The following is a 288358-nucleotide window of genomic DNA, read 5'->3' as shown; positions in this document are numbered from 1 at the left end:
GCATCTGTCACAGATGGGAAAGAAACAATGCAACTATAACAGCTGATGCAGTCCATGTTGCCTCAAATTTCACAGCACGCTTCTTTTTAAAAATTTAGACTTTTGACCTTTTCAACATATCCAGATGTTTGATCCTTAGTCAATTTTAATTCTTAGGCCCTGACTCAGTAGTCTGTTATGCTTGCTGGTTTCCACTCACTGAAATGGTGCCCATAGGGAGAGGAGGTCCATGGCAAGAAACACCAGGGATACAAGGGCAGGGTGTAGGGAGGATGCAAAAGGTGACTGGATCATGTCCTTACTTTAATTACAAAATACAGTTCAAACTTTTCAGATATTTTGTACTATAGAATAAAGGAAGTTATTCTAAATTTATGTAAGCAAAAATGATTATAAGATCTGAAAGTATAACATTTTGCTGTTGATGACGCCTAGGCCCAAAGCTATATAAAAGTAGAAAGGACCTCCTGATGCACTGGGAAATATGAGATGGGGGAAAGGAAAATTAAAACCTATAGCAGCAGTCATTTTAAGTTCAGTTCCAGTAGGAGCTGTACAATGTTCAGAATGTTCACACTCCGGTCACCTATAGCACGAATTTATAAAGCATGCAACAGCAAATATTAGATTTTCTTTGCTATAGTATTTAATTTTAAAATCTCATTTGCAATAAAGGACATAATGGCAGCTAGGCCTATGGGTGATTGCACTAAAGCTTCACCTTGCAGAATCTGGTGCTAAGACTTCCATTCCTACTGTGAAGTGGTAGCCTGCTTCCAGCCCCCTGCCCTGTTTCCTTGCAGCCAGGAGAGCTGTTGGACCACTAGGAATGGAGGGGTTCCTTCTTCTGTTCCTGGCATGGCATTCTGTCCATGTTTATAGTGCAGGCATCCATGTATGAGCTTAAACAGAAAACCAAGGAGCAGTCATGTGGGTTCCTGGCAAGCCTGTACTTCAGCTGCAGCAGGGATGCCACAGGGAGTACTGCTACATAACTAGTGAAGCCTTGTGACTAACAGTCTGTTCTGTGACCTGGGAAGTCTCTGGTTCAGATCTGGCCTCAGCCATGAACTCACACGAGGTATCTCTAGGCAAGCCCTAATTCTCTCAGAATGACCCCACCATCTGCAATATGAGGGGTAATAACACTGCTGTAGAAGTATGGAGGCAATGTATATGAAGTGATTTGAGCACTCTGAAGCACTATTGTTGTTGTCGTTGTTGTTGTTTGCTTATCAAGTTGTATCAAAAGATCCCTGTGCGGAAGGCAGGGGGTTTGATAATTTCCCATCCTACTGAAGCTACCCATACTTCTGGAGCAAGTTTGCAGGGCTAGAGGGGTGGGCTTTAGCTGGGGGAGGGCACACAGTGGCATTGCCAAATGGAAATGTCTTCTGCTTTTGCATGGGGATCTTTGGATCCCACCCATTTATTGTTTTTATTATTAATGTTGTTGTTAAGCTGATCCATAGGTTTGGGCAACAAGCAGGTTTTGGGGAGCCTCAAATAAGTTGAACGTTTGTGTCAATTATTGGGAGGCTTATCAGGTTAAAATGGTAGATTCCTTCATCAGACTGATTATTTTGGGAATTTTGCTGATAAAAGAACTTTGAAAAAAAAATTTCTAATGAAGTATAAGCATGTTGAGTAACTATGCAAATGAAATTCAGTTGTGGCTGTGAACATAGCAGACAAATGGAAAAGTAAACAAAACAAAAAGATCTTGTGGCACCATAAAGACTAACAAATGTAGTACAGCAGAAGCTTTCATGGACTACAGTCTGCATCATCAGGTGCATGATGTGCTATTCTGAGTTATAGGGGATAGTGAGGAGTGGGGATTGTAAATAGTGAGGTCAGAGGGAATGAAATGCAGGAAGTATAGATAGTGACAATTATGTTATTAACTGGCCATTCACATCAGGCATTTGAATGGCCAGGTAATAACCCAACGAAGCGATAATGCAGATCAACAACACCAGACTGATACCCAGGAATAATCTACTAAAGGACAGAGGAGAAAATGACAGAACACCACTTTCTCCCAGGTAAAACCACCCAAATGTATCACCAATGATATACAGGCCAACCTGGACAATGACACTTCCCTCTCACAGATCTTGGGTGGTAGGCCTGTACTTGCTTATAGATGCCCCCTGTCCCTGAACAGATATTCACTAGCAATTACAGACCACATAACAGAGATAAGGACACAGGGACTGCAACAGACCCAGATGCCAACTCTGTTCCCATGTCTACTCTGGCAACATGTTTATAGGATCTAATCTTGTCAACCACAGCATCAAGGTTTCATTCACCTGTTGCCTATGTTATCACTGACAACTGTTTGTGAATGGCTATTGTTAATAATGTAATTTTCACTGTCTATACTTTCTGCATATCATTTCTCTCTAACCTCACTGTTCGAATCCCCACCCCTCCTCAACCATGTGTAACTCAGGATAGCACTTCATTCATCTGATGAAGTAGATAACTGTCCACATAACTTCTGTCGTAATAAATGTGTTAGTCTTCAAGGTGCTAAAAGACTCTTTGTTATTTTCACCGCAACAAACATGACTACTCTTCTGGAAGAACTAAACACTGACTTGATTTGCACGTAATGACTTACTAGGGGTTAAGGACCCCATAGTTGGCTGTGACTGTTCTGGTGTGAGCGACTGTGTTGCCTCCCACCCACTTCCACTTTGTAAACAACCCAAGAATGGGGCATTGCTGGGTTGTTGTGATGTGCGAACTCGGCACTCTGGGTTGTTTAGGGTTAAAACTTTGGGTTGCTTAACCATAAACAACCCTGAATGCCAGGTTTGCATGTCATGACAACAAGCCAGGATTGAGTTGTCACTGGGTTGTTTAGCAAAGCAGAAGCGGGCGGCAGCAAAGCAGAAGCAGCATGCTTGTTCGCTCCCACGCGCTCACAAACAACCCATAGTTAACAAACCGTGGGTTGTTTGATCGTGCAAACTGTGTCATTTTGTTGTCCTGAAATTGCAAGTGAGTTACAGCCAGCAAGCGAAGGATGTAAATGTTGGGAATTCTTGTGTGACAGCATGCAGAGTTTTTCCTGTTATCCAACAGTTACACTGGAAATATCTTTCTGCAGTCATGTATTTAGGCAGCAATCCTATGTCCACTTACCTGGGAGTACGCCCCATTAAACTTCATGGGACTTGCTTTTGAGTAGATATGTATGGAATTTCACTGCTAATGTCTTTCAGTGACTTTATATGAAAAATGCTCCAGTTATTAGTAGAAATAATCTGTTATTGCTGAGTTTTTATTGTGTTTTCATGCATTGTTTTATTATTTTAATCAAGTTTTATTCACAATTGTAAGTTGCCTTGAGTGCCATTTTTCTTGGTAGAAAGCGGGGTACAAATAAAATAAATATATTATTTTTAACTCACTTCTTGGTGCTGCAAGTGAATTTAGATTATTTCCTCCTAATGCATCATCATTAGTAAGATGGGTTATGCAAATCAGATTATGAAATCCATCAGTTATATCTCTTATACTTCTTTATCGTCTTCTACTTTATTCTCAGTGACATCTGCCAAGGCTGTTTCCTTCCAATCTGAGTTAATGGAAAATCCATAAACAATTTCACTAGAGAAACATGCAATGCAATTGACATCTAGTTAAGCCTCTCTTAGATATGGATCACCGAGAGATGTTTTTAAAAGCACAAATGACATCTAGGTACTAAAATGGAAATAAAAATGGCTACCTTCCAATTTCCAGAACAAAACCATGTCAGCATCGTGGAACATTCAGACATACAGCTGTTCACAGAATTTCTCGTATGTGTGCCTTTTTATCACCAGTCCCATGATTAAATGTTCATTTTTGTATGTTTTTTGCAGACATTGCTGGTGTCTGCATCCAAGTTTCTGTAAACTAAGATACATGTGGTGTATAGATATACTGTGGACAACCAAGCCACAGGGATGTGATTCTAAAAAGCATATTATGTCTGTGAATCACCTTTGTAGCTGGTATCTACATTCTCCACAATACATTCTTATCCCTGCCATCTTATGTATGTGGTTTTTCAGACACCTGTTCCAAGAGCAGTTCTGAAGAAGTTCTTGCAATGGAGGGAGGTAAGAAGTCGGAATCCCCAAGTCTCTGTACTGGAACTTGTGCTATTTAATATATTCATAAATGTCTTAGAGTCATGGGGTATTGAAGTTTTATTCAGGATAGAGAAAATGCTAGCAGAGCTCCAGAAGGATTTATCCAAAGTGGGTGAGTGGGCAACAAAATGGCAAATGAGATTCAGTGTAAGCACATTTAGCAAAGTGGTGCCCAGTGGGGCTAAAAATCCCAACTTCACCTATACAGTGATGGGGTCCGAACTGGCTGGGACTATCAGGAAGGAGATCTTGGAGTCATGATAGATAGTTCAATGAGACTGTTGACTCATTGTGCAGCAGCTGTAAAAAAAAGAAAAAGAAAAGGCAATTTCCATGCTAGGGATTATAGGAAAGGGACTGAAAATAAAACAGCCAGTACCATAATCCCTTTATATATATCTATACTGCAGCTGCATTTGGAATTCTGTGTACAGTTATGGATGCCCCATCCCAAAAATGACTTCATAGAGTTGTAAAAGGTGCAGGAAAGGGCAACCAAAATTATTGGGGCGAGGGGTTAAGTACCTTCTCTAAAGGCTACAATTTGGGCAGCCTTTTAGTTTAGAAAAAAGATGCCTAGGAGGGACATGGCAGAAGTTCATAGAATGATGTGTGCTATGGAGAAAGTGGATAGAGAGACATTTTTCTTGCTGTCATCACACAAGAACCTAGGGTCACCACCACCATCCCTGGTATGATTGCCAGTTGGTTCAGGGCAGGCATAAGAGAACTTCTTCACACAACAGATAATAAACATATATTATTTATTACATAGAAGTCATTGCCACAAGATGTGGTGATGGTCACTGGCTTAGATGCCATTTTATTGTTTTATGTTTTGTGATATTTCAGGTTTTTGTTTTTACTGTCATGCGATTGATCTATCATGTTGAGAGCCACTTTGACAACCTGATGGCTGAGAAATGGGTAATAAATGATGGGAAATAAATTGGAATAAGTAAACAACAGAGAAGGAGTTTTGTTTTCTTGTCCTCCCTATGGAAGCATTAGAATGGCCACAGCTGGAAACAGGATGCTAGACTAGGTAGGCCTGTTGCCTGTGATGAGAGAGTGGTGATCCTAGGTTCTAGTGTGATGACAGAGCAAGAAAAATGTCTGTTTTGTCCACTTTCTCCACAGCATGCATCATTCTAAGCTCTTACATTCTTTCTTTCTGGCTGCATACTAATATTTTATATATTATATTCATTTATTTGATTTATATCCCACCCTTCAGAGTGGTAGGCGGCAGTATTGCAACCAAAACTCTCCCCACGACGTGAGTTCGATCCCAGCAGAAGCCGGATCTCAGGTAGCTGGCTCAGGTCGACTCAGCCTTCCATCCTTCCGAGGTCGGTAAAATGAGTACCCAGCTTGCTGGGGGAAAGGTAGTCATGACTGGGGAAGGCAATGGCAAACCACCCCGCTTATAGTCTGCCATGAAAACGCCAGTGCAAGCAGGCGTCCCTCTAGGGGTCATTAATGACCTGGTGCTTGCACAGGAGGAACCTTTCCTTCCTCTCAAAGAGCCCAGAGCAGCTAACAATCTATATAAAACACCACCACAAAAACATTACAATAATCACTCTAAAGTCACAAATATATAATAACATACAATATAGCCATCAACACAATTGATTAATCAAAAAACAGATAGAGCATTTGCCTATACTCCAACAGTCTGCACAAATAAATAGATCTTTAACTGGCATGGGGAACAGCCAAATCTCTACTGAAACAGAGTTCCTCAGCTGGGGTGCCACCACCGAAAAGGACCTAATGGGCTTGAAGGGAGCTGTTATCACAGCAATGGTCCAAAGAAGACTAAAGTCTCCTTCATTACCAGCTCCTCTTTTTCTGGTTCATTGCTTGCAGCTGGGTGTTGTCCCTTCTCCCAAGTAAAACCTTTCTCCTGAGTAGCTCTCTCCTCCCAAGTAGATCCCTGGCAATAAAGCCTTCTGGCAGCCAAACAGGTGCTCCTCCAGCAATTCTGAGTTTCCCTCCAGGCCCACTGCCACGTATGCTCTGGCAGTCTGGAGGACGAAGGAGGAGAATTATAGACTGAGGGAGGGCTTGGGACAAGGTTGAAGGAGTTATTGGGGGGCTTTGTTGAGGCATTTCTGTAACTGAGCTCTGAAGGTCTGAAGAGCAAATGTTACCATGTTCAGGTGAATGCAATCACAGAGTTTTGCACAATTGGGAACGCTGCCATACATTTCTGCTTCTGACCTTCCCAGTAAACATGGGGAGGTTGCAGGAGGAGGGGCTGCAGTGCATGTCTCCGTTCCCTTCCACACGTACATGTTTTGAACAACTGAACAGGGCTCGTCTCTCCGGCGAATCTACCTCACCAGGTTACTATGAGGATAAAATGGGTGGCAGGAGAATCTTGTATACCACGCTGGCACACTTTGGAGGGAGGACAGGATAAAAATTGAAACATCTACAGTAGTTGTAACAGCAGCAGCAACAGCAACAACAACAATAATAATAATGTTTTGAACCAGACCATCTTGTTGTTTGAAGTCTGCCTTTTAACTGGACAGTAAGAATGAATTTTAATAAAAAAGGCCAGCTAGAGATGTTCCTCCCATCTTCATGACAGAGGACTTTAATCTGGGGTGTCAGAGGAAGTTTTCCAATATGGCCAGAGAAAGAAACCGTTTTGAGCTTTTAGAACTGGCTGGTGAGAGGCCTGGGTTGGTGGTGCAATTTTGTGGGGCTGATACAGTGTTAGGACTGTTCTATCTATTCATTATTTCAAGTCTTTGTATTCTGTCTTTCTGCTGAAATAATCAAGGCAACAAAAATGACTAACACTGTCTGTGTGTCTGCCCAGTTCCAGCTTGCTCATCATATATTCATTCTCATTCTCTTTCTCTCTCGCATGCACCCCCCCACCCCAAGAAAATGTTTCATTGAGTCTCCACTACACTCTTCAAATGAGGAAACCTGGCCTATAGCGCTGTCCTGGGCACAGGGAAATTGGAATAATAAGCTCCTGTCTTGAACAGAATATCTTTCGTTCAGGACATAATGGGGGAATTTCTGAGCTGTTCAAGGGAAAAAAGGCAAGTGTCATTGACAGCACTAGAGGAGAATCTGACTATTTGTGCCTCAGTTAGGCATTCTATATTGTTTTAGAGGAGTATACATGCTTGGGGTGGGGTCAGGAATTACAAGGTGTAACAAATGTACTGTAATGAAATACACTTTCTTCATGGCATGCACCTTCAGGAACTGCTTCCTATGAAGATAAAATGTTTTAAACTTATCTCTAGCGTTGTAATTTAGGGAAGTTATACCTAGTTGGTTGTTTGAATCTGCAGGGAACCTCTGCAGGTTTGAATCTGCAGGAAAATAAAGCAGCAAGGCAGCCTTTTCCTTCTCACGACAGCTCCACAGTGCATGAAAAATAGGCTACTGTGAAAAATAACTATATATTATCAGCTATTTTAGAAAAATCTTCCTGAAAAGCATTGATCTACAAAAAGGTCAGCAGAGTTTGACAGCGGGATCTTTTTTTTTTTTAAAAAAAAAGACTGTTATCCTGAGGCATTTAATGCAAACATTTGAGCCACCATTATTTATTATTGTTGATATTGTAGGAATTCTACAGCTAACAACTGCATTAACCCAGCCTCTTATGAGCTGGTTGATGATTAAAAGTTCATCCATTCTTAAAGAAGTAATCGAAGGATATGTGGGGAACTCCCTCTTGAAAGGATTAAATAGATGTGTGACATTTTAATCTCTAAAAAGGATTAAATAGACATAGAGAAAGTTGGTTCAACCTTCTGGCAGGCCCTACTGTTCTTGAAAAGACCATAAAGTAGTACCAAATTAACAAATATCTTGAATTTACAAAGGCTCTTTACCCTTTCTAGAGAAGGTAAGCAGGTTCATGGGGAATGTCATAAGGATAAGGCAATGGTACCTCGCATTGACCTGGTTCACACAACACAACAGACCACCATGGCTTAATTTACCAGCGAGGTAAATTGCTGTCACATTGTGCCAGGAGCATGTAGGCACCCAGCTTGCCGTGTTATGGGAATCCAGGCATCGGGAGTTGTTTGAGGGTTAGACAACTCTCAAATAACCCGAAGATAAGCCTTGGTTTATTCAGGGGTTGTCTAACTCTAAAACATCCCCTCTTGCTAGGGTTCACATGGCACGGCAAGCCACAGCAAGTTAGGTGCCCATGGGCACCATGCAGAAATGGTGCCCATGGGCATCTGGCATGATGTGACAGCACCTGTGGTAAATAAACCATGGTGTCATGCAAATCAAGTCTCTGTCTAACAACGCTGTGCATTGGACATTAGCAGAGAAATGGAGTGAGTAGCCATAAAATTAATCCATCAGCTCACTCGTCACGTGTATACTTCTGCATTAACTTTAAAATCATAAGTGTGATCAAGGGAATCACAGCTGTTCCTTAATAATATACGGTGTGAAAATACAGTGTCAGAAGGAAACATCTGCCTGTTTCAGATCTGATTCAAGATATTAATCAAAGGCTGTCTGAGCCATCTTCGGAAGCGTGGTCAGGGTCTGAGTAAGGCCAGCTCCCAAATAGTATATCCTGATGCTGTACATATTTAAAGGGTTTGTCTTAAATTGTGTGGCTGTGAAGTAAGCAGCATTTGCAAACCTACATATAGTTTGCTGTGTATTAAACGGAAGTTTGGCAAAAACAGAGCTAGCTTAGCATTGCATTGCCCTATAATGATTATTTGTTTTTTAAACCTGAATGACTCTAAATCTACTTACATATCAAGCAAATGCTCGATACAAATTCTATAACAGTACTTACAGTTAAATTTAATGTGGCTCCATGATGTTTGATGCTCTCCCCTTGGATGTTATAATGGGGGAGGGGCATTTATTATTACAATTCTTAGATGTTACACCACTAAATAGGCATTTCATGGACTGTGTTGGCATTGGAATTTGCATTGGCAAGGCTACTATTGTGGAGAGGGTGGAGCTAATACACTGAGGGTACAATCCTATGGGTTGCACCCTGGGTACTCATAAGCCTCTGAACTGGGGAGTTTACGAGTATCCTGTGCAGACAGGGAGGCGCCTTGTGCCTCTCAAGCTGCATTTTAACTAGACGGGCGATTTCCGTCTAGTGGAGGCTTCAGGGAGGGAAGGAGGCGTGGGGGAGTGATAGGAAAAGGCATAAGCCAGCCACCCCAACCTCTTCCCCTCCCCCAGGAACACCTCCTTCTCCCCCCCCCCCAATCTCTACATTTTGGTTACTAAGCATGGAGAGTGCGATTTCCTGGCTCTGAGTCCTTTCAAGCATGGAGCCAGGAATCTGAAAACTCCTATGTCCCCAGACACCATCTAGGGGACATAGGATTGCTCCCTTAGAATATTAAAAAGCTATACAGAACAAAATAGTTTTGACAGCCCACCTAAAACTGAACAAAGAAGCGACCAGCCTAACCTCCTTTGAGAGGGATTTTCCTCAGAGCAGCAGCATCAGGGGATGAAAGAGTTAAGTCCCTCCACATCTACTGCAAACCTGATCATTATCACCCACCACCCACCCCCTGATGCTCCTTGCATTTTAAAGCCACTACGCAGGAGGTAAATGGCAGACGCAACACTGGGGATGGAGCTACTTCCAGATCGCCAGCCCCACTTGTGTGTGGCGCTAACTGCTTTAAATAAAGCCTGAATTAGAGCTTGTTCTCTCCTCAGAATTTTACACAAACATGTGCCATGGTAGGTATTGACCGGGTTTGCACAACCAGCAGCTTGTGGCATGTGCCAGGTGCTATTCTGAATATTCAAGCCATGCTGAGCAGGCACTGTGGCTTGTCGTGATGTGTGAATCCAGGACAGGTGGCTTATTGCCATGGTCAATAAACCCCCTCAGAACCCATGGGCTGTTCTTGGGTTCTGGAGCGGCAACAAGCCACCCTGCCTGGGTTCTCACGTCATGATAAGCCGTGGCAACTGCCTACCACAGCTTGAATATCAGAATGGCCGACGGCATCCACCACAAGCCACCATGGCTTACTTAGGCTGCGGTGGCCAGCGACAGTTGTGCGAACCAGCCCACTATTTCTCTACCTGTGGGAGAGAAGGAGAAATGTCTTCTCTAAAAATGTGACTACAACACACCACATTATAAGTATTTATATTCAAAATAATTAGCTTTTAAAAATGGATTAATGTAGGGCATCTTTCTAAGCAAACAAAAGTTTCTTAGTTATTTCATTCCTATTTGTTACTGTCCCTAATTGAAGTTGCCAGTGATTACCTAAGTGGCTTGGGACCGCGAGATCTGAAGAACTGCTGCCTCCTGCATGAACCTGCCTGCCAGTTACTGTCATCTTGGAGGCCCTGTTCTGTGTTCCACTGCAAGGGACTGGGAGGTGCAACTAGTGGTAACATGAGACAAGGCCTTCTTGGTGGCAGAACCTAAGTTGTGGAACTCTCCCAAGAGCAGTTCAACTGGCTCCTTCTTTCAGCATGGCCGTCAAGACATTTTTATTTCACCAAGCTTTTAGCGGGGTTGACCTGTATGTTGCTTTTGCCGGTTGTTTTATTTTGTTTGTTTTTATAGTGTTTTTACTGTTTGCAGTTTCTGTTATATAAGGATTATGTTTTCATTCTGAACCCCCCTTTGGGGGCCCTTATAAATGTTTCTATAAATAATATTGACTAAACAATGTACCTCTTAAAATTAACACTGAGGTTTGCCACCAGAAATGTTGTATGGATTATAAAGGGGAAGATGCAAAATAGAAAAGCAAAGTATTCCCACATGCTTGTTGTGTTTCAATTAGCTAAAAAAACTGAAGGGAACAAAAGGATTCACATTATAGCCAAGTCTATGTTACAGAGAATGTTCAAAATATGGTGAGTCTGTTAACAAGCACAAGGAGATGTTGTTGAGATCCCTCCCTGATCTGAACAATGTCTGAAAATATAGAAAGAAAGAGAGAGACTCTCTTCACACCTTGGTTTTTTAGCAGGATCTTCTTCTTTAATCACTGGTTTTCACAGGAGGTTTGAACAACGCTGCTGCTATCTCACAACTTCCCCTCCCTCTTCCCATTTTATCTGAGAACAGGGAAACCCTGGCATTTTCTGTGCATGCAATTGAAATCACCATTTCCCCCATGTGTGTTTCCCCTTTAGCGCTTTGTCCCCCTTTGTGTTGGCGTGTGCTAGGGGGTGTTGCTGGGTGGTGTTGAATAACATTGTCATGGCAACAAATCGTGGCGGGGGGGAGCAGGTCACTGACCACACTTCTAGTGACTGTTTATGCCTCTCTCCCATTCTACTATGGGCACTTGAACTGTAAAGTGGTTAACCATCCCAAATGCTTATCTGAGATCCCCTTGAACACAGCAGTACTTACTTCTGAGTAAACTCATCGGCTATAAGGCTTTCCTTTCCTGGGAGTAAATGCCATTGAAATCTGTGTAGCTTGCTTCTGAGTAGGCATGCATAGGAGTGCACTTAGAGTCTACTTAGAGTAGCAGTCTTAAGGTCTCCCATCCCCTTCAGTGCATTTACTTGGAACCTCCCCCTCCCCTTGACTTCATTGACTGTTTCTTCTCCCTTTTGCTCACCAGATTTATAGGCTTTTTTCCTCCCAGGGTGGATGGGGGAGTCTCCCTTCTCAGCCACATAGGAGAAAGGCTTGACAGTTAGGATTTCAATGGATATTAAAAGTGCCTTTTCTCCTCCCCTGAATAAATTCATCATGCAGAGCTTGGAATGGTCATTTTTAATAGTTTCTTTTGTGTGAGTGGAGTTGTTTTTGATAAGGCAGTAATGCTGAGGTGGTTTTCCATAGTACTCCCACCTAGCCAGCCACCATCTCTTCTCCTAGCCCACCTTGCAGGGTTGTTGGAAAGCCAGAATATGGGGGAAGAGCAACAACAGCGCAGGTGGGGAAGCAAGTCGGGCCTAATGAAGAAGGTGTCCCCCGTGAAGAGGTCGCCTGGGCGGGGTGGGGGTAGGGCTGCTAGTGATGTCTTGGTGCATTGACTGTATTCAAGTCCGTTCGTGGATTTCTTACTTCTGTAGTTGGGAACCCAGAAATCAGTACGCCCTTCGAACTCAGTAGTGCAAGCAATATACTACATTTAATTCCATCACACACTGACATATTTAGCAGAGAAGGACTAGCAGTGCCAGCAACCTCGTGGTAAGCCACCGAGAAGACTCTCTGTCCCTCGGAGGAAGGTGGGGACCAGCTGCCATAGACCACTATCCAGATCATTAGAAGTACGTCCGACTTCCCTCCTGCTGTGGAGGAGTGGAGGGACGGGCAAATCATCAGCCATGTTACAGGAACCAATGATCAGGGGAGGGGAGGGGGCATGGGGCTAGCAGCCCCCTTCTGTCCTGATTGTTCCATGCAGCTCTGCCCAGCCATGAAAAGGTATAGAGCGGAGAGAAGCGCTATGAGAGATGCCTGTATACAGGGCCAGTGTAAATCCCAGAAAGGATCTGGAGTCAAAAGGACCGGTTTATAGTGGGTTAAAATGCCAGGTGTGAAGAGAGCTAGAGACTGGTAAATGTGGCCAGACGCCTAATGGCTGTTGACAGTGTTACCTCCATAATTTTCAAGCTTCAGCTGATCCATGCAGAACTGGTAACATTCCCATGTCATTAACAGAAGTGTCCACATTTTGGACATGAGGCTGCCCTTGGAAATGGTTATAAAGCTTTTCTGCCTCTCTCCCAAATTGTGTGGGGCATGGGGGAAGGGCCACAGTATCGTGACATAATACACCCTTTGTACATAGTGCAGGGAAAGGTAAGCTGGGTTGATACTGTTATCTCATGCGGATGACGCCTTGCGTTTCTGCTCACCTTTTCTTACTGTTACAGGATCTGCAGCACCAGAGCAGAAAAGCTGTAATAAAACAGTCATTGTTCATGAAAATTACATGCTGGGTTGGAACCACATGACAAACAGAGCCACAGAATAGAAAAAGGTAGAAATTTTAAGTACTAGTAGTCACAGTTTTACCTCAATGACAATGCATTTAAGTAGTCTTCATGTGCTTTTCACATTTAATTCATGGTGTACCTTTGTGCAATTATCATAGACCACCTGATGTGAAGACTTCCTTTTTTGAAGAGGTAGGAATATATTAATGTAAGGCTATTGAAGCTCTCTCTCTCTCTCTCTCTCTCACACACACACACACACACACACAAAACACACGAGATTCTGTGTTTCAGAAATAAAATATGCAAATCAATGAAATGAATGCGAAGTGCCATATTTTATATGCATTTACTAAATTCGCATAATTTATTCGAAGTATGATGTATGAAACTCTAAGAATATTAAATGTTTTGATAGATACAGTCCTCATATTTTGAAACATGTGCCCACAATCATAAGGACTAGAAACTATTTCTCAGCAAAGAAACCACCGTTGCAATCCTATGCGTGTCTTCTTCGTTCTATGGTTCTCAGTGAGATTTACTGCTGTGTAAGCATGTATACCACCTGGGTGTGAGATATTGATGCTGCAATCCTATACCTAAACTCACTTACCTGGGAGTAAGCACAATTGAACTTAATGGAACTTATTTCTGATTAGGCATGGACAGGATTGCTCTGTAAGTCCAATTAAACTCATCAAAGTTTACTTTGGGGTAGACATGTATAGGATTGCACTATTAGAATTTCAGCATCTGTTCCAGATATGAAGATATTTGTATAACCCGGAATATAAGTAGCTCCAGGGGTGGAGATTTGTGGAATCCGAAATATTCCTGAATGCTCTGCGGGATTTTCCAGTAGCCAGAGCCAGCAAGTATGTCAAAGCCCTTGTTACTCTGTGGAATGGAGAAGTGCGGCAGGCCATCGACCAAATGGCTCCTGAGTGCCTTCTTTGGCACTGTGGGGTTCAGATGGCTCCCTGGTTTACCGGTGAGCTTCCGACAATGACACAAGCTGTAAGATGGCTGGACTGCAAGTGGCTCAATACTTGTCATGAGGGCGACCAAATACATGTGAGTGTGCGTAATCATGCCTGTGCAAAGAAGGTTTACTTTGCTGCTTCGTTCATATCCTTAAGTAACAGTCTAGCTGAGCTTTCCTGAGTGGTCCAGGGTTGCTTTCGTCTACCCCAGTGAATCCACTATTGGAGCTTTCGGAGGCTTGCTGTGATGACTTGCCAAACACTTCAAGGACAAAATTACTCACCTTCATGCTGACCTGAATGCCATTAATGATACAGTGTCTGTTGAGGTGTCCAAGGCATTGACTTGTCCTGTTTTGTGGGATCAGTTTCAGTTTTTGAAGACTAAGGGTGTGGACAAGAAGCTTTCATCTGTGCAACCCACCACATGCTATCTTGACCCTTGCTGATCATGGCTTCTTTGAGCTAGCCATGAGAGACTGACCAGATGGATCAGGGGACTGGTGAATGCATCATTGCAGGATGGTGTGGTCCCTGCTGCCTTAAAGTAGGTGCTTCAGAGATTTATGCTATCTATTATCTAGTCACAAATACCCCCTTCCTGGGTGTCAGGAGCACCCTAGCTGCCTCTTGCAGTCCCCACCAATAGCCAACTCAGGACACAGACGACGAGGATTCTTTCCGAGACTTTATTCCTTATTACTTTATGACTCTTTCAGAATACTAGTTGCTAGCGCCAAAGCAAGGAACAGCACTGGGGAAAGATAGCTGAGTAGCCTAAGCTCCAGGTAAGGCAGTTGGTCCCCGTTTGAAGGAGAACCACGGGAAGATCCTGAACTTATGGGCTAGGGAGAGATCCTCCCTCTTTCCCTTGGGTCCTCGGGAGGCGACCATTGTTTGCGCGCCAAACGAGCGCTACGCCTCCTTTCGGCGCCCCCCATCTGTCGTCGCTCCCTGCGTCTGCGCCGAGCATCCAGCAAACCCCCCTCCAGCGCTCTCTCACTGCCAGGGTCACTATCTATCCCAGGAATGCTGGCAGGAGGAATCTCTGCCAGCTGCTGTGCTTGTGAGAGATGAGCGAGCTCCTCTCCCACGGATTGCTGTTCCTCCTCAGAATCAGAACTGCTCTGGGGCTCTATTGGCTCAGTTTCCACCCTGACACTGGGTAAGGTGCTCAAGAGAGTGGTGGCATTTCAGCTTCAGGTGCTTTTGGATGAAACTGATTATCTTGATGTTTTCCAGTCTGGGTTCAGCCCTGGTTTCAGGGTAGAATCAGCCTTGGTCGCCTAGATAGAGGACCTTCTTTAGGAGAAGGGTGTTGTCCTGTTCCATATTGAGTCTTGGTTGTTCGAAAGCAAATATAGGGAGCAATGCAAAAGAATAGTCAAGTTGGCAAGCAAATGGTCAAGCGCACAGGTTTCAGTTATGCCCCCCTCGGACTCCTCCCAGGATGAAGGGGAATGGCAGGCTCCAGACCCTGGGGAAGAGACCAGCACAGAAGGAGCCCGAGCCCCCTCACCCCCTGTGGAGGTTCCAGGCCCAGCTGCAGTGTCCCCAGAGCATTTGGAGGGCGAAATGCCGCTGACCCCCGCAGAGCGAAGGCAGTTGCACGTCCAGGAGCAGCGTAGGCAAGCCTCTGTCCATTTAAGGCAGAGAGGCTCTCAGAGGCAGGACTGATTGGATGCAGCTGCCTCAAGTCGTGGCCATTAAAAGGGGTTGGCAGGCTGGGGCTAGACTGCTGAAGAAGCAACGTCGGGTCACACGCAGGACCGCAGCCTCGGACCTGGTTCACCGCCGTGCTCCCATTCCCTTGTGTGTTTTGGACCTCGGACTGGGCAACAGACTTCTCTTTGCCTTGACGGTTTGGACTCACAAGCCGCTTTTTCACTCCCCCAGCCTCGGACAGGTTTATGACCCTGTTATCAGCCCATGATTTATCGCCGCCAGCTGCAGTCAGCTGGCAGGAGCCGACATCAAGGAGGTTTAGGATAAGGCAGGAGTGGTCAAAATCCAGGCAGAGATCAGAACACAGTCAGTCAATGAGGATCAGGCAGCAACAGGGGTAGTCAAGGTAACAAGCAAGAGGTCAGACACAGTAAATCAGTCTGGTACGTTACACAATCCGGAAGCAGGGTCGTTAGGTAGTCCAGAAGGTCAGTAAAGAGAGCATCAATCACAGGACACAATTCAGGAGACAGAGGCTGGATGGACCAAGTTGCTCCAACATTGGCTAGCTTTCTAGTAAAGGCTTTTAAGCCCACCCAGAGCTCAGCTGCAGCAGTCACGGCTCCCATTCCAGTGCCTACTCCTGAGGAGTCCCTTTCTCATGAGGAGACCTTTTCTGGAGCCAAGCACTTCTTCACATAGGAGTCCTGCTAGCCTGTCCCATGACGCGACGACGCTCCCAGGAATCAGGGGGTGGCTCAGTCTCTGCCTCAGGGGCAGAGTCCCTTTCTCCTGACAGGGATGGCCCTGCAGCCACCTCCCCTGAGGCTCCTCTGGGTCTGGTAGCAGTCCCTGGTCTGGGGTAGTCTGGGCTTCAGGGGCCTCTAGCTCCTCCTCTGAGGAGGACTTCTCCAGTCGGGACATGACAGAGTGCAACCCTGTTTCTTCTTCTCAGTCTCTCAATGGCTTTTAATTCTGATGACCACGGTATTCTCCTGGACTGTCTCCATGAGTTGGGGGTACCATTTTATGATAGTTTGGCTCTTACTTACAGGTCAATTCCAGAGAATAACATGAAGTGACTTTGCCTTGACCTCCTGGTAGTTGATGTCAGGGTGGACACTGAGCCCATAGAATCCCAGAGTAGTTCTGATTCTGAGGAAGAACAGCCGCTCCTGGGAGAGGAGTGCGCTCATCCTTCCCAGGGCCAACAGCTGGCAGGGATTCCTCCCACCGGCATTCCTAGCATAGATAGCAGTCCCGGGAGTGAGAGAGCGTGGGAAGCAGACTTGCTGGACGCGCGACGCCGACGCAGGGAGCGGCGCCAAATGGAGGGCGCAGAAAGGAGGCGTAGTGCCCGGTTGGTGCGCAAACAACGGTTGCGCCCAGAGGATCCAAGGGAAAAGGGGAGGGACTCTCCCTAGCCCATAAGTTCAGGGTCTGCCAGTGATTCGCCTTCAAATGGGGACCAACTGTTCCAACTTAGGGCATAGGTACTCTGCTGCTCATATCTTGTTGCTAACAGTAGAGATGTTAAGTTGTACAAGAGGAATAAAGCTTTGAAAAGAATCCCTTTGTCTGTGTCTGGACTTGGCTACTGGATTAGACTGAGAGAGGCCTCCAAGGAGTCCTTGACAGCTGAACTCTAGGGTGTCCCAGGGCACTATTTTGTACCCAGTGTTGTTTAACATTTATGTGAAGCCATTGGGAGTGGTCATTAGGAGATTTGGGGCAAGGTGTCATCAGTATTCTGCTAACACTCACCCCTATTTCTTTGTGATATCTGAATCAGAAGAGGCTATGCACATTCTGAACCAAATCCTGGATGGAGTTATGGGCTAGATGAGGGCTAATAAGCTGAATCCTGATAAGTCATAGACCCAGGGTGTGTGTGTGGGGGGGCTTCATCCTGAAATTGGGATGTTTACTTGTTCTGCATGAGACTGCATTCCCTCTGAAGGAACAGGTACATAGTTTGGGGGTACTCATGGATCCATCCTTGGAAGAGCTACTTCGGTTGATATGCCAATTATGCCTGGATAGGGTTAGCCAAGCCACTGTGAGCCATGCATTTCTAAACTCACACTTAGACTACTGGTCACTGACTGTAACCTTAAATGATTGATTGACTACTGTAATGTGTTGTATGTGGGGCTGCTTCTGCGCTTTTTCTTTTTTCTTTCAGAATGCAGCAGCTAGAAAGTTCATTGGAGCATATGCGTTAGGGCCAAACTAAACATTCTAGTAAATACACATAGTTTAGCTATGCATGATAACTTCCCTTACGCTGCAGTAAATGCACATGGCCCTGATTCAGATCAGGAATGCAGCGATCTGAGAGGGAGATTAAACTTTTACCCCCACCCATTTTGTTAATCAAGGGAGACTGCCCTCTTTTTTATGACACCCCCCCCCCCCGCTACTGTAGGGGTAGTGGTGGAATTTAGTGAAAAACAGGTGGGGAAAAAATTTAACCCCCTCACAGATCATTGCAGTCCCAGTCTGAATCAGGAATTGCATACTCACACAAGCGTAAGACCTATCGCATGTAACTAAACTATGCGTGACTAGAACATTTAGTTTGGCCATTACACCTCTGTTAAAAGAACTGCACTGGCTGCCTAATACCCACTGAGCAATGTTCATAGTTTTTGTTGTTGTCATACAAAGCCCTTAATAACTTGGAAACAGGATATCTACCTGACCACCTTCCCCTGTATACACCCAGTTGACCTCAGAGATTTAGAATGTCGCCAGGTAACAGCATGTATGTGGGCCTTCTCAGTAGTGGCACCCACCTCCGGAATGCTCCCCCACATATGGCTCGAAAGGCAGAAACTGTGGTAACCTTCAAACACCTCTTGAAAACTTATTTGTTTATATGGACTTTCCCTGACCTGTAGTGGATTATGACTTTGCTCTATTTTACTGTTGGTTTTGCTGTATCATTTTTTAAAAATTATTTCTCGTATTATATTGTTTTTATATTATATTGCATATGCATTTTAGTGTGAACTACCTAGAGATTTTATTATGTTCAGCAGCACAGAAGTATTATAAATAAATAACTAGTGACTTTCTGAGCTTTTTCAAAGCTGCCTTACTGGCTTCTACAGTATACCATCAATGCCCACACCTTTCCATTTCCTCCCCCCTCATTTCTGTCTTACCTTTTTCAAGCAGTCTCATCCACACAGAGACGTTTTTAAATCTCAGGACTCCCAGTTCTGTTTCCTACCATGAACCCTTTAAAAGATGTTCTTCCTTTTATCTAACTTATCTATATTTCTAAGGTCACTTCTTCTCAAAGGTAAACTTGCATCTGTCTAATGCCCTACAGCATTTCAGAAGAAGGAATAATCATTTTAAAAGGCATCATGATAAATATTATGTTGCATTAAACCTCCTGCTGTGCTTCGATAGCTGTTGTTTTGTCTGTCATTTAAGCTGTAAACAATGAAGGATAAGGTGTCATGGAGGGATGAAGATGTAGCTCAATGTGGTTTCTAGACAAATAGAATGATAATCTGATTAATTACATGGATGCACCAATAACCTCTCGACACCCTGGCTTATTAGTGAAACACTAAATGAACAAATAGAGTTCTGAGAGTTACAGCCTGATCCTTTGCGCATTCACCAAGAAATAGCTACCACTGATTTCAATGGAATTTATTCCAAGGTAAATGTATGTAGGCTTGCAGCTTCAGTGTAGCAAGTAACATTTCTTCAAATGCCAACTGCAAAGACACAGTGGTGGTAGCAAAATATGATCACTTTGCCACCATCACTGCCAAAAAGGAGGATCGATACTCATGTTTGGTCAATTTCCAGTTGTCTCCCTAACTGCTTGATCACCCCCAGTTCTCCAATAAACCTCCCTAGTGAATCTTTTCATGATTGCACCTTAGTTATGGAACTGTGACTGTTTCTAATATGTATAGTGATTTGTGGAAGGCAAAAATCCATGAAGAATAACATACACAAGATCAGCAATCTGAGATAAGGATGGCCGCTTATGTATTGCCACAAAATAGGACATAAATTTGCATATGCTAACATATACATATAGATGCAAATTTAGAAATAATTTCAACAGAATGTGTACTTATGGGCATAACCACTGCAGTAGTCTCCTTGAAGCGGAGAAAAATGGGACTCAGGTAAGAATGCAAGAAGATATTTTGAACCACCTACTCCCCAACACACACACACACACACACACTTAATTTTGGCCTTGCTAAATACTACTTGTTTATATCAACCTCTCTTCCAAGAAAGTCAGGGCAGTGTGAGGTAGGTTATGCTGAGAGGTAGTGGCCCCATTCACATGTAATGGCAGCAAATCCTGGGTTAATTAACCCATGATTTCACCTAGTTTGTGCCGCTTCTGCTTTATCTTTGAGTGAACCAGGTCTATGGGTTAATCATGGGTTAAACAACCCACAGTTAACCTAAGAACTGTCTGGGTTTGCATGTCATGAATCAACCTCCAATCAAGCTGATTATGATTATGTAAAGTGGAAGCAGCATACCCCAGGGAAATCGTGGCTTAATTAACCCATGATTTGTCACTATTACATGCAAACTGTGTCAATGACTAGCCCATCGCCAGCTCCATGGCTGGGTGGGCATTTGAATTACAGTCTCCTCAGTCCTAGCCCAACCACCACTATACCATGCTTTTTTTCTCCCCACCCCCTCTTCCCCAACCCACTTCCAGGTACATGCACTTTCATGGCCTCTGATATGGTTTTGTGAGACAATTTCTGGAGTGATATGGCTTTGTGAGACAATTTCTGGACAATTTCCCATCATTCTCATCAGTTCCCATCTGTAGTTCAATGATCCAGTGGAGATTTTTGAAACCTTTGAATGGTTTGGAAGCTTATGTTTTTGGTGTTGCTTTTTATAGCTCCTGGCTGAAAAAGGGAAATTGCTTTCTCAGTCACACATGGCCTGACATTTTATACCTCAACACTTTTAAATAAAGAGAAGATGAGTGAGCTGCGGATATTCTACAGCCATCATTCAGGGGCTCTTTTGTACTACCTTATTTTCAGAAAGTGTGTCTTCACAGTTACTTGGTGGTAGAAAGATATGGAAAACCTACATGTCGTAGCTTAGAAGGAATCGATTTCAGAATGTGGGGCCCACTCTGTACTTCCACTATAGTTGTTACCACCTCCAACTGGTTTCTACTCCCCAGCATTGTGAGGAGGACAAATGTAATGGCTTCATAGCCATCCTCTTATCTGACAAGATCTTGTAGACTTGCCAGGATACGCGTGATTCGGCCTTCAATTCTTTGGAGTTCGGCTCTTTAGGACTGTGAAGGCACTGTCCTCAGGACTTGGTCTGCCAATAATGATCTCACAGTGTTATCCTTGTTCTTAAGGCTCAGACAGAAGTGTTTGGTTATGCACTGTATGCCATTATCTGATGGTTCCTTTAAAAAAATAATAGCAATTTTTTAAAGGTAAATCTAATGAGGTGTAGGAAGATAACGTTGGGCAGCAGCTGCATGCTGTGTCCTCTAAATAGCAGCTGCTGGTGAAGATAAGAAATATGAGGGGAATTGAAAGAGGCAGGTTTGATTCCTCCTGTGGGTCCTGGCTATTGCATCAAAGGACTATGGTAGAATTGTGGAGAAGGGAGAGAACAGGGAGGGGAAACATATAAACTGAACAGATGAGAAAGACAGAGTATGTGGTTTGAAATTAAATAGGCTACTGTTTATAAAGTCTACTAGTGTCAACATTAGTTTTCCTTAAATCCATATTTTTGTGATCATTTGAAAAATGGTCACAGTGGCCTAAAATGGCTCAGGGATTTAAAATACGTAGATGAATCACAATCTTCTTTCAAAAAAGGATTTAATAAAAAGTTAGTACTGTTGATATACCTCAGTTGTTTTTGATAGATATTTGTGCACCTCCCTTTCTCCAAGGAGCACAGTGAGCAATGTTTCACACATTCCATGACAGCAAACCCAGGCTTGCCTCCAAACAAATGCTCAATAGTAGGGCTGCAACATTAACCAATTAATCAAATGAATTAATCAATTTAAAATCTGTGCCTTTGTTATTATGATTGTTATGAGTGTTAAATAGCCTCCAGTCCATCCAGCTACCCTGAAATGTGGGGTTGTAATTTGTGCAACTCCCAGGCCTGTCTCTTCTGATTGGGGCCCCATTGCCAAGGAGTTTCTGAACAGAGCCAAAGTCTATCTTGGGCAGATGCCACAGTCCTAATTCATTATTACCTACAGCTGCAATTGTGGTTTTCAAGGTTTTGCTGACAAGTCTGACCTTTATGGGGGTGAAGTGTTGCATCTAGCTTGCCACTATTAGGGAAAAGAAGCGCTATATTGCTGAATATTTGGTTTCTCCACTGCTGTTCTCTAGGAAGCAAGGAGGATGCAAGAAGGCCACACTAGACCAACTCCCTTTAATTCTTATGCAAGTATTACATTCTTTAGGTTTCCCCCCTTTGTTTTGAAATATTAGCCACAGCATTACCATTAAATGTTGTAGCTCTTTGTTCTCTCTCTCTCTCTCTCTCTGTATTATTTAATGCCCTAATGCCCTAAAAACCTAAAACGTATTAGACCAGTTCAGACATAACACTAAAACACAGTTTAGTGTTATGGGAATGAGCCTGCCCAAACTTTGAGCCTGTGCTGTCTGCCTTCAGAAGCAGAAGGAGATCAAATCTAAAGGAGATTTGATTTCCTTTAGATTTGATTTCCAGGTTTGCTTTAGAACTAGCCACAATTCCCCATTACATCTGAACTTGGGGAAAGTGTAGTCTACTCTAACTGTGGTTGATAAAGAGAGCAGTCCTATGGCCACTAGATAGCAGCTAGATGGCCATAGGATATCTTGTTTTCAGGGAGCCGACCTCGGAGCCTGCACTCCGAGGTCGTTCCTGGAGAACTAACCTCCCCCCACTTCCATGCTGCCTCGGAGCGCAGTGCAGAACAGCCCCATGCTCCGTGCTCGCAAGAGGAGTGTGGAACGGCCGAAAAGGGGCATGTCTGGGGGCGTTCCGGGGTGGGGAGGGCGGAAATGCCTGTATGACACATCCAGTGTGTCGTACAGGAGCCTCCTTCCCTGCTCAGCCCTCCCACGGCTAGACAGCCACAATCAGCTGTCTAGCTGAAAATGCGGGGCAGGAGGAGTGCGGAGGGAACGATCCCCTCCATGCTTCTCCTGCCCTGCATTGGATAGGTAGTTGCCTCTGAGTTGGGAGGCAGCCCCCTATCTGGATAGGATTGCACCCTAACAAACCAGAATATCAAAATACTGTTCGGTATTATGCCTGGACCAGGTTTTCTTCTTTACATCTGAACCAGGCTTTGATCTTTAACTTTTCTTGAAAATATGTCTAAAAATCAAAAGTAGCAACTAAAATGTTTTAGCTTTTTTACAAGTCCACCATAAAACGTTCTAGCTTTTTTACAAGTCTACAATAAAACGTTCCCTCTTGGTCTTCACATTTCCAACATTTTCCAGAAACACCTTTATACATTTTAGACAATTTAAACGGTGACATATACCATATGTGCATCATCTTATAAAAGTTCTCTTTAAGACTTGTACATAAAGTAAATTTTAAATCTTTTCCCCACATATTTTCCCATTCTTCCATTGATATATTATGACCAACATTTCGTGCCCATTTTATCATACAATCTTTTACTTGTTCATCCTCCGTTTCATACCTTAACAGTAATTTATGTTGTTGTTGTTGTTGTTGTTCAGTCGTTCAGTCGTGTCCGACTCTTCGTGACCCCATGGACCATAGCACTCCAGGCCTTCCTGTCCTGTGCTCTCTCCCGGAGCATGCTCAAGTCCATATTCATTGCATCGGTGATGCTACCTAGCCATCTCATCCTCTGCCGTCCCCTACTCCTTTTGCCTTCAGTCTTTCCCAGCATCAGGGTCTTTTCCAGAGAGTTTTCTCTTCGCATTCGGTGGCCAAAATATTTGAGCTTCAGCTTCAGTATCTGTCCTTCCAATGAGCACTCAGGGTTGTTTTCCTTTAGGATTGACTGATTTGACCTCCTTGCAGTCCAGGGGACCCGTAAGAGTCTTCTCCAGCACCACAGTTCGAAAGCATCAATCCTTCGGTGCTCAGCCTTCCGTATAGTCCAGCTCTCACAGCCATACATTACTACTGGGAAAACCATAGCTTTGATTAGACGGACCTTTGTCGGCAAAGTGATGTCTCTGCTTCTTACTATGCTGTCTAGGTTGGCCATAGCTTTCCTCCCAAGGAGCAAGCGTCTTTTAATTTCATGGCTATTGAAATCACCATCTGCGGTGATCTTGGAGACCAAGAAAATAAAATCTGTCACTGCTTCCATTTCTTCCCCTTCCATATGCCAGGAAGTGATGGGGCCAGATGCCATGATCTTCGTTTTTTTAATGTTGAGTTTCAAACCAGCTTTTGCACTCTCCTCTTTCACCATCAACAAGAGGTTCTTGAGATCCTCTTCGCTTTCTGCCATTAGGGTGGTATCATCTGTGTATCTGAGGTTGTTGATAATTCTCCCGGCAATCTTAATTCTGACCTGTGATTCATCCAACCCGGCGTTTCTCATGATGTACTCTGCATATAAGTTAAATAAGCAGGGCGACAATATGCAGCCTTGTCGTACTCCTTTCCCAATTTTGAACCAATCGGTTGTTCCATGTCTGGTTGTTACTGTTGCTTCTTGACCCTTGTACAGGTTTCTCAGGAGACAGGTAAGGTGGTCTGGTACCCCCATCTCTTTCAGAATTTGCCAGAGTTTGTTGTGATCCACACAATCAAAGGCTTTAGCGTAGTCAATGAAGCAGAAATAGACTGCTTCATTGACTATATTCCAGAAAATAGATTTTTCTGGAATTCTCTTGCTTTCTACATGATCCAGCGAAAGTTGGCGATTTGATCTCTAGTTCCTCTGCCTCTTTGAAACCCAGCTTGTACTTCCGGTAGTTCTCAGTTCGCATACTGCTGAAGCCTAGCCTGTAGGACTTTGAGCATAACCTTGCTGGCATGTGAAATGAGCGCAATTGTACGGTAGTTTGAAAACTCTTTGGTGTTGCCCTTCTTTGGAATTGGAATGTAAACTGACCTTTTCCAGTCTTGTGGCCACTGCTGAGTGTTCCAAATTGGTTGGCATATTGAGTGCAGCACTTTAACAACATCATCTTTTAGGATTTTAAATAGCTCAGCTGGAATACTGACCTCTCCGCTAGCTTTGTACTTAGTAATGCTTCCTAAGGCCCACTTGACTTCACTCTCTAGGATGTCCGGCTCAAGTTCAGTGACCACACTGTCATGGCTATCAGGGACATTCAGATCTTTCCTGTATAGTTCTTCTGTGTATTCTTTCCACCTCGTCTTAATCTCATCTGCTTCTGTGAGGTCCCTGCCTTCTTTGTCCTTTATCATGCCTGTCTTTGCACAAAACGTTCCCTTGAGATCTCCGATTTTCTTGAAGAGATCTCTAGTCTTTCCCATTCTGTTGTTTTCCTCGATTTCTTTGCATTGTTCATTTAAGAAGGCCTTCTTGTCTCTCCTTGCTGTTCTCTGGAACTCTGCATTCAGTTGGATAGATCTTCCCCTTTCTCCCTTGCTTTTCGCTTCCCTTCTTTCCTCAGCTACTTGTAAAGCCTCCTCAGACAGCCACTTTGCTTTCTTGCATTTCTTTTTCTTTGGGATGGATTGAGTTGCTGCCTCCTGAACAATGTTACGGACCTCTGTCCATAGTTCCTCAGGCACTCTGTCTAATCCCTTAAATCTATTCCTCACCTCCACTGTATATTCATAAGGGATATGATTTAGGTCATACCTGAATGGTTTAGTGGTATGAATGTAAGATTCATTAATCTTACATTCCAGGTTCCTAAACAATATTGTTCTTTACAGCATCGGACTTTCTTTTCACCACCAAACACATCCACAGCTGAGTGTCCTTTCGGCTTTGGCCCAGCCACTTCACTCTTTCTGGCGCTACTTGGAAATTCCCTCTGCTCTTCCCCAGTAGTATATTGGACACCTTCCGACCTGAGGGGCTCATCTTCCGGCGTCATATCTTTTAACCTTGTGATACGTTCCATGGGGTTTTCTTGGCAAGAATACTGGAGTGGGTTGCCATTTCCTTCTCCAGTGGACCACATTTTGTCAGAACTGTCAGCCATGACCTGTCCATCTTGTTATGCAAGCCCCTTCGCCACAACAAGGCAGTGATCCATGAAGGGGAACAGTAATTTATACAGTTTAGCAATAACATGTTCATCATTTGTACACAATGCTGTTTCAAACTCAGATTCTGTTTGTTCAAATCCACCATTTTTCTCATCTATTTTAAACCTTTCTTTAATTTGCAAATATGAAAACCACTGACATACATGACCTTCTTCCAATAAGCTTTCCCTTGATTTTAACTTCTATTCCCCTTGTGACAGTTCCAGTAAATCATTATATCTTATCCATTTATGCATACTAATCAAATTCTCTTCTATGCATTGCTTCTTGTGAAGATATCCAACGTGGTATTTTTTGATAAAATCTTAATTTATATTTATTCCAAATTCTTAATACAGCCCTTTTTATATAGTGATTATTAAAATTTACATTCACTTTTGTTTTATCGTACCACAAATAACCATGCCACCCGTATCTTAATTCATGTCCTTCTAGTTCTAAAAGTCTTCTATTTTTCAACGTCATCCATTCCTTCATCCACATCAAGCAGCAGGCAGAAAAATAGGATTTAAAATCTGGTAATCTCAAACCACCTCTTTCCTTTTCATCTTGTAAAATTTTTATTTTAACTCTTGGGTTTTTTGCTTGCCATATAAACTTCGTTATATCTCTCTGCCACTGCTTAAAAGGTATATCTGATGTAATAATGGGTATCATTTGAAACAAAAACAACATTCTAGGTAATACATTAATTTTGATCGTTGCAATTCTTCCCAAATGTGATAGTTGTAATTTTCCCCATTTTAATAGGTCTTGTTTAATTTCATTCCACACTTATTTTGAAAAACCATACAATTCATATTTGTCAAAAGGACTCCCAAATATTTTACTTTCTTTTCAATTTGGAAGCCAGTCTTATCCATCACCTTTTTTTTTCTCGAACATTCATATTCTTTGTTAAAATTTTTGTTTTCTGTTTATTAACTTTGAACCCTGCCACTGCTCCAAATTCTTTTAATTTTTTCATTAACATTTCAATTCCCTTTAAAGGTTCTTCCAACATAAACACCAAGTCATCTGCAAAAGCCCTTAGCTTATATTTCTCCTTTTAATCTTTATTCCTGTAATTTGATCATCTTGTCTTATATCTCTGTTCAATAATTCTAGAACCAATATAAACAATAGCGGTGACAATGGGCAGCCTTGTCTTGTTCCTCTTTATATCTCACAAGGTTTAGTCTTTATTATTATTATTAATTATATAATTATAATTTATAATTATTTGAGCCTTTTGATTGGTATATACCGATTTCACCGATTTTATAAAGTTTTCTCCAAAGTCCAGTTCTTCTAAAGTTTTAATTAAAAATTTCCAATTGAGATTATCAAATGCTTTCTCTGCATCTAAAAAGATCAGAGCTGATTGTTTTTCTGGATGTTTTTCCAAATATTCCACCACATTCAAGACCATTCTTACATTATCTCTCATCTGTCTCCTTGGTAAGAAACCACTTTGGTCCTCATCTACAAACTCCTGCAATATTTTCTTGAGCCTCTCTGTCAAAATTGTTGCCAATATCTTATAATCATTGTTTAATAATGATTGGTCTGTAGTTTTTTGTTGAGGTTAAATCCTGTCCTTCTTTATGTATTAATGTTATATATGCTGTTTTCCTTGTTTCCAGTATCTCCCCCTTTTCTAAAATATTGTTCATATTTTTCAATGGTTGTAAAATTTCTTCTTCACACTTCTTCTAATATAATCCTGATATTCCATCTGGTCCCAGAGTTTTTCCCAATTTAATTTTTTTATTGCTTCCACCATTTCATTTACAGTTATTGGGCCATTCATCATTTGTTTTTGGTGGGAAAAAGTTTGTGAACCCTAATGATAATGACAGACATTCCATAGTTTTACCATGATAGCCTTCATTAATCAAAACCAGTCCTTTTCTAAATATCCAATAGGGTTTATATTAACCAATTCCATGGGCCCATCTACACCCAGCTTTTACTCTGGGGCAGGTGCGAGTTGAGGTCCCTCGTCATAGATGACACAGTTGTGACTTTGCAGCCATCCATGGTTTTCACCTGGAAAATGCGGAGTTCCAAGGAGTCGTTTTGCTGCAATGTTTTTTGTTTGCTACGGGTTTCCCTGTGCTTGTGAGCCATCTGTCCCTTCCCCAAACCGGTTTCGCATTTTGCAGTGGGCGTGTAGTAGGTGGGCATAATGCATGCATCACTCTATGTCACCCCTTTACTCCCCCATCCCTTCACAGCTACGCAGTTACAGAGGCACAGAGGGCGTTTTCATCTATTTAATAACACTTTCGCACATTTTTGCAGCTTTGTATGCTTTTGGACTTGGTACCCAAGGGTCAGGGGGGGGGTCTTGCGGGAGGAACAACATTGCTCCAGTCACCATTTCGGAGTGATGGCTAGGCACGTAGCACTCATGCTTGTGAGTGCGAACCATCACGAGAGTCTGAGTCTGGGGAACTGATAAACAGATGGTGTGGAAATAAAGGAGCACAAAACACCCACTTTTTACCTAAAAAGGGACGGAAAGGCACAGCAGAGCCCCGCAAATACAAAACAGCCACTGAAGTGTCGCACACTCACAGGACTGCACAGCTGCGCATTTCAGCAAAAAAAAAGAAAAGAAGTATGGTGAGTCTGTTAGGGAAGCGTGCAGTACATCGTGAGTGTATCACAGGGCATGATGATTCAAAGTCACATTGCTGTGCAGTTGCAATGGGGTGGGGGGTCAAAGCAGTGCCATATAGATGGAGCCCATGTCTTCTGAAATGGAACAGTATATAAATTAGGCAAATAATGAATACTTAACAGTCAGGGTATGTGCAAAAGTAAGTAAGCCCCTGGTTGCATTAGCTCAGTTAAAGGGAATAATTAGAATCAGGTGTTTAAGTGATTAGGTAGATCTACAGAGGTGAGTTTGGGAGACCCCACCCTATAAAAGGATCAGAAACATTGTGAATTTGGTCTTCACCATACGATTGTGTGGAAACATGTTATGCCATGAAAAGACATAAAGGAGTTCTGTAAGGAGGAGTGGGCCAAAAGTCCTCAAAACTGATGTGAGAGACAGACCAACAGTTACAGGAAACACTTACTTGAAGTTATTGCTGTTCAAGGGGGTGCCACCAAATACTGAATATAAAGGTTCACATACTTTTCCAGTCATGGATATTGAATGTTGAATCAGTTGTGGATAAATAAACGTTGAAAAAGCATCACGTTTGTGTGTCATTTGTTTACTCAGGTTATCTATTGTTCTTTATCTAGGATTATGGGGTTAGATTAAGATCTAATAACATTTTAGGTTGGAAATATGTGACCATCCTAAGGGGTTCATAAACTTTTTCTTACCACTGTAGTACTGCGATGCTCATGTAACATTCAGTTCCTTGGGGCAGTTCCCATTTGGGGTTACGGAGTACCTAGAGGAGGTTGACATTTGAAAGAGGGATTGGATCCCAAGGCTGGTAGTGCCTTCACCCCCCCCACACACCCTTGCTAGCCAAGTATAGTTGGAAGACCCATTGACAGTGGTCCCTGAGTGATCCAGACTGGATTTGTGGAGGAAGCTGCACATTTACTGGCGCATCATCCCAGTGTGATTTGGGTGTGCGGAAAGAGCTGCTGCTTTTTTCTTATGTTTTTTTAAATCATGTTTTAGGAGCGAGCTGGAGAGTTCCTTCTCTAGCCCTCTTCTAGTTCTCACATTATCACTGCCCCGGAGTCTAGATCTGCACATACAGCAGCAACAGCAGCAGCCTTTATGCTCATGATGCACGTAAGGATCTCTGGTCCTGTGGAAGACAATGTAGTAGGGATGTATGAAAGTTCCACCACGGATCTTGGGGAGGCCGAATGCCAGCGTATTCGGCCCCCCGAAATCAGTGGCGGAACGCCCCCCCGCCCCCCCTCGGGACGGGACTTACCTTAGGCGGATCTTCCTGGCGGCGGCGGCTCCGGCGGCGGCTCCGGTGGCAGCTCCGGTGGCGGTTCGGTGCCGGTGGCTGTGGCAGCCAGTCTTCCGACCGACCAACCGGCCGCCGCCGCTGCCATTTCCAGGTAAAAAAAAACCCCAAAACAAAAAAAGTGATAGGCTACGTAAAGATTTACGTAGTCTATCACGGCTGATTTTTTTAAAAAACGCGCGTACGCACATGGTGGTGCCCATGGGCACTGCTATTTGCATTCCTTATTTTGGCACGTCTTAGTCTACGTAAACATTTAAGTAGACTAAGACGGCGAAAATAAGGGGAACGCAAATAGCGTAGATGCTACGCTATTTGCGTTCCCCTTATTTTCACCATCTTAGTCTACGTAAATGTTTACGTAGACTAAGACGTGCCAAAATAAGGAACGCAAATGGGTGCTGCCATTTGCGTACGTGCTTTTTTTGTGTTTTTTTTAAATCAGCCGTGATAGGCTATGTAAACATTTACGTAGCCTATCACGGCTGACTGCAGGGACGCAAACGGCGGCGGCTACGGCCGCTGCCATTTGCGTCCCTACTAGCCAGCGGCCAGATGTCCGGCTGCTGGCAGAGCCAGCCGGCGGCTCCACAGAATTCCTGCGGAGCGGAGCCGGCCGGCCAGGATTCCGGGGGGGGGGGAGGAATGGAGCGCCTCCCCCCCCGGCCAGGATTCCGGGGGGAGGGATGGAACGCCTCCCCCCCAGCATCAGCATAATCCACGGAAAGGTAAGTACCTTTCGTACATCCCTACAATGTAGGCTCTATATTGGAGGGGCCCAGAAGGTACTGGAAGTTTAAAAGGGTGTGTGTGTGTGGGAATTCAAAATGTTTGAAAAATGCTGCATTATACCATATTAATTACAAAATTCCCAAAGCTCATCACTTGCTAAAATCTTTGCTAATCAAATTTGTCCCTACAAAAGAGATAGGTCAAGTGCTACCTGTGCATTGCTAGGTAAGACACTTGACATTTTCTTAGTTTTGTGGCAGTTAAGAAAAGAAATGCTTAAAAATACCATTTACGTTGCTCCCTGTAGTGTAATTATAGCCTTTTCAGTAAGTGAAGTAATTTTTAAATTATAGATTAGTCCAGTCATTTAATTTGATAGGAACAATTGTGGTTAATTTTACAATTCCTTGTGCTACCAAAACAGTGACAAAAATGATTTTGTATCTTGCCTGCCTCTTTTCAAGAGTGTCTGTTATTAAAACTATGGGTTGTTGTTTCTTTTTAAAAGACAAATGGTATTATAAAATATTCTAGTTATTTTTGTCAAATGTCTTAAGAAAGAGTAGTGCGGGAAATGCAGTCCCCCAAAATGGAGGCAGAGCATACAGCTCATCATGCTGGCATAGTGAGGCCTAGAGAGCTTAGGGACTGTGCAAGTTGAGCCATCTTGGAATTTGTGAAGTGGTTTGAACAAGAGGACTTGTGGAATGTGCAGGTTTTCAAGTACCTGCTTAGCTCTACCACCCAAGACAAGCAATAAAGAAAGGCATCTCTAGTAGTAAATCTCTTTTACTTTTGCCAGTTTATTGTTGTTATTTTTGTCTGCTTGTTCACTCTAATAAACCATTCTGATTTTTAATAAGAATAGTATTGAAGAATATCCAGTTTACACCATCATTTTAATTAAAAAGTCTGCCTAGAGCTATTGCATTTTTTTAAAGGAGCTTCATGTCCAATTAGGAACCCATAACCTTGGTTGAGGCAGATATTGTGGTCCCAGACCTCAACATAGTTTTTTCTCATGGTTTTTGTGTTTGGGGAGCATCCAAGTTCTCCTTAACAACTTGGCATTGGCAACTGTGGAAAAATAGTCCTTCCTGTCAGATTAGAATCATGTGCAAACAGTGGAGTCAAAGCAGTTTAAAAATACCTCCCTCCAAAAGTTCTGTACACTTTTCTGGATATTTTCACAGGAATAGTTGTTCGTTTGCAATGTATCACCAATAGTTGTTCATTTACAATGTTGGTCATCTGTGAGAGAAGGGCTTTAAACTGGATTTAGTTTTCTAGCCAACATAGGTTGCATATTGGAGAGAGCAATCCTATGTCCCCTACACAGTGTCTGGAGGAGAAAGGGTTTTCAGTTTCCCAGCTACAAGCTCGTAGATAGCGCTACGAGCTCGTAGCTGGGAAACTGTGCTCCCCGCCCCCTCATAGCTGGAGTGGACAGAACCGCAGCACCACTGCCTCCTTGCTCGTAACATAGAGCACGGAGGGGTGAAAATGGGGCGTTCTTGGGGGCAGGGATGGGAAGAGATCACATAGTTTTAGACAGCTTCCTATGTAGTCTCCAGCTCAGTTCCCACCCCCTCCCCGAAGCCGCACTTGGACGTGCAAAAACATGTATCTAAGGCAGAGTGCAGGGTGGCTGCAGCATGGAGGGAATCCTCTCCTCTATGCTGCTTCGAACTGCATTAGATAGGCAGTTGCCTCCGACTTCAGGGGAGATTGGAGGCACCCATCTATCTCTATAGGATTGCGCCCTAAAAATACAGAAAACCATTCAAGAACTGCTTGCAAAGATTATTGTGTATGGGAACCCTTGGGTGTGGAGAGGTTCTATCCGCCTAGTTGTCAGTAATTCAACAGAATGAGGTAAGCAGGGTAGGTAATAGATCATGTGATCTGACTCTTCTCCATCACGAAGAACTTCCTCCTCTCCCTATATTTTTCAGTAAAATTCTTGTGTAATTTTTATTATTAGCCACGCTGAGCATCGTTTTTGGTGGAAAGGTGGTATAGAAATTAAATAAATAATCCCCAAGGGATCTCCCATAGGAGATGTAGACAGGAGAGATGTCATGAAGTGCTCAAAAACTATATGTGAAGGACATTGCAGTGAGAAGTGAGGAAAGGAATGCATGAATTAGCTTGTTTACAGTGGACTTGGATAAATCTGGAGAATGCAAATTCCTTATCTGAAGGGGCAAGTCTGCCCATATTCTGTATCTGATGGATGCACCAGACTGGTTTGAAAGTTTGACTTGTAGAGAGATTGTGGCCATAAGGAGAAGCTATGTTGGATCCAGACTTAACCATAGTTAAAATATACCCACTGAAATCCATGGGACAAGTTAATTGCTCATGACTAACTGAAGTCCTATTGATTTCAGTAGGTCTATTCTAACCATGACAGTCTACATAGGAAAACTGACTGGAATGTCAGATTCAACAGTGACATGAATACATGTTTATTTTCTTGCAGAAGATGTCTCAAATAGTTACTGAAAGGTACTGGGGAAAGGGCACAGACCTAGAATTAATCCATGAATCTTGTTGGCAAAATCAGTGTCTGCCTGGAGGAACTCAGCTAATTACTGTTCATTACAAAGAAGGAAGAGCAAAAACAGATTGCTCTGAAGTTCATGTACTTAACACTCAACAGCCTTCCACAGAATGGAGGAAAATAAACAGCAGTGCACAAGAGAGCCAGATAGGTTAACTAGAAGCCTGCTGGCTAAAAATCTAGAAGATTGATCTGGTTGCTCATCTGCAATTACTGCTATTGACACAGGCAGTCTGAGGCACTGTCAAGTTTACAATAGAAAATGCAACTTGTATAGAGATATGGAGCAATATTTGGGTGTTTCCAATCAAACCTAGCATAGACCACCCAATTTTCTTAATTACCTCTGGCATTCCTGTCAGTGCTGATGGGTAATAGTAATCTCTTACAGGATTGATAGATAATTAAGGTAGAGCTGTCACAATGAAAATACTTTTTAGTTGATTAATCAGCTGCCTTTTAACCCCATTAACTAATCAAATTAATTTAAACTGAAACTTCAATAGAGCTGCCTTTTGATATATTGAAGGAAGTATGAGATAACTTACAGCTGAATAAATGAAAGTAGCCACACACAGTAGGAAGGAAAGGCCATCCCGTCATATTTTTGTTTTCATTCCCTATTATAGTAACACATGACAACTAAATAGCCTCAAAAATAATGAAGTGTGCCTTTAGCTCTGAGCCCCACTGATTAAATTGTGCTCCAAGCAATAAATTAAATCAGCATTTAGTTTATCAAGCTACCAACTAAAGCCTGCAGATTCAGATTAAAGATGCTGAGCGGTATCCTGCACTGCCCCCATGTTAGCAGAACAGACCACTAATGTAACAGGAACTAGAAGTTCCTGAAACAACTGGAGACTAGTAGCATCATTCTTTTCCGGAATGGGGCAAGTCAACAGAGCTCACAGAAGGGAATTCCGTTGAACTGCACCATTATGGAAATGAGCATTTCTGCTCATTTCTGTGCTTCTCTCAGGAACTGCTAGTTCCTGCTGTGCCAGCAGTCTGTTCCGCTAGCGCAACAGAACTAGCAGAGGTGCAGCAGTAGTATTGGATAGTGTCCACTGGGTTGGATCCACCCAACGTTAGAGTGGTCAATTTTATTTTGTGATTTTTGTGCATAAGTGTAATAGTAGTTTCTAATCTGAGAAAGGGATCATTCAGAAATAATTAAAGATTACTTTCATTGAGAGTATAGCTTAACTGAAAACATTTTATCCTTCTCCAGAAATCTTAAATGGCATGTTTGTGTTTAAACAATAGTGATTGTTTCAAATAAAAATAAAAGTTCTGCAGAAATTCAGTCATGGGATAAACTATAAGTCTTCTTGTAGATTGCTTACTGGTTAAATGTGATGAAACAAAGAGGAATAAAATAGTGGGATTCCCAAAAGGCTTGAAATGGGATTGATGTTCTTTAGTTAATCATTTAATTTCAGCGTTGGCACCTTCCTTTGTTGTTGCTACTGCACAGGATGAGGCGCTGCTGAAAGTTATAACAACCATCACCTATGGTTGGCTAGTTCACTGTCTCCCTGCTCCATGTCAATTCTGAGTCACAGGACAGTGGCCCCTGCAACACTAAGAACAGACTTGATTGAAAGAATTAATGAGGATCATCTGACCACTGAACAATGTAAGATGAGTGCTCGGGTGGTTTTATAAAGCTCGGCCATGTATAAATACTGAAGTAGAAACTGTAGTTCATAATGTAATACAAGCCAGACATATCAGCCCAAGAACAAGAAGGAGCTTATATGGATAGATGATGAAAAACAAGAGCCATGGCATAAAGAAGGAATTATTTGCCTAGCAGCCAAAGATGATCTGTCAGTTCTAGATTTCGTGCTACCCTAAGATCATCTAATTGGATGGCACAAGTTAATTGCAGCTTATTCAGTGCATTAAGTCCTTTTTTTTTCCAGACATGAGGTAGCTCACACCGTTATGTCTGACAATGGCCCTCAGTTTTCAGGGCATGAATTTAATACTTTTTCCAGGCTCTATGGATTTCAGCACATAACATCAAGCCCAGGTTATGCACAGTCTAATGGGCTTCTGGAAGATGGGGTCAAAATCATAAAAAGATTATTGAAGAAAGCTAATGCCTCAGGTGTGGGGCCCTATTTAGCCATTTTGAATTGCAGATCATCCCCATTAGCACATGTTTGTCACCTGCTGAAACGTTTAGCAGAAAGCTGTGAACTCATTTGGGTGGGCTGATGGAACCAGGACAAGGGCAAGCTGCTGCTCTCTACAGGCATAAGAGAGTGAACAAGGTTAAACAAAAATTATCCTATGATAACTGCGGGCATTGTACCCCAATGATGATGTTTGTATATATCCAATGGTAACTCCTGGGCTCAGAAAGCACATGTTTTGTGTGAGGTTGCACCACTGAAGTACAGACTCTTGATAAACACTCTTATTGCCACAACAGGAGACATTTGCAACTTGTTCTTGAATCAGGAGAGGAGGAAAGATCAGGAAATTACAAACAAATTGAATCAAAGTATCTCAAAAAACAGGATGGGGGAACAAAAAGCGCTTAACCCTGCTGTTATTACAGAGGAGCCTGAAGAGGCTCCACGTAGACCAACAGAATATGCAGAGCACCAGAGAGACTTATCCAGCAATGTTGATGTTCAAAGTTAATAGCATGTTTATTTAAAAGAAAGGAGGGGGAAGATATATGGGAGTAGCACACTGTCTCTTTAAGACTTGTGTATTGTTGATGTTACCAAGGAACTGTTTGGCTTGGAACTGGTTACACTCACTAACTGGCAGAGGCGAGGGGAAGCCAACTTTCCAAAGAGCTCCATGCAGCACAGTAAATTATCTCTTTACAGTTTAATAAATAATGTTGTTTCTTTAAAATGTCAGAAGTATTGCTTCTTCATAGAGATAACAGCACACTACTGGTATGCCCATAGCAGTATCATAATAATGGGATCAAACCGCATATGATGCATAAGATGTGATCTCGGCATTTTTACTTTTACTTCAATCAGGCCACGGCAAGCTACAATTTTGATTGGAGAAGTGGCACTGGGTGAGGGGGAATTTATCTTTTCCCACTATGCTGCTTTTCTTATATAAATCACTGCCCTGCTTGGTGGGAGTGGGGAAGGGAATAAAGGTACAGCCCTATGGTGTTCACAGCGGCTTTGGAGAGGAGATTAACCAGGGAGAACGGCATAAGTGGGAAGGGCTAAACACCCACTGACAAAGCCCACCCCACCCCCAGCTGCATTTAGGTAAAATAAGTGTTGCAATATCTGATCAAGGATATCTCCTGTAGATTGGACCCGAGTCTGCAAACAAAAATACTGTTTCAAAACAAGCATTTATAAAAGTAGATGTTTCTCACTGACCTTTATTCTGTTTCTGAGCTATGTATGGGTACACACACACGCACACACATTTATCTCCCACCCCCTGTTGTTTTTCTTTCCCTCCCTCTCTGGCATGTTCTTTTCTCTAATGCCACCACTGTCCATTCTTTAATGATAATACTCAGGTAATGGCAGGTGCCTTTTTTGTAGCCCGATTGCTCAAAGAATAGGATATAAACCTCCCAATGTATATTTTACTCTTCAGGCATCCATTGCAGCTGTAGCTGCAGCCTCATGAGATGATGGCAATACTGAAATTAAACTACCATTGCCATTCTGAATTGCCATCTGCTCCTCTATGGTATATTGAATTTCTGCTCGACGTCTTAGCTTAATTACAGTACATTTAACTTAAACATTACGTGGTTCAAGCAGACACAGACTTAAGTTCCAGTACTAGCTACCTGTCCTTTTGCACTGGCTGACAGTTGTGTGCTGCCCTGTCCCCACAATTCCCTGTGTGTATACAAGTGTAACAGACTTTATGTATGACGAGCTGAATGAAATCAGTGGATCATAAGAACAAAAGATCCCTACAGGGGCAGACCAGTGATTCATCTAGTCAACATCCCGTTGCAACAGTGGTCAGCCAGATGCTCTTAGGAGGTCACCAAGCAGGGTGTGAAGGTAACAGCTTCCACTCTCCTTTGACCTCCAGTGACTGTTGTTCAAGGGTCCATTTAGGTATTGTAGTGAAACGCCACTGACAGACCTCTCCCCTTCCATTAATCTGTCTAATCCCCTTTTCCAGCCATCTGAGCCAGTGCCTATCTCCACACCCTGTGGCAGAGAATTCCCTAGGTTAGTTATGCGTTGTGTGAAGAAGTACTTCCTTCTGTCTGTCATCCTAATGTAAGAAATCTGGGCTGTTTTCCTTCTCCACTGTTTGTGTTTTGAATGGATTTTAGCTTTTATCTTCACAATAACATCAAATCGGACAAACTGTGAATGAAATATAATGATCTCTGGGTGTGTGTTTTTTAATGTGCAGTATTTGTCTGAGAAGACAGGACCTTTATGCATTTATGTAAAAGACATATCGGGAAGATATGTCTTGAGTTATTTAAATCTTTGCAACAATGTTACTTGCTGTTATTGGCAGCTGAGAAATGCCTTTATGTGAGCTAGACAATTGCTCCTGGGATATGCCTAGGTGGCAGAAAGTGATAACGCTAGCGAGACAGGACTGCTGGGAATACGTAACAGGATCCTTCCTGTGATATGCAAATCAGGCTGCTGTGTAAACAGTTCATAGGAGAGATAGCAAGAGGTGGCTTAAATCATGGCATCAAATTCCACAGATAAAAATGCATCCCCAAGAACAGGAGAATGCAGGAGACCTGAGGACCCCCCATTATTTAACTTTTTTAGTGCACAATCCTATGCATGTTTAGACAGAGAAAAAGCCTACAACTCCCAGCATTCCCCAGCCAGCCATGCACCCTAAGTTGTTAAAGCTTAGACTCAAAGCGGTCCTGTTTATTTTACCTATCTCCAGTACCACAGAGAACTGCTTATTCAGTTAGAAAACATTTTTTTTAATATATCCTGCCTTTCTGTATTACAATAGGACTCCAGGTCAGCTGACAGTAAGTGAAAATTAACACATTATGAATGGAAGATTCTTTTTTTAAGACAATGGTGACTTATAAAGACTCTGGGAGTGGGGGGAGGCAGTGATGGAAAATGTTGACTACCAAGGCCAGAGATGTTACTGCTGCTGAGGCTGTTTCAACTGCCACTCTTACAAATATTATTACAAATTCACTATTACCTACTCACTTGAATTACTGTGCAGTCCTGTAATAAGAGATGCATCTTTTTAAAGACTTTTAGGGAGCAATCCTATGCATGTTTAGACAGAGAAAAGGCCTACAACTCCCAGCCATTCCCCATCCTGGCTGGGGAATGCTGGGAGCTGTGGGCCTTTTCTCTGTCTAAACATGCATAGGATTGTGCCCTTAGTTGGTGACATATTGCCACCTGTGCTGGTTGAGTTTACACAAAGTAGTAGTCCTGTGCAAGTGAAAATAGATCAGATTAAAACTATGTGCAGTGAAAACAACTCATGCAATAGCAGTAACAGGACTGTAGTATCACAAGAGCCTACAGCTGGGATTCAAACATATAATAGCCAAGTAAAGCATGGTAGTAACTTAGTACTCAGGTATGCATTATCTTGAGGAGATGTTGGAGTTGATTCAGATGACCATGTTAGTATATGGCAGCCACTGAAAAAGCCTAGCCACATCCTGCTTAGTGTGAGTTCGTATGGTTGAAGTCAGCATGGACTGGGATGCTACATATTGAAACTGGAATTGAACTGGATCATGGGAACTGGCCCTCAGCATACCTAACTTCATATTGACCCCTATCATCTCAGCATTCTTCTCCACTACACCCTCTTCAGCCATGCCCTCATTGCCACTGACTTACTAGAGTAAATGTGTTATTTGGGGGACATGCGGTTGACTCAAGGAGTGTGCTTTGCTAAATTTGGAGCCACAATGCCCATGGAACTGGGTTTTCTATTGAGCCAAAATTAAAAAAAAAAAAAAATCAAGTGGAATAAGCGGTTTCTCACTGCAAAGCCTCCTTGAGTAGTGCATTGCTCTGCATTCTTCATAAGGTCTTATTTGATCTTCAAGAGTATGATGAGCATAGACCAAGAGTTCTCTCTGCCCTTTAAGGTGTTACTCCATGACAGGTGATTTTCTGACTTGACTGATCAGAGAGGCACAGACTTCCCCTTAAGAAGCGCTGAGTCACGCTGCCCACCCATCCGAAGTTCAGAGTCTACTTATCTCTGTGCCTTCAGCAGAGATGGCAGACTATTTTTAGCAGACAACTTTCACAAATTTTTAATATTATTGAATACTACTATTTATTGTTTATAAAGTGCATCAAAAGCTAATTGCTGTACAATATATTGATTAACAGTACAATCCTATAAATGTCTACTCAGTGTAAGTCCCAGAGAGTTCAATAGGACTTACTTTCAGCTAAGTGGGTATAGGATTACAGCCTAACAGAGCAATTCTAATTGCGGTCACAGGTACAGATGCCTGCTCAGGAAAAAAATTAAAAAGTAGTGGAAAAATGACAGGCATGCTTCCTGGCATAACTCCACAGCTTCCATTCAGGGACGAAGCCCATCATGAAGCCCCCACAACATGTAGAGATGGAGGCAGCCAATGACATTGCCATGGTGTCGCTACAGTGTTGACATGCCCAAGTCCAAGGCACATGCACACACTCCCACACACACAAATGACACAACAGTACCACTACAGTGGTGCGCTCATTGGGCATGGGGCTGGGAAGCCAGAGACAGGAATTCAAGCTGAACAGGGGGGAATACATGGCTGGTGAAGATGCTCTCAGAACTCAAACCCACACTTCCAGCACCACAGAGCCACTTCCTAACCACTCAGCTACAGTAGCAAACAGCAAGCGACCATTAGCAAACATCATGGGGCATTTGTCTGTCCCCCAGTCCCAGCCCCAACACCCATTCAATGATGATAGAAGCACAGGATATGCAAGTAGCCCTGGTGTGAGAAAACAACTTCTGCTTTGTATACTGGGGGTACTTGGATTGAATCCTGCGGACAACTCTTCATGGTCCAACAACCAGCTCTTTTGTCACCTTCCTTCCCCATGGCAACCTATGTCATCAAGGCATCAATTCACCTGTCTTGCCTGATAGGCTGGCCCTGCCCAGTAGCATTCCAGCAGGACACAGAATCCAACCCTCCTACTGCAGTTATTATGCCCCCTCATCCCATGCCCCTCTTCCTCACAACCCCAACCATCTCATAAACTGACTACCTCAAAAGTGTTGAGAGCTGCACCCCCCCACATCTCAGAAACCGGAATGAGAAACACCTGGAGGGGCCATTGCTCTGAGCCTAACAAGCTCCCACCCACACCCCTCAACAAGCTCATAACCTGAAGCCATATCAAAATAGGATGGGGTACAGGGGTCCCCATCTACCACTAGCTGGCAACAACAGCAAAATAAAATGTGTTAAAGTCATAACCTTCACTGAATAGCATCTGGGAAGGAGGTGATCCTCAAAGGGAAAGACACATTTTCAGGATTGCAAACCCCTCACCCCTGCAGGGCTCTTGTGCCTTGGACTGTGGCCTGACAGACAGCAAGGTACAAGTGCAGTGGCCCTCACAGAAGCAGCTCCAAGTTGGGAACATTATCAGCTGTTGCATAATGTCTGTCATGGGCCATACAAAGGTCGAAGAACCCACCTGAAGCAAGTAAGTCAACAGCCTCACACAGGAATAGTCAGGAGAATTCGAGTTGCTGGTGGTGGTCTTGATAAAATAGGGTATGGGTCCTCTTCCTGTAGGACAGCAGGGTATGAGAGAAAAGGGAGACAGAGCAACAACAAAAGTGTAGCAGCTGAGACACATCGTCCCTGACCCTGTATGCACAGTGCATGTTTGTGTGAGAGGGTAGAGGGACTTATGGGCATGTCATAGAAATGAAGGGACTTTGGATGTGGCATTACTCTCTTCAGCCATTCTGCCGGCAGAGTTGTGGTGGAGTGCTCGTGGTATGGCGCTGCAGTTTTGGTGACATAAATGGGTTCCACCCCCTCTTAACCCCCTCCAGCTGGCCAAGATTTGAATGAAGATTGCACTGTTAGTCTCCTCTTGTATTTGTTTATTATGACATTTGGCTGTGTTTAGTCAGGTTTTTCCAGATATTTGTTTATTCAGTTTGTATCCTGCTTTTCTTCCCCATTTTCTGCTCAAGGCAGCTCTCAAAACTGAAAGCAGCTAATAGCAGTTTTAAACAGCATAATAACCATGTAAACAATTGAAAAAGAAATTCATCAGCATGAAAGCATGGCTGCCAATGCTTCTAAGAAAAATCTGGCATTAGGGCATATTATTCTGGGTCCAGCCACCATTTAGCTGATTGCCCTTCCCAAAGTCATACGATGAAAGATCAACTCTGCATTTACAGTTGAATAAATGAATGGCAGGGGTCCTCCAGGCCGAGCTAATTGTCATTGAATCAAAAACCTCCAGGAATGTAGCCATTCTTCTTAATAACCAATAGTAAGAGCTTACTGGCATGAGACAAAGGGCCTAGGCAACACACTTACCAGTGAAGGGTTCCATGTTGCATACCATCTCAGTTAAAATGTTTTCAATCCATGTGCCAGACTCTTCTCATGCACTCAGTGGGTTTGCACGATTGGGGAAGTAAAGTAAGCCACAGTGGCTTATTTTCCCTCCCTACGCATGCCTGTCATGAGCCACCTAATCAGCATCATTACACTTGGCGGGTATGAGTTGTCATGACATCCGAACCTGGCGAAGGTGAGTGGCTGGGGTGGTTTACAAACCACCCTGAAAGCCATGGCTTGTTCTAGGGGTTCAGGGTGGTTTGTAAACCACCTAGGCCACCCACCCTCACCGGGTTCGGACGTCATGACAACCTGCACCTGGTGAAGGTGATTATGCTAATTAGGTACCTCAGAACAGGCACATGCAGGGATGGAAAATAAGCTATGGTGGCTTGTTTTCCCTCCCCGATCGTGCAAACCTGCCCACTGTGTTAGCACACCAGCAAGCAAAGGCTCAGAGGAAGCGGTGGTGGTGTGCTAATGGTGCATGAGAAGGGGCTGGCAAATGATTCTCAACAATTTAATTAAGATACCAAATTGTGTGGGACTCTGCACACGTTAACTCTAAGTAACTTTTTTCTCCAATTGAAAGCCTTTAAGCTTAAAATATCTTGTATCAAGATTCTGTAAGGGCCATTTGCTCCCATATGTATGTACGTACATACATATGTATGCATGCATGCATTTGTATGTATGTATTTGTATGTATATTTATTGTAATGTATTTGTGCATTTATTTATTGTCTGTCTATACCACCCTTATATAAATATTTCCAGTGCAGTTTACCCAAGAAAAAACACAATAAAAACAATCTGAATCTGATGAGATCATCATCAGAGGCCCCAGTCCAGGTGTCCCACTGTCAGAAGTGAGGTAGATAGGTGGTGACTAGGGACATTGGAGAAATTCGCAATGGAATCAAATTAGTTTGGATTCCTATGAATCTGACCCATGGATTCCTCAGAAGACCAGCTTTTCCCGAGTCACATGGATTCCACAGACTTGTGGACCATTTTTTGTTTTGTTTTTTGTTTTACTTTCTGGAATTTTACACAAATTTAGTTGTAGATAAATACCTAAAATAATAATAATAAAAAAACACTGGGCAAAAATATGCATTTCCCCCATAGGCTAAAGCATGAAAATGTCATTTGGGTGGGAATTTGTGCATTTGGGGGGGATTTGAACATTTTTGCAAGTGAGAATTTGCACAAATTTGGCAAATTGGAAAAGATCCAATTCTGTCAGTGACCAGCTAATGGAATGAAAGGCACCTGACAGTCCGTGAAATGCAGATGGAACGGATTTTACAAAATCTGTACATCCCTAGTGGTGACCAGGGAGAAGGGTATTTCTGTAGTGCCTAGTCTTTGGAATACCTGCCTAAGAGAAATCCATGTGGCCACTTCTCTCCTTTCTTTTCGGAGGCATGTGAAAATAGTTTTGCTTAATCACGCCATGGAAGGAGGTGGAGAAATTTACTTTAGGAAGATGTTTGGTGCAGTTTATGTATGTATTTTAAATTTATACTTGTTTGCTGTTCTGTGATTTTTGTGATTTTATTGTTAGCTGTCCTGGGCTAACAAAAAGGTGTTATTAAAATAGTTTAAATAAATAAATGAAAAAGTGTTTACTAAACTGCTGAGCAAGGAAAAGCCTGTGGTAGGGTAGATGAAGGCGCGAACACTGGCCCATCCCTGGATAACTCAGAATATTCTTTTAACACTTCGTGCAGAAGACAGACTATATCAAGAATTATAGAAAACAGTGCTACAGAACTGAAGGAAGCAGTTGTATCTGAGAATTTCTTCCTGGTTTCATACTGAGACTGTCAACTCTTACCCAAGAGCTCAAAGGTCTAGCCAAGAGTAACACTTTTTCTCAAGACTGAAAAGGGCAAGTGTGTTCAGGAGGGATGAGGTGGACCAATGAGGTACCAGCATGGGCCTTTCTGGTTGTCAACTGACATGATCCCTTTGCACACTCTAGTTTTAGTTCCATCCTAAGACAGCTTTGTTCAAGACATTTGTTTGCTGACTATAAAAATAAGCAAATCAAAAGCTATGAACTTGTGGTATTGCTTGCTACAGGCCAAATGCTTTATTCATAATGGTGCAGTATGTTTGTTTAAAGAGTAACTAACATGCTGTTTGTGACTTTCAAAATATATGTTTTAAGCAGAACAAGTTGTTGGTTTACGCTGGTTACATTCTACGGTACATTCCCCTTGCAGGCAGGTTGACCCAGATTCCCCCCCACCCCACTGTAATGGCAGAATGCAGGTAACTAATTTACAAGGGTTTCACAAACTTTACTTGGAGGCTAATCACTCATCCTTATTGATTAACATTTGCACTAAGTTGGTCATCACCTCATTGCTGATGTAGTTGTATTGTTTCTGGTTGCTGTTAACAAAAGATTGTAAGTGCAGGCCAAATTGGTTTCTCAGAATTGCAAAGCCTGATTTCTGTATACAAATGGGCAGTTGGGAGAAAAAATTCTTATACAAGTTAGTTATCCACCTCAAGTGAATCTGGGTATGCAGGTACTTTCCCAGGGTGGTACCACATCCAGATAGCATGGATGGGTACAGGCATTCTAGACTTCAGTGTTTCCAAGAGTACTGTTAATCTGCCATATCATTTTGACATGGGTGGGAGTGCGGGTGGAGAAGAAGCAAACCATTCTATTTTCCATGGTGAGAAAACCCATATTGTCCACCTCCTCCTCAGACCTAACCACTGAGGATGGGTTCACCTTTGGTTTCCCTAGATCAGGGGTGGGCAACTTGCAGCCCTCCAGATGTTTTGGCCTACAACTCCTGTCACCCTTCACCATTCACTATTCTAAAGAGGGCTGATGGAAGTTGCAACCCAAAACTTCTGCAGGGCCACAAATTACATCCCCCACCGCCCTAGGTAAACCTCCATAAAGCGCCCACCTACTGAGGAATAGGTGCTAAGGCCTGTATATCTATCCTGAACTGTTCTTTGTGATTCTAGTATGGACATATGAAGTTGTCTTCTACTGAGTCAGACTGCTACTAGTCCATCTACTCCATAATTATTTACTCCCTGGCAGTAGCTTTCCAATATCACAGGCAGCAGCTTTTTCCCAGTCCTATTATCCAAGATCCTTTTAGCTGAAGATTTAGGCTATTAAGATCATCTGCATGCCAAGCATGTCTTCTACCCCCAATCTTAGGTCTTTTCTCTCACACATTATTATCTTCTTTAAGCCAGGCATATTGGATAGCAAAATAATAGGTGCTGCTTGTGTGTGAGGTCACTGACAAGGAAAAAGAAACAAATAGGTAGACAGGAAAACAGGGAGGAACATGGGGCAGGAGCCTTAAAGTAATGAGATGCAGAATTTGGTTCTGCAAAAAGACAGCAGGACATGACTTACAAATGAGAGATCATGAAAACATTTGCCTTAAAAGGACCTTTCTGTGTCTCTTTCAGGGGCAGCATTAGAAATAGCAAGGCACGTGCTCAAATCATAAAGAAGTCACCCCACCCCACCAACACCATAGTTAAGAGACTTGGGCAAACTAGGAGGATGTGGGAGACGAAGCTCTTTCTCATCCTGGGGACACTGCACTTGCCCTAGAGCAGTTTTCCCCAACCTGGTGCCCTCTAGGTGTTTTGGACTACAGCTCCTGGAATTCCTGAATATTGGCCGTACTGGCCAAGGCTGATGGGAGTTGGAGTCCAAAATATCTGGAGGGCACTAGATTGGGGAAGGATGCCATAGAGTATAAATGCTAAATTAATACAACACATATGAATACCAGCTGTGGTTCTTAAGAAGGGAACAGTGTCAGCTTCAATTTTTGTTTGGTTCATGGGGAATATGCCTTCAGTGGGGACCCCTCCTCACTGTTGTGGTTGTTGCCCATTTACTTGCCCTCTTCCTCTGGGCCCACTCTGCACCATCACTCAGAAGGAAGGGATACGGCGAGTGGAATACGCTGCTGCTTTTCCTTGCTGCTGGTCATTCACTCAAAGGGAACAGGTGAACAGGCAGTGACAGCATGTCACCAGCCCTGGAAGTAAACACTGGATGGACTGAGTAGTGAGCAAACAAGGTTTTATTTCCAAACTACAGAGCTTTATAAAATCTGTTTTTAAGAGACCAAACCCTACAAGCAGAAGAAAACCTCTAATATGGGTTACCTACTATTAAGAAGCCCCAGTTCGTTGGTTTTAAGTTTAGAGTAGAGAACTGTATCAAATTATTTCAAATAAAACTTAACAAGCCATGCCTGATCAGTCAACATTATTAAAATCTGGAATGTCAGAGAATGTCAAGGAGACTTACTTTCCTTCTTTCTCTGTTCTTAATATCCCAGTAAAAAGAACACCTTTGCTCAAAATGCATCAGGATTTTATATTCCCCATTAAAGAAGCATAATACTTTTGACAAAAATGTTGTCCCTTCCATGTTGCAAAAGTTTTAATAGATTGGGAACAGGTAATCAAATGGAAGAACATTCCCAAGCAATTAAAAAAATATTTTTGTAGGTATACTGATATTTGGAACTCTAAAGAGAGAAACAGAGGACTTTAAAATATTTGTAGCACAATTCACTCTAGTCTTTTTCTTTTTTACAGAATATGAAAAAAGAATTCAAACCAGAATTTTTCTGCCAGGGCTGGTGAGAAACAATAGAGCCATTATACACAAAAGGTATATCAAATCATATAGTTCCACCATTCAGGTGCTACCATCCCACATTCATACCCATTCATAGTTGTTCCACTTCAGAATTTACACCTCTGGTCAGACATAAATAGGGTACACATGTAAATATCATCCATCTGAACTCCATTGCTTTCAGTAGCATGCACCTAGTCATTCATATCTATGCATAACCAGTGCTGGACTGAGGCAAGTGTGTTTGGCAGGGTGGGGCGGGGCGGGGCAGGGGGGGTTTGCTGTAAATTTGGATGTTTGACATGTTTGTTTTCTGTTGCTTGAGCTTTTATTCAGTAAGTGTGGATATACCATTAGCACAGCTTTTCTAAAACCTTAATGGAAAATATTTATACGTACATTTATATATTTATATGCTAACATCTATATATACACACAAATCCCCGGTAGTCTATATTATAAAATCAATTTATTAAAAGAGTTGGGATGGGTGGGGAGAAATGTATGGTTTGGTCGAGATTATTTTCAGACCTCTCATGTTAAATGGCAAAACAGTATAATTTATTCAATGAGCATCTTTTCCCTTCAAGATAGGGGAATGATTCCCATCTTAAAATCACCTTCTAGGCAGAATGAAAAATGGAGACATAGTCATTGAGATATGGTAGTGTTTTGTATATGAACAATGGCCAGATCTGGTTTTTATCACCAGCAAAGTGCACCGCAGGCTTGCAAACTTGCTTCCCTCTAGATGATTTTTTTGTACTGCATATGCTTTTGTTATCGCTACGCTGGACTTCTATAATGCCTCATTTAATGGGTCTCTAGATTCTGTTTTTTATGGATGTGGGTTTAGTCAGACTGCAGCTGCTAGTGTGATCCAAGAAAGAGCTAGCCCATTTGTAACCCATTAAGAGCATACACCCATTGCCAGGGGTTGGGATTTAGTTTTAAATATTGCTGGGATAACATTTAAAGGAGCGTCTCAAGGGATCAGCTCTTGCGGTTTGTTGTTGTTGTTTTGAGATTTTTATGCCTTCCTGTGCTCTGCTTCCTGAAAGAAGTCTGGCTTATGTGTACATTGCAAATGTTATATTCAAAAACTGCTGGAACAGTCATTTAGTGTCCTGGATGAACATGCTATCTCCCAGCAACATTGGGCTCTCCTGGAATAAACTAGCAACGTATTTTTCTAAGTTGTCTATAAATTGCTTAGAGCTATGAGTTATTCTTTTGACTTAGGAACACTTTCTCTATTAAACTGTGTATACCTATATTACACAAATGGCCATTTTATCCATAGTTAAGATGGCTATACAAATAATTCTTCTAAATCCAAACCCACAAAAGCAATACATTCATGAGAATGCAGCTAACATGATTTGTGTGGCAATCACGGTGCTTTACACACATCGCTGTGGTTTATGTGTTGTGGTTTATGTCCTGCTTGCCCTTATGCGTTTTGCTATGTTGCAGTGGGACTCCATAGGCTCTTAGGGCAACTTTGCACTTATAATTAAACAGCTATTTCCTTTGTCCTCTTCAGACTATGCCACTTGGTCTAACATTTTAAACTTGCTTCAAGATGGCTAATGTGCCACTGTTTAACTGAAGTATTTAATTACTGTTCCACTTACATAATTGATTAATCAATTGTCACAACGCTTTATGATGAAAGTACTCAGCTACCATGTTCATGTACCAGTGGCAGGATAGGAATAATGCAGGAGGTGACAGTTGGGTCCAGAACGAAAACAGGCCAAACTTCCTGCTCTTTCACTCAGATCAGGAGAAATGGTTGCTAGGAGACACACTCATAGGAAGCTTGGAAAGCAGAGAACCAATCCTTAGCTCCTCTGTTCATCCAGGAAGAGGAAATGGCGGAAGAACCTCAGACTGGCCACCAACATGTTCCTAGAGAACATCATGGGCCATGTTTGTGTATCATTTGAAGAGATGATGTTACTAGGTTGCAGTGATATTGTTTCCATTATAGATCAAGTTGATTATACTCTTTTTGCATTCCAAAATGTCTTTTGAAACTTGTTTGCATTTGCAAGCTGATCCACATAATTAAAAAACCTTTGATACCCAGCTGCTCGAAAATATTCTTGTATTCTGATCTGGATTGATGTGGATCATCATCATTTCTATGTACCCTGCTTTCCCTTCCAAAAGGAAGCCCAAAGTGGCCCAAATACAATAGCATAACACAAGCACTATGAACTGACAATAAAAGCGCTGGAATAAACTGATAAATAAACTTTCAGTACTTTAAAAAAACTTCAGTTAATAAACCATACAAAATTCATAAATAGTGTACCAACAAAAAGGGATAATAAAATAGTTAAAAGATACAAGAAAACACCCATTTTAAACTTATTTTGGAACATTTTCTGTCTGTCTGTCTTTCTTTCCAGTGTTTGTATACCGCTCCACATCCAAAGACCTCAAAGTGGTGAACAGCAGACAGGATGAACAATAAGAACACCATGTTAAAATAATGTAAACGTTTTAAAAAAGAAACAGAGTTCTGGTAAAACCAAGTTTGATGAAACATGGTCGGTCACTTGAGGAAGGCTTCCTGAAATAACAATGTTTTCAGGAAGCGCTGAAAGCAACACAACATTGGTGCCTGCCTGACCTCCAAAGGCAGGGAATTCCACCACACTGAAGGCTCTTCTCCTGGTGGACTCCAGTCGGGCCATGGGTCCATGAGGAACTACCAGGAACATGCCCTCTGATGAACTCAGTGACTGGGCAGGTTGGTAAGGGAGAAGGCACTCTCTCAGGTATCCTGGGCCCAACTTCTTTAGGGATTGTACACTAGTACTAAAACCTTAAACCTGGCCTGGTAGTGAATAGGCAGCCAGTGCCTATAGACAGCCACACTGGATACCAATTTAGGGTTCTGCATTTGATGAATAAGACTTTTCATAGGCCAGGCTTTGCATTCTTAGGAACTACCTTACCCCATTTGATCCTTTTATGATCCTCCAGAGAGTCCTTCTGGATAAGAATAGGAGAGGGGCATTCTCACTGGTGTCGCCGGAACTGGACAGCCTCCCCAGACCAGAGCTGCCAGTGGTCATCCCAGCCAACTCTCAGGAAGCTGTGCAGGACTCCCTTGTTCAGCCAGACCTTTCAGGGGAACTCATGATTATTACCATGTTGTCTGGCTCTTTTTAATATACTGGGCTTGCTTTTTGACCTTGTTCTCACTGTGCCAGCAAACCTGTATCTTGACTTGAAATTAAAAGTCATGACTTTGAAACGGGTTTGCAAGCTATAGTTTGTGCTAACTATGGTTTGGCATGGTGTCTGAATTGACTGTACTTATGGCCATTGCTCCAACTCAACATTAAAAAAACTAAGATCATGGCATCTGGCCCCATCACTTCCTGGCATATAGAAGGGGAAGAAATGGAAGCAGTGACAGATTTTATTTTCTTGGGCTCCAAGATCACCATAGATGGTGACCGTAGTCATGAAATTAAAAGACGCTTGCTCCTTGGGAGGAAAGCTATGGCAAACCTAGACAGCACAGTAAGAAGCAGAGACATCACCTTGCCGACAAAGGCCCGTCTAATCAAAGCTATGGTTTTCCCAGTAGCAGCGTATGGCTGTGAGAGCTGGACTATAAGGAAGGCTGAGCACCGAAGAATCGATGCTTTTGAACTGTGGTGCTGGAGAAGACTCTTACGAGTCCCCTGGACTGCAAGGAGGTCAAATCAGTCCATCCTAAAGGAAATCAACCCTGACTGCTCCTTGGAAGTACAGATACTGAAGCTGAAGCTCAAATATTTTGGCCACTTAATGCGAAGAGAAAACTCTCTGGAAAAGACCCTGATGCTGGGAAAGATTGAAGGATGGCAGAGGATGAGATGGCTAGATAGCATCACCGATGCAATGAATATGTACTTGAGCACACTCCGGGAAAGAGCGGAGGACCGGAAGGCCTAGCGTGCTATGGTCCATGGGGTCACGAAAAGTCAGACACGACTTAACGACTGAACAATGGCCATTGCTCCACTTCCAGAGGATGCTGCACCATAGTGATGGAAGTGAACTCATGAACCTAAGTGCTAAGGGGACAGAAAATGAAAGCATTTTCTAAAGCTCCATGCTATGGTCTGCTGGAAGCTCGATTTGGAAGCTCAGCCCTGGGTTGAGGTTCTAAACCACAGTTAGTGCCAGCTATTGTTTGGTGTGATGCATGAATTGAGCCTAAGAGATGATGGAAAGGTGTGTTTATGTTAACAGATTGTGTGTACTTAGTAATTCCTGTTGTTCATATTTTTTGCCTGTGATCTTGATGCTTCATAACAATAGGCACCCTTGCAAGTTGAATAGGCATGCCATAAGCCAGAGGGGGCAAGCTAACACCCATGGGGTTTCTTAGATTCCAGTCTAATTCTGTCACAAAATATCTCACTTGTGGCAGCTTACTAAATTTGAGCTCCTTGCTGCATCGTTGCAGATCAAAAGTGGTAAATAAGTCCACACATTAATTAAATTGAGAAATAAACAATAATCACCTTTTTTCCCACAAGGCACCAAAGAAAATGAAAAATTTATAATCAAAGTTACTAGCTCACAGAACATTCTTGCTAGGCCATTTCCCCACATACCTCAATAACCTGAAAGAGTTGGGGTGGGGGGTGGGGAGAACCAGCAGTTTTCTAGCTTACAAAACCCTTCTGTCTGGCTACTTGGTGGCAATTCTTATTCCCCACAGGTGACCAAGCTGTTTATAAGCCTGTAATAAACTATTTATTTATTTGATTGATTGATCTCTATGCCACACAATAGCTGAAGCTGTCTGTGTGGTTCACAATGAGTAAAACATGTTGCGACAGAATGGACCATACATCCTTTTACTCACAGCATAAATTGCCCCAGTTTGGTAATCAAAGGGTAAAGAGTTAAATAATTCCCATTCACTGATTTTTGAGAAGAAATCTTAGCTTTCTGCCTCTGCCATTTTTTTAGGTTCACTGTTATTAAGAATAACACACCATCCTTAACTCTTACAAGGTATTTAAAAAACAAACAGCCATTTCTTAGTTCAGGTACTTCATTCTTAAAGTTACTCCAAGGTTATTTTCTTTGCTGCTATCCTCCCCGCCCCCCCCCACACACATCTGGGAATATACTTAACGGGCAACAGTTTTCTTGAAACTTTCAGTATCAATTAATTTTTAACTTTTTAAAAAATGCATTTGCAGCCTCAAGTACGTCGTTCCAGTGTAAGCCAGCTTGCTAAGGCAGCTGTGCAGGTGCTGATAAGACCTAAACTGCAGAGAGGTTGCTCAGCCCAGAGGCTAGGCATTAGACAAGTTCCTATATGGCACTATTTGTTCTGTTCTCAAACAGCAAGAGTGTTGGTTTTCTCAATTCCCTTTCTAATGCCTGGGGAATGAGTGTGGCTGAAGTTGCTCTGGAGATCCAGCTGAGACTGGCTGGCTGTCCTATGTGGATTTCCCACCAGCATCTGTTTGGAAAAGATATTTTAAAACAATATTTAGTTTCTGACTTTTTTTTTCTTCCAGGGCATAATGTGCTAATTGTGAATTCAGCACCCAGTGATGGAGAGAACTTTCCACCTTTCAAGATGTTGATACAGTAGCAAATGAAGAAGTCAAGGAGTGCCAAGTTGAAGAAGACAAAGAGTAGCAAGAAAAACTCACTAGAACAATGGCTGCAGGTGAATGTCTATCCTGCAGCTGTGATTATAAGCGATGTGCTGTATTTGATTGTGCTCATTGCAGCAGCATTGGATTTCAATGTTTTTGTAGTTAATCAGAATGTGGTATTATCCTGAGATATGCCATATTGATCTGGTGCTTTTTTTCTGGTACCTTACTGATGTGTTTATTTGGTGCTAAACTGAAATTAATCCTAAATTCTAGAGAGGTGGCCATGTTAGCCTGTTGCAGCAAAAACAACAAAGAGTCCTGTGGCACCTTTAAAGCTAACACATTTCTTATGGCATAAGCTTTCATGAACTGCAGTCTGATGAAATGGACTGCATTCTACGAATGCTTATGCTTTAAGAAATCTGTTAGTCTTTAAAGTGCCACAAGACTCTTTGTCATTCTAAATTCATTAGTCTTGCAAACCTATCAACATCCTTGGGAATTTGTTTCCATAGGAACCTTTGCCCCTTATTGGATTAAGTTTCTACAGATACTGTGTATTGGGTTTTAGTTTGTTGGCTGCTGTACTGAAAATTTTCCCATAAAGGATCAGGAGAGAATGACTAACAATAGGTCCTAAGATACCCATGCTGCAACAATTTAAATGATTTTTCTAGTTTTCAGCTTGCTATCCTTGCTGCTTTGTTTATAAGCTTAGAATATGCTTCTTTTCCTACAGCAGCCGATGGCTTGGGAAGCATAGCTCTAGATACGACACAACTTAACATGTCAGTCACTGATCCAGCAGCTTGGGCAACTGCTATGAATAACCTGGGTATGGTTCCAGTGGGATTAGCTGGACAACAGCTTGTGACGGGTAAGTTTTCTTTGAGATTTGTTGCACTGGTTTATGGATTTTTGTAGAGTCCTAAGATAAATGTCTGAGGTTTGTTTTTAGAAGGTGCATGCTTTTTGTTTGTGTGTGTGTTTAGTATACATCTATAGAGCGATTTTTCCCCCAAAGGCATAGATTCCCTTTATTAATAATATATAGCAGGCATTAATCTCCTGGTATTAAGTGGCCTCTAATCCATAGTACATCTTAAAGTTAGTGAAAGCAGCCAAAATTCCTTGGGGAAATTTCAGTTTTAAATCCACTAAATGATCTCTAAGACCTGTGCTGGCTTGAATCTGAAGGGATGGTCTCATAACAGATACATTTAGGATTTTTTAGAAGCTATTTTTCCCAAGGCATTTACTAATATTCTGTCAAGGAGCAGCATGGGAAACTGGCTAAAAGGTTCTGCTGAGAGGACGGGTGTTGTTATATTGACAAAAGAAAGTACAGCTATAAATAGGCACTTAAAAAAAACTGAATCCCAAATAAATAATCTGCCAACATCATCAGATAACTGGACTTCAGAAACCCTCTCATCTTTTCACTGAGAACTTGTTCACACATTACATGGTAGCATCTGTATCCTGGTATTCCAGTAGGGTTTCCTGCAGAAAACACAAAATTAATGAAAGGGATATTCAAATCTCCCAGCATACAGAAGGGACATGACAGGGATCTGGAAGCATTCGCCTTTCTCACATTCCCAGGTGTCTGGCAATATAGATCTCTCCTTTACAGTACACTTTGCCTGCATTTGGATGTTAAGCCAGGAATCCTGAGTTCATAATCCACAGTATGAATGAGCAGCATGCTAGTGCATGCAGGCCTTTCATTCCCACTTTATTTCTCCTTTTGTGGGAGCAGATAAACAGTGCAAGAAGCAATAGCCTCACTTTGTGCCTGAACCCAGGATTATGGTTAAGTATGTCCAAACAAATCAGGATTTGTAAACCAACTTTAAACCCTGGTTTAAAGCTGGTGTCTGATCTTGGCTTGCTGGACAGTTTTTAGCCATAATCCCTGGTTTGGCCACGAAGTGAGACTATCCCTTCCTGCTTTGTTTATCCACTCATGCAAAGGGAGGAATGAAGTGGGAGTGAATGGAAAGTGTGCATGCTGCTCATTCACATTGTTGCTTAACAAACCAGGATTCCTGGCTTAGCATGATGCCACCTTTGGTTGTACCTAATGTTAGTCCTGCTTAGATTAGAACCATTGAAATGAATTTTTATTTTTTTATTGTTTTATTTCATTTCTATACCGCTCAATAGACGAAGCTCTCTGGGTGGTTCACAAAAATTAAAACCAAATGGCACACAATAAAACGATATAAAATATATAGAACATTAAAACCACAATATAACAATACAACCACAATAAAACCTAGCAGCAGTGCAGGAATTTAAAATACAGATTTAATACAGCAAAGCTAAATGTCTAGAAAGCTAAAATGCCTGGGAAAATAAAAAGGTCTTCACCTGGCGCCGAAAGGAATACAATGTAGGTGCCAGGCGAACCTCAGTAGGGACCTCATTCCACAGCCAGGATGCCACAGCAGAAAAAGCCCTCCTCCTAGTAGCCACCCGCCTTACTTCCTTTGGCAGGGGCTCACGGACAAGGGCTGCTGAGGATGATCTTAAGATCCAGGCAGGCACATATAGCAGAAGGCGATCCTTCAGATAACCTGGCCCCAAGCTGTTAAGGGCTTTAAATGTTAATACCAGCACTTTGAATCAGGCCTGGAAATGGACTGGCAGCCAGTGCAGCTGAAAAAGTACTGGCGTAATATGAGCTCGCTGGCCAGTCCCTGATAACAATCTTGCTGCCCTATTTTGAGCCAGTGTGGTGTAGTGGCAAGAGTGTTGGACTGGGAGCTGGGAGATCCGGGTTCTAGTCCGCACTCGGCCATGGAAGCTCACTGGGTGACTTTGGGCCAGTCACACACTCTCAGCCCAACCTACCTCACAGGGTTGTTGTTGTGAGGATAAAATGGAGAGGAGGAGGATCATGTAAGCCGCCTTGAGTGCCTTGCAAGAGGAAAAAAGGCGGGATATAAATGCAATAATAATAATAATAATAATAAATAAATTTTGGACCAGCTGACGTTTCCGGGCCATTTTCAAAGGCAGCCCCATACATTGCAGTAATCCAGACGAGAAGTTCTCAGAGCATGAACTGTAGCTAGGCTATCTCTGTCCAGATAAGGGCGTAGTTGGTATACCAGCCTAAGCTGATAAAAAGATACTCTGTGCCACTGAGTTCACCTGTGCCTCAGGTGACAGTTCTGGATCCAAGAGCACCCCAAACTATGAACCTGATCCTTTAGGGGGAGTGCAGCCCCCTCCAGAACAGGTTGAATATCATCTAGCCGGGCAGATGAACCACCCACTATTTATTTATTTATTTATTTATTCATTTCATTTCTATACCGCCCAATAGCAGAAGCTCTCTGGGCGGTTCACAAAAATTACAGTGCCTCCGTCTTGTCTGGATTGAGTTTCAGTTTATTGGCCCTCATCCAGTCCATTACCATGCCCAGGCCCTGATTCAGAACAGCCACTGCCTCACCTGGGTTTGATGAGAAAGAGTGGTAGAGCTGGGTGTCATCCGCATATTGATGGCACATCAGCCCACACCTCCGGATAACCTCCCCCAGCAGTTTCATGTAGATGTTAAACAGCATGGGGGATAGAATAGAGCCCTGTGAAACCCCATGGCACAATTGCCATGGCACAGAGCAATAATCGCCCAGCACCACCTTCTGGAGTCAGCCATCCAAGTAGGAATGGAACCACTTCAGTGCAGTTCCTCCAACTCCCAACCCAGACAACCTATCCAGGAGGATACCATGGTCGATGGTATCGAAAGCCGCTGAGAGGTCCAGGAGAATCAACAGGGTCACACTCCCCCTGTCCCTTTCCTGGCAGAGGTCATCCCACAGGGCAACCAAGACAGTTTCCATTCCAAAGCCAGGCCTGAAGCCCAATTGAAATGGATCTAGATAATCCGTTTCATTCAAGAATGCCTGGAGCTGTCCTGCAACCACCCGCTCAAGCACCTTGCCCAGGAAGGGGATGTTGGCCACTGGCCTATACTTGTTAACATCCTCCAGGTCCAGGTTAGGCTTTTTCAGGAGTGGTCTAATTACCGCCTCTTTTAAAGCAGCTGGCACCACTCCCTCTCCCAAGGAGGAATTTACAACCTCCTGGACCCAGCTGAACATCCCCTCCTTGTTTGATTTAATAAGCCATGAAGGGCAAGGGTCAAGCACACAAGTGGTCGATCGGACTTGGCCAAGCACCTTGTCCACATCCTCAAGCCTCAATAACTGAAACTCATCCAATAGAACTGGACCAGACGGTGCTCTGAACGCCTCTACCAATGGAACTGCATTAATCATGGTGTCCAATTCATGGCGAATCTGAGCGACTTTATCTTCAAAATGCCTTGCACACTCATCACAGCATGCCACCGAGGGTTCCACTGTCTCTCTCCCTGGCCCAGAATGTGACAGGCTGCGAACCACTCGGAAAATCTCCACTGGACGACACTGAGAAGATGCAATGCTGGTGGAAAAGAACCGACTCTTTGCCACCCTTACCGCCACAGAGTAGGCTCGATAGTGAGCTCTTACCTGTGTTCGGTCAGATTCAGCACAAGTTTTCCTCCACCTGCATTCTAGCCATCTCCCCTCTTGCTTCGTTGCCCTCAGCTCAGATGCATACCAAGGAGCTGGCTGGGCTCTGCTCAGAGGGAGAGGGTGCTTGGGCGCGATCGTGTCAACCGCCCGAGTCATCTCTGCATTCCACAGAGCGACCTGGGCTTTGACAGGTGCACCAGCCATACCAGCAGGAAAATCCCCCAGAGCCCTCTGAAATCCATTGGAATCCATTAGCCTCTGAGGGCGAACCATTTTAATAGGTCCCCCACCCTTGCAGAGCGGGAAGGCTGCCAGGAGTCTAAACCTCAACAGGAAGTGATCTGACCATGACAAAGCGACAGATGTTAATTCCTCCACTTTCAGATCACCATCCTCCTGCCCAGTCGAGAAAACCAGATCAAGCATGTGTCCTTTTATATGCGTTGGGCCGATGACGTGTTGGGACAGGGCATAATCCTATGCATGTTTAGACAGAAAAAAGGCCTGCATGGCCCAGCTGCCCCAGCCAGCTGTGTCTAAATGCACATAGCATTGCACCTTTAGAAGTGTCCTGGGTATCACGATCCTGGGGAAAGGCCTCGACCAGCCACCTTGTAGACTTGCTGCCAAAGTAGACAGCGCTGAGCTAGATGATGGAGCAACAGTATGACAGTGTAAGGTAGATTCATATATTCATCCCATAACAGGAAGCTACATGAGGAAAAAAGGATGGGGAAGAAGGCTCAAAAGACTTTAGATCTGAAAAACAGAATCCTTCTTGCTAGGGATGGACGGACTCACCTCCATTCGGGGCCATCAGTCTCTCACCAAGCCGACGCTCACACCTCCTTGCCGCACCATATAAGCCCCTTGTCTGCTCACCGGGCAACTGACAAGCGCCGTGGACCCGCCCACTCCTTCCCCGAGCCATAAAGATCGGCCATTGCACAGATTGGGCCATTCATGCCTGTAATGTTGCATAGATTGCCCTTTATGGCTGCAGTCTACGCAGCATTCCCTCCCCAGAAGTGCCTGAGTCTCCATGGCTGTTAAAATAAAATGGTGGCTTGGGGAAGCAGTGGGCAAGCTGCCAGATGTTCATGGACTGTGCGGTATTCATGGGCGGGTCCAGTGAGTGTTGTGCGGTGCGCCAACGGGGGTCCGGGGGGCTGATCCGGGGGGGGGGAGTCCATCGGACTCCATCCCCATATCAGACTCCCGCAACTTCCCTACTTCCTGCACAAACGTTGCTATGAATTAGTCCATATAATCCAAAGACAGGCATCAAGAGGCAGCAGCCAGAAGTACTTGTGGGGCAAGGTATAAACACTGAGTAACCCATTGCATAGAATGATAGTTTCTTTTTAAGAGCAGAGTAGTATAACAAGCAGTGCTCACGTTGCCAAATAATGAGACCAGAGAAGGAAATATTTACAAGGCTGATCATGGGTTAGTTCCAAGAACATGCTTTAACCGTGAGATTTAACAGTGCATTTGGATTGATGATATGCTTGTGTTGTTCTGGATTTAGGTAGAGCTGCCCTAAATAAAATCAAGGTGTTCTCTCTGAACTCAAATAAACATGGTGCACTTCTGAAATTATATTTTATTGACCTTTAAGTACTTTCATCTCCAATGTTTGATTCAGTAACAGTTTAAGTGCTATATTTTCCAAGTGTCAATCCAGAAAGTGAGCACAGAGATATGCAGTGATTTCTATATCTCATTCAAAAATTAATGTTTTGTGATATTGAATTTCCTGGCCTTCCTGGGTCTGGGATTATTGCTGCTTAATTGTAGACAATGGGTTAGTTCACCCAATGTTCACACAGTGGTCTAGTTCTCACTGAGGCAATAAATTGGTGTCTGGGCAGTATCACTTCAGACTGCAGATGGGGCCTCACATGATTGAGTGCACCTCCATATAAACTAAAGTTCCTCCAACTCCACATTTCCACTTAAAATAGCACTTGAAGCGGCTTGCATAAATTAAAAAAATGGTGTACGAATAAAAAAACCACTTTTAAATATGCATACAAAAGCAGCAGCCTAAAAAATAATAAAACTATTGCAATATTAATATCAAGTTAAAGGCACAGGAAATAGGATAGATGCTACCTAGTGCCTAAAAGACAATAATGAAGGGTCCTGTCAAATTTGCCTGTCGAGGGAATTCCAGTACCACTGAAAAGGCCCTTTCACAGATAGCCAGCTGCCTAACTTCTGAACTTTGGGGCACACAGATGAAGGCCTCGGTTTGAGGATTCTAATGGATGGGATGGTTTATCCTGGGTCCTAACTGAAGGGATTTGTAGGTCAAAAACTAGCACTTTGAACTTAGAATGTGCCTTACAGTCACTGGTTTACTTCCGTAAGTGATTCAAATGCTGGGAAATTTGTGATGTCTTTCACCTTTGGAAATAGGCCGTGTGAATTATTTTACGTTGCATCTGCTCCCGTGTGATATCACACTGGTTCACCATGGTATGGCATGACAAGAATGAGCCTTGTGCTTGCGTGCTCCACCTTCCCACTGTGGACTCAGTTATTTCCTCTTTTGTGGTTTGCAGTCCCATGGTTTGCAGCCTCAGTTTGAAGGGGAAATACAAAACATAATTTGGATGTAAAGTTTTTGTTTTTATTTACAACACTTATATACTACCCTTCAACATAAAGATCTGAGTGCAGTTCAGCAAACTGTGGTGTGCACTAAAGTGGCAGTGACTAATTGAAGTGAAATATGTGATGGAAACAGGAATTGTATAAGCAAAAGGCTCATTCCTGAGGCTTAGCACCAGTTCCAGTTTTTTGTGGACCCTTGGAGAACAGGTTATCAGTGGAACCCTTTGGCACTAGTCCTTGTTCTCTAACCACATACTCCTTCCCTCTTTAGTTCCTGCCCATTGGCCCCTCTCCCTTTAAATTAAAACAAGTCTTATAAACATAAAATAGAAATTGTATGCCAAAGTGTTTGTTTGTTTATTAAAACATTTTAGTACCACTTTTCAGCCCTAATTAGGCCTCCAAAAGAAGTCTACGAAACAGAACCAAACCAAACACCACCAAATAACACATTAAAATTAAAGCTTTAAAATCAAGAGGGGCAGACTTAAAATCTTAAGTCATATATTTAAAAACTATTAGAATCCAAGCAAAATAAGAATGCATTAATTGCCTGCCTAAATTTCCCCAGAGATGGGAAGTCTTACTTTCCTGTGGGAGAGAATACCATAACTAGTCCATCTCACAAAATTTATATTATTCCAATGATTTTTGTTAATAGCGTTTAAATCTGGCACAGCTTGAAGGATATAATCACCGAGGCTACAATCCTAAACACACCTACTAGGGAGTAAGCCCCACACTGAACCCAGTGGGACCTACTCTTGAGTAATCATGCAAAGATTTGCACTGCACATGCATTTTGCTCCTGCTCCCATTATGGCTGTACAGGACTGTAGGAATAGTCTCTACTAGGTTTAGCTAAACTGAGGAGATGCAACTGTGTAGTAGCCACAAAGTTTAACACCTCATACTTAAGATCATACTCCTGCATCAATTATTCTGGAATAATGATCAGCCCTTGCTTCTGTACTCATAATCTATAATGAAGATTAAAATTCCCACTTCATCCATAAATATGCATTTAAAAGATTCCCAGCCATCCCCTCCATTGTGTGTAGAGATAATTCATCTCTGCCACGTGATTTCTTTCTTTGAGTGCACATTCAAAGAATGTGATTGCCAACTGCCGGCAATGCAACAGTTTTAATTAATAAAACTGAAAAATGCAACACTTAATAATAAGTGTTGTCATTTACTTCAGGCTGTAGAGGGTTCGAAGTTCTTCACATACATGATCACAAAGATAGTTACCATAAGGTAGGCTGGTGTTGTTGGCCTCATTTTACTGATGTGGAGCTGAGGTGGAGAAAAGTGTACCTTGTCTCAGGCTGCTCCCCAGCAAGTTCATGGCTGAGGTGAAATTTGAGCTGGGGACTTCCTGGCTAACAAGTCCTAGGTAGGTTTCCTGCTCCCATCTTAAATGGATGCTGATTTCTCAGCTTTGTAAAACCTTCCTATACCTGCCTTGCAATAGCGTGGATAATTTATAGTCTAAACAGATCCTTTCTGAACAAAAGAAGTTCTTTAAAGGTGCTATGCAAAGTTTGGTTTATTTTTCAATTGTGCTCTTGGGATATAGTTTGTATGGCCTTGATGTCTAATCAATTTTCAGCACTGCTAGTCTTTTAATAGCAGTTTAGGTGTTATCTCTACGCTATATATTTCCTAGTACTGTAAAATTGGATTTTTGATCTGAGCAAATGTCAAGGTTTTAATTTGCAATGATGTTAACAATTGTATGGAACCTCTTCTCCTGTTGTGCACTTTGGGTGGTTTTTTTTCCCCCTTCTTGCATAGAGTTTATCTTCTACACCCTGTAAATTTGGTTACTAAATATATGTCAATGTAACAGTGTGTTAATGTTAGGCTATGACTTGTACGAAGCATAGCTGTTTAATTATGCAATTCTTTGAACTGTTAAAAGCTGATCCAGTGTGTGATTATGGCTGAAAATTAACTTCCTTGTTAACCGTGTGTGTGTGTGTGGGTGGGTGGGTGTCTATCTATCTAATCAGTTACATTAAAAAAAAACTTAGGTGGCTGAAATATCTTCAGTGTGGTCTAATCCCTGTGATGAACATTTTCTGGAAGGAATGCAGAAAATTTGTTAGAAGATGTTGAATGATCCAAGTGGTAAATAGTCTTTTAAAATACTAAAATAAAAACCATAAAAATTCCTGATCTTGCACAGAGCAGAGCATTGTACTAGATGATCTCCAGGGTACCTTCCAACTCTATTACTTCATGATCATTAAGTAATTAAATTCTGCAATGAGAAGATGCAGTGGCAGCAGCCATTGCTGCTCATACTAAATGTGAAGCGGGGATCGGGGGAGAGTACCACGGATACTCAGGTAGCCAAAGACCCACCAAAATCTGGAGCTGGGCCTGCAGCCAATGCAGCACTACTACCACAATGTGATTTCCCTCTAGGCCTCTCTCTCCCCATGCGAAGTGAATAACCAGTGGTGTAGCTGACCCAGGGCTCACAGGGACATAGTGCTGGCATCTTTTGATTAGCAAGGGCACTAATCTGCTGATGTTATCTGCCACCCCCTTTCAGAATTCCCTGTTCCTTCAAGCTGCAGTCCTCACAGTGGCAGGGTGGGGGGGTGGAGATGGAACGAATGTGGTTTTCCTCAACAACAGTATATAGTTGTGAGCTATCCCTTTTGTAATGCAAAGTCTTTCAGGGGTGGCCTGGTGAGCAATTAAGGGTCAATAGCTTTGTAAAAGCCCCTTCATGGATCACTGCCTTCTTGTGGCGAAGGGGCTTGCGTAACTCAGTGAAGCCATAAGCTATGCCGTGCAGAGCCACCCGAGACGGACAGGTCATGGTGGAGAGTTCTGACAAAATGTGGTCCACTGGAGAAGAAAATGGCAACCCACTCCAGTATTCTTGCCAAGAAAACTCCATGGAACATATCACAAGGCTAAAAGAGATGACGCCGGAAGATGAGCCCCTCAGGTTGGAAGATGTCCAATATACTACTGGGAAAGAGCAGAGGGAATTTCCAAGTAGCGCCAGAAACAGTGAAGCGGCTGGGCCAAAGCCGAAAGGACACTCAGCTGTGGATGTGTCTGGTGGTGAAAAGAAAATCCGATGCTGTAAAGAACAATATTGTTTAGGAACCTGGAATGTAAGATCAATGAATCAAGGTAAGCTGGAGGTGGTCAGACATGAGATGGCAAGACTGAACATCGACATCTTGGGAATCAGCAAACTAAAATGGACAAGCGTGGGCGAATTTAATTCAGGTGACCATCATATCTACTACTGTGGGCAAGAATCCCTTAGAAGAAATGGAGTAGCACTCATAGTCATTAAAAGGGTGGGAAAAGCAGTACTGGGGTACAATCTCAAAAACGACAGAATGATCTCAGTACGAATCCAAGGCAAACCATTCAACATCACAGTAATTCAAGTCTATGCCCCAACCACTGATGCCGAAGAAGCTGAGGTTGATCGGTTCTATGAAGACCTACAACACCTTCTAGAACTAACACCAAAAAAAGATGTCCTCTTCATCATAGGGGATTGGAATGCTAAAGTAGGAAGTCAAGAAATCACCGGGATAACAGGCAAGCATGGCCTTGGTGTACAAAATGAAGCAGGACAAAGGCTAATAGAGTTTTGCCAAGAGAACACGCTGATCATAGCAAACACTCTTTTCCAACAGCACAAGAGGCGACTCTACACATGGACATCACCAGATGGTCAATATCAAAATCAGATTGATTATATCCTTTACAGCCAAAGATGGAGAAGCTCTATACAGTCAGTAAAAACAAGACCTGGAGCTGACTGTGGCTTAGATCATGAGCTGCTTCTAGCAAAATTTCGGCTGAAATTGAAGAACGTCGGGAAAACCACTAAACCATTCAGGTATGACCTAAATCATATCCCTTATGAATATACAGTGGAGGTGAGGAATAGATTTAAGGGATTAGACCTGATAGACAGAGTGCCTGAGGAACTATGGACGGAGGTCCATAACATTGTTCAGGAGGCAGCAGCTCAATCCATCCCAAAGAAAAAGAAATGCAAGAAAGCAAAGTGGCTGTCTGAGGAAGCTTTACAAGTAGCTGAGGAAAGAAGGGAAGCGAAAAGCAAGGGAGAAAGGGGAAGATCTATCCAACTGAATGCAGAGTTCCAGAGAACAGCAAGGAGAGACAAGAAGGCCTTCTTAAATGAACAATGCAAAGAAATCGAGGAAAACAACAGAATGGGAAAGACTAGAGATCTCTTCAAGAAAATTGGAGATCTCAAGGGAACGTTTTGTGCAAAGACGGGCATGATAAAGGACAAAGAAGGCAGGGACCTAACAGAAGCAGATGAGATTAAGAAGAGGTGGAAAGAATACACAGAAGAACTATACAGGAAAGATCTTAATGCCCCTGATAGCCATGATAGTGTGGTCACTGAACTTGAGCCAGACATCCTAGAGAGTGAAGGCAAGTGGGCCTTAGGAAGCATTAGTAACAACAAAGCTAGCAGAGATGACAGTATTCCAGCTGAACTATTTAAAATCCTAAAAGAGGATGCTGTTAAAGTGCTGCACTCAATATGCCAACAAATTTGGAACACTCAACAGTGGCCACAAGACTGGAAAAGGTCAGTTTACATTCCAATTCCAAAGAAGGGCAACACCAAAGAGTGTTCAAACTACCGCACAATTGCGCTCATTTCACATGCCAGCAAGGTTATGCTCAAAATCTTACAAGCTAGGCTTCAGCAGCATGTGAACCGAGAACTACTGGAAGTACAAGCTGGGTTTCGAAGAGGCAGAGGAACTAGAGATCAAATTGCCAACATTCGCTGGAGCATGGAGAAAGCAAGAGAATTCCAGAAAAATGTCTATTTCTGCTTCATTGACTACGCTAAAGCCTTTGTGTGGATCACAACAAACTGTGGCAAATTCTTAAAGAGATGGGAGTACCAGACCACCTTACCTGTCTCCTGAGAAACCTCAGGAAAACGAGGGACAAGAAGCAACAGTAAGAACCGGACATGGAACAACCGATTGGTTCAAAATTGGGAAAGGAGTATGACAAGGCTGTATACTGTCGCCCTGCTTATTTAAGTTATATGCGGAGTACATCATGAGAAACGCCAGGTTGGATGAATCACAGGTCAGAATTAAGATTACCGGGAGAATTATCAACAACCTCAGATACGCAGACGATACCACCCTAATGGCTGAAAGTGAAGAGGATCTAAAGAGCCTCTTGTTGAGGGTGAAAGTGGAGAGTGCAAAAGCTGGTTTGAAACTCAACATTAAAAAAACGAAGATCATGGCATCTGGCCCCATCACTTCCTGTCATAAAGAAGGGGAAGAAATGGAAGCAGTGACAGATTTTGTTTTCTTGGGCTCCAAGATCACTGCAGACGGTGACTGTAGCCATGAAATTAAAAGACGCTTGCTCCTTGGGAGGAAAGCTATGGCAAACCTAGACAGCATAGTAAGAAGCAGAGACATCACCTGGCCGACAAAGGTTCGTATAATCAAAGCTATGGTTTTCCCAGTAGCAACGTATGGCTGTGAGAGCTGGACTATAAGGAAGCGCCAAAGAATCGATGCTTTCGAACTGTGGTGCTGGAGAAGACTCTTACGAGTCCCCTGGACTGCAAGGAGGTCAAATCAGTCCATCCTAAAGGAGATCAACCCTGACTGCTCATTGGAAGGACAGATACTGAAGCTGAAGCTCAAATATTTTGGCCACCTATTATTTATTTTATTATTTATTAATTAAATTTATTAATCGCCCATTTGGCTGGTCGCCCAGCCACTCTGGGCGATGTACAGCATATAATAAAACAGTCTAAAACGATAACATTCTATAATAAAAACGTTTTCTAAAATACCCTAACCCACCCCAAATGCCTGTCTGAACAACCACGGTTTTAATGCATGGCAGAAGCACATTAAAGAGGGGGCATGGCGGAGTTCCCTAGGGAGGGAGTTCCACAGAGTGGGGGCTACCACAGAAAAGGCCCTCTCCCTCGTCCCCACCAGTCTAGCTGTCCTGGCTGATGGGACAGAGAGAAGGCCATCCAAGGCTGATCTTGTTAAGTGGCCTGTCTGGTGTTGCTGGAGGCGCTCCTTAAGATAGGCTGGGCCGGAACCATATAGGGTTTTAAAGGTCAAAACCAACACCTTGAATTTGGCCCGGAAAACAACTGGTAACCAGTGCAACTCCTTCAGCATTGGAGTGATGTGATCTCGCCGGCAGCTGCCTTTAATCAGGCGAGCCGCCACGTTCTGTACCAGCTGCAGCTTCCGAACCGTCTTCAAGGGTAACCCCACGTAGAGCGCATTACAGTAGTCTAAACGAGAGGAGACCAGGGCATGTACTACCGATGGGAGCAGATGGTCAGGAAGGAAGGGGCGCAGCCACCGTATCAGATGGAGTTGATACAGCGCTGTGCGGCTCACAGCTGACACGTGAGCCTCCATGGACAGCTGGGAGTCCAAAATGACCCCCAGGCTGCAGACCTGGTCTTTCAAGGGTAGCCGTATCCCATTCAACACCAGGTCAACATCCCCCAGCCTCCTCTTGTCTCTCACCAAAAGTACCTCGGTCTTGTCAGGGTTCAGCTTCAGCTTATTCCTCCCTAGTGCGAAGAGAAAACTCCTTGGAAAAGACCCTGTTGCTGGGAAAGATTGAAGGCAAAAGGAGAAGGGGACGGCAGAGGATGAGATGGCTAGATAGCATCACCGATGCAATGAATATGAATTTGAGCACACTCCGGGAGAGAGCGCAGGACAGGAAGGCCTGCCGTGCTATGGTCCATGGGGTCAAGAAGAGTCGGACACGACTTAACGACTGAACAACAACAAAGCTTTGTAAAAGACCTGCTCCTCGTACAGCTGAAAACTACTAGAATTGGATTGTTGATATTAATCAAAACAGCTGCCTGTGGCTTTGGCCTTCAAGGCATGGCCATGGAGATAGTCATGATGACTGCCTGCACTTCAGAAGCTATCGCTACACCACTGTGAATAACAAAAATGGCAGATTTGAATGGAGGGAATGGACAGGATTAGCAGTAAAAGCTGCAAGACTGTGTGGGACTGCTGATGCAGTTGTAGGCCTGTGTTTACTTCTTCTTTAATTTAGCTTAGGTTAGAAAAGGTTAGACCCTTTCTGAGGCTAGTTGAGGCAGAGGCTTATGGGAGAGGTGTAGGCCTTCTTTTCATCAAGATCCCTGCTTGAGTCCATCATTACATAATGTTAGCTTAATGAGAAGGCAAAGACGGGCTTTCTCCGTCATGCACCAGCGGTGTGGACTTCCCTCCGTAGGGAGATCTACCATACCCCTATACCACAGGTCTTTTGAAGACATGTGAAGATTGTTTTGATTTATGTAGAAAGATAGATGCTGATAGTTGGTTTCAGATAGCAACTTTAAATGTGGTTAGTGTAATTGTACGTAAAGCTGTATCATAAAGATAATATAGTCAAGTATGGTACCTTTGAGCCAGTGCAGCTGAATGAATCACACATGCAATAACTTAGGCATCCAGCCCATGTTATACAAGTCTTGGGTGCCTTTGCACATTTAGTTGCTTCTTCTACCTCTGGAGAAAGAGCGAAATTGCCCAGTCTCAGTGATGACAGCATTGTTAATTATAACATCTTTCTAGGCCTGGGCAGATGCCTCATGCACTGGCACGGAGGGGCCATTTGTGTAATCAGGAGGTATTCATGCTGTAGGCCTTGACTGAACACTTGCATGAGGAGGGATGTGCAAGAAAAGCTGAGACCCACCTTAAATTCCAGCAACAACAGAAACCCTGGCTTTGGCTAGTGTGAGAGCCAATGTGGTGTAGTGGCTAGAGTGTTGGACTGGGAGTCAGGAGATCCAGGTTCTAGTCCCCACTCGGCCACAAAGCTTACTGGGTGACATTGGGCCAGTCACTGACTCTCAGCCTAACCTACTTCACAGGGTTGTCGTGAGGATAAAATGGAGAGGAGGAGGACTATGTAAGCTGCCTTGGGTTCCTCCCAAGAGGAAAAAAGGCAGGATATAAATGTAATAATTAAAAAATAACTATACAGGCCAGGAACCCAAATCTGTCCCAGTGAAAGCTACTGAGGAGTTCTTCACTGTTAATGCCCCCAGATTATCCACATAGGTTCATTGTTCACCATTTGAAAATGCCTGCCCTACATTGTTCAGAAACAAATATCTTACATGTTTGCAACAAATGGAGCACATGTGTTTCATTGGCTTGAAATCATCAAATCCTTTTGACACTAATTATGTTCCTCTTGTTTCCTGTACTTCTCATTTTTGTTTCAGCAGTGTCAATTGAGTTCTTGTTTTGCCTTCTACTCATTTGTATACATTATGTGAGGAACAAAAGAGGCCCTCCAAAGCATTTTTTACTTTGCTTGTAATCCGTTTACAGCTGGGAAATGGCTACCCTTTGTTTGCCTGTTCTTGGAGTGCAGATCCATTATACAGAACGGATGAGAAGATGGTATCGTGGGGTTACATATCTTTTGGGGAGTTATTAACCCCATTAAAAACAGATCTCTGATTGTTCCCAGTCAAAAGGATTTTTTTGTAAGTGTTGGTTCTTCAATCCTAAGATTTTTTTTTAAAGTAGCCTGTTTTTATATAGTTTAAAGCCATAGAAAAAGCAAGCTGAACCTCCAAATTAACAGCGGCCAGGATTCAAAGAGCCAATCTAGGCACGCTCAAGGACGTGAACGTGTCCAGTGGGAAGTGGGATCTTTCTTTCCTTGTTTCTTAAAGTAGCAGAGCCAATATGCCATACCACAGACAGCTTCTGAAAGTTTTCTCCATTTCAAGACTGGCTTGCTGTGTGTCACAAGGGGCTGCTGTTTAAGGAACACAATGTCAGGGGCTCAAACTAGGAGCCCTGAAGATCATGTACTGGCTTCTTGCACCACCAGCTAGAAGGGGGGATGTGCAAGCAATTCAAGACAGGACATTCACATAATCTCATGGCTCCCATAATTCCCCTGACATCAGAAATCAGATTATAATGGAGGGCTAATCTGGTGCCACGAGCAACTATAAAGGCTTTCAGGTCTACTAACTTCTTTGTTCTGGGAAACTTGTCATTAGGGGAGTTCACCTAGTTTTCCTTATGCAAAACAGACTACTAGCTTTTAGCCAACCTAGCACCAGTCTGTGTGCTGTAGTCTGATTTTGGTTTGTCCTTCACCAAAATAATTGGCCACCCTCTAACTTGAACCCCTGTCACACAAGTCCAAAGCCCCTTTGTGCAAGAACAACTGAGCAAACTTAGAAATCCTGAGATAAGATGAAAGGTCCATTATAGATTGGTAACCAATTCATAAGAGATCCTTTTGGAGCTTTTCACTATCATTTTTTGTTTTAATCATGATAAATAATATGGTGCAGTGCCAGCTCCAAGTTTTCAAGGAACTTTGGGCAAGACATTATCGATGGGCACCTTCCCTCAGTGAGTCTACCTTCCCACCATCACTGTCACCAGCTGCTGTTGTTCCTCATTCTTTTTGTCAGCATTGCTACCTTGACAGTCAGAGAGCCAGTGAGCAAATAGGCAGTGGCCTCCTCACCACTGCCGTTGTCTGGACCAGAGTGAGAGGCAGGTGAAAAAGTAGGTTGCAATGGTGAAGAAGAGGAGCAACTCCAGGGGGCTCTTGTCAATGGGCTCTTACTGAGTGTGGGCTCTCAACAGGTCCCCAGCCATGCCTACCCTTGATGCCAGCCCTGATTTGGTGTTGTCAACAAACTTGGCCACTTCACTGCTCGCTCTGATCTCCAGATAGTTTATGTACAAGTTAAAAAGCACTTGTCCCAATACAGATCTTTGGGGGAACCCGCTGTTTACACCCCTCAATTATGAAAATGATCCACTTAATTCTTTCCTGTTCTTTAATTGGTTACCAATCCATAAGAGATTCCTGTCCTTTTATCCCATGATTTCCAAGTTTGCTCAGGAGTCTTTGGTGAAGGACTTTCATGCTTGTTGTTGCTCTCAAAGAACACTAAAAAGTTAGGACTTGGCTTTGCAGAAGCCATGTTGATTGTTCTTCAGCAAGACTTGTCCTTCTATATGTTTGATAATTTTATCTCTAATGATGCTTTCCAACAATTTACCCAGCGCATATGTTAAGGTTATTGGCTTGTAATTTCCTGGATTACAATGGGAACTTCCTGTCCTCTGGTACAGAGGCCGATTTTAGGAACATGTTACATATTTTTGTTAGAAGATCAGCCATGTCACATTTGAGTTTCTTAGGAACTCTCAGATACCATCTGGACCTGGTGTTTTGTTTGTTTTCGGTTTGTCAGTAAGGTCTAGCACTTCTTGTCAAGTCATCAACAACTTCATCTTTGCATGCTGAGATTAACTCTTATGTGATGCTTCTAGTTGTTACTCATTTAAAACAAGGGAATGGGGGTGACAATCCCTTTTCTTGCTTTAGTGCAAACTGAGCTGCAAATTGGTTGTAGATTTTGTTATTATGAATATATTTGAAATGATTCTGTGATTCAGCATATTGCTTACATACAACGTATTTTCAGTCTTTTACATATTGAAATCAGTGAAGTGTAATAATGGAGCTCAGCATAGAATTGTCAGGCAGTATTTTAGGGAAAAGATTTTTCATCAGCCGTGGTAGAATATATTTTTAAAAATGTGTTTCCAATAATGAGGCACTTCTGACAGTATTCTGTTTATACTTCATGGCTTCATAAATACTTTAGTTCTTCCCTTGGTTTTTAACTACCTGTCCCTTTTTGTAATAGTACTAGTAAGATGTGTGTGGGTCAGCTCAGTTTTGATTACCATCATCTCTAAGTGGCACACCTTTTGGTATTCAGTTTGCACAAAAAAGGGGATCTCTCTTGAAATGTAACAAGCCCTTGGGTAAAAATGTAGGAGTACATTCAATAATTAACATGAGGAAATATTGAAACCCTACCTCTGAAACCCCTAAATACTGATTCCTTCTGCTGTTCATGTTAAACCCTCTACAGCAGCCTTCCACAGTCTGGTGCCCTCCAGATGTGTTGGGCTGTAACTCTCATCATCCTCAGCCAGCATGGGCAAGGCTGGAGGTAATGGGAATTGTAGTCCAAGACATCTGGAGGGCAACAGATGGAGGAAGGCTGCTGTAGAAACAAAGTGGTACAGTCTGCATACAGAGTTAGCAGCTGCCCTGGGTGGAACTACCTCCTCCCTACCAAACAAATGTGTGTGTGTGTGGGGGGGGGAGATTTTAGAATACTAACCAGTTAACTAGTAATTTTGGTGGAGTGGAAAGTAATCCTGAAAACCATTAGAGTTGATGAACAAAGGTGAATATTGTGCGACCTTGTACAGCACCATTATTTCCTCTTGCCTGCTGCTAAGGGAAAATTATTTCCTTCCCTACCCCACGTGTGCAGTCCCAGCCAAACAGGCTCAGGTGGGGCCCACTGCTCACATCCTTTCCATGCAGGAATATAGGTTGTGGAAATGGTGGGGGTTTGCTAGCAGGCTGGTGTGTATGGGCAGAACTCTTTGGCTGGGCAGTTCAGGTCTGGGCAGTCCAGAGACAGAGGCGTTATCAGCTCGGGCTTCATTGCCTTAAGTTAATTGTTGCTAAATTTCTTCAATAACATTGTGGCTTTTAACATCTGAGTTCCAGTGTCTGCCTCTTCCTTACACTCATCACAGCAATATGATTCTTCCCACATCTCCAAATACTACATTCCTTGCTATATGATCACTGCGTGGAATTTGATTGCACACGTGCCACAATGATACTTATGTTTATTATATACACCTGCCCTGACCCTGAGATCGGTTTCTATGGTCTTTCTCTGCCCCTGCCAAGGGAAGTGAGGTGGGTGGCTACTAAGAAGAGGGCACCCCGGTTGTGGAACGAGCTTCCCAGAGAGACTCGCCTGGTGCCTAACTATGCTCTTTTCATAGCCACGTGAAGCCACTTTTTATTTTCCCAGGCATTTTAGTCTTTCAGATTCTGCTTTAAATCTGGTACTGAATTTTAAATCTTAGCACTGCTGCTAGGTTCTATTTGGTTATTTTATTTTATACTGTAGTTTTAAACTTTTATATTGTATTATTATTATTATTACATTTATATCCTACCTGTCTTCCATTGTGGAACTCAAGGTGGCTACATGTGGTTCCCAGGTGGTCTCCCCTCCAAGCACTGACCAGACCCAGATCTGTTTAGCTTCAGCAAGGTGGCTGCCTCAAGTGCCTTCAGACTATGCCCTGGGACGATGATTTTATATTGTATTTTATGGCATCTTGGGTTTTAATTGCTGTGAACCACCCACGGAGCTTCGGCTATTGGGCAGTATAGAAATGAAATGAATAAATAAATACATATTTTATGTGGCCCTCAAAGCAAATGTGGCTTAAAAGAAAATACGATGTTTTAAAAAATCCAGTTAAAACTACCATAGGAGTGGGTGGGGGAATTAATAAAATGCATTGAAATGCAAAACATATTCCTGAATCTCAGTTATTTAGCAGCTTTTTTTTCTACCTGTCCAAACTATTGTCTTTGTGTGGCTTGGGTATTACTCAAATGTAAGCAAGGAACACCAATGTGCGCATTGGGGCCAGCTGGGGAAGGGACCACTGGTAGGGAATCCCTTCTCACACATTGTGAAGTGAAGCTTATGGATGAGGAAATGTGCTGGACTGAGCTGTGGATGAAAATATCTCCATATATCGGCCACCATGTCAATGGCATTCAGCTTGTCAGGTCCTGCTTCCTAGTCCATCAATAAAGGAGGTGATAATCTCAACTGTTAGGAGCAGGGCCTTTACAGTGGTGGCCCTGAGGCTGTTGGATGTTCTTCCCACTAGGTTATGATTCTGCCCTTTTAGGAAAGGTTACAAAATGTTCCTATTCCTGGCTTGCTTTTGACCTGTCTTGTTAAAGAATATGCTGGGTAAATTGAAAATCAGTAGATGCTATTATCTTATGCTGATAAGTATAGGCCTTTATTGTTTTTAGAGTTTTATCATGTTGTTTAAAGTGGTATTTCATTTATATTTATTGATTTCAAACATTTGTCTTTCTAAAAAAAAATGCTCATTATCCATTTCAAGCCACTTAGAAATGGTGGAAAAGCAGTGTTTAATTTTTGAAATAAAAATAAAGACTTCCTGGTGTATTTATTTTATTTTTTCTTATTACAAATAAATAAAGAAGACTCGCACAACAGTACAAATATGACAATCCTTTTAGTCCGTAAATGGCACAAGGACATTTGTTTGTTTGTTTGTTTGAAAACATTGTAGGTCCAATGAATCTGACAGTAGTTGGTTTAATCTTTATTTTTATTTTTTTAACCATTTCACCACTATTGCTTATAAAATAAGCACATTATTAAAATCACTGTCAAAGTGAATCTCATATAAAAGTTTCAGAACCACAAGACTACTAATACCTTGAATAGGTTTTTGAATATTAAATTATTACCCATTGTAGTGCTGCCATGCAAACAAATAAGGCAGGTCTGAAGGTTGCCAAACATTTGAGAAAAGAGGAACATTCTAGCAGCAAAATATTCAGAGATCACAGATTGTATGAACATGAAAGAACCGCTTTGTATATGTTAAATTAAAATATAACTTGCATATAAGCAACAAAGTCTGGATTTAACACTGATTGACAAAGAGCTAAACTTATTTTAAACCCAGCATCTCAGCTGTGTTCTTTTAAATATGTGGTTTGCTTATAAAGGAAAAGATTTTCCGTCTGCGTAGAATGAATAATGAAATCATTCTTTGTTAGAATGTCAAAACTGCTGCATTTTAAAGAGGCAATTTCTTTCTGCTGTACGGTTTACTTTTAAATCCCACTGAAGAGCCTACAACGTACTTTGAGTGAGTCATTTCTCTCTTTTATAGATATTTCTCAGTTTTTCTAAGTCTGTGCAAAGAAAAAGGTTGCATATTTTTGTGTGTGAAGAATGGGTTGTGTTCATGGTCTTAGGCCCAGTTTGTTAAGTCTGGAAAGCGAAAATGTTTCTTCTGTGGGCCATTGCTTGTCTGCACTAGTGCAGCCTCCTGCATGCTGGCCTTCTCTTCTGCGCTCTCATTTTCCCCTCTTCAGTCCACTCAAAATGCTTCACTTTGCCTGCGAGCTTCCACAGCTCATGAAAAGAATGCTATAGGCATGTGGATTTCTCTGCCCAAACTGTTGGGGCTGACAATATGCCTCTTGCTCACACCCTGTAGGAACAACTAGCCCCCTCATGCTTGCACCTTGTCTCCAGCTCTGGCTGTGGAGAGTCATCTGTCAGGAAAGGGCAGAACCTCTCCACCCCATCCCTATTTCTGAGGTAGTGCTGGCAGGTGGTGCTAGAGAGCAGGGTAGAGCATGCGGATTTTTATTTGAGACTGAAAGATCTCAAATACAAATTTGAGTAGGATGTGTTTTGCAACGGTAGGATGTGCTTTGCCAGGACAGAGGCGACCAGGGCTGGCATCAAGAGTCGATATGGATGGGCACCTGCCGAGGGGCAAGAGTCCCCTGGACCTGCTCCTCCTCTTCACCACTGCAACCTCTTTGTTCACCCTTCTCTTGTTGGGGCCCAGACAATGGTGGTGGTGTGAAGGAAGGAGAAGCAATAAACTTTGGGCCAGTCGCTGACTCTCAGCCTAACCTACCTCACAGGGTCGTTGTGAGGATAAAATGTAGAGGCGGACGACCGTGTAAGCTACCTTGGGCTCATTGCAAGAGGAAAAAAGGCAGGGTATAAATGTAGTAACAACAATAGCAATAGTAACAGTAATGCCACTACCTATTTGCTCAAGTAAGCTGATGGTGGCAATAATAAAGGAAGAGGAGGATGAGCAGCAGCAGTTGGCGATAATGCTGGTAAGAAGGTGGACTCACGGGCAGAGTGGGGCCCCCTGAGGGTGTTTTACCCGATGGTACTCCAAAACTTGGAGGCAGCCATCTAGACTCAGTCCAACCCAGGAAATGTGGGCTCTATGCTGCCCATTAGATGCCCCATTGAATGTGGTTCATGCCAGGTTGGTTGACAGGGAGGAGGTAATTCAGTAATACAGGTATCATTGAAACCTGGATTGTTTGAGATGGCTGGTGCTGCTCATTCATTCCAGTTGGGTATTTGGTCCACTATCAGTCTCAGGTTGGGGTCTAAGGAGGGGGTGCAGACAGCCAGCATTTCTACACTGGCCTAAAATCCTGCATTTAAAACGGGGTGTTCTGCTTCCGTTTTAAATGCAGGATCACAACAGACTCCCTTTACGTGCACTCCCCCCCCCCTTCTCCCCTTATCTGAGTCTTCCTTATGTGTCATTTGGCTAGCTCCTCTTCTTGCGGCTTTTCCTTTTTCATGGAGGGAACTGATAGCTCATTATCTCTGATCTTTTAAAAAATAGAATAAAGGTCATTTAGTGCAGGAGACGCCCTGGAGGTTCACGACGTCATCTAAAGGGCCTGCAAACTTCCATGAGTGAGAAATCTCAATAGCAGGATAAAAGCTCCGTGTGAAGGAACCCTGCAACTGGCCTGGATTGTGTGCCCCTTATCTTGAGTGCCAGGGACAGATTAGGGATTCTACTGGTGTACTGACTTCCTTGCCTAGGGTCCCAATCCAGATCAGGGCCTCCATGCCTGTAATAATTATTGTCAAATAATGATGTATAAATTGCACACGTGGCAGCCCCAATCTCTCTAGAGCAGGGGTGGGCAACCTCTGGCCCATGGGCCAAATCCGGCCCATGGAAATTCCCCATCCAGCCCATCAAAGCTTGGGCACCCTCTGTGTGCACTGCCCACTGCCCCGGTAACTTCCAGGCCAGGGGGTGGTGCTTGAGGAGGTGCCGGGAAGAGGAACACCTTAGCACCAATGGGAGGGGGAATGGCATGAAGGGGAATCCTTTGGAGATAACAAGGGGATGCATCTGGGAGAGCAGCAGCTGCACACTCAGCAGAGCTGATCCTTTGCCTTCTCCTCATGAATCCCTTTCGTGCACCACATCTCTTGGAAAAGGGGAAGCAAAACACTGAATCATATTGCTGTTGAACATTTGTTTGGTGTATTAAAAGCAAGCCCTCAGCCTGCAAATATTAAAGGGGGTGTTGGTGTTGGAATGGTTTCTCATCATGCTGAAGAAAATTGTCTAGAATTGTGTCTCATCCTGAAAACATAAAACTGAAGCAGATTCACAGAACTCAGGAAATGCCAATCTCTTCACATCAACAAATAATAACAGGTGCAGAAAAAGTCAGCTGACTATCTGGACCCCGAGCATCTTTCCTTTGTTATTTTTGAATAGAAAATCTGTAGACAAAAATGTGTTGTAAATCCTGTGAGCAAGGCTGAGAATTTCACCATATGTTAATGCCGTACTCAAAGGAAAAGTAAGCAGCTTCATTTTACTTCTTACTCAATATGCAGTTTTGCAAAATTAATGGTGGAGAAAGGCATACATGGGATATGAGACAAGAAAATTTGGAACTTGTAATTAGAAAGAACAGCAGATAGAATCAAAACTTGCTCATACTGAATTCTGAATTCTAACCCAAGTGTCAGGAGTGTTTCTGAGTGCAGGGGGTGGGATAGCAGTTCAGATTCTGAAGAAGAATTGCCAGACATGGGGGAGGTATTTTCCCAGGCTAGTCCAGATGCAGCTAGGCAGGCTCCTCAGGTTTCAAAGGTCCAGCTGGAGGAGGAGGGTCCCTTTTCACACACCCCCATGAGAGATAGTGAACAGGGAGAGGTGGGGTTTGGGGAGTCTGAATTAATAGATGCCAGGCGCAGACGCAGAGCAAAGAGGGAGAAGGCCGGGGCAGAACTTAGACGGTCTACCCGGTTGGCCTTGCGTGAACAGCTGTGCCTAGAAACCTCTCGAAAGAGACAGAGACCTCCCCCCATCCCTTAAGCTAGGCTAGTTACGCCTTCCTTTCAAATGGTGGGCAAGCTGTCAGGATTCCTTTTGACCCCACTGAACCTCAAACGCTGCCGAATCAAACACAGACAAGAGGTTTCAGTCTGCAGCTTTTAATCCATACTTCAAAGGGTCATACAGATCAAATTCTCAGTGACTCTCAGCCTACAAGGAAATGCCTTCAGGGGGTTCAAAAGGTAGCTAAGAAAGTTGCCCGCTGTTTGAAAGGAAGGCGGTCTCACTAGCCTAACTTAAGGGGTGGGGGGAGGTCTCTGTCTCTCTCGAGAGGTTTCTAGGTGCAGCTGTTCACGCAAGGCCAATCGGGTAGACCGTCTAAGTTCCGCCCCGGCCTTCTCCCTTTGCTCTGCATCTGCGCCTGGCGTCTATTAATTCAGACTCCCCAAACCCCGCCTCTCCCTGTTCACTGTCTCTCGGGGGGGTGCGAAAAGGGACCCTCCTCCTGCAGCTGGACCTTTGAAACCTGAGGAGCCTGCCTAGCCGTGTCTGGACTTGTTGTTTATTTGTTCAGTTGCTTCCGACTCTTTGTGACTTCATGGACCAGCCCACGCCAGAGCTTCCTGTCGGCCGTTGCCACCCCCAGCTCCCCCAAGGTCGAGTCCGCCACCTCCAGAATATCATCCATCCATCTTGCCCTTTGTCGGCCCCTCTTCCTTTTGTCTTCCACTTTCCCTAGCATCAGCATCTTCTCCAGGGTATCCTGTCTTCTCACGATGTGGCCAAAGTACTTCAGTTTTGCCTTTAATATCATTCCCTCAAGTGAGCAGTCTGGCTTTATTTCCTGGAGTATGGACTGGTTTGATCTTCTTGCAGTCCAAGGCACTCTCAGAATTTTCCTCCAGCACCACAGTTCAAAAGCATTGATCTTCCTTCGCTCAGCCTTCCTTATGGTCCAGCTCTCGCAGACATAGGTTACTACAGAGAATACCATTGCTTTAACTATGCCTATGCGGACCTTTGTTGTCAGTGTGATGTCTCTGCTCTTCACTATTTTATCAAGATTTGTCATTGCTGTCCTCCCAAGAAGTAAACGTCTTCTGATTTCCTGGCTGCAGTCAGCGTCTGCAGTAATCTTTGCGCCTAGAAAGACAAAGTCTGTCACTGCCTCCACATTTTCTCCCTCTATTTGCCAGTTATCAATCCAGCTGGTTGCCATAATCTTGGTTTATTTTGAGGTTTAACTGCAACCCAGCTTTTGCACTTTCTTCTTTCACCTTCGTCATGAGGTTCCTCAGCTCCTCCTTGCTTTCAGCCATCAAAGTGGTATCATCTGCATATCTGAGATTGGTAAAGTTTCTTCCAGTGATTTTAACTCCAACCTTGGCTTCATCAAGCCCAGCACATCGCATGATGTGTTTTGCGTACAGGTTGAGTAGATAGGGTGAGAGTATACAACCCTGCCGTACTCCTTTCCCAATCTTAAACCAGTCCGTTGATCCGTGGTCTGTTCTTACCGTTGCTACTTGGTCGTTATACAGATTCCTCAGGAGGCAGACAAGATGACTTGGTATCCCCATACCACCAAGAACTTGCCACAATTTGTGGTGATCCACACAGTCAAAGGCTTTAGAATAGTCAATAAAACAGAAATAGATGTTTTTCTGAAACTCCCTGGCTTTCTCCATTATCCAGCGGACATTGGCAATTTGGTCTCTAGTTCCTCTGCCTTTTCTAAACGCAGCTTGTACATCTGGCAATTCTCGTTCCATGAATTGCTGGAGTCTACCTTGCAAGATCTTGAGCATTACCTTACTGGCATGTGAAATAAGTGCCACTGTTCGATAGTCTGAACATTCTTTGGTGCTTCCCTTTTTTGGTATGGGGATATAAGTTGATCTTTTCCAATCTGTTGGCCATTCTTGTGTTTTCCAAATTTGCTGGCATATGGCATGCATCACCTTGACGGCATCATCTTGCAAGATTTTAAACAGTTCAGCTGGGATACCGTCATCTCCTGCTGCCTTGTTATTAGCAATGCTTCTTAAGGCCCATTCCACCTCACTCTTCAGGATGTCTGGCTCTAGCTCACTGACCACACCGTCAAATCTATCCCTGATATTATTATCCTTCCTATACAGATCTTCCGTATATTCTTGCCACCTTTTCTTGATCTCTTCCGCTTCTGTTAGGTCCTTGCCATCTTTGTTTTTGATCATACCCATTTTTGCCTGGAATTTACCTCCAATGTTTCTAATTTTCTGGAAGAGGTCTCTTGTCCTTCCTATTCTATTATCTTCTTCCACTTCCGCGCATTGCTTGTTTAAAAATAATTCCTTATCTCTTCTGGCTAACCTCTGGAATTTTGCATTTAATTGGGCATATCTCCCCCTAGCACTGTTGCCTTTTGCTTTCCTTCTTTCTTGGGCTGCTTTCAGTGTCTCAGCAGACAGCCATCTTGCCTTCTTGGTTTTCTTTTTCTTTGGGACGTTTTTTGTTGCCGCCTCCTGAACAATGTTGCGAACTTCTGTCCATAATTCTTCCAGGAGCCTATCTACTAAATCTAGTCCCTTAAATCTATTCTTCACCTCCACTGCATATTCATGAAAAATATTCGTGAGCTCATATCTAACTGATCTGTGGGTCTTCCCTATTCTCTTTAGTCCGATTCTAAATAGTGCAATAAGAAGTTTGTGATCTGAACTTCAATCAGCTCCAGGTCTTGTTTTTACCAACTGCATAGATGTCCGCCACCTTTGGCTACAAAGGATGTAGTCAATCTGATTTCGGTGTCGACCATCTGGTGAAGTCCATGTATAAAGTCGTCTCTTAGGTTGTTGGAAGAGAGTGTTTGTTATGCACAGTGAGTTGTCTTGGCAAAATTCTATCAGCCTATGTCCTGTCTGGACTAGCCTGGGAAAATACCTCCCCCATGTCTGGTGGTTCTTCTTCAGAATCTGAACTGCTATCCCACTCCCTGCACTCAGAAACACTCCTGACACCAAGTGAACTTGAATTCTGCAGTGAAAGTAAACTGCATACGTGAGTAAAATTGAGGCAACTGTGATTGATGTAGAAGGTATTATTATTATTATTATTATTATTATTATTATTATTTATACCCCGCTTTTTCCCCACTACTGGGACTGGTATCATGTTCTGGTGATCAGTTGATATCTGCAGGACCATAGCAGAATTTTAGGCTCAAGGTAGGTGGTTGCTCCAGAATAAGCCACAGACAGAAGCAACTACATACATGCATGTGTGAACCAGCACAAATTAGATGTAACTGTGGCTGTGACTCCTTGCTAACTATGGAGATTTATTTAAAGACTTGGTACCAAAAACTTGGTGCAAACTACATGCTGGGCACAGTTCAGCCAACATTAAGCACTTGTGAGTCTCACTGATTTTAAAGGAAGTGTTAAATATACTCTTAAATCTCTCCTGCTGAAATCAATCAAATGGCGCTTTATTTACTTTTATTTATTTAAGGTATTTCTCTACCGCCTTTCTGAAACCAACCAAGGTTGTATACAGACTTTTTTTTTGCAGGGAGGAGGGCTCGATTGTGCCCAATTTGTATTTTGTCTGTTATGAAGAATACACTGATGAGTAACTAACTGCATAGTGGAAATAACAGGGTTGGTACACCAAGTCCTTGTAGGTACAAGAAGTGCTTGTAACTATTCTGTTTAGAAGACTGTATAATGAAGAGGGTCAGGCTTTATTTTTAAACCTGAACGTTGAGGTTCATAGCAGCATAGAAGGTTCCGTAAACATGGAAAATCAAAGCTGGAGGCAGATTGGCACCAAGACCTGCCTCCAACTATAGAAAGAGATGAATCCTATTATAACACATTTTCGAAAAACACTATGTCATTTTTCTGGGCAGCCATGCAAGTTGTTCACAAGGATAGACGTTATTCTCAGGTCGATGCAGTTTGTGCTTCGCTATATTCCAGGTCTGAATATATAGCCAGAGACTGCATATTCTTAATGTTATTAATTTCAGGCTGTACAGTTTCAGAGTCTCATGAATGACCACACAATTTCCTATTGAGCCAGAATGAGACATGACATCATAAAGTGACCTCTTCTTAATCTCTTTTCCCTAAAAGCCCTGTTTAAAAACAGGACTCGGCTGCATGACAAACCAAAGGGGTGTTACTGTTTCCCCATCAATAGGTGTAATGTTTTCCTTAAGTGTCGCCCGCCCCTCGCGTCCCCCCTCCCAATTATGTCAGGTCCAGGAGCTCTTTACACATTAAAGGTGTGCTAGGGAAAAAAAAAATTGTGATTTGAGGAGGTACCGCTAGCTGTTGTCAACTGAACGCAAAGCTACATACTAAAGCTTTGTGTGGTTGAGATTGATCTGGTTATTTTATTCAGAAAGATACACACACACACACACACACACACACACCACTTAGTTAAAAGTAGTACTATAAAGCTAATATGAGAGCCAGTGTGGTATAGTGGATATAGTGTTGGACTATGACTGGGGAGACCTGGGGTCTAGTCCCCACTCTGCCATGAAGCTCACTGGATGACTGACTCTCAGCCTAACCTACCTCACAGGGTTGTTGTGACGATAAAATGGAGAGGAGGAGAATCATTTATGCCACCTTGGCTCCTTGCAGGAAAGATGGGTATAAATGTGACTAAATTAATAAATAAAATGTAGCAGGGGTGAACACATTGTGTAGGAGAAAAGTCACAGTCATGGGCGGGCAACCTGCAGCCTTTGACCTAATTTCAAAAGCCCTCTGCATCTGTGAACAGTTCAGACCTCTGTCAAGAGCCATCTGTCCATCCCTTGGCAGCCCATTGGGTGGGAAAGAAGAGGGGGGGAGAGAAAAATGTGGGTGTCAAAAAGAGAGAAAAGGATGTGGCAGAAACAGAAAAGGGGTGACCCATCCCCTTTTGTCTCTGGCCCTGCCTGCCACTGGCTTTGGCCCACCCACCCCTGACATGTGGCCCACAATAGATTACCCACAACAGAATGCGGCCCTCTGCAGAAAAAAAGTTACCCATCCCTGCTCTGTCCTAAATTCCTTTGAATTGGGTGCAGACACACAATGTCTGGAGTCAGGTTGGGGGAGATGTGTGACGCAGTCCAGCGTTTCTTTAATTGTGTGGAGCCCCTTCATGTGTAAAACATACGAAGGACACTCTAGTTGTCTATTATTCTAAGCTAAAAAAAGCTCCAGGTGCTTTAGGTTTTTACCCTAGGAAAGGTGCTCCAAGCTCTAGTTCATTTTAACTGCCATTTTCTGAGCCTTTTCCAGTTCTGGGATATTCTTTTTGAGATGGGAGCCCTATTCAGGCATTCTGTACAACACATAATTAACATCCGGTGGAGAGAGAGCAGGGCCATTGCATTCTGTGCTGGGCCGCTCACACACAGTTCTTGGGTCGGCAGCATGTCTGCAGAGGGGAAGCATGGACTGCTTGGGCGGCAGATGCAAGGGCCCCATGCTCTCTCTGCACGGTGTTAATCGCATTGAGCATGCAAGGCCTGAACAGGCTCCCAGCCCCACTCTCACGCAATCTGCTGCACTGTAGATAGATAGATAGATAGATAGATAGATAGATAGATAGATAGATAGATAGATAAGACATTAGGATACCAGCCATTTTTTACTTTCTATCACTTGTCCTAATCATCCCTAGCATGGAATTTGGCTTTTCACTGCTGCTGCACTCAGAGTTGATGCTTTCATGGAGCTATTAAACCATGAGCCCATGATCTTTTTCCTAGTTAGTAATTACTGGTTCAACCTCCATCAGTGTATTTGTATTTGCGTTTTTTGTCCCAAGGTGAATTAATTTACAGTTACTTATATTGAATCTTTCAGTTTATTTATTACATATTGAGAAGAATGATATTTCATATTCAGAATTCACAGCAAGTCTACATTCTTTTAGTGTAATCTGAGGTAGTGAGAGACAATATAAAGTTACCAAAACCCCAGGATTCCCATGTCCCCTTGTCTTGATCTTTTTAAAAAAACCTTCATTTCAAAAATCTGTGTGCACAAATACAAAGTAATATCCTTTCCAAAATGTATTCTATGGGCTTTCCTGAGCTAATCTAATATAGGAGTTTAGGATGAAAGCTGAATATTTTGTGGATTTCTAGAACCCAGCAGTCTGTCATATGACGATATGACAAGGCATTGGTTTTTTAAGGCCAGCTTTTCTTCTCTTTATTAGTTCAGATTCAACTCCCAAGCTGATAAACCCTTGATTTTACATGTTATCATTAATATTGCTGAGTTGTTATCCAAAAGCTCTACAGCAAACTTGTGGGAAAGCCCAAGTAACTCAACATTGCCTCTGAATAATTGATGGTATCGAATAGCAGCCGAGTTTTACCAACAAAGGGATAGCTCTCTCATAGTTAATTGTGTCTCAAGAAACAAAAAAGTCTCATTTGCTCCACTCCCACCCCAAAAGAAAGAGCTTATGGAGTTGGCTTTGTATGCTTTTAAAACATCTGCTGCTTATATTTCATAGTCTTGTAATTTTTGGTGCTATAGAGCAGACATCTGTTTCATCTTTAAACAGTGTGTGTGTATGTATGTGTGTGTGACTGAGGGGTTCTCCGCATCAGGCTTTTTATCCCACAATTTTACCAGGGCTTTTGCTTCCGAATTCTTTGCAGGATTAAAATCGTCTCCTTCACACGCACTTCCTCTCCCCCCCCCCCTGCAGGGATTGCTTTTATCTACAAGTTCTGTATGTTTCATTATACATCCATTAGATGACGCTACTGTCATAGCACAACCCCCTCTTTACACAGACAAATTCAAATCAGTTTTTTTTTAAATAGCTGATTATCTCCATTTCAAATAAACCCACGGAAATGGTTGGAAAGCATGAGAGGTACTGGAGGCTGACATCATAATGTAAAGGACCGGCAAACTTCCGTGAGTAGCCAATCTCAATCGCAGGAGAAGCCCTGAGGGGCGGGGGGGGGGGAGAGAGAGAGAGAGAGAGATCTCCTGGGGCAAAGCTATGATGCTGGTAGGAATTTGGTGGAATAAAAAGAAAAGTCAAAACAGACATCTGAACTGGAAAGACCTTGGCTCAGTTAAATCGCTGAATGGGCTCAATATCATTAAATCACACTTTCACCTTAATCCACCTCACATGTATGTGACTTTAGAACTGAAATTTGAGGGAGGACATGACAGAGTGCCCCATTTGTCACAGGCATGATATTAAATACCCATCAACATGTCACAGATGAAAATAGGAACACTCCTACGTATGAGTGGGTGTGGCCAGAGGTAGAGACTGGCAGCCCCACAGCATTCCCTGGTGGACAGTTGTGTAGTAGCATATTCCAAAACTGCATCTGAACTATCTAGCTACAAATTAATGAAAGGGCTACATTTTAGCTTCAAGCTCAGTCCACAGCCAAGCAAGACCAGTACAGAGGAATACTCAATTGCATAAGCCCCTTCGCCACATCCCTTCCGCACATTTATCTTGTGCCAGCATTGCACGAGATAAATGGATGGCTGAACAGAAGAAAGCTCTCCTGTACCTTTAAAATCTGCACAGAAGGGGGAATTTTGATGGGTACAGCTTCAGGGCGAGTGCAACGGGGCAGCATGGTCGGGCATTTGCCACGGGCCCACACCGCAGCAGGGGGACCTCTGACAAGAGCCTCTTGGACCTGCTCCGCCACCATTACAACCTGCTTCTCTCGTTCACCTGGCTCACGCTCTAGCCCTGGTCATAAGGAGGAGCGGGAGATGCCACTCCCTGCTTGCTCCCTGGCTCGCTGCCTGGCAAGCAAACAGGTGATAGCAATGATGAAGAAAAGGAGGAGGCATAGCAGCTGCTGGTGACAATGGCAGTGAAAAGGTAGACTCACTAAGACATTAAGGGTGCCTTGCCCAAGGGACCCCCAAAACCTGTAGCCGGCACAGTGCAGCTTTGGCATGTCATAGTGCTATAAGAGTGAGAAAACTACTTGGGCCAAAGTTCCATCTTCTATGCAACTATTAAAGATATGGGAGCTCTGTCCACCTTTTGTAAAAGCATGCACAATAGGATGTTTTGCAACTCTGGAGTGGTTTCATATATCAGTTTGGCTCCTGCGGTTCAACATCACTGAGATGCCATCTTTGCCATCCCTGCAGTCACCCTGCAATAGCTGTACTGTTGCAAATTGTCTGTAGAGGCAGAAAATGGTACACCTCCCATTTCTCTTTTTCTTTCGCCACAAAATGTTTATACATTATTTACTATAGAAATGTACATCCCGCCCATCAAATGAATTCCCAGGGCAGCTCCTGCAGCATTATTTTGTACAAACAATACATCTTTTGTAATACCAGACCTTGCGGGGGGGGGGAGGGGTGTCATCCAATGAAAATGATTGGTGGGAGATACAGGACAGTCAAAAGGGAGAACACCTTCAGATCAGGCATGATTAATTTGTGGAATTTGACGACCACAGGATGTGCTGCAAGATATGGGATCTGCTGCTGCAAACTTTGAAACAGGTCTAAAAGGAGGTTAGACGCATTCATGGAGGAAGAGTTTCTCAATGGCTACTAGCCATGATGGCTATATATGTATTATCTCCAGGATCAAAGGGAGCATGCCTCTCACTACTAGTTGCCAGAAGGGGAAGAGCGCAAGAGGCCTATTGCCGTCATGTTTGGCTTGTGAGCTTTTTATGGGGATCTGGTTGGCCAGACTAGATGGTCCTTTGGTTGGATTCAGCTGGGCTCTTCTTATGTGGATCATTGTTTGTATGAGTCACAGAAACAAATGCATTTCCCAAGAACAACACCTTTATCTATCTAAACATATGGAAAGCATAATGATCTGAAAAGGCTGTTTTCATAAAACAGTCTGCAAATGAACAGCGCAATCCAGTGGGATGTTCACCTGCATAGATGTCGTTGAAATGAATGTTGATACATGCACACGAGTGCTGCCATGCTATTGCAGAGCTCCCATGCATTTTAATGGGGCCTGTGTAGGGGAATGTCCCACTGGACCACTGTTATCCCATTTTGTTGTTAATTGATATTCTTTTTATGTTCTGTGTCAGAAAGTGGATATAAACAATGGAGTGGCATTGTGAATCAGACAATTGCATCCCAGAACGCCACCAATCTTCCTAGTGCAAGGTTTTACACTTGAATGTCTTAATCATATTCATAACTTAAATTACATAATGTTCTGTTCTTTATGTGAAGATGTTTTTCTCTCTCCAGAAGAAAAGACTTGGCTGAAATACTGTGCGTGTGTGTGTGTGTGTGTGTGTGGAGGGGGGGGGGGATGAACAGTGATGCCTTATAAAGGCAAGATGATTTGTGCAAGTAAAGCCAAGTTTTTATGTTTTATATTTACAGATTCAATTTGTGTACGAGGCTTTGACCCAAACCTCAACATAATAACAGGAATCACACCAATTAACCCCATGTTGCCGGGGATGGGATTAGTACCCCAGCCATCAACGACAGAGGTGCCTGTCATCAAAGAAATAATTCACTGTAAAAGCTGTACACTCTTCCCTCCAAACCCAAGTAAGTGGGGCTGATTGATTTTATTTAATTAGGTTCAAAGTCACTAGACCACTTCATGCCCTTTTGCGTTTTATCCAGGGTAATGGTGGCAATTTAGTTATCCGTTCACTTAAGATTTCCACAGGGAAAATTATTCCACAATTTTGATATGGGGCAGAGATATTGGGATAGCCTGTGCATGTTTTTTTTGTCAGTTCTCAGGATACATTTTCAAGATTTCTTTTGGCTATACTACCATCGACATCCCGTCCACACATTTAAAAGCTGAAGTGGGATAAAAATCCAGAGAAACATCTGTGTGCATTCTGCAGTTTTAGATATAGGCTAAAACGCTGGCAAATTGACCTCGTAGATGACCTTGTAGCACACGGTTGCTATATTGCATTTATTGGCTATGCCTTGCCATACCTGTTGGGCTAATATTCCATAGTTCCAACTAGGGATGCATGGACTCACCTCTGCCTGCTGAGCGCGGGCGCTTGCCGAGTTGTTGCTGCCCCCCCCCACTCACCAGGCCACTCAAGCCCTGGAGGACTCAGTGAGTGGTCCAGGGGTGCCTTGCAGCCACCCACTCCTCTTCCCTTTAAGCCTCTAATGTTATGGAGATAGCCCTGTACAGCCACCATTTTGTGCAGCATTAAATATACAAAAATTATGGAGCCCTCATCTTGCATAAAAATGGCAGCTCACATTGAGGAGCAGGCAGCTGCGGGGCACTCCCGGTCTGCATGGTGTTCGACGAGCATATATGCGGGTGCCCCGTGGCTCGGTGAGCAGGGGCTGGGTGGCCGGGCATCAGGGAGTCCACCAGACTCTTGGACCCAGCCAGGTGCTTGCGAGATCCCTACTTCCAACAAGGCAATCCTTAGTGTCAATATGGGTTATGGGAAATGGAGAATTTATACTGTTTGTTTTACCCATGTTTATATTGTCTGGAAGGAACTGTGGCCAGAATCCAAAGAGCTGCTTTAGGGTTGCTCAGTGGCTTGGTCATGTCCAGTACAATTTTATTTTACTTTTAATCCTTGAATGTCAGATTCCTATGGCATACCACAAACTGCTTTGGCAAGTCCCCTCAGTTTGAAAAGCACCTTACCTTTGTTTGACGGACCCAAATGCAAAGAGCCCTGGGATGTGGAAAGCTAGTTGTTCAGTTCTTTGGATCCTGATCATAGAGGATAAATATGTCACCAGTAGGGTGGCTCTATTTGCAGAGCCTGAACAAATCTTGAGAAATACTTGCCTCCAAGCAAATTTCCTGAGTATCACTCACCTGATATCTCAGTGGATATAGAACTGTGGATGTGGCATGTGGTTTTGTAAATGTTTTGATAAATTTTTGCCTTTTGAATTAAATTCATTGTGGTGAGCTTTAGTTAAACAATAGAATCCTTTGACTGACTTGGCTGATGCAGCAATTAGCAGTGGCAGCAGTGTTTTAATGGCCCTGGTGTTGGCTGATTAATATTTTAATAACAAAACGCCACTTTAATTCGTTGGCTTGGATCCAGATTTAGTGGCACTTAGAGTAGATCCATTGTAATCAGTGGGAGCTAGGTTAGTCAACTTGTCCCATAGATTTCAGTGGGGCTTCTCTAAGCATAACTAACAGCACATTCCTATGGGCGAAGAGCCCAAATGACAGAGTGCTCAGACCTCGGAAGTTCTGTGCCATCCATAGCCCTGCCAGGCTTTTGCCAGCAGGATGGAAGGAATGTTGAGGCATTTTTTGCCTCTCCACTCTCCAGAAAGAGGACATCGCTTAGACAGGCCTCAGAACCTGTCTAACTTCTCTACTGTGCTAGTGGGGTGGCTTGAAGGGCTTAGGATCTCTTAGATCTCTTAGATTCCTCCTTGTCCACAAGCACACCCCCAACACACCTACTGTGGAAACCTCCATGGTGGCTACGAGGAGCCAGAGGGAGGGCTCTGACATCAGAAACCCTCCTCCAAGTTCAGAGCTCTGTTTACAGCCTTGGAGGGGGGTTACTGAATCCTCCTATGGCCCCCGGGACACTGCCTAGGAGTTATAGAGTTGCTCTCTAAGTCTGCATCCTACCCACAGTATTTCCAAAGTTCTATGAGGGCTTGATCTGATTACCCGTATCTGCGATGATTCAAATTTATACTTTTATTTAACACTGTACTTTTACTTAATTGTATTTAATACTTTATTTTCTGCCTGAGTGAACTATGGTAATGAAAGAAAAGAAAAGAAAAGAAAAGAAAGAAAAGCTAATGCCGGTGTGACTCTCGGACTGAACTTCCATTTTTCTCCTAGATCTTCCACCACCTTCAACAAGAGAGAGGCCTCCAGGATGTAAAACTGTGTTTGTCGGAGGATTACCGGAAAACGCTACTGAGGAAATTATTCAGGAAGTCTTTGAGCAGTGTGGCGACATCACAGCAATTCGGAAAAGCAAGAAGAATTTTTGTCACATTCGTTTTGCAGAAGAATTCATGGTTGATAAAGCCATTTACCTTTCCGGTACTTATCACAATCTTGCATGGATTTTCTTCACTGCTTTTCATTTGTATTTTGTGATGCTAATGTGCTAATATTTCAGTAAGTGACCTTTATCTCAGGAGCTTGGGACAGAAACTGCAAGGTTACAGACACAATTCTTTCCTTGAGTCCACCAAGACTTTGGCTTTTCCTGGAGTTTGTATGCTTTGGTTCAACTTCCTGCTGCCCTTTGATAATTCAGTAGAGGCTCCCAACATGCTACCAGGACATCTTTGTTGTGTATGGGTTTATTTATGTATGGTTCTGAACCTATTGAGTCAAGAAAACTGATCTGGTATCATTACCCTGCACCCCATTCTATGTATACAGCCCAGACCAGATCAAAACTACCTACCTTAATGAAAATGGCTAATTGGTTTGTTTATCAAGTAAGCCTTTTGATCCTTTTCAGTCATGTTAATGTTATCTTCTGTCTTCTCAGCCTATTGATTTCTTACTGCTAGGACAAGATGTGAGCAGGGAGAAGTCCTTTTAAGCACAGGGGGAGGCAAAATCTTTGCATCTCCAGTTGTAAACATAGTTTAAGGATGTAGTCCACTTGGACACATGATTAATATAAAAATCACAGTGCAGACAATAGATCAGAGCTTGGCCATTGATCCAAGTACATGTGTCAGCCTAAGGGGTGGACATAGAGCCAATCTACACGGCTGATTTAATGTGGAGGGAGAGCACATCAGGGTCGGTCACAACAGATGATGCTGTTGCCAATCCGCTGCCACCCTGCAGCTTCCCTCTGGAAAAGGCGCCTTTTTGGAAAGTCCTTTTAGAGCATTGTTTTTCTTAAATGTGGCTCCAGAATGATTCCGCTGCAGTGTGCCCCATCCCCTGCATTAAATCCTGGGCGTGCCTATTTCTGTGACCTGGCTGTGACCTGGTCAAGGGGTGGGGCTGCCGCCTTCCCCCTGCTTCCCTGTTTTTGGACACTGGTTTCTTCCCACTTAGCACTACTTCCCATTCACAAGCATTTACCCAGTGAGAATCTGTGGCATCTTTTTCCCATTGAGAGAATCGGAGCTGTGCTCTTTCAAGCCTTCAGAATAGCATACTTCCTGCTTTATCCACATTGAGAACCTGTAGAATCTTTTTCCCATTGAGAAAATCAGAGCCGCAAGCCTCTTTTTCCTATTTACAATAGGGTGGTTTCATTCACAGAGGGAAAGGAGAGGGGGCAGCCAGTAACAGGAGCCTGCAGCAGCGGTATTTCGCAGTGTCGTTACTGCGATACACTGAAAACTAAAGAATGCACAGAGGGGAAGGCGAGGAGGCAGTCAGTAGTGGGAACATGGACAGGGTGGGGAACAAGCCTCCCTCATTTGCTGAGTGACATCTCTGTAGTTGATGGTGTTCACTTCAACTGGTGGGACTCCGCCCAACCCCAAAGTAAGACAGTTTAAAGTGCTCTTGTGTGAATTGTGAAAGCAGGTTTTTAGGTGGTGTATGCTCTGCCTTTCTTGCTTCGTGTGCTGCTGACAGACCAAAGCCAATTTCATGAAAATCTGGATAAAACCAGAAAGCGCTTCTCATTCCATTTCCATGTAGATTGGGCCATAGGGTGCCGAACAGGAGGTGACCCAACGTCAGGGCTTGGAGTATGGCCCCTGGACCTATCAAGTAGGCTACCTCGAGGGAGGTGCATCAAAGAGAACCAGCACACATTACAAATACAAGACAAGCAAGAAATTCCACACATGCTAACATGGTAATGTATTTGCACCCACAGTATCCAATGAATTGGGAACACATGAAGCAGCTTTATACTGAGTCGATCCATTAGACTGCCTAGCCCAGTTCTGTCTTGTCTGACTTACAGTGGTTCTCCATGATCCCTTGAAGGAAGTGCAAGCCACACATGTTGTTTGCAAGACAGAGTGACTCAGGTTTGGACTTAGAGATGCAGCAGAAGATAGTAGAACAGTCTCCCATGTGGCAAAAGCATGTGGAGGGAGCAAATGGACAGGACCACAGACAGCTCACTATGGGGCTGGCTGCAACATCAAGCCAGATACCAAACTCTCTGACAATGAGCAAGGAGCTTGAAGTGTTGCTCCAGCACTGATCTGTAGCCAGCCAGGCCTGTAGCAAGCCTAAAAGTTTTGGGGTGGCCACCAAAAAGTAGGAGGGGCAGTTTTCACAGAACAATTTCGATTATTATGATTCTTGCCACCACTTAACAAAAAAGTTAAAAAATCAAGAATAACTTAGTGGTAGAGAATCAAGAAAAGCTGCAACAGGAATATTGTTGTGATAGAACCATAGAGTTGGAAGGGGTCGTTAGGCCATCGAGTCTAACCCCCTGCTCAGTCCAGGAATCCAGGTCAAAGCATCCCTGACAGATGGCTGTTCAGTCTTTGCTTGAATACCTCCAGTGACAGAGAGCCCACCACCTCCCTTGGTAGTTAGTTCCATTGTCTGACTGCTCTTGACCATCAGGAAGTTTTTCCTGATGTTCAGCTGAAATTTTCTTTCCTGTCACTTAAGCCCATTATTTCATGTCCTATGGTCTTGGATGACAGAGAACCAGGTTGCAGCCCTCCTCTGTGTGACAGCCCTTTAGGTACTTGAAAGTGCTATCATATCCCCCCTCAGTCTTCTCTTCTCAAGGCTAAACATACCGAATTCCTTCAATCTTTTTTTCGTAGGACTTAGTTTTGAGTCCCCTGATCATCTTTGTTGCCCTCCTCTGAACTCTCTCCAGTTTATTTGAATCATTTGAGGTGAGGTCTGACCAGCACAGAGTAGAGTGGCACTATCACCTCCCATGATTTTGGAACTATACTTCTATTGATGGAACGTAAAATTGTATTTGCCTTTTTTGCAGCCACATTACAGTGCTGACTCATATTCAGCTTGTGATTGACTAAAACTCCAAGATCCTTCTTACATGTACTACTACCAAGCCAGGTATCCCCCATCTTATACCTGTGCATTTTATTTCTTTTTCCTAAACAAAGAACTTTGTATTTGTCTCTGTTGAATTTCATGCTGTTATTTTCTGCCCAGACTTCTAACCTCTCAAGATCATTTCCTTTCTGTCTTCTAAGGTATTCGTTATCCCACCCAATTTTGTGTCATCTGCACATTTGATAAGAATCCCCCTCCCTCACCTCTTGAAACTGTTGGGTTTTCCTGCCATGGAATCTTACTTATCAGTTGTTGTCGTTGTTCAGTCGTTAAGTCATGTCCGATTCTTCGTGACCCCATGGACCATAGCACGCCAGGCCTTCCTGTCCTCCGCTCTCTCTCGGAGTGTATCCCGGAGCACTTACCTATCAGTGCTCTAAGTTTATTAAAATCAACTTAACTGAAGTCCAAGGGAATTTACAAAGATGTTTTGATGATGCTTCATGGTCAGCAGATTCACATGCTTTCTTGGCTGCTTCAGAAATATTGTTGAAAACAGTATCATTTTGCATTTCCCTGCAGCTGCTTCCCAGTACAGTCAATAAGCTTCAATGCTGCCTTGATGTCCAGACTCTTCTGCTCCAGCAGTGACATTAGAAGTTTAAGATATCCCTGTATTTTTAGCATAATTTCAGTGGGGGGATCTTTACAACAACGGAATGAGAAGTGCGTTGGAGTATTATCTGGATTTTCATGGCATTGGCTTTGGTCCATCAGGGATACATAAAGCAAGAAAAGCCGAGTGTACCATACCTTAAAAATCCGCTTTTCATGGGTCACACAGCGCCTGAAAGCAGCATACTTCTGGGTTGGGTGGGGGGACTAGAACTGAATATCATCAACCGGGCAGGTGCTGCTCAACCAATGAGAAGGCTTGTTTCCCGCCCCTGTCCAGGCTCCCTCTGGCTACCATGTCATTCTCCCCAACAGCATCTAAAGGCTCCCCATGAGAGCACCCCATCAGCGCAATTTCACCCCATTCCAGCCCACAGTCAGAGAGTTAGAGTTCCCACCCCCTTTCTGCTTTTCCAGAGAGTCAATACAGGGATCTAGCCACTTCACCCATTGACAGTCTGCAGCCTGTGTTGCCCAGTCATAAATCCCCAGTTGTGCACTTCCAGGGAGTAAATACAGCAACCTAGCTGCTTCATCCATTCTCAGTCTGCAGCCTCTGTTGCCTGCTTTTGCCCCTTGAGAATCTGTAGCATCTTTTCCCCATCCGAGGCCGCTTAACAAGATCAGCCTCGGATGGCCTTCTCTCTGTCCCATCAGCCAGGACAGCTAGACTGGTGGGGACGAGGGAGAGGGCCTTCTCTGTGGTGGCCCCCACTCTGTGGAACTCCCTCCCTAGGGAACTCCGTCATGCCCCCTCTTTAATGAGCTTCCGTCGTGCATTAAAAACGTGGTTGTTCAGGCAGGCATTTGGGGTGGGTTAGGGTATTTTTTTTAAAAAAAATTTATGGTAAAATTTTATTGTTTTAAATTGTTTATGGTGGGTTGTACATCGCCCAGAGTGGCTGGGTGACCAGTCAGATGGGCGATTAATAAATTTAATAAATAAATAAATAAATCTGTAGCCATGCTGTTTCAGATACTAGCTATCTAGCAAGAGGAGGTGGCCAGGAGCAGGAGTCTGCAGCCCTGGTATTTTGCTGTATCATTGCGGCGATATAGTGAAAACTAAAGAATGCAGGAGAGGGAGGAGAAGAAGCACCAGCAGAGGCAGCAGCAGCACTAGCAGAGGACACAACCCCAGCCAGCCCTTTCCCTCCATGCAGAGAAGCAGTGAAGTACTAGAAGCATCAGAGAAGCGCATTATGATGGCTCTCAGTTGGGACGGGCTAGGAAATGGAGGCTAGTTACTCCCGCTGGCGAAAAGTACAGCGCAATTCTGAAGGTACGGAAGAGTGCTCTAGCACTTTGATGATTTGGAAAGGCAGCCTAGTTATGCTAGTTACCTCGGTTACTGAGGTCATGGGCAGTGAAAGACACACCCCTAGGAATGCCCCAATCATAGCGAATTTAAAGCAGAGGGATGGGCACACAGCAGCTGAAACACAGGGGAGCCAAATTAAAGAAAAACAACAGAGTAAATGTACTCTGCAAAAATGCAACTTCCCACAGGTAAACTCCTGGGTGGCTGCAGGCTGGCCACAAGACAATGTGCTGGAAAGGGCCTCCAAACTGTCCCAATCCTCAGCAAATCACCCATGAAGACAGGCCCAGTAAGGTGGGGAGGGGGGAGACTACTGATCTGGTTGAGCAAAGCTTCAGTTTTTAGATGACAACATTTTTCACAAGGGGAAGAGGCACTGATTGATTTGTGTGTAAAAAGAATAAATTATTTGTCTGAATGTCTGTGTAACTGAATCCAAATGGCCAGTCCATCGCTGAACCAACAGGCATTTTAAAGAACTGCCTTTATAAATGTGAGCAACCTGCCCGTTGTTAAAAATATGTACAACTGTTCACATAAGTCCAAATATTCCTTCATCTCAGGTATAGCCTCAATTGCATGTACCATTAGGAATCTCTGGGCAGATTCCACTGCGGCACTGCTCCCAAATAATAGTATCTGTACTTTTAAGATGAAAAACAAAGCCCCTTTTGTTGGTTTTCTAACATTTATTTAATACAGTCAGGGCCAGAAATATTGGAACAAGGATAACTGTTTTGGCAGTTGGCCTGTGTACACCACCATATTGAAGTTGAAAGGAAACACACCCAGATGGGAGCGAAGTCAGGACTTTCAGCTGTAATTCAAGGGGTTTGACAAAGGTGGGGCACTAATGATTCAGGAAGGACAGCCAGTGGCATACACCCCCCCCCATCATTGGTGGCTCATAAGTAATGGAACGAATGGCTGACAAGCAGCTGCATGGCCAGGTGTGGCCTGTTTCCTGGGTACTCCATGACCAAGCAAGCAGATAAAAGGCCTGGAGGTGGTTCTGAGTGTTACATTTGCATTTGGTAGCTGCTCGCTGGAACCCCCAAAATGAGGTCCAAAGAGGTGTCCATGCGAGTGAAGGAGGCCATCATTAGGCTGAGGAAACAAAATAAACCCATAGAGAGATAGCAAAAACATTGGGAGTGGACATCCTGAAAAAGAAGGAATGAACTGGCAAGCTCAGCAACAACAAAAGGCCTGGAAGACCACGGAAGACAACTAAAGTGGATGACCACAGAATTCTGCTCATGGTGAAGAGGAACCCTTTCACAACATCTAGCCAGGTCAAGAATGCTCTTGAGGAGGTAGAAATGTCATTGTCAACATCTACAGTCAAGAGATGGCTTTATGAATGTAAATACAGAGTCTTCACAACAAGGTGCAAACCACTGGTAATGCTCAAGAACAGACAGGCCAGATTAGCCTTTGTAGCAAACACCTAAAAAAGCCTGTCCAGTTCTGGAATAAGATTCTTTGGACTGATGAAACCAAGATTAACTTGTACCAGAATGATGGGAAGAGAAAAGTATGGAGAAGGAAAGGAACAGCTCATGATCCAAAGCATACAACATCATCTGTCAAACATGGTGGAGGCAGTGTTATGGCATGGGCATGTATGGCTGCCAATGGAACCAGGTCACTAGCGTTTACTGATGACCTGGCTGCTGATAAAAGCAGCAGGACAAATTCTGAAGTGTATAGGGCTTTACTTTCTGCTCAGATTCAGTTGAATGCTGCCAAACTGATAGGACGCTGCTTCATACTGCAGGTGGATAATGACCCAAAACATACAGCAAAAGCTACCCAAGAGTTTCTCAAGGCAAAGAAGTGGGATGTTCTTCAATGGCCAAGGCAGTCACCTGATCTCAACCCAATAGAGCATGCTTTTCACTTACTGAAGACAAGACTGAAGGCAGAAAGACCCACAAACAAGCAGCAGCTGAAGGCAGCTGCAGTAAAGGCCTGGCAAAGCATCTTGAGGGAGGAAACTCCACATTTGGTCATGTCCATGGGTTCCAGACTTCAGGCAGTCATTGACTGCAAAGAATTTTCATCCAGGTATTAAAGGCGATCCTTAAGTTTGAAATGATGTTGGTTTGTTCCATTACTTATGAGCCACCAACGATGGGTGTGTGTGTATGCCACTGGCTGTACTTCCTGAATGGTTAGTGCCCCACTTTTGCCAAACCCCTTGAATTACAGCTGAAAGTCCTGACTTTGCTCCCATCTGGGTGTGTTTCCTTCACCTTCAGTGTGGTGGTGTACAGAGGCCAACTGCCAAAACAGTTATCCTTGTTCCAATATTTCTGGCCCTGACTGTACATTTAATGATTTGTTTGTAAAAAAATTAGGGGGTGGCAGAGAAAATTTAGGGGGGCAGCTCCCCCCAGCCACCCCTCCCTGCTTCAGGCCCATAGCCAGCCAAGGGTTTGAGCAGTCTTGCATCCAGAAGGGTGTGTGAAGCACTGTGGCCTCCCTGGAAGTAGCTTGCTTGAGAAGTAAAGGGGCCATGCTCTATTACTCCAGCACGTACTCCAGTGGGATTGGAAAACCTCTTGTAGTCTCTGGGCTTGATCAGGAGCCAGGAGGTGGGGAGGTGTCTTCTGGGACCTCATGTTGGGTCTTAGGAGAAATCATCAGTCAGGAGGCAGAGCTACCCTCTGCAGAGCAGAGGATGGCGGCCTCCCTGTCCCATGGGGTGGCTGCTTCTCTGTGGAAGTGTCTAGTCAAGTGGCTGCTTTACTGACTCCATCCTGTGGTAGTTCAGGAACCAAGTCCTCTCTATCTTGTGAGTTTTTAGACACCAGTTCTGGTGGGGACGGTCAATGTTGTGGATCATAAAAAATGGACTGTGGTACTTCAGATTGCAGGTGAAGGGGCATATCTTTGAATACTTTCCTATGTTAAAAGCCTCCTGCAAACAAAAAAAGAGCACAGCCAGCAAAATAGCGCCGCCAGGCTTGAGCTCTGTTGGCAGAGTGTTTGTCACACAGGGGAGCATTCAGAAGTAGGTATCCCCTCCCCCCATGCACACACATATTGCCTGAACTAGTAAAGTCCACCCAGGTCTCTTCTATCTCATTCCTATTCACTCTGCTGTGTGTGTAAATCAGGCCTTAATCTGGAGTCATGAGGAGGAAATTATTGCACATTACACTAGTATACCCTTTCCATAATGTCTTAAACAATATCAGAACAGGGAAATTGCTCTCCATCTACTGGATCCTCCCAGCCTTGCCTTTTGTGAAATTCTGTAGCAAAGTTCTAGCCCTGACTGTATTCTAGCATGTCAGAGGAACTGCTGTGAGTTAGGTAGAAGCTTTGTTTTAATTGCATTGAATTACTGTTTTTCCTAGATGATCTTTATTGTGTTTTCAAACATAAAACACTCTGAAATGGCAATGAAAGAGTATAATTTTCCAAGCCTATAATAGACAAGAGACATAAAAAAGAATACATAATTTATTGCAGCTACAATATTCATGTCACATACAGCCCTGTTGTCACTGACAATATAAAGGTAAATCACACCCCAGACCTAGAAATGCTTTGCTAGCACGAGTCCCATACACTTCACTGAGGACTGTGGCGTTAACAGTGGTACAAGGGTTGTGTTCCCACTTCCATCTGTTTTATCTACTTGCCAATTCCCACTGGTGTATTTATGAATGACCCCTTCAGTGAACCAAGGAAGGGACAAATATTTCTCTGTATGTATCCTCCTCTATCTTCTCCGATGTAACAGTGTCATCAGTGACCACCATTACCATGGTGAACGTGATTTTTCCACCTGCATGAAAAAATCCGAAGAAGAGGGCTCCTGTTGATCCAGGTTGCAACCTGATAGGATTATAAAAGGGTGAAAGAATAGTGCAACATCTGTTTTAAAGCTCCTTTAGGCTGCATAATTGTTCAGGCAGAGGCAACAGGTTATTCCAGTTGACCCAGTCAGATGCCAGAGTCATCCTTCTTCCCAAAATCATTGGAAAGGTCTGTGCATCTTTTGGAAATGTCTTAAAACCTATGAGTTTGGGTATGCTTTTGGAGGTCAAGGATAAGTTGGCATATAGTTACAGGAAGAAAAGTAAGGTATTTTAGTGCTTGCTCTCTGATCATAGGAGATACAATTCAAGTCTATTGGATGTGGGTCACAAAAGTGATTCCAGAGAAATGCCTCCTTCAAAATTTCTGTGAATACCCCAAGCCTTAAGGTTCTTCATTTTGTTTAAGGGTTGATCCACCTAAGCATCATCTTAGAATGACCTCAAACTCTAAAGCGCAATCCAAAATGTATGATGTTGCCTATACTTTTGGCTCAACTGAAGGGACGTGTGCTTTTAAAATGTAGATAGGTGTATTTGTGATTGGCTTCTTGTTTGTCAGAGAAAGTTATATTTTTATAGGCAATTCTTCAAGCAAAACAGCAGGTATAAATATCAATTTATTGACATAATGATTTATTGAATGAGGGAAAACCCTGATTAAAGCAATTCTCTAAAAGCATTAACACAAAGGAAAGAGGAAGAGCTGCCATGTTTTTGCTTGTCATTTTCAGGTTATCGCATGAGATTAGGATCTAGCACAGACAAAAAGGATTCAGGTCGCCTTCATGTTGATTTTGCGCAGGCAAGAGATGACTTTTATGAATGGGAATGTAAGCAAAGGATGTTGGCTAGAGAGGAACGTCACAGGCGCAAAATGGAAGAAGATCGAATGCGGCCCCCATCTCCTCCAGCGATAATGCATTATTCGGAACATGAAGCAACTTTGTTGGCTGAAAAATTGAAAGGTAATGGAATGTTTTCCGGCTCTCCTTGTTGTCAGAACATTGATAAAGCTACAATGCTATCACAAAAGGCTTATTGCTATTTCATGTTAATATGCAACAAACTTCCTTACTTCCCTTTCTGACCTATAGCTATGGCTATTGTTCGGGTGTGACCTACATGAAAAATTGAATAATTTCTGAGCTCACCCTTTTTTTTACTTCTTCAGTTTCCTCTGAAATATTCTGGGGTGGGGGGAGTGACTTGTGGGATGTTTTGCCTCAGGTAACAAAATACCCCTCAAAACCCTCAGGTGCCAAAACAGACCACCCTCAGGCACAAGGCACCTTGAATTGGAGGGGGGTGGCATTTCTTGCTCCTTGGTAGCAAAATGTCTTGAGCTAGCCCTGCCATGTAGCATGGTGAAGTGACTTGCTTCAAGCAGCACCTTGAGGAGCAGAATAGATTAAAGCAGGATTTGTCTGAATGATGCAGGGGGAGTTCTTAAAGTGTTGGCCCAAATGAAGGGTCACCTTTTAGGCTCCGCTGCAGGTAGCAAAATGTCTTGGGATGGCAATGTGCTGATGGGCCACTATCTTCTTTGTAGAGCACTTGACCAAGTCCCCATCTCACCCAGCAGCAACAAGGGCTAGCCAGATGCCTCTGGAAGGCACACAAGGTGGGAGATGAAGGCAGTGACCCTTGCTCTGTGATTTGTCCCAGTATGTGGTATTTAGAAGCATGCTACCTCCTCCTGGACATGGAAGTAGCCATTATGGCTAATAGCCATTGATAGACATAAGCTCTGTGAATTTTTCTAATCTTTCTAAAGAGCCATGTAAGCCAGTGACGATCACCTCATTCTGGGGCAATGAATTTCTTAAGTTAACTTATAGTGTTTCCTTTTATTATTCTGAACCTACACCTGATCAATTGCATAATAAGTAAGAAGAATAAATAAGATCCGCATTAATTTTTTGTAGTGATGGACAACTCCTCTCAGCTCAGTTCAGAACTGAGTCAGCAATTACAAGCATCACTGGAGAACACTTAAAATGTTTAAGAGTGTAAATTGACTCATAATGTTGGTTACACTGTATCTTACTGCCTTTAAAAAATAATCTATTTTCTCTCCAGTCTTAAACACTAATCATAGTTATGACAGAACTAAGCAAACATGCCTGATGGGGATTTTAAGGCTCTAGGAAACCATGGGCAAGATCTGGAGGCTTGAGGGGGAAAGAGGCTTTGCAAGTGCTTAGCTTGTCTAACAAAGCTATGGAAAGTGCCTCAACTCAAACTATAGCTTATGCAAAGGCTTTTCAGACATTTGTGATGAACTCTCCCCCAGTCTCATTTTTCTTGACCCTTTTAGCTTACAGCAAGGCCAAATGTTCAGTGGGAGATTATATATCTATCTAGATCTAAATACAGAGATAGGTAGATATATACAAAGATATATAATCCGTAATGTGGAGTTGGTAGATTCTTGGGGCAGGAGATTTGAACTGCATGACCATAGAGATTCTCCAGTCATATGGATGTAGGTGATGTATTTGATCTCAGCACTTCTCAGATCATATTTGTATCACATTTGTTCTACAGCAGTGATATATAAACTGTGGTCAGTCGATTACCAGTGGCCTGTAGTGCACTTTCAAGTGGCCCACAAGATCACAAACAAACAAGAAATACTGAAATGTTAAGGCCTTGTGCAGACCAAATAGTAAATGCAGCTCCAATGCAGCTGTATCATATATGCTGTGGTGGTAGAGATGGAAGTTATTAAGTAGGTAGGCATTGCTCTGTTTGCACATGTTCCATATTGCTCAGACATTTGTCAGTCAAGATACTGCAGTTCAGTCATAGTGACACAAGGCATTAATATTTAATATTGAACATTATCATTTGACATCCCAGTGATTTTTTACTAGCAGTCGAGAACTGACATGCAGTTGCAGTCAACATTTGACAGTCTCAGACATAGCACTCTTATTTTATTTTATTTTATTTATTTAGGTGATTGATATACTACCCTTCATCAAAACTATCCCAGGGCAGTGTATAATAAAGGAATAAAATACAGTAGAGAGAAGAATAATGCAGCACAATAATTAAATCAGCAGAATGAGAATTTCTCATAAGATGGAAGCTCAGGATTCCATCTTATCCTCCATGCTATTTAACATATATTTGAAACTGCTGGGAGAGATTGTCTGGAGTTTTGGCTTTTGCCATCAGTATGCTGATAACATATAACTTTATGAACTGGTTCGCATGACACGACAACCCAGCTTGTCAGCCTTGTTTGTTTCAGGGTGGCTTGTCGTGACATCCAAACCCAGCAGTTTCCTCAGCATGGTTTGTTAACAACATGCAAGTCACCCTGAGAACCCATGGCTTGTTATCGGGTTGTTCATGGTGTTTTGTTTTCAGAGTGGCTTGTTGTGACATATGAACCCGGGATGATGGTTTGTGAGTGCTTGTCGGAAAGGGCCGCCTGGTAAGAGTGGCAAAAAACTCAGTCACTCCTCCCAATCTCTCCTCTCTGTTATGCCTTGAAATGACACTAGTCAATTTACTCCTGCACTTTGTCACCTCCCTAGACTGTGACACCTTTTTTCATCTTTGGGGAGATTTTCACATAGTTAACAGTATTTTTGTCACATTCAGGAGATTTGTGCATATTCAACGTTGAACTTTTTTTCACCTTTGGGGAAATTTGCACAAATCTAACTATTTTTATATTTTAAAAATTTGGAGGAGATTTTCACAAATAAAGTGCAGTAGTTATTGCACTTTAGTGAACTTGTGCAAATACATTTTTAAAAAACAAAATAAACTCTACTCCACTAATGAGTGCATTTGCATTCATTATTGGAGTAGTGGAGCAGGCTGCTGAGGTTGTGTGACAAAGGCCTATGGGATATGTGCCGGGAGCAGGTGAGAAGACTGAGGGGGAAACAAGCCACAGCAAGCCAAACCGCCTGATCGTCTGTCAGGAGTAATGTGGGTTAGCGCGCGAACAACCAACCCACAATAGCTTATTTTCAGGGGAGCTTAACATGACATGTGAACTGGCCCTTTCTCTCCTTTCCATCTAAATCCAAGGAGGCTGTTCTGGTTCTAAATTGGTGCCTGATGTCAGTAACAGGCTGGATGAGGGCAAGCAAATTGAAGCTTAATCCAGAGAAGACAGAGGTGCTTTTGGTCAGTCTAAAAGCAGAACAGGAAATAGGCATTCAACCTGTGCTGGATGGGGTTAAACTCCCCCTGAAGACTCAGGCACGCAGTTTCGGTGTACTCTTGGACTCAGCCCTGAACCTGGATGCCCAGGTCTTGGTGGTGGCCAGGAGGGTGTTTGCACAGTTGAGGCTAGTGCACCAACTGGGCCTGTTGCTAGAGATGTCTGATTTGGCTAGGGTCATGATGCCTTAGCTAGATCCTATTTCCACTACTGTAACATGCTTTACATGGGGCTGCCTTTGAAAGCTGGTCAGACACTTCAGCTGGTCCAGAATGTTGCAGCCAGACTGTTGACCGGGGCTGGTTACAGGGAGCATGTGTCTCAGTTGTTACAGCAGCTTCACTGGCTACCAGTCTGTTTCTGGGCAGAATTCAAAGTGCTGCTTATGAACTATAAAGCCCTATATGTCTTAGGACCAAGCTATCTGAAAGACCGCCTTCTCCCATATGAGCCTGCCCAGTTCCTAAGATCTTTTGGAGAGAGCCTTCTTTCGAGACCACTACCTTCAGATGCACGTTTGGTGGTGACCAGAGAGGGCCTTTTGCTGGCCACTTCCAGGCTATAGAATTCCCTCCTGAAAGAAGCTAGGCTCACTTCCTCTCTGCTGTTCTTCTGCTGGCAGGCAAAGACGGCTTTACTCAAGAACAAGTGGGTCTGTTGGGTTGGCTGCTGTTTTTTTAATTTATTTTGTATTCTGTAATTGTTACGTCTTCCAATGTATTTTATTTTTAATCAGTTTTAATTGTGCCTGTAAGCCACCTTGAATGCCACTGTTTTTATAGACAGGCAGGGTCCAAATCAAATAAATAAATACATTTAAAAATGCTTCAATACCTGAAAAAATAGAAAGGTTTTTGCCTGGTGTCTAAAGGATTATAGGGTTAGAAGGAACTGTGGAGGCCATCTAGTCCAAACCCCTGCTCAGTGCAAGATCTGCACTGCAGGAGGCAACTACAGCATCCCTGACCAATGGCCATCCAGCCTCTGCTTAAATATCTCCAGCGAAGGAGAGCCCACTGCTGCCTAAGGCAGACTGTTCCATTGCTGAACAGCTTGTAGATTCAGGAAGTTCCTCCCAAGGTATTGTCAAAATCTGCTTCCCTGCAGTTTCCTGTTGGTTCTAGTCCTGCCCTTGGCAACAACAGAGAACAAGTCTGCTCTATCTTCTGTGGAGAGGCAAATGCAGGAGAACATTAGCCAATGAGCAGTCAGTATTTGATAGGATGCGGCAGCTGCCATACGATAGAAGAAGCTGACAGTATCTGACAGGTGACTTGCCATAGCACTTAGTGAAAATTTCATTCAATTGCTTAGCCAGTCAGGAAATACCATTTAAATGGGGGGGGGGGGAACCATGATACAGATGAATATAAAATTTTCATTCTCAAACCCAGTTGTCGAATTTGAACATCCTCAAAAGCTTTCAAAATTTAAATTTTTGCTGAATTTTGAATAAAGTGTAGTTTCTTTGAATGAGAGGTATCATCTTATCCTCTAGTATAAGAGTCATTGTCTTATACAGTGCTGTGCCAATACAGGATGTGTACGTTTCACAAACATTTTCTCCCCCCCCCACACATATTCTGTCATCCCCCTGTTACACTGCTTTGAGAGGGCTGCCTGAGGCACCGGCGCTGGCACTCCCTCACCCTGGCTAGTGGAGGAGACGGGAGATGTGCATCATGGAATCACCTCCATGTGCACATCCAAATTCCATCCCTACTAGTCATACGTAATTAGGCAGCATGCATGACAAGGCAGAGAACATTGACTTGGAAATGCGTTCTCTGTGTCGTAGAGCCCCATCCAACAGTAGCAGATCAGGAGAACGACGGCTGTGAACAAGTGGCCCGAAGAATGGGAAGTTCTGCAAGACACTGAAAGTCTTTCATGCATATCTTTGTTTTTAATGGGTCAGATAAAATAATTAATATTTATTCAAGGATTTTTTTTAATGGCATAATTTTTTAAAACTCAGAACCTGTCTCTCTGCCAGATACTGTATTATCCCCTGCAGAGAGAACAGATTGGAAATTTAAATAAATAGATGGAAGCTGCCATAGAATGAATTAACTGTGGATGTTGCTTGTGCAAGGTTCAGGTAACACAGAGCATGATGAGACACATACTCTGAAATTCAAACATTTGATTGCTGGGGATACTCCAGTATGGCTGATTTTGAACAGCACTCCATCAGCCTGAGGGTGATGGAGTTGCTCCCTAACTCCTTGATTGCTCAGGAGCCATTCAGTATCTTCTCTGAAACATGTCAGTTCATTTCTTTTTTTAATGTCTATTGGTGGCCTGAGTTGGTCCCAGGTCAGATAGAAGATCATATGGGTCTCAATTGAATGGAACAGGCTGTGTGAAGGTAGCCTAAGAGAAAAATCTGTTTTCCTTAAGATTTGTTTTAAGGGCAGGTATCTTTGATCTAGGCAAAAAAAAAAAGTATAGAACTGTTTGCAATAATAATAGGTTATGCAGCACCATAAATGTAACATGATAACATCAGCCAAAAAAGACAAGGGGCATACTGTAATATTCGTAACAGATTGTGAGCATGCCTATAATCTCTATGCAGAGGCATTAGATCTCACAAACAGGCTTCTCCATCAATGCAACTAGCAGCTGCCATCCATCCACACTCACACTGTCCTGCTATGGGTGGATCAGGCTCAGTGTTAGGTTAAACTAAAGAGCGAGCCAAAAGCAAGTCAATAAGCAGGCAATGGCCAAAGGCACAGATTTACCAGACAAGAGGGAGAGTTTACCAGGCAAAAGAGAGTTCCAAAAGAGAGGTCTGAAGAGCAGCCAATGTCAAAACACAGATAAAGTCAGATACACAGTCCAAGAAGCAGAGTCAAGCAGGAGTCCAGGGCCGGTACCATGGAAGGTAAGAAAAACTGGATACAAGTCAGTAGGAGCTACTAAAAGATGCTGTTTCCAGCAATGGCTTGACTGATACTGCAGGCTTATATTGCCAGAGCTTCCTGAGCATCACCCAGGGCTCAGCTGCAGTTCATTATAGACCTTGTGCCCGAATCCCTACCTCTTGAGGAGTCCTTCTTTGTACCCGAGCACTTCTCCTTATAGGAGCACTACTGGCCTGCCTCTTGAGGTGATGATGCTCTTGGGGACTAGTTGGTCGGTCAGAGACAGAACTCTCCTTCTTCTGTGGGAATGGAACCATGGTCATCTCCACTGAGGGCCCAGGCTCACCAGGTCTCCTGCCATGGGTGGCTCCTTAGTGCTGGACATCTCTGGGAGCTCTAGCTCCTCCTCAGAGGAGGATTCCTCCATCAGGGGCATGACGCACACACATACATACTGGTCCTTTACATAGGAGGACACTGTAAGTGCAAACAAGGCCAATATCATCCTTGATTTCCTTCAGGTCTTTGCAGAGTAAGAGCTTCTGTCTGCAGATTTGAAGCCCTGAGGTTCAAAAACCCATAAAGATAATTTACAGTGGACACCCAGCTGGTTGACACTGATAAACTGATGGCATTCAAAGATATACATCACAGCTTTCAAGACAAGTCCTGCTTTATAAGACTTAAGTGCTGCTTCCCATAAGTAAGTGTATGTTCAAGTAATTGACGAGCTGCCATCAAAGCAGTAATTTCTCTAAAACATACTTAAAAGTTGGGAAGAATGACTTTTTAGTGCAAGGAAGTGCTCCAGTGTATAGCGGATTTTTAAAAAGCAATTATGCAAAGAAACATAGACTACTGCATTTATCTAAGCAACACATTTTTATTGTCATTTCTCTGAGGTAATGTTTTGAACTGTGTCAGGTTGTCTCCAAAGGAATGGCTTCAAAAGGCTGCAAACCAACCCTAGTTATAAAATTGGATTCTATTATTTGCTTTCCCTGAGATATCTTCACTAGACAAAAATTAAATGTACTGTCAGGGAATCAGGTGAACTTGCAGATGCTGAGGGGTGTGCGTGTCAATGTTCTGTTCTCGACAAAAAAAATTATTTCAGCATGTAAGCCACTGGGCAGTCGGCTCATCAATTTAGAAAGCAAAGAGTGAAGAAGAAATTAGTTTTTTTTAAATAACCCATAGAGAGGGCATTATGTTAGGTAATGTAGTTGCGCTGTGAATCATTTCCCTCTAGCTCTTGTTAAATTGTTAGTGACTTGTATCTCCTAATTACACAACCGATGAAGTTTTTTTCCACTTGTATAGAACCATCAATTAACTGTTAATGGGCTTGCAGGCTCATGCAGCTTGTTGGGGATGCCTTAAAAATGGGCTTTAACTAAATGTGGGCTTGTTTTTTTAGTTGCTGATGTACAGTGCAAGTTGGTGTGCTTGTGAGCACTCAGAAGAACAACCCAACCCCAAATAAAGACTGTGATGCTACACACACACATTAACTTCAGTAGGACCAAACCCCCACCACAAGTGCGCACACAACTGCAGCCAAGAACAGCGACAAAAAATGGTGTTTCCATTGTTACGCTAGCTAATGATAACATTTTAACAAATCTCTAAAATACTTTTAAAAAGATGCATCTCTAAATATTTTATACTGATCAGAGGCCCAGATGGAATTATGCATTATGTGATATTTCTTTAATATTTTTGAAACATAAATAAAGGAGCCATTTATTTGAAACTCCACTGTCGAAGAGTTTACTGTGCAAACTCTACTGTGGTTCTCTTAAGCTCTATTCAGGCATTCATCCTGAATGTGTGAGGGCATAATGTGGGTCGGAGGCTGGAGGCATGCCAGGTTTGCTCCCAAAATCCCCATGCGTACCAGCTCTGCCCTCTCCACTGCTGACTAAAGGTTTGAAGGAAGATGCTAAGCACTTTCAGCTGCATGCACCTAGCTTTCCCTTGATTAGGAACCCTGCTAACACAGGGTTACTGATCATGGGAAAGTGATTAAATGTACTCAGCTGAATGTGCTTAGAGTTTTGCTTCAGACTTGCTTGCATTCAGTGCAAAGGTTGGGAGTGAAGGGGGTGGGTTAGCAGTAGCACATGGTGATGCTGGCATTTGCACCACTTACATACTTTGTCTCCTCAGAGTAGGCACAGAGGGGCAGATCTGAATTGTTTGGGGGTGGGGGAGGTTTTTAATATCTAGATCGGGGACCCTGCACCTATTCTAGAGTAAAAATGAAAAAAAAAAGATGTAGTTTACTAGATATGGATTTAAACGAATATCTTTTTTGATCCCTGAGGTCCTAATTTACCACCTGATTCTTTCAAAGTTTTTGCAACTTGCATTCAGCTTTTTCAGTTAAACTGGGTATGCACATAGTGTTCTTGGGAATGGTTGAATACATAAAGTTCTCAAAAAGTGAGATGCTCACAGTTTTTGAGGCGTTTCAAACAAGGGTTGATTCTTGATCTGGCTACAGGACCTGGATATCCAAGAGAACCTGACTAAAAGTGCACTGAGAATCTTGGGGAAATGGGTGTATGAATCAAATGGTCAGTCAGTAGGCTGAGCTAGGTCTTCTAGGCAGCATGTAGTAGCCCTGACTGAAGAGTCTACAGATTTATAGGATTGGTTTCTCAGGTCACCTAATCCTGGAGCCTAATTCATACATTACCGGAGCAGGGTGAGAACCATACATGGGTCAGCTGACTGATGCATTACTCCTCCAGTAGGCTGGTGGCACTGGCTTGGAAATCTACCATATCATTTGGCCGGTGTGAAGGCTTGAGGCCTATAGAGGCAAAGGGGAAACAGGTCAGGCCTGGAGGCCTGGCGTTTTCTGTTGGGGGCGGGTAACCCTGAGAGGAGTAGTTTCATTTAACTGGAGAAATGAGTGTTTCTGTTTTAGTTCCCCTGTAAGTTTCATTTCTTCATGTTTGAAGCAGTACTTTTGGTTTTGAGGGAGGGGGTTATGCAAAGAAAGTGAGAGAGCCAGTAAGAATAAGAAAAGATCAGGCTACAGCCAGAGCAAGAGAGAGACAGCCAGAGCCTGAAGGAGAGCAGAGTATGAAGAGTGAACAGGAAGAAATAGCCTAGAAAAGAACGGCTAGGGTAAAGCAATTTTGCAGCTTTTATTTTCTCTTAATGCCTTTTGTATCACTCAGCTCTATTGTGTAAATACCTTTAGTTGTAATTTGTTTGCTTTAAATCTACCAGCAAACAGTTGTGGTTAAACCCTGTGTCTAGAGTGTCAGTCACCCCACAGGTACAGCCTAAAACCCATGCTACTGGGAAGGGGAAGTTTAAAAGAAGGAAGGTGGGACTCTTAAGGAGGCAAGAGATACTTAAGGGATTGCTCAGGGGGTCCAGGTCATACGTGGAACCTTGACAGCCAGTTGATATGGTTACTCACTACAGATGTTATTGGAGCACTGTAGGACCAAATCATGGAGAAGCTGCTCACTGTATGTTCTAAGTAAATCACATAGGGCACAATCCTTTAGGAAGTTTTGTGGCTCAAAGTTCACAGTGCTCTTGCACAGATCCCATTCACTTTAATGGTGCTAGCACAGGTAAACTTCACCATGGATTAGGTCCCCATGCCAAATCCCTATCTATAAAATAGAAGTGGTAACAGGGCATTCTTCCATACTAGGTGTTTACTCTGGAATACCTATGCTTTTTTCCACACACTTCTTGTGGCTTCTACATAATGGTGTCATTAAATTGTTCACCTGTGTTTTCCCTGTGGTTCTTCAGTCTATTTGCAGATTCTAGAAAATGTGGCTTTTGGGGGACGAGCAGAAATGTAGCACAGTCGCCAAAGGTGTAGATCACCTTTGGACTACTGTTCCTTTTTTTAACAGGCATGGTTTTGCTGCTGGTGCTGATAAATCAGGCAGGTGCATCTATTGTCATCTATCTACTTTGGCACATTCCCTATTATCTTTCCTGTTAGCACCATTTTATCAATGTTTTAAAACATGGATTTTTAAAAAACCCATGCTGCCATTGGTTGATACCATTTTAGCACCGTGTTAATTTTTTTTATCAATCTTTTAATCAGCAGTAAAACAGTTATTAACCTACCTTTAAAAATAAGTTATTAACAGAGCAGTCCTATGAGTGTTGAGAAAGTGCTCCGATGTTGGAGCACTCCGAATATCCTATGGTCTGTCAGCAGATTCCCAACAGAGCAGAAGGAGCAATAGAGGTGATCTCTGCCTCTCCTCCTTTCTGAAGAGATCCCACTAAATGCACTTTTGAGCATATCTAGTAGAGTTGCGGGGGCAGGAGATGGGGATGGAAGCTGGGAGGCTTTAGGATCCTGTGGATCTTCAGAGCCTCCATCCCTGTCCCTTCATCTTCATTTGGATCCTCACCCAAGGTCAGAGCTGTGATCTCAGGTGGGGAAGTTGCAAGGGTTGCGAGGCGTAGGGGGAATTCCTGTTCAGATTTCCCTTCCCTAGGTCATAGCAGTGCCTGTGGCCTCAGAAGGGGAGTTCTGCAATGTTCTATGATCCTTGGACACTCTCCCAGGGAACATATTATTGCTGTCTACAATAATCATGGAATCACACCTTAATAAAAAGTAGTTAGTGCAAATTAGAGAATTGGTTTTTAAAAGTTGATCAAAAATGTATTAAAAATGGATGTGCTTAGAAGTGTCCCTGCCTATGCCACATCCACTATTGAGAATAGAACTGTTTTTTAAATGTAATGCATTTATATCTTTCCTTTCTTCCAGTAAGGCAACACATACACACACTAAAAGTGCTATCTTTCCTACCGAAGTATGGAAAGTCAATTGCAATTTTGCATGTCGCTTACAGCAGAAGTGCAATGACTGGGTAGTGCTAGAGGCCACCAGTCTGGAAGCATCCAGGATCACCGGGGGGGGGGGGGGGTTTGTAAAGCACTTGCTCACTAAAAACTTTATAGGAATGATAATTTAGGATGCAAAAGAGTCCCACAACTCCCACCATTCCCCAGCTAGCATGGCGGGCTGGGGAATGCTGGGAGTTGTAAGACTTTTTTGTCTAAACTTTCATAGGACTGCACCCTTAACAGTGTACATATAAATGATTCTTCGTCTTATTCTGGCAGTGAGGAGGGAGGGCTTAAAAATACTTACCATTTAATTATTCCCAGAGTGAAGCTGCTTCATATTGCTAGAACAGTGTAAAGACTCAATGAAAATTCAAGCCACAACATTTTACAAGACTCATGATAATCAGGGCTTTGGAGAGCAATTTATAAAGTTTTATTGTAGGGTGTTAAGCGTAGCCTAGTATAAGATACATCGTAAACTTTATTTATGAGACTATTAATTCATAAGGGCAGGAGTGTATTCATAGCACAAAGCATGTGATCATAATTTAAACTTCTTGAATTGATTGTTCTAGATGACAGCAAATTTTCAGAGGCCATTACTGTGTTGCTTACCTGGATAGAGCGAGGTGAGGTGAACCGTCGCACGGCCAACCACTTCTATTCAATGGTGCAATCAGCCAATAGCCACGTCCGCCGACTCATGAATGAAAAAGCAACTCACGAACAAGAAATGGAGCAAGCCAAGGAAAATTTTAAAAATGCCTTAACGGGGATCCTCACTCAATGTAAGTAAACCCAGTTAGTCCTGTGTTGTTGTTGTTGATTGTTCTTGTGTTAGATAACTGGTGGTGGTGTTTTTGTAGTCCTGATGGTAAGTAGTTATGACATAGTCACTTTCTGTTCATATCCTATGGCACTTTGGAAGATCAAGGACCATTCCTAAGCTTTTACTTCTCAAGGTGAGCAAAGTTATAGTAGTTTTTTGTCAAAAGACTGACGCTATATGAAATGTAATAAAATGGGCCAGGCAATAATTTCTGTCACTGATATGAATAAGCCCAATTATTTTTACTTTGGGATTCATTAATTGTTCTGTCAGTGAGATAGAATCTGTAGGTGTATACAAAAAAATCTGATTATTTCTTGGACCTCCACAGGAACCAGCATGTGTTCACTAGTTTGGAGTGGAAGGAGGGAGCAGTGGTGTGACCAGACAAACAAGTAAACGATAAAACCCACAGTCCTAGGGGAAGGGAGTAAAGCATGCACAACCAGGCAACAAAAGATGCAAGTGCATGGCTCAGCACCTCATCCAAGGCCCAGCTGCTATACTTGGTTCCTCGTTCTCTGCCCTTGGACCTGCAGCCCAGGGTGGAAAGGAGGACATGCCACCCCAAAATTATGCCAAATGCTGGAGGAGGTAGATGCAACCGCAATGTTATTGTAGTGTATTGTTTTATATAAGCTTCCTTGGGAAGGCTTTTTGATCAAAAGGTGGGGTAGAAATCAGATAAATAAATATGCATACGTGACCGACCACATACATATTGTGCCTTGCATACAGATGTATTAATTCCCTGAGGCAGAGGCTTGAGCGCAAAAAGAGGAATTTTCTACAGAACTTTTGGCAGGAAGAGCATTCCACTGATTTTCTGCAAATGCTCACTTGGCAGATGAGCTCCCTCCAATATTTAGTGTTGGCAATTTTTCCTTGGAGAAAATATAATCAGTCCTGTTACCTTAATGGGCCTTCCTCATAAAACAATAATCAGAATAATTGCCTGGTGGATTAGTTTGTGTTTTTTTGCCATTTTCATGATGAAAATGTACAGTACACAGTCAAGCTGAATAAAAATTAAAGCCAACTTTACATTTCTCAGACCATGTGGGAAATACTTTGGTTCCAGTAAATCATGAGTAGTGATCATTACAGCAGTGTTTTATTCCTGCTGAAACAAGCATTTCAGAACCTAATGTGCAGAACTTTCATATGTCATGATTAAATATAAAATATTTACCAGTATCCAAGAATGGAATGCACACAACTACATAAACTAAAAACCAGATGAATAATCACTTCTTTGAAAACACTAGGTATCATGAATCCCAAAATTAGATTTCTTCTCTCTGTGTTAGAATTGCATATTTGTGCAGTTACTTATAATGTTTTACATAACAAGTCGATTAACCGTACATTTTGTCACAGTCTGAATGTCCAAGGTTCCATACAGACAGTTAGAGTTCCCCCCACAGACCTCCACGATGAGGTGGAAAGGAAACACGAACTCAAAGAAGGGCTGTTCACAGTAGTTTTTGAAATGTATGTTAGGGTTACTTCCAGATGGTACTTTCCTACACTGCTGGTTGCATGATTTAGCATTACACTAGTAGTGCTGAAAGGAGCACCTGTAATAAAAACAGCTAAGCTAAATGGTTATGAGAGATTGTATTGTATAATCATAATCCTTCATTTGGATCACTGTGAAAATCAACACAGGGGATGAACAAATGGTCTATAACACCATTCCCGAACCTGACACCCTCCAGATGTGTTGGGCCACAACTCCCATAATTCCCTGCCAGAATGGCCATTGGTCATGTTGGCTAGGAATTATGGGAGTTGCAGTCCAATACATCTGGAGAGCTCCAGGGTGAGGAAGGCTGATGTATAAGGTTTGCAGGGGTCAGGTTATCCTGAATAAGCATGGCTACCATGAAATAAATATGCCCCCAGGCTGAACCAGACCAAACCAGCAGTTTATCTCAAGGATTATGAGCATGGACATGATCACAGTATTTGCTCCTCACCTCTCTGGTAAGCAAGTATACTATCTGGCAATTTGTCAGTTCCATGGAAAGGTGCTAAGGCCAGAGCTGGAAGCAAGACTGGTTTGGCTTCATAAACAAGGCCACTGTGATACAATCATCCACACCCACTATTATAGACACAGGCTGTCTTTGAAACAAGTATGAATCTTCCTAGACTTTGCTCAGGGAAAGAAGCCTCATAAAACTGCCACATTCTATATCCCCAGTACATCAATGCAACTCAAGATATCCTACACTTACAGGGACCTGTCATAATCCAGACACTTTTATGCAGCCTCTTTTTCTCTCGAGATTTCCTTTGAGGAGCTCTTTTCTGGTGAGATAAACATAAAATTTGCAGCGAACACCGTGATAGGTAGCAAGACTATTTTTAAAATTGAGAAGAAAGGAAAGAAAATCCCACATGATAAATTCCAATGAAGAAAGTGATCAGCTGGGACCAAACACTGAGGAGGGTATACTTTAGGAGGGCCCATAGATCCAGAGGACCCCAGCTCAAGCTGCAGTCCCATTACCATGGAGGCAGGGTGAAATTTAGATCATTTTTGAGAATATTTCTGAAAACGTATTTTCTTATATCTATGTACCTATTGTCCAGATGTTGTGAGATTTTCTGGAGCCAATCAGAAGCAGTATTAGAGCAGTACAAGCAACATTCTGAATAACTATTTGTTAGCCCAGGCCCTTCTGTAGAACAGAGAAGAGTGTGTTAGTGCAGTTAAAGCAGGACTTGTAGTTTCAGTGGTGCTGCCAGGGCCTGACGGTGGGACACAAGTTGAGGGCCCAGTGGAGTGGTGTAAAGACTGTCCTGTGCCTCAATGTGCCCTTAAAGGCAGTGTCTGATTGGTTCACTGCTACAGATAATAAAGAAAGAAGGAAAGACCTCTCATTTAAAATGGTGCACCACGGGGCTGCAGCCTTGCCTACTGCAATGCTTTCTTTTAACAGTGGGCTGCTGCACTGCACCCCTCAAAAAAAGAGTGTTGGCAGGGTGGCACCCCACCTAAATCTACTTGCATGGGGCCCCCTCAAGCCTAGTAGCTCCTCTTTGTATTTTGAGAGGTAGAGAGATTTGTCCTTTTCTTTGTGAGATGCCCTCTCAAGAACTACCACTCCCAGAGTTCCTTGTGCATAGGCAGGAAGGATAGACTGTTGGAGGGAAGTACAAAGCCCCATAATAATCAGAGACATTGGGAGCCAGTGGTGCTGGTACAATTGACAGTCCCCAAATATAAATGTCTAGTGTACACATACACCGTGTCTGGCTATAAGGGAAAGTTGTTCTTGTTTTGTAATGAAAAAGTCCAAAAATAAAGCTTTAAAGTAAATTGGTCTATTTATAAAATGTTTGCCTTGCACTAGTCCATTAGAAAAACAAAACATCAAAACAATGAGAGGATAATATTTTCATTAGGACCAACGCAACAGTAACAAAATGGTCAGCAAGTTTTGGAGGACTCTTCAGACTGGATGTTACATTAAACCAAAATAGTAAAACAAGGGGATGTTTGTGTACATGCGTTGAAGGGAGCCTGTATTACAAGTTTGCACCGGACCCCAAAAGTGATGTTTGGGTCCTGGTGATTTGCATATGCAATTCAATGTGCAAACTACCCAAGAAAGGAGATCAAGAAAATAGTGCTCCCAAACTCTCTTTCAACTATTTTGTCTTTATTGTTATTAATATTAATATTAATATTGTGCTATAAATGCCAATGGCACTTTAGGGAGTAATCGTCAAAGAAAAGGGCCCTGCCCTGAGGAGCTTACAATGTGGAATTTGCCACAGGAAGGAAGAATAAAGAGGGGGGGGGAAAGTATTCAGTTTAGTTTGACTTATGGACAGCCCAATCCTGTACAGGTATACCCAGAAGTAAGTTCCACTGAATTCCAAGTAAATGTGTATAGGACTGTAGGCTTAGGTAGCGGTATTAGTCTGTTCGAAGCCTGGACCAGGCAGGGGAAGGCAGCTGGGACATCCAACAGAGGCAGGTAGGCCAACTTACCAACTTACTGGCCCTGCCTGGGACTGTGTGCCTGCCAGTGAGAAGACACCACACACACCCTGGCTGGAGCTGAAGAGGGAAAGAAAAAACTCCCCCGGGGTTAATTACGGCTGATTTGAGCTGGCTGGGCCCAAGCTCCCTGGGAAGACTCTTATCTGCCCAGCTCAGGGGGGGGGGGGGCGCTTCAGGGGAGATGCAAGGGCCACCCCCCTAACACTGGGTTGACTGGCCCTTGTGGCTTCTCTGTGTGGGTGTTGTTTTTTGTTTTGTTTTGTGTCTGTTTTGCTTAGGATCCTGTTATGTGCCTGGGTGAGAGGATATATGGCCAAGTTGGGGCACTTGAGGGGGCCCCAATTAGTGTGGTTACAGGTCAAGGGAGATATGGCGTTGGGAGTAGGGCTAGCCAGGTTAGGGGAACACAGCCCAGACAGTTAATGGCTGTGCCATGTTCTGGCCTGCCCTCCCCCACAACCGCAGGCATGGTGGTTGCCCTATCAGCCTGCCCTCAGGTCTCCGGATGCTGCTTTTAAATGCTAGATCGGTGCAAAGACCTCCCTCAGCCATGACTTAACAGTGGATGAGGCAGCTGATCTGGCATGTATACCTGAGACTTGGGTGGGTGAGCAGGGAGGAGTTAGTCTCTCCCAGCTTTGCCCACCGGGGTACTTGGTTCAGCATCGGGGAAGACCTGACAGCCGGGGGGGGGGGGGCGGTTGCTGTGGTCTGTAGGAATTTCATCTCCCTCTGCAGGCTCCCTGTCCATGTGACTCCTGGTCTGGAGTGTTTGCACCTTGTGTTGGGGCAGCAGGATAGATTGGGGACTCTGTTGGTGTACCGCCCACCCCGCTGCTCAACTGATTCCCTGTCTGAGCTGATGGAGGTGGTCTCTGGTGCTCTGTTGTGATCCCTCAGACTGTTGGTTCTGGGAGATGTCAACATCCATGCTGAGGGCACCTTGTCTGGGGCGGCTCAGGGTTTCATGGCCTCCATGACAACCATGGGACTGTCCCAATATGTCATCGGCCCAACACATGTAGCGAGGCATACTCCAGACTTGGTTTTTGAACTGGACATGGAGATGGTGGTCTGAAGGTGGAGGACTTTGGATCAGTCCCCTTGTCATCGTCAGATCATTACCTGCTGAGGTTTAGACTTACAGCAGCTTTTCCCCTCTGCAAGGGTGGGGGACCTATTAAGATGGTCTGGCCCCAGAGGCTAATGGATCCGGATGGTTTCCAGAGGACTCTAGGGAGGTTTCCGGCTGATGTGGTGGGCTCTCCTGTCAAAACCCTGGTTGATCTGTGGAATGCAGAAGTGACCCGGGCGGTTGACATGTTTGCTCCTGAGTGCCCTCTCCTGAGCAAAGCTCGAACTGCTCCATGGTATACCCCAGAGCTGAGAGCAATGAAACAAAATAGGAGATGGCTTGAGTACAGATGGAGAAGAACTCCTAGTGGATCCAATTGAATGCTGGTATGTGCCTATGGTAAAGTATATTCAGGGGCAGTGAGGGCAGCCAAAAAAAAAATCATCTTGTTGCCTCTGTTGAATCTTCTGTCTGCTGCCCAGTGGAGCTTTTCAGAGTCGTCCGGGGGCTATTATGTGCCAGCCCTAAGGACACTGTAGATCTCTTTGAGGCCCGCTGTAATGCATTTGCTAGGCACTTCCAGGATAAGATCTCTTGCATCTGCCAGGATTTAGACTCCAGTGTTATAGCAGGTGAATCTGGTGAGGTATCCAGAGCACAGCCTTGCCCTGTTCTCCTGGATGAGTTTCAGTTGGTACAGCTCGAGGACGTTGACAAGCTGCTTGGACAGGTTCGTGCAACCACTTCCGTACTGGATCTAGGGACGGCGGAGAATTTCTCCCCGAAACTTCGGGGGGCCGAGCGCCAACGTGTTCGGCCCCCCGAACAAGTTTCGGGGAGAAATTCTCCGCACCCCCCGCCCCCCGCACCCCCCCCGGGATGGGACTTACCTGTGCCGAATGTCCCTCCCGGCGGCGGGTCCAGCCGGCGGTTCGGCGGGTGTTCGTCCGGGGCGGGAGCGGCAGCCAGTCTTTTGACCGGCTGCCGCCGCCGCCATTGCAATAAAAGAAGAAGAAAAAAAACGCCCCCGTGATAGGCTACGTGACGATTAACGTAGCCTATCACGGCTAGATCTGCAAAGTCGGCCGTGATAGGCTACGTAAATCGTCACGTAGCCTATCACGGGTGACTTTAAAAAAAAAAAAAAGCGCATACGGATAATGGTGGCCCCCATAGGGAGCCGCCATTCCCGTTCCTTATTTGGTCGCTGTAGTCTACGTAAAGATTTACGTAGACTACAGCGACCAAATAAGGAACGCGAATGGCAGCTCCCTATGGGGGCCGCCATTTGCGTACGTGCTTTTTTTTTTTTAAAGTCACCCGTGATAGGCTACGTGACGATAACATAGCCTATCACGGCTGACTTTGCAGATCTAGCCGTGATAGGCTACGTTAATCGTCACGTAGCCTATCACGGGGGCGTTGTTGTTGTTTTTTTAAACTTTTGAGTTCGCGGCCAGGCGAGGCGCCTCCTCCCCGGCCTGAATTTCGGCCGGGCGAGGCGGGAAGCCTCCCCCCCGCCCTGAATTTCGGCCGGGCGAGGCGGGAAGCCTCCCCCCCCGGCCTGAACTTCACGGGGGGAGCAGCGAAGCGCCTCCCCCCCACCGCGAACAAGCTTCGAGGACAGGTAAGTGACTTTTGTCCACCCCTAACTGGATTATTGCCCCTCTTGGCTGATAAAAATTGGCAGGGAAGGAACAGCTGGCTGGGGCAGGGAGGTGATTAATGCCTCTTTGTGAGAGGGGTTGGTCTTGGGCCGCCTCAAAGAGGCAGTAGTGAGACCACTCCTAAAGAAATCCTCCCTGGACCCAGAAAATCTTAGTAATTTTAGGCCAGTGGCAAATGTTCCTTTCCTGGGGAAGGTTCTTGAGTGGGTGGTTGCCAACCAGCTCCAGACACTCTTGGATGAGACTGATTATCTAGATCCATTTCAGTCGGGGTTCAGGCTGGGTTTTGGCATGGAAACAGCCTTGGTCACCCTGTATGATGACCTATGTCAGGAGAGAGATGGGTGTGATTCTCCTTGATCTCTCAGTGGCTTTCGATACCATTGACCATGGTATCCTTCTGGGACTATTATCTGAGCTGGGAGTGGGAGGCGCTGCATTGCAGTGGTTTCGCTCCTACTTGGATGGTCAGCTCCAGAAGGTGGTGCTTGGGGAGTATTGTTCGACCCCCTGGATTCTCCAGTATGGAATGCCACAGGGGTCAGTTCTGTCCCCCATGCTATTTAACATCTACATGAAACCATTGAGCACGGTCAGCCAGAGTTTGGGGGCATGTTGTCATCAGTATGCTGATGACACGCAGCTCTAGTTCTCCTCTTCGTCTTCTTCAGGTGAGGCTGTGGATGTGCTAAATCAATGCCTGGCTGCGACAACGGACTGGATGAGAGCTAATAAACTGAAACTCAATCCAGACAAGACTGAGATGCTGATGGTGGGTGGTTTTTCTGACCAGATGGAGGGCGCTCAACCTGTTCTGGATGGGGTTGCATCCCCCTGAAGGAGCAGGTTTGTAGCTTGGGGGTTCTCCTTCGGCCATCTTCGTCACTTGAGGCTCAGGTGGCCTCAGTGGCACGGGGTGCCTTCTACCAACTTCAGTTGGTGGCTCACCCACATCCCTATCTGGGCAGGGATAACCTGGCTTCAGTTGTCTATGCTCTGGTAATCTCCAAGTTAGATTACTGTAATGCATTCTACTTGGGGCTTCCTTTGAAGACAGTTCAGAAACTGCAGATTGTGCAAAATATGGCGGCCAGATTGCTAACGGGGACCAAAAGGTCCGAACATATAAGACCGACTCTGGCCCGCTTGCACTGGCTGCTTGTATGTTTCTGAGCCCAATTCAAGATTCTGGTTTTAACCTATAAAGCCTTATACAGCTTGGGACCACAATACCTGACGGAGCTCCTCTCCCGACACGAACCTGTTTGTATACTACGCTCAACATCTAAGGCCCTCCTCCAGCTGCCTACATCAAGGGAAGCTCGGAAGACAGCAACAAGGGAGAGGGCCTTTTCGGTGGTGGCCCCCAAATTCAGGAATGATGTCCCCGATGAGGCCCTCCTGGCACCAACATTGTTATCTTCTCGATGCCAGGTTATGACCTTTCTCTTCTCTTAATCAATCCTGGAATGTCTTATGGTTATGGTTGTTTGTTTTTGAGATTGTTTGTGTGAAGTTGTTTTAGATATATGTTTCTTTTGTGCATATTGTCTGTTCATGTCTTTTTTATGTAAATGTTTTTTAATCTCTGTATATTGTATTTTTAATGTTTTTAATCTTCGTAAACCGCCCAGAGAGCTCCAGCTATTGGGCGGTATAGAAATGTAATTAATAATAATAATAATAATAATAATAATAATAATAATATTACCCCCCAAAAAAAGACTTTAAAAAACACAAATTGTTCTGTGGCACCTTAAAGACCACAGCAGCTTTATTCATCTCATGAAGTGGCATAAATGTCCACAAACATTTATGCCATAATAAACCAGTTAATCTTTAAGTGTGCCAATACTCTGTTGTCTTTAGGCTTAGTTTCAATAGGGGATGATGACAAAGGGGTAGTGCCAAAGCCTTCTTGGAAAAAAAGGATTTTGAGAAGGGATTTGAAGAAAGAGAGAGAACTGGGGTGTCATGCAAGTGTCCTGGGAAGGCGTCCCAGCTGTAATGGTGACTGTAGATCTTTAGCCCACATTGCTGCAAAGGATCAGACTGCATAGCAAATGCTTGGAAACATCAACCATATGTAAATTCTAGGGAGTGGGAGTGAAAATTAGTATAAAGTTAAACCAGCCATCATTCCCCTCCCACTGCTTAGCTCTAGAAAAATGAGACCTATTCTGAGCAGAGTGTATCTGCAAGGGAAAGGAGACACACAGCTTACGAAAAACCCACCATAGACTCCTTCCTACGTGTCTTCATTTAATGGATTAAGCGCATTAAGTTGCCCTGCAATCCAAGATGCTGGGGTTATAAATGAGAACATTGTGTGTCTGTACTCTTCCTGCTTTGTTTGTTATGTTGGCTGTGTATTAGGTTCTTGGTTCCTTTAAAAAATGTACCATATAGGTTTAATGGTCTTGTTTAGTTCCGGAGAGATATTATATGACAGTGTTGCTTGTGTGACACAGTGCTGCCAGTTGCTTTGACTATAAAATTAACCACATTTTGCATCTAAAGCATTTTCTGAAGTCTTTTTGGGAACAGATTTCTCAAGCGATCCCATACTGCTCTCTCTTTACTTTGTGGATATCCTGTTGTTTCAAAGCGTGGCAAGAAGTGCTAGTACATTTCTGGTAGCTGTTGCTTCTGAATTATTCATACCAATCCTTAGAACATGGGATTGTGCATGTTTTGTTATGTAGTCTGCAGCAGATGGAAGTTAAAGTATTCCCAAGATATGATTGAAGTATCTTCGCCATTGTATTTTTTCCTTCCAAGAAAAGCTAACATTGAGAACAAGCAGCATCAACAGATCAGAACAATGAAGTAAATACCTTGGCATGCCCGGTGATGAGGGGAAAAATCAAGCAATGAGGATATTCAGCAGCATCATTAAGTACAGCCCTCCTGGGCACGGGTCCTGGATCTTTTTTTGAGCTGTGCCCCGGATCTTTTGAGCTGTCCTAAGTGCCTTTTTTTTGTTTTTTTTACATTTTCCCATTGACTTGCACTGGAAAACAGAAACGTCCATAACTTTTTAGTTTGTATGATACATACATGACATTTGGAGACCTTGTAGCCCCCATGGATGTGATTGAACTTGCCAAATTTCAGGCACTGTGGTCCAGTGGCTTCTGTGCTAGTCACAGGTAAAATGTGCTATTTTCAAGAAAATCTGTGAAAGTGAAGAGCTTTAATTTTTTTTTGCTTCCACATCTGTGCATGGAATTTGGGGACCTGGCAGTCCCTATGGAGCTGACTGAGCCTGCGAAATTTCAGATAGTTAGGTCCAGTGGATTTTGTGCTAGCCATGCCTAAAGTTTCCTTTTCTCAAAGACTAAAACAAAAAGTAAAAAACTGTCAAGCCATACAGGGGATTAGAGATCCTAATCAGAAGGTGTTTTAGGTGACCATTAGGAGGTCACTTTCCCTAATCTCTGGTGTAGGGTGTTTTGTTTTGTTTTGTTTTGTTTTGCTCTGGTTTTTTGAGGTGCAAAAAAACTATCTTCCCCTCCTTTTCTGCTGACTGTTGGGAGCTTGCTTGTAATGAAATTTTGAGGAGGGTGAAGGAAGGGAAGAAAGAGCTCCATGTAAAACTGGTATTTCACACAGCATCTGATTTCACTGCCCCAAACTGGAACCTTTGGCTTCTGCAGAAGTTTAATAGCTTCAGTACAGCAAAGGATCCAATCAGCCTCCACAAACTTCTTTCTCCCTCTCCACTTTAATTTCTCCTAAATAGCTGTAGGACTCAAATTATTCCAAAAGGATGGTTAGAACTATGGGGGTTGTCCTTGAGCCATCTTTGTCACTTGAGGCACTGCCTCTCTGAAAGGAGCCACTTGGCTTAGGGAATTCTCTCTACCACCCCCAACCCCCCGTCCCCATGCATTTCCAATCACCATTCTTCTTGTCTTCTTCCTTCCCCTATCCTGTTGTTTCTTTCTCTTCTTTATTCCACCCAGAGCATATATTGGGGAATTCTTAAAGAGAATTCTCTTCGGTGGGCAAGAGAAGTTCTGAACTGTATTTGACTTTATACAGACGAGAGGGTTGGGTTTTCTGTCTCACACACTCAAGTCTTTGAGAAAACTGGGTTCACATGGTTGCAAAGAAACAAATCTGGGCTGTTTTGTTTGTCAGTTGCCATTATCCAGCAATAGGAAGGGCTGTAGCTCAGTGGCAGAGCACATGCTTGGCAGGCAGAAGGTCCCAGGTTCAATCCCCAGCATCTCCAGGTAGGGCTAGGAAAGAATCATGCCTGAAACTTTGGAGAGCCGCTGCTGCCAATCAGTGTTGACAATACTGGGCTAGATGGACCAAGGGTTTGACTCCGTATGAGGCAGCTTCCTATGTTCCTATAAACACAAAACTTTAGTAAAAATAGGAGTTTGGGGTTTGTTTTTTAAGTGGAGGGTAAATAAATACTGCTCATTTATACAAGCCTATGTATGCTTACTCAGAAGCCCCATTATGTTTAATGAGGCTAATCCTCAGGAAAGTGTGCATAGGATTCCAGCCAAAGTTACTTTTTCAGGGAGGTTTGCACCCTGATATTCTGCATGTTTACTCAGAAATAAGTCCTGAGTTGTGAGCATGGTACTGCAGGCTTAATACAGTGCCCACCCAATTCCATCTAATGAATCGACTACCCTTTCAGCTCAATCCTATGCATGTTTTGTCATTTGTGTATGTTTTTTAAAAAATTTGCATGAACTCTAGCTTCAGTGGTGAGGGGAAGACACTTAGTATATACTCAGAGCTTCTCCATAACTTAACCCTAGTTTTGAAAACAGACTCATTGCCTGAATCCTGGTGAAGTTTTGGCACAAATGAAGTTATGGAGAGGAAGATACAATGAGAGCGTGTGCATTACAAGAAGGAGGTAGAGGAGAGTTGCACAAAACAAGACATCTGTTTTTATGAAGAGTTGCTGGAGGATGGCAGGATGAGGAGGGATGGTTGCATGGAGGGGAACAGAATTGGTAGGGGGAGAATGTAAGTGTTCAGTGGTGAAAGAAAAGCATTCTGCATATGCTCAGAGCCACTCTCTATTTAAGAACATAAGAAGAGCTGTACTGCATCAGACCAAGGTCCATCTAGTCCAGAATTCTGTTCACACAGTGACCAACCAGATGCCCATAGGAAACCCACAAGCAGGACATGAGTGCAATAGTACTTTCCCACCCATGTTCCCCTGCTGCTAACACTGGTGAAATGTAAATACATTCTAGTCATTCTAAATTTGCATGCATGTATATCCTTCAGGAACTTTGCAGGTTTCTTGCCTGGGGGACACCTGTAATGACCTGTGCATTTTCATACAAACTTACCCAAAAACTATTGGGGAAGGGGTGAAGGAAGGGAAAGTAAATCACTCCCTCCCCAAAATTGGAGAACTGCTCTTCCACATGAACTGCTGCACCTATCCTTATGAAACTGTGCGGGTTTCTTACTTAGGGACAACTCTAGGCTAACTGCAATTTTCAGAACAATGGTCCACAAGGAAAATAGAGAGATAAGTATGTCCTCTTTTGGAGACCTCAAAATATCAAATCCACCCTTGCACAAACAACCACTGTGGCTATCATTCTGAAATTTGGCAGACATGATCTCCTCTGATGGGGCAATGAATCCTGAAAATTTTATCCAATTCTTCCAAGTAATAACAATGTTATTGGCAGTTCCCTTTAAAAGAAAATCAAAATATAACCCTGCACATATTTTTCTGACATTGGGCAGGTGTAATCCCCTTCTAGGGAGCTACTGTGCCTGAAATTATCATCCAGTTCTGACCAAGAGAAAAAAGTTAGTTTTTTCTAATTTCCCATGGAAGCATAAAGACTCATTTTTTCAAACCTTGACTCAGGGTTTGGTGCTGAGCTGAAGTGGTCTGACTATAAATTGGCCTGAGCAGAAGCGGGATGTTTTCCAAAATGCTGAATCAGGGTGTGAGTTGAAGTTGGGGGGGGGGGTGTCAGTGCACACTAATATATGTAATCTGTACACACATGCAAGCACTACACACACACACACACACACACACACATATATATATATATATATATGAAGTGCACTTACGCAAATTTGTGTTATGGGCCTGTGCCCCTGATCTTTTAAGAACCTAGCAACGCCCCTGAGGATATTTATTAGATTCTTGATAGAATTAGCTTTCTTTTATTTTGAAAAAAAGTTCCTAGTTCTCATGGTTAGAGAGAAAAATTTGTATCTTTGATATGTCTTTAGCAACATATCATATGATAACCTAATTTCTATGATCATTTGTATGCCACTTGTCATTTGCAAAGTACTTTACAGCCTTCAGCTAACCCTCAAAGCAATCTCGTGAGGTAGGTCAATATTATTCTCATTTTACAAACAAGAAAGCGAGGCTGTGAGTATGACATATCCAACATAACACATTGAATCCATGGCAGAGATGGGAGTTGAGCTCTTCTCCCCCAAATCAAGATCCATCTAGGGATGTACAGAAATCACTTACCTTTCGGGGATTATGCTGATGGTGGGGGGGGGGGAGGCGTTCCGTCCCTCCCCCCCGGAATCCTCGCCGGGGGGGGAGGCGCTCCGTTCCTCCCCCCCCCCCCCAGAATCTTGGCCAGCCGGCTGTGCTCCGCAGAGATTCTGTGAGACGCCGGCTGGCTCCGCCAGCAGCCAGACATCCAGCCGCTGGCTAGCAGGGACGCAAATGGCAGCGGCCGGAGCCGCTGCCGTTTGTGTCCCTGCAGTCAGCCGTGATAGGCTACGTAAATGTTTACATAGCCTATCACGGCTGATTTAAAAAAACAAACAAAAACGCACGTACGCAAATGGTGGCGGCCATGGCCGCCGCCATTTGCATACGCGCGTTTTTTTGTTTTAAGTCAGCCGTGATAGGCTACATAAATCTTTACGTAGCCTATCACGTTTTGTTGTTGTTGTTGTTTTAACCTGGAAATGGCGGCAGTGGCAGCCGGTCGGAAGACCAGCCGCCGCTGCCAAACCGCCGCCAGAGCCGCCGGCACCAGGAAGATCCGCCCAAGGTAAGTCCCGTCCCGGGGGGGCGGGCCGGGCCAGGCCGTTCCACCACCAATTTTGGGGGGCCGAATGTGCTGGCATTCGGCCTCCCCGAGATCCGTGGCGGAACTTTCGTACATCCCTAGATCCATCACTGTGTCCATGAGGCCACACTGCTTTCAGCATGTAACCACTTGTGTGATCTTTACTGTCACCAGGCATCCTGATAAAAGTTGCTGTTATGATCCATTCTTGGAGCATAAAGGAATCTGCTATAGCCCAAATGGTGTGAGACAATAATTTAGAATAGCTCTTTAATGTGTGGGTGTCTAGTACTAAAGGCATGACTTGGATGGAGATCATACAGACATTTTCACTCGTTGTTATAGTAGTTTTCCTGAGTGTTCAGAGATCTTCATGTATATTATCTCCGTATTCCTTACCACATCTCTGTAGGGCAGGCCGGTATTAGCCTTTTAATTCAGATGGGAGGCTGAGACTTCGAGACAGTGGCCCACTTGTAGCCATCCAGCAATTTCATTGCCATGATAAGATGTGAACCTAGTACTTCTCAGGTCATTGCCCCCCTCTCACCAGAAGGAGACATGAGACACTAAACATGAATGTAAATAAAGGGCTACAACTATATTTAAAAGTCCCACCTTCCCTGTTGCAGATCCCTCAAGAAAAGATCACAATCCTCCTGAGAGGGTTGGACCCCATCTTCCCTGAATACCTGAGGCAGTGAGAAAATAATGACTGCATGATAGTTCCCCAGAGGCCATCACCACCCAGCCCTTATGCCTAGTCCTGTCTATATGGTTAGGCTTGAAAGAAAAAAAAAACACCTCCAGATTCTGTGCTACAAAAGGTCAGACTGGAGCATAACCCTCTCCAGAGACCAATGCGTCAATATCTGAAGATCCTTCAGGACAAACCTGTCCTCTGCCCTAGGCCTTTAAATGAATAACAAGGACATGGGGATGTGGGCCATTTTCAAGGCACCAACAGAGCAGTTTCAGCAGCTGCTCCCATAGCATCCCTTTCTTCCTGCACCAGTCGATGTTGATCAGTCTGCCAGTGCTCACTTCAATTCCGTAATGCCCTTTAAATGCTGAGGAAGAGCTGCTGGAGAGTAACAGTAGCATTTGAGACTTAGAAATTGACCTGGACAGTTGCCAGAATCTTACTGTGGAGTCACAAAGCCTAGCCACCCACAAATGCCCTGTTACAACTATAAGAAAACATTTCAGGAATGTAAAAGCCTGGGTAAACCCCAACTCTACCCATTCTGAGAGCTACTGTTCATCATACCAGTTCTTGCAGAAATACACCCAAAACTAATGCTTCCAGCTGCGTCAGATGCAGTTGCAATTCTGCCTCAACTATCTCTCCAGAAAGAATTCCTGTTATAAACTCTTCTGACTTGTATTCTTCTGCTTTTCTTTTTATTTAAAACATGTATATACGACCCTTCGTCCTATTAGGATTTCAGGGCAATGTACAACTCATTGTCATAGTTGTACAATAAATAACAATAAACAATGATCAAATCCTTAAAAAAATCAATTTCACAATAGTTTAAAATGTCTGGGTGAATGAAAATCTTTGCCTGGCACTGAAAAGATTGTAATGTAGGTGCCAGGTAGGCCTCTTTTTTTTATTTTTTTTTTTTCATGCCGGCCACATGACCATGGAAGCGTCTTCGGACAGCGCTGGCTCTTCGGCTTAGAAACGGGGATGAGCACCGCACCCTAGAGTCGGACACGACTGGTTGGGGACACCTTTACCTTTACCTTAGGCCTCTTTTAGGGAGGCCTTCCACATCCAGGGGACCATTGCCAAAAGACCCTTTCCTTTGTTGTTCAGAAGTGCACTTCTGATAACCATGGTACCAAAGCAGGGCAAAGGCAGAAGATCTTAACACATGGACAGGTTGATATGGGAAGAGGCGCTCCCTCAAGTATTTGGGTCCCAAGCTGTGTAGCAGTTTAAAAGATAAGTACCAGTGCCTAGAATTGGGCCTAGAAGCAAACAGGTAGCCAACACTGTTCTTTCAAGATTGGTATGATATGCATAAACATGGCCGCATTAGTCAAAATTCTGGTGGCTATCTTCTGCACTAATTGAAGCCTCCAACTCATCTTCAAAGTCAGCCCCATGTATAATGCATTGCAGTAACCCCTAGAGGGCATGGAGGATTACCATGGCCAGACTTTCCCTGTCCAGAAAAAGAGGCAACTATCGTGAGTTAGCATTCAAGACGAGGCTAGACAGCCATCTGTCAGGGATGCTTTGACTTGGATTCCTGCATTCAGCAGCGGATTGGACTCGATGGTCTTGTAGGCCCCTTCCAACCCTGCTATTCTATGATTCTATAGTCAGGGCCAGAAATATTGGAACAAGAATAACTGTTTTGGCAGTTGGCCTGTGTACACCACCACATTGAAGTTGAAAGGAAACACACCCAGATGGGAGCGAAGTCAGGACTTTCAGCTGTAATTCAAGGGGTTTGACAAAAGTGGGGCACTAACCATTCAGGAAGTACAGCCAGTGGCATACACACACACCCATCATTGGTGGCTCATAAGTAATGGAACAAATGGCTGACAAGCAGCTGCATGGCCAGGTGTGGCCTGTTTCCTGGGTACTCCATGACCAAGCAAGCAGATAAAAGGCCTGGAGGTGGCTCTGAGTGTTACATTTGCATTTGGTAGCTGTTCACTGGAACTCCCAACATGAGATTCAAAGAGGTGTCCATGCGAGTGAAGGAGGCCATCATTAGGCTGAGGAAACAAAATAAACCCATCAGAGAGATAGCAAAAACATTGGGCGTGGCCAGTACAACAGTTTGGAACATCCTGAAAAAGAAGGAATTAACTGGCAAGCTCAGCAAAAGGCCTGGAAGACCACGGAAGACAACTAAAGTGGATGACCACAGAATTCTGCTCATGGTGAAGAGGAACCCTTTCACAACATCTAGCCAGGTCAAGAATGCTCTTGAGGAGGTAGAAATGTCATTGTCAACATCTACAGTCAAGAGAAGGCTTTATGAATGTAAATACAGAGGCTTCACAACAAGGTGCAAACCACTGGTAACGCTCAAGAACAGACAGGCCAGATTAGCCTTTGACAGCAAATACCTAAAAAAGCCTGTCCAGTTCTGGAATAAGATTCTTTGGACTGATGAAACCAAGATTAACTTGTACCAGAATGATGGGAAGAGCAAAGTATGGAGAAGGAAAGGAACAGCTCATGATCCAAAGCGTACCACATCATCTGTCAAACATGGTGGAGGCAGTGTTATGGCATGGGCATGTATGGCTGCCAATGGAACTGGGTCACTGGTGTTTATTGATGACCTGACTGCTGATAAAAGCAGCAGGATGAATTCTGAAGTGTATAGGGCTATACTTTCTTCTCAGATTCAGCCGAATGCTGCCAAACTGATAGGACGCTGCTTCATACTGCAGATGGATAATGACCCAAAACATACAGCAAAAGCTACCCAAGAGTTTCTCAAGGCAAAGAAGTGGGATGTTCTTCAATGGCCAAGGCAGTCACCTGATCTCAACGCAATAGAGCATGCTTTTCACTTACTGAAGACAAGACTGAAGGCAGAAAGACCCACAAACAAGCAGCAGCTGAAGGCAGCTGCAGTAAAGGCCTGGCAAAGCATCTTGAGGGAGGAAACTCAGCATTGGGTCATGTCCATGGGTTCCAGACTTCAGGCAGTCATTGACTGCAAAGGATTTTCATCCAGGTATTAAAGGCGATCCTTAAGTTTGAAATGTTGGTTTGTTCCATTACTTATGAGCCACCAACGATGGGGGGGGGGGTAATGCCATTGGCTGTACTTCCTGAATGGTTAGTGCCCCACTTTTGTCAAACCCCTTGAATTACAGCTGAAAGTCCTGACTTTGCTCCCATATGGGCGTGCTTCCTTTCACCTTCAATGTGGTGGTGTACAGAGGCCAACTGCCAAAACAGTTATCCTTGTTCTGATATTTCTGGCCCTGACTGTACATCTGCTGCAAAGCACCCCTGATTTACCAGCAATCCAACTGGCATGAGCTTGGCCCCACCTCATAGCATCATGCTGCATTCTACAAGGGCCATGAGCAAAGCTGTCCTCCACCCATGCAGGCAGAGGGGCAAAGGCATGTTATTATCTTATTCTTCTTGCTACACTGGCGCCCACACCTGGTGAGATGTTTTTCTTGGCATTTCCAACCAGTTTGATAGCTATTATGATGTTGGTCCCAGTTGTACTAAACCACTTAAATTTTAATTCAGTATCATTGCACATGTCAAACTAATTTACTTCTCCAATTCTAGATCCAAGTGCTTTACTTATCTGCATCCTTCCATAGATAAATAGGGAACTTTGTTTGATTTCTGTATTCATGGGACAACTCTCCTTCTGCAGTATTGTGAGCTGTAAACAAATATAAATATGTACAATTAATGTGAGCCAATGAAAATCAGTTTTCTTTCTGGCCCTTTTTTTCTGCTTAATTCAGTGATTCTCAAACTCTTTCCTCCCCATACCCTTATGGGACATGTTGAGTAGTGTGACGTTCCAGGGAATGACAGGATCCTGAAGCTGATGGTGCCTTCCTCCACCATCAGCCAAGGCCTGGGTAGATTGAATGTCCACTGGCAGAGGAACCCCACTGGTCCATATTGGAAATAGGGGCAGCGTTGACTGCACCCTTATTGCCCTCATCATCCCAGTGTGGTTTCGGAAGACCAGAGCTTAGAATGAGCACCTGCTTTGTCCCCTGTGCATGGCTTTAGAAGGGGGATGTAAGAGATATCTAATGCATCATTGGGCTTAGCACCAAAATCTGCGGATCATCCTACTCAGCAGCAGACAGTATGCTCATTACTGCATGCAAGGATCTCTCCACATTCACCTGTGGAACAGAGCAGTGGTGCTGCATCACTGGTCTCTCTGAGGTAAGTTTAGAAGGTGGGGCCAAGTTCAAAGTGTTTGACAAATGCTGACAACTCCAATATTTGGATCACTGAAATGCACTTTATGTGGGGCTGCCCTAGAAGCTGCAGTTGGTGCAGAAGTGCTGCAGCCAGGTTAGCAATGGGAGCGACGTATCGCCAGCATATTACACCTATGCTGAGGGAACTGCACTGGCTGCCTATCTGCTGCCGGGCCAGATTTAAGGTTGTGATACTTGTTTATAAACTCTAAACAACCCAGGACCAGGATATTTAAAAAGTCACCCGAGTCCCCATCTGCCTGCTTGGTTGCTGCACTCACTGGGAGATACACTCCTGGTAGTACCCAAGATTTCGGAGGGTTAGTCCATCATGGCTTACAATAAGGCCTTTAGTGTCATGGTGCCTACTCTCTGGAACACCCTACCGCTAGAAATTAGGTAGGCCCCAATGGTTCTGGGTTTTCAGCACCTACTAAAAATATACATTTTCCAACAAGCATTCTGAGGAATGTAATTTCTTTAATGTAAGTGATTCATAAATATCGGTAAGTAAATAAATGCATGCATGCATGCATGCATACATACATACATACATAAAATTGTATCAATTTTATGTATTGCATGACTGTAATTGTTGACTTGGGACTTAAGGCTTCAGCATATTCAGTCTGTCACCAAATAATCTCAGTTGCAAAGCAGGACTTTATGAAAAACATCACCCTTTTAGCTCCAAAGCTGACCTGCAGACTCCAACCCATTAATTATAAGATCTCACCTTGACTACTGTAATTCTTTCTGCCAAATCAGTTGTCAGACTTCAGTTTATTCAGAACTCAGCCGCCAGGCTTCTATCCAGGATCACATGGGCTATGTAAATGTTCCCTTTAATGGGATTTGATCCTAGGTTTCAAGGGAGACAGTTGAGCCCCATTCCTTACCAGGACAGAGGCGCAGCTCAGAACAAGGTATAACCTGTGGCCAAAGCTGCACAGCAAAGAGGACAGCCTATTGGTAACTGAGCCTTATCTGCGTTTCTTATGTGCAGTAGCATGAGGATCTCTTGATCTGGACTAGTGGGATTATGATTAGTGGTATAGTTGAGCCAAGGCTTGCAGGGACGCACAGTAGCTGGGGGGAATTAATTTTCCCAGCAACAAGATATTGTTGTGATCTATCCCTGTTACAGTGCAATGCTTTTTGGGGTAGCTTGGCCTTAAATGAGCAATTCAGACCCATTAGCTTTACAAAAGATCTCTGCTCCTGGTAGAGATTAAAATTGCTAGTACTAGTTTGTTGATATGGATCAACACAGCTGCCTGAATCTGTGATGTTCTTATAAATAACCCTCCATCAACAGGTGGAGTCCATAGCATCCTAGAATGCTGGAAGAAAAATTCATAAAACCTTTGCTGTCTTACCCACCCACCTGCCCGCCCGCACTTAGAACCTTCCACGTGACCCAGCAAAACTGTTTTGTTTTTTACCCCATCAAAGTTATTGTACTGCATAAAATGTACTAATCTGGCTCTGGGGGTCATTTTGGCCCTAAATGCTGAACTCTCCTAACGTGCTTCATGCTATATAAGAATGTTGTTACAACGGATGAACAAGTAGTGCCATTCAGTGGAAGGCACCAAATAAAGTAACATATGCCATCAAAACCCACAGAGTATGGAATAAAATTCTGGCTGTGTTGTGATTCTAAAACTTCGTATGTTCATGATGTTTGCTGACATATATAAAGGTGTCCCAGCAGCTCAAAATCTAGGCCAGTCAGTGGATGATAAACACATTTACAGGCTCCTAGATGAACTATAATAACGGATAACTTTTCCACCAGTGTGCTAGTAGCCAGGGAATTCGCTGAGAACAACCCAACTCTGGTTGACACACTGGAAAAAACGAAGATACAGAAAGTCTTCCGGTGTTCCTTGTCTACAAATCCAGATGTGTGAACAGCAGCATTTTGAGGTTTCAAAAAGATTTGTTAGTTATATAACAAAGAAAAGTTAGTAATGCTCCTTTCTTCAGTGCATAAAGATGTAGCAATCTCAGACAATCAAAGCCTGATTTCATTAATTATTATAATAAAATTAAAAATAAAGGTGATGTAGATGCCCATGACCAGATGTCTCCACATACACTTCCAAACACATTCATTCATTCATTATATTTGTATGCTGCTCCATAACAGAAAGTTCTTTTGAGTGGCTTATAGGGCTGGCCCAAGATATTCTGGAGCCTGAGGCCATTTGAACTGGCAGTTGAATCTTAGTTAAATACTGGCAATGGGACAGCATCATCCATCACACCTAAAAACAGCAGGCTAGCTTAGGGGCACAGGGCATGACACTCAGAGCTCTGTCTGCTGCCCATCGCATAGCATCTGTTGCTTGAGGTGGCTGCCTCATTCTGCCTAATGTTAGGGCCAGCCCTGGCGGCTTAAATATAAAAGCACACAGTGGTCAATGGTGATTTTTCATTGCCTGCTTAAAAACCTATGTTATTTGGAAGCTAAACAACCCATGATGTAATAACCCATGAGAAGGTTCTGCCCTTAAAGGTGACCTATTTTAAAAATAAAATGGTGTGAATATTCCCAAAGATGTCTGTTCTTAGACCTGAGTCTGAAGTTGAACAAACTTGGGGTTAAGTTTAGGAACACAGCGAGCTTGCCTGGGCCATCAGGAGAGGCAGCCTCAAAACTGGTTGCGCCTGCCACTGCTGACACCAAGAAAAGGGGAAGGTGTTATCTGTGTAATCAACTCAATGACAGAAAATCTCAGCAACTATGTGCTTCATGTGTCCATTTTGTCTGTCGTTCTCATGAAGTTGTGAAATGTGGTAATGATGCATAGGCAGCTCAGGTAGTGCGTGCTATGACTATAAAGTCTGTGAAATTTGTTGTTTTTCATTATTATGGCACAATGTGTTTTTTGCTGGAGAGTGGGGGTGTAAAAACTGTAGGGTCAGTTAGACACCACATGCTGTTCGTGTCCTTTTTTTTTTTTTTTACTTTACATTTGGGGGTATTATTGATCCCAAGGACATATGGGTAACTAATATATTTTACTGGAAAAGGGAAAGCCTCAATAAAACAATGAGTTTTTTTACTTGCAAATGGCATCATGCTTAATAATGTCCACCACATATTTTATTTGTATGGCTGTGTAGGGATACATTTGATAGGGATACCAGTTTGGTTTAGTCAATTTTTCTGTCAACAGAGGATTAAATGGGCCTGTGTATATGCCAATGGCACAAATCCTTTTGCTTCTATGTTTGATAACATTGCTATAGATGTGATAGGAATAAAAAAATAAACTTTATTTTAATAAATTTAAAATTTACAGTCTGTTAGATGGATGGGTTTTTATACTTTAATATTGAATATGTCTAGATGTGGGCTTGGAACTAAGTAGTTAATCTGCCCTCCCTGAGTTCTAAAACCAAAAAGTTTTCTCTATGCCTCCAGTAGGACAAACTGATATGTATATTTCAGGGAAGGAGGATAAGGGAAAAACCATGTTTGTTAGATAATCATATCCAGAATTCCCTTGTTGTCTGTAACCATCTTCCTTTACGTTTTTCAGTAGGAACCAAGCATTTATAGCATATGGGTTTAATAATATATGTGAACATAAGGGCCAAACTAGATGTGATGGAGACAGCAGGAGGTGGGAGGGATAAGTTCTTGAATCCAAGGGGTACAAGAATGGTTGGTGATGGGTGGTTCCATGTGTTCTGCCATCTTCCAGAGGAGGGCATGACCTCCTTGATTATTTAACAGCCAGCCATTCCATGGGAGGCTGCTGAAAACGAGTGATGTTCTCATGTTAATTAATGTAATTATTTTATATTTTCTTCTTTTTAAGTTTTTTTGAGAGCTCTTATTGCTGAGGTGACTAATACATTTATAAAAGAAATAAATAATAAACCGTCCTGCCTGCTCTGCCTTACCTCACCACACTTTTGTCGGTTAAGGCACTTTATAAGAAGTGAGCTGGGCTGAGAGAAAAATATGTGAGGTGACAAAACACAAGGAGGGATGTTGAGGAAGTACCCAGCTCCCCCCTCACCGACATGTCCTGTTTGCTGTAAAAATCATATCCTCCCCACATCCTTTATATGTGAATGCATGAACAACGAAACATGGCATCCCATCTTGTTTCGCCTTAAGCCTGCAGATACTTTTGAGAAATAGTCCATTACAGTTTATCTCAACAATTTATAGAAAATACAATGATTTTCTTGAAAACAAATTTTCTCACTCTCGTGTCTTCTTGGAATGCCCTATACTTAGGAGAAAAATGACTTTTCAATGCTTCAGTTATTGATGGTGAGACAAAATGTTGCATCTGGCTAATGAAAATTTTATATGACATTAGATTAATCAACAGATGTTTGTTGATGTATATTTAATCGTGCTTATTTCACAGCACTTCTGCTGTATGGTGCTGTTCATTCACAGCTTTGTAAGAATCATTAAGCCATTTTCAGTTATGAAACTTGCTTGCATGCATATCCGTACACCCTTTTTCATTGCTAAGAAACCCCTGGGATGTCTAACTGGTTCAAGCAGTGTGATGCGTCCCTCATTCCTGCCAACGTTGCCTTCATAACAGGCTCTAACTCTGTGAGTCAGAATCCTGTTTGGGAGGCAACGATTGAAGAGAGGGACGTGGGGATCCCATTTTTCCCCTTTCAGGCTTGATTACTTTATTGGCAACATGAGGACAAAGAAGCAGCTCTCAAACAGGGCATAATAAAATGATGCTTTGGTCTGAATATACAATGCAGGCGAGAAGCCAAGGCCAGAGAGTCCTAGGCAGAAAGCCCACAAGTGGATTCCATATCTGCTAAAATGTGCCGTGTCTCATCTCAGTCAATAATAGGACATGGCTGGATGCCAATTCAATCCTCTAAATTTTCAAACCTGCCTCTGTGTTCTGCCTTACCCATATGACAGTCTTCATTACATTCATATATTCCTATTGTTGTGATGTGCTTGGAACTATAATAGCTGCTAGAGACCAAAGTTGCCTTTAAAACAGAAAAAAAAAACATTAGTTTTTACTTAGCATAAAGAAAGGTTTATGGTTATGGTAAGTAAGCATAAACCTTGCTTACTACTATATCACCTCCACACTAGGCATCACTGCTTTGGGGGATGTTCTGTGATAGGCAGTTCATTCTCTATAACCCAAGTCAAAGCAGGGGGCATGAGTGGGGCGGTGGGGTGAGGATTCTGCAAACAGCTTTGTCAGAAACAAACGTGGATCCTTTTTTTGGCCCTTTTTGGGCAATCGTGAGAGGGCTGCCAAGGTGTTCATTTTGTGATCCCTGATTAGGTAAGAGTGCCATATGGCCTGTATGGAAAGCATTTCCCTCACTTGAAATGGACTTCATATGCTCTAAGTGATAGAAGAAAATAGCCCAGTCTGACTAACTGCATAGACTTGGGATGACATGTTCAGTATGTCATCCCTGATTGCATGGATTTACTTGTGGAGGAATGAAACAGAAAGACTGCTGGAACAACAGTGAAGAGGGATGGGTGACTACAAACCATCACAAGAAATAAAGGATTAAGGGCGCAATCCTGGGTACTCATAAGCCCCCGAACTCAGAGGCTTACGAGTATCCTATGAAGAGAGGGAGGCAGGCGCCTTGTGCCCGCCTCTACATTTTAGCTAGACGGCCAATTTTTCCCATCAGCAGAGGCTTTGGGGAGGGGAAGGGAAGGGAAGGAGGCTGGGGCAGCCATAGGAAAGACCATAGGAATGCCACCCCAATCTCCTCCCTGGGAACACCCCTTTCTCCCCATCACTGCACTCCGTCATACACAAATAAGTATACATTACAATCACCTTATTAATACTATCACCTACCCTGCCCTGGTAAGATTGCCAGCGGTGCTGCCCAACAACAGGCTGGGGCTGCCCAAGGCCACCTCAGACTTCTTGCTGGCCCTAGTAAGAAGGATCCCCAGTGGCCTCCCAACAGCCTGTCACTTGCATTGCACTTTGGAGAACGTAAGAAATAGTAGGAGTTTCTTCTCCTGCTCCTTACAGTATTCAGACCTCAGCACGAGTGAGATAAGACTCCACCTTTCTCACAGACCCTCTTGCACTTGCTGGAGGGCCGGGGAGAGAGAGGGGTTTTTCTCTCACTTGCAGTGCAGTTTGGAGAAGGGAAGAAACAACAAGAACCTTTTGCATGTTTTTTTTTAATCTCCAAACCTCAGTGCAAATGAGATAAGGCCCCACCTCTCCTTTGAACCCCCTATCTCATAGAGAGGAGTTGGGGTAGAGGCAGACATTTAATTTGCACAACAGGAATGTTAGAAACTGCTGTTCCTTTTTCTTGTCCAAACCTCAGCGCAAGTGAGAAATGACTCCATCTCGCCCTTTAGCTCTCTGAAGAGTACCAAGGACTTGGGAGAGAGGCAGAGTTTTCTCTGACTTGTACTGAGGATTGAAGAAGGTAAGACAAGAAAAAAGCAGGAGTCTCTCCTGCTGTTTCTATGTTTATTGTGTTATTTTTCTCTAATTGTTAGCCCCTTGGAGGCCAGAAAGGCAGGATATAAATATTTTAAATAAATAGGACTTCACTTCTTGTCAGAGGACTTGGGCAGAGAAGTGGGGAGTTGGTGGCAAAGACAAATACAGGTTGGTTAGTAATTGAATTCAGTAGTTTTTACTTGCATATGAATGTATATGCACTTTTAGTAACATATGTTGTCTTACAGTCATTCAACATTCAACTTACTATTACATTTAATGTTTTTTAAAAGTTATTCCTTATTCCTTATCACAGGATTAAAAAAACAAATTAATAAGATTTTATTTGTGCACTATGCTTTGTCTCTACCAAGATATGCAAAATACGAGAAGGTTAACTACTTTGGGCCAATGTCTGTGGCACATGGTTTTGAGTTGCACATCTTCCATATTGGAGAACATATTTTCAGCTCCAGAATGCAGGGTCAGTTACCATTCGTAGTTACTTCCAATGATAGTGGAATTCACTAACGTATTGGGAATTAATAATTGCTCTTTGTATAGCTGAGAATTAGTGGGTCATCTTTTTGGCAGATGAACAGTCCAGTTTAACTTGAAAAATTTGCATTACTTTTTCACAACCAGATGTTTGCCCTCTCACAGCACAATCCTGTATATGTCTACTCAGAAGTAAGTCCCATTGAGTTCAGTGGGTTTTACTCCCAGGTAAGTGGGATCATAACTTAAATGATATTGTGTTATCTATTTAGCCTATCTCTCCTGTTCTGAGAAAAGTGTGATCAAAACCATCTATAGCTGGTAATTAAAATGCTACCGTATTTTTAAATGATTTTTCTGCTTTCATGCACTGGAATCTTTTTCGAGTGATCAGATAAGGATTTCTAATTAATGCTAACACCTGTAGAAAGTACTCTCAGCCCTTTTTATAATCAGACACTTCAGAGTTCAAGGGTTTCAGCAGAAGAATCCTAATGGTCCCACTTATACCTTTTCCGTATTAAAATACTTGTATTACTTGCATCTTCAGGAATATTTTCTACTTGAATCTTCTGTTGCTATTTAATTATCCACAGATGGTTGATTAAGCTCAGTGCTCTTTGTGCTTGTGATAGGTACAACAGAATAATGATTAGAATCTAAGCCTCATCATTAATAAAATAGACTCATTAATGATAATCCTTTCATATTTTACTATACTACTTCCAGTTAATTTAATAAATTTATGAAATACCCACCTGTCTCTTAAATATATGCAAATTGTTATACCCTTTCACAGCTAGATTCACTGTACCAAACAATGAAAAGTGTTACTATTTATTTTAAAGATTGATACCCCACCTTTCGATCAGATTATCTCCAAGGCTGCTTACAACACATTAAAACAACACAAAACATGACCTAGCACTCCTGCTCCTCTGGCTGTGGACAGAGGATGCTTCCCTTCAGCTCTGCAGTCCCGGGGTAACTGGCAGCTGGAGCCAAGAGTTCTTTCTGGTGATGGTGGTGGTGGGGTGCGGGGTGAGGAATCGAGCCCCCCGCAGCAGCTCCTCCATCTCTGACTAAAGAGTGGGGCCAGGGTTGTCTGCCTGTTGCCATGGCGTTCTGCCTAGGAGAGATGGGGAGATGCACCTTCCCAGTGGGCCTTGTTTCTTAGGCTGGTGGTAGAAGCCAGAGTGTCCTTCCCCTCACTTCTGCAGTCCCAGGAGTACTCCTCATTTTAGCTGTGAGATCATTTTGCTCCCTTGGTTGATAAGGAGTAACCTTAATTTAGGGTGCCATCCTACACATGTTTAGACATAAAGAAGTCCTACAACTCCAGCATGCCATAGCCAGCATAGCTAGCTAAGGAATGCTGAGTGTTGTAGGACTTTTTCTGTCTAAACGTGCATAGGATTGCACCCTTAGCTGTTGCTTTTGTTGTTTCCCTTAAAGGCATCTGAAAACTGTTATCAAAGGGTTGTGGGGAGCAACAGAGAGGAGCATAGTACTGTTGTTCAATACAAAATCACTGGGCTTGGTTTTGGTAAGTAAGGTTAGGCGCACACTAAGTCATACTTGACAGTGGCCCCCACATAAACACCTCATGACTACTGAGGTTGCCAGTAGGCTCATGGCTGTCTCATATTCACACAGAGGCTGTTTTCACAAATCAACACCGCGACATGGGAGTTAAATACATGGCACAGCCACATGAACAGCAAGGTATGGCTCACACTGCACATGAGTGTGGCACGCAAGGACCAGTCCTGTCATCGTTTCCTCTGTTTCTGATGTTCAGCCTACAGCGCTGGTGCTTATATGTAGCAAAGCTGGTACTGCTCACACGCAAAAGGGGAGATATCAGCAGGCTCAGCTTTGCTTGAGGTCTGCAGTGTGCACAAAAAAATCTGGTGAAAGCAAACACCAAACAAAGCAACAACGGCAGCAGCAGTGGCAAAACTGAAAAAAGCTAAAACCACAGCTGTGCATGCATGACTCACCCAGATCTGTTGCCATTGAAAAAAAGCCCTTGCAGGGCTTGTGCGGCAGACTTCTAAAAGCCATTGTACAGGCTCATGGCTGAGCTTGAGGTTCATCACACGGAGCTTTTATCCTGCTATTGAGATGGCTCTCTCTCGTAAGTTTGCGGGCTCTCTAGATGATGCCGTTACCCTCCAGGGTGTCTCCCGCCATTTTCTCCAGCCTATCCCGAGTTTTCCCCAAACGCAAAAAAAGTAGTATTTTTTCCAGCCCACAGGACAGGAGCACCATGACCTCCCTGTGAAATTCTCCAATAGCAGAAGAAACCACTGTGTCCGCCTGCTGTGGGTGTTTGTTTTCAGTTGTTGGAGCACAGTCAGGATGAGATTTGACAGGAGCGAGGGGAAGAGCCGCCTGCCGATTGCATCTCCTACCTCTGCATTTCTCAGTTGGAGGAATAAGAGGGTAAAATGCCTTCCTGCAATAAAGGGAGGCACATCTGTTCCCCCAGCCCACCAAGCTCAGAAGCAACGTCCTCTGTTGCTTCAGAGCACCCTATTAAGTTCAGTGGGGCTTACTCCCAAGTAAGTGTGCCAAGGGTTGCAGACTTATAGGGTGATCTTATGTCTACTCAGAAGTAAGTCCCATTGCGTTCAGTGGGGTTTACTCCCACATAAGTGTGCCAAGGGTTGCAGACTTACAGCACAATCTTACATTTTATGTCTACTCAGGAGTAAGTCAGAGTTTCCTGGGGGCTGTGAGAAAACAGTACAACAGAAGTTAAGCTACGAAAACAAGATTCCCCCCACCTCCTTTGCACACATGCCAGGGAGGGAGGAAGGTACTCCCTCAGTTCAAGCCATGTGGCTGCCGTGTAAAGAAGCCTTTCCTAATCCCGCAAAGAAACCGAAATCAGGAAGCTCCGGAAAGGATGTCAGTTTTTGCGGGGTTTTCTTAATGTAGAAACACGCTGTGACACAGGATGGAGGGGGCTGCAGCAGAGGAAGCTTGGGAGAGATGCCTCTGAAGGTGTAGCCAGCCCAGTCTGTGTCTCAAGGCTCCCCCTGCTCAGGCATAGATGGTGTGGATTGGGTTGGCAGCCACCCATCAGGGGAGGGACGCTTCTGAAGATGTGGACCAGGTTGGTTGACTCCAGGGTTTGGGAGCTTTGAAGGCTCCCACAACACACAAACAGCATTTTATTCAAGGCTCCCACTTGCATCCCCTGTTTCTGATGTTCAGCACAAGTGCCGTTGCTTATGTAGCCAAAATGGCAGTACCCACTGAAGCACAAGAGGAAGGCATCAGCAGGCCTGGGGGAGACCCTCCAAGGTTTGCAGAAGTCCATGAAAACCTCTAGAAAACAAAACTAAAGGGGGACCCCAAAAATAGCCTAATAAGGACTGTGTGTTCTCAGTGGCCCAGAATGCTCACTGTTTGGGGAACATAAAACAGAAAGCCAGGTGGGGAATGGAATGGAATGGAGTATCCTGCATGAGGAAACTGAACAGGAACACTCCGCATGGCAACGTTTTGCTACAGATGCCACTTGTGTTTCCATATCTGTAATTACTTGGATACTGAAGACTTCATAGAAGTAGGAGTTGTCAACCTATTCTTCCTTAGAAAATAAGAGACTTGGATATCAGACTGTTGTTGGTAGTATTTCCACAGAGCTTAAGGAAACAAAGTAGAATTTAATTCCCTAGGAAATACGTCTGTGCAGGGACATAATAAAGCAAGACTAAGGAATCAGTATGAAAAGGGAGATGAATGTATCAAATACCAAGGCAGGCGATAGTACAGATTGCAAATCTAAATTTCCCAAAAGCAAACAAACCGTTCAAATTGCCCAAACCTCAGCCCCGTAAGACAAAAGATCTTTGGTTTGCCCCAGAATGAATCTGACTGAGTTTAGCACCTTAAATCCAAATATTTTCGACAACTTACTGATCAGATCATAAGAAATGTGATAATGTAGATAATGCCCTTCCATTTTCTTTAATGGTGGATGATATGATTTTACTATTGCAGTAATAATGCAAATCAGAGTGCATGTTGATGCAACTAAGGGAGAACTAATTTTCCAGACAAGAGGTTCGAACCATATATTTTCCAGATACAAGTTGATCCATAAGCCTAAATACAAGTGCAAATACTTTGCAGCCTGGTTGATTCAAACACTTTGTTCTTCTGTTGAATCTGCAAAATGCAGTGCTTCAGAATTTGATTTGCATATTTGTGTGTTCCAGCCACATAGAAGGCCTCAGTGACATTTCATTTACACCAGCTTAACAGGCACAAATGTTATCCTCTGACTTGAAAATGTAACATGTGAAAGAGAGGAATATGAGAATAAAAGAAATGAGAAGAGTAAAAATGTGAGAGTAAAAATATGATTTGGAATCTGGAGATTTAGGGGAGCTTGCTGTGTCCCACTATTCCCATGTCTCCCTTGACGGTCGGGTTCCACCATTTCCATGTCTCTTGTGTGAACTAGGAAAATACCGATTTAACTCTTAGTGCACCTGTGGAATCTCAAATTCATTTAGTGAATCTGCAATTTGGAAATTTCTGGTGCGGAGTGATCGATTTGATTACTATCTCACACAAGATGCTTGTTGACAGGGGCCACAAAGTGAGCGGACATCCTTTAAATCAGGGGTGGACAACCTCAGGCACTCCAGGGACCATTTTTGCCCCCCCCCATGGGCCACACTCTGTGGGGTGCATCCCCCCCCCAAATAGGTGGTTTTGCAACCAAATTTCAGAGGCAAACTACTATGGGGTACAAAACAGGTCAAATTTAACTTGATCAGAAACTAAATTTGACCCATTTAGTACTCCATGCCTTTTCTTTTTCTTTTTGCTGCTGCTGAATTGGAGGGGAGGCTGCACTGAGGAGTGGGGTGGTGGTGGCAGGGGCCACATGTTGCCCACCCCTTCTTGAAATGGACGGGCAACTAAATGTTAGGTTCTTACTTGGGCGGGCCTACGTTCAGGTTCCAGTGTCAGAACACCTTTAAGACTTTAACAGTGCAATCCTATACATGCTTACTCAAAAGTAAGCCCATTGAGTTAAGTGGGTTGTATCCAATGTTAGTCCTACTTAGAGTAGACCCACTGAAATGAATGGGATTTAGGTTAGACTAACATTGAATACAGCCTATTGGGGGTTACTCTCAGGTAAACAGATATAAGATTGCAGACTCAGAGTATACTCCCTAGATCAGGTAGCTACTCATTTTTGCCTCTTGTGGCTCCTTCCCCAAATTAGAGTCCCATGTATATCAATCAGTAACCACAAACATAGAACAATTATGTGCCTAGAAAAACTGCATGCATATCTGTCAGTAATCTATGTATAACTTGTATAGACTAAAGTTATGGAGACAGACTTGAAGGGGGACATCTCCAACAATTCTAAAATGTAAGTACAGAAAGACACATGATTGGATGGATATTGATGATGTTGTTTCAGCAGTGACATCATCCATAGACTCCTAGTGTCTTTGCTTTGCTTTTCTCTAGTGATCACAACATAAATTGCTTGTCTTGTTTGACTTCCTTGTTCACTAAAGTTGAGCAGATTGTGGCCGTTTTCAACGCCTCCACCAGACAAAAAGCTTGGGACCATTTCTCGAAAGCTCAGCGCAAGAACATAGACATTTGGCGAAAGCACTCTGAGGTTGGTGAATTTCTGCTCTTTTATCCATCATCTCACAGCCTGGACTAAGGGGGGAGGGAAGCAAGTGTGTCTGAAGTTGGTCATGCTTTGTTCAGCAATATTTAATTGCCGCAATTTTAGAACTTAGAAGTAATTAAGAACTGTTTATACACCCTCCATGCGAGTACATATGGTCCCTGTTTGCCCCGATAATAATGTATGTTGAAATAAAATTATGCTGGAAATCCATACGTGGCCCTCCCCCTCCTCAAAGTTGGAGCTCCTTGGAGGAACACAGTCATGGCACTGAAATACTGAATTGAGGGAATTAGCAATGTCACTTTAAAATCCATGTTTTACTTCTGCCCTTAATTTATACTGAAATTAATTTGTTTCATGACAATTGAAAAATGCTGCGAGAAACAGATTGGTTTGTTCTATTGTTTTATCATTAATCTCCATCATAGAAAGGTTTTACTGTTAAAGAGAAATCCAGATTTATTTTCTGAATAATTAATAATGCCTTGTCAGTATAGATAGGGCAAGGCCACATGGATATTTGGACTAATTCCTTTTCACTGGCCGCTATCCAAAGAGCTACTGTAAGCACTCCTATAGCCTAGCTCATCCTTTGCCATCCTGGTGCTCTCTAGATGCTGTGGACTTCAAATCCCCTCAGACCCAGCCAGCATGGCCAATGGTCAGGAATGCTGGGAACTGTAGGCCAAAACATCGGGAGGGCACCAGGTTGGGGAAGGTTGCCTGCACTGCACTGGGAACTGAGCGGCAGCCCGGCAGGGATGCAGTTTGTTCTTTTTTGCAAAACTTAGAAGCCAACGAGTTTTTCTAGCCCTTAAATAACGAGAAATCTGCTTCCTGATCTCTGCAGCAACCCAGGTACCATTTGCAGATAGGGTTATTTACCATCCGGGGGGGTGGGGTGGGCAGGGAGGAGGCCTTGCTGGTTTGGGAGAATCTCCCCCTTCCCCGTCCCAGAGCGTAAAACCAGTTTTCCTGGCCCAATTAATTAATTTTTAATGCAAATTGGGGAGGGAGAGGTCAGGAGACACAGAAGTGTGTGTGCTTCCCTGGTTCACATGGGTGAAATTCCACTGGCTGCCATGCCTGGCCCCCGTCTTCTTGGGGCCCTCCACTAGACCAGCATCGTGGCAAGGATGAGCCTGGCTCACCTGGGGTCAGGAAGCTAAGCGGCAACAGCACAGCAGGCACGGAGGAGGAGGAGGAGGAACGGGTGGTGAGGAGGAGCCATGCCAGCTGGTTGGCTGCCTCTACTCACTTGATCTTGCCCGCTTCCATTAGTCCAACTGCCCAGCCCTGAGTGCTGCCTATGCCTAGCTGTGCCGAAACCAACCTGCCTCAGCCATGGCACACACCTGCCTGCTCCTGTGCCTAGGGATGTGCAGTGGCCAGAAGCAGCGGAGAAATGCTGCCTGCGTTTGACAGTCAGCAATAGAGGCGTGGTAGACGCAGCTAGGCTTGGCAGCAGGGGAGGGGTGGGGGACAGGCAGAAAGGGTCAGTCTCAGACTGGGTCTTGTCCCGTATGTGTGCATGCATGATGAGAAACTGAGTGTGGCAGAAAGTGTTTGTGTTTTCTACATCCCTCTTTGAGAACGAGTGTGTGTTTCCTACATTTTTTGACCATGCAGTGCACACGTGGCTTGACTCTGTTTCTTGAGTTATGTGCTCCGCATGTAGATTGTTTCCTGCTTTCTGAGTGTGGCACAGCTGTAGTCTGGATTGTGTTGTGATCTGTGGGGGTTTGATATCAGGTCAATGGTGTTGCTTGGGGGCAGGGAATTTGTAAGTAGATGCAACACCTATATACCTCAGATGAACAGAGCGTTTTCTGAGGGTTCTATCCCTGGATGCATGCAGGCTCAACCCCGGGTGTGAGATCTGATCCGGAGCACATGCTGGCTCCACTGAGCCCTTCCCAGGGACCATCATTGCAAGAGCTGGTAACCCTAATGACCAGTCCAAATATTTCAGCTGACAGTGCTAATTGGGCACCTGAATTTGCACCTCTGGCCCTCTATTACCACATCATAAATTGTTTTTGAAACCCATGCTTCCTATGGGGCTTGGCATGGGGCACGTCTGCTGAGGGGGGGGAAGAGAGAGCCAGAAGCGACAAGCTAAAATCATACAGAGTAAGACTGTAACCCTAAACACATTTTCCAAAAGGCAAGAGCCACTGAAATCAATTGGAAGGAACCAAAGAAATAACATTCATACTTGTATAGGACCAGTGTTTGGCATTAATATCCATTGAGGCTATGCATGCACACAGAGAACCATGGACATAATGTGTATGAATATGTTGGAAGGAAGCCACTTTTCAGTTTAAAATGTGGCTTGCCTCTTCAATAGTGTGCATGGTTGAACTTCAAACTTCAGCAAAACTTGTGACCACACACATGGCTCTCTCTGATGGGTCCACATTTTCACTGGAAAAGAAATCTGGAAGAACTGTGAACAAATGACATAGCCACCAAACTTTGTTTAATGGTCATTCTGCTTTTGCGTTAAATTCACTATACAACACTATGAGACTTTTTTTTAAAGTAAGTACAACCGTCTTTGCTCCTTTTTCTTTCATTTCTTTGCTTTCCTTTTTAAAATTGAAGTCATAAACCTCCATTTGCTTAGCACTCTGTTACTTCAGCACGTCAGTTGTTAACATCACAGCCCTCTTAATGTTTCCTTGCCTAACAACCCAAAAATTTTTAGAAGGTAAGATGCATTTATTTAATTATTATATAGTATACTTTTAAAAGAAGTGTTGCATGCTTATACTTTTAAAAATAATGAAATTGTGCTGTGGTCTAAATCATGTGGGCAACATTTTAAGTGCTCATTAACAAATGCTGAATTGAGCAGCCGTAGCAGTGGATGTAACATCTACATGAATACCAAATGAATCCTTTATTATCACTGCTATTATGGTGCATACCAAATTACTTTCTAATAATGGGGCCCTTTATATATAACATTGGCCCAATTTATTAGTAAGGGCAGAATTTTGTGGTTTATTCACAAAGAGTTCATATGAGTGGCCCAAAAAGACAAAAAAAAAAATTGTTAATCTGGTTGTTGTTTTTCTGATCTGCTACAGATGTATGAACTTTGAAGTTTGTGTGTTTTTCATATTAGCTATACTGAAGGTATTCAAAGGGGAACTAAATTGTTAGCATTTGAATTTTTAATGTGGCAAAATACACTGAAAAAGGCTTTTCATTAATGTAAATCTACAAAACATCTTTGCTTAGTTAACAATTATTTTTCTCCTGTCCTTTGCTGGTGTTGTTGTGTTTTTTAAAGGCAATAGAGAGTTGTAAAAAATAATACCTTTGGAGGAACCAGTGGCTTGGATCCCAAGAGCCCGCAGCATTTGTGGAAGGGTGCTTGACTTGCATGCTTGGGAAGTTGCTGATTTCTCCCCTTTTATTGCCTCCAATTCTGCCTCAAAAGCTGCTGTAAAGTGTTCCCCAACCAGCCAGCTTTCAGAAGCCACTGGAGGAAAAGGAAGGCGGGATTGGCGAATCTTCCAAGCAAGCAGAAGTGCTTTCCCATTGTGCAGTGGGATCTTTTCATCAAAGCCAGTGTCTCTAAGTGGCTTAGCTTTGTTTCAGGTGCTTATTCCTGTCTTTTGGAAGTACCTGAGGGAATCCTGTTCATTTCACTTTCCCCTTTCCACTCGACATAAGCCTGATGTTGTGGCCAGCTGTATCAGTGTGGAGATGCAACTGACCTCAGTTCCCAGTGCTGCCAGCTGACAACTCAGCCAGAAGAGCAGGGCAGTTCTGGGATATACTGGTTGGTCCTGATTCACCTTTTCAGAGTCACTGCTGGTAGCATTTTGCTTTGCTGTTTGAGCTGCATGACTTAGTTTCTGATTTTTTCTGTCTTACATGACCCTTACATTCATCACATGTATTGTGTCCTCATTTTGGGTTGAGCCTTTGGGCCTGGTTCTGAAATTGACTAGGATCCAAAGAGATAATTTCCGCATGCCAAGTGGAATTTCTTACTTTTTTTTTTATTTGAAAGGCAGACCCCACAAAAAACAAATAATGATTTAAAATAAAATAAACAAAGGCAGATTCACGTGCCTTATCACAAACTGCATTTGATGTCAAAAGTGCCTTTCCATATGGCAGAAACAATGGGAGGAAGCTGCCATTTGAAAAGCTCCAAACTGTCTTCGGGGAGCTCCCATGGTTTGGTGATAGAGCACATGCTTCAAATGCAAAAAGTTCTAGGTTCAGTCCCTTGCATCTCCAGCTAAAGAATCTCAGAAGGGCTGGGAAAGTTCCTTGCCTAAGACCTTGGGGTGCTATTGCTAATCTTAAGAAACAGTACAGGGCTAAATGGACCAATTGTATCACTCAATTTAAGGCAGTTTTGTATTTTTAAGCCTTGGGTATGGCTCCATTATAAGGAAAGTGCTCACAACTCAAGGATAGGGAAATCCTTTGCATGCTGAAGATCCAATGTTTACCCCCAGCTTCTCCATTTAAAGCAGAGGTGAAGAACCACAAACCCGGGGACTCAGTCTGGTCTGGCTGGGGTCCCAATCCAGCCCACCAGGATTCCCCAGATGGCCATGCCCCTTTCCCCCATTGCCTATCATTTGGTGGTTTCCCAGCTTCTGTACATCCCCCCCCCCATTCTAAAGGGTTGAAATGCCTCTCCTCTAAGTTACAGGCAGTAAGAGCTTTCAGCTAAAATATGTTGGTGCTTTGGCCCCATCCCTTTTGCCTTCATCCCTGTCCACTGCTGGAATGTGGCCCCCAAGATCTTCTGTGAAATGGAATTTGCCCCTCAGGCTGAAAGGGGTTTAGTACCCCTAATTTAAAAGATCATAGCCAATCTGGGGAAAGCCCTCAGCCCATGACCTTCAAGAGCTCCTGCCAGTAAGAATAGGCAGCATTGGTCTGGATTGATCATGTGTCCCACTCAGAAGGCAGCCTCACATTTTCACTAGACAAATTCTCCTTTGGCACATAGAAAGAAGTCCTGTGCAGGCATTCACCTGCTCATGTGTAGGGCAAAAGTGGGGTGGGGTGTGTGGGTATGTATAAAAGCCCCACCCCCTACATCCTTACATGCCCGGCTGCTAGCTGGACCTTCGCATGTTTACAGAGCTCTTGTGATCAGAAACCCTGATAAAGCAGGACTCGTGATCACGGGCGCTGTGTCTCCACATTCAGCTGAACGTGCTTACAGAGCCCTTTTCAGACCTTCTTGCTCAATGCATGAAGGTCTACAAGGCAGCTGGTCTCACGGGTGTTTTGGGGGCAGGGCCTACATGCACACCCACATCCCCCTCCCCACTTTTGCTGTGCACACGAGCAAGCAAATGCCTGCAGATGGCTCCAGTTGAGCAGTTATTTGGATCCATGCTGTGTTTCCTTGTAAGGGTCACACCTATTCTTAAGAACATGTGTATCATGATTCATGTATTTGTGTATTACACTGGAGATGTTTTTCCCCATTCTCTCTGAGATAGAGAGGCATATGATAGTTTGCACTATACACTTCTACACATGTTAGGAAAAGGATACAGGTGTGATTCATTAGAGTACCCCCCATTGCTTTATTAAAATGTGAAAGGCATTCTTGAGTTTCCAAATATTCTTAGGTAAAACATATATTAATCAACTCCAGTGCCGCTGCAGTGATTAAGGGCTGCACATACCTTTCTTATAATGGATTAGATTTATTGATGAACCCCGGGTGCATCTCTCAGAGGAATTCTTTCAGTTCCTCATTAACTGTGAGGAATAAATAGCATGTTCTTTCAGTAACATTTATTCCTTGGAAGTGACTTCTCTTCCTTGTTTCAAAGATTTCAAACCACCTCTATGGGAATTGGGCTCTTTGTCGATAGAAAAATTAGCTGTCTGCAGACTGAAAAGCGTGACACTAATCACTGGGATGCATCCTTGTGTTTCACCTGACAGTATTATTAGGATAAAATAGAATTCCCTTAATCTTCCTTTTGCCACTGTTAAGGAAGGCAGCCATTATACACGTTCCATGCTTTTCTGTGAGAACAAAAGCGATTGGAGCATTTCTAAAGCCCATACATTTGCTGATTGCATTCCCTGGCTGCCTTTCCTTTCCTTCCTGTGATTTTTCCGAGGAATGGCTGTTCAGCCCCCAGATTTTTTTCATAAATGCACAACTTTCTACAGAGGCTTAGGGCCTTTGTCTCTCTGTTTATGACACACTAAACATCTGTCTGATAGGGACTAATCTTTGGAGATGTAGGGTTGGATCCTGCTTCCTCAATATGGAGGGCATACAAAATAGGTAAAACAATAACTTTGATTGAAACAGCTTCTGTCAAAAGACCATGCAAGCTTTCATGTTGCACAGAATTAAATAAATCGGCTATGGTATCCGACACAGAATCTAGTAAGTGCCACATTATCCTGAGAATTTGAATTTTCTTTTGGAAAAGAAATGTGTAACCTTTAGGAGTGCCAGGATGCAATACACTATAGTACAATAATTAGGGGATGGAAATTCTCCCAGTACAGGCACCAGCACCTGTTATACATCCTTCAGATCTCAGAGCAGAATTTGTGTTATTTGGCCAAAGAACTTAAGATTTCTAATGCAGAATTCCAGATCTCTTGGCTATGCAGGCAGCAAAGTTGGTCACTAAGAATGGACACAATCTACACACACACACACACACACACACACACACGTTGAACCTGTGGGTGGGGATTGGCATATAGCTCTTTTCCCTCCCTCCCCTCCGCAGCTCACCACCCATCACTCAGGATGGGATGGGTTTTTAGTCACATGTGGCAGAGCCCATTCAAACAGCTCTGTTCTCATCGCCTCTCTGAAGTCCTTAAAATGTATTTGTATGTTTGTTTTACAATTTCTTTAACATGTAATATTAAAATCTGTTACTATATTAATATTGTAAATACTTCTTTTCTTGAAATAAGCCAAAATCTGCTTACAATTTAAAAATAGAAGGCACAAAATCACAAACTGAAAATTACCATTCAAAACTACATATCAGTGCTCTCATCTCAATCAAAATCACTAAGATGCCCTTCAAATTAAACAAAATATTTGCATATATTACTCCTCCTACTGCTTATAATCAGAGAATTGTCTTTAAGAAATCAGTACATATGTCAGTCAAGACTACCGAAGTAAGGTTTGGTTTTTTGTCATCTTTAGGAACTCAGGAACGCTCACAGTGAACAGCTCATGGGGATCCGTCGGGAGGAAGAAATGGAAATGTCTGATGACGACAGTACTGACAATCCCAGTAATAAAAAACCGAGAGTGGACGAATCAGGTAAAGCTGCACACCCCACTTTCCTGCACCTACAGTTACTTGCCTTACCAAAGGGGTGTATTCCAATTGTGGATGATTATCTTCATTATTTTCTGGCATTTCATTTTTACTTTGATTACAATATAGCAATGTTTTTAAGAGAAGTAACTTACCCATCACATCCAGAGAAATATGCTGGAAGCTTATCTGCCAGTACTTGACCTTGCAAAGATACAAACTGATGGCATTTCCTGACATCATGCTAATTCTTGTCAGCAAAAATCAGTTGAAACAAACATGTAAAAGATTCTGCTTTCTGAAAATTTTTCTTTCTCTATGCAAGGTTTTATTCATAGCTAATTAAGAGGTCAGCAAGCTAGAAAGTGGACTGTGGGCCAGCTATGTTGATTCATGAGCAACTATCTGAGGGGGGAAGTACCTTAACTGCAATCCTTCCTCTAGTTTCTGTACATTTGCAACTTAACTTTTGAGGGATGCATCAGTATTGAATATGCAAGCCTTTCAACACTTAATGACAACCCCTTATCTGAAACTTATTTCAGTCCTTCCAGTCAGAGCTGGGCTATTTTTGCCCTTCCAGTCAGAGCTGAGATGTGTTCAAAGGTAAGGGATCCCACTTTATTGATTTTTTTGTTTTTTTTTAAAGAGGAACTTAACGCAAGTGTAATGCAATCATCAGGCTGCTGTACAAAAGCAACTGAAACCTACAAAATGAAAATCATTATTTATATTTGTTTATTTTGAAGTTTTATACCCCGCAATTCAATCAAATTATTTTAAAGGGGAAATTATCCATTATGCTATTCATAATGAATAGCATAGGTGGTTAGGTGGTGGTTGGGTTTTTTGTTTTTCTGTTTCTACCATTTGTATTTAGTATTTCCTGTGAGGAACTTTTGCCTTAAAACAATACTATGTGTAGATTACACTGGGAGCTATTTAAGTAAAACGTATTTTAGGCATCCTTTAAATGAGTTTGAGATTTGCCCAAGCCTGCCCAGTAAGCTTCATAACTGAGCAGGAATATAAACCTGGGTTTTCCACATTGAAGCCACACTGTTCTAACCACTACACCACACTGGCTGGTTGTAATGGCACCTGTGGTGGTTGAGTTGTTAAGGTTCCAGCTGCTTATTGGAAAGTTCTCAGTTGAAGTTCTCGCTGCTTTTCAGACCAGAACAATGTAAATTAAGATTTAATTCTCGATTCATCATGCTGAGGAAACCAGAAGCAAGCATGTCTATAGCCCCATTCAGGCATTCTCTCTCATCTCCCCCATGCCCTCTGTTTCCTCTTCTCCTGGTTCCATCTTCTTCCACGTATTGAAGAAGAGAAGTCGTTATGTGTGTAGCCTCCCTGCCGGTCAGGTCTCCAAATTGCCTCAAGGACCCTAACACATTGAGAAAGCTGCCCACTTCAGACCTCCTCCCCAATGTGTGGATGGTGGTATAATTGGCAGATCGGCCGTGGCAGAGGGGTGGGGTTCAGCACACGCATCCGCATTGTCCTCCCTCACACAATGAGGGTGAATGCCCAAAAACAGTTCATGGAGGGGACGGGACACTTTGACCTATTACGCTTAAGACCAAGATTTATACCCACATTTGTACTTATTTATACCTATTCCATTTATACTTAGATAGTACAGTATATTTCCGTTTTGCCTCGTCACTGTAAGAGATGCTTAATAGTGTATTTGACAGATCATTAAATCTGAGGCACAGAAGTGTGCCTTAACTTGGCTAGTGTCTGAAACACATTCTTGATTCAGATTAATTGACTTGGGGAGTTAATCCCCATGTGTAATTCAGGGGTGGGCAACATGTGGTCTGTGGGCCACATCACCCCCACCCCATCCTTGGGTGTGGTTGCAAAAGAAATTGATGGTTTGCCACTGAAATTCAGTAGCAAGCTGCTATGGAAGGTTTAGAAGGGCAAATTTAACTTGACATTTTGCCCTTCTTGCCACAGCCAGAGTCGGTGGCACAGCAGCGGCAGAAGCGCAGCCTACGGTTGGGTCCAGGGCATTGAAAGTGTCTCCCAGAGCCACCAAAGTTGCCCATCCCTGATGTAGTTGATAGAGGTGTTTATCATTATACTCTGGCTTTGTTTTTAAATAGGGGATACACTGTAATGAGAGTTACGGCCGGCACCAGCAGCTGGCATCCTTGGGCAGCTTCTGGGGCACCAGCATCCTGGCAAGGCCCACCACTGATGCCTGCCCGGGATCCCCTTTCATTTTCTTTTCTCTGGCCTGGCAGTACTGGGCAGCTGGATCTAGCTACCATTTTAAGTTTTCCACAGTGCCCAAGAGCAACACTTTGTTGGGGGCACTGTGAGACATTAAAATGGTGGGCAGATCCAAGTGCCTGGTGAGCTACTGCTGCCAACACCAAATAAGCCCACCAGAGCCCACCACTGGACGAGGGGCCCACTAAAAGGTACCTTGCCCAGGGACACATTAAACCTGGAGCTGCCCCTGAGGAGAGTACTATTTTGTTCATCCATGTAGTGTATGGATCGTGATTCACTCTAATTTGCACTTGTAGATTTACCTCACTCCGTGAATAAAGTTACTTTAATGCTGGTAATGGAATTTCTTTTCAGTCCTCTCATCATCCAATATGTGCACCTTTTATTTCTGCTTCCTTCTGTAATTGAAATTTCTAGCTAAAGGCTAACACCAACCTTCATTAAGGAGATAGATCGTTGACTAATCTCAGCTACTTCAATTTGGTTCTAAAGTTGCATTCACACTTGCAGTTTTTCCTTGAGAAATTATAACTGATTATGTTCCTATGGTAACTACTTTCCTTCTTTTTATCCATGCACTATAATCACTCTTGATACAGTTATTCCCTATTTGCACTGGCTTCTTTGTTCTTGCACATTGTTCTTAGTTCCTGCAGGTGTGAGACGAATATGGAAATAGCATTGGAAACATATGTGAATATGAAAATAGCATTGCAATAGCTTGTTGTTGTTGATGATGATGAAATTGGCTGTACCATGCTTCTTTAGAGTGAATAAGGGATTATTTCAGAGGATTGTCAAGCCGATAATTCAAGGGAGAGCAGGATAAGGATACTCCATATTAGACTGAGTATCCTTATCCTGTCTGGGTACAGCAGAAATTGCTACTCACATTCTGTAACTGACCCCACTGGTTTATAACATCAGATGTCATGAAATAATCAAAACAGTTGGTGCCTGTTCCAGCACTGACTACACTGGACTGAACTGCCAGGGAAACGCAAGCCCAAGTGGCACTGAGAGAGAAGGATACCCTTCATGTGGTATTCTCAATCCAGCCTAAAGAATTTGTGTTACAGAGAGTGATGATTCTGTACTAGTAAGATTGTGGGATGCTTTCTAATTTTCCATCAAATTAGAACAGTCTTTGTAGATATGTGTTTACTTCTTAGCTTCCTACGAGACCACATTTGTATCACAATAATGATCTAACAGATGAATTCATTAGGGAAAAAAAATGAAGATGTCAACCAGTAAGGAAACCAGAGCCTATATAAGACAGAAGCATCATAGATTAGAACACTGAATAAAATTTTAGAAGAGCTATCCCAAATAGAGACATATGAAAAGTTTGTTTCAGTTCATTTTTGAACTGGAATTTACCCAATTCGCACCTCCCAGAACTGAATGTGGACCTGAACACAATCTGTGATCAAAGTTCATAGATTTCCAAACTTGTGACACAATTTGCAGAACAAGAAAAAGTGCTAAGAGTATATACATTTGAGAAATTGTGCATGAAAATGCATACATTTGGAAAACGCGCATAAAAAAGGTGTACTTCTGAAAAATATCCACAATCATGCTTTATGCAATGGAAGAAAACTGCATACATTTTAAAAATGTGCACAATTTATGTGTGCATTTGGAAAATGCATACAAAAATATGCATGAATTTTTGTGTGAAAAGGAAAAAACAAAACTTGCAATCTGATATGGACATGAGTTGGAATGAGCTTTAAGGTGGAATTCATAGAACCTTGATGAGCTGCAGTTTTTCCCCATTGATTTCAGTGGGTCTGCACTAAGGGTCAAAACAGGCAGTACTTTAAATCCATAGCTAGCAGCTACATATCTTTCCATTTTTGGCACAGTGCCCTCGGTCTGGATTAGGACCCCACACCTGCAATTACTGTTGCAAAATAGTGATCCATGCAACAATTGGATCTTTATTTTCCAATAGAAATTGCAGGTGCAGGGAGTGTGCAATCCAGATGGGGCCCATAGCAGGAAGAAATGGCTAAAGCTCTCCTAACACCCCCACCACTAAGGATGGACGATGCCATCTCCGTCAGTGATCAGGGAGCTTGACGAACTGCCCCCTCACAGCTTGCGCAACTCGGGCCTGGTCGCCGAGCTTCCCTGCTTGCCCCGCCTGCCTGCGAGCTGCGCGAGCTGCCCCTCTTCTGCACACTGGCTGTCTAAGGCCGGGATGGGGAAGAGGGGCCTTGGCACAGCCACCCCCAGCCTCTCGCCCTGGCTTCCAGCGGGGGCGGGGGAGAAGAGGATAGGTGCCTCCTTCTTCCCTCCATCCCCACCTGCTACAGCAGCAGCGGCGGCTGAAGACAAGCTGGTCATTTTCCGTAAGGCCAGGAAAACTTATGGAAAACAACCAGCCTTTCCTGTGCCACTCCCACTGTAGCAAGGATGGGGGAAGGAGGAGAGGCGCTGCCTTCTTCCCCTCTCCTTGCTGAGGGAGAGGGCGCCCGAGCTCTTGCCCGACTCAGCGCGCCACGAGTCGGGCAAGAGCTGAGGTCCGCGAACTAGCGTGCGGAGCGCCGAACCCGCAGCTTCTCGCCAGGCTTCGAGCCCCAACCAGATGCTAGCGACATCCCTAACCCCCATGCTAAGGTCCCAATAAGGTGCAAATGTAAAAACACACACACACACACACACACAAAGCTGCCAGCCATGGATTTAAAGTTAAGCCTGTTTTGGCCCTCAGTATGACTGAATCAGGATCCAACCCATTATGCAGTTGGTAATGTTGGTATGTATTTGTATTTGCTATTTTCTGCTTTATATGCTGATGTTTTAAATTGATAATCTTAACCATGGAATTTTGTACATTCAGTTTTAACTCCTGCTTCTCAACATTTTAGTTGAAAAGCAGGATAAAAGCATAGAAAATAGGGGTGGCTAATTTACAGTAGAGATGGCAAAATTACTTTTCCTAAATCAGCAAAAAGAAGATCTGCCCAAGATTTTAGTCATTATCTACAGGAGAAACTTCCGATTAGTTATAAGACTTTGTCTGCATTGTTACACAAAAGACGCCACACACGAATGTGCAAAGGGTATCCTAGTTGGCTTTGCTGCCCTCGCCTTTCCTCTGCCAGGATCCAGGGTATACTCAGCAGGGGCAGCTCCTTGCCAAGCAAAGGAAGGCTTACTGATTGGGATCCTAAGTGCCTTTATTATTTTGGTGCAGCTAATTTCCCGTAGGAGCTGAGGGTTGGTGGAGAGCAGGGAACACCGACAAAGAGAGAAGTTGGCATTTTTATTGAATAAACTACTCAGTCTTATAGACTGAAAAAACAGGCATGAGAAGCTGGAGGAAGTGGCTTAGGTCTCAGCTGTGACAACAGCCTGCCAGTCAGCACGGTGCACAGCCTCTTGGGCTACCAACAGGAAGAACTGGTTTCACCTGAGCTTAATGCTTTGGCAAAGATTGGATGTCTGGCCAAAATGGCATGGGCATGATCCTAATGCCAGCTCACTGTTCAAATGACTGTATCTGGATACACCTCGAAGGGCAAATTACCAAGTTTGCTGAGTTTCACAAGTTTATCCAGCTTCCTAGATTTCCAGGGTGGCATGCAAGCAATTCATTTGTGAGGACATCATTCCTATCAGGATGTTATAGATAATTTGATAACTTGATAATTCATAACTCCTTTCGTGACCAAGTTCTTGGTTTTCTCCTTCACTAGATAACAACATCCATTTTGTTGTGCTACTCAGTTATCATTTACTACCCCTTGACTGATTAGAGATGTAGATGTCTGTTCTGTGCGTCTGTTCTTTCTGGATCATCGATACAGAACTACCATAGCTGTGTAGGTCTGCCTTAAGGCAACTTCACACAATACAGGAAGGAAAAGACAGGTCTCCCTGTTCCCCAGTGTGTGTCAACCAAGTCTTTCTTGCAATGTTTGAACAAACATATTACCCTCCGCTCTGGGGGCTGTGGCTGCTGGGCAAGCGTTCCCCACAGTTTACGACCATGCACATCATGTGTCTCCCTTTCAAATGTCACACAAAAGAGGGGAGTGGATGCATTGTGGAAATGACAGGAATCATTTTGTCTGTAACCACTGAAATATACCTTACTAGGATAGTCTAATGCATAAGGGATGTCAGATGAAATATAATTTGTGTTTGTTTAGAAAGAGGGAAATACGGTGCAGTAACAAATGGCTTCTTTCGATTCATTAGTCTAGAAGAGCCCTGTGTACATATTCTTTCTTGATCTGTTTGTTTTCATTACACAAAGAGTAACTAGTTTATAGAAGAGAGATTCCTAAATGGTTAATCCGGATTTAGCAGCCGCATACAGGGTTGTCAGCCTTACAACCAAGGTGGAGAGAGTATAGCTTAAAGAATGAAGGACTTTCTAGTCTAGGGGCTGCAAGTGAGAGGTGGTTTCCAGAGGGGAAAAAATATTCTATTGCCATTTTTAAAAAATAACTATTAAAAACCATTGGCATAGAATTAAGGCACTTAGCCAAAGCTGTGATTGTGACAACAGCTATGTTCAACTGAGATTTGTATTGCTGTTGATGAACTGAATGGAATGAAAAACAGGAGTGTCTATTTGCTGAAGTAAATCTATAAAAGTTTTTCTTTCTTTCTTTTTAAGAATGGGCCACTGGCTAGATTTAATAAAAATGTGAAAATTAAGGCCTGGCTTCTGAAGCATTGATTCAGAAAGAAAAAAGTCATCCTGTCCATAAAATCTTTAGATCAAATACCATCTTGTGGGTTCTCACTCTCCTACCTACTGGCACTGAGAGCAAAGGCCTCGAAGTGAGAGACTCTGAAGTAATTTTAAGAATTATTGAAGTGCAGCTGTGTGCACGCAGCTTGCTAGAAAGATTTTTACCCCTAGGATATATTTGTAATTTCCCATGTAATGGAAGGGTGGTATTGTTACGCTTCTAATGCAGCAATGGCACACAGAGGTTCTCTATTACGGCTCCAATAAGTGAAAAGCTTTAGCAGGAAGCATGTAAAAGGAGATTTCCCCCCCCCCTCCTAACAATGGGCCATGGAATGAAGGACCTTACCAGAGCATTGCTAGCCATGAACTTGCTTGACCCCCATCAGATATTTTGGCATAAGCCAGAACCCTGTATATCTGCAGTGTCGCCCCTAGGTTATTTACTCATTTAATTACATTTAGAGCCTGACTGTATGTTGCTCTCATCACATGAAAACTAGCTACGTGTAAGGCAGGATCTGACTGTTGAACTCTGCAGGCTCCCCCAGAAACAGAGAAAGCAGGAGGGGATGCTAGGCCAGTGTGTGGAGAAGCAGGAGTCACTGGCCAATTTTCTCTATTTGTTTTCTGCTTAACTTATTTCTAATTTAGCAATTCTGTGCTCTCCGCCCCCCCCCCCCCCGTCCCTTGGGTCAATATAGGAGAGAGAAAATAATCAGAGAAAAATAATGGACTCACAGGGAAAACCAGCCCGTAGTTCTATGATCCTGTCTAGCTACATAATTTAAAACAATCAGAGCCTCGCATACAAGTGGCTGTTTTTGACGAGATTAATGTAATGTGTAGCCAGACTGAGGCCAAATCTACATTTTGTGTCATATCATTACGATCCCATCATGGTGACTCTATAACCCTCTTGTGCATTTATTCCTTGTAGGACACACAATGACATTTGTTGTGGTATATTGTATAATGTGGAATAAAAAGCAGAAAATAACACTCCAAAAGCAGAATATTGAATGTGTAATGTGCCCCAACAGTTATCAGTGCACTTCAATACCGCTATAAAGCAGTAGCAGTAGATCTAGCTTCATACTCTGTCTTATCCCTTTGGATCAGGTCAAAAGAATTTAAAGATGCCATCCTATGCATGTTTAGACAGAAAAAAGTACTACATGCTGGGAGTTGTAGGACTTTTTTCTGTCTAAACATGCATAGGATTGTGCTATAAAATACCAAAAAAAAGCAGACTTGATAGGATTGGAATCAGCAATTTTTTTCTAATGTTTAATTTGATTTTAATGTTTGCATTTCTACTTGCCTTTCTACCCAATTTATTACTCAAAGCATTTTACAGATTATAGAAAGCAGTTAAAATGCATTCAAAACACTATAAACATTTAAAATGCCATTTAAAAAACTACAGTACTGAACAAATAGCATTGGATAATTTAAATAATACCTAAAAGTCTGTTGTGACATGGCTTGTAGCCTTTTTAACACTGAGCTAGGTGGGCATTTCTGGGAAAGGAGTTTAATCATTGTGGTGCCAATACAAAGAAAGCTCTGCCACCCATTTATTTTCAGAAGGGTGAAAGCTAGAGATAAATGAGCTTCCCAAAGTTCTCCTTGGAGTAACTCAGACATTACCCAAGTTCTTCTGAGAAAAAAATCAGAAGCTCAGGTAATTTTTCCAAGCCAGTCCAAAAGGGAACAAAATTACTCTCTCTGGAGCCTTTTTCCTGCCTAAATATGAATGAATAGTTCCATTAGTTCCTGTGGGATGGGGAAAAAGACTCTGCAGGGGAAGGTGGGTTCATATTCACTGTGCTAAATGGGGACCACAAAAAGCATGGAAGCTGGTATTCTGTAGCTTGAGCTTTCAGAATCTGACAAAACTAATTAATATTCATATAATTATATAAAATTAATCATCAATATTTAGTAATGATTTCTGCACTAGCAAATATATTCCGCATCAGGGCAATGTCTATAAATATTGCCTCTATTTGGTGCTGCAGACAATGCCACCCATACAAATGACAGTAATATTAAGTGTATATTAACAATTACTTTAGCACCAACTAGATAGATACCGTACACTGCAAAATACAGAAGTAACAGACTCTCTGGCCAAAGGGCTTAAATATGCATTAGATGGGTAAGACTGGTTTGTGTGAGCGGTCAGGCTTGATGAAATGGAGGTGGGGGAAAGGAAGGAGCAATGGCTTATTGCAGGGGTGGACTTGCAGATCTACTTTTTGCTAGAATCCCAAGATCCACCAACTAGAGCCTAGTGAAATAGAAATATACTTAGAACTATAACATTGTGAGCCCAGGAATTTGTTCTGAGTACAAGAACTGAATGGTGCTCACAGTCCTTCTTGTACAAACAAACAAACGAAACACTCTTGGTTATCCCAAGCTTTCTTCTATGCAGTAGTATAATTTAGGGCAGGAGAACCTGTTTTTTGTTGCTACTGTTAAACAATTAGGAGCCAGGAATTCTTGCCAATCTGCTGCAAATCACCCAGAGAACTATCAGTAGATCCCAATCTACCTTCTGCCTACCCCTGGCTTATTGCCGTCGTGTCCTGTTTTTAAGCTTTGAAAGGCATCTGGCTGGCATTGCTGGAGATGGGAGTGCTGGACTGGTTTGGGGGTTGATCCACAAGGGAAGCTGTAATGTTTTTTAAGGAGGATAATTCCTTTGCAGAGAATGAAGCAAGAAGGGATTAACACAAGTGGCTTGAGCAGCAGAGTATTGTCAGGAATAGGCCGCACCATGGCAGAGAGATAGTGCAGTAGAAGTCAGGGAGATTTTAAAAAGAGGAACAAAGAACAGATGAGCCTGTGCAAAAAAAAAAAAAAAAAGACCAAGAAGGAATGTAAGGCAAGAGGAAGGTGGACAATTAAAAAAAATTAAGTTAGTGTATTTTGTAAGTAAATGGTATTGATACATAGAAGGTCATAGATAAAACAATGTTCCACAACGGAGGGCAAAATCGCACCATGTTCCCTGTGCAATCACCTGCAGGAGAATGTGGGGTTGCTGCTGGGGATAAAATTGCCTGCAATTTACATTACAACTGGAACTGGATGACTTTTGGGCAATGTAAATTGGAGGATGGGGGGCCCTAATCCAGATTGGGACCATTGGGAGAGGATTAAAGTCTCCCTACCTCCCCAGACTAGGGTCCCAATCCATGTAGTAACATGGAGTCTCAACTTGTGAGGTCACATTCCATAACTAAAGGAATACGCCTTGCCTAGCCTCTGTAATAGAATTCCTCTGTAAACCTTGGGAGTACTGGCAACATTCTAATGATTCCCTCAGCCTTCAAAATTGCCTCACTCTTATTTCAACTGACAGTTTCCTGCTATCCCTCCGTCAGAATGCTGACAGGAACAATGGAATTCTTCTCAAAACACTGGAGTGCTGGCAGCACTGTAGCTTCAGAGTGAAACTGAGCATGCCTGACGTAACTTTGCCAGCAGTTGCTGCCATAGGCTTTCATGGGACAGGAAAACATTAATAACTTTTGAACCACTGCTCACAATTTCACCAACCAATGCAAGGCACATCTCAACAAACCTGAAAAAGTACACCAGTTTTTACCAGAATTTGGGGAAAAAATGATATGCTAAGCTACAGCTTAGAGTAAAAAGTGTACTGAGTCAGTTTTCAGCACATTTTAAATTGCCGTACCTGTAGCAATTTATATCAGATTGCTTTGACATTTTGCACAACTGTAGACCGCACTGGGTAGATCATGGGTGTCAGGTTTCACATTATTATCCCAACAGGTGTCATTGGTATAACAATTTTTAGGCTTATAACAGCAGAACGTTTTTTGCGACTCCTGTGGCCCTTTAATCTACGTACTTATGCGAAATGTGTTTTTTTGTTGTTTTACTACCCTGCTATTGAAGTTTTCTAAAGGAAGTTCTGGCTGATACCTGCCTGTATGTCCTCACCTTTTCTGCTTAGTAGATTGACAGTTCCATCTATTGAGTTCAATGGGGCTTACTCCCAGGAAAGTATTTATAAGATTGCAGCCAGAGAGTATTTGGACAGAAAAAACCTAGCTGACCATAAAGATCGGAATGACTCTACGTTGCTGCCTTTTATTGAATGAGATCTATCTAATCCAGTGAAAACTTCTGGCAGAGTGGCATCTTTCCCAGGGCTGCCACCTGAGATCCTTTTTAACTGAACATGCCAGGGATTGAACCTGGGACCTCCTTACATGAAAAGCACCCTTCCCATGGGACACAAAGGAGAATGGAGTCTAAGGTATGTAGGTCCCAACCTGCTTACATTTGTATTTTCCCTTATTTTTCCTAAAGATTTTGTTGCTTTAAAAAAAAAAAATCAGTTTTTTTTGCAGTTTTGCCTTTTAAATCTAGCCTAGCATAAATCAGGTTTACAGTCCAAATCTTAATTAGCTGTTCTTAAAAAAAAAAAAAAAAGGGGGGGTACAGGGTTTTATTGGAAAACACTATTTATTAGATGTCAGGTTCTAAAGGAAGATTTTAATTATGTTAAGAAAGATGCATCACTGGCTACCATTCGACAGACTACATTTGAACTGCACTTGCAATTTTACAAGTAGGGTAACAACTACTAATAACTGATAAGGGAACATGAGGAAGAGGTAACATGAGGTATCGACATTAAGTATCATGACATAAATTGTCATAGGAATCACATCACATAGCCTTTGGAAATTCCACTCCACTGGAATTTGACTACTAATGGAAGTCAGCGTTTTTGAATAAATATCAAAAGGATCGAGTGATGGGTAGACTCCTCTCTGTTCAGAATGTATGAGCATTCTCAATTAGCATGGGGGGGAAGTTCATCTCTTTTCTGAGAGCTTTCCCCCACTTGGTGTTTCACAGTGCACATTATCACAGTGGGAGTTTGGCTTGGTACCACATGCATGATTGAAGCTGCAGTAAAGTGGATACTACAGTACCATGACTTGAATATTACCTTGCTTATGGATCATGGTATTATTTTCTATATTATCTGCCCATTTAAACATTTAATATAGTTTAACAGAAATGGTTGAGAAGTTATTAATATTAAAGAACGTCTGTCAAAGTGCCTGCAAAATAGTTGGCTTTGGGTATACGTAGGTCTGCTGAATGCTGAACATGCACATGTGTCAAGATTCTGAACCGGAAGAGAACATCTGTGGGAATTCGAGTTCAGCTTGTGATACAGCTGAGCATTACAAACTGGATGAACTTGTATATTGAACCAGGTAACTGTGAATGTTGGCTACATTGCTCGCAGCATCAAACAGAGATCTAAGATTCTGCTCATGAGTTCTTCCCTGTGCAAGCATTCATTGAGTTCTTGCTCATGAACGCTTTTCTCTATGAGCCTACAATGAGTAGGGTTGAATCGAAACAAGAGGGTGCTTTTTTTCAAAAGCTTTTGGAAGCTGTAAAAAGCACTGTCCCTTTTGGAGATCTGGAGGGCTGTGAACTGGGGTGAAAATATTTGCCTACTGTGCAAGCTTCACTTGGAACAGAGGAACACTTGTCTCTTGCTGTGCTCCCTGTTTGCTGCAAATACAGCAGTGAGGGTGGACAACAGAACTGCTGCTGCAGCATCGCTACACAGGAAATTTTGGACAAGTTGCCTTGAGGCAATGTATTCCCTCCCCTCCCCCTTGGGCCCATTTGGAGTGAGGCCAAATGATGGGCTTCATTTACTCTCCGAGATGTTGCCATGTAGTCAAATCTGGCTGGCTGCATGGCATTGTAATATCATCATGGTAACAATATGATTCCTACTTCATAGCAATCACTCCAGGAAGAAGAAAAAGAAGCCTGAACGGTGCCAGAGCAGCAGCAGCCTAGAAAAACAGTGGCTGTGTGAACAGCACCAAATCCAAGGAAGGTGGTGGTGGTTTTCAGGGACCATTTCAACCTCTTAGAAAGCACAATGACTGACCTTTTAAAAATGTTGTGTGTGCACATTCTGTGCAGATCAACCAAAAGACTTTTCTAAACTTGACCAGTATAACATGTATGCTAATGACTAAAGCCTCTGTGTTATTCAGCATTTAGCAGTATAAGGCACTGGAAGTCCACCAGGGGACCTGGCTAAAAGAAAGAAATGGGAAAAAAAAAAAGACTGGCCTAATCAGAACCAGCTTCCCTTAAATAAATACCAGTGCTGCAGCTGATCAACTGGAAAAAAAAACTTGATGTCATGGCATCCTCTGGAAGATGTGTAACATTTCCTAGTATGGCAGTTTAAATGCACAAAACATCCTGACGAATACACAGATGCAACCTCTGAAATAGTAAACTCTGAAATAATATGGTTGCTTAGAGTGGAGTATTTTGTTTTTTCCATTCCACGTTAATTTTTTAAAATTTATTAAAAAATAATAATTGTAAAGGCTATTTTTAAGGGCAAAAGCCCTCCCAAGGTGGCTTACATAATAAAATCCCATTCTATCAGAAAACAGAGAATAAAATCAATAAATACCAGCAGACTTTCAAAACTTGAAAGCTGTTCAGTAAAGCAAGAAGGCCTGACTTCAATGTTTGGTCACTTTTTTCACCACAGAAACCATGAACTCATGGAAGCAGTATAATGCATCAGCCAGGAACTCCTAGATCTTAGCCACAGCAATTTCCCAAATCCCCAGAGTGGAATAGTGTCCCTTCTACAATGCAAGTTGCTGGGACAGATCTGTGAGGGCTTTAACTTTTGCTGTTCACCCAAGGAGACTACTCTGTGTTTGAAGAAAGCAGCTAAATGCAATTTATGAATCAGACCTATACCAGGTGAAAAAATAGGTAACAGCACCACTTTCTATTAGAATGGTCCACTCCCAGAGGCTAATGAATTGTGATGGGATCCAGAGGAGTCTGGGGGATTTTCCAGCTGGTATGGCTGGTTCTCCTGATTGCTCCGTGGAATATTGAGATAATCCGAATGGCTGACATGTTCACTCCCAAACATCCTTTCCCACTAAGCAAAGAATCAGCTCATTATTGAGCTTACCCGGTTGAGATTATGATAGCGAAGATATTTTTCTCCACCACTGTTTTGCAGAGCTTTTCTAAGTGGTTCAAGGTCTCTTGTAATCTAGCCCAGTAGTAGATATGAAGGTACCCTCAGTAACACATTGTGACATGTTTGCGAGACACTTTGAGGACAACATTGCTTGTATACACCGCAAGCAGAATCCCACAATTGGGATTGGAGGTCCTCGACACCTCCAGAGATTGGTTGTGACACACTGGACACTCTGGTTCTATTTTGTTGGATGACTTTCAGTTTCTAGGGCATGAGGATGTGGACAAGGTGCTTGGCCAAGTCCATCCAACCATTTCTATGCCTATCCCTTGGGCTTATTACATCTAGCAGAGAGGGAATGACTTGCTGGGCCCATGAGGTAGCAAATTCCTCATTAAAAGAGGAGGCAATCCTAGTATCCTTAAAAAAAATTGGAAACTCGTTTTATCAGGAATCCAAATCATACTGCAAATTCTACACACATTCAAGCAATCACAAGTAGAACTTCCCTGCAGAGCTTGCCATTCAATGTAGCAAGCTCACAGAACTGAGGGGGCGGTGTGGTGGACAGTGGGGTGTTGGGGCGGGGCCAGCATGTGTGTCTCCATCCCTGTCTGCAGTTTAAGCCCTTATGTGCTGAGGAGAACTCATGAACAGGACTTCAGCTGCATTTATGTTTCAAGATCCCACAGGGTTCTATCCTATCCCCTGTGCTGTTTAAGATACACACAGCACTCCGTTGCTGCATCTGTATGGTATTTTATTATAATGTGATTTTTAGATTTTTATTGCCATATCCTGTAAGCCAGGCATAGGCAACACGGTGCCCTCAGCTGTTTTGGACTAACTCCCATAATCTCTGGCTATGCCAGCTGGGATTAATGGAGGTTGTTATTCAAAACATCTGGAGGACGTGATGTTGCCTATCCCTGCTGTAAGCTATCCAGAGAACTTTGTTATGAGCAGCCTAAAAATAGCATAAAACAAATATTAAGGACTATATGACAAAGCAAGCCATGACCAAACACACCTGATATTTAGGTAACGCATTATACGCCTTTTCAGTTAAGCTTCTGGGTCATCTAGCAAAGTTCCCCTGACTTCAACCTATCAGAAGACACGATCTTAGTTCAATTCATCACAAGAATGAAAGGTTTATTAACTTTACTTTTGTTTTTTAAAGAAAGGAAAGAAGGAAAATAGAACTTTCAAGGAGACATATGTAATAAGGGCTTTGGAAAAATGACTGGCTAACTACAAACTGTATTGAAACGCCTGTGGTGCTTGGATACCTTTGAACTGCCAGAAAAGCTATTATCTAGATTACATTTTATTATGTTTTCTGGTTTTTCATCCTGATAAGGCTTAATGTGGGATCATTACATATGAGAATAGATTTAATCCTGTTTTCTTAGCAGGCTTTAAGGACACCAAGGGGATTATTTATATAATAAGATGCAAGGTTGCTATGGAAAACTCTATAGCAACCTAGCATCTTCACAAAAGCAAGCAGCCACTTGTGACAGCAATCTAAATTTACATTTATTTTAGTGTCATTTTTATCGACACTCTTAGTCTCTCATTTTGACAAGATGCTAAAATATGTTTTGGGGCTTGTGCTTGAGCAAAATTAACACTGTAGTGCTAGAATTTAAACAGCTCATAAGAAATATTGGAAAATAATGCTACTGGCTTTTACAAAATAACATTTTAAACTAACAGAAAAGAGCCGTTTGTCTTCTTTCTTCACAAGGATGATCATTATTTGCCCTGCAATAGTATACTTCGTAAAGGAGTGTGATATAATAAATATACTCTGCTACTGAATGTTTGTCCTACCTGATCTGTCTATACTAATGGCATAATGGTATGTATTTTGAAATTAAGAGGCCCTAGTAGTTAATACATTGTGATACATACTGAACACTTACTTATAGATACACCAAGCTTTAGGATCGGGTGTGCATTATTTATAATATCCTTATGACTGATATGGTACTCTAAAATGTCTTTGCAACCATTTAAGAATATCTGAGCTCTCCTGTTTTTTCCTCCCTTAAGGGCCAATTCTCACTTTACCTTTTGCACTTCAGTATTCATGCTCAAGTACGCAACAAGGATGCACAAATACATCCAGAGACATTTTGATAATCTTATCCAAACGTTGAGCTTCTTGAAATTTCTTGTGTGCTTTGCTTAAGGAAGACCCCAAGCAATTGATTTGATTTTTGGTTTAGGTAGCAACTGTACAGTGTTTGCAGACTTCTTCTCAAGAAGGGCATATTTGTGTTAATTTGACAAATGATCCTTTAAAATACTCGGATGTGGCAACTGGGCACAATCTAAAATTAAACACATTAAGCACCGATTGCAAAGAAAGTGCTTTACTTTGGCTGAATCATACTCTAGTGGCCTACTTCCACTTTTCTTATATTATGGCAACATATTCTAATGAAGAAATTGATTTTAATATTGCAATATATTTCACTGCAAAAGTCAGTGTTCAGGAAATAAATGTTCACATGCCACATTTCAAGTGTCCAACTCACTTGACATATTGTTGTTGTTGTTCAGTTGTTCAGTCGTGTCCGACTCTTCGTGACCCCATGGACCATAGCACGCCAGGCCTTCCCGTCCTGCGCGCTCTCCCGGAGGGTGCTCAGGTTCATATTCATTGCATCGGTGATGCTATCTAGCCATCTCATCCTCTGCCGTCCCCTTCTCCTTTTGCCTTCAATCTTGCCCAGCATCAGGGTCTTTTCCAGAGAGTTTTCTCTTCGCATTAGGTGGCCAAAATATTGGAGCTTCAGCATCTGTCCTTCCAATGAGCAGTCGGGGTTGATTTCCTTTAGGATTGACTGATTTGACCTCCTTGCAGTCCAGGGGACTCGTAAGAGTCTTCTCCAGCACCACAGTTCGAAAGCATCAATTCTTCGGCGCTCAGCCTTCCTTATAGTCCAGCTCTCACAGCCATACATTACTACTGGGAAAACCATAGCTTTGATTAGACGGACCTTTGTCGGCCAGGTGATGTCTCTGCTTCTTACTATGCTGTCTAGGTTTGCCATAGCTTTCCTCCCAAGGAGCAAGCGTCTTTTAATTTCATGGCTACAGTCACCGTCTGCGGTGATCTTGGAGCCCAAGAAAGTAAAATCTGTCACTGCTTCCATTTCTTCCCCTTCTATATGCTAGGAAGTGATGGGGCCAGATGCCATGATCTTCGTTTTTTTAATGTTGAGTTTCAAACCAGCTTTTGCACTCTCCTCTTTCACCCTCAACAAGACGCTCTTTAGATCCTCCTCACTTTCTGCCATTAGGGTGGTATCGTCTGCATATCGGAGGTTGTTGATAATTCTCCCGGCAATCTTAATTCCGACCTCTGATTCATGCAACCCGGCATTTCTCATGATGTACTCTGCATATAAGTTAAATAAGCAGGGAGACAATATGCAGCCTTGTCGTACTCCTTTCCCAATTTTGAACCACTCGGTTGTTCCATGTCTGGTTCTTACTGTTGCTTCTTGACCCTCGTACAGGTTTCTCAGGAGACAGGTAAGGTGGTCTGGTACTCCCATCACTTTCAGAATTTGCCACAGTTTGTTGTGATCCACACAATCAAAGGCTTTAGCGTGGTCAATGAAGCAGAAATAGACGTTTTTCTGGAATTCTCTTGCTTTCTCCATGATGCAGCGAATGTTGGCCATTTGATCTCTAGTTCCTCTGCCTCTTTGAAACCCAGCTTGTACTTCCGGTAGTTCTCGGTTCGCATACTGCTGAAGCCTAGCTTGTAGGATTTTGAGCATCACCTTGCTGGCATGTGAAATGAGCGCAATTGTGCAGTAGTTTGAACACTCTTTGGCGTTGCCCTTCTTTGGAATTGGAATTTAAACTTACCTTTTCCAGTCTTGCGGCCATTGCTGAGTGTTCCAAATTTGTTGGCATATTGAGTGCAGCACTTTAACAGCATCATCTTTTAGGATTTTAAATCGCTCAGCTGGAATACTGTCATCTCCACTAGCTTTGTTATTACTAATGCTTCCTAAGGCCCACTTGACTTCACTCTCAAGGATGTCCGGCTCAAGTTCAGTGACCGCACTATCATGGCTATCAAGGACATTACTATCATGGCTATCAAGGACATTCAGATCTTTCCTGTATAGTTCTTCTGTGTATTCTTTCCACCTCTTCTTAATCTCATCTGCTTCTGTTAGGTCTCTGCCTTCTTTGTCCTTTATCATGCCTGTCTTTGCACAAAAAGTTCCCTTGAGATCTCCAATTTTCTTGAAGAGATCTCTAGTCTTTCCCATTCTGTTGTTTTCCTCGATTTCCTTGCATTGTTCATTTAAGAAGGCCTTCTTGTCTCTCCTTGCTATTCTCTGGAACTCTGCATTCAGTTGGATATATCTTCCCCTTTCTCCCTTGCTTTTCGCTTCCCTTCTTTCCTCAGCTACTTGTAAAGCCTCATCAGACAGCCACTTGGCTTTCTTGCATTTCTTTTTCTTTGGGATGGATTTCGTTGCTACCTCCTGAACAATGTTACGGACCTCCGTCCATAGTTCCTCAGGCACTCTGTCTATCAGGTATAATCCCTTAAATCTGTTCGTCACCTCCACTGTATATTCATAAGGGATATGATTTAGGTCATACCTGAATGGCTTAGTGGTTTTCCCTACCTTCTTCAATTTCAGCTGAAATTTTGCAAGAAGCAGCTCATGATCTGAGCCACAGTCAGCTCCAGGTCTTGTTTTTACTGACTGTATAGAGCTTCTCCATCTTTGGCTGCAAAGGACATAATCAATCTGATTTCGATATTGACCATCTGGTGATGTCCATGTGTAGAGTCATCTCTTGTGCTGTTGGAAAAGAGTGTTTGCTATGATCAGCGATCATATGCTGATCATATGATCATAATAATATGATCTATTAGCCTTTGTCCTGCTTCATTTTGTACACCAAGGCCATGCCTGCCTGTTATCCCGGTGATTTCTTGACTTCCTACTTTAGCATTCCAGTCCCCTTTGATGAAGAGGACATCTTATTTTGGTGTTAGTTCTAGAAGGTGTTGGAGGTCTTCATAGAACCGATCAACCTCAGCTTCTTCGGCATCAGTGGTTGGGGCATAGACTTGAATTACTGTGATGTTGAATGGTTTGCCTTGGATTCGTACTGAGATCATTCTGTCGTTTTTGAGATTGTACCCCAGTACTGCTTTTCCCACCCTTTTGTTGACTATGAGTGCTACTCCATTTCTTCTAAGGGATTCTTGGCCACAATAGTAGATATGATGGTCACCTGAATTAAATTCGCTCATTCCTGTCCATTTTAGTTTGCTGATTCCCAAGATGTCGATGTTCAATCTTGCCATCTCATGTTTGACCACCTCCAGCTTACCTTGATTCATTGATCTAACATTCCAGGTTCCTAAACAATATTGTTCTTTACAGCATCGGATTTTCTTTTCACCACCAGACACATCCACAGCTGAGTGTCCTTTCGGCTTTGGCCCAGCCGCTTCACTCTTTCTGGCGCTACTTGGAAATACCCGCTGCTCTTCCGCAGTAGTATATTGGACACCTTCCGACCTGAGGGGCTCATCTTCCGGCGTCCTATCTTTTAGCCTTGTGATACGTTCCATGGGGTTTTCTTGGCAAGAATACTGGAGTGGGTTGCCATTTCCTTCTCCAGTGGACCACATTTTGTCAGAACTCTCTGCCATGACCTGTCCGTCTTGGGTGGCCCTGCACGGCATAGCTTATGGCTTCATTGAGTTACGCAAGCCCCTTCGCCACGACAAGGCAGTGATCCATGAAGGGGCACTTGACATATATTGTTTCATAATTCAGTTTACAAAAGCCCTACAATGTACTGTAGACAATATTGCAGATGGGAGCTGAAGAGGAAAGAACAGTGGTTTGTCTAAGGCAACCTAATGTGTTCCTGGCTGAAGACCAAAACATACAAGGCATGAGAGATCTATGATCCTCAGCATTTCTGGTTTTTTTTTGTTAAAAGCAGCTGCAGGGGATGCCCAACTGGATTAGGGCAGTGGCACAGGTGGGAGAGTTAACCAATGCCATATCTTCAACTAATTCAAAACTATCTGCCCCACCAGGAAAACATACATTTCCCATGATGCTGTTCATCCAAGAAGACTACTCTGTGTCCAAAGAAAGCAGCTAGATGTAATTTATGAACCAGACCTATACCAAGTGAAAAAAATAGGTAACCTTTAGAATGGTCCACCCCTAGAAGCGAATGCATTGTGAGGACAACCCAGGAGGCAGTATCAAAGGCTAACTGAGGAAGTCAGTCTCAAGCAAGGCTCAACTGGAACAGGAAGCTATTTATCCTCCTTCCTGCCCAGAAGGATCCAGTGCTCAGCCTGGGAGGATGGAGACTGGATGTTTCTTCACTAAAAAGCTGCTACCTGTAGTTCAGAGGCTCACCACACGTGGAGATGCATACAAATCCAGCAATTCTTGAAATCAGGATCATACATGATTATGTTTTTATAATTATTTTTAGATGCTATTGCTAAGAATGATAATTGCATAGGATTGATTTAGATAGGTGGTAACACGGGAATCTGTCAGATCTGACTTGTGCAGTTGTCGGGATGAGCAAGGCAAAGGTGGTCAGTTGTTGGCAGGAGTAGAGCCCTCGTCTCTCACCTCTGCTCACTCAGTCAAACATGGAAGGGAGTTCAAGCAGGGTTGTACCTCTTGGCCTTGACTTCTGCCCTCCACAAGCTCTACGCATGATCAAGAATCCCGGTCAACTGTGCAGACCTTTTCCCTGTTCTGCCCAATGTGTATAAATTGGTGGGGGATCAGCGGCTGCATACAAGTTGGGGTGGGGCCAGTAGGTGTGATCCCACTTCCCTCCACATGCTGATTGAATACATGGGAGCTTGAGAAGAGTCTTAGCAATCTTACCTTTTCTCTCAGCCAAGATATAAAGAAAGGGTGTTGCACCAATGTGTTGTATTTAATGTTACTCTGACTTTAATCCCATTCATTTCAATGTGACTACTCTTAAGTAGGACTAACAGTGGCTACAACCCAGGGATAGGAGTAGAATAGCTTGGGCTGTGGTGTGCTTTAATATAGTTTACTTTTAAAACTGCATAAGCCCTAGCTACCCTTATTCTACAGTGTAAAACTCATTCCTTCCCTATATTTGTTTTTTTGTTCCTTCCTACTTTGAAGAAAATTATCTGATGACCATTTAATACTGATGTCCTTAGTGATCTGCTTTTGCTTTAATGCATCTTTCATTCTCCCTTTTTCTTTTAAGAAATGTTTGAATATTGAGGCACAAGAGTGCCCCTTTAAAGATAAATTGCAAACAAAAGTTTTATCAATAGAAGCCTCAAAAATTCTACTGCTTATAAAAACACCTGTTTAACTACTAAAAAGTGGTATCCATGTTCTACGCAATGAGGTGTACAGCATGCAAAATTTCAAAGGGACCTGAAAGTTTGCATATATATTGCCACAGGTACAGCAAGTTAAAAGTGCTGAAAATTGACACACCTGTACTTTTTATTCCAAGCTGCTGGTCAGCATATCATATTTATTTCAAACATTGGTGAAGACGACTGATGCACTTTATTCCCCTTTTGTCAAGGAGATGTGCCTTTCATTGATTTGACATTCTAAGCAGCGGTACAAAAATTATTAAGGTTTTTCTGCCCTATTAAAGCCTATGGCCACAACTGCTGGCAAAGTTATGTCAGGCATGCTCAGTTTCACTCTGAAGCTAGAATGCTGCCACTACTCCAGTGTTTTGAGAAGAAATCCAGTATTCCTGTCAGCATTCTGACAGCAGAGGGAGGGGTAGCAGGCAACTGTCAGCAGAGGCAAGAATGAGGTAATGTCCTGCATTGGCTGTAGCAGTCCAGTGATCAGGCTGACCATAAGGCAAAGTAGTAAGCCAGGCCATTGTTCCAGCAGACAGGTTTCATTTCAAGAGAGTTCAGGCAAAGACAGAAGTGATCATGATAACAGGCATAGGGTCAAGGCACAGGCAATCAGTCCAGTCAGGCAAAGCAGGAATGGTCAAGCAGACAATAGTCAAACACAGTTAGGCAGTTAGATACATACCTAATCCAGTGGCAGAGTCAAGCATGAGCCCAAGAGCTGTAGTACAGAGCAGAGTCATGAAATAAGGGAAGAGGAACTAGCGAGATGTTGTTACTAACAAGCTCTGACTGAAGGCTTTTAACTACCCAGGCTCAGCTGCTGTCTATTAGAGCTCTCTGTCCAGAGCCCTACTCAATAGGAGTCACTTTCACCCAAGGAGACCATTTTTGTAAGTGAGCACTCCTTCTTACAGGAGGCCCACAGGCTTGTCACTTGAAGTAACAATGCTCCTGGGGATGGGGGGGGAGCTCAGCATCTGCTCCAGAGTCAGAGTCCCCCCCCTCCCCAACAGGGAAGGACCTGCAGTGGACTCCCCAGAAGGCCCAGGTCTGGTGCCAGCGACTGATCTAGTGTGCCTTTGGTTTCTGGAGGCTCTAGTTCTTCCTCTGAGGAGGATTCCTGTAGTGAGGGCATGATAGGTAAAGTTGAAGGCTAAGGGATCATGCCACTGATAACTGAGAAAGAGGAGATAAAGAGGAAAAGGAAAACAGTATGTTGGAATCCTGTGCAGGCTTAAACAGAAGTAAGTGTTTCTGAAGAGAGGGGGACATATCTATTCATTTGTACACATCTGCTCAGTTAATTACATGTAAGTAATTTGTGTGTTTTTGTTTTTCTTTTTTCAAAACTCTGTAATCATAATTTAGTTTTTTAAAACCAGGGAAATTCAGTGATCAAATAACCTGCTGGTTTAAGACCAGAGTTAAGGCTGGCCTCAAAGCTCCACAGAGCGAGGAAAATGGAAGCTAGGGCTGATGCCTTAACTGACATACCTCATGATCAGTCATGATGTTGCACAGTGTCACAAATTGTGCTTGCTTATGAACAACAAATAGGTGTAGGTCAACTCGCAGGAGGATTCTAACAATGCAGTAAGGCTCATATGTTTCATAAGGCAATACAGGACCAGGATAACATAGGGTATCTGTACTGGTCCCAGGCACTCCATCCTCCCTATCTGGATTTGGACCTGAAAGACACAGGGAAAGTGTGGGTACATGGAAGGTAAATTTTAAGCAAGCACAACTTGCGACACTACACAACATGATTACTGATCATGGGGCATATCTGTTGGGGCATATCTGTTAGGGCATCAACCTGAGCTTCCAATTTCCTGGCTTTGTGGAGCTTGAGCCAATATGAGATAGCCTTAACTCTGGTTTTAAACGAGCAGGTTCTATCAATCGTGGAATTTTATATGACTTTATTATTTTTTTAAAATAAATTGTGGAAGCATCAAGAGTACTGTTATATCTGGTAAAACACCCTGACCACCAGCAAGTGGGAAAGTATATAAATACTTTGTGGTTTGGATCCAAAGAATTGCATCACCAGTTCCATGGGATGTTTGGACTTACATTTCTCAAGCAAGAAGCCCCCTCCCCCCAATTCCACATGGAAAACCTCTTTTGAAACTGACAGAGCAATTCTATGGTCCCTCGGATGGTGCAGTTTCCCCTCCAAGCCGTTGACACAGCTACAACGTCTAGGGGAAGGAAATCTGAGAGGGAGTATTCCCCCCTTCCAGCCACTGCAAAAAGCTCTGTGGTAGCTCCTCTTCCAAGGTTGCAACATCAACCTCCAAAGAGGGAGGGAGAAAAGGGGCCAGACAGTGGGCAAAGAGGGGAAAATAGATACGTGGATCCACTAGATCCATGAGCCTCTCTGTTGCCCATCCTGCCTTCCATGAGGTAAAGAAGCTAGATAGGCTGAAACGGAACTGGAAGCATTTTAACCTTCATTGTTCTACCCCTCTGTCTGAAGGGCTTTGGACAGGCGGAGAGCTCCAATCTCAGAGAGCCCTCCTTTTAAAGAGCAGCAGTCCTGTTGGATTGTGCCTCTAACACGAGTTTCATATGCAGTTTGTGATACTGGGAAGAGGGACACTGCCATTCAAGGGGTGTGTATGTGGTGGTGGGGGAGATTCCATAAGAACTTGGGCATATTTAAAATAGCTCTTTAGATCCTGGCCTCTAGCTTCAATCCAGAAAAAAATGGTTGTATTCAAATGGGCCAGAAGATTACTTATGGCAGCTGTTTACAATTCCTAAAGAAGGCTGCCCTAACAGTTGGAGATTTATGGATTTAAGACAACAGAAACATAATAATTAAAACAAAATACACTATAGGCATTTTTTTTTTGCTTCCTCCATTATTAATCACCTCATGAGATGGCCCCAAACTGCTCCATTTCTCAGCTGAAGAGAGGCAGAGCACTTTATGTTTGATTAATGGCACTTGAGGACTCGAGGAAAATGTTCGTGTAATTTCTGGGTAGGAATAAAACATCACCATCTGATAGATTAACCTTTTGCAGAAACTGTTTAAAATGCCCCAAAGTGTGGGAAATGTTTCCCCCCTTTCTTTCTCCCTTTCTTGACAAATCATTGAAAATTGTATCAATTATAAGAGACTAATGTTTCCATACTTTACAGAGATCTTGTCAAGTACTTTTGTTATCACAAAATGTCTAATATTCTCCAAATGTAAGTTCAATAAAGCAAGCAGGCCACTGAGACAGGAAACAAAGAAATCAAGGAAAGTGGTATATGAGAGAGAGAACTGGAGTAAGATATTTAAAATTGTCTTGTAGAACATGTGCTGATGGGGCCATAGCTCAGGGGTAGATTGCATGCTTTGCATGCGGAAGGTACTAGAATCCACCACAAACATCTCAAGTGTAAGAATAAAAAGGAACAGGTAGCAGGTGATGGGAAAGGCCTCTGCTCCCAGTCGGAGGAGACAATATAGGGCCAGGTTGATTAGAAGTTTGCTTCGTATGTAAGGCTGGCTTCATATCTTCAAAATAGGATACAGTTGGTGGGCAGAAGGGAGATCAGGAACTGGTAGATCTCTGGGTGATTTGCTGTAGATTGGCATGGGTTTCTGACTCCCAATCATTTAACAATAACAACAACATGACTGTTTTCCACCTAAATTGGCTGCTGAAACAAAGAAAGGTGGTGGTAACAGGAATGAACTTTTGTGTGAAAGGACTTCTGGAACACTTGTTCCAGAAACAAGTGTTTCTAGTTGCCCTGGAAGTGCTAAATCTTCATTCTTCAAGTGGTGGCTGCCACTTGTGGATGGGAATTGGTGGGGTGTAAGAGAATCAGCGGAGGCGTAAGCACCTCGTTGCATTCTACCCTATATGTATGTATGTATTTATTACATTTCTAGCCAAAGCTCTCTGGGTCATTCACAAAAATTAAAACCCTAAAATGCAACATACCCCTAAGTGTGGGATAGGGGGACTTTAACTCTTTGCCCCCTGCTGTCATCCTGAACTGGATCAGGGGGCCCACGCCTGTAATTTTTATTGTCCCCCCCAAAGTAATCCATTATCTAGACACATTCCAGTCTAGGTTTTGACCTCGTTTTGGGGCCAAATCAGTCTTGATCCCCTTAATGGATGACCTTTATTAAGAGAGGCACAGGGGTAGTGCAACCCTGTTAATTCTGCTCCATCTCTCATCAGCTTTTGATACCATCACCCATGGTATCCTCCCGGATTAACTTTGTGGGCTGGACATTGGAGACACTGTGTTACAGTAGTTCTGGTCTTACCTGTGGGGTCAATTTCAGAGAGTAACACTGGGTGACTATTCCTCGGCCCCTTGACAATTAAGCTACGGGATTCTGTAGGCTACCATCTTGGCCCCAGTGTTGTTCAACATCTATATGAAGCCACTGGGAGCAGTCATTCAGGGATTTTGAGCCAACTGCCATCAGTATGCGGATGGCACACAGCCCTATCTCCCTGTGACATCTGAATTAGGTGAGGTTGTGCAAGTTCTGGATCAGTGATGGGCTGGATAAGGACCAATAAATTGAAGCTGAATTCTGGCAAAAAGGAAGCCCTGTGGGTGAGTGGTTCCCGAGTCCAGGAGATAGGCTCATTGCCTGTTCTGGATGGGGTTGCACTCCCTTTGAACGATCAGGTTCGTAGTCTGGGGGTACTCCTAGACCCATCACTGGAGGCCCAAGTGGCCATGGAGGTTTGGAGTACCTTTTACCAGCTTCAACTGGTATGCCAGCTACAGCCAATCCTGGACAGGGATGATTTGGCCACAGTGGTACAGGTGCTAATAACCTCAAGACTGGAGTACTGCAATGTGCTTTATGTGGGGTGGCCCTTAAGGCTGGTCCAAATGCTGCAACTACTGCAGAATGCAGCAGCTCAGCTGTTGCTGGGAGCTGCCCCTTTACAGCATGCATCTGCTTTGCTGAGGGAACTGCACTGGCTGCCTATTCGTTACCAGGCCAAGTTTAAGATATTGGTACTAGTGTACAAAGCCCTAAACAACTTGAGACCATGATACCTGAGGGAGCACCTTCTTCCTTACCAACATGCCCGGTCACTGAGGTCATCAGAAGGAATGAACTAAGCAGCAACAAGTTTGGCTTCAGATCTGACGTAATAATTATAATAATATTCAGCATTCTGTGCGGGGGCATTATTAACCATTCAAAATAAAACTGATCAAGAAATAATATGTAATTAAAATAAATTGCTGTCATTATTACAGGACTAACTAAAGATTTCAGAATGAATTACTGGCTTTTTGAGTTCTCTTTACAGTACCACATCTTCTATATAGCATTTGTACCTGGATAGGACATTTCTGACTTGTTGTTGCACATTATGCAGTACTCATCTTGCTTGGCACTGTAGACTGATTGCCTCTTCCAACACCATGTTGCATGATGTTATGTCCTTTGTTGAAACTGCTATTGTATATGACAATGTCATCTCTGTAGTCACTATAAATATTTATGCATGTTGGCTTCTGAGCATTCCTCCTGGCTGTTTTGTGATACTCTCTGTTGATAACACCTGCTTAAGTTAACTCTTTGTTGATAGCCTAGCTCTGATATTTACAAATATTAGTTTACTGTTGTTCAGGTGATAATTTCATATGTTTTAATGCACAGGCATGAATATTTTGGGGTGGGAGCTCTTCAGCCGAGGTTTAATCTGGATGGTCTCCACATGAATCTTTTCATGGCAAGATTTCAGTCCTGTGAATCAGTCAGAGCATCCAGGGATTTGGAGTTGATGTCAATACCTGCTCATGTTACCTCTCATGGGTGTGTGAGAAATCAGTGCAGCTATTTGATGTGCAACACTATGATGTCTTAAAGGTAAAGGTAAAGGTAAAGGTGTCCCCAACTAGTCGTGTCCGACTCTAGGGTGCGGTGCTCATCCCCGTTTCTAAGCCGAAGAGCCAGCGCTGTCCGAAGACGCTTCCGTGGTCATGTGGCCGGCATGACTGAACACCGAGGTGCACGGAACGCTGTTACCTTTCCCGCCGAGGCGGTACCTATTTATCTACTTGCAATTTCTTGCTTTCGAACTGCTAGGTTGGCAGGAGCTGGGACTGAAGACGGGAGCTCACTCTGTCACGCGGCACTCGGGTCTCGAACTGCTGACCTGCCAACCTTCCAGTCTGCAGTTCAGCGTCTTAACCACTAAGCCACCGTGGCCCCTATGATGTCTTAGCCTGGGATAAAACTGGAAAATGTCACATCACAACACTCTTACGCATCAGTCAGCCCATGTCTCCTGTGTGAGTGGGTCAGTAAAGCTACTCCCCGTACCTTTGAGTCCTTCCAAAATTTCACCCCTGGAGAAATGAATTCCTGCTATTAATGAATTGGAACAATGGGGAATAACCATTTTTAAAATAATTTGAATCCCCCAAGTTAACCCGTCTAATTAGTGTTACTTCCCTGAATTGTCATCAGTGCTTAATAATTTTCATATTCTTCTCCCAGGTTCTGATTTAAATTATTCTGAAACCAATTTGAAAGGTAGCTCATACATACTTTTCTATGCTACTTGTACAATGAATCCCAGAAATTCCAGGTAATAATTTTCCACCAATTCTTTCTGGGAAGCAAAACTTGTGGTCAGCTTTAGAAGTATTACATGCTTTTGTTTTTATTTCTAAAATGTTGACTATATTTAGCATTTTTATAGTGATGTAAACCATGAGTAGCTTTGAACTAACAAAGAGCATCAGTTAGACTCATAGAATCATAGAATAGTAGGGTTGGAAGGAGCCTGTAAGACCATCAAGTCCATCCCCCTGCTTAATGCAGGAATCCAAGTCAAAGCATCTTTGACAGATGGCTGTCCAGCTTCATCTTGAATGCCTCCAGTGTGGGAGAGCCCACTACTTCCCTAGGTAGTTGGTTCCATTGTCGTATTGCTCTACCGGTCAGGATTCCAGTCCTGATGTTCAGCTGGAATCTGGCTTCCTGTAACTTGAGCCCATTATTCAGTGTCCTGCACTCTGGGATGATCGAGAAGAGATCCTGGCCTTCCTCTCTGTGACAACCTTTCAAGTACTTGAAGAGCGCTATCATATCTCCCCTCAGTCTTCTCTTCTCAAAGCTAAGCATGCCCAGTCTCTCCTCATAGGGCTTTGTTTCCAGTCCCCTGATCATCTTCATTGCTCTCCTCTGAACCTTTTCCAGTTTGTCTGCATCCTTCTTAAAGTGCTGTGCCCAGAACTGGACACAGTACTCCAGATGAGGCCTAACCAGTGCTGAGTAGAGGGGAACTAGTGCTTCCTGGGATTTGGAAGCTATGCTTCTATGAATGCAGCCCAAAATACCATTTGCCTTTTTTGCAGCCACATCACATTGTTGGCTCATATTCAGCTTGTGATCGACAACAGTTCCAAGATCCTTCTCGCTTGTAGTATTGTTGAGCCAAGTATCGCCCATCTTGTAACTGTGCATTTGGTTTCTTTTTCGTAGGTGCAGAACTTGGCATTTATCCCTATTAAATTTCATTGTTGTTTTCTGCCCAGCGCTCCAGTCTATCAAGATCACTTTGAATTTTGTTTCTGCCTTCCAGAGTATTAGCTATCCCACCCAATTTTGTGTCTTCTGCGTATTTGATAAGCATTCCCTGCACGTCTTCATCCAAGTCATTAATACAAATGTTGAAGAGCACTGGGCCCAGGACTGAGCCCTGTAGTATCCCGCTCGTTACCTCTCCCCAGTTTGAGATGATCCCATTGATAAGCATCTTTGAGTCCGATTCTGTAGCCAACTGTGGCTCCACCTGATAGTTGTTTCATCTAGCCCACTTTTAGCTAGTTTTCTAATCAGGATATCATGGGGCACTTTGTGGAAAGCTTTGCTAAAGGCAAGATATATTATGTCCACAGCATTCCCACAGTCCACAAGGGAGGTTACCTGATCAAAAAATGAGATCAGATTTGTCTGGCAGGATTTGTTCTTGACAAATCCATGTTTGCTTCAAGTAATCACTGCATTGTTTTCAAGGTGCTTACAGATGGATTGCTTTATAATCTGCTCCAGGATTTTGCCAGGGATTGATGTCAGATTGACTGGTGGGGGAGTTGATGCAGTCCATTGTGGTGAGTTTGGATCCCTGCTCAGGTTGAAAAGTAAAGAGCTGAGGTAAGCCAGGGTAGAGGAGGCAGGGGACTGAAGCTATTCTTCTTCTAGCTCAGTGGTGTCAATGGATGCATAATGAACCCAGTCCTATCTACTAAACTGTCAGTATATCAGGTAACAACAGCACAAAAACAGTGGCCTCTAGCACCAATTCTTGGTAATCTGAGGCCTAGTTCTCTCACTAATGTGATGTCTGGATTTTACCACTTCAGACTACAAATGGGGATCACAGAACTTAATTCTCCTTGATACCAAAACAAACAAATATTATCTCCACATAGAAAACTAGATGTCAGAGAGAAGAGTTCACAGGGAATTTTTTTGTTAGGAGGAGCATTCGGTCATGTGAATATCCACCTGCGGTCTGAAGAGATCCACACACAGGTTCGCCACCTCAGTGAGAACTGGGCCTGTATTTTATACTCTCTTAGGCAAAAGAACATTTGTAGCCTGTTGAGATAGGGCATGCCATGGAGAGTTCATGTTTCTGTTAGGTTCTTCATCTATCTTCACTCAGCCTTATGTTTTCTAGGGTGATGTTAAAGAGACCAATCCCAGGTGAGGCTAGCCTGCGTTAATGCTAACTCCTCAATTGAAAGGTAATTAGCTGCCACTACCTACCAGTGCTTTGATCCAAGCTAGTTGATATTTGGAAACTGGTAATGTATCTGCCTTCCTACCTTCTCTTCCATTTAGTTGAAGACTATCCAGTGTCTTCAGCCCACTCCTGAATGTTGAAGTCCTCTCAGTAGCAGAGGCAATTCTGGATGTTCGGTGATGATATATTCAGAATTACCCAGGGCAGAACTCCAGAATAGTTTATCAAAGCAATTTATTTATGAGAAATGAGAGAGAATAATAAAATCAGGCAACAGAAATTAGAAAGACTAGAAATATATTTCCTATCTAGTCACTGCCCTAATTCAGATGCTGAAACTTGGAAAAAAAGACTGCCAGCCTTATTTATTGGGGCTGTTCACAAAACATGACAGTTTAACCCACAGTGAGGCTGCGGGGTGTGTGCGGCTGTCATTTTGAATATGTAACCCCTGCTCAGGAGTTGTCGTGTCATGTGAACCTAGTGAGTGAGGGTTATGCAAGGGTTAAACAACCCTCGCATAACCCACACTCGCACGACAGGACAATTCCTGAGCAGGGGTTGCATATTTATCTTGGTGCTCACAGGTGCTGCAACTCATCGTGGGTTAAATAACGTACAGCAAGCCACAGAGTGTCATTAGGACCCAGTCATTGTGGTTAGAAATTACAGGTCCAATTTCAAAAAAGGCTTAGTTTCAGTGAAAAAGGAAAGCTTGCTGCTTACACCAGCAATCAAAACCTTGTCATATATTGTTGACATTTATAGTTTTTGTTGACTGAAAACCTCTGAGTGCATTTCAGAGCTGCTTTTTATATAAGACTGACATCATGTTCATATGGCTTACAGCAGTGCTCTTCACTGCAAGGCCTGAGGGTGACTGGTGGCTCCCAGTCACCCCAAGTGCATCTCTCTCCCTCTCTCTTTCATCCCCCCCCCCCTTCCTGGAGGTAGCTTGCCTTGTTTGCTTTAGCAGTGGGCCACCTGCTATGAACTAGGCTATCAGAGGAGGCTTTGGGGGTGGGGAGTCAGGAGACCTACTCATCGCTGCAAGGTAGTGAAGGGGGAAGAGCAGAATGCAGGAGCAATCTTGCAAAGTAGTTGTGGGCTGAGGGAACCTAAGAGGCAAAGAGCAACATGATTGGCTAGCTGTGCGGCCTCTGGAGGTGGAGGGGACCTGGAATGCATGGAAGAGAGAGAGAACAACGTGGACTTGCGCTGGAAGATTTTGTAGCACTGAGTAGAGCACAATACTCTCTCAGTAACATAAAAAATCCATCTTAATCCAAAGACCAGTGAGCCTGCCAGAATTTGCCTGCTGGGTGACGGATGATGCCTTGGATGACATGGAGCGGGAGGGGGAGGAGAGGCCTGAAACAGTCTCCAGTTGAGTCCAGTACACAGAGGCATCGCTTGACCAGGGAAGGGGGCGGAGAGGAGAGGCCCCCACATCCTGGGAAAGGCCCCCAAAGGCTCTCCTGATCCCCACCCCTGAAGCCTCCTCTGGTAGCCCAGATTACAGCAGGCAGCCCACTGCTAAAGCAAATAAGGCAAACTAGAGAGCCTTAGCGGTGGTGCCTGGAGCTAAAGCGGCTCCTGCCCGAAAAGTAGTTTACCGTGTTCTGCCTCTGATCTCTCACAAAAAAGCTGACACCATCTTCTCTTTGTAAGAACCGGCTTTTATTCCACCTTCCAGTACTTTTTTTGTTTGTTTCTTTACAATAGTGTGTAGTGTTGTTTATTGCCCCCTCTGGTAGCCTGAGAGAATGCATCCTTGGCTGTTTCTAACAAAGATAACTGGTTTACAGGCAGCCGTAAAGCTATTCCTGGGGAAATCATATTGGAATCAGACTTAGAGTTGTATCCTATGGTGGCTTTGCCTTAGCAGAAAGCATGTCCTCTCACCCAGGTTGGGACACCCCATATTTGTCAGTCTCCCCAACCCACATGTGTCATCTGTCCCCTAGAAAAAGCTTCATTTGAGGGTTGGGGGAACCTCGAATAGAATGGGATATTGCACAGAGGGCTGCAGTACATAGTGGGGATCCCTTTCCACTAAGGCAATGCCACCAATGTACGCAAGCCTTCAGCTACACTCCTATGCACTCTTATTTGGGAGTTAGCTCCACTGAACACAGTGAGAATGACTTAAATGTAAATGTGTGTACATTTGTGCTGTGAAGTTTGCTGCTGAATATATAAAAGTATGATGCTGAGACACTGGTCCATCTCGTCCAGCACTGTCTACCCTGGCTGGCAGCAGTGCTCCAACAGAGAAGGCAGAGATCTTTTCCTAGCCTTGTTGACTGAGATATTTAAATGGAGTTACCAGGGATTAGATTTGCATGGCTTTCAACAGGCAAATCATATGCTCTACCACTGAACTGTGGGGCCTCCTTTATTCATATTAGGAGTACTATAGATGAAGCAAAGAAAGCGGGAATAAACATTTCCCCTGGTAGATTTGTCTAACCTGGAAAATCAATTTGTATAGCTATTGGTTAAGCTTAATGACCCATCACTTCTATACGGAAGAAAGGCACAATAGATGGAGCAAGCACATTGACCTATTGACTTGAGAGGCTTGATCAAAGGGAAGGCACAGATTACTGACTCCCTTAGACTGGTGGTTTATCTCTAAGTTGATCGAGGTCAGTAGACCAAAGGAATGGCTTTTAGCCACAGGCAAAATGGTTTCAGTCAGGGCTTTAGACACAAATATTAATACTGCTATAAGCATATGTGTATTTCCTATTCAAGCATAGATTGCTTGAATAAGAAGTACATCCAAACCCTTGTGGCACAGCAGCAACACTGTGGGTCTTTTAGTGACTTTGCCTATGGCCACTGTTTCTTGGTCTATCTTCAGTAGGTATAGGAAATAATATTTGAATTTTTTTACTGTATCTCCCTCCCCCAATCTTCTTCTTTCTAAGCTAACACAGTCAGGTTTTTTTAACCTTCCCTTCCATAGCCTGCCTTCAATTGCTACTGTTAAGCCTTTCCAATTTCTCAGTAAGTAGATAAGTCGGTAATTTTTTTAGCAACCTTCCTGTTTTGCGTAGGGAAATGGACTCTTTTCTGAAGTATGTTCAGGTGTCCTTTGAAGTTCATGCTCTCTGTAATTTAACGATATTGCTCTTTTCAAACGACAATTAAAGATTCCATAATAATGAACATGAAAATTATATAATCAGTAGTGTGAATCAATAACGTGCCCCTAGTTACAAATGATCATAGAATTGGTTGTGGTTATGAATTTAATTACACCTTCATAATGATGGGATTTTATCACAGTCCCAGAATAAATTCTATAAAATATTTGTGAAGCCAAACAATCCTTGTTGTTGCCGGATGTAGGAAGGAAAGAACCAAGAGGAAAATTTGCCTATAGGGCTATAACAATGTCCCTAAAATGCTAGATAACACACTTTCCATCCCTTGTCTATATTTATGCTCAAATAATTTATTTAAATAATGCTGCTTTATAGCTTCCTGCATTTTGCTACACAAATTTCAGCCTACACTGCAGACGGTGCAATTCATTTGCTAAATGTAATTTCCATCTCTGCATACTAATCGATTTCTCCACAAACACCTGCTATCAGTTATGATAATAAAACTGCCATTCTAAATTGAAAAGGGGCCAAATGAAGCTTCCTAAGGAAATGTCTTAAGTGTCTTTCAATGCTACTAATGCAGTAATGTTTCTGTAGTGCCAACATTTTTTCCAAACATTTGCATTTTATATAATTTTGTTCTATTCTGTCATTTCTCTGACTAAACATAAGCCAAAGACTGAGAAAATAATCCATAGGGGAAATCTCAGATTTCACCTTTGAGGTCCTATTGTAGACCTTAGATAGATAAAGTTGTAAAGCTTGAGGAGGGCAAAAGGTAATGTGAAGAGGATAAGAGGTATTGATCTGGACGTGTGGCTCCTGCTAGAATAGAAATATTCCATTAAAATTAATATACGCATCAATAGACGTAATGCCTATTCAGAGAATCACATGACACCCAGGACTTGAATGTCATTCTCTTGCACAATTGGAAGGTACGAGATCAGAAATAAACAACAGCACAGCCATTTGGCCATTAGTGCACATGCATATGCTTCACAGGGCCCACATGTGCACTAGGGAGATTTTCTAATACCTTAGTGGTGTAAGAGCTGTGGGGCATGTGAATGCTTTGCTCTGGGAATGCTAATGTATGTTCACTGTCCTGCCACATGGTGCATGGACCTTAATAACAGGCGCACGGAGGTGGCTGCTGCCAATTTGCAATCTGCGGTTAGCAAGACTGAATGTGTATGTGTGTCTTGGTCTTCCAGCTGTTCCCTAGATAAATCAACCATTCTAGAGAAGAACCTGAGCCTTTTCCCTTCAGAAATAGCTCTCTGAATTGTGGCCACAGTTTAGGCTGCAATCCTATACCCACATATCTGAGAGTAAGCCCCATTAAACATAATGAGACTTTCTTATATAGGATTGTGCTGTCAATGTAATTTAATTCTGTGATACCGTTCATGTAAGAGAGGGGTGGCAAATTATACTTCATGGCCATGTGAATGGCCATTTGATATTCCTCAAATGTAGAATAACTTCAGTCACTACAGTGCTTGGATGATCTTAGTAAATGAAAATTGGGTGGGTGGGGGGGATCAAAGTGGATTTCTTCTTAGGTACCTTCTTATTTTTGATTCCAAACCCCTTTTCATTAGGCCTTGGAGATGCTTAAATATTTCACCACCTTTAAAACTTCAAGGAAACTACATTTATCTGCAAATATGAGGTCGTATTAATTGTACTGCTAACTTCCCCAGTGATGGAGCTAATGGAAATTATGAACCAGTGTCATTTTAGGAAACATTTTTGTTCAACCTATTCATCAGAGACAATCATAAACCATTTGAACTTTTAACCTGCGTACATACTTCTGGATAGATCCATTGCCAATTCCACAATTCTTTCAGTACATTTGGTTCACCTCACACAGACACACACAAACCTTAAAATAGAGGGGACAACCAAAAGGAAGGGAGGAAACTCAGAGTGTTTCTACATTAAGCAAAAACCCCACAAAAACCCACATCCTTTCCGAAGCTTCCTGCTGTCGGTTTCTTTGCGGGATTAGGAAAGGCTTCTTTACATGGCAGCCACATGGTTTGAACTGAGGGAGTGCCTCCCTCCCTCCCTGTCATGTGTGCAGAGGGTGTGTATGTGTGGAGTCTTGTTTTAGTAGCTTAACTTCTATTGTACTGTTTTCTCACAGCCCCCAGGAAACCTCTGACTTACTTCTGAGTAGACATAAAATGTAAGATTGTGCTGTAAGTCTGCAACCCTTGACACACTTATGTGGGAGTAAGCCACATTGAACTCAATGGGACTTACTTCAGAGTAGATATAAGATTACCCTGTAGGTCTGCAACCCTCAGCACTCTTACTTGGGAGTAAGCCCCACTGAACTTAATAGGGTGCTCTGAAGCAACAGAGGACGTTGCTTCTGAGCTTGGTGGGGTGGGGGATCAGATATGTCTCCCTTTGTTGCAGGGAGGCATTTTACCCTCTACTCCCTCCAGCTGAGAAATGCAGAGGCAGGCGACACAATCGGCAGGAGATTCTTGCCCTTGCTCCTGTCAAATCTCATCCTGACTGTGCCCCCAACAACTGAAAACAAATACCCGCAGCAGGCAGACACAGCGGTTTCTTCCGCTATTGGAGAATTCCACAAGGAGGTCATGGCGCTCATGTTCCATGGGCTGGAAAAAATACCACATTTTTTGCATTTGGGGAAACCATGAGATAGGCTAGAGGAAATGGCGGCAGACATCCTGGAGGATAACAGCATCATCTAAAGAGCCCGCCAACGTCCGAGAGAGAGCCATCTCAGTAGCAGGATAAAAGCTCTGTGTGATGAACCCCTCAGAACAGCCCAGTGAAGATGGACCATGCTCAACCAGCACATAATGCTGACAGACTGTTGGAGGAGGGGGTGGTGGAGAGGAAAATTCTGTGTATGTGTGGGGGTGGGATGGAATAGAGTGGCTGAAACCCAGGAATTTTAGCATTCTAGTCTTTTAGCTCTATTGTTTTAAATTTGTTACTGTGTTTTAAATCTTTGCATTGCTGCTAGGTTTTATTCTGGTTGTGCTTTATATTGTTTTAAGCTGTTATATTTTATATTGTTTTAATCTGTACTTGTGGTTTTAGTTTTTGTGAACCGTCCAGAGAGCTTTGGCTATTGGGCGGTATAGAAATGTAATAAATAAATAAATAATTTGCAATTTAAATTCCTCCTTGAGAGAGGGAGTGGTGCCTGCCGCTTTAAAAGAGGCAGTAATTAGACCACTCCTGAAAAAGCCTAACCTGGACCCAGAGGATGTTAACAATTATAGGCCAGTGGCCAACATCCCCTTCCTGGGCAAGGTGCTTGAGCGGGTGGTTGTAGGACAGCTCCAGGCACTCTTGAATGAAACGGATTATCTAGATCCATTTCAATCGGGCTTCAGGCCTGGTTTTGGAACGGAAATTCTGGGGGATTATTGCTCTGTGCCATGGCAATTGTGCCATGGGGTTCCACAGGGCTCTATTTTATCCCCCATGCTGTTTAACATCTACATGAAACCGCTGGGGGAGGTTATCCGGAGGTGTGGGCTGAGGTGCCATCAATATGCAGATGACACCCAGCTCTCCCTCTCTTTCTCATCAAAACCAGGTGAGGCAGTGGCTGTTCTGAATCAGTGCCTGGGCACGGTAATGGACTGGATGAGGGCTAATAAACTGAAACTCAGTCCAGACAAGACGGAGGTACTGTTAGTGGGTGGTTCGTCTGCCCGGCTAGGTGATATTCAACCTGTTCTGGAGGGGGTTGCACTCCCCCTAAAGGATCAGGTTCATAGTTTGCGGGTGCTCTTGGATCCAGAACTGTCACTTGAGGCACAGGTGAACTCAGTGGCACAGAGCACCTTTTATCAGCTTAGGCTGGTATACCAACTACATCCTTATCTGGACAGAGATAGCCTAGCTACAGTGATCCATACTCTGATAACTTCTCGTCTGGATTACTGTAATGCGTTATACGTGGGGCTGCCTTTGAAAACGGTCCGGAAACTTCAGCTGGTCCAAAATAGGGCAGCAAGATTGTTAACAGGGACTGGCCTGCGAGCTCATATTACGCCAGTACTTTTCCAGCTGCACTGGCTGCCAGTCCATTTCCGGGCCCGATTCAAAGTGCTGGTGTTAACATTCAAAGCCCTTAACGGCTTGGGCCCAGGTTACCTGAAGGATCGCCTCCTCCCATATGTGCCTGCCCGGACCTTAAGATCATCATCAGCGGCCCTCCTCCGTGAGCCCCTGCCAAAGGAAGTGAGGTGGGTGGCTACTAGGAGGAGGGCTTTTTCTGTTGTGGCACCCCGGCTCTGGAATGAGCTCCCTAGTGAGGTTCGCCTGGCGCCTACATTGTATTCCTTTCGGCGCCAGGTGAAGACCTTTTTATTTTCCCAGGCATTTTAGCAATTTAGCTTTCTAAATTTTTAGCTTTGCTGTTTTAAATCTGTATTTTAAACTCCTGCACTGCTGCTAGGTTTTATTGTGGTTGTATTGTTATATTGTGGTTTTAATGTTCTATATATTTTAAATAGTTGTTTGGTTTTAATTTTTGTGAACCGCCCAGAGAGCTTCAGCTTCAGCTATTGGGCGGTATAGAAATGGAATAAATAAAATAAATAAAATAAGTTTATTACATTATGCTGAGCCAGGGAAATCAGACTGAACCATTTTAGCTTGGCCATATTCATACTACACCGAGCCAATCCAATAACGGAGAAGTCATTGACAGGCACAAGGCTCTTTAAGACAATTATTAGATAACTTAGGATACTTTTGAGGACAAAGGAATGTAAGTTGACCTTTAAGATAGAGTTCAAAATATTGCTACTTATTAACAGAGGACCAAAATATTCCAAATCAGTCTTAAGAACAACAAACCTTGTTTGCTTTTATTTGTTTCAGAAAGGCGTATGATAAGCTTCTAAGGGGCGTTCTATGATTCATTTTATAATCTGGTGCTACAGTAATGAAGATCAGGCAGAATTTCTTCCTCTTATGTACTATACCTACATAAGAGGAAGAAATTCCTCCGGATCTTCATTACTGAAACACCAGATTATAAAATGAATCATAGAATGGGAGAAGCTTCTTCCTTTTTAAGATCAAGGTACTGCTTTAACCGGAGGTGGCAGATCTGGTAGGAAGAAAGTGACGAGGCCAGAGAGTTTAGTGCCTCTTCACATGTTATATTTTTCTTATATGGAGATCATCTCCCTGCAGGAAAAAGAATGTGCTTTGTAGTATCATTTGATGTGTGACAGGAGTGCCCTTTTTGCCCAAATTAACACTGATCAGGTAGCACTTGAGGTCTTGCACCACACTTCAAAGGTTATGGAGTAAGCTTTTATGTAATGTGTGAAGCAGTTCTCAGAAGATTGACTTCTGCTTGACAGACAGAATTGACTTATTTGGAGTCAGGAAGGAATTTTTCTTCAGATTATATTTACCCAGCTCAGTAAATCACTTGCTTGCTTGAGCCATCTCTGGTTGTTTTGCTAATTTTGTCATTTCTCCTCAGGAATCTCAGGCTCAATACAGACATCACACCAAAACATAGTTAAGGAAGCTTGAAAGTTGGTTTATAAACTATGGCTTGTATTAGCTATGATTTGGCAGGGTACTTGAATTGATGAGCTGTAGTTATGCCCCTCTCCCCATTTATAGGGGCTGCTGAACCATGGAGTGAATTTATGAAGCTGAGTGCTAAAAGAAAATGAAAGCAGACAAGTAGCTCTAAAAATCATGGTTTACCTGGTGTATGTTTGGAAGCCCAAATCAGGATTTGGGTTCCAAGTTATTTATTTATTTATTGCATTTATATCCTGCCTTTTTTCCTCTTGCAAGGAACCCAAGGCAGCTTACACCGTCCTCCTCCTCTCCATTTTATCCTCACAACAACAACCCTGTGAGGTAGGTTGGGCTGAGAGTCTGTGACTGGCCCAAAGTCACCCAGTGAGCTTCCATGGCCGAGTGGGGAGTAGAACCCCAATCTCCCAGCCCAACACTGGTTAGCACAAATTATAATGTCTGTCATAATGCACTTTGGTCCCTTCTATGCTCTACCTGTGTGGTGCTGAAAATTAGCTTATATGAGATTATGTGTTGGCATACATCATGGGCGGGCAGGTGGTCCGGGGGCTAATTTCCTCCCCCCTCCTGTGGCAGCAAAATAATTAGCTTGAAAACAACCTAAATTTGTCCTTAGCGAGCCTCCATAGTGGTCTGCTGCTGGGACTTTTTTTTCTTTTTTTTTTCAAAGGGGGGGGCAACAGGGGCCTGCATGTGGCCAATGGACCATGAGGTGCCCACCTTTAGCCTGCACTATCAAGCAAAGGAATTTCTCTTTCAGTGCAGCAGGTTGGGCTAGGTCATCTTCAGACACCTCTGTGGAACGTTAGAATTCTAGAAAAGAAGACACATTCCAAAAATGTACCAAATTTAATTTTTCTAATGAGAACAGCTGCAACTCAAAGGTGCCTTATTTGTTCTGGCTAAACCCAGCATGTTATCTGTCGTATGTGGTTCCATTATATTCATTACCAGAGTGTTTTCCTTCTCTCAGCACTAGCTGCCCAAGCATATGCACTTAAGGAAGAGAATGACAGTCTCCGATGGCAACTGGATGCGTACCGAAATGAGGTGGAACTCCTAAAACAAGAGAAAGGGCAGCTATTTCGAACAGAAGAAAGCCTGACAAAGGACCAACAACTGCAGTTCTTGCAGCAAACATTACAAGGCATGCAGCAGGTACTACTGTCCTAATTGCAATGCCATGTTCTGAATCTTGGCCACTAAAATTTAAAGTTGCTATTGCAAAAAAAACCACCCCTTTTTAAAGCCCGTAACGACTACCATGGTGGGATTCTTGTCTGTATTCTTGTAAACCACCTTAGTTGGTTGCAGAAAAGCTATAAATGCAATACATAAACTGTGCTCATTATTAAACAGGCAAAGTCAGTTAACAATATGGGTATGTTACTGAATTTAGCACTGGGTTACACTGTTACACTGGGTTAGATTTAGGACTTTTCTACAAGAGGCTTTTAATCCGCCGCTTTACTGAGGCTTCTGCTTCCAGGTTCTTTCTAGGATTAAGATCGGTTCTGTTAGACATTTTTTTCTGCAGGTTTTCTTTTTATGCCTTTCTGTATGTTCCATTACACAACTGCTACGTGGCGCTGTGGTATAGTGGAATTGTACAAATACACTAGGCTTTCATGCCACTGTTCATGGAAATACCAGACTTTCCTTGTTGCCCCCCGCCCCCTCACTATAATGGTTGCAAAGAATGAGAGAGGCCCTGGAAGATGATGGTGTAGTTTATAGCACCTTCAAACTACAGTGAGTGCGGAATCATGAGTGCACAATAAATACCTTGTTCGGAAAGGCTCTTGAGCTACAGCTGTAAACTATTCAAAGTACATATTAACTTGAACTTTGAACCTTGGTGGGGTCTTGCCATATCTATAGTTTTAAAATATTTCCCCAAATTAAAACTTTCTGGGGGCCACATGTGTAACTGAGAGCAGCCACTAGACAGCTAATTTATGCACCGCTAACCACATGGACTACACAGGCACTACTTAGAGCCATGCTCCTCTTGGAGCAATGAGCTCACTGTACTCGCTGTCACATACTTAGGATCTAACTAATGCTAGGTCATAAGGCTATTTGAAAATCCCTCCTCACCATCTAGATATAGACTTACATGCTGGGGGCACATTTGACTGATAGTAGTTCTCCAAATTCTCCAGCTTGCAAAAACATAGTCATAGTGCATTGAACCAACTGACACCCCAACACCTACCCAAAAAACAAAACCTCTGTGAGCGAGCCACACAAGATCTTGTAGGGATGTATGAAAGTGACTTACCTTTCGCGGATTATGTTGATGGTGGGGGGGGAGGCGTTCCGTCTCTCCCCCCGGAATCCTGGCCGGGCGGGGAGGTGATCTATTCCTCCACCCCGGAATCCTCGATGGCCGGCTGTGATCCGCGGCAGCTCCACGGAGCAGCCGGCCAGGCCCAGCCCCGTCCGCAGCCGGATTTCCGGCTGCGGAGGGCTCTAGGGGCGGGGAGAACCGTGTACGTAAATGGCGGCGGCTACGGCCTCCGCCATTTGCATTCCTTATTTTTGGCTGTCTTAGTCTACGTAAGTATTTACATAGACTATGACGGCGAAAATAAAGGGGAACGCAAATAGCATAGCAGGCGCTAGTTGTGTCCCTTTTTGATTCACCGTTTTAGCCTTCGTAAATCTTTACATAGGCTAAAACGGCGAATCAAAAAGGGACACAAATAGCGCCTGCTACGCTATTTGCGTTCCCCTTTATTTTCGCCGTCATAGTCTACGTAAATATTTCCGTAGACTAAGACAGCCAAAAATAAGGAACGCAAATGGCAGTGGCCGTAGCCGCCGCCATTTGCATACGCGGTTGTTGTTTTTAAAACCCACCCAGCCATGATAGGTTATGTAAAGATTTACGTAACCTATCACGTCGTGTGTTTTTGTTTTTTTTTAAACCCAGCCATGATTAGGGATGGACGAAAGTCCCTTACCTGTTCTCGAAGCTTGCTTCACGGGGGGGGGAGGCGCTTTGGTTCTCCCCCCGAAGTTCAGGCGAGGGGGGGGAGACGCCCCGCCTCACCCGGCTGAAATTCAGGCCGGCGGGGAGGCGCCCCATCCCTCGCCGGCGAAATTCAGGCCGGGTAGGAGCACCCCGTCTACCCGGCCGCGAAAAAAAAAGTAAAATACACACACACACACACACACACACACACACACACCCGTGATAGCTACGTAACGATTTACATAGCCTATCACGGCTAGATTTCCAAAGTCAGCCATGATAGGCTACGTAAATCGTCACGTAGCCTATCATGGGTGACTTTGAAAAAAAAAAAAAAGCACGTACGCAAATGGCAGCTCCCATGGGACCGCCATTTGTGTTCCTTATTTTGGCACGTCTAGTCTACGTAAAGATTTAAAAATAGCGTTCCCTTATTTTTGCCGTAGTCTCCGTAAATGTTTACGTAGACTAGACGTTCCAAAATAAGGAACGCAAATGGCGGCGCCCATGGGCCGCCGCCATTTGCGTACGCGCTTTTTTTTTCTTCCCCAAAGTCACCCGTGATAGGCTACGTGACGATTTACGTAGCCTATCATGGCTGACTTTGGAAATCTAGCCGTGATAGGCTACGTACATCGTTACGTAGCCTATCACGGGTGTGTGTGTGTGTGTTTTTAATTTACTTTTTTTTTTTGCAATGGCGGCGGCGGCAGCCAGTCAGGAGACCGGCCGCCGCCCCCGACGAAACGCCGCCGAAACGCCGCCGGGACCCGCTGCCGAGAGGGACATTTGGCCACGGTAAGTCCCATCCCGGGGGGGGCGGGGGGCTGGCGGAGAATTTCCCCACCAATTTCAGGGGGCCGAATGCGTTGGCATTCGGCCTCCCGGAGATTCATGGAGAAATTCTCCGCCATCCCTAGCCATGATAGGCTACGTAAATCTTTACGTAGCCTATCACGTCTTTTTTTTTTTTTTTTTTTACAAGACTGGAAATGGTGGTGGTGGCAGCTGGTCGGAAGACCAGCCGCCGCTGGAGCCACCGCCACCCGGAAGATCCGCCCCAGGTAAGTCTCGTCCCGGGGGGGATCCGCAGGGGTGGCGGGGGGGTGGCAGGCTGTTCCGCCACGGAGTTCAGGGGGCCGAATGCACTGGCATTCGGCCTCACCAAGATCCGTGGCGGAATTCTCTGACATCCCTAAGATCTTGTCTCTGCATTACAGGTCAGTGCTGTTTACCCTTGTTGCTGGCAGGTGGGTGGGGGGGAATGGAGGAGGGAATAGCTGTGCTGGAGGGGAAGGGAAATTACCTGCGTGGTTTTTTTTTCAATCAGGGTATGTGCTCTCCAGTGATGGATAGGGAGAATGTGTTTTCACGAAGTCAATTTAAAAATCAGGGCAGGGGGAGAAGCTTAATGAAATATCAGGGCAATGCTGAGAGAGAGAGAGAAAGAGAGAGAGAGAGAAGTCTTGCTAATATCTATCATATTTCTGCCCTCCCCATATGCAGACATACCGTTTTAAAAAGATACATACTACCTGAATGGTACTCCTGGAGAGGTAAAGCAGGAAGCACTGAGACTCTAAAATAAGAAAAAGAAATGACTTTTAAAAATTTCACACACACACACACACACACAGATCGAAATGGCTCAAGCATTGGCGAATGTGTAATGTCACAGCTACTAACCAGTAGATGCCGATGACAACTACGTAACCTCATTCTATGAGGTAATTTCAGTTGCAAAAGACAGGCTAGTTGAGGGAGAATTTCACTTTCCTAGCAACAAAATATTGACATTTGAGTATGGGGGAAATGTGATTTCCCTACAATCAAAGTGTTAGCTGGGATAAAGACATTTTAATTCCTCTACAGTTTTATTTCCTCTTCAAGTACTGAGGGTAAATTAAACTCTAACAACTGAGTAAGGACAGCACATTCCTTGTACAATGAAAGAATCTTCAAGAGAATCCTGTACTTCAGGAAGACATCTTTCAGAAAAAAATTGATGTATTTTCTCTTTTGAAAAAGTAGGTAAATAATACAACAACGATTTATTCGCAAGTTACTGCTACCATTTCTTCTTTTCAGGATTTCCCCTCCCATTTTCTGGACTGGGAAATAAATAAATAAAAAAAATTCCCCCCCCCACTTCTAGATACCAGTACCTTATGGATAGCAGTAGGAATCCTGCAATTGATATTGTGTGAAGATGAAAATCCATTCAACTTAATGGCAGTTCAGGCATTGCACTTACACATTTTTGAGCTAATTCTCCCTATAAAGCTGTGTTACAGTTTAATTTCATACCCAGTATGAGGTCTCTAACAAACAGATGGAAATTATATCCTGTATCCATGGTAACAAATGAGATACACTTTACCTGATCTTAAGATGGAATTGAATTATAAAACTATAGCACTTTAGCACTGAAAGAAGCCTTCATATTCCCTTGGCCTTAAAAACAGACAGGTATTCTATCCTCCTTGCATTTAAATTAGGACTATTCACATCTAAACCAAGTCTGACAGACCTTTATCAAGCCCATGTTTGAAAACTTGGCTGCTATCCTCTACACAATTAAATTGTCCACATGCAGGCCTCACTGAAAAGCATGGATATTACACACAGACAACTGCCCTCATGGTAGAGAAAAGGCCTGTAACTAAGGTGGTGGAAGAAAAGCTCCTACCCTGGATACACTGCCTGAGTGTGCAGGACTGTTGATAAAGAACAAGGTAAAACCTCAGACATGTTCCCTCTCCTTCTTTCCCCTTCATCGGAAAAAGATGTGTGTGTGTGTGGGGGGGGGGGTGTCACAAGAAAATAACCTCAATGTGTTGAAAGAACAAGCAAGTGGGGCTGTGAGGCAGCATGAGCTAGCCCTGACCTCACAACTGGCTATTGTACCCCCTAACCTTCCACATGTTCAGAACATGTCAGAAGGAGCTATATGTGTGTACCAATGACATGTGTAGAACTCCTCCACAAAGATGGGCACTGATTAGGTCAGGGTCCCTCCACATGTGGAGGAGTCGTACACACGTACATGTGTATGGATATGAAGCCCCTTCTGCCACATTCCAAAAGAGCGAAGGGTGAGTTATTGGGGCAACCTGGCATGTCGTCAGCAGCAGGGGGTGGTGGGGCTTCTTACAGCTATGTTACAGAACTTACAGGCTCTGATTGAGCTTCAGCTGGTGCCCAACAATGCTTCTTCTGCTTGGTCTGTTCTTCTGGGGATGGGGGGCGGGGCGGGCAGGCTTCTTCTGCTTGGTTGGTTCTTCTGCTTTGGCAATGGGATTCCCTAGTCCACAATTGTTATGACTGGTTGTTGCATTACTTAGACTAATTCGTTGTTGCATTATAAAGGGTTTCTTGGGCCAGAGATCAAGGTGAGGGGCATGCTCCATCCCCCGCACTATGAGGCATCACCTTTTAGCTGCTGGGCTCCACACCACAAACCTGAGTCTCCATTGCAGGAGATCTGGCAACCGTGGCTGCTGATGAAGCAGCTCAGCTCCCTTTCCCCATCACTCAACCACTCTCTTTTTCCCCAGCTATCTCACTGGAGGCAACTATAAATAAGGACTGGTTCACATAATAGGTTGTTTTTCCATGTAAACAGTTATCGCCATCCCACTAAATGCATTCACGTGGGCATAAGAACTGCCTCACTGAGTAAGACCAGTGGTTCATCTAGTCCAGCATCCTATTTCTAATTGTCAGGGCTGGCTCCAGGTTTCTGTGGGCCCTTTGGTTGCTGCCAGAGTATCAGGGAGCCCTATTTTTCTTCTACCCACACCTATTTGCTCAAGCCCTTCCTCCAGCAGAGTTTATGCTGCAGGGCTCTTCATTGTGCTTCCAAAATATTAACATGGGTCATTCATGGCTACTCTTTCAGAATTTCTATCACTTTTTGTTCCACTCTTCTTTGCATAAGGTATACAGTTATTACATACCATTTCAAATTTCTGCCACCTTATAGTATCGTTCACACATATCAAAGTCCCCAAAGATCGCAATACAAACATTATCCAAGCCCTGAATGAGCAGCAAACCACCTCTCCTCTCAGCCAAACATGAGACCCCTCCTTCATGGTTGGCAGATACCCAAGAAAGAAGTCCTAATAATTCATTGTTAGCTTTGTCAGAAATCACCTTTTGATACTATGCAAGCCATTTCCTTGCATTTAGTATCTATTTAGAAACATACTTTCCAGACACACACTTTCTGAAATGAATCTATGGTATCAGATTGATTTCACACAAAGCAGCTTTAGATTCTCATAAATAAGTTTTCAGGATGTTGCCATTGAGGGAAAACTAATTCACCTACAAGGGTTTTAGACATCTAATGCTAAGATCTTTGAGCATCTATTTTTAATCTGTCTTCTCTGATATGTTTGAAAATATATAGATATCACAAGGCCTTTGGCCAAAGCTGATAAAACACACACACACACACACACACACACACACACGAGAGGAGGATGTTTAAGCCTGGTTTTGATTACTACCAGATGACTTTGCAAAGCCCCAAGAGATTGCTGTTCTCATAACTGTTAAGAATAATGGTCCTGCCGCCAGCTTATCTGTGCGGTGAGATCTCTGGTTCCACATACAAGACTGAAAACTATTTCAGTTTTAAGAAACAGGCCCTTCCTTTAACCATATATGGGGAAAGTTTAGAAAAAGCCCTGTTAAAAAACATTAAAGACATACAAGTGGAAAAAGAGAAATATCATAATCAGCAGAAAGTTTCTTCACACCCCATATTTGCTGTGTTTTCACAGACAGCATCATCTTTATTACTCCAGCTGAGGTCACAAAGCTTGGACTGGTACATTCAAACCCAAGTATGAAATTGGGTATGAAGTATGAATCTTCTTTGCTTCGCAGTCCCCTGCCACCAGTGTTCTCTAGCTCAGCCATCTAGGATGGCCACTGTGAATTGCCTAGGGATGTCAGAGGAATCCATCCAGGGGGGCTGAAGCTCACTGAACTTTAGTCAGCTTGGCCCCCCAGACTTCAGCTTGCTTTCCCGCAAACTGACTCGATCTGCATCGAGTCAGGCCAGTTCATGGATTTCCAGTTCTTTGTGCAAAGGAATTTGTGCAAATTGCGCAAATTGTGGCCATACTTTGCTTAATTTGTGCAAATTGCTTCTTATGCAGCCCCCACCCTGAAAAAGTTCCCAGATTTCAGGAACAAATCCCCTGCTCAGTTCACAAATGCAAGCCAAGTCAGGAGCACCACAGGGAGCCGTCAGGCCCCAAAAGGACCAGATTTCCTGGTCACAGACATCCCTGGAATTGACCCCTCCAGTACATGCATCACCCAAAAAGAGGACACCCATTTGCATAAAATGGCATATGCTGACTTATATGTATAGATACAAATTTAGAAATTATTATTATTTAAAAAGAAGTATAGTACAGCTCACCATAGTATGGAAGGCTGTGACCAGGTGACCTGTGATCTTTAAACCGAACTTTAACTGGACAGCCCTTCAAATAGAGGATGCCTTCAAAACAGAGGACAGTCCTCTGTAAAAGAAGACACATGACCACCCTTCAACCATACCTTCTTGCCGACAATATATAACCTCTTCTGTTTGGGGGCCTGGGCTTTTCCTCCAGCCTCCCCTTCAGCTACTTGTTTTTGGCCCTCTGTGTCTCAGACCTTTGTCTCCCATGTATTCCTTGCTGTCCTCCTTCAGCCTCCTTGTCCCTTAGTGCTCAGTGGCCTTGTGAAAATCAAGGCCAATCTAGTCTAGAACTCTCTCTCTAACAGTGACTAACCTATGTCCCAAAGAAGCTCACAAGCAAAGCAGGATGAAGCTAATTCTTCCTTGTAGTTTGCCACACAGAAAGTTTCTCCCCCTACTCGTTTTTCCAGCTCTGCCTCTGTTCTCCTTCCCTGCCAACACAACATCCATTACCCAGCCCCTTGACCCTGCATGAGTTTTTAACCTGCCAAATTGGCCTTTCACTTCCCTTACAGCATTATTTGCTAAAAATGTTTAAAATAAAGAAAAAATAAATTTGCCAACATCTATTGCTGGGCAGGTTCACTCTGAATATTTATCATTCCATTCCATCACAGCTGCTCTGGTGGTCAGGGATGGAGAAAGTGGCGATAGGCAACAGATAGATCTTTGCCTCTTGTAAATGACTTGAACATTGTCTTTGGTTTGTTAGCTCCATGTTGGTTAAATTGATGCAAGAGATACAGTAGTTCCTACTTTAGCATTACACAGGAAACACAGAAACAGAAAGCTCACGTCAATTGCACTTCCTCTCCTGCTTCTGCATGATGTCTGATGTTCCACTCAGTACAGCTGTCTCAGCACCACTTAATCTCATAAAATACTATTTTGTTATAATAGATTAGCCATATACAGCTCTCACCAATCAGATCAGATTAAATCATATATTACCATTATAAAATAAGGCACATTAACACAGACTTAATCAAATCTGTTCCTTAAAATTCACAAATACTGTTTTGTTTATGGTTTCTTAATGTGTGTAGAGAGTACTGGAACAGTTGCACATAAAGAGTGACTATGCTGCTAGACCTGCTGCTAAGATACATGAAAGTCCTTAAAGTACAACGTTACGTCTGCACTAGAATAGATTTCCAGAATAGATTCGAAAGAATTGAGCCAATGAAAGTGGAATGTCTTCTGGGTCAGCTTGGCACCTTCAGTTTACACAAGATTGTTTATGTATACTTCCATTAACAGATGGTCCACAGTGCACTTTGCTACTACTCAGGACAGAGTTCACTTTGCAAAGTGCACCTGAGTTTCTGGGAAGATGCTGGTGTCACACAGACAGTATGTTTGGTCTGTGCTAACAGTCACTGCATTAGTCAGGTCACAACCTTAGTTCCATTAAAAGTCCCATGAGCCAACTAAATAGCGTAATGACCATTTATTCTGTAAAGTAGAGAGGTGTAACAGTTGTCATTATAAAATTATGCACAGTGCAGAGAAAGTGGGGAGAGAGAGGTTTTTTCTCCTGTCTCACAATACCAGAACCTAGGGTCAAACAATGAAGCTGACTGGGTGAAGATGGGTGGGGGCAAGGATCAGGACAGACAAAAGGAAGAATTCTTTCGCACAGCATTAATTATGGAATCCACTTCCACAAGGCATAGTGATGGTCACCAACTTGGATGGCTTTAAAAGGGGATCAGATAAATTTGAAGAGGAAAATGCTATCCATGGCTACCAGTCACAATGGCTATATACAATCTCCAGGACTAGAGACAGCATGCATTTGAATGCCTGTTGCTGGGGAACATGAGCAGGAGGGTGCTATTGTGCACATTTTCCACATTTGGGCTTCACCAAGGCATCTGTGGAAAACAGGATGCTGGACTAGATGGACCCTTGGTCTGACCCAGCAGAACTCTTCTTATCTTCTTACGTCATTATCAACAGCCAAGTTGGTGAAACGCTGCCTTTGAAATGAATCCTTCTCCATTTTTAATACTACATCCTGTATTCTATTAGGACTGGCTGTGATCTAATATCCATGTATGCTGCAGTTTACCCAACCTCATTATAAGAAATCTCTAAAGGACACAAAGCTGGCTTCTTTGACTTGTCTTTCATGCCTTGTTTCCTTGGTGATACGGCAGTTCTCATGAGTGTTTTGTTATTAATGCACATTTCTATAGCTAGCAAGTTGTGTTCCTATTATTCAAGGCTGCCATATGTTGGCTGTTTGTGATATAAAAACCAATCTATCTTAGGAGAGTGCTGAATTGCTGTTGTGGCTAGACCAATTAGACAAATGCATGCAAGATAAATCTATCAGTGTCTATTAGCCATGGCGGCTAAATGGAACCTCCATGTTAAGAGACACTACACTTCTGAATACCAGTTACTGAGACAACTGTTACCCTCATGTTCTGTTTATGAACTTCCCCTAGGCATCTAGTTGGCCACTGTGGGAAACAGGATGCTAGACTAGATGGACCTTTGGTCTGATCCAGCAAGGTTCTTGCGACCACTGAGCTACCTGCTACAATGATTGAAGGCTTGTATACATATCACATATGGACAATAGCTACCTGAGGTGTATTCATGACTCCAGAGGACAATGGGCTCAATCTACTGGGAAGTTCTCTTGTGCAAGTCCTGTCAGGACCAAGCAGGAGCTGTGGGTAGCCATACCTACAACACAACTGGAAGGGCATATTCTCCACCTTAGGGTCCAGCTCAACTGTTGTTAGTTGATGAAGAATAACGTGCAGCAGTCATAACATCCTGCTCTGTTGGTCAGGCAAAGGCAGAAGGCCAGGTTTTTATATCAGGCCTAGCCAATTCAGAGGCTTCTTACTGCCTGCCAACTGCAGAGCCCAATGTTGTACTCCACCCAAGCTCTCAGGTAGCTCACTACACTTTCTAGCCTGAGATTCCTTCTTGGCTCAAGCTTTGGAGTGTCTCACAAATCCGTTGAAAATAATGGCAACTATACACAGGAAACCATCCTGGTAGGTTCAGCCCACTGTTGTCATTTTTAATTCAACTTCATTCAAATGCCATTGCCATCTGTGCCCACCTTAGAAGTAGACAATTATTCTCCTGGTAGTCCTACCTCCATCTACTGCTTTAGAAGGAGGCTTTCAACTACCTAAACATGTGTTTAAAAGGTTAAATCAAGGGAGTAAAATATATGCCCAGACCCCATGAAAATATCCACACATCTTACATCAAAAATAAATCAGTTAATTTTGTGCATGCATTCACATATGATTTATTATTATTATTATATTGATATCCCTCCCCTCTTTTAAGGAGCTCAAAACAGCACACGTGATTCCCTGCCCCCCTGGCAAAACAACCCTGTGAGGTAGCTTAGGTTGAGAGAGAGAGAGAGAGAGAGAGACTGTCCAAGGTCACCCAGAGAGCTTTTTGGCTGAGTGGGGATTTGCTTTGGGTCTCTCCAGTCCTAGGCTAATACTCTAACCACTGGGTGGCCACACTGGCTCTCTTTCTAATCAAAGTATCCAAAGCAGCTTATAAATAACATAAAATATGTAACAAAACATCAAAACAAAGTTTTAAAAAGTTAAAAGAAATTAATAAAACACAAAGGTACAAAAGGTGTTAAAAGAGCATAAACAAACAACATTAAAAGTTTAAAAGCTGACAACCCACATCAAGTTCTAAAAGCTTACTTAGGACAGAATCCTATGCATGTTTAGACAGGAAAAAAGTCCTACAACTCCTAGTTGGCTGGCTGGGGCATGCTGGAAGCTGTAGGAGTATTTTCTGTCCAAGCATGCATAGGATTGCACCCTTACACAACAATAAAGTCTTCAGTAGTCATCTAAAAATAAAGGAGTATAGTGGATATCTACTAGCAGGGGGTTCTATAATCTTGATCCCACCATATTTCTTTTCACTCCTGTCCTGCATTGGCTGCCGCAGATTCTGAGTGAAGGAGCTAACCAAGAAGCTAGGTAACGAAACAGGCAAGGTCAAAGCTAGGTAACGAAATAGGCAAAGGTCGAAGCACAGACAAGCAGTCAGATATGTGGAGCCACCATACGACATCAGCTCTCATAAAAGAATAATGCTGGGCTGAAATATAAACATTTTGAGCTTCTCCACACAAGGCTAAAATCCTACACCCTTACCAGGGCTTCTGCTTCTGGATTCCTTGCGGGATTAAGGTCTCCACATACTACACATGGTGTTTTCCAGGAATGTTCTTTCTGGGCAAGTCCTATATATTTCATTATACAGCCACTAGATGGCATTGCAGTATAGCAGGATTCCAGAAATTCACCAGAAATGTATTGCCCTTCGAAGCAGGATAACATCTCTTATCAGGTTTCCACCGTTGAGAATAACACCACTATAATGGCCAGAAAGCATGGGAGGGGTCTTGGAGGTTGATGACATCATGTAAAGGACTTGCAAAAAACCATGAGTGACCAATCATGAGTGCACAATAAAAGCCTCATGTAGAAATGCCCTTTGTAGGGGTGAAAGAGCTCCCAAAGATTTTTGGCAACACTACATAGCATTGTTCCCAGGGGCATTCTTGGTTTTGAAAAAAGATGGCTGCACCGTCTGGTCCTGATGCAGCGTCGTTCCCCTCGGGCCGTCCGCAGTGAGCATGCCACTAGACTGCTGCCGATCATGGCAGTTCCACCGCCACTCGCCACTTTGGCCACGCTTTTCTTACTAGCTTAAGCAACGGTGGTTTCCAGACCAAGGATTGAATGCGTGTGCAGGCACATGTGTGTTGAGAGCTGCCCCTTTGTCTAAAAGGTACCGTGTGGATGGAGAGGAGGGGAAAGTTAATTCCGATTTAAAGGCATTGATATGGTTCTGCAGGAGGTGCAGAGGGGCCCCTTTGTAATTTGCTGGGCAACCGCAACCCACACTTCCCCACCAGCTCTGCACTTCTTCCCCTTCTCCTGTCTCTGAAGTGCTCCAGTGTCTGGCAAGGCCAGCTGGGGTGTGGGCAGGGTGTGCGAGAGAGAGAGGGCAGCGGGAGGGAATGTGATCTGGTGCACCTGGAAGGCCCAGGTCGCTCCTGCCCAGCCACACCGCATTGTCCCAGATTGCATCTGTGCCCTGCAAGTAGCAGTGACTATCAGAACTTCGACAGGTGCCAGTGTCCCCAGAGGAAAATACGCGGTGGCTTTGTGCTGCTAGCAGCAATTCAGACAATGCCGCCGCCGCATTCCCCCTTGGAATGTCCGTCTCCTTGGGAGCATTTCACACCGTACACACATCAGCATTCTTGGCCACGCTGACAATATTAATTGCAGAGGCCTGAGTAATTCAGCTGGCGTCTACAATGCTTTCTATATTTACTGTTCCAGAAGCACCAAAGGTTGGGTTTTAGATGGTGGCTTTCTGTGTGCACTGGTGAGATCTGAGCCGTGTGGGTGATGGTTGCAGGAAGGGATTGAGCCCAGGGGCTGTTGGGAGCCAGCTACATTGACTAACTGCAGAGATAATTTTATAAATGCTCCATGAATTCTACTGTATAAACAACAGCAGAGACTAGTGGGATTCCGTTTATTTTAAGAGCCCATCACAAATGCTTTGGTTCTCCCCTGCAGTGCTCATTCAATTTACCAATGTCAGGGTGGAAACTGAGCCCAGAGAGCCACAAAGCAGTTCTGATTCTGAGGAGGAACAGCAATCTGTGGGAGTGGAGCCAGCTTATCCCTCACAGGCTCAGCACCTGGCAGAGATTAGCTGTCAGGAACACCTTGGCGGCCTCTCTCAGTAGATTCCAATAGCCAACTGAAGACACAGATGAAAGGGAATTATTTTCAAAGCTTTAATCCCATTACAGCTTAATGACTCTTTCAGATGCTAATCACCAGCGGCTAAAGCAAGGAACAGCAGCGTGGACTAAGCTTCAGGCAGGCAGTTGATCCCCGTTTGAAAGAGAGTAACTTGAAGATACGGATGTACGAAAGTCACTTACCTTTCCGCGGATTATGCTTATGGTGGGGGGAGAGGCGTCCCGTCCCTCCCCCCGGAATCCTTGACGGGGGGGGGAGGCGATCCGTTCCTCCCCCTCGGAATCCTCAAACGGCCAGCTGTGCTCCGCGGAGCAGCTGGCCAGGCCCAGACCAGAGCCGTCTGCAGCCAGATTTCCGGCCACGGAGGGCTCTGGGTAAAAACAAAATAAAAAAAAAACCACGTACGCAAATGGCGGCGGCTACGGCCGCCGCCATTTGCATTCCTTATTTTTGGCCGTCTTAGTCTATGTAAATATTTACGTAAACTATTACGGCGAAAATAAAGGGAAACGCAAATCGCGCCCACTACGCTATTTGCAGTCCCCTTTATTTTCGCCGTCATAGTCTACGTAAATATTTACGTAGACTAAGACGGCCAAAAATAAGGAACGCAAATGGCGGCGGCTGTAGCCGCCGCCATTTGCATACGCGTTGTTGTTTTTTTAACCCAGCCATGATAGGCTACATAAATCTTTACGTAGCCTATCACGTCTCTGTAAAAAACAAACAAACCTCCAGACTGCAAATGGTGGTGGTGGCGGCAGCCGGTCGGAAGACCAGCCAAAGCCGCCACCAGAGCTGCCACCGCCATGAACATCCGACCCAGGTAAGTCTCGTCCCGGGGGGGAATCCACGGGGGGGGGGGGCTTGCCATTCCGCCACAGATTTTGGGGGGCCGAATGCATTGGCATTCGGCCTTACCGAGATCAGTGGCGGAATTCTCTGACATCCCTACTTGAAGACCCAGAACTTAAGGGGTAGGGAGAGATCCTCCCTCTTTCCCTAGGGTCCATGGGAGGCAGCCGTTGCTTGCGTGCCAAACGGGCGCTACACCTCCTTTCCGCACCCTCCATCGCTCGTCGCTCTTTGCGTCTGTGTCGAGCGTCTAAGAAGCCCCCCTCCCGCACTCCCTCACTACCCGGGTCACTAACTATCTCTGGAATGCGGGCAGGAGGAATCTCTGCCAGGTGCTGAGCCTGTGAGGGATGAGCTGGCTCCACTCCCACGGATGGCTGTTCCTCCTCAGAATCAGAACTGCTCTGGGGCTCTCTGGCCTCAGTTTCCACCTTGACAACCAATACCTTAGCAGCAGTAATGGTCCACAGGTTACAGCGCCTGGCCTGGATTTCTTTTACTTCTCCCCACAACCCCACCAATCAGCCCTGCATTTGAGCAAGCAACAGTGAGCATAGATATTGCAAAGCAGCCTAATTCATGCACATTTACCAAGAGTTAGGTGCCATTATGCTCAGTTACCTAGTTTGTATGGTTGTCACTGGCCACTATGGCTTGTTTAAGCCACAGTGAACCACGACATGTGCTTGGGCATGCTGGGCAGGTTTTGAATATTCAAGCTGCAATTTGTCATGTTGTCTGAACCCAGGGGCCATGGGTTATGTGAGGGTTAACCCATGGTTGTTTAACCCTCGCATGACCCATGGTCCCCAGGTTTGGACCACACAATAAGCTGCAGCCAAGCTTGAATATTCAAAATTAAATTAACCATGGTGGGCTCTTGGATCATGCAAACTGCCTTCGTGAGGCTAACTTGTGAGTGAACATGTATGGGATTAGAATAACTCTTGCAAATTGATATTTGGATGCACTCTGACCAAATTCTTAAATATACATTAAATTCAAGATGCTTCACATTTCTATAATTTAATGTAGGATCTACTGTCGTATAACAGATCTTGTCAGGGGTGTCAGGTTCTAACTAGAAGTTACAAAAGACATGGAACAATTGTCACTCGCTGTGTCCTTTCTCTGAGCTGTTGGCAAGGGCGGGCTGTTCACAATGCGTTATATGAAGTTATAACACCTTCCATTTCTATAGCTGTCCGAGCTGGAAAGGTGCACTGCAATGTCATCATGTAGTTCATTGTATAGAACAAACCATCACTGGAAAGTCAGAGGAAGACAAATGGAGCAGTAGAGGCTCCATGACTCTTGTAGTATCTAGTTAGGCCTTCAGTAGCAGCTCTCTCATTGGTGCAGTTGTTCCTCTTCCCAGTCTGGTAATAGAAAGAGGTTAACAGTCTCCACTACCCTCCATTCTGCTGAAGTTGGGTCTTAGTCTTTAGGTGGATAGATGCAAAAGTGAACAGGGCTCTGGTGACCCATTAATAGTTGTGGAGATGAGGGAATATCAGCAGGTACAGCATTTCTCAGCCCTTCGTGACAATGTGCTTGCCAAAATCCTCCTTCTACACAACTGTTAAAGGTACAGGAGCCCTGCCCCACTTAGTCTAAAGTACATCAGGGGTTTCAACTGGGCAGGAACCCTCTTTGGGTCTCTTCTGGAATATCCTCCCCAGGGAAATTTACCAGGTATCTTTTCAGTGCCAGTCTGAGGTGTTCCAGGAGCTGGAACCAGGAATTAGGAGACAAGCTGGTAGTCAGAACCTACTTGCAAACCATGAGGCTGGATCAAGGAGGGAAATAGAAATCAGGACCAAAGAATAACCAAGGATACAGGAACAAATAAGACTTAAGGATGACTGTGTTGCCAGCTGCCACAGGTTTTTAGAGAGTTGACTGGGGAAGTAGCTTTGTTTAAAGTATGAGCCGCAATCTTAGCAGTAGAGCTGGCAAGCATCTGAAGTGATGGATCAACCCTCCTTTCTCAAGAGCAGGAATACCACTCTTCACAATTAAGGATTTTTTTTAAGAGCACAAGACCCGCTTTGGTGGGATGGCACCAGTTAGGTGGGCAGAGAAGAAATTATGTCAACAGCAGCCTGATCAACCTTCTGTCTCCCTTCCCAGCTCTCCACTAGGATGTCTTCTGGAGATGGCTGATGTGGTGGAAATTGTGTCCTTGTACATGTATTTTTCAATGGTAGAATGAGCTAGCAAGTCTTTGTGCTATCCCCTGCCAAGCAGCTGCAACTCTTCTGCCTTCTATTTCACAGCTTCTTTTTTTCCTACACCGATTTAACTGATACAACATTTCCCAGAGCCAGGTACATAGGCACCTGCAGCAAAGAAGATATTTGTGCCACCCCTTCATGCATGACAGGCATATTTCTTCCTACATGAAGATTAATAATAATGTTTAGTATTTTGTATTTCCTTTTTCCAAAGGCCTCCTCACATGCGGAAGCTACTTCTTTGTGACAATATCCTATGCAGCTGTGGAGTGTGTGTGTGTGTGTGTGTGTGTGTAAGAGAGAGAGAGAGAGAATGCCACAGTTATGCTGGTGGAGTGCCAATTGTGTGGATCTTTCTTTCCTATTTGCCATCCTACTGAGAGAGAAGCTAATCAGGAGGGAAAGGCCTTCATGATTGGTCCCACAGTGGTCTCATTATCCACACAAACACCACAGTCAAATGGGATATGAAGGAATGGCTCTCATGTGGCTTGCTGTGCATGTGAATAAAGAAAGCTTAAGTGCTCAAAGTGCTTTCACATACATTGACCCGGTTTGCACAACACGCCAGACTCACCATGGGGTATTTAACCCTCAATGAGCCACAGTGCACGCTGGATGCCATTTTGAATATTTAACCCCCCAATGGGTTGTGGCGTATCATGCAAACCTGAGCATTGGGGGTTATACAAGTGTTACATAACCCTTGCATAGCCCTGCAATGAACCGAGGATTATGTGAGGGTTGTTTAACCTTCATATAACCCCTAATGACTGGATTCGCATGACACGCTGGAATCCCACTGTGGGTTGCATATTCAGAATGGCAACTGGCACGCACTGCTGCTCATCATGGGTTAAATAACCCATGGTGAGGATGGTGTGTCGTGTGAACCAGGCCAGTATCTCAGTAATCCAGTGTTTCTTCAGTAGACTGCATGCCTCCAGCTGGAGCCTGGGAGGCAAGGAGTGGTACCTCATAGGTCAGGGGTGGAACTTCATGAAGGTGGGGGATAGCACCTCATGGCTGAAGGGGCAGAGCCTGGCTGGGCCTGGTGGTTCAAAGTGGAGCTTGAAGAACATTGGGGAAGAGGTAATGGCAAAAGCTCTCATGTCAAGCAGAAGATAGCCTGCCAATTTAGTTCTGTCCTCTCACTCAGAGATCATCAGGGTTGATCTTACTACTTCTGCCTAAGAAACAGCATGATTTTTATGTGCTATAGGTCTGTACAAAATTCATAGGCATGGCACAACATTATCCCAAATAGGTTCTGCATTAACCAGCTTTGCTGCCTCACTGGAAGGAAGATGCTGCAGCATATAAAGCTGGTATCTGTTATTGGGCCAATTTGTTGGTGAATACGCAGAGTAAGAGAGCTTTTAGGGTTTGAATAATTCTTCAGGCTATAATATTCAGAGCAAAATACAGAACAGCTAAGAAGAAGGGAAGGATGCATTGAGTTAGCATACCAAAGACACTGAGATGGTGCATTTCCCCCCATAAGCATAAAGATGCCTTGTCAAGCTGTGACATTTTTTGTCATTTCCTAAAACGAATCCCGATACCATAGCAGTGAAGGTGGAATCTCAGTGGTTTAGATCACCCTGGAATAAATGCTCCAATTCATAATGAGCTTATTTACATGATCTGTTGTATGTAGTTGCATTCTATGAATTATTGAATTTCTTTAAATGATCAAAATGTAAACCAGACATTGAAGCAAGGGATAGCCACAGAATATTTCCTTCACTTATTGTTTCTAGAGGTGACCCCCCCAAATTAACGAATGATTAAATTCAACACATTTTTCCCAAATGTGTTTGTGATTTTTTAGTCATACCGTATATGAAAAGTTGAGTTTTTTCACTGTCTGTATTGCTACATACATACTGCTCCCACAAGAGCAAGAACCTGCATGGATTTTTAAAAACAACAGCAACAACAGAATCTCGCCCATTTCAAACCACATCGGATGGATTGAAATGTTACACCTCAAATTATTTTCATCTGTGAGATAACAGGGACAGAGCCCAAATGCTATTCAGGAAACTTTGGCAGTGACTTGAGCAGCCTTCCTCAAGCTGGCGCTCTCCAGATGTGTTGGACGAATTGTAGTCCAACATATCTGGAGAGCATCAGCTTGGAGATGGCTGGAGTAGAGGGTGTCAGCACACTAGGATGGAGTTACTATGCAAACAGTGTTCAAGAAGAGTGTATTAATCTGGGAAAGCTGTCCCCACTAACAAGCTGGATTACCAAACATTAGAGGTTGTATCCAGTGTTAGCCCTACTTACAGTAGACCCATTGAAATGAATGGGGCTTAAGTTAATTATGACTAAGTCCCATTCATTTCAATGGGTCCACATTAATTAGAACTAGCATTGGACACAACCCCTAGGCTAATGTAAGCAAATAGGATTGCTGGATCTCTGGGTTTGACCTAAAGCTGCCTTCCAAGGATCTCCAAGGAAAGGAATTAGATCTCGGGCTGAATGGCTGGAAGCAAGGGAGAAGATTGTCTTCTGTTTAATTGTTAGTCCATCAGACTCCAACTATGAGCTGTCAGGTCCTGCCTCTGGACTCACCCAGCAGTGTCCCCTGCCATATGCTGCTAGGATCTGCCCCTTCCCAGCCAGGTTTGATCTCCAGTGTCTCAGGGTCCGGCAACCTTAAAAGCCAGTCCTAAGTAATGGAGTGCTTTCCTTTAGAACTAAGCAGCCTCAGTTTGAGATGAAGGTAATGATAGCGCCCCGTGATGATGATGTCCATGGTTTCGAAAGAGCATGGGATGAAATTCTCAAGTCCTCACCATCCACAATTAGTGACACGTTTCTCAAAACCATTTATTTCCATTGTGGTTATGCAACAATGCCCAGAGTGTGCCCTCATAGTGTTTGTGGCCAGTTTCTCCCCTCCCCAGATTGTAAACATCTGGAAATGGGAGCTCACTTCTTCTGAAATCCTGCCCCATAGCAACTTTGAAGTGTAGCATTTATGTTGACTAAGAAATAAATGTTAATTGCATATTTTGTCATGCCCAATATTATATTTTTAATTGTGTCTGTTCTAATAAATGAAGCATAGATTACCTAATAAGGGGATACTACACCATTTTTCTGCCTCCCCTTATTGCATTTTCTTGCTCTTTGAAAAAGTCCCTTTTTAAATTCTTTTACTGGGTTATCCCTTTGTCTGTTCTGCTAAACAGCGAACTTACAAGTTTTCTTGTGACAACCTTATGGTGTTAAACAAATATATTGAAACTTGAATGACAAAGACCCTGCTACCTGTCTTTGTTGTTCAGTCGTGTCCGACTCTTCGTGACCCCATGGACCATAGCACGCCAGGCCTTCCTGTCGTGTACAAAAATACATCAATAGATTTAGGATTAATTAAATCCATTGACCAATTATTGGCAGATGCAGTGAATACATGGATGAAGACAAAAACATTCTAAAGGGTGGAGGAAGTAGTTTTGGCCCATATTCACCGCATTCTGAGGCATTTGTTTCCAAGGTAGAAAAAGTGTGTCAAAACCACTTCCAACGCTCATTAAATGCCTGTCTTCACTCTATTATGGATACTGGACAGAATAAAATCAAGCTCTTTTAAAAAATCATGGAACTTCCCCCATAAAGACCATCTTTTGGTCATCTAGCTCCTGTCTTTTAATCATTCTCATCACCACTTTTCTATGCTGATGCATTGATTTGCAGAGCTTTGGTCTCACAGATCTAATAAACAAATTCTGCAGTAGTAGCTCAGGACAAAAAAGCCGCTTTTTGCCTTCTTGGCAACTCAGCGCAAATACATTTCAGATTATGGCTTTGTGGAAAATGAGATGGCTGTGGGCCAGTGACTAATTATATTAAAGGGCTGTGTTCGTAAATTATTTATGGGCTAAAATGTTTACCCCAGTATTATTAAAACCAGAGTGTCTCCTTCTACAAATAAGGCTTCGGTTCAGATAGATGTGACAGCTCTTCTGCGGATGGTATATCCAGCCAGGAATTTGTGTGTTTTAATGTGTGGTTAAGCTATTTGTTACATTAAGAGAAATGCATTTCCTTGCTGAGCGGCAGAAAATGTAGACAGATATAATTTATGTCTTGTTCGGCTTAGACATAACACTCAAAGCAATAAAAACAGAAAATGGAACAAACTTGAAAAATGTTGCTTGCATGAGACTTTGCAATCCTGGATATTTATTCACAGGGGCTCCGACATCAGTAATCAGAAACATCCTTTCTTTCATGCAGCAACTGTTGAAAGTCCAAGAAGAATTAAACAACAAAAAGTCAGAACTTGAGCAAGCGAAAGAAGAGCACACACACACACAGACCATGCTGAAAATTCTTCAAGAACAAGTGAGTTTGACCTATGGGAACAGAGTTATCTACACTGTGCCTCGGTATTGAAAACATTTGGAGCACTTGAGATCCATGAAGCACTGATTTCATTGTCTCTGTCATCGGCCACCTGTAACCCATGGTGCTATGGTCATTTGCACATGCAACTGATTTGCCATATAGTTTGAGAAGACCTGGTTTGCATGATCAATTTAAACCACCATGGCTTGTTTTAATTGGCAGCATGTGCCAGCTGCTATTTCCCTAATTACTCACCCGGGTGCAGCTTGTCCTATCATCCAAACCCTGGTGGCATGGGTTGTTTGAGAGGGAAACAACCCTCAAATAACCTACAGCTTGTTGTAGGGTTGTTTGAGGGTTGTTTTCCCCCTCAAACAACCCATGCCTCCTAGGTTCAGACAACATGATAAGCCGTGCCCAGGCAGGTAATTAGAGAAATGGCATGCACCACCAATTAAAACAAGCCACCGGGGTTATTTGAACATATGAACCAGGCCACTGTCAAGGCATAATGGAAGCTTGCCTCTTCGGCAGCTTGAGATCTTTAATCTCATCTCTTGTAGCACATTTTCGTTCACATAGATACCAGGAATGCCTGAGTGTTTCTCTATCTGAAGACAGATGGAGTTGGGGAAAGTTAAATATACCAGAAAAGCAAACATATTTCAAATAAAACAGCCATTTCTTTGAAGACTAGTAGTGGGGAAAATGAGTTTAGCATTTCCCATCTCATTCATGCAGATGCGCACATGCAAAAGAGTGAATCATGATGACAGTAAAAGATCCCTAGTGTTTCTATGCACTTACCCAACAGCGGCAGGAGGAAAACCATTTACACACTTGACAAATCTGCTGGACCTAGTTTTCTTGGATTCCATGTGATGCTGAAGGGCACTGGCTTACAACCCGGGTGAGGCAGACAGATTTGCAGTAGGGGAATATCCCAGGGCCAAAACAGACATTACTTTAAATCTAGGTCTAGCAGGTGTGTCTTTTTTCGTTTGTTTCTTTTCTTTTTTTCCTCTAGAGTACTGCAGGAACCCCAATCTGGATTGGGACCCTAGTGTGGGAAGTAGGGGGCTTTTAAGATCTGAAATGGGCTTCCTGCACCTACTCTAGAGTAAAAATGGAGCAGGGGGAGAGATATAGCTACTAGACACAGATTTAAAGTAATGTCTGTTTTGGCCTCCAGTGATCCTGTAATAAAGTACTGGACACAGCTACATGCCATATAGACATGCTGGGTTGGATCCAGAGTTAAGCCAATGCACCTAGGCTGGCAGAAGCAGACTTCCCCACTCCCTCCTCTGCATTGCAGCCCCCACCCCACCCCCTGCATCCTGAAAATGCTACACAAAAGGTTAGACTACCCTACTGAATGGGGTAAGCTGCAGTGTGGCGGGGGGGGTGTCCCAAAAATCGGGTGGAGGCACCTTCTGTGAGTGGAGCCCTTCTGCCAACAGAAGGCAGATCCTGGATCTAACCTGCTACAGTTATGTTGTTAGTTAAAACTGCTATTGTCCATATTGTTTATTCTCTTCCAAGCACAGGTGCAAACTAGACATGATGAAAGTGGTAATCACATTTGTTTATAAATGTGGCTGCCCCATTCGTGTACCTGCCTAAAACTGGGCGAAGTCTTATTTTTATAACATAATGTGCACACCTTCTGTCACTTCAGACACTTTACCCGAGTCTGGCCCTCCTCCAGCATGGCTGCTGGCAAACAACCCCTTTCTGGGTAAGGTGCTCGAAAGGGTGGTGGCTGCTCAACTCTAGACACTCTTGGGGGAAACGGATTATCTAACAGACATTCCAGTGTGGTTTCAGTCCTGGTTTGGGGACAGAATCAGCCCTGGTCACCTTTGTCAGGAAAGAGACAGGGGGAGTGCAACCCTGTTGATTCTCCTTGATCTCTCAGCAGCTTTTGATAGCATTGCCCATGGCTCTGTGGGTTGGGGATGAGGAGGCACTGGTACTGTTCGCATGACACAACCGCACACCATGGGCATGGTGCGGGGTGCGTGCAGCTGCTATTTTGAATATGCAACCCCCGCTTGGGGGCTGTCATGTCGTGCGAACCTGGCAAACGTGAGCTATGCAAAGGTTAAGCAACTCTCACATAACCTATAGTCTGTTTTTTTTTAACCCTCACGTAACCCACGTTCACTGGGTTTGCACGACATGACAACCCCCAAGTGAGGGTTGCATATGCACCTGAGGCCAATGGGTGCCACAACTTATTATGGGTTAAACAACCCATGACTAGCTGCGGCATGCCAACCAAGCCCAGTCACTGTATTGCAGTAGTTCCACTCCTACTTGCAGAACCAGTGTCAGAGAACCATATTGAGTGACTTTATGTCAGCCTCCTGGCATTTGCATTGTGGGGTGCTGCAGGGTACTATTTTGTCCCCAATGCTGTTTAACATCTACATGAAGCCACTGATAACTCCTAGCTCTATTTCTCTATGACATCTGAGTCAGGTGTAGGTGTGCAGGTCCTAGATCAATGTCTGGAAGCCATGGTGGACTAGATGAGGGCCAGTAAGCTGAGGCTGATTCCTGACGAGACAAAGATACTGTGAGTGGGAAATCCCTTGTTGGGAATTAGGTAGGTTACCTGTTTTGGATTGGGTTGCACTCTCGCTGAAGGATCAGGTTTGCACTGTGGCAATACTGCTCAAACCGTCTTTGTCAGTGGAGGCTCAGGTAGACTCAATAGCTAGGAGTGCCTTTTACCAGTTTTGGCTGGTATACTAGCTACAGCTGTTCCTAGACAGGGATAGTCTGGCCTCAGAGATCCATGCATTGGTAACCTCAAGACTGGATTACTGCAATGTACTCTCTGTGGGGCTTCCCTTGAGACTGGTCCAAAAATTGCAGCTAGTGCAGAATCCAGCAGTTGGGTTGCTGAGTGGGGCAGCTTACTGTAAGCATGTTACAGCTTTGCTCAGGAAACGGCACTGGCTGCAAATATATTCCCAGGCCAGGTGCTATCAAAGCATCACCTCCTCCCATACCTGCCCAGACCCTAAGGTCATCTTCAGGGAGTCCTTCTCAGGGAGCCCCTGCTAAAGGAAATGAGGCAGGTGGCTACCAGGAAGAGGGCCTTTTCTGCTATGGCACCCTGGCTGTGGAATGAGCTCCCTAGAGAGGTTCGCCTGGCACCTACGTTGTACTCCTTTCAGCGCCAAGTGAAGACCTTTTTATTATCCCAGCATTTTAGCATTCTAGTCTTATAGCTCTGCTGTTTTAAATCTGTATTTTAAATCTCTGCATCGTTGCTAGATTTTATTCTGGTTCTACTTTTATGTTGCAGTTTTAAGCTTTCATATTTTATATTGTTTGATGCTGTATCTTGTGGTTTTAATTTTTGTGAACCACCCAGAGAGCTTTGGCTATTGGGTGATATAGAAATAAACAAACAAACAAACAAACAAACACTAAATAACTTGGGACCAGGCTACATGAGGGAACATCTTCTCCCATGCCAGCCTACCCACACACTGAGATCAGGACCTTCTGGTTGTCCCATTGCCTGCACAGGTACATTTGATGGCATTCAGGGAGGGTGGGGGGTTTCTGGTGTGGTGCCCCACCTTTGGAATTCCACCCCTCTTGCAATATGACAGAAAAGGTGTCTGTAGGGCAGGGGTGGGGAAATTGTGGCCCTCCAGTTGTTGTTAGACTCTAACTCCCATCAGGCCTAATCAGCAGGGCCAATGGACTTGGATTATGGGGCTTTAACCCAACAACATCTGGAGGGCCACAGGTTCCACATTTCTGCCCTACAGACATTTTTTCTTAGCCAGGTAATATTAATTCTATTCATCTACACAGGTGCTATTTCATTTGGTGTGTGCGGCCTGAATATTGTTGGAAAGTTGTTCATTGTAATGAAGGTGGGACATCTGTGGAGGGGAGAATAGCACCAATTTTTTTTTTGGTCTTGTTAATCTGAGAGCAATGGAAGTTGCTCATCGCAGGCTAAATTTTGAAGCCTTAAGTGGATCAATACAAATCTTGCCTCTTACAAGCTCTCCTTGTCAGTTGCCGTGTCATTCCAAGGAACTATTCGTGAACAACATAACAAAAGCTTCCAAAGGTGTACTGCATATCTCCAAAAGCTTCAGGAAAAGATGATAGCTTCTTTAAGACTGCAACCAAGGCCAGCAACTCTCCATCCTTTAGAGAACCTAATTGCTTCACGATATAGCTGGGGTCTCAGGGAAGTGATAATTGGCCAGTTGAGAAATTGACTGCCCAGACAAGGGCCGGGAATTAAACCTTATATCATTGTAGCCAGAGTCATTTTAACTGAAGGTGATAAAGCTTTGTAATTTTGAAGTCTAATTGAAGTTAATTCATTCCTGATTATCAAGAGATTAAGCAGCTGCCTGAATTAAACAAGGGATTGTGTTTGGTAACTTGCTTTAATGAAGCAGTAGAGAACTTTCACATGTGCATTCAGCTATGCTCAGTGAACTCTCTCATAAGGGTGCCATTTCTAATACGGAAGCTTGAAGGTCTACAGTCACAAACTTTTTTTACTGGAACATACCCCCCAACATTTTACCAATGTAGAAAGGAACACTCTATAACTAGGTGTGTGTAATGAGTTTTGTTTTCTCACTCAGTTCATTTTTGTTGTTAACAAAACAACTTGTGGCGGCAGCAACAGCCAAGCTTTCTCTATCATCCACTCCTGGCATCTGCTATTTTATTTTCTCAGTGTGCCGTGGATATTGCATCATTCTGGGGTATTCCAGGAAAAATGTGGTGGCTCTCACTGGCAGGCACCATGTTCCCACTAGGAAAGCCCTAGAAGAGAATCATAGAAGAGTAGGGTTGGAAAGGTCCTACAAGGCCATCAAGTCCAACCCCCAATAATGCAATGTTTGGGGCGTTTGGGGTAGGGGTTGGGGTGGCCACCAGGAGCCATGTGATAAACACCAAAAATATAGAAACCGTAGTTACAGTTGTGGTGGTTAGTGGAATGATTATAGTTGTTTGTTGACAAGATCTCCAGACTGCATCCTGTTTGTATTTATAATCACATGGTTCCTTTTGATATTTTTTATCTTCTTTGTATTTTGGGAACCCTTTCCTTTGTGTTATCTGGCTACCAAGAGCTGCTACTGCCAGAGGAAAAAAAAGTCCTCCCCTCCTCCAAATGGTACAAATGAAGGAGAAGTGGGTACAAATGGGAGTAATGTAAAGCAAACCCATTCAGTCCTCAATGCATGTGTTTCAGAATGAGTGAAAACTGAGCAAAATAGGCTGTGTTTGGTTCACTTTTCCATTTGTTCCCAAACAAATGCTGACCTTGATTTGTATGACCCTATTTTCCCACCAAGAAGCGCCGTCTGCTTCAGCCCCATAGTACATGGCTGAAGGCTCATCTCGATCCACTGCACTTGGTACTTATTTACCTGCAAAGCGCCTGTCTTGCACTAGCTTCTGAAGCAGAATGCCCTTGTGAAATGACCATAACCATTTCTCTTTTCAACTTAAGGCTAAAAAACCTTTAATCTCACAATGGATCTGTTTGTATTTATAGAACAGCTGCAACTCAAAACATATTTGGCAGCATTTATTATCTGAATAAGCAATTATGAAGGAATGGAAAGGGAGCCATGCCCTGGTATTTTCTGCAATATGCCTATGTTTATAGGTATGCACACTAGAGCTGAGATGCATCTGCTCCCGAGCTAAGGAGATTTAGTTTCTGGACAGTTGTGGAAAGGGGCACAATGAGTTCCATGATTCTTTTCTTTAACTCAAAGCATCCTGGCAAGTCTGGAAGTTCAAAGATGAAGTCTGTATCTTTCCCCCCGCTGGTAAAACAACAGCTTAGGGAGTCTGATTTTGACTTGGAAAAGGCGTGCCGGGGGGGGGGGGGAGTTTTAGACGGTCCTTCTTTGCTCAGTGCTGCTTTGGATTTGGAAAAACCTCGGAGGAAAGATTCATGGAATTCCACATAATGTATAATTTGAGCCTAAAACACAAAGCTGTACACATTCCTGATTCCTGATTACCAGTGCCAGTGGCTTCTTTTATAGATTATGGTGTTGTAGTATCTTTTCAGTGGTTTGCTGTCTTTCAGTTCTAGGCTTGGATAGGTGGTCTATGCATATTCTATAACCATTTAAGATCAGACGAGTTGCCACAAGTTTCCAATTTAATTGAGGTAGAATTAAGTGTCAGCCACAAGTCTTTTCCAGAATAATTCATACATTTCCTTTCAAGGGGATCTTCCTGGTCTTCAAACATACAAAGCAGTATGGACTTCTATCACTGAGCTTCAGCCACTCCAATGGTAGTACGTTTATGAAGCATATTAGCAGTAAGGCTGAAGGCATACTTACCTGAAAGTAAAACCTATCGAGAACAGTGGGACTTATTTTTGAGTAAACATGCATAGGAGTGCACTGCACGAGTTCAAAAAGATCTTCCAAGATCTTCCAAGTCCCACCATCCCCAAAAGCAAATAGCAGCTTCAGAAAGAGGACTTAAATTAGGAAAATGACACAGAGAGAAATATTAACTTCCTTTCCCAAACTCCATGGTCCCCATCTGAATCACTCGCACCATGGCTGCCTTATGAAAAAGATAATCCTCTTCAGGGATCTCCCACGTCATAGTTAGTTTGACTCTTAGATATATACTCAGGATTAAATTGCAAAAACAAAGAAGCATTTGTTGTGGCTCCTTTGATAAGCTTTATTATTTAACACATACGCACCAATACTATTGCAACACTAGCAACATAGATCAAACTGCCAACCTCCATCCTAAGGCAAAGAGGTTTGTGACATGCGTATAACAATAATTGTTGGGAATGTAGAACAAGTTAGTGGAGCTCCAGAGGAATAGTTGTGTGTGATATAAAAGACTGGTGGCAGCACTGCTACCACAATCACCCCCATTTCCTTCCCTGAATGGCAAGCATGCTTCCAAGATATAGGGCGGGTTCGCCCGTCATAACAACCCACCCTGCAAATAAGCTGTGGTGGATTGGTTGTTCCCTCGCTAACCATGTTACAAACAATCAGGCACTCTGTGGCTGGCTGCCGCTTGTTTCCCCCATAGTCCTCCTGCCTGCCCCCAGCATGTATCCCATAGGCCTTTGCAGCACATCCTCAGCAACCTACTCGGCTAATGAGCACATCTGCACATTTTTTGTAGAATTTTTTTTCACCTTCAAGGAGATTTGCACATCTTTAACTTTATTTATTTAGGGTTTTTTTAACTTTTGGGGAGATTTGCACAAATCTACTAAAGTGCAGTAAGTACTCTGCTTTAGCACACTAACAACACTTTAGCAGATTTGCGCAAATCTCCCCAAAAGTTAAAAATAAATAAATAAAGTTAAATCTATTATAAAGATAAACAAAGTTAAATAAGGACAGATTTCTCCAAAGGTGAAACAAATCATTACATTTGCACAAATCTCCCCGAAGGTGGAAAAAATAACATTAAATTTACGCAAATCTCCCCAAAGGTAGAAAAACTGTTAAATTTGTGCAAATCTCCCACAAAGTGAAAAAATAACATTGAATTTGTGCAAATTTCCCTGAAGGTGGTGGTGATGGGGAAATAATGTTTGTTGTTGTTCAGTCATTCAGTCGTGTCCGAGTCTTCATGACCCCATGGACCATAGCACGCCAGGCCTTCCTGTCCTGCGCTCTCTCCCGGAGCATGCTCAAGTTCATATTCATTGCATCAGTGATGCTATCTAGCCATCTCATCCTCTGCCGTCCCCTTCTCCTTTTGCCTTCAATCTTTCCCAGCATCAGGGTCTTTTCCAGGGAGTTTTCTCTTTGCATTCGGTGGCCAAAATATTTGAGCTTCAGCTTCAGTATCTGTCCTTCCAAGGAGCACTCAGGGTTGAAATTTCCTTTAGGATGGACTGATTTGACCTCCTTGCAGTCCAGGGGACTCGTAAGAGTCAAATTTGTGCAAATCTTCTCAAAGGTGAAAAATCATGTAGGTAGGCAACGAAATGAAGGAGTAAATTGACTAATGTCATTTCAAGATGTAATATAGAGGGGATATCATTAGCAAGATCGTGAGGAGCAGCCAGGCGGCTCTCTCGCTGTTCTAAACAACCCACAGTGAAGTGACTCTACTGGGTTTGGACATCATGACAAGCCACTCTGAGAAGCCACCCTAAACAACCCTACTACAAGCCATGCCATGGGTTCTCAGAGTGGCTTGTTTGTGGGGGGAAAAACATGACAGAAAAGCCACGCTGGGTTCAGATGTCACACTAAGCCACCCTGCAACCATCCATGATGACAACCCACCATGGCTTAGCATGACATGCAAACCAGGTCATAGACTGGGGTTGCACAATCATCAGGCAGTTAAGCCACAATGGCTTATTCACTTTAGTGGCATGCCAGTTGTGTGCAAGGGGGATTTCCAAAATTACCCTCAGCAGCATGGCTTGTCATGTCGTGCGAACCCAGCCAGGGTGCCTTGCTGCCATGGGTAACAAGCTGCCCAGAACCCATGGGCTGTTTATGGTACTGGGTGGCTTGTTAACCATGGCAACAAGCCCCCCTGGCCTGGTTTGCACGACATGACAAGCCATGCTGCTGAGGGTAACTATGCTAATCCCCTGGCATGCATGACGGGGGAAATAACCCACCATGGCTTATTTCTCCAGCTGCAATTGTGCAAACTCTCTGATCCCCTGCAATCACATAGACTTCAGGAAGACATTTTTGTTTCAACCATTTGAGATATAAATGAGCTGCGCTTACCCACCCACCCACACTTCTCTTAGAAGGAAACCTATGGTAGCATTTCAGCCTGTTAAAGTACTCAAAAAGTATCATTCAAAAGCAATCATTAGCTGACTGCTATTTAGCTAGGAGCAACTTGCAACCACTGCAAAGTTTCAAATTAATAGCAACAAGAATGGGAAATGAAATCATTTATTACTCCTGAAAGCCAATTTTACACACTTCTTATGCCTTGAGACTGCTTTCTAATCTTATTATTTAAAAAATAATGATCCAGTCTTCACATTTGCTTCCTTTTAATTTTTTTTCTTTTTGCCAACCTATCAGGCTTTAAATACGTTAGTTTCAAACTGGTTTCAGCAAAACCTCATTAGAATTATATGCTCCATCTGTTTTGCTCATTGGGAGCCTTATAAAAAGTGGTACTTTAAATAAATCAACAGTAACGATGTGAAATACTCTAGTAAAGATTGTGGGGGTTTTCTTTTCCTTTTTTGTCTTCACAGTTAAAAAAAAATACCAAGGAGTTAGCAGAGACTAATGGCCATGATGAATCTCAGGCAAATGTAGGTACAACTTTGCATTATCTTCTCAAGTTCCCATGTTTACTGTTTGCACCCTGAAATGAAAGTAATTGCACTGGATTAATGGTCTAGGGAAAGAGCCAGCTTTCCTCAGAGTCACAGGGTCACTTCCCATATTGCTTATTTCAAATGATTTTTTTTTTTTAGGGCATAATCCTATGCATGTTTAGTCAGAAAAAAGTCCTACAATTCCCAGCATTCCACAGCCAGCCCTTAATCTACCTTGTGTAATTAACAGCTCTTCCGTAAGAAAAGGCTGGCTTGCCTTGTTACATTTATTATGATAAGGCTTTCTCATTGCTGAGAAATTTATATGTATGAGTCTAAGAAATGTGAGTAATCAAGTTCATTCTACAAACACAACTTCTACATTGAATGTTCAGAATCCTGAGGACTGCAGCTTCATTTGTAAAATATGCAGCATTCTAGACCACATGAGAGGCGAAAAATGTGAAGACTCAGGGCATAGCTATTTTTGTTTGTTTGTTTGGAGAATTTCTATCCCATCATTCAAAATTTTCCCAGGGCAGTTTATAACAATGCTGTAAAAACAATAAGAATAAAATATGGATAAAAACACTTACAAAAAATAAAACAACAAGGGAAGAGGAGAGAAGTGTTGGGTGCATTAATCATGTCTTACTTCCCCTCTCCAGGGTAGTTTCTCTACTCCAAATCCCCTTCCCAAATCTACTTTTCCCTAGGAAATGGAGGACTCATATTAACATGCATGTGAAAGTTCCACCCTCAAAACCAAATATGATCAGTAGTGCAATAATATGGTTCTCCAAAAAAGTCTATCAAGCTGATGATGTTTTGCCTACATTTTTCATCTACCAAGAGAAATATATGGAAAACTCCACTCCAATTAGTTGAGCATTTCTTTTGTTATGGAATTGCCTTTGCTGACTGTTTTCAAACTAGAGTTCCAGTATTTAGGAAGCCTTTGGCTGCCAGTTAACTATCTATGGCTGATTAATGCACTTCAAACAAAGCATACACTAAAAATCGTTTTAGTAGATTCAATGTTAGTTTTGTACTAACAAAGAATTAGTAAAGCGAAATATCTTTTGATTCCTATTCATTTTTATTAGAAATATATTTATAACATCACATTGAATGTGCATAAAATAAAATAAAACATTTCTTTTTTGTTAAACTTTTATTCCTGATAGCTTCAAAGGGGGAGATCTCATTCTAAGTATCAAGTTTTCCATTCGATTCTGAATAGGCTATTCAGTTAACAGCCTGGTGAGCTTCTGATAAGAAGCTCCCTCATTCTAAACTCAGCACATATTTATACTTCTGTGTAGAAATTATCTCATTGCTAAAATTATCTGCTATCCCATAAATTAGAGCTCACAGTCTTATTTATCTCATTGTTACTAAAATTCCTAAAAAAATAAAACATACAAAAAAGACTTACACGTACATTTTACAGGCTAGATATAATCAATTCTGAATCATACCTTTGAGAAGATAACTCCTTACTCACAATTTGCTAATTAAACCTATAAATTTTTCTAGGTATCTATATATCAGCGTTTTTATGCACATGCCTTACACAATGTTTTTTGCTCATTCATTGATAAGTGAAAAATGTAAGTACACTTTTAACTTGGAGTAATACAGTTTCACACCAGTTCATTACACTAATAACCCTGTAGCCCAAGCAATAGGACTTTAACTTAGCATTTTCTCTTTGGATATTATCCAGGTCATCTTGACAACTATTTTTTATGCATTTACCCAGAATTCATTGTAAACCCCCTTGTGCCTTTGTGTGTCTTCCTCTTAATACAATTGCTACTTTTTACTTATTTGCATTTTAAAGTTCTTAATTATTTATAATTAAACATTTGGCATTTGCATTTCATAATAAGACATCCTATATTGTTTTAAGAGAAGTGGGTTGGCAATTTCTCAATAGCCTTCCCAGCAAGTCCAATAAATCAGCTATCCAGGACATTCCACTCAGCTGCTGCCTGATAGCTACTCCACAGCCCCTTGATTGCTGGTTTGGTTGTTCTTTTAACCAGGTGCAGACCTTCCCTTACTCTCAGCCAAACAACACTGCTTTCTTTGTCTGCGCAAAGGCCCTGCCGCTCCTCTGCTGCTTTTGGTTTGGGGTAATAATTTAGTTCTTTGGGGCCATTGCTCCAATTGGAGTCGAGCTTGGAAGCCCACCTGTGCTACTTTCTTGAGACAAATAAAGTAAGGCTGGGGGAGAATCTGGGATAGGCTTTGAGTTTGGTTCCTTGGCTTTCCATGTCACACGGACTTGTAAAGTATAGCATACACTCAAACAAAGTCTGTAAGAAATCCATACGTTGCAGGTGAGTTCCTGGGCCATGCCAGGATCACTTCTCCTCTTCTTTCAGATACTCACCTGGGCTTCTGGCTCTGGCTGATTCACTTGTATTCATGACTAACTGATCTGGTTTGCATGATCACTGTGGGGGAAACAAGCCATGGTGGCATGTGCCAGTCACATACTGGGGGAGGGGGATTTGCATAATTACCCTTGCCAGCACGGTGGCTTGTTGCCGTGGTTAACAAGCCACCCAGAATCCTCAGGCTAGGTTAGGGTTCTGGGGTGGCTTGTTAAACATGGCAACAAGCACCCTCATGGGTTCACACCACACAGCAAGCCACGCTGGCAAGGGTAATTATGCAAATCCCCACACACACACAGTGGGGGAAATAAGTCAGCATGGCTTCTTTCCTCTGCCATGATCGTGTGTACTGGGCCTCTGTGTGCTCTGTTCAGTGTGTGGCAAGGCTAACTGGATGGAAGGTATTTCTGAAATGGACAATCAGATAGGGTCACCATTTGTGAATTCTCAGAAAAGAGGACATGCATCACCACAAAAGAGGACAGAGATTTGCATGAAATGTGCATATGTGCATTTGAATTGAACAGCCCTTCAAATAGAGGCACCTCAGAATACAAGACAGTTCTTTGGCAGCCCTTCTCTGTAAAAGACAACATATGGCCACCATCACTCTGAAATGGACAGTCACCTAGACCTATAAAGAACTAGTAAATCCCTAGTTGTACCTCTGGTTTCTAGGATTCTTGGGTTCATAAAGGTTCTGTTGGCAGCAGTGATATTTTATAACACCTTTACCAGTCATGGGTGCCAATATACAATCTTAGGGCTTTTGCCTACCTTCCAGTCCTCCCTTATGAAACTCAGTCTTTGGGGCTGTTCACACAACATGCAAGCCATCCTGGGAAAATGTCCTGGGTTCAAACAACATGCTAACCCATGGTTCAACACGCTAACCCACACTCAACCACTAAGTGTGGGTTAGCAAGTTGTGCAAACCCAATGTCTAGGGCTGTTCACACAACACGCCAACCCACATTCAGTGGTTGAGTGTGGGTTGTTTTGAAGTGTGGGTTGTTGGACTGTGGGTTATTGTGTTATCTGAACGCAGCCATGCAGTGTGGCTTGTTAACCACCCTGAACAACCCAGCAACAAACCACAGGTTCTTAAGATGGCTTCTTCAAAAAAATAAGCCACACGACATGGTTAACAAACCTCCATGCATTCAGCTGCATTCAGACAACATGCTAACCCACAGTTCAGCAAACAACCCATGATTCAAAACAATCCACACTCAACTACTGAGTGTGGGTTAGCATGTTGTGTGAACAGCCTATCTGTCTGCTCACCATCTTTCTAGAGTAGGAACCTGGTGCCCTCCAGAAGTTTTAGACTACAGCTCTCATAATCCTGACCATTGGCCATGCTGGCTGGGGTTTATGGGAATTGTAGCCCAAACCATTTGGAGGGCAACAGGTTGCCTACTCCTGTTCTAGAGCATATTTATTTTACAAGGGTGGGGAAAGCACCAGTAGGTCAACCAAAATTATCATGAGATTGGAGTACCTACCTTCTAAGGAAACGCATTCAGAGCTTTTTAGTTTAGAAAAAAAGATGCAGGAAGGTGGAAAAAAAGATGTGGGCCACTGGGGCAGACACTAATAGAGGCTCCTAAAATCAGTCCTGCTATGGAGAAAGTGGATACAGAGACAGTTCTCTTTTTCTCCCATAACAGTAGGACTCTGGGGTCACCCCATGAAATTGGTTGGGCATAAGATTAGGACAAACAAAAAGACACTGCTTCACATGCCGCATAATGAACTTATGGAATCTCTTGCCACATGTTGTGGTGTTGGCCACCAGCCCATGTGGCTTTAAAGAGCCACATTTCTTTAAAATGTGAATTTTAAAGAATTCATTCATGGAGGAAATATTTATCAAGCGCTATCAGACATGATGGCTAAACGGCTACATCTAACTCTAAATAGCAGATGCATGGGATGGGAGGCTGTTGCCTTCATGTCCCATATATGGGTATACCAGAAATATACTGCAGGCCAAAGTTGTCATTGCACTTGATGGACTATTGGACTGACCCAGCAGGACTGTTCAGTGTGCAAACATTCATTATTGTGCTTATTAAACTGCACACCATAGTCCAGTAGCTGTTTAGCTTTAATGTATTACGAAGGTAGGTGCCCCTTCATGGAACACTGCCTTGTTGTGGCAAAGGGGCTTGCGTAACTCAGTGAAGCCATAAGCTATGCCATGCAGGGCCACCCAAGATGGATAGGTCATGGCGGAGAGTTCTGACAAAATGTGGTCCACTGGAGAAGGAAATGGCAACCCACTCCAGTATTCTTACCAAGAAAACCCCAAGGAACATATCACAAGGCTAAAAGATATGATGCTGGAAGATGAGCCCCTCAGGTCGGAAGGTGTCCAATATACTACTGGGGAAAAGCAGAGGGAATTTCCAAGTCGCGCCAGAAAGAGTGAAGCGGTTGGGCCAAAGCCGAAAGGACACTCAGCTGTGGATGTGTCTGGTGGTGAAAAGAAAGTCCAATGCTGAAAAGAACAATATTGTTTAGGAACCTGGAATGTAAGATCAATGAATCAAGGTAAGCTGGAGGTGGTCAAACATGAGATGGCAAGATTGAACATTGACATCTTGGGAACCAGCGAACTAAAATGGAGAAGCATGGGCGAATTTAATTCAGGTGACCATTATATCTACTACTGTGGGCAAGAATCCCTTAGAAGAAATGGAGTAGCACTCATAGTCAATAAAAGGGTGGGAAAAGCAGTATTGGGGTACAATCTCAAAAATGATAGAATGATCTCAGTACGTGTCCAAGGCAAACCATTCAATATCACAGTAATTCAAGTCTATGCCCCAACCACTGAGGCCGAAGAAGCTGAGGTTGATCGGTTCTATGAAGACCTACAACACCTTCTAAAACTAACACCAAAAAAAGATGTCCTTTTCATCATAGGGGATTAGAATGCTAAAGTAGGAAGTCAAGAAATCACCGGGATAACAGGCAAGCATGGCCTTGGTGTACAAAATGAAGCAGGACAAAGGCTAATAGAGTTTTGCCAAGAGAACACGCTGATCATAGCAAACACTCTTTTCCAACAGCACAAGAGGCAACTCTACACATGGACATCACCAGATGGTCAATATCGAAATCAGATCAATTATGTCTTTTGCAGCCAAAGATAGAGAAGCTCTATACAGTCAGTAAAAACAAGACCTGGAGCTGACTGTGGCTCAGATCATGAGCTTCTTGTTGCAAAATTTTGGCTTAAATTGAACGTAGGGAAAACCACTAAACCATTCAGGTATGACCTAAATCATATCCCTTATGAATATACAGTGGAGGTGAGGAATAGATTTCAGGGATTAGACCTGATAGACAGAGTGCCTGAGGAACTATGGACAGAGGTCCGTAACATTGTTCAGGAGGCAGCAAGTAAATCCATCCCAAAGAAAAAGAAATGCAAGAAAGCCAAGTGGCTGTCTGATGAGGCTTTACAAGTAGCTGAGGAAAGAAGGGAAGCGAAAAGCAAGGGAGAAAGGGGAAGAGATATCCAACTGAATGCAGAGTTCCAGAGAATAGCAAGGAGAGACAAGAAGGCTTTCTTAAATGAACAATGCAAAGAAATTGAGGAAAACAATAGAATGGGAAAGACTAGAGATCTTTTCAAGAAAATTGGAGATCTCAAGGGAATGTTTTGTGCAAAGATGGGCATGATAAAGGACAAAGAAGGCAGGGACCTCACAGAAGCAGATGAGATTAAGACGAGGTGGAAGGAATACACAGAAGAACTATACAGGAAAGATCTGAATGTCCCTGACAGCCATGATAGTGCGGTCACTGAACTTGAGCCGGTCATCCTAGAGTGAAGTCAAGTGGGCCTTGGGAAGCATTACTAACAACAAAGCTAGCGGAGATGACAGTATTCCAACTGAGCCATTTAAAATCCTAAAAGATGATGCTGTTAAAGTGCTGCACTCAATATGCCAACAAATTTGGAACACTCAACAGTGGCCACAAGACTGGAAAAGGTCAGTTTACATTCCAATTCCAAAGAAGGGCAGTGCCAAAGAGTGTTCAAACTACTGTACAATTGTGCTCATTTCACATGCCAGCAAGGATATGCTCAAAATCCTGCAAGCTAGGCTTCAGCAATATGTGAACTGAGAACTACCAGAAGTACAAGCTGGGTTTCGAAGAGGCAGAGGAACTAGAGATCAAATCGCCAACATTCGCTGGATCATGGGGAAAGCAAGAGAATTCCAGAAAAAACGTCTATTTCTGCTTCATTGACTACGCTAAAGCCTTTGATTGTGTGGATCACAACAAACTGTGGCAAATTCTTAGAGAGATGGGAGTATCAGACCACCTTACCTGTCTCCTGAGAAACCTGTACGAGGGTCAAAGAAGCAACAGTAAGAACCGGACATGGAACAACCGATTGGTTCAAAATCGGGAAAGGAGTACGACAAGGCTGTATATTGTCGCCCTGCTTATTTAACTTATATGCAGAGTATGTCATGAGAAACGCTGGGTTGGATGAATCACAGGTCAGAATTAAGGTCGCCGGGAGAATTATCAACAAGCTCAGATACACAGACAATACCACCCTAAAGACAGAAAGTGAAGAGGATCTAAAGAGCCTCTTGTTGAGGGTGAAAGTGGAGAGTGCAAAAGCTGGTTTGAAACGCAACATTAAAAAAACTAAGATCATGGCATCTGGCCCCATCACTTCCTGGCATATAGAAGGGGAAGAAATGGAAGCAGTGACACATTTTATTTTCTTGGGCTCCAAGATCACCGCAGACAGTGACTGTAGCCATGAAATTAAAAGACGCTTACTCCTTGGGAGGAGAGCTATGGCAAACCTAGACAGCATATTAAGAAGCAGAGACATCACCTTGCCGACAAAGGTCCGTCTAATCAAAGCTATGGTTTTCCCAGTAGTAATGTATGGCTGTGAGAGCTGGACTATAAGGAAGGGTGAGCGCCGAAGAATTGATGCTTTCGAACTGTGCTGCTGGAGAAGACTCTTACGAGTCCCCTGGACTGCAAGGAGGTCAAATCAGTCCATCCTAAAGGAAATCAACCCTGAGTGCTCATTGGAAGGACAGATACTGAAGCTGAAACTCAAATATTTTGGCCACCAAATGCGAAGAGAAAACTCCCTGGAAAAGACCCTGATGCTGGGAAAGACTGAAGGCAAAAGGAGAAGGGGACGGCAGAGGATGAGATGGCTAGATAGCATCACCGATGCAATGAATATGAACTTGAGCACACTCCAGGGGAGAGCGGAGGATAGGAAGGCCTGGCGTGCTATGGTCCATGGGGTCACGAAGAGTCGGACATGACTTAACGACTGAACAACAACATTACGAAGGCATGGATCAGTGCTGCATCTCTTTTTTGAAATGTCTGTTTTTGTCAAATTGAAAAATGACTGACTCTGTTTTCCTTCCATTTACCCTGCAGTGAGCTTGTCTACTCGGAAGTAAGTTCTGCTGGAACTTACTGTCTAGTAAGTATCCTTATGGCTGCCACCTTAAGTGGTGAAGGGAGCAGCAGCACAAAACGCTTAAAACCTCAGTGAGGCTCTCTGTGGTCCTGACTTGGAGTCCATATGAGGCTAGAGTGTAGCTTTCAGGAAATCCAGTTGCCATGCGGATGTTTCCATTGTCCTCATTGGCACCTGGGGTGCTCCTGTGATCCCCCATGAATTCTAATGTATGAGAAGCATTACTTCAGACATTCTGATGTTTCCAGATGAAGCTGAAATTCCTGCCAGGCCACAGTAATATTGCTGCCCTCACATGTATTAATTTGAAAGTATAATCCCTCCAAATAGAATTCATCTCTTGCATACTGTGAATTCATGATGTCTAGTGCCATGGAAACTGCTCCCTAGATGCACTTTCTTTTTGTATCCATTGCTCATTTTGAATCAAAATACAGAGAAATTACGTTGGTAAAGGACAGCAAGCAATTTAAGTTCATAATCCATAATTTAAGTTTTAATCTGTACATTAATTTTTAAGGCCCCTGAGAATAGTGTGGCTCAACTGGTATAATACACTGTCTATATTTTCCTCCTGCCTGTATGACTACCATGATCGCTCCTGCCTGAAAGGAAGAGACATCCAGAACCTTGGCCTCCACTCTCACCCAAACAGCTTCCCTTCTTGCTAGGACACACAGAGCTCTACTCTAGCTCAGTGGTAGAGCACAAGACTCCTGTCAGAAAACTTGAAGAACCAATGCCGGTCAGCGTAGACTGTGGTGAGCTAGATGGACCAAAGGTCTGACTCAAGATATGGCAGCTTCTTATATTTACTGAGCTGCAGCCCTAACAGCAGCATATGCAGCTGAATTGGTGACATGCTGAAGAGCCTAAATGTGCCCATCCTTACTTGATTCTCTCCCTGGAGGACTCCCCCTCCCCATTTTTTCCTTCAGCTGCTCCCAAAGTGACCCTGACTGAGACAGGCCAGAGGGAAGACGAGCTGTACTTTCTTCCACAGGCCTCGCTTTACGCTTGTTTTCACAGATCGACATGGCAACAAGATCAACATGGGCCTCTCTGCGGTGGTACAACCCATGGGGAGAGGGTAAAACAGGCCACCTCACACCACACCACCTTTCCTTGTGGGTGTCATTAGCCAAGGTGAAGGGAAAAGGAGGGAGGCTGTGGGCCTGGGGCACATTCTCTCTCACGTAGCTCCACAACACACTTTGCATTTACTCTCTGAAGAGAGCTTGGTTTCAGTGGAGGCTGGTGGCTCTAATGTCAGTGAGGTGGTGAATCCACTCTGGGTTTTGGTTAGAACCAGTCGGAATTCTAAAGGGGCTATCCAAGGTACACCAGCCTCCACTGCTTGGTTTGCTATGTGCAAATGAGCACTGACTCAGGGCTTTGGAAACAGTTCCTGAAAACTATAGCTGAGAAATAGGGGACATACCCTGAAACAGTAATATTAATAATAAATAACGGTGACTGTTTCATTTGCTGCAGTAATGAAGATTATTGATGGATGAGAGCCCTGTAAAGAGCATATTATGATTCATACTTCCTTTAAAATAGTGGGTATTAATATGCAAGGCTGACTTTGGGGGAAGCTTTCAAAACTACATTTATTACGAAGGAAAGTTTACAGTTCTTTTCCCTCCTGAGGCTACTGTCTCAGTCTGAGCAGTTCAAAATGCCCTGAGAGGGAAGGATTTGGTGGCTCCTGCTTGCTTATTAGTGGTCTGTGATGCATATAATGGGATTAGTACCTATTTGATAAGGTTGACAAGTTGGATTTTGCAAATACCCTCATATTCAGTGCAAGATCATTGTAGTGTTGGCAAGGGAGTACAGAGATGCCTGTCCCGTATTTTGGAATATCTATGAGAGGTAAAGGTAAAGGTGTCCCCAGCCAGTCGTGCCCGACTCTAGGGTGGGGTGCTCATCCCCGTTTCTAAGCCGAAGAGCCAGCGCTGTCCGAAGACGCTTCCGTGGTCATGTGGCCGGCATGACTGAACACCGAGGTGCACGGAATGCTGTTACCTTTCCCGCCGAAGCGGTACCTATTTATCTACTTGCAATTTCTTGCTTTCGAACTGCTAGGTTGGCAGGAGCTGGGACTGAAGACGGGAGCTCACTCCGTCATGCAGCACTCAGGTCTCGAACTGCTGTCCTGCTGACTTTCTGGTCTGCAGTTCAGCGTCTTAACCACTAAGCCACTGCAGCCCCGTCTATGAGAGGGTGTTACTTAAACTGGTTACTTAAACTTGTATAAAGAAGCAGAATCCAAACAAGATGATAATATATATCGTTACATTGTACATGGCAAAGATATGCTGCAGAAAATGCTGACATCTTACAATTGCTGTGTAGAAAATAATCTTCTGGAGGACCTGTGAAACTCTTTTATTTGGAACTGACCTTGATAAGTAAGTTCATATGTCACTTGATAAGTGAGGCACCATCATTGTCCCTTTCCCCCATTTTTAAAAAAACAAATACAATTACAGGCAAATTAGACATGACTTGGGCATATGTGCTGGTGTGGACTATGATTGTTTGGACTACTGACCTTCCAGAAACATTTGCAAATATGAGATGAAACAACCCCAGAAGTAATTGATAGTCGTGGTAGGTGCAAATGTTTGTGTGGTCCTTGTTAGCCCTTATGAATGGGGCTGACCCTACCATTAGGCAGAGTGAGGCGACTCTGTTGGAGGATAGGGCTATCTACAGTATATCACAGAGTCTATCCTGCGCCCCCTAAATTAGCCTGCTGCTTCAGATGTGGTGGACGCCACCATCCCATCGCCAGTGTTGAAGTCAGATTCAGCGGTGGGCCAGGCAACAAAATGTCTTGGGCTGGTCCTGCTTATGAGCATTCAGATGCTTAGGGGGATCTTCATCGTCATCCCATGAAAACTGCTCCAAAGTAATGATTCAAGTAACATAATTTTTGGATGCGAGGCAGAATTTTCTAGGGACACACAGACCATTGCTGGGGAAATGCATCTTCCTTTTCTTTCCCACTGCACACAAGATTGTGTGGGTGTTTGATCCATTCTCCCCCCCACCCGGCCATCAGTGCAATGCAGAAATGGCAATGAGTCATACATCCTTCCACTTGTTTGGTGGTTGAGAGCCAATGAGCCTTTTTGTTCTTTGGGATGCTACTTCTCAGACCTCAAAGAACTCTTGGTCCAGGGAGTCCCACTTCTTTCTGTTCCATCTTTGTACCATTTAGACTTTGGTGATAGCGAATGCCTGAACTCCTTAACCCTAACTCTTAATTGCTCTTGGAAGCTCTAATAGTTTTTCATTTGATTTGAAAACCCTTCATATAGAGTAACTATTTCATGCTCTATTTGTTTTGTTTCATTATCAGCTTTGATATCTGTAGTTGTGGATCAGAGTGTTCCTGTGGTGTTGGTCCTGCAAGATGAGAGATAAGGGAGAGATTAAAAAAAATACTCTTATAGGAATAATACAGTGAAGGAAAAGGAAAATCCTTTAACACCTCTGTATTTCTAGTGCCATTCTGGCACCAAAACATCTGGTAAGCTGGAACATAGATAATTGAGCTGGCCTTACAGAAATGGTACATTTTTAAATATTTAATGTAAATCTACTTTCCCATAGTTTAAACATATTGGGTGGGATCCAGGTGTAGTTATACATAGGATAGACCCATAGAGATCAATGAGATTTGCAGCAAGGGAGCAACTGTGCTCTTGCACAACTCTCATTCATGTAATGGAGCTTGTGCAGGAGAATTTCCCAGAAGATTGAGCTCAAAGTAGGGTAATGCTACATCCTTGAGTATTAAAATTCATGAGCAGCAATATGCAACAGGAATGGCATTCTTTGTTTGCCTGTGCTGTATATTATTTTTAGCAGAGCAGGAATAACTTAAGTGCAAGGCTCTGCCTGACAGTCATGAAGCTATTTCATGAATGGCTGACCAGGTGCATTTGGAGATATTTGTTCCAGCTGGATGCTTTTCACATGGTTTGAAGTAGTTTACCATCCAGTGCTATGGCCCATCATGCTAGCACTGCATTCTGTAGCAAGAAATGCTAAGCATCAGAGGCCTGTCTGATACCAGAAACAAAATCCCTAACTAGTGCAAATCATCTGCCTGCATTTACTGTACCACTGACTTTTCCAGAGATGTAGCCCTCAGGGCTGTTTTCTGTATTGTGGCAATAACAAACATGGGTCACTTGAGGTTATCACTTTAGCAGATGCACACTCGCAGGATGCATGCCTGCATTCCTTATGAGCATTAACACATAAGGTGAGTAAGGGGCATTCTTACAAGTGGTAGTCGCCCTACTCTTAGTAATACTCTAAACTACTTACCCGTTGCCGAGTTATTATTTCATGCTTTGTTTCCTCTTCTGAAAGAGATTTATGACATCTTTAACTGTGTTTAGCTAGGTGTTGGGTTTCCATAAATCATACGCCACCTGGAAGAGGGTAAAGAAGAAGTGCCAGGGACTCATTCTTCCATTTCTGGAAGTCATCAGTTCAACATCAGTTCAAGATATATAGGCCTTAAAAGTAGGTACACCATTAGCCTATTTGTGTGTGCCAAACCAGCCACTTTGCACATCTATAGAAAAAATGATAAAAAAACCCAAGATATCATATTCCAGAATAAACATTCATCTTGATACCAGTTTTCCATGGTTCCTGGAATGTTGGGGTGGCAGGAGAGATGTATGGATTGAAGGCCAGCTAAGAAAAAGTCCAGCTCTCCACCTCCAGCAGAATGAAGTGAGAATGAGATGGCAGAGTTCTGAGGTGGTAGAATGGACAGTATTACTTTAGAATACAGGTGAGGGGGTCACATTTTAATGCTCTCTTGAATTAAACAAAACCTCTCTGTCAGTAGAAAACTAGCACAGCAAGTAGTAGGGTGGGCTAGAGCCTTTCTCCATGACATGCTAGGGGTTTTATTTATTTTCTTAAACTGTAGTGATTTTTTTTAATGTGGGGAAGCATTCAGAAATGGCACACGGGTACATACATCCTGCACCTACAGTCTGAGGCAGTACCATCCTCTCTACCGCCTCAATCTGCTGCCTGCATAGATCAGACCAAATGAACTATGGCAACCAACCAAGGCTGGGCAAGTCCATCTTGGTTTCCGTGACAATACTGGATTCCTCGGGCAGTTTCTGGAGCTGGGCCCCAGAGACGTCTGACAGATGCTTTCTGCACAGAAGCAATCTTTACTTCAAAAGTAGACTCTGGGAACAGAAGATTCATGGGTTTGAATTAACACCCAGAAGAATTATAGCCTTGGCTTGATGACCTATTAAAACTACTTCAGTAGCAACCTGACATTTGTTTTCTAGTATATTTTAAAAATTTCTGTCTCAGATAATCAACTCTCCCCACCACCACTTAAAAAAAAAAATTACTGAAGAGGCCTCTTCCAAGCCTGCTCCTTATCTAGCCAGAGACTGGACTCATCCAGTTGACCATGTGAATAAACAGCACTAAAAGCATTTAGATTTCCACAGGGTTATGCAAAGGATAACACATGGAATTCCAGACATGTTTCTGATTTGCTGGAAGTGGCCTTTCTCCCTCCCCCAGCAGTGTTTTGTGCACCTGATACATCAAGTTGACATGCAGAAATCTGATTCCATATACAGATTGCATCAGCTGGATCACACAGGGCATCTGCCTAGATGCTGTCTCTCAAGAAAGTCAAGGGTGTGCCCACCTGAGCACTTTTTCAGTAATTTCCAGAGCAATCCTATGGTCATCCACAGACAGAAGAGTGCTCCTGAAATCCAAGGTCTGCTGGCAGACACCCAGCAGAGCGGGAGGAACATGGAGGTGTTCCTCCCTTTGCCTGTCCATCCTTCATTCTGCTAATATTCTGCGAGATGCGCTTTTGAGTTCATTTGGTGGAGATGCGGGGACAGGAGCTGGGAGGCTTTAGGATCCTGTGGATCCTCAGCACCTCCTCTCCCTGCCCCCTCCCTTCTCATTTCCATCCTCACGCAAGGCCGTGGTGCGTTCTGCAAACACTGCAAGGGGCGGGGCGGAGGAAATCTCCAGATTTCTCCTCCCAGGGTTGTAACGGTTACCTGGTTTGCACAATCGCCACGGCTTGTCATGTCATTCGAACCTGGCAGGGGTGAGTCATCCGAGGTTCAAACAGGCCATGGATTATGCAAGGGTTGTTAAAACCTCGCACTATCCACCCCCACCAAGTTTGGATGACACAACAACCTGTGAGCGAGAGTTCCATATTCAAAATGGTGGCTGCCTGCACCCCACACATGCTGCAGCCTAACCATGGGTTAAATAACCCACAGTGGGCTGTTTGATTGTGCAAACCAGCCCAGAGTCTACAGCCTCAAGAGTAGGAAATCTGCAATATCCTATGGTCCCTGGGATGCTCTCCCAAGGACCATAGGATTGCTTCCTAATTTTCTTCACTTCTGCTCTTGCTGTCATCTTTTATGCACTCGGCATAAATCCTCCTTCCAGAATTGCAAGCTTTATTATTAGTTTTTCTTAATACATATGCAGAATTTGTGCAACTGGGGCACTCACACCCCTCTCATAAAATGTCCTGGAATGTGGCAGAAAAAGGGAGGAGCTCGAGATGGCATCATAAAGTGCCTGGCTTCAAGAATCTTGAAATAGGTAAGTTGGTTTAGCTTCTCCTAAAAGACATTAAAAGGAGAAGACAGCAAGATGACTAAGGGTGCAGTCCTATGGGTTGCAGCCTCATGAGACAGAAACTTGTGAACTCGGAGGCTTCTGTGTATCCAATGCCCTGCTAAGCTGCTGCCGACAGGGCAGGAGGAGTGATAGAGGCAATTTTCACCTCTCTGCCCTCCGTGTTTCGGGTTTTCTCTAGACAGGCCTCTGAGCACGTCTAGAGAGGGCATGCTTGTGGGGGCAGGACTGGGGCTGGAGAGGCCATAGGATTCCTCATGTCCTGGACTCTCCTCTTCCCAGCCCCCAGTACGCCCCTTTTCTGACCTCTCCGAGGCCACTTTTGCACGGCAGCAGTAGCTGCAAGGGGGAGGGATCAAATACCAGAGTCCCCCTTCCGGGGTTGTAGCAGTGTCTTCAGCCTCGGGGGGTTGGGGGACTCCAAAGGATCCTATGGTCCCTGGGACACTTTCCTGGGACCGTGGGATTGCTCTCTTAGGGTGCAATCCTATGGGGATAGGCAACCGCCTCCGAACTCAGAGGCGACTGCCTAACCAGGGCAGGGCAGGGCAGGGCAGGAGACATAGGATGCGTCGTACCAGCATTTCTGCCTTCCCCGCTCCAGAATGCCTCATTTTGGCCACTCCGCACTTCAGAGCATGGGGACATTCCGTGCTGCCTGCGAGGCAGTGCGGAAGGGGGGGTCAGTTCTCCAGGAACCGGCTTTGGAGCAAGGGTCTGAGGTCGGTTCCCAGAAATCTACATATCCTATGGCCGTCTAGCCGCTGACTAGCGGCCATAGGATTGCTCCCTCTGTGAATGTGTATCAGTACAATGAGACATCACCAGGGTTGGTTTAATGGAGTACATGCTTTTGCATGATGAAACCAGGAGGCTCAGTGCTATAAAGGATTTTAAAAGCAACAGATCATGGAGTGCAGCAGAGACTGGGCCACTTCGTCATGTGGTTTTTCTATAGCAAATCGTATCAAAAACTGCCACTCTTGACACTCTATACAAATTCTAGAAACACTATCAGCCTTGCATGTCGTTGATCCTTGTGTTCATCTTTATTCTTGGTTATGTGATGTAACTTTAGTCCATGTTTCCTAAAAAGCTTCCATTGGTCACTGATCAGGAGTTTAACTCTCAAACCAGGGCTTGGCTAGCCATTCTGTTAAGTCAGGAATGATACTCCTGACTCCCAAGTGCCATTCTTTTCTTTCCTACAACCCAGGAGACAATCACTCATACCACTTGGCCCATAATTGCTCACACTGTCATTGTCACCTATTCCTGTTGTTCTTAGTTTGTTGTAAATGTGTTTTAATGATGGTTTTTATGCTTTTTATATCTTGCAAGCTGCTTTGAGCAATTCTTTTTTTGGAGGAGAAATGTGGGGTATACTTAAAAAAAACCCCAAAAAACAAGTCCTGTTGATACAGAACAACCAGATGTAATGTCTTATCTCTGCAGCAAGTCACTTCCCTGTTAGCGACGCATCCTCTGCTCTGCTCACAAACTTTAACAGCAGACTCCACTCCCAGTCCCTGTAGCGTCTCCTTCTGGCCACTTTGTTCAACTTTATTTCTTTATTTGATGTTTTTATTTTACTTGTATCCTGCTTTTCCACCAAAACAATACTTATTCCTTTTTGCCATTCTTTCTTTTTGCTTGACTCCTGATGATACATCCTTTTGAATGAATAATTGTATGTTGTACATCGCCCAGAGTGGCTGGGTGACCAGCCAGATGGGCGATTAATAAATTTAATAATAAATAAATAATAAATAAATAATTCATTTTTTTCATTCTTGTCATTAGTCATTGATATTCTTGGTTTTGTCCATTATTTATTTTATGGTGTGGTTGGGAGAACTATGAAATATGCCAACAAACTGTCCTCCTTCATGCATTCCCTTCCTTGTTTTGAGAACTTCACCACCAATGTGGCCAACTTTGTTCTATGGTTTTCTCTGCAGGCAGAAGATCAATAGCATTAATTAAGATGTATTTTCTCCTTTTGGGTACATCTACAGACCTCATTAGGATATTCTTCATGTTCACCCAGCAGTCATGGACAAATGTGTACACTGAGCCCTTTGAATTTGTTTGAATCCCCCTGCCCTCCAGCACCGTGTTGTTGGGGGGGGGGGGGGTTGCAGTGCAAGGTTTTACTACTAGATCTGTGAATTTACATTTGAACAGGGAGCTATGTTGCTTGTCGTTTCTTTAAATGGTTTCATTCATAGAACGCTGAAGGCAATCTGACATTCTGTATAAAGTGCAAGCTTCCAGCAGACAGTTGTAGTATATGCATAAACACTAGAGCCCCACTCCAAGAAAGGTAAGTCCTATTGAAATTTAGGGTACTGAAGACAGTCGCACAAGCTTAGCTGAGCATGTCCCATTGATTTCACTGGGACTTGGCAAGATTCATCTTCTTTGGATTAGTGTGTGTGTGGGGGGGGTGTCATCCCAGAAAATGTGCAAAGACCTTTAAAAAAGACATTAACTGATCAGCCGTTTAGTGGTGGGTGGAGCTAGCTGAGGCAGCGGGGTGAATGAAATCCAGTTTTCTGCTTTCTCCCCTAAATAGATGATGGATTTCCAGCATTTTATTTTTTAAGAGCTTCACACTTGCTGCTCCGATGGGTTACGCTGCAGATTTGTATATGTAAATGGCAACCCCCTCCCCCCAAAAAAAACTAAGGATGGACAGATCAGTCATGAAAATCACGTGAAAATTCACGTGAAAATTCCCATTTATGTTGTATATTTTTCCCTATACCCATTTTTATATGCATTTTCTGTACATTTTTTGAGCTGGGAACTGGATCACAAAATCTAGAGAAGCACGGAATCCCAAGGATAACTGTTTTCCAATCCGTGTGTTAGCCCAGAAAGTGCGAATTAAGTTGATTCACTTTAAAATACTGACCAATGAAATTCTCCAGCTTCCCTACCCCAAAGCCATCTTTCACTTTGAAAAATGAAGCCCATAAAAATTTAGTGCAACCTTCGTTCACATGAACCAGGGCTGCGCAGTGCCTTAGTCTGAAAAGCGGCTTCTGAGGTGAATCCCTTGTTAGAGTCTTGCACAAATTGAGTATTGTCCACTGGGCAGGTGCTGAGTTCTGCAAACACTGAAGGCAGTCAGTGTCATCTTTTGCAATAGACTAATTTGCTTTCTGTTGAAGATGTATATGTATCGTTACACAAAAAGCTACAAAATTGTAGCTAGAAAACTGTAGATTATTCACAGTCCCATCTGTATTTTTTCCCTACTGCAAGAGGAGTGAATGAAAGAAATGTGATAGGCTCCTACCATTGCATTATATTATACTTACCTGTCTTGATTCTGAAATCATTTATGGTAGATGTCAAATCTTAGCCTAATTTGTTGGGGGAAATGTCAAATCCTAAAGAGATTCTCCTTTATTGCTCAGTCTGAACCTTCCTCAGTCATTTCCAATAAAGATGGAGAAAAGACAAAGCTGACTTTTTCCCTTTTTTGCAATTGGGAATACAGTGTGTCTGGAAACAGATCAATAATTTATAATTGTCTTGCCTGTAGCTATAAGTTAATGTAAGGATCTTTTTTTTTAGAGAGAGAGAGATGAAGAATGCCAGCAATATCTATTAAAATTTTACATGAGCATCTGTTTTATTTAGTTTTGTTTTTAAACTCTATAGGAAATCAATGTGTTGACAGTACCATTGGTCAACCAAGACAGAGAAAAAAATTCTGAGAAGCGAAGCCAACCGCTAAAATCAGAGAAAGAGGCACTGTTGATAGGTAAGGTAACTCTCTGTGCTCCCTTTCTAATCGTAACATTGCCTGTGGCAAACAAGAGGTAGTTATGCAAGATTAAATAGCCTTGAAACTATTTTGCATCTCAGTGTATGAGAGCTGAAGAAAGTGGTAGATCTGGTTGGTTTTAGTGAATGTCGTATGGAATGAATGGTTTCTTGTAGTGGTAACCACAATTTTTGAAATCAGATTAATGCAATGTGTGATCTATGGAAGGGTCACAAGTGTGACCTTGTGGTTTGATTTGAACACCTGATTCACACAAATCCCCCTTTTTGGATATACCCACAAGAGCACCATTTCAGGCTTTGGGGACTGGGCAAAAAGGTTTGGGAGATGACAAGATTCACAGCAGTGTTCAGAGGCCTGCTCTTGGCTTTGTTCAATATGAAATTGCAGAAAGCACTGCCTTTTGAATTACTTTTTGTGCCTTAGCATCATATATAGTAGATATAGTCTCCTGAGGCATAATAATGTGCCCTAAAATACAGGATGGGGTTACTACTATTCAATAGTATTCCTGCTCCAGTTGTCATTTCCACACCTGAATACATTTGCAAACATTTTCTTGGAAGATTGCTGCACAGCCCATGCTGCTTAGCAGTCTCGTGAATTGCAATTCCAGCAACTGGGGTGTCTTTTCACACCTAGAAGGCAATCATTTTCAGGTCCTATACTGGGAAGTGGAGACTTGCCCAATGTATCTATGGATGAACTAGCATCCATGTATAGTGTGGCCACTTATGCATCACCAAAAAGGTAGAAATGTTTCACCAGAGAAAAAGACAAAGGAGGATACAGATTTGCATGAATTTTGCATATGCTGATTTATGTATGTGTATATATACCAATTTAGAAGCAATTGCTATAATTTAAATAGAAACGCAGTACATCTCACTATAGTGGGGAGAACGGTGACCAGGTGATCTATGTGCCTTGCTTAGTCCACTGTCCGGATGCTAACAGTTGATGGGCAACTTCCAGGTCCCTGCTCTCCCTTCTTACGGTTCTTTATCTTTCAATTGGACTTGGACCAGACAGCCCTTCAAACAGAGGATGGTCCTCTGTAAGGTGGAGACATGACCACCCTATCCTGGTCCTCTATTGTTGTGACCTCACTACAGTATAAGAAGAACAGATGTCCGTGCTTTCTCTTTCATATGGTATATTGAAGCACAACAGCCAGTGGTTGACATTAATGACATCTGAAATGCAGCTTGTTTAAGAATGCATCCAGATGTACATAATTTGAGTGGCGAGGTTCCTCCGGAACTGCACTCACCCCATTCTGGTCAGACATACCACAGTAGACATAGTTTTAAAGAGCCATGCTGTTTAAGCCAGAGGGATATAAAACAGGTGTTTCCATCCATGAGGGTAAAGATGGGGCATCTCCATATGTGTGTGGGGAAAACAACTTTGGGAGAGCAATGTTGAGCTGGAAAATGACTGGAACAGAAATATTTAAGCAGCCTTTCTCCACACACCTTTCTTCTGCTGAAGTAGCATGCCCCAGGTGCTCTCTCTCCCCCTCCCTCTCTTTTAATGTGGGGGAAGGGGAAAGAATAGCACAGCTCTATGACATGTAGCTTGAATCTAAATTCCAAATTCAGCCCTGTTGTCTCCTTACCAGTTTTCAACAGAGAATTCCTTCATCACCAACTCACCCATACAATATTCCTTCCTATGTCCTCAACTGTTTGGAACCAGACAGAACAGAAAGGGGTGCAAAAAGGAAACCAAATTGCATTAGAGGGATCCAGCATTCTGGGTGCAGAAACAAATGTCAGAGAATTTTGGAAGAGTAGCCATGGTAGTTTTGAAACAACATAATAACAATAGCATAAAATATATAACTAGGGTCTTGTGAAATGAGCTTTGTACCTCATTCCACAGGAGTCACTTGATGTGGCACTTGCATAATTTGATGTGGAGAGAGAGAAAAACAGAAGCAACCTACGGACAAGAGCAAATACCAGCCTCTTTCTGCAAGTCCAGGGTTATAGATGCTAGTTCCTGTCTGTTGCTTGAGATTGCAGATAAGACAGACAAAGTGGTTTTTAAATGGACAAATAAACAAAGATGCCTGGGAAAATTTGTTTTTGCTTGCTCACTAATCTGGATTAAACGCAACCCATGCTGAAATTATTAGGAAAATTCGAGGCAGTGCAATTTTAGATGCAGTCGATGTTCAAAACTTTCATGACAAGAGCCACTGAAGGAGAAAAAAGCAACGTTTTTAATCATCCCAATGCCTACAATTTTTTATTGGCAAATCAAGCATAAAATTGGGGGACGAAACAAATGCTTCCAGCAAGTCTGTGTTTTAAAATCTCTCTCTTCATCTTGGTCACTTGGTTACAAGCTGCTGCCATTCTTGAAAATGAGTTAGGGTGTTTAAATGCGCTCTTCTTGCTGAATTTAGAAATATATGAGGTGTACTTTGGATGAAAAGCAGGCAGTGTCATACAGAAGCGGTCCTTTGTTTTGGCATGTTCTATTCTGCCTAAGGAAACATTCATGTTTGTGTGTTTGTTTTAATGCAGGTATCGTATCAACATTTCTTCATGTCCATCCTTTTGGAGCTAATATAGAATATCTTTGGTCTTATATGCAGCAGCTGGACTCCAGGGTAAATTCATTACTATTGGCTGTGGGGTTATAGAAGTATAAGACTGGACAGGACTTCATAGGTTCTGTAGACGAGTTACAATCTGGAAGCAGAAATCCTACCTTAAGCCATCATCAAAGGACTATCCAATCACATCTTTATTAACAGAATGCAAACAATGTTGCATTAAGCCCCATTCTCTACTGCTTTTTGCTGTAAAAGCAAACCCATTAATGGATAGCCTTAAATAGATGGCTAGGAGTGCCATTGAGAGGATTCAATCCATCTAAACAAATCCAACCAAACATTTCTGTAACCTGCTCTTAAAACATGTTTCAGTGCTGAATTTGTCCCTAGACTCTGAATATGGATCAGCCCTACTATATGTTGAAGAAAAAAGAGAACTCCCCCATGCAGCTGTCTGTCCCACTCCCACCCATTTTGCTGCCACCCATTATCACAAATTAAGATGAAGGCAGATAAGATCTGTGGTTACTGTTAACAGAATGCTGGAATGGGCCAAAACCATCCTCACAGTCACAGGGTTATCCAGCATTGCAGGACCAGAAGGACCTGAAACTACCAGCAACATAAGAACCAAGTAGTAGAAGTTCATGTGAGTAGGCAAGAACACCAGATTTGTTTAAGTAAATGAACAGAAGCATAAAAATCAGTGTGAATGAAAAGAATCACAAAACGCGTGCCAGCTGTTGCCCTTAGCTAAAACAGAATGAAGCTTGAGAAGTTGAATACCCAAAACGTTACCAGGGAATCTGCTATTCCACTCCCCTCAGATTCCAACCAGCCTAATTAATATTACGGATTCCAAGCATGAGCAGATTTCCCCATGCTTTGCACGGAAGGGATCTAAGTCACCTGTAATTATTCGCTCATGCACTGATTAATGCAAGACATGTTCCCTACATTATTTGTTGCCATTGCAATGGAGGTTGGTGTTGCAAATGATTCTTCCAGAAAATGTGTCTTTCTGTTCTGGGGAAATGTATATTTCATAACCAGAGAAAAAGTGAGGCTCTACCATTAAGCACTACAGAGCTAGCAGTGTCATTAATATTTTTGAACAGTGTTCTCCTGGTAGGAATCTCCAGGATAAGCATTCAGTGCTAGGAAGGTTAATGAATAGGCTTTCCCCACATCAGAGGTAATAAATATGATCACATTGTCACACTGTATCTTGCTAGAAATCAGGGAGAATTCATCGGAGTAATACAAGTTTATCCATGATGGTAATATGCAGAACTGCCTCGGGATTCCCCTTTTCTCTTCTAGCGTCAGTCACAAGTTCTTCCTGGGGGTGAGGGGTTTTAAGGGGGGAAAAATGAGAAAAATATGTCAGTGATGCTTTTCACGGGCTAATGCAGACAAAATGCTAGAACAGTCATTATGGGTTCAGACAGTAGGAATATCTTCCCTCCCCCTCCCTTTTACCATTGTTAGGCAATTTGTCTCACAGACATTAACCAAAGTTAAACACCAATCTGTGGATGCTCCCAGATATGCTTGATGTTGACTGCTATATAACGTACTTTAATAATCTGATTGGATATATCCATAGATCCAGTTCTACCACTCTCAGCTGCCCAGAGGTCTCCTCTTAAATTGCTCCACGCATTCTGTCTTGCTGCCCCTTATGCCCGAAACTCATTCACAGAATACATATATCGGCCTTCCCCAACCCAGCACCCTACAGATGTGTTTGACTACAAGTCCCATCATCCCCAGATTATGGGGTTTATAGTACAATGCATCTGGCAGGTTCCAGGTTGGGGAAGGATGATGTATATGGCATCACTTTTCAAAATTCACCTTTTCTATGAAGCCGTTGGCTAAATTCTTTAGATATCGTTCTGCAACCAAAACAAAGCTACACCTATCTGATTTTTCTGCAATGCATCCTTTGATGCCCTTGCCTTCTCTCCTTCTGTTGTCTCCCTTGCTGTCATCATCCAGGGTGTAATAGGCCTGCACCAGCCATGTGTGGTGGCTTGATGAATCTTCCATGCTCAGAGGTTTTGAAGGAGGGGACAGGATTGTCAGGCACCTGGAAGGCCACAATGCCTTCAGCTTGATGGATGACAAGCTGTGCCCCGTCTCCTTGGGGAAACGACCTACAACGTGCACTGATTGTGCTATATGAATCGTAACAGACCCCAGAGCACATTCAGTGGGTTGTATCCATTGGTGTCCTTCTGCCAGAGGAATAGAAACTGCTGGTGATGCCCATTTCCCTTTCCCCCTGCAGCCCCACCAGAACTATTCCATTAGTTTGGGGGACCTTGCAGAACATATCTGGGGTATATGGAGGGGGACTGCTGGTGGGGGAGGGGAAGGGAAACTCCTATTGTGCCAGCAGGTCCACTTGTGCAATGCTGTATTTAGCCCGGTAGTTTATTTTATTTATTTCAAAATATTTTTATGCCTCCTGATACGTAACATCTATCCAGGCAGTGTACAAGACTCAAACCATGATATAAAAACAGAAATATACAATATAACTAAAGCATAACTAGTGGCCATCAGAAAACAAACAGAAAATCAAAATGACAGGCATGACTGTTTAGACCCAAGTCCCATATTTCCTATTTTGTGGGCCAGCTGAACAGCAGTTGTTCTAACTATATCAACTTCCCACCTACCAGTAGGAAGAAAGGTGAAGATGGACTTGGAAATAATCCAAGTTCCTTAAAAAAGAACTTGAAAGAACTCAGATCGTTTTTCAAGTCAATCTGAGGCTCAGAAGATCCTTTCCTCACTAGCCCACCCTCCCCCAAGGATTGTACCCATCTTCCCTTTTCTGACCTTCATTATAGCCTCTGACAGGGGAAGGCAAGGAGGGACATCTGCCTCTTTCTGACTCACGGGAAGGCACCGTGGCCTTTGGGATTTGTGGCCTTCCCAAGACCTAGTGCAATTGTTTTAATCTGACTGAAGAGGCATGTGAGGGATGGGGGTTGTGACACTTGCCTTTCCTTTGAAGAGGGTTGTTATGAACCCTCGAAGCTCTTCTCTGAGCCTGGCTCAGAAGACTTTGCTGACATCTCCAGTTGAAACACAAGACAAATCCATAAATGGCAGCAGCAGTGGCTTTACACCAGGGGTGCAGAACTTTGGCCCCATGGCCCAAATTTGGCTTTCCAGGATCCCCAAATGGCTATGCCCCCTTCCCCTGACCACTGATCATTTGGTGGTTCCACAGCTTTGAGCTGTCATCCCCCCCCCCCACGCATTCCAAAAGATTGAAATGCCTGTCCTAAAGCTGGGGACAAACAAAATATTCTTTTAATCTCTTCTCTGCTATGCATGATTGGTTTATTTACTTCAGAATATGTGTGCATGACCCCAATTTGGATTGGAGGGAGCTTTCTCCCCCCACCCAACCAGTTTTCATACCAAAATTCCACACACACCCCGCAGGAGGGTTAAAAAAAGGTAAACCATATCCATTGGAATGCTACTATGTGTGATCATAAAAGCATTTCGTTTGGCCCTTAGTTACAGGAAGTAAGACCTTCAAGCTAAAATATGCTGGTGTTCGGGGTTTTTTGAAGGCTCCTTTTGCCTTCAGCACAACCCACTCCTGGAATGTGGCCCCAAAGAGCTTCTCCCTAATGGAATTTGGTCCTCGGACTGAAAGAGGTTCAACAACCTGCTTTACACAAATGAACACAATAAGCCACCACTACCAGGATCACCAAGCCTGAGATCACAGAAATATATTTTGCTGTTTTTCTTTTTCCTCCTTTCCTAGATCTCTGCCAATGAAATAGAAATGCTTTTGCTGAGGCTTCCACGCATGTTTAAGCAAGAGTTTTCTGGCGTAGGAGCAACGCTGGAGAAGAGGTGGAAGTTCTGTGCCTTTGAAGGAATTAAAACAACTTGACTGTGGATTGTAATGAAGCTGTGTGGAGAAAAAACTTCATGGGGCATGACGGCAGGGGCTAGTCGAAGTATTAAAGGGAGACAATTAGGTTTGGCATATTCATTTCCAGAATGCTCCAAGCCTGGTTTTAGTTGCATTTGTGATGTCCTCTTGTGAAATGTAGTTGTGTGCCAGTTCCAAAAAGAAAACGGGGGGGGGACTGCCTTCTGAAATGTGACAGATCTGTTTCCTATGAAAACTCAAGAAAGATACTACAATCATAATGATGTCATTATTTAAAATATGCTCCTTCAGAACTTAGCTCACTGAGCAAATAGGAAGAATTCCCAGTTACTAAGCTCTTGCAATGTATATGTAATATGTAGTAGATCTTCCTCAAGTTCCATTCCTGAGAGTCTTTCTGTTTAGTAAGAAGACAAAAGTGATTTCACAGTGAGAGAAAGTATACCAAAAGCAAACTTGAAAATGTGTCTCAACAGTTATTGTATTTTGTAAATTAAGTTGTCTGCTGTACCAGGGACTTTTTGCCTTATTGCTAGAGGCCTGAAAAAATGTGATTGAATTCCTTGAGAATGCTTTATCCAGAATATTATTTTTCTAATGTAACTATTCTCCATTCTTAGTTCGTTTAACATGGATTGCATATCGATTTTCATAAATGTGTAAATAAAGAGGAAGGCAGTGTTACTGTATTGTAGTTGGTATGTAATATTCAGGGTTATGCATCCAAAAATAAGTATCCCATTGCATTACTGTTACAGATTTTATAGCAAATATATTAATTTTTTTCAATAAATAGGACTTCTTCCATATTGAGTTTTTTTTGCAAGCTGTTCTTTGATCCCATTCTCCCCCATCTTCTTATAAACCCTAAGTCACCCTGTCACTATAGTCTCTTTTCCACTCTGAAACCTAGAGATCCCCTTCTTCCTGTTGTCATCTACCAGCCTTCCCAACCTGGTGCCCTCTAGATGTTTTGGACTTCTACTCCCATCACTCCCAGCCAACATGGCCAATGGTCAGGAATGCTGGGAACTGTAGTTCAAAACATCTGGAAGGCACCAGGTTGAGCAAGGCTGCCATATACTAACTGCTGTGTTCTAGGAGGTGCCTAGAAAAGTAATGTTAGCCTGAATCCAGGGACTAAAAACTGTTGCCATAGGAACCTTTAAAATACAGATTACCTTTTTTGCCAAAATGAACTAATTTATTTTTTTTCCATCAGCCAGATTTCTTTTTTAACTTTAAGATGACAATACAAAGTACACATTTTGCCATGAAATGTGGTATATCTAAACCACCATCAAATAATTGTTCTTTTAGGGCATAATCCTATGCATGTTTAGACAGAAGAAAGTCCTACAACTCCCAGCATTCTCCAGCCAGCTGGCTAGGGAATGCTGGGAGTTGTAGGACTTTCTTCTGTCTAAACATGCATAAGATTGCACCCTTAATTCGTCTACTGAGAGTTGACTATAGAGATATGTATATTGTCTCTTCAATGTGCTACTAAAATAAGAATGATCAATTTTTTAAGTTGCTTTGAAAGTACAATGTATTTGAACAGCCTTCTAGAAACAGGCTTCAAACTGAATAAGAAATTGTGTGTTCTGGAAGTTACCTTGTTGAATAGTGCCTGACTTCGATTTAGAGGACAATGTTATATATACTAGGGGTCACCTGAAAGTTAGAAACACATTTAGCAAAAATCTTCATTAGAAGTGTTTTTGTTCTGTTCCTCAAAGTTCTGGGCTAGGGTGAAGACAGATATATCATTTCAAGGGTGAATAAAGTTGTAACAACCTAATGCAGCAGAGGTGATTTGAATACACATTTGGTGCCCTGAAAAACATATTCTGGAGATTTAGGATAAACTCTGGAATGTTTGTTCTGACGGCTTCTGCCACACTTAAAATATTTGTTCATCCTGGATTACTGCCTCTAGACTACAGATCTAGAATATGGACCTACTCCACAAAGTTGCAGAATGCAAAGTTGGCTGGATGTCGCATTGGCCACATCTTTCCCTGTAAAATAAATACAGAACTTCATGCCATAATATATTCCTTCCACATACTATGATAATTTCCATGATTTCCATATTAAAATTATATAAAACAGCTTCTTCTGATATCTAATTACATCGATTCACTCACCTTATTCCTTTTTGGAATAATGCAAGTAGAGCGGCGTGTTTCTAGTTTGGTAAAGAATGTATCTGTATGGGAAAAATTGTGCGGAGTGGAATTTTGCCTCACAGATGCTTGAATGTGATGTCCGCCTCACTGCTGGACTCTGATCAGTATTCCTTATTTTAATAACCAAAGGGTTGGGACTTGCTTTCAGTGATGAGAGGCAGTGAAATCTTTTACACAATAAGACATATTTGATTAAATGAAGCCAGACGGCAGCTGAGAACCAGTGGGAGGGTGGGGTGTTTTCATTTTTATTTTCCAATGTGCAATTTGGAAGCTGAAGTCTATTTATCTGCAGAACACGTGCCATGCAGTATAAGAGTACCAGAAACATTTTGTATCCCCCACCTCACTCTACCATCTGCTGTAGCCACATATATCTGTTTTATTGGACTCCTATTGCCATGGAACCATGGGAAGTACCCGTTTTCAAATATATTTATTTCCACCCGAGACTGAGCAAGAGAGAGAGAGAAATACTACTGCAATGGGTGAGTTCCACGTTGCAAAAATCCAGAGGAAACTTTTCACTTCACCAGTGCCCTTGTGTCAAATATTTCATGGACCACAATACTGAGAAACCAGCCCTCAGCATTCCTCCATGGCTACCTGATATATTATGCATAAATGTACATCTGATGAAGTGACATGTATGGTTCACCCCATATTGCTTGCTCTCCATGTCAGAAAATTGCTCTCAATGCAAGGGAAAAACAAGCTTGAAGAGAGAGGGTGCCATTTATTTATAACATTTCTGTTCTGCCCAATGGCTGGAGCTCTCTGAGCGGTTTATAAAACAAGACTTAAAACATATGATACAGATTTTTTTAGAAGCCTACACAGAAGCTGGCATTGCCTATTGGCCAAAAGGATCGGGTACAATCATGTCATTTCTGGTTCAAATATTGCATCTGCGATGAATTGCCTCTGCAGTCTGAGGAAATAGATTCCACCCTGTTCAGTGGGGTTGCTGTCTAGCTAGTACATGAACTTAGTTGCAGCCTTACTTTGGGAAATGGTCACATGGTCACGGCAGATGCATGTACCAGCCAGGGCATGTGTGTTTCTGTGCTGGCTCTGTGCACCTGTTGGATAGGGGCAAGAAGGACCAGGTAGAAGCCTATCACTGACTACTCAGAGGAACACACTCAATATGGCCTCTCATTGGCTGCAAAGGCATCATTTTTCACCAGGGATCATGAGGGTTGTAGTTGGGCCTATGAGAGGAGAGAACAGGTGGGTTGTGCACATCTCAATGCTGTTTATGGGCATTGGAGCAGGGGTACTCATAGTCAAGCACACTCCTTCGCAGGTTTGTTGATTCATCACTGTTCTAGACATTTAGCGCCCTAGCCAATTTGCACAAAGGCACTGTGATAACTGACAAGCTACTAAGCACTTCTTTTTTTAAAGTGGTAACATTGTGCTTTGGAAGGGAGGGCCATATCACAGTGGTACAGCACCTGCTTTGCATGTAGAAGGTCCCAGGTTCAGTCCCTGACATCTCCACATAGGGCTGGAAAAAGAAACTCCAGAGAGTGGCTGCCAGTCAGTGTTGACAATACTGGGCTAGATGGTCTGACCCCAGTATACAGCAGCTTCCTAGGTTCGTATATTTTTATTTCATTACTATGTAATGTAATTAAATAACTTTTAACATATGAGGCTATTTAGGTTCTGCTGTTCTGCATTGATTCTCCACCCCGCAGATGTACCCTTAGTTCCACAACAGTTCTACTGTGGGCCCACCTATATTCTTTCTGCCATCACATTTGCTGTAAACCAAAATATTCCCACTGTAGCAAAACTAAATACTGGATTCAGAGTAAAGAACAAATTGAGCAAATTATGCAAAATCACTTGCATTACTTCTAAGGCTCTTCATAACTTATTGAGCATAGAACTGTCTCCCTTTGGTACAGAAATTGAATTTCTGTTGGCATAGAGACTGAACAGCTTTGATGGATCCTGTAAATGATGCTAACAGTCTGCTTTGTTACTAAGCACCACATGACACCAACAAAAGGTTCCGACTACACTGAAGTTCTTTCTTCCTATTTGTAATGCAGGGAAATGATGACTTTGTCATCATATCATTTGAGTGTAAGTATCAAGAGCTTGCTAATTATTATTTACAGTTCAATCATACAGAAAATATGTGCATCATGGTTTTTTTACTCAGTTGTTTTCCCAGCGATGGTGTACAAACACACATAGGAGACTAGGTGTTTGCCAAGAAGGGGAAAGAACTTCATAAGAACATAGCAAAAGCCCTCCTTGATTAATTAGACCAAAGGCCCATCTCTCCCAGCATCCTGCTTCTAACAGTGGCCAACTAAATGCCCATAGGAAGCCCACAAACAGGATATGAGTGTGGCAGCCTCTCCTGCTGCTGTTTCCCAGCAACTAATATTCACTCTGTGCTGTGCGAAGAAGTACTTCCTTTTATCTGTCCTGAATCTCCCAACATTATATCATAACATTATATAACATTAGCTCCCTATCCACTTTCTTCACACCATGCATAATTTTATAGACCTCTATCATGCCCCCCCAACTTACTTGCCTTCATTCCTAAGCCAAAAGCCCCAAACATTGTAATCTTTCTTCATAAGGGAGTTGCTCCAACTTACCATTTGCTGGTCCTATTTCTGCATCTTTTTTAGCATGACAGTATCCTTGTTTAGGTGCAATGACCAGAACTGCACACAGTATTCCAAGTGTGGTCACACCACAGATTTGTATAAAAGCATTACAATATTGGCAATTTTAATTTTGATCCCTTTCCTAACAAGTCCCAAAATGGAATTCCCCTTTTTCACAGCTGCTGCACACTGGGTCAACATTTTTATTGAGCCATCAAGCCTAGTGCCAAAATCCCTTTTCTGGTTTAGTCACAGCCAGCTCAGATCCCATCTGAAGTTAGGATTTTTTTTACCCCAATGTGCATCAATATACTTACTAACATCGAACCACATTTGCCATTTTAGCATTTATTCACCCAGTTTGAAGATAAACTTTTGGACCTTTGGAATCCCTTTTTGTTTTTATCACCCTGAATAATTTGGTATCATCAGCAAACGTGGCCACCTCACTGCTCACCCCATCACCAAATTGTTTATGAAGAAATTTAAAAGAACCAGTCCCAATACAGATCCTTGGGGGACCTAGAGATGTTGGAGAAATCCACAACGGATTCAACCAAGTCTGGATTTCTATGAATCCAACCAGTGGATTGCACAGTGGACTTTTTCCAGGTCATGCGGATTCCATGGACTTGTGGATCATTTTTTACTGGGGGCAGGGACTGGTTATCGGGCAGATTTGAAATGTAATAAATAAATAAATAAATGTGCATGAGCATGCACATTAGCAGAAGTGTGCATTCGCAGATGAATGAAATTCTCGCACAAAAAAATGAAATTCTGTCAATGACCAGACAACAGGATGAAAGACACCTGACAATCCATGCAACACAGACAGCATGGAGTTAACAAAATCTGATTCTTACTCTGATTTGTGTTCTGTAACCACTTACTGATCCACAAGAAGATCTGTGCTCTTATTTCAGGACTGTTAAGTTTACTCAGGAACTTTTGGTGAGAGACTTTGTCAAAAGATTTCTGAAAGTCCTACTACTGTAAAGCACCTTGACTCCAGGAAGCTTTACACTTGCCTTTGAGCCTGTGCAAAGCAAAAGCCTATACAGGCAGCAAAGAGGAAGTAAGCAGTAGCATACAGCGCCTATCCTCTTTTGACAGACGGAATGCTTTGCTCGCAACACTTAAAGAGGTGTGAGAACTCTAAATATACGCACATTACTTTTGGGGGCTGGTGGGCACATTTCAAATTTTGAGAGACAGGTGGGTTCTCTCACAAAATGGCTACCAGGGAGCTTGCACATGTCCCAAATGGTTGCTATGTTGGCCCTTGTCAATTACAAAGGACCCATTTCCAACAAACTGGTGAGGCTAAAAAAAAAAGTAACCTAAGTACAAGGCAGAGGTGGGGTTTGAGCTCCAAAACATAAAACTACTATTTTGAACTCACAGTTTTGTGCTCTGACACTTATTTCATAGAAAGTAGAGTCAAGTGAATGGCCATGAAACTGAGTGTAAGACAGAGGTGGGAACAACCCTCCCACCAATCAACACACACACACACACACAGCCCAGGAAAAACACTCCCCCTTACTTCCCACCACCCCGCCTAGCCCCCCAGGTTACTCTGCGTTTCCCCCACATCTTGACCTGTTCTTTTTTTCTGGGCAGCTGGAGCCACTTCAAAACAAGGCACTGGGCTGCAGCCACCCGCCATTTCATTCTCTAAAATGCCAGCCTCCCAGTTAAAAACAAATTTAAATTTAAAAAATGGTGGAGGGTGTTCTTTTTTAACCTCAGGAAGGGCAAGGCGTTGCCACGGGTGGTGACTGCAGAGCACTGGTGCCTGTGGGCACCACATCTGGGATCACAGCCTTCCTCTATGACGAGTTCCTCTGCTGTTCTATAGCAATCGAGTCGTCCTGGGTGCACCTTGCGTTTGGCCTGCCATAGCCCGGGCAAGGGTGAAGCAGCGGGCCTAAAGCATTGCTACCACCACCAGTAAGCACATCAGCACGCATTAGGTTAGGGGCCTCCACCCAAGGTTTGCACACAGAACTCCAGCTGCAGGAAGGACAGGAGTCCAGATCTCCTTTCCAGCTTTGCACATGGCAAGCGTGGTAAAGAACAAGCTCTTCCGGGGTCCTCTTTTGCCCCTGTTGTTCTTAGGGGGAAAACCCTCCCCTAAACCTAGACTTTAAAAAAGGAGTCCTTTTCCAGCCAAAGGTTTCGCTTTTGCTCAGCCATTAGCTCTGTTCTTTTCCCCTCCCTCCTGTTCCCTTCCCCACGTTTGTGTTCGTTGTTTTACACTTTACCTGCTCGGGGATCCCAAGGAACGCACAGCCTCATGCTCCCCCTCAGTTTTCCAGCAGGAAGTCTCATAACATACATGGTAAAAAAGACCCGAACAGGGTTTCTGGTTCCCCGACGCCTCTGACCTGGCGTGCAGACCTGCAGCATTCACGTTCTCCCCCACCAAGTAGTCCAGGCACACGGCGGGCGGGTTCGCACATCACTTTAAGCCACGGAGGCTAATAAGCTTCGCACGGTAGCTTATTTCACGAACAGGCCGCTGTGCCCGGTGCCGCCATCGGGAAGCGAAGCTACTGTGCGCAGCTTATTCCGGCCCCCTTCCTTCCCTCCCACTCAATCCTCCGCCGGCATCCCAGGGGATCTGGCAGCAGGCCCCCCTTCCTGGCTCCGATCGCGATGCAGATGGGTGCCGCCTCCCCCTTTTTTATTTGCCCAGCCCCTTGTTTCACACACTGGGACTGGGGAAGTAAAGAAAGAGCCGAAAAGTGGTGGCGGGGGTCCAAAATCCAACCCCCCACCACGGACTGTGCTACCCTCACAGCCCGGGGGGGGGGGTGGATTTTTTCCCCAGGGGTACCTTCAGATCCCCAGTGCAACTCAGTGGAGATCACTTCCACTGGCTTGCACTGGGGATGTAAAGTGGGGCTCTTTTAATCCCCCCCAGGTTTCCCGATACTGCGGGGGGGGGGGGCTTGCAGCCCGGCATGTTGCCCAAGCGTGCAGGGGTGAGGGTGGGGAGAGCCGGTATCCCGCCCCGTAGCGATCGCCGTCTCCGCGCTGTCGAAAGTGGCAGCGCCCAGAAGCAAGGCGGAGACAGCGGGGGAGCTGGGAAAGCGCCCCGTCCCTTCCGGGGAAGCGAGAGTGCCAGGCGCGGGGAGGGGCGGGACGGGGCGCAACAATTTTTTTAATGGCTTTGTTCCGGTCTTGCACAAGAATGGAAAACAAGACATTTTAAAAAATGGAAAGGGGGTGGGGAGGGGATGCCCCTGTTGCGGGGACCCACTTGGGTGACCCCCACCCTGGCACGAAGGCGGATCCCACTGGGGACCGGGTGTTTCAGAGTGGGGTGGAGGAAAGCCCCCCGCTCTGAAACACCCGGTTCCCAGCAGGATCCCCCTTCCCTCCGGGGCGGGGGGACATCCGAAGTCTCCCCCACTGAGGCATCCAACCCTTCTCCCCACACACACACACCACCCTCCGCCCCAAAACTGCATCTCCCCCCAGCCCAGGTGAAGAATCCTTCTCGAGGCTTGTCCTTTAAAACTCAAACTTCGAAAAGGATCCTTCACCGGGCTGGGGGGAGCTGCAATTTTGGGGAGGAAGGTGGTGTGGGGGACTAGATGCCCTGTTGGGGGGGGCTTGGGGTATCCCCCCACCCCAACACGAAGGGGGATCCCGCTGGGAAGTGGGCCTTTAAGACCCTTTCTCCCTGGTGGGAGAAAGGGTCTTAAAGGCCCACTTCCCAGCGGGATCCCCCTCCGTGCTGGGGTGGAACAGCACCCTAAGGATCTGCTCCAATTTGGGATCCTCCCTCCCACCGCCAAAAATATATATATGCAATTTTGCACAGAAGGGGCTCCACCACACACACAAAAACGCGGAAAATTGGCAGTCCTGGGCAGTGCTGTGGATTTCGCCTCCCCACCCCCAATTTTCCTCACAGGGCACTTTTAAATCCCCAATACAAGTATGTATAATGACAATGTTCCACGGAGGGCGAATTTACATGTAAATAGCCACCCATACAATTTCCAGAGAAAGTGAGAAGCCAGCAATTACTATGAGAAACCCATAAACGCTGATACAAATGCACAACATGAATTAGCCCAGCAAGATGAAAGGCAACTTGCTGACGGTTATTTAACTCCTGAGAGATGAAAGGCTACCAGGTCCCTGCCCTGTAGATTTACATTCAGATTCCTCGTATGTGAAAGGTGGGAACTCAGCCCAATGCATGTTGCTTTCGTTCTGATGCCAGACAATGGCCTCAGTAGTCTCCAAGATAGATGCTGGAATCACAGGGTTGCATTTCTCAGTTATTGCAGCTACTTCCTTCTGTTAGATAAAAACCTGTGCAGTCTCATCCTGCCTGCCTCACACAAGGAACGCCAGAATGCCAAATCTCGAGAGATGACTGAAATCCAGCAAAGTCTGTGTCTTGCTTCCTTCCAAGCGGGTGTGGGGAGGCCTGTTTCCAGATCATTGTGCCATGCAGAATACCTAGTAGAATGTCCCTAAGGGGTATGTCCATGGACATAGAAAGGATTGTCCTTTCAAAGGACCAAGAATACCTGTGGGAGTGTGGGTAGCACTCCTGCCAACACAACTTTGATCTTTTGTAATCTCTTGGTCCATTGAAATAGGCCACATCAGCTGTCTGAAGTGACTAAAATATTTGTTTTTCACCAGGCAAGAGTCTTCTATAATTCAAAACTCCACCAATTTAAGTTAATCACCCAACCTATTTTGTATCTGCCCCATGACCTTTCAGAAGGCATCATCTAACTGAGCTGGAAGTGATGGCAGTCAGTTAATCACATATTTATTTAAACCAGGGTGTGGCCTTCCACCAACCTCCCAGATGTTGTTGGACTGCAATTCCCATCAACCCCAGCCAGCATAGCCAATGCTGGGGGTGATAGGAGTTGCAGTCCAACAACATCTGGAGGGCTACAGGCTACCCACCCCTGGCTTAAAGCCAAAGGTCAGTACAAACTGACAAAAATCCAGTGGTGCAAATACAAGATATCAACAAGGAGGGACAAATTAATTTACACTTATTTAAGATGATTGCTCCAACATGATAGCAGCAACAGAAAGCACATGTATCTAACAGATTTTTTCAGAAGACACATAGTTGTCTGAGTCCGCCAACAAAAAGCAGATCTTTTCAGAGTTGGATCATCACATTGCTACAAATCAGGATCCTAAGGAGTCTTTTTCTGGGAACCTTATATAATGGACAACATAAAACATAATGAACTATATCTTCTGCTATATTTTGTCCACAGACACAAAGACATCATTCTAGTGCTATGTTCTTACGTCTCCTGTCTACATATTGTCTGGAAATGCAGTTTTGTAAGCAACCTTTTTAAAGTATGAAAGGTAAGCTCTGGCAAATAACTTTTCAGAGTATTATCAATCCTAAACAATGGCTAAAGTGAAGAGGAAAAATGGAGGACAGGAGACAGGAAGTGGGGAGAAAGAAACGGAAATAGTGCCAGATGCATGATTTCTAGAGCTGGCTGACCAAGGAAGCTAAGGTGGAGACATGTGCAGATAATATAATTAAATATTAAATATAATTTAATAGTTAAAATTATATTAATTTTAGTGGTATGTGGGATTATCCCATTTTTATCTTCACAATAATTCTGCAGTGTTGACGAGGCCTTACACAAGGGCCTTGTGTTTGCTACAGAGATCAATGAGAATTTGTAACCAGACCTCCCTAGTCTGACATTCTGTTACAGATACCATTATATGTTCTCTCTTAAAGCTTTCCAGGGGCCTGAAAATGCATGATTCAAAGCCATATGGCACCTGTGTGGACCTTTATGCTGAACTCCATTAGTAGGCTGTAGGAATTGCAGGGCCAGCGCATAGGGCACAACCCACATGGAGGAATGCAGAATGGGACCTCTTGCACAATAATACCATTAAAGTGCCATGCTGGCAGAACACGAAGGAAGACCATGTCTAAATAATTATAGAGCTGCCAGAGAGGTTCAATAGTTAAGGTGAGCAGCTTATCAGAATAACTATCATTATAAAGCCTGAACATCAGTGTGCATGTGTCTCTGTTTTTTGGTGCATTGGGGAATTGTGTCTTAATTCTTGTCTTTCATCTTAGAATAACAATAATACTTACAGCGTATATTTCAAGTGTACAATGATCCTCACATAAATTACTGAGTAACCCTTACAATACCTTTCTAAGGTAGCTCGGTATTTTATCTTGCAGATTGGGCACTGAGAGAGAAGTGGCTTACCTGGCTGAGGTAAGACTTGAACTGGGGACCTCCCAGCTCACATTCCTAGCCACATGTCGATTTTTCTGTTTGTTTAAGGTATTTCTATACCATGCTTCATAAAATATATCTCAGGGGGTTCACACTATAAGTCAACTAACAATAAAAGTACAACAGCATAATAAAATCAATAAGACATCACAATTAAAACAATCAATATAACAATTCAACAGCACTATAGACAGATCAACAGCAGTTTTTAACAGCATTAAAATACAACTTAATTTGTTCTATTAAAATACCTGGTACTTAAATCATAATAAAGTTGGTGCCAGACAAACTTCCATAGGGCGGGAGTTCCATAACTAGAGTGCCACATATGGAAAAGCCTTTGCCTTTGTTCCCACCTACTGGTTTTCTAATAGTGGTAGCACTCTGACAAAGGCTTCAGTGGAATATGTTAATTGTATACCCAGGCAGGTTCCTATAAGAGAAGGTGATCCTTAAAATACCTGGTCCCAAGCCATAAAGGGCTTTAAAGGGTCATCTTGAATTGAGGGCATCTTGAATTGAGCTTGGCATCAAACCAGTAACCAGTGTAGTCCAGTAACCTATGTAGATCTCTCAAAATTGGTGAGATATATTCATAAGAACACAAGAAGAGCTATGGTGGATCAAACCAAGGGTTCATCTACTCCAACGTTCTGTTCACACAGTGGCCAACCAGCTGTCGACCGGGAACCCACAAGCAGGGCATGAGCACAACAGCGCGCGTGCACACACACACACGCGTGCACACACACACCATTTTCCCCAGTACCTGGTGTACATAGGCATACTGCCTCGGATACTGGAGGTAGCATATAGCAGTCAGGACTACTAACCATTAATAGGCTTCTCCTCCTGGAATTTGTCTAACCCTCTTTTAAAGCCATCCAAATGGGTGGCCATCACTACATCTTGTGGTAGCAAATTCCATAGTTCGACTATGTGCTGTGTGAAGAAGTACTTTCTTTTATGTGTCCTGAATCTCCCATGAATCAGCTTCATGGGACAAGCCCGGGTTCTAGTATTATGTGAGAGAAAAATGTCTCCCTATCCACATTCTTCACATCATGCATAATTTTGTACACCTCTATCATGTCTCCCTTTACTCACCTTTTTTCCAAGTTAAGCAATTCCAGCTGTTGTAACCTTCCCTCGTAGGGGAGATGCTCCAGCCCCTTGATCATTTTAGTTGCCCTTTCCTGCACATTTTCTCAGCTCTACAATGTCTTTTATTAGGTGCGGTGACCAGAACAGCACACAGTATTCCAAGGGTGGTTGCACCATAGATTTGAATAAGGGCAGTATGATATCCCAGCTTAATCCTGCTTAAAAGTCTTGCTGCTGTATTTTGAACTAACTGAGACTTCTGAATCATTTTCAAGACAGCCCCACATACAGTGCATTACAAAATATGGATCACTGTTGCTAGACTATCTTGTCCAAAAGAGGTTGCAGCTGGCATTCCAGTCTAAGCTGGTAAAAAGCACTCTGTGCCTTCGAGGACACCTGCACTCAAGTGACAGTGCTGTTGCAAGGAGTACTCTGAAATGGGAAACCTGATCTTTCAGGGGGAGTGCAACCACATCAAAAACAGGTTGAGTTCCCCCTTCTTTGACCAGGGAATCATGGGGCTCACTGGGTTAAGAACATGCAGAATCTCCTTGAGAAATGTCCTTAGACATGTCAACACATTTCAGAAGGGTAGCCATGTTAGCTTGTTACAACAAAACAGCAGTGAAATCGAGCTCTAGTCCTTGAAGCCATAGGCCACAATAAACCTGTTAATTTTAAAGGTGCCGAAAGAAACTCTTCAGAGTTTTGCTGAAGCTTGTTGTTGTTTCCCTTCAAAATTCTTTGGATACTTCTCCCACAAAATGCTCCTCAAAAATTTATCTTTAGTTGAAAGCGTATAGCAATTCTAGTCTCACCAACTTTATCCACTGTGGGGAGAGTTTCTTCAGCAGGTCCAGATTCCCAGTGTAACTTCTTGCACTGGTGTGAGGCAGTTGATTCCCACAGCACAGCATTCATTTCTTTCCCTGGTGCTTATGGATGGGTGAAAATCTCATTCGGTTCATTTTTTTTATAAGACCATACCAAAATTTGAAGTGTTTTTTCCGCCCAAAAAACAGGATGGAAAGAACTTGAGAATTTAGAAAAGTGAATTGGGAGAAAGTGAAACTGACAGATTCGTCCACCCCTGTCTAGGAGCCCCATATACAGATGTGCAGAATCCTTCTGAAAAATGTCATGAGTCTTACTGAAACTCTTCTTGCTTCTTTCACAGTACTTTGCATGTGTCACCTGAGCATCAGACTCCCATTCCTCCTCATTTGCAGAACCAAAACAGCTGTTCTGAGTGATTGTAACTACTTGGCAAGGACATAGATATCCTGAGGCACAGAGGCCTCCTGACTTAATTAGGATTACAAGAATCCTGTAAGCGATCAGTTAGACTGTCTTCAGATGCAAAAGACCTGGCACTGGCAGTCATAAATTCCTCCATTTAAAGGTGGCTGGTGTGTGTGTTTTAATTCTTTGTGTATCATAAAGTACAAACAAATGGGTATAATATTGATCAGGCTTCAGGGGAGAAGGCTATTCTGGCTCTATCAAAGGGTAACCAAAACCTCATTTGCACTGAGATGTGTGGTCTTCCACATTGTTCATGTCCAGAAAGTATTTACATTTCAGTATTCATAACAGCTGGCAATGAGGAAACACAATTCCTCTTGCCTGATCTGGAAAAGACCCTCATAGGGGATAGGATGCTAGAAGATGTATAAATATTGTTAGTTTGGCAGGTTTGATCACTGTGAATGAGTGGTCAGGGACTTGATGAAAGAATAATATAATATTTCTTAATGCCTGTGGGTGGCTTCATGAATGGGTAACTCACTTGGAATGGTGGGGTTTGGCGAGTGCTTTGCAGTTGTGTGTGTGATAGAGTGCAGCTTACAATTTGAAGGGAGTGGAGTTATGAATGGTCTTGAAGCTGAAGCATCCTTGAGGCATGATTTCTCTCTTTGAGGACTTGATGCAGGATTTTTGTGGCTATACTGTCCACTTAGCATGAACTTGCTTCCTAGAATCATGGACTCACTCATAGTATTTTAGAATGGGAAGGGACCTTGGAAATCATCTAGCCCTGCTCAGTGCAGGATCTACAATGCAGGATACAGCTACAGCATCCCTGACAGACAGCCATCCAGATTCTATTTAAATACCTCCAGCAAAGGAGAACCCACCACCTCCTGAGGAAGACTGTTCCACTGCCAAACAGCTCTTATTTTTAGGAAATTTCTAATGTTTAGCCAAAATCTGCTTCCCTGAAGTTTCCACCCATTTGTCCTAGCCCTGCCCTTTAGAACAACGGAGAACACATCTGCTATATGACAGCCTTTCAGATATTAGAAGACCACTATCATGTCTCCCCTTAATCTTTTCTTCTCCAGGCTAAACATACCCCGCTCTTTCAACCGTTCTTCATAGTACTTCGTTTCCAATCCCCTCACCTTCCTGTTTTCCCATTCTTAAAATGCTGCACCCAGAATTGGACACAGTACATCAGATGTAGCTTGCTCAGCACAGAATAGAGTGTAACTATTATTTCATGATTTGGACACTAGGCTTCTGTTAGTGCCAGTGCAACCTAAAATGGCATTCTTTTTTCTTTTTTTTTTATCAGCCTCAGCTATGCTCTGCTAAAGAAATGTTATAAAATTTCCAGTGCTCCCTCATCTAAAGGAAACTAAACCTTGCAGCGCCGCCTCTGGAATCTCTCACCACTTGTGGAAGTGGAGAGAGCATGTAACAATGGCTGAGTTCAGACAACACAATAACTCATACTCAAGGGTTGAGTGTGGGTTGTCATTGAAATATGGGTTGTTGTTGAAACATGGATTATCGTGTTGTCTGAACCCAGCCATGATAATAAACCATGATTTGTTAACCATGAACAACCTACAGTTCACAACACAACAACAAACCAGGGGTTCTCTTAATGGGTTGTTTGTGGTTAAGAAACCATGGTTTGTTAGTGTTGCTGGGTTTGGACAACACAACCCATGTTTTAGCAACAACCCATGGTTCAGCAATAACCCACACTCAACCCATACTCAACCCTTGAGTGTGGGTTATTGTGTTGTCTGAACTCAGTCAATCTAAGAACCGTTATCTCGGGTAAGCCCAAATACCCATCTTGCCCCTTATGGGGAAACATCTTCACCAAGCAATCTCACTTATGGGGTTTCTTATTTTTCTAGTAAATTGCTTATATTTCGGTGCGTACAGAACTCCCTGACAGTATAACTCAGAGTTTCACAAGCTGACTCTTTTCCGCTACCACCAATTCTTTCAGAATATTTCAAAACCTCCTAGTAGCTTGGTATAAGAGGCTTAGAGTTTTAAATCTGGGTTTTAATGCCTCCTTGTGTAACCTTCTTCTGGTACGATCTTAGGGTGGTCTCTTGGCATAACACAGCCACCTGCTCCCTACTCCTGATCTTCACCAGTCATGTAAGGTTATCACACAGAAGGAACAGTTTAATATGTAGGCCTCAGCTATCTACTTTCTCCTCAGTCTTCTCCTAGTCCTTCTGTCACATAACGCACACCAACCAACAGACTTTCCCCCTCACAGACTGATCACCCATTGACTAACTGAATCCTTAACTCATAGAATCATAGGGTTGGAAGGGGCCTACAAGACCATCGAGTCCAACCCCCTGCTCAGTTCAGGAAGCCTGATTCCCAGGCAGTCTCCCATTCAAGTACTAACTGTCAACTTCTTACTGTCAGCTGTCATTTCCCAACTGCTCTTTTCCACCTAGCTAGAACCCCAGACCAATCAGAATTGAATTAATGTGATCCAGGCCCCATCCATAAACAGTAAAAATGATAATCTCGCTCTCCTCTTTCAGAATATGTCACCAAGCAACATTAACAAAGCTAGGCTTCCAACCTACACAGACAGATTATAGTTTCACAGGGGCCACACAAAGTAAACATTGCTGAACAACAGCAGTTATATACATGCTATTTCTTCACACCCCTCCCGGTGCTATAACTAATCAGTGCTATAGCTCAGGGATGCACAAATCGCATGCACCCCTCAGCCGCCCCTAGTGCAGCCCATGAAGCCAGCAGCACCCCACCCCACTTTTCCCCTCAGCCCAGTTAATCTGCCTGCCAACTTCTTCCCCAGGCCCTCCCCCTCTCCCAGCAGGGAAATCCCCTTAACTCCCATCAACTGCTGATCAGAGATAAGAGCTTTCCCCTGCTGAGCACTGAAAAAGGCTGCCTTTCATAGGGTTTAGCAGAGAAAAGCTCTTATCTTCAGTCAGCTGCTGACTGGAGATAAGAGCTTTTCCCTGCCAGGGAGAGGGGGCCAAGCCTGGTGAGGAAGCTGCTAACTTACTTCTGAGCAGACATGCAGAGGTTTGGTATTTGGAATGCTATCTGAAAATCCTGCTCAGTGATTCACTCCTGCTTGCTTATGAGTAGGAAAAGGTTCCCCTCCCTGCTAGTGGCAGCAGAAAAATGACACACCCCACTAGGGGCAGTGAGCATCTAAGGTCTAGCTTTCACTGAGATGGCAGGCCTGTATCTGAGCTGTACCACTTCCAACTGCAGCTGGAGGCTCATAGGACTTGAAATGCTCCATATAAAAACATTCTGACCACATAATTAAAAACTAGCATGACAGGAAGAAGGCTACACTAGAACCATCCTCCCTAACATCTAGTTTTCTATAGGGAGGGATAGTTTTTCCTATGGAGGAGCCTGTAATCATGTGATTTCCCCCACCTGCAGTCTGAACTGGTATAACCCAGATACAAGTTTACTACCTCATTGAGAACTAGGCCTTAGAGACATATCAGGCTCCTGATCAGCTTGGCTAATGATTGCTAACTCTTCAGTTGCCCATTCAGGAAAGAAGTTCTGACATAACACTTTGTAATTTCATCTTAGTAGCCAACAATACCAAGAGATGATTGTGATGTTACCTTGCTCTATCTTCATTGTATTTGGTTAGAGCTCACACAAATACCAAGTAAAACAGCAACAAATCATCAACCTAATAGATTTCATATTCCTCCCTTCCCAAATGCTTGACTAAATAAAATGCTCTAACTTGCTGCTAGGAGGACAGAAGAGTGGGTGCCAGGTGAATTTCCTTAAGGACTGAGTGCCTTGCCTAAAGCAGCAGCCACCTAGTGAATCTGTGGTTGAGGTGAGTGTGATGTTACATGTATGCATATAATGAACCTGTGGTTATGGTTGCGTATTCCTGTTACATCTCTGCGTTTAGGGTGAGTATCTCTGCTGTGAGAGGGAGATGAGTGACAGCAAGAATGGTGGAGTTGCATATTTGCTGAGATAGTGAAGGGGCCGGGGTGAAGTCTGTGTGTGCACTATATAAACAGAGTGCTGTGCTTAAGTGACCCAGACTGAGATAAGGGTTGTAAAAGGGATGGGATAGGGTAGGGACTAGATGAAAGTGGTATGGATCAGAGATAGGATTTTTAGGGGGGCAGGGAGAGGGAGAGGTCTGTGGTAATTATGAGATGATTGAGAGTATGATCTGGAGTATTGTCTGTGAGAGAACTTTCATTGATAGAGGCATTAAGAGTTACTTATTTACTGTTCTACAACTTAATGCTGTAATTAATAAACCTTTCTTTGTTTATAAAATCCTACGCCTTCTGCTCTTGGCTACCTAAGAGGGAGGTAATAAAGGGAACATTACAAGGTTAAAGTCTGTGTGTCCTCACAGCTCGAGGACAGGGTAAAAAGGGTTGGGCCTGAGCCTAAAGGTCCTGGAGGGAGCAAAACCGAGTGTGCCTGAGAAGGTGTTTGCTGCTGGGGTAAGAAAGGCTTTAGAGATGGGAATTCTCACTGGGAATAGGCACGAACGCCACAATGAGATACGGCCATCTGAGTTCCCACTTCACACCCTTAAGGGCAGAAGAAGAAGGCAGTATGAGAGGCACAGAGCTCACACTGCTTACTGTCTCCTCCCCCTGCTCTTCCTCATACAGCTAAATTCTAGTTGAACACAACGCATGTCATGTCATCATGCTGTGCCTTGTCCTGTCTCTGATGCCAACATGTCATCATGCATTGTGTTCAGTTATACTGTTGTGAAGAAGAAATGAAAATGGTAGTGACTCCATATCTCTCACAGCATCTACTTCCATCCTTAGTCATGAGCTATATGAACTCTCTGTCTACCTCGCTGGTTGAGGGTGTTGATATGAATTTGTTATTTTTTCTCCCTCTTTCTTATGAAGAAAACATTTGTAACCTATTGTCCAGCCCAGACACATCTGCTGCATCTTGGTTTAGTTCCTACCAGCCTCCATGTCTCTTTGGATTAGGCCCATAGCAAAATGTTCTTCCTAATCTGAATGGCAAAGCTGTACTCCACCCCAAAGCACACATTTATTTGTATGAAAGGGCTGTCACTGACAATCGTTTCTGACTGAGCACGTCTGACCTTGCTTCATTTTAGTGCATTCTCTGATGCGTGAGAGATCAAATGGCCTTAATGGTTTGCTCGGGAAGCCACTCATCTTGTATCCAAGCCCACCTCCTGCAGTCAAGGTTCATGTTCCGTATGTTCATTAAACCTCTCCACAGGTAAACAAAGTGGCTTAAAAAAAAGATGCTTTAAGGCCTACATTATTCCTAAAGTGAATCTAAGATAGAAAGTTTGGAGGCAAATGGAAGGAAGAGCATATGATGAGACAGAAAAAATCATACATGTTAAACAATAGTGTCAAGCAGGAGTGTCAACACTTCTCTCTTTTTTTGCCCTGAGGCTAAAGTCAAGATTCTTGGATGTGTTACCTCATGCAGCTGAGAGGTTTCCACCCCATGATGACATGAACTTTTCTCCAAATGGCTAAAGATGCATTCACTGACGTCTGATCCTCACTGTATCTGAGTTATACCACTTTAGACCGCAGGTGGGTGTTCACATGATGGAAATGCTCCCCCATACAAAAGTTCTGGGCACATAGCAAACTAGAACACCAAGAAAATAATTTCTACCCTGGTCTCCCTTCCTCCCTGAGATCTAGCTTGCTGTGTGAAACCATCTGAGCCCCTACCTGCAGTCCTGTTGTACAGCCCAATTTGTCTTGAGACAGAGATCTCACAGGAGTTTGGGAGACTGCACAGTTACTCTTAGAAATGCCAGGCAGTTTTAATTATGACTTAAGGAAGTGCTAAAGTTTGTGGATGGTGGGCAATTCCAGTTTAGCAGAGCTGATGAAATAATTATTCTGAATGGTTCATAGTGACCCTTGTGAAAATGCTGGGTAAGAAGAACAACCAGGTCTCTAATAGGGTGTAGTTAAACTGGTCTACCCAACAGTGTCAAACGCCTTCTAACTACAAGTCTCATAAATCAGAATATGCTCAGATAAAATGACACCAAAGAAGGCATTTTCAGATTGCAAGTCTTTTCCATCCTTCTGGAATTCCCCCATTTGTTGGGATCCCATTGCAACCTAGGTAAATAGGATGGTATACATGGTGCGCTGAAGTAACTCATTTTGCTCTTCCACTGAGCAATTACAGCTAGTGATAGGTCAGAAGCAGTATGGGATGGATTTGAATTTGGGTTCTGTGAGCATCAGCTGTGTAGTAAACATGAAGTGTGCCAGTTCTTTTTGAGGTTGCTTTTGCTCAATATACTTATCTTCCTTATGAACTATTTAGAAAGTACAAAAGAGTGCAGTACATTTCATTTTGTGTAAACTGAAATGTCAACACAAGTTATGCAATATATACACAACTAAGTATTTTCCAAACAAACATAACTGGATTTATATGTTGACCTATTATCCTAGTTCTAGAAGTTCTCTTGGGACAGAGTATTATTTATATTAGAAAGTCCTATAATCTAAACTTCTCTACTTTTGGCAAGCTTGCCCTCTGTCCTCCCTGCTTTCTGGCATTTCCTAAATGACTTTCAATAATAAAAAAGAATAATCTCCAAAATAAAACAAATAAAATTCCATCTTTAAATGGCTCCCAGCAAGAGTTGCTCCCCCCTTTTGTTAAAAATTGTGTGACTTGCTTATCTGAGACAGCTTGTGGCCTGCCAGATGCTTTGGCCTACAACTCCCAGCATCCCTGGCTAGAGTTGAAGGGAGTTGTGGGCCAAAACATCTGGAGGGTCACAAGTTACCCATCCCTGGCTTATGTTGAACATGGAAGAAGCATTAATCATGTGAATGCGCATCCTGGCTAATGAAGCAGGGAATTATTTAAACTTGTATATGAAAACATTGGAAAGACAGTATGGATAGCTAAAGGGCTAATTGCACTCCAGAAATCAAGAACTACACAAAGTCCTAAATAACCATGCCACTCCAATTGTTCTTAGATTGCAAGGTGACCTCAGAAAGTCAACTTATCACACAGATATTAGAGTCTCTCCAATGGTTCATCACGTATTCCTATTGTGTTTCTCAACATGCAAACCTTTTATATACTTATTTAGAGAAAATTTCTTCTTCTAAAGTATCAGACCAGAGATGGGGCTGGATCAGTGCCGGCAAACCGAGAAAACTGTGGGTTGGAAAAAGGGTGCGGGGAGAGAGTGGGGACTAGAATGTGATGTGGCCTACCATAATCCAAATTATATATCCTGCTCTATCAAGAGGTTGAAAGTAATATGGATGTGATTTAATATATGGAGTTTCCTGCCTTTAGCAAGAACTTGTACTTGGATTCCATTCCAACTTTATGATTCTGAAGCACAGAAAGGTCCTTTCAACTTCTGTTGTTATGCCTCTGATGCCCAACTGATCCTTTAACAGATTTTATTTTTACAACTATATATTTCCAATACATATAAACTATTTTGACATTTCAAAAGTTTGTAATCATTTTCTCCATCCAAAGACTGAATGTGCTTGTCCTTAAAAGTATGCCAACATATTAATCCATTTTGTACCCCCAGAAGCTTTTTATTCTTGCTCTCCATCAGTAATGTTTCATTGCTTGCCTCTGGAGCATTAGTCCTTTCCCAGGCATCTCCTTTCCATCTGCAACCAGGTATGTTGTCTCCCGGGAGGACAGATTAGAGACGTGACTGAAAGGTTGCCTGCACTCATAAAGCCCACTGACAGGTATCCCTTTCTTCTCATCCATGTGGGAACAAATGATACCGCCAAGCGGAGCTACGAAGAGATCACATCAGACTTTGAAGCTTTGGGAAGGAAACTCAAGAACTTTGGGGCCCAGATAGTTTTCTCATCCATCCTTCCAGTAGTTAGAAGAGGGACAGAAAGGGAACGAAAAATACTCTGGGTGAATGACTGGCTACGAAGGTGGTGCCGACGAGAGAGATTTGGATTCTGGGACCACGGGCTATACTTCCTGGAAGATGGGCTGTTGGCTAGGGATGGGTTGCACCTCACAAAGGATGGGAAGAATGTGTTTGGCCACAGCATGAAGAACTTCATCAGGAGGGCTTTAAACTGAATCCTACGGGGAAGGGAGATGTAATGTTGGGGGTAACAATGGACATAGGCGCATGCACTGCAATGGAGAGAACAGCTCTGATAACGCCCAGTAATAGTCTTCAGACACATGTAGGAAGAAAGCCAGACTATGAAGCACATGGTCTTCGATGTCTATATACTAATGCCCAGAGTATGGGAAACAAACAGAACGAACTTGAACTCTTAATACAAGAGGGAAATTATGACCTGATAGGTATAACTGAGACTTGGTGGGATGACTCTCATGACTGGAATACAGCAATTGAAGGATATAACTTGTTCAAAAAGAACAGGAGGAACAGAAAGGGAGGTGGGGTTGCACTGCATGTGAAAAATACATATCTCTGCACAGAAATACAGGAGGAGGAGCTTGGTAGCCCCATCGAGAGCATCTGGGTTGGAATAAATGGAGCAAAGAATAAAAGGAACCTGGTGGTCGGAGTCTACTACTGGCCACCCAATCAAGGAGAAGACAAGGATGAAACTTTTGAAAAGCAAATAGCCAATGTTTTAAGGAAGCATGATGTAGTAGTAATGGGGGATTTCAATTTCCCCGATATTTGTTGGGAGACAAATTCTGCAAAACATGGCCCCTCCAGGAAATTCCTGACTTGTGTGGTGGATAACTTCCTCCTACAGAAAGTAGAGGAAGGAACTAGAGGATCGGCTGTCCTTGACTTGATCCTAACCAACAGAGATGACTTAGTGGATAAAGTAGCAGTTACAGGAACTCTGGGGGAAAGCGACCATGTTGTACTGGAGTTCTTGGTTCTAAGGGAAGCAAAAGCCGAGTGTAGTCAAACGCGTACCCTGGATTTTAGGAAAGCTGATTTTCATAAACTCAGACCAATGATCAGTAAGGTCCCATGACAAGTGATGCTAGCGAGAAAAGGAGTCCGAGATGGGTGGGAGCTTTTAAAAAAGGAAATTCTCAAGGCACAATCACAAGCAATTCCAACAAGAAGAAAAGGTGGAAGACAACAGAAGAAGCCAATGTGGCTTCACAAAAAGCTTAGGGATGACCTGAAAACAAAAAAGGACACATATAGGAAGTGGAAAGAAGGCCAAGTAACAAAGGAAGAGTACAGGCAGATAGCACAGAATTGCAGGGATGGCGTCAGGAAGGCTAAAGCTGAGAATGAGCTGAGGTTAGCAAGGAATGTTAAAAACAACAAAAAGGCTTTCTTCAGCTACGTGCATCGTAAAAGGCAGAGGAAAGAAATGGTGGTTCAGCTATTAAATAAGGATGGCAAAATGATAACAGATGACAAAGAAAAGGCAGAGGTGCTCAATTCCTACTTTGGCTCAGTCTTCTCCCAAAAGAGGGTCTATGACCCCCCTGGCAAAGGCGAAGTACAGGCTGAAGGGGCAGGATTGCAGCTTGAGATTGACAGGCATATGGTCAAGGAACACCTCATTACTTTGAATGAGTTCAAATCTCCAGGGCCAGATGAACTGCATCCTAGAGTAATAAAGGAACTGGCAGAAGAACTCTCAGAACCGCTGTCTCTTCTCTTTGAGAAATCATGGAGGACGGGGGAAGTGCCAGATGACTGGAGGAGGGCTAACGTTGTCCCTATCTTCAAAAAGGGTAAAAAGGAGGAACCTGGGAACTACAGACCAGTCAGTCTAACATCAATCCCTGGGAAATTTCTGGAGCAAATCATAAAGCAATCCATCTGGAAGCACCTTGACAACAATGCCGTGATTACTCAAAGCCAACATGGATTTGTCAAAAACAAGTCCTGCCAGACAAATCTGATCTCATTTTTTGATCAAGTAACCTCCCTTGTAGACCGTGGGAATGCTGTAGACATCATATACCTCGACTTCAGCAAAGCTTTCAACAAAGTGCCCCATGATATCCTGATGAGCAAACTAGCTCGAAGTGGGCTAGATGAAACAACGATCCGGTGGATCCACAGTTGGCTACAGAATCGGACTCAAAGAGTGCTTCTCAATGGGACCTTCTCAAGCTGGGGAGAGGTAACGAGTGGGGTACCGCAGGGCTCAGTCCTGGGCCCAGTGCTCTTCAACATTTGTTTTAATGACTTGGAGGAGGAGGTGCAGGGAATGCTGATCAAATTTGCAGATGACACAAAATTGGGAGGGATAGCTAATACTTTGGAAGACAGAAACAAAATTCAAAGTGATCTGGATAGACTGGAGCGCTGGGCAGAAAACAACAGAATGACATTTAATAGGGACAAATGCCAAGTTCTGCACCTAGGAAAAAGAAACCAAATGCACAGTTACAAGATGGGGGATACGTGGCTCAACAACACTACAAGCGAGAAGGATCTTGGAATTGTTGTCGATCACAAGCTGAATATGAGCCAACAATGTGATGTGGCTGCAAAAAAGGCAAATGCTCTTTTGGGCTGCATTCATAGAAGCATCGCTTCCAAATCCCGGGAAGTACTAGTTCCCCTCTACTCAGCACTGGTTAGGCCTCATCTGGAGTACTGTGTCCAGTTCTGGGCACCACACTTTAAGAAGGATGCAGACAAACTGGAGAGGGTTCAGAGGAGGGCAACAAAGACGATCAGGGGACTGGAAACAAAGCCCTATGAAGAGAGACTGAAAGAACTGGGCATGTTTAGCCTTGAGAAGAGAAGACTGAGGGGAGATATGATAGCACTCTTCAAGTACTTGAAAGGTTGTCACAGAGAAGAAGGCCAGGATCTCTTCTTGATCATCCCAGAGTGCAGCACACGGAATAATGGGCTCAAGTTCCAGGAAGCCAGATTCTGGCTGAACATCAGGAAAAACTTCCTGACTGTAAGAGCAATACGACAATGGAACCAATTACCTGGGGAGGTGGTGGGCTCTCCCACACTGGAGGCCTTCAAGACGAGGCTGGACAGCCATTTGTCAGGGATGCTCTGACTTGGATTCCTGCATTGAGCAGGGGGTTGGACTCGATGGCCTTGTAGGCCCCTTCCAACCCTACTATTCTATGATTCTATGATTAACCTGGACAATGCAGCTCTCCTTTGCTGTTCTGCGTTTTAGACCTTGGGCTTAAACAAAGGCTTGTTGCTACAGCAGCACAGCAGCATAATATCTACAAGGTGCTACAGTTGTCATGGTTTGCAGTACTGCTTGGGAATACATAATTTTCTAGATGATCTCCACAATCACTGCCTTTTATTTGTATTTGTTTTAAGTGAAATTAGAGACTGTTAGGGGCATACTCACAACTGAACAGTTAAGTGTGGTACAATGGGGGCCATCATGGAAACGTACTTTCCATGAAGTACTTTCCATGTACTTTCAACCTTTTTCTGCTTTTTCCTGAATTCAGCTTTTGGTCCGTCAGCAGCACACTAAGCTGAAAAAAGTGGACTATCCCCTCTCAAACCAATTGCTTTCACAGGTCACACTGCACTCTACTCTGCCTTACTTTGGGGTGGGGTGGGCGGAGTCCCGCCAGTCAAAATGAATGTCATCAATCATGTGTGAGAGGCTTGGTCCCCACCCCGCTCTTTCCTGTGATCAGGGATATAAGGGATATCAGGCATCCAGAGAAAAGGAGCAGAACCTTTTTTCTGGAAGTTTCCCTTCATCCCAGCTACAAGTGTGCTTGCCAGTCTCCACAGTCTTCCAGTCTTCGTAGAAATGAGACTCCCATGTCCCTACTGCAAGATGGAACCATACAGAAATATTGTGCATACAGAGCCTCAGTATATTGCCATATTGCTAAAGCAGGAGAAAGCCCCAGGTACCACTTTGGTGCTTTAGCAGCATAGTGATTTAGCGTGATAGTGATTTCGCTTTATGGTGACTTAGCGGTATAGCGATTTAGTGCTATAGTGATGTGCCTGTATGGCAACTTAGCAGTATAGCATTTTAGAGCTATAGTGAATTAGCAATTTAATTATTTTGCAATATTGGAGGTTTAGCTATTTAGAGATTTAGTGACTTTAGAAAATTAGGCCACTAAACCCAGATCATTTACTTTGGGGGAGGGTGGAGAAGGAAAGATTAATGAATTACAGTGAGTGGCAAAGTACAGAAACCTGACCTATATCTGTGTAGGCTACCACAAAATGGTGGAAAAGCACAACACTGGGGGAAAACAGGGATGGCCCCACCCTTTGGTTGAGGTCACAGGCAGGTGAAATACACACCCCTGGGCATGCCCATCATGTTGGATTTAATCCAGAGGAATGAGGCACACAATAGCTGAACTGCATGAGAGCCACATTAAGAGGGGAGAGGACTAAAATACTCTGCAAAAATATGCCTTTTCTGAAGGGAATCTGCGAGGTTGCTGTGGATTGGTGACAATGTCATGTGTTGCAAACAACCCCAAACTGCTCCCCCTCTGCATTAAATTGGTGGTGTAGTTGGCCCATGGTTTTCAAACTTTCACTATTCAGGAAGCTTTTTCACATTGGCCAGATCTACACGGAAATGGAATGAGAAGCACTTTCTTATTTTATCTGGATTTTCATGAAATTGGCTTTGGTCCATTAGTGGAACATGAAGCAAGAAAAGTGACGTGTACACTGCCTAAAAGCCTGTTTTCACGGGTCACACAGCACTTGAAATGGCCATACTTCGGGGTTGGGTGGGTAGAGTCCAGTGAGTAGAACTGAACATCATCAAACCTGTAGGTGCTACTCAGTGAATTAGAAAGTCTTGTTCCCTGCCCCTGTCCACACTCCACTGCTCGAGGAACTTTATTGGAAGCTCTGAATTAAGCCCCTGTAGTTTATCCCACACCTCTCCCCTCTCATCCACCATTGGGATATTGTGAAAGATTAAAACTGTGCTTATATGAATGAAAAAACAGGCTGCATTCTGTGAATGGGTTCACAGAATGCATTCTGAATTCTGCTACTGCATTATTCCGACTGACTGAAACAGCGTAAGTGCGCTTTTATGAATGGGGAAAATACGCTGCAGGTAAAGCTGCTACTGCAGTATTCTGACTGGCTGGAACAGCGAAACTGCACTTTTATGACTGGAAAAAACAGGCTGCTCTGGAAGTCCTGATGGAGTGGTGCATGTGTGGATAGAGGAGACTTGTTGCTTCCTTCCACTACTACAACAGCACATGCTCCTGCCCAAGGCACTGAGCAGCAGCTCCGGCTTCTCCTCCTCCTCCCCTCCCACCACCTTGGCTCCACGTGTTACACTCAGGCTTTCTGCTTCAGCTCACTCCCCTTCAGATCACTGGGGCCAACCACAGCTGCCACTCATCTGCTCTTTCTCTCGCTCTCTCTTACATCTTCCCAGCAGCTGATGAGGGAAGAAGAAGGTGCAACAAAAGCCCCCAAGTGGTGCTGGAGCCCTGACTACCTCTGGTTAATTTTTTGATGGAGAGCTGTCGATAACTTGCAGCAGGATCACTTGGGGGGGGGGGAGCGGAGGCGGCGGCGGCGGCAGCGGCGGCGGCTGAAGGATTTTTTAAAAGGAAATCCCACACTTGCAAATTGAGTCCAACCGAGTACATTGGCTTCGAAGGAATGGAGAAGCACTTACATGAATGGGAAAAACAGGCTGCAGCCTGTGAATGGGTAAAGCCACTAATGCGGTATTCTGAACGATAGAAGGGAAAAACAGGCTGCATTCTGTAAATGGGAAAGCAGCCTTACTGTGAATGGGGGAAAAAGAGAGAATGGTGGGGGGACATCCCTTGACTAGGTCACTGCCAGGTCACAGAAATAGGCACGCCCAGGATGTAATGCAGGGGATGGGGCACACTGCAGTGGAACCACTCTGGAGCCGCGTTTGAGAAAAACAATGCATTAAAATGACTTTCTGAAAATGTGCCTTTTCCAGAGGGAAGCTGAGGGGTTGCTGCAGATTGGTGACAGCGTCATCTGTTGCAAATGACCCTGATGCGCTCTCCCTCCAAATTAAATTGGCCATGTAGATTGGGCCATTGTTAAGGAAACCATGTGTCTATTGAAGAATCTTGTAGAAGATTCTGGGGCGTAGAATCATAGAGTTCATCTAGTGTAGCCCCCTGCTGATGGAGGAAATCCCCAACTACAGCATTCCATGAGAGGTGGCCACCCAGACTCTGCTTAAAAACCTGTAATGGTGGAGAATCCACCACTTTCTGAGCCAGTCCGTTCCACCATCAAACAGCTTGTACTGTCAGGAAGTTCTTCCTCATGTGTAGTCTAAATCCCTTTTCTTTTAATTTAAAGCTGTTGGTTCAGGTCTTAACCTCTGGAGAATCAGAAACCTAATTTGTTTCATCATCTCTGTAACAGCCCTTCACATACTGAACATGACTAGGGCTCACAGTCCATTCACACAGAGTGCTAGTCAGGCTTATGAGGCCTTGCTATTGCCCTGTGTGAACTGGGCATCCAGGAACACACCCAACACTCTCCTATGGCTGCCTGCATCCGGGGAAGGTAAGTAATAAGAGGCTGGCATGCCATTACTGATCTCCTCAATAAGTAATCACTGGTAAGTTTCCAAAGAACTCCAGGGTTTCCTGGAACAGGCTTCCAGGAAAACACTGGCATTTTGCATCTTCCTTCAGCCTAAGGATAACCTGTTCTCCACTCTGATTTAACTTCCAAAGACCAAGGAAAGATGGTTTAGAACCTGAAAGACCCAAGTGCATTTGTGCATACCGTGATAATGTTTTTAAAAGACAATCCCAAGACCTCTCCAAAACAGGAGACATCATTGAACAGGGATAGGAGCCCAAAAATAAGAAATGCTGCTGCTCAATAGGGTCAGTTGGAGGGTATTGGTGCTTCCAGACAAGGCTTTTGTGTGCATTCACCCTGTCTAATTCAACAAAACTTTATGGAGATCTAAACACTACCATCTTCTCTTTGGACCCCCCCCCCCACTGCTTCTTCTATTAAGGAGGGTAAGCTGGAACAGCTGCACAATGCCATTCGATTGGCAGTGCTAGGAGCCATCCATCTGGCGCACCCTTACGCCTCTGTTTTCTGGTAAGAACTCAGCCAGCTAGAGCCCCCTTCATGCTTCAGTCATGTGAAGGGGCTTCCATGGGCTTTTCTATATGAGGTGTTTTATCGAGGCTTCTGCTTCCAGGTTCTTTGTGGGATTAAGATTTGCTCCTTTACATGTGTTTTGTTCCAAGGTTTTTCTTTTTCTGCCTTTCTATATGTTTCCATTATACAAACACTAGGTGGTGATGTGGTATAGCAGAATTGCACAGATACACCAGGGTTTCATGCTACCATTCACAGAAATACCAGACTTCTCTAGTTAGAACCACCCACCCCCACTATAATGGTTGCAAAGCATGGGAGAGACCCTGGAGGAAGACAATGTCTTCACACAGCGCATTCTTCACAGTGCATAGTTAAACTATGGAATTTGCCATCTTAAGATGTAGTGATAGCCACCAACTTGGATGGCTTTAAAAGGGGGTTAGATAAATACCTGGAGAAGGCTATCAACGGCTACTAGTCCTGATGGCTATGTACTACCTACAGTACCAGAGGCAGTAAGCTTATGTACACCAGTTGCTGGGGAACATGGGCAGGAGGGTGCTCTTGCACTCGTGTGCTTGTGGGTTCCTGGTCAACAGCTGGTTGGCCACTGTGTGAACAGAATGCTGGACTGGATGGACCCTTGGTCTGATCCAGCATGGCTCTTCTTATGTTCTTATGATGTTGTGTTAAGCACCCGCAAACTACCATAAGTAAGGAGTAACGAGCGCAGAAAAAATGCCTCGTGTAGACAGGCGCCATGAGTACTAGGAGCTGTGGAGCCATGCTACTGCTTCTCCCTGACATTGTGTGGCTTCCCCATCCTGATGTCCACATGTGCATAGATGTCCATACACTTGGTTACCCTGCATGATTCCCAGTCATATGGAAGCCTCCATGTATAAAGATCTACACATGCAGGCTTCTCCTGTGCAGATGTCCATGCACCACATGTCAAATGGAGGGGAGCTGGGGGCAGGACCGTGGCCCCATAGGGGTGGGGCCAGGGAAGATGTGCAGTGGTGGAGACAGCCAGCAGCCCTTGTACTCATGGAGATCCCTTCACTCGATAGACAGGTGAAGTGGGCTAACTTCTCCTTCCCTTTCAAAAAACGGGGGGAGAGGTATGCCTACTTTAGAAATAAACATAAGGTTGTATCCTTATGCCTCCTGTATATTGTTGTTGAGCACTTTGCTGGAAATTGCAAACCTAGCTAGGGTCTGGAGTGGAGGCCCAAATGACTACTCTGAACATCACCTTTATCAAAAGAAAAACACCAGGTGTTGTTAGATCTAGTTAAAAGTCTATGCAGGAGAAACCAGACTGTTGCTCAATACCGTCTTCCCATTTCGAGCAATCAGATTCCTTTTGGAAGAAATAGTTTCACCATCAGAGTGTAAGAAAATAACACTTGCTGCTCACCAGGTTGATACTAAAACAGCCTTCCCCAACCTGGTGCCCTCCAGGTGTTTTGAACCACAACCCCCAGGATTCCTGACCATTGGAATGATCTGGCACTGATAGGAGTTGGAGTTCTAAACATCTTGAGGGCACCACTTGGGGAAGGCTGTACTCAGGTGCCATTCAGTGGCCCCAGTAGTCACAGGGCCCCAGAACTGAGTGAATCTTGGACAAAGAGAGAGGTAACAATTCTGTCAGGCATGATATTTCCTACAGTTTCATATTTCCAGTTTCAATGAACTTTTATCCACATTTGTAGTAAAAGGTGTACATTCATTTTCTTGATAATATCTTCTCTGCTCTCAGTTTGCGCTATACAAGACACAAGAGTTCTATTCACATGTGGGGCACTCGTGTGAAGAAAAAGGAGCAGGGCCTTGTCACAAGCCTGTGAAACCCCTACATGTGAGCGGCTGCTCCTCTCAAGGCTTCTTCTTAAGATGCCCGTATTCAGTACTTGGACATCAGGGGTGGGGCTTGTCCAGCTGTGCAGCATCAGGGGTGGGGCCAGTAGCATGAGGCTGTAACACATGAAATGCAAAAATAAAGGAGCAGATTCTCTGTAGACCAGACCAAACACATGTCAGACTTCAGTCTAATACTTTAGGGCATTTTTGCAGTAGTGGTGATGGTGATGAAGCCTGTGGCAGTGACTGGCTGTCTGGCCCCTGATGTCACAGAGGGTGGCACAACCATGTCAAAAAGAGGACAGGCAGGAGGACCTAGGAAGGGAGCAGCCAAGGGCCTAACGAAGGAGTGGTGGAGTAGGAGGCCGTTCCAAAAAAAAGAGGTTAAAGGCCAGAGGAAAGCAACAGGGGAGAAAGAATGGGCAGAGGCGTGTATATAGGCTAGGTAGTGCAGATGTTTGAGGAAAGCTGAGGTTCCCATGGATTTGAAGTAAGCAACCAGCCAAATTGCTGGGTGCAAGCCTCCTGTCATAGTGTTTGCATGGTTTAGGATAATATGTCCAATTTCCATTTACGTTGCAAGCATTCTGACAGCATAAAAGCTGTAACGGTTTAGTCTAAAGCCATTCAACAATTGGCATGAAGCTATGTGTGTACAAAGATGGAGGATGTGTAAAATGAGACATGATGCCAACCAGGAGGACGTTCTGCAGAGCCCTTGACATTTTCTCCTCCTGTTTTTTCTTCCCTTCCTACTCACAGCCTTTTTGAAAAGCCTGTCACTTTGCAGAGGTTCTCAACAGGAAGGTCAAATGTTCAGGAGAGAGCACAAGAGCCAACGAAGCCCTCCCTCCCTCCACGCCTTAATGATTGGAATGTGCAATTTGTATGTGCCTAGATATTCAATTATTTCACCATATCTTTCTACTTTTCATTAGTGCTAGAATGAGAGAGAGAAACACAGAATAAATAATGAAAATATATAATTAAGCCGAATGTCATACAACTGCTTTTTATATTTAAGAATGTAAAATTACTAATGTAGGAAGCTAATGTTGTTCTTCAGAGATAACCATGGTTGCTATGGTGAGGAAGTTTCCTGTCATTCACTACAGGGAAGATGGTATATAGTACATGTCACAATCCATCTGAAGATATTTCTGCTGTTGAAATTAGTAGTAGTACTCATTAATCTATTGCAGGCTCTAAACGATATACTTCTTTTGCAGCTTATAAACATATACATTTTGTGTAGGACTATCTAGTTGGCACCTTTAAAAATGTATCACTGCTTTCCCCCCTCTCTTCTACAGCTGAAGAAATAACTGGAAGAAGATAGAACTTGTTTTTGCAGATAACAATGATACTTATCAAGGGCTTTCCAGGGCCATAGGATGTTTTGGATCTCTCCTTCCAAGGGCAGAGAGAGAGGCCCAATCTCGGAGGGGAAGATCTGACCCCCTCCTAGCCATGATGGAAGTGTTGGCAGTCCTTGAATCTCCAACATTGCAACTCCAAGGGTGGTTGAGGCTGAAAGGATGTGTTCCATTTGCATATTTGGGATGGATCAGGGGAAGGTGTGGATTTGTGGTATCCATAGCCTTTCCATTCCCTGGGCACACACCCAGAATTGGGGTAAATACATGATAGGAAACATAATTTCTCATCTATTGCAACATAATGGAGGAAGATCACAAAGGTAAAGAAAAACAACAATGAACAGGTAGGCCGGAGGGAGAAAAAAACCCATTCCTTTCTCTCTTCCATCATGTTTCCAGATCTCTCCTCCCACTCCATATGATTTTCTGCCCAGGAGTAATGCTCCAAACAATCCCATTTTTAAAATCTCATTTTAAAATGTCACCAGTTGGTTGGTAGAAATCAGTAGGTTTAGTGAGGGTGATTTTTTTATTTTATATTTCATTAGGACTCATCCTGTTCTTTTCAGCTCTAATGATCTGCACTTGCTTCTGAAATTTATTCAGGCAATAATCCACATGAAACTGGTGATTTTCAGCAGGGTATGACTGGTTATTTAACACTGGACAGAGCAGCAGTTTGTTTTGTGAACAACCAATCCTGAGAGGTTTATTGCTGTTGTAAATGATAATTAACCATTTGTATCACGGCTAGACTTTTTAAAAAAGGGATAGAAGTGACTAGTTGCAAGAGGAAAATATTTAGCAGCTGGAAATATTTACACTGAAGATTGTAGCTTAGGTTTTTTCATCTTAAAGGGCAATTGTGCTAACAGAAACCATTAACTAATCTTTTATCCTAACTATTCTTTTTCAACTATCCGTATGTAAAAAAGAAAGGCAGGTGAACTATGAACACATCCAGTGGGTTGTGTGGTGTTTAACACAGCATCAGTCCTAGAAGACAGCTCACCATTTTTGAAAACTCACAGCTTTTTTACTTTTGTATTTTAAAATTTATTTTCTGCCTTTCCAAATAACTCACCTCCTGAGACAGCATGGCTTACTATGAAATATTATATATAAAACAAAACCAGTGAAAAAAACACAGCAAAAAAATCTGCTAAGAAAAGAGGATCGGGCAGCACCATAACATTCCTCATGTGAGCCTAAAAAGAAATACCCGTATTTGACTCTTTAAAGCCTGCAAAAGGGGCCTAAGTGGGCATTTCTAGGGGAATAATCCTGAAGAGCAGGTGTCATGGCTCAAAACATCATTGTTGTATTCTAGCCAGTCTAATGTAAATTCATAAAAAGATAATGCTATTATAAGGGAACAGACTGAAGCAAACACCTTTTTCTCTCCATTTCAGCCTCAGGCGTATAGGGTAGCCAGGTGTCCTCTTTTACAGACAACTGTCCTCTGTTTGAAGGGCTGTCCTGTCCAAATCTGGGTTAAAGATAAAGAACTGTAAGAATTGTTGCCCATCAACAGTTAGCATCTGAACAGCAGACTGAACAGGCAGATACACAAGTCACCTGGCCGCAGTCTTATGGTAAGATGTACTGTATTTCTCTTTAAATTATAATAATGATGTCTAAATTTGCAGCTATACATAACAATTAGCTTATGTAAATTTTATGCAAATTGCCATCCTGTTTTGTGTCCTTTTTTTTGGCGATGCATTTCCTCTTTTTTGGCTATTCATAAGCGGCCACCAACCCACATCATAATCCCTTACTTCGCTGCCACATAGATGTAACAGTCAGGGAAAACCCATTTGTCTATAGTTGTATACTACAAGTCTCATCAGCCCTAGCCAGCACAGCCAATGGTAAAGGATGATGGGGCTTGTAGTACAGCATCTGGAGTACCGCATGTTCCCCACCCCTAGTCTTATGGGCTGATAAATTCCCAACTGTGAGGACTGGATATGGTTTCTATTTCTTAACCATGCCCTCCCTGGACAGGTGCAGGACAAAAAGGTGTACATTCCAGTCCCTGAATCCAGCAGGAGGTCTTCTGTCAACCCAACCCAGCACACTTACAACCAGTGAAGTAATGACTTAACTTTGGCATCATCTTAAGATGCAGTCATGGAGGCTCTAAACATGAACTGAGAGCCTGTTGTGCGAGGTGTTCTTCTTAGCCCCTTTTCTGGGAACTGTCCTTGCCCCTTGGTAAGATGAAAACAGGGCAATGTACTTATCATTACTTAATCAATAGCCTAGGGCAGGCTTCTCCGACATGGTGCCCCCAGGTGTGTGAGACTACAGCTCCCAACATGTAATGGAGCAGAGGCCATGTTCGATGCATGCAGGATATTCCTGGAATGAAACAGATCTTTAACAGCCTTTTATCCACAGGACTGTAGAGCTTTGCCTCCCCTGAGGCTTTCAGCAGACTGTATAAACTCAGATAGTGGCATATGCTACTACATCTCTCTCTCTCTCTCATGCACACACGCACGCACACATGGTGGATACTTCTGAGAAAAAATTACAGAGGGGAGACAGAGGACCACAGAGCAATAATAACCCCCTGATCTACTGACTGGAGGAGTTTTGGATGGGGCAGAGATGCCTCCCTGCTGGCAGAGAGGAGCTCGGCTATCTGGGAGCACATTTGGCCTAGAGGCCCCAGTTAGGCCTGCAGAAAGTTCCATTGAGGTACAGCAGGGGTAGGCAACCTGGTGCCATCTAGAGTTTTGGACTACAACCCCCATAATCGCTGACCATTGGCCATGTTAGCTGAGATTATGGTAGCTATAGTCCAAAACATCTGGAGGGCACCAAGTTGACTACCCCTGGTGTATCCTGTCAGCAGCGGTGTTCAAGGGGTGGGGTGTGACAGAGGCAGCTTTGGATCCGCTGGATCCAAAGCCTTTTCATTCCCCTGTAGGGGGGGGGGGGCAGGAGCTGGTGTGGTTAATTTCCCACTGAAACAAATGGAGGGAAATGACAACACACATAGCAGAACAAAGAGGGCATCTCCCCACACCTCCCACCCTAGCCAGGATGAACCAGCAGGAAGTCATGGATCATGGCCACTTCACTCCCCACCCCAGTTAGGATTCCTCTAATAGCTGCCATCAGTGTTGTAGTGAAGCCAGGGCTCGCAGGGTCAAAGCACCAGAACTTTCTGATTTTAGCAGGGACAAAGATGTCATCCAGCCCCTTGCTCAGGTTTCCCTATTTCCTCTGAGTTTAGCTGCCATCCTTACAGTAGCTGAGGGGGAAATGGATATTCCCAGCAACAGTATACTGTTGAGACGATTTCCAGAGAAATAGCCATCTCAGTCTGTTGCAATGGAAACAAGCAAGACTCATGCGGCATTTTAGGGTGAAATCCTATCAGGATGCCGGTCAGCCTCTGGACTCGGGGGCTGACAGGCACGCTCTGCAGAGCGGGAGGAGGGCTGAGGCAATCTTTGCCTCTGCGGTCCTCGCGCTCTGCATTTTTGCCAGATGGGCTTTTTCACCCATTTAGCCGGCGGGGCTCTGCAGAGCAGGAGGAAAGGAGGCTGGGGAGGCTGAGGGATTCTTCATCAACCAGCCTCCCCAGTCCTCTCCCCGCCCACAGAACTGCGTGCTTTCTGGCCTCTCCTGAGTACACGGATCACGTTTGCAAGCTCAGTGAGGCAGCAGGCACAGTTCTCTCCATGCTGGCTGCAAGGGGGAGAGGAGTTTGAACTCCTGGGTCTGAGGTTGGAGTGCTGTCTCCGACCTTGAATCCAGGAATCTGAACTATCCTATCCACCCCACCCCCGATGCTGTTTAGGGGCCATAGGATTGCTCCCCCATGGCTAACGCAAATTACAGCATAAGCTTTTGTGGACAGTGTCCACTTCATCAGATGCATCTGATGTAATGGAAACTGTTCATGAAAGGTTATGCCAGAAATACATTTGTTAGCCTTTAAGGTATCAGAATGCATGCAAATATTAAATTACAAGAGTTGTCCTAATCCTGTACGTGTTTACTCAGAAATTAGCCTCGCCGAGTTCAGCGGGACATAACTCTTGGTAAATGTGCATGAATTAGGCTGCTTTGCAATATTTACGCTCACTGTTGCTTGCTCAAATGCAGGGCTGATTGGTGGGGTTGTGGGGAGAAGTAAAAGAAATCCAGGTCAGGCGCTGTAACCTGTGGACCATTACTGCTGCTAAGGTATCCGTAAATTGAATGAGCACTGCAGGGGAGAACCAAAGCATTTGTGATGGGCTCTTAAAATAAACGGAATCCCACTAGTCTCTGCTGTTGTTTATACAGTAGAATTCATGGAGCATTTATAAAATTATCTCTGCAGTTAGTCAATGTAGCTGGCTCCCAACAGCCCCTGGGCTCAATCCCTTCCTGCAACCATCACCCACACGGCTCAGATCTCACCAGTGCACACAGAAAGCCACCATCTAAAACCCAACCTTCGGTGCTTCTGGAACAGTAAATATAGAAAGCATTGTAGACGCCAGCTGAATTACTCAGGCCTCTGCAATGAATATTGTCCACGTGGCCAAGAATGCTGATGTGTGTACTGTACGGAGTGAAATGCTCCCAAGGAGACGGACATTCCAAGGGGGAATGCGGCGGCAGCATTGTCTGAATTGCTGCTAGCAGCACAAAGCCACCGCGTATTTTCCTCTGGGGACACTGGCACCCGTCGAAGTTCCGATGGTCACTGCTACTGGCATGGCACAGACACAATCCAGGACAATGCGATGTGGCTGGGCAGGAGCGACCTGGGCCTTCCGGGTGTGCCAGATCACATTCCCTCCCGCTGCCCTCTCTCTCTCGCACACCCTGCCCACACCCCAGCTGGCCTTGCCAGACACTGGAGCGCTTCAGAGACAGGAGAAGGGGGAGGAGTGCAGAGCTGGTGGGGAAGTGTGGGTTGCGGTTGCCCAGCAAATTGCGAAGGGGCCCCTCTGCACCTCCCGCAGAACCATATCGACGCCTTTAAATCGGAATTAACTTTCCCCTCCTCTCCATCCTCACGGTACCTTTTAGACAAAGGGGCAGCTCTCAACACACATGCGCCTGCACACGCATTCAATCCTTGGTCTGGAAACCACCGTTGCTTAAGCTGGTAAGAAAAGCGTGGCCAAAGTGGCGAGTGGCGGTGGAACTGCCATGATCGGCAGCAGTCTAGTGGCATGCTCACTGCGGACGGCCCGAGGGGAACGACGCTGCATCAGGACCAGACGGTGCAGCCATCTTTTTTCAAAACCAAGAATGCCCCTGGGAACAATGCTATGTAGTGTTGCCAAAAATCTTTGGGAGCTCTTTCACCCCTACAAAATATTTGTATTTCAACCCAGCGCTATTCTCTTATGAGAGCTGGTGTAGTATGGAGGCTCAGAGAGTTCCCTGGCTGGAAATTTGCCTTTGCCATGAGCTCACCAGGTGGCCTTAGGCAAGCATTCTCTCTCAGCCTCAGACCACCATTTGCAATATGGGATAATAATAGTGGCCTACCTTTCAGGGTTGTTGTTGTAAGTGTTGCAACAACGTAATTTATACAGAAGCATTTGAACACTCTAGGTTGCTATACAAATGCTTATTATTATTATTATTATTATTCATTAAATCTCCAAGGACAAGAATTCCTTTTTTTAACAGATTCTCTTTTCAAAACCATGTTAAGCATATGAAGCTGCCTTGTGCCGATTCAGGCCGTACTGAGTTCCGTACTGTTTACTCCCATTAGAGAATAAACAGAGATTGCTAAGGCAACCCTCCATTAGAGGTTTCTCCCAGCCCTGCTACCGGAGGTCCTTTTAATTGGAGATGGACCTGGGGCTGTCTACCTGAAAAACACATACTCTACTAATGAGCTATGGGTCCTTCTGTCATGAGCCCACTGTACTACTTCTTTATTTCTAGATAACTGCTGAAGATTTCTGTTGTTGTTTAAAGGTGCAATCCTATTCATGTTTAGACAGAAAATACTCAGACCAACTCCCAGTATGCCCCAGATAGCATGTGTTGCCAACCCGTTTTAAGTAATCATGCAAAGATTTGTGATGCATAAGTTGTTTAGCTATTCTTTATTTATTATTTCTCTTTACAGCCTCCTTTCTATTAACATCCAATGGACAGTAATAATAATAATAATAATAATAATAATAATAATAATAGAATAAAACAATTTTAAGGTCAATACATTTTAAAAATAGCAATTAAATAAAAACAATAGCTGATATAACCAATCAAAGACACCACAGAGGCTATGATTTATGTAAGATGAGCCCTACATAAAAAATCAAATCAGCTTGACAAGCCAAAGGGCTATTAAAAAAAAAGAAAAAAGGCTTGACCTGATTTCAGGAGGACATCTCTGAGGAAGGAATTTCACAGCTTGGGTACAGCCCCTGAGAAGGCCCTTTCTCATGTCCCCACCAAACTAGATCTACTACCTACTACCTAAAAAGTGGTGTTAACTATGATTTAACTACATTTCAGGAAAAGTAATTAGACCTATATTTGTAACTACTCTGAAGCAGTTTAGTTTCAATAACCTTTTTTAACCCTGTGCTGGACATTCTTCTAGGCATACCTCCTATGGATTACCCTCCTGATAGACGGATCAGAGCCTGGAGTCCTCCATCTATCCTATGTCCTACCAGCAAGAGCCAGGCAGGGTGGGAGGAATGACAGAGGTGATTTCACTGCCCATTCCTCTTCAGAAATAAAAAGCCAACAAGCTGAGCAGCTGAGCTCATTTTGCTCACTTACTGGCAGAGGGTGGGAATGGGTGAAGGAGAGATTATAGAATCCTGTTGACCCTCTGATCCCTGCCCACTGGAATGCCCATTTCCTCCTTCCTCAAGGTCTTTGTAGGTCACAGCCAGTTGTGAGGGGAGGGGAAATGATCCGATCTCGGATTTCCCGCTCCTGAGGTCATAGGAGTGACTACAGCCTCAGGAGGAGGAATCCGCTATATCCTATGGTTCCTGTGTTCTCTCCCAGGGATGACAGGATTGCTCTGCAAGTGACTGATTTGGTATTCTTACTGGTATTCATACAGAGTTTCAAGTATGATAATAAAGAATAATTATTTAAATAACCGTAGTGGAAAAAACTAACCACTTAGTTTGAACTACTTTTCATGAAGTAGTTGTAATTACCAATCAACTATGTGAAAAGTAATCTAACTAGTAGTTTAAGTACTGGTAGATTTAACTCTTGCCTGTCACTGCTTATGACACACCCCTGTCTTCTTTCTGCATTCACAAGGGCATATGGGAAGGTTTATTCCCTTCCTACAGGCAGCTGATCTGTCATCCAGATTTTACTTGAGTAGATTTCTAATACCCTGCAGAACAGGTGTATTGTTACTAGGTGTATGAGCCTCACCTCACCATGCATGAAGGCAACAGCAATTATGGCTTGCTCATGAGCCAAACTAAACATCAAGAGGCATGTGTGAAAGCCAGATTACAGGAAATTGGCGTGATTTCAAACCACAGGAATGGCATGTGGAAGAAGATACCCCCTGAAGCAGCTTTGGCCCCAGATGTTCAGATACTAAAAGTAACTTCCACTCAGAGAAAACAGCTGGAGGGAAACAGTTGTGGGGGTGGGGAAGCACAGGCAAGTGGTGGGTTCAACTCCACCCTCCTGCCTGCCTGCCTGCCTGCCTATAGATGCTCTTTAAATAAGCCCCGACCCAAGTCTAGTTATGCCTTAAGTGTATGCCACACACTTAGGTGCTTCCAAATAATTACACTACAGTGGGGAACAACATCGGTTGCAGCCCTACTATAAATCATAATGATTATATCAGCCTTTCTAGATGCATGAGTGTCATGCTCGTTGTAACAACACAGTCTAGTGGCACCATAAGGCATGAGTTCTGATTCCTGAAGCATCTGTGATCATGGGGTGGGAGATGAAAAGTAGGTATGCCAGTGCAGAGTGGACCACTGACACAAATTGATAGGAACAAAGGTACATAGAACACTGCTTTATACTGAGTCAAACCATTCATCCAGCTAACTCGGTATTGTCTACACTGCCTGGCACTGGGTTTCAGACACAAGTCTTTCCTAGCCACATCTGGAGATGTCAGGAATTGAACCAGGACCTCCTGTGCCCTTCCCAATGGGGCAAACATTATCTGGTTGGGTGCGGGGGAGCATCTGGGCATGAAGATTCCCCATACTAAGGTCCGTGCAGTGAATAGGAAGAGGTCCTGAGAGTCACAAACAGCCTAAAAGGCTTGTCATATTGACTTTACTACATGCAGACAAGGAACTTACACAAGCCAAGATGGTTAAGGTTTGGTCCTTAAACCCTGTAGTCATCTCTCCATTTGGGGGTTCTCTCAATCTTATCAACTCTTAACCAGAAAGCGTGTGTGTGGGGTGGAGGCAGTGCGGGGAGCTGGTGTGTGTAATTCTAAGTTTTTACTCCCCACAGAATTCTGCAGGAGAGCAAGAGTGCAGCCATATTCTCTTCCCATTTAATTCAAAGCAACTGAGAAAAAAAGATCCATTTTAAATCACAACCTAATTTTTAATATGTAACACAAGTAATTAGAGTGCAGCTAGATAAAGAAGATTACAAGTTTCAAGAGTCTCAAGGAAAATCAGTTGGAAGGAATTTTGAGATAGTCTCAACATCCAAAGTAAAACCTGGATGAAAGCAGCCAGGAGCTGAGGAAAATCTTCTCTCAGTCCTGCTGGGAAGGATTTGCCGAGTCTGCAAAGTCTTCATTAGTCTGTTATCCCATGCCTGTGGGATGCTAAAAAAAGAAAGCTCTCTCCACAATGTATGAAAAGTATGTAGGTGTGTATACCTAACATTAGACTACCTTTTATAGCATCCTAGCAAACTGCTCATCGAGCTGTGCTAATGTGTATGGAAATGGGGCCATAAAGATGAGTGCTAGCAGAGCAGGTGGCTGAATACTAGCTGTTTCTCCCCTCCGTATGGCCACATGGTATACATATTTGATCTGTTGCTTCCAGGAGGCCTGTTCATCATGATAGCCCCTTCCTTTCATGTAAAGTGTGTTGGTTGCTAAGTATGTAGACAGGTCTGAGATGAGGGTTGGAACTGATGTAATGGCTGCTGAAAATGCAAATGCAGTGTTGACTCTTGCAGAGCCGATTCACATGCTCAAATAAGCCACTGTGGTTTAAATATACCATGGTGGGTTGCATCATGTGCCAGCTCATGCAGGCAGCCATTCTGAATATTCAAGCCACGGCTTGCTGTTTTCTCCAAACCTGGGCAGCAGGGTTGTACAAGGGTTAAACAACCCTTGCATAACCCATGGCCTGTTCTAGGATTATGCAAGTGTTATTTATGACATAGGTTTGGATGACACGACAAGGCACAGCCATGGCTTGAGTATTCCAAAACCACCTGGTGCTCAACGTGGCTTAAACAAACCATGGTGGGCTGCCGTGATCATGTGATCAAGGTAATTGAGCAAAGAAAGCAGTGACATCTGGGTGGTGGACTGGCTGGGTTCACCCAAGTGAAAAGTTGCAGTTTCCCCAAACATAGGCAGGGTTCACACGATCGGCAGCATGGCTTAAATAAACCAGAGTGGCTTGCAGTGTGTGCTGGCCGCTATTGTGAATATTCAAGCCACAGGAGGCAGTCGTCATTGCTTATCATGACATGCCAACCCAGGCAGGGTGGCTTGTTACCATGGTTAGTGAGCCACCCAGAACCCATGGGCTGGGTCTTATTACCTCCCTCTCCCCTTCAGCTTTTTAAGAGTACGTCTCCCTCCCATACAAGCAAAGTGTTTTTCGAAAGTAGGCAGACAGAGGGTTGGATCCAACTTTTCATGAATGGACTTCTGCTGGTGCCATAGGACTTCCCTGCCCTCTTTTCTCCCCTGCAGCGACCTTGGGGAGAGAACGTCCTTGGGGACGTTGGGGACTGCAGGGGGGAGGGGAATTCTATTCCACTACTGGTTTCCATTCCACTACTAGATGAACAGCACTGGATCAGACCCAGACAGACAAACCTGTTGAGTAAGACATGATTATAGAAGATTTGTACGTCAGCAGCTTTGGCCTGACTGTGCTCTTGTACTTGCATGTGGCTTATGATCAATGCGAGAAAAAAGCTAGAAACTTGCCCTCATGTGAGGGTGGCCACTTGAATTGCCAAAAAAGGGACATGCGTCACCAAAACTGAGGACACCCATTTGCATATGCTCATTTATATATATAGCTTCACATTTAGAAATAATTATTACAATTCTAACAGGAATACAGAACATCTCACCATAGTGTGAAAGACTGTTACCAGGTGACTTGTGTGCCTTGCCATGCATGTGTGAACCAGCTGTAAAAAAAAGGATCACATGGGAAGAGGAGGTTCTTCGGGTACCCTGGCCCCGTACCGTTTTAAGGCTTTAAAGGTTAAAAAAGAGCTGCTTGAACTGAACCTGGGGATAAACGGTAAGCCAATAAAGACATGTTCATATTAGTATAATGTCATTCTGATGATCACCCTCAACAATCCAGTTGCTATATTTTGAACCAACTGGACTTTCCAAAGATTGCAAAAATAGGCCCACAGGTAGAAACCTTCTTAAGAGTGGTTGAATATAATATTTTTTGAGACAATCACATATCACTACTCATAACAATTGCTTTTAAAATAACATCGACCGTGCTGTTAACTGATGCACATTTACACAGAATTTGTGCATACCAAAATGGCACATGTAACAGTACTTACAAAAATGTATGTGGTAATTAATGTAGTAATAAACATCAATATAAACACCTGTGTGAAGTCCTGACTAACTGTCACTAGGCCCTGAGCCATACATTCACAGCAGCAGGGTTTGTTGTTTATTTGGTCAGTCGCTTCCGACTCTTCGTGACTTCATGGACCAGCTCACGCCAGAGCTTCCTGTCGGCTGTCGCCACCCCCAGCTCCCCCAAGGTTGGGTCCGTCACCTCCAGAATATCATCCATCCATCTTGCCCTTGGTCAGCCCCTCTTCCTTTTGCCTTCCACTTTCCCTAGCATCAGCATCTTCTCCAGGGTATCCTGTCTTCTCATGATGTGGCCAAAGTACTTCAGTTTTGCCTTTAATATCATTCTCTCAAGTGAGCAGTCTGGCTTTATTTCCTGGAGTATGGACTGGTTTGATCTTCTTGCAGTCCAACGCACTCTCAGAATTTTCCTCCAGCACCACAGTTCAAAAGCCTCTACCTTCGCTCAGCCTTCCTTATGGTCCAGCTCTCGCAGCCATAGGTTACTATGGGGAATACCATTGCTTTCACTATGCGGACCTTTGTTTTCAGTGTGATGTCTCTGCTCTTCACTATTTTATCAAGATTTGTCATTGCTGTCCTCCCAAGAAGTAAACGTCTTCTGATTTCCTGGCTGCAGTCAGCATCTGCAGTAATCTTTGCGCCTAGAAAGACAAAGTCTGGCACTGCCTTCATGTTTTCTCCCTCTATTTGCCAGTTATCAATCCAGCTGGTTGCCATAATCTTGGTTTTTTTGAGGTTTAACTGCAACCCAGAGCAGCAGGGTAAGAATATCTTTATTGAGCTGATCCCACACTGATCTGGTAACATATGAATGGAAAAAACGCACAGGCAGAGCAAGTGACAGTGGCACCCTACCTGTGAACCAAGTGACATTTGAGTGGGAAAGGAACCACATTTACTCCATCCATATGGTTCTTCTATACAGATATTTTTGGAGTGGTGTGTTCCAGACCACAGAAGGTGAATCCCACAATACTGTGGTAGTATATGAACTGAGCCTAATAGAAGGACCACAAAGAACCAAAAGACCAGAGAATAATGCAGTGATGCCCCTTAGACCCCCCCAACTCTGCAAGAATTTGCACATACTTCACACAGCACCCCAAATTGCACACTAGCATCTGGCTCAATAAATAGACACAAACTGGGCCACAAGGGAGTAAAAGAAACACACCTTGTGCATTGTCACGTCCATAACATAAGCCCATGCTTCTCCGTTAACCACCATTAACAGCCACGTAAGTGACTGCGAAGGAACTGTATGATTAAATGTCTGTATGTAAACAGTATTTGCAGGCCCTGAAGCCATCATCATGTTCCACTGTCCAAAATATGATGTTGCTAAACATATTGGAATGTATCTTATGGAAAAGGCACAACGTCCCGTCCCCTCCTGCTTTGCCTCGTAATGAAAATGTAGCCTGCAGGGGAGGCAGGTGCTCTGGTAACAGCTGCAGAGTGGTGTGTGTTATCATGTAGGTGGGGCATGTGACCTAAACTGACTCATTGTGGAGCTGGAAAAGCTTAATTGTGTATCATCAACATATGCAGGTTCCAATTGAGCATGAAAACAACTTGCAGATGTTACATCTTGCCTTCACACCTGGTTTGCAGCTTCCAAACTCCCAAGGCCTTTGCTGAAGTGTTGTCTTCATGCTAGAAACTGTACTTCACCATTCCTCAGAGAACCCAAAAGACAAAAAGCAGTGGTCTACGTCTGCATGGCTTTGTTCCCTGACCCAGGCATCTTTGGGCCAATTCACATTTTTGTATTCAGGGAAGCTGTTTTATCAATGAACCATTTAAATGGATTTTTACATGCCTTTCTATAGGAAATGCATCACCATACAAGAAGACAAAAAGGGGACGCAGATTTGCAAAAGACTGCACATGCTAATATATATGTGTAAGAGTCACATTTAGAAACCATTACAATAACTTAAATAGAAAGAAATACAATTCAGCTCACCCTAGTGCAGAAGACCGTGACCAGGTGGCCTGTCTGCCTGCTGCTCAGCTGCTGTTTAGGTGCTGACTGTCAACGGGCAAGATCTAGGCCTAGCTCTTCCTTCTGATGGTTCTTTATCTTTAAACCAAACTTGGACTGGACAGCTCTTCAAACAAAGGACACTTTCCAACAGAGGGCTGTCCTCCGAGAACCCTTCAGATAGAAGGCTGTCCTCTAAGAGCCTAATCATGTGGGTCTCATTCCCACTGCCACCAATCAGAAGGTTTGGAATTCTGCATTTAACATTTTCTAGTTCTCCTGCCAGACAATGCAACTAAAGCCACAACCAGAGGGCAAAGTATGGAGGCCTCCATATGTGCAAACAAGCCCTGGGGGCTCTTTAGGGACTCTGCAGGTACCACCCACAGGTGATGGAAGCTAATCCGTGTATCTCCGAGAATACAGAAATAAAAACAATCCAAGAATAAAGCA

General features: G+C 43.5%; 1 protein-coding gene and 1 long non-coding RNA gene across 2 annotated transcripts; one reads left to right on the top strand and one right to left on the bottom strand.

Moving 5' to 3' along the window:
- Positions 1 to 52016: 52016 nt before the first annotated feature.
- Positions 52017 to 243298, top strand: ENOX1 (ecto-NOX disulfide-thiol exchanger 1). Its single transcript, XM_084844936.1, has 14 exons — positions 52017 to 52171; positions 52843 to 52980; positions 85533 to 85706; positions 87988 to 88194; positions 97641 to 97874; positions 109407 to 109619; positions 140967 to 141073; positions 148287 to 148407; positions 188289 to 188473; positions 208940 to 209047; positions 218313 to 218372; positions 236652 to 236754; positions 239316 to 239401; positions 243150 to 243298. Exons 1-14 carry the CDS (start codon positions 52162 to 52164, stop codon positions 243279 to 243281), a joined length of 1878 nt encoding a protein of 625 aa, XP_084701062.1. The 5' UTR covers positions 52017 to 52161; the 3' UTR covers positions 243282 to 243298.
- On the bottom strand, positions 238986 to 250690 carry LOC146350425 (uncharacterized). Its single transcript, XR_014789277.1, has 2 exons — positions 250392 to 250690; positions 238986 to 240689 (listed from the first exon to the last, which is right to left on the bottom strand). It is a non-coding gene; the product is annotated as an uncharacterized LOC146350425 (long non-coding RNA).
- Positions 250691 to 288358: the final 37668 nt, after the last annotated feature.

The sequence above is a fragment of the Heloderma suspectum genome, chromosome 3, assembly GCF_057233095.1.
Source record: "Heloderma suspectum isolate Gila_16-S chromosome 3, 16-S_ref, whole genome shotgun sequence".
Lineage (NCBI taxonomy): Eukaryota > Metazoa > Chordata > Lepidosauria > Squamata > Helodermatidae > Heloderma > Heloderma suspectum.
Note: the sequence above shows the minus strand (reverse complement) of the source record. Positions and strands in the feature narration are given on the sequence as shown.

What these genes read in the sequence shown, in the direction of transcription:
- ENOX1 (XM_084844936.1), top strand. An exon ending in TTTGGCGAAAGCACTCTGAG is followed by an intron (nt 141,074 to 148,286) that starts GTTGGTGAATTT and finishes TGTCATCTTTAG; the next exon opens with GAACTCAGGAACGCTCACAG. An exon ending in GAAAGAGGCACTGTTGATAG is followed by an intron (nt 236,755 to 239,315) that starts GTAAGGTAACTC and finishes GTTTTAATGCAG; the next exon opens with GTATCGTATCAACATTTCTT.